Source organism: Mytilus californianus, unplaced genomic scaffold (genome assembly GCF_021869535.1).
Source record: "Mytilus californianus isolate M0D057914Y unplaced genomic scaffold, xbMytCali1.0.p SCAF_7, whole genome shotgun sequence".
Classification (NCBI taxonomy): Eukaryota; Metazoa; Mollusca; class Bivalvia; order Mytilida; family Mytilidae; genus Mytilus; species Mytilus californianus.
The window spans coordinates 27,963,907-28,252,264 of NW_026262723.1; the positions used below are offsets into that span (position 1 = coordinate 27,963,907).

At 32.5% G+C, this 288,358-nt stretch overlaps 3 protein-coding genes and 2 long non-coding RNA genes across 17 annotated transcripts; 2 read left to right on the top strand and 3 right to left on the bottom strand.

The window, feature by feature from the left end:
• Window positions 1-28,947: 28,947 nt before the first annotated feature.
• On the bottom strand, window positions 28,948-35,505 carry LOC127709688 (uncharacterized). The gene is made up of 2 exons (XR_007985712.1): window positions 35,475-35,505; window positions 28,948-30,201 (listed from the first exon to the last, which is right to left on the bottom strand). It is a non-coding gene; the product is annotated as an uncharacterized LOC127709688 (long non-coding RNA).
• A 7,925-nt stretch (window positions 35,506-43,430) lies between these two features.
• Window positions 43,431-78,835, bottom strand: LOC127709672 (uncharacterized WD repeat-containing protein all2124-like). Of its 4 annotated transcripts, none has more exons than XM_052215305.1 (9): window positions 78,773-78,835; window positions 66,322-66,517; window positions 58,793-58,935; window positions 58,180-58,360; window positions 57,470-57,576; window positions 50,440-50,580; window positions 49,259-49,339; window positions 47,804-48,013; window positions 43,431-46,852 (listed from the first exon to the last, which is right to left on the bottom strand). In XM_052215305.1, the coding sequence occupies exons 2-9, from the start codon at window positions 66,374-66,376 to the stop codon at window positions 46,736-46,738; spliced, it is 1,035 nt and encodes a 344-aa protein (XP_052071265.1). In that variant the 5' UTR covers window positions 66,377-66,517; window positions 78,773-78,835; the 3' UTR covers window positions 43,431-46,735. The 4 variants fall into 4 exon arrangements, with proteins under 4 accessions (XP_052071265.1, XP_052071266.1, XP_052071267.1 ...); XM_052215306.1 differs by lacking the exon at window positions 78,773-78,835 and adding an exon at window positions 68,511-68,642; XM_052215307.1 differs by lacking the exon at window positions 78,773-78,835 and adding an exon at window positions 66,724-66,785.
• Window positions 78,836-78,935: 100 nt separating this feature from the next.
• On the top strand, window positions 78,936-134,766 carry LOC127709664 (mitochondrial Rho GTPase 1-A-like). 10 transcript variants are annotated; one of them, XM_052215284.1, is made up of 23 exons: window positions 78,936-79,229; window positions 80,676-80,734; window positions 81,111-81,192; window positions 81,664-81,707; window positions 82,794-82,847; window positions 83,372-83,482; window positions 85,835-85,885; window positions 86,717-86,818; window positions 92,928-92,969; window positions 93,785-93,841; window positions 100,977-101,085; window positions 103,552-103,672; window positions 104,497-104,581; window positions 105,169-105,314; window positions 106,318-106,412; window positions 107,923-108,014; window positions 108,879-109,001; window positions 109,883-110,008; window positions 110,928-111,124; window positions 112,526-112,594; window positions 116,459-116,922; window positions 117,075-117,133; window positions 132,072-134,766. In XM_052215284.1, the coding sequence occupies exons 1-21, from the start codon at window positions 79,187-79,189 to the stop codon at window positions 116,574-116,576; spliced, it is 1,926 nt and encodes a 641-aa protein (XP_052071244.1). In that variant the 5' UTR covers window positions 78,936-79,186; the 3' UTR covers window positions 116,577-116,922; window positions 117,075-117,133; window positions 132,072-134,766. The 10 variants fall into 10 exon arrangements, with proteins under 10 accessions (XP_052071244.1, XP_052071243.1, XP_052071250.1 ...); XM_052215283.1 differs by having other exon boundaries at window positions 116,459-117,133; XM_052215290.1 differs by lacking the exons at window positions 116,459-116,922; window positions 117,075-117,133; window positions 132,072-134,766 and adding exons at window positions 123,339-123,762; window positions 131,825-132,057.
• Window positions 134,767-140,149: 5,383 nt separating this feature from the next.
• LOC127709658 (uncharacterized) lies at window positions 140,150-169,716 on the top strand. The gene is made up of 5 exons (XM_052215272.1): window positions 140,150-140,249; window positions 152,298-153,224; window positions 156,769-156,998; window positions 164,906-165,002; window positions 167,355-169,716. The coding sequence occupies exons 2-5, from the start codon at window positions 152,996-152,998 to the stop codon at window positions 169,634-169,636; spliced, it is 2,838 nt and encodes a 945-aa protein (XP_052071232.1). The 5' UTR covers window positions 140,150-140,249; window positions 152,298-152,995; the 3' UTR covers window positions 169,637-169,716.
• A 38,916-nt stretch (window positions 169,717-208,632) lies between these two features.
• On the bottom strand, window positions 208,633-210,188 carry LOC127709683 (uncharacterized). The gene is made up of 2 exons (XR_007985707.1): window positions 209,852-210,188; window positions 208,633-209,411 (listed from the first exon to the last, which is right to left on the bottom strand). It is a non-coding gene; the product is annotated as an uncharacterized LOC127709683 (long non-coding RNA).
• Window positions 210,189-288,358: the final 78,170 nt, after the last annotated feature.

A 288,358-nucleotide genomic window follows, 5' to 3' on the forward strand; every position in this document is an offset into this window, starting at 1 on the left:
TCAAATTGAAATTCAGCATGTGACATGTACACAGTCAATGACCATCATTTCTAATTTTGTAAATAAAAGTTCGCAATTAGCCTTTTGAAGTTGTTCCGCGACAAAAAAAAAAATATATCAAAAGTACAACTAATAGCTACTTATGTTATAATAAAAGAATCATGTATTTTTTGTGGTTAAACGAAGAAATGTGACAAAATGTTATTCTACAATGTCGAACATGTAAACCAATAGATCAGTAGGTCACGAGGGTAAAACTTGTACCTTTTTGTTACCTGCCGGCGACAGGTATCCATCATCTTAACTAATTACATGGTAAAATTCACGGTTCCTAAACGTGTGAAGATGATGGAATAATACATCTACTAAATATGACGCAGTTTTTATTTTTTCTGAATGAAAAGATTGTTTATAATGATAAAAACCTTTTGCCATTTTTTCAGAAGTATTATAAATTAAGTATGATGTAATAGCGACTTTACTGCGTAAAATCGATGCACATTTTCAGGTACAAAAGTTGAGGACAAGACAGCATAATTATAGTTTTCTCGTTTGAATTGTTTTACAATTGTCATTTCGGGGCCTTTTATAGCTAACTGCAGTTTGGGTTTTACTCATTGTTGAAGGTCGTACGGTAACCTAAAGTTGTTAATTTCTGTGTCATTTGGTCTCTTGTGGAGAGTTGTTTCATTGGCAATAATACCTAATCTTCTTATTTTTATAATTAGCCATTAAGGGAATTTGGTGTATTTGATAGTCTCTGTCAAATTTATTCAAAACTTGTTTTACACTCGATGCGAATAAAAGCTTGGAATATTGTATAAACCGATGTGATTTAAAACTTGACATATTGTATAAACCGATGCAATTAAAAGCTTGACATATTGTATAAACCGATGCGTTTAAAAGCTTGACATGTGATATAAACCGATGCGTTTAAAAGCTCAACATATTGTATAAACCGATGCGATTTAAAGCTTGACATATTGTATAAACCGATGCAATTAAAAGCTTGACATATTGTATAAACCGATGCGTTTAAAAGCTTGACATATGATATAAACCGATGCGTTTAAAAGCTCAACATATTGTATAAACCGATGCGATTTAAAGCTTGACATATTGTATAAACCGATGCGATTTAGCTTGACATATTATATAAACCGATGCGATTTAAGGTAGCACTACAGTCTAACAATGATTTTTTGAAGATATTTTTTTTATCACATAATTTTGAAGTAAGTATTATTCTGTACAGTTTGTAAACATCCCAAAGTCATTATCATATCACAACAGGGAGTAAATTGATAATGAACTTATGTAAATAAAAGCACATGTAATTAATCTAAATATATAGGCATTTGGGAGGGGCTAATATGTCAATCATCTGTTGATACCAGTGTCCAGCTGTTAATCCCTGACCACAAGATAAATATCTCATTGCATTGCAACAAAACTAATTTATAAAACATGGAAGTTCAGAACAGAGAAAAGGAAAAAGATATGAATAGGAAAAAATTTAAAGGGAAAAAATCTACCAAAATGAAAAAAAACTATGGAAAAGAGTGTGAAAGTATCTTTGAAAGCCTCTGACTGCCTGTATAAATTTCTCGTCTGGTCTTCTACATTTAAAAATAATTTTAGGCATTTTAACTAATTTTAAGTTTATGTGAAATTTTTTAATTCCATGAAACTCATAAATCATGTTGGACAGTCTATATTCAAGAAGGGGATGGTCTTGATCTTTTTATGGACATGTATTTTAATTTTAATATTTTAGCTTATTTCAGTCATCATGGTCATATTATATTTCTTTTTAAAATTCAAATGAAAATTATTCTTTATAGTGAGAATAATGGTGTTAAATATTAATTATGATGCAGCTGGCCAATCCTGTTATTCTCTTATCTTAGACTGTCTGGACAGAGGCGGAGCTTTGTCTTTATTTAATTACTACATCACAGATGTTGGTCAAATCTGTGACGTCAAACTCCCGCCAAATGCCAAGTTAGTGTTATACAGTGCACACAAAATGCAAATTTTACAGCATTAGAGCATCAAAGACACAATGTGTGTGGTTCTATTGATAAAGTAATGGTGTCAGAACACTCCTGGGGTGTTCCCAGTGGAATTTTTGTATTTATGTGGCATTTATAGGGGTTCTTAAGAGGAAATTCAGTTTTAAGGTCATTTCTCAGAACAATTTTTCATGAGAATTGTAAGGAAAAAATGGAAATAGAAACTTTATGGGTACCCCCTTTGGCTTGACTTTGATATATGTGATTGAAGGGAGTATTTTCTACAATACCGTGTCCCAGTTTTTGGATAATTTGTTTCTAAATGAATTTATAGGTCTCCAAAGATGAAAGGTGAAATGAGGTTTGGCATCCAGCAGTAAAAATAATATATCTTATTACTGGAGGCATATATCAAAAATCTGAGACACGGTTTTGTGGATTGTGAATGGTTGATTAAAGGGATGAAAACAAATTTTTACTACCATTTGACCTGAATGTGCCATTTTCATCCAAGTTGGAAGACCACTTTTTTGGCAATTAATGAGCTATATTTTGAGATTAATCATACCAAAAATGAATGTATCTATAGATTAAGAAAGAGTTATATTTCAGCTTTAAAATGAGTTAAAGATTTTTAAAATCCATTGAGTAGTTTTGGAGAAATTAATCTTTAAAGACTGTTGGTTGGAGTCAGAAAATTCTGACTGTAGTGCTACCTTAAAGCTCAACATACTGTATAAACCGATGCGATTTAGCTTGACATATTATATAAACCGATGCGATCTAAAGCTTGACATATTGTATAAACCGATGCGATTTAGCTTGATATATTGAATAAACCGATGCAATTAAAAGCTTGACATATTGTATACACCGACGCGATTTAGCTTGACATATTGTATAAACCGATGAAATTTAAAACTTGACATATTGTATAAACCGATGCAATTAAAAGCTTGACATATTGTATAAACCGATGCGTTTAAACGCATGACATGATATAAACCGATGCGTTTAAAAGCTCAACATATTGTATAAACCGATGCGATTTAAAGCTTGACATATTGTATAAACCGATGCGATTTAGCTTGGCATATTATATAAACCGATGCGATATAAAGCTTGACATGTTGTATTAACCGATGCGATTTAGCTTGACATATTGAATAAACCGATGCAATTAAAAGCTTGACATATTGTATAAACCGATGCGATTTAGCTTGACATATTGTATAAACCGATGAAATTTAAAACTTGACATATTGTATAAACCGATGCGATTTAAAGCTTGACATATTGTATAAACCGATGCGATTAAAAGCTTGACATATTGTACAAACCGATGCGATCTAAAGCTTGACATATTGTTTTCACCGATGCGATTAAAAGTTTGACATATTGTATCAACACTTGTATCTTGTTGAGGGCCGTTCACAATTTAACCTTTAGATGTCCTATTTTTTTGTTGGTTTGCTTTTTCATTGACGTATAGCGCAATATTTCCTTTAATTCACACCATACACGAATAGCCATTAAACCAAAAGAAGTCTTAACAGATTAGTCAAAACTTTTCTTAGAAAGTTGCAACAGTTTTTGTTTGTGAGTTCGAACCCACCATGTGTCAGATGCTCTCGACTCCAATCTTTTTTTACCAGGATTGTCTGGACACTCCGGCTTCCTTCACCAATAAAAACTGAAAACCAAGAAATAGCCAATAGTGCTGAAAGAGGCTTAAACTTCAATCAATCAACCAATCATATACTGGGAATTTTGTTCCAACTTAAAATAACTATGTATGTTTCGACTCACAATTTACGTGACTTTATCTATCCGTTGCTATGGCTACCATAACAATATTTTTTCTGCTCCTCTCTGGTCCTGATTTTAATCTGTTCAAAAAAATGGTCAAACATTTTGGGTTTTTTTATGGATTCATCATAGATATATCTTATCAGATTTAATTGTTGTTTGCTTATCGACAAATGGCAACTAATTTATGCATATACGGGATGAGTACTGTTTTTGAGCGTTTTTTTTTTTACATTGGCTTTAAACAGGTCAATTGTAGTGGAAGGGTTATGTCCATTTAACTCCGATACAAGTTATTACATCATTTTCAAGATAAAAAAAAAAACTCTATTTAGTATTGTCATCTTGAATTAAGAGCATATACACTTTTACGTAGGCGAGAACTGATTCTATTTTCAGATAAAAAGTTGTTTTCTATAGAAATCGAATTGATTAACAGTAGATTTATAAATTGCCTTCGAGTCTTAAGATAACAATATTCAATTACAAAAAGATGTAAAAATACATTTTTTTACAATGGACCGTTGAAATCAATGAAAGACCACCATAATCATCATAAGGACGTGTAGTTTATTGAATGATTGACTGTCACTAGATTAACGTCCAGAATCATATTGAATTCAGAGGTCCGAAATAAAATGGTCAAGAATTAAACGATTAGACATAGATGATAAAATGTAGAGGAGTAACACTGATTTACGAAAACTTTATTTATGCATTGAATAAAAAAATACAAGATACCACTGCTAATATGATGCTGTACACTAGGAGAACTCAAAGATTCAGAAGATATAACGAGAATACAAATATTCGGAACAGAATGAAAAAACGGAACACAACGATTCGGAAGATTTAACAAAATGTGATAAAAAACTTGGTTATCATTATTCAGAAAATATAACTATGAGAGAACACAAAAATTAACAACATTGAGATCACAAAGATTCAGAACATACATCTAAAAGAGAACACAGAGATTCAGAACATTTATCCCAAGGAGAACACAAATGATATTTATATCATTAAGTACATATAAAGTTTTATTTATTGTTAAAGCAAAATTGAGAACACAGACCTTCAAAACATTCAACCAAAAGAGATCACAAAGAATTAGAACATATTTTTAAAAAGATAACACAGAGATTCAGAACATAGTACTAACTAGAGGATCCAAGGAGCCTGCAGCTGTGTCGCGCACCTGATATTTTTGTTAACAATTGATGCTTAAATAATGCAACCATTATACTTTTGCTTTAGTTTCAGAGTTATAAGCCAAAAACTGCATTTTACCCCTATGTTCTATTTTTAGCCATGTCGGCCATGTTGGTTGACAGGCGGGATCATCGGAAACATTTTTTAAATTAAATACCCTAATGATGATTGTGGCCAAGTTTGTTTAAATTTGTCTCAGTAGTTTCAGAGGAGAAGATGTTTGTAAAAGATTAAAACAATTTACGAAAAATTGTTAAAAATTGACTTTAAAGGGCAATAACGTTAAATCCTTAAGGGGTCAATTGACAATTTGGTCCTGTTTGACTTATTTGTAGATCTTACTTTGCTGAACATTCTTGCTGTTTACAGTTTATCTTTATTTATAATAATATTCAAGATAATAACCAAAAACTGCAAAATTTCCTTAAAATTACTAATTCAGGGGCAGCAACCCAACAACGGGTTGTCTGATTCCTCTGAAAATTTCAGGGCAGATAGATCTTAACCTGATGAACATTTTTATGTTTGTCAGATTTGCTCTCAATGCTTTCGTTTCAGAGATACAAGCCAAAAACTACATTTTACCCCTATCTTCTATTTTTAGCCATGTCGGCCATGTTGGCTGGAGGCGGGGTCATCGGACACATTTTATAAACTAGATACCCTAATGGTGATTGTGGCCAAGTTTGGTTAAATTTGTCTAAGAAATTTCAGAGAAGAAGATTTTTGTAAAAGATTACAAAAATTTACGAAAAATTGGTTAAAATTTACTATAAAGGGCAATAACTCCTTAAGGGGTCAACTGACAATTTTAGTCTTGCTAACTTATTTGTAGATCTTCTTTTGCTGAACATTATTGCTGTTTTTCAGTTTATTTCTATCTATAATAATATTCAAGATAAAAGCCAAAAACTGCAAAATATCCTTAAAATTACTTAGTCAGGGGCAGCAACCCAACAACGGGTTGTCTGATTCCTCTGAAAATTTCAGGGCAGATAGATCTCAACCTGATGAACATTTTTACTCTGTCAGATTTACTCTAAATGCTTTAGTTTCAGAGATATAAGCCAAAAACTGCATTTTACCCCTATGTTCTATTTTTAGCCATGGCGCCCATCTTGGTTGGCAGGCGGAGTCGTCGGACACATTTTTTTAAACTAAATACCCCAATAATGATTGTGGCCAAGTTTGTTTAAATTTGTCTCAGTAGTTTCAGAGGAGAATATTTTTGTAAAAGTTAACGACGACGGACGACGGACGACGACGGACGATGACGGACGACGGACGCCAAGTGAAGAGAAAAGCTCACTTGGCCTTTTAGTCCAGGTGAGCTAAAAAAAGAACACACAGATTAAAAAAAACATTTACCGGTAACCAAAAGAGAACACGTAAATGAATCAGAACTTGTAACTATGCCGGGAGAACACAAAAAAAACCAGAACATTTATCCAAAAGAGATAACAAAGATTAAGAACATATGTATAAAAGAGAACACAAAAATTCAGAACACTAACTAAAATAAGTTTGTTCTCAATACTCCAGTCTTGTCTTATTCTTTTTCATTTTGTATTTTTTCTGTGTATTCTTTTTTTGGGGTATGTCCATTTTTATCATGCTTTCTACTTACCAAATGTTGTTTCTTTTATTTAGATGTCGTCATCATTAAATGCTTTTGTGTTAATATTTGCATTTATCTAATGTTGTCCTAACTTGCATCCAATTCCTTCGTTATCTTTGCAAATAAAAAAAACGTTTGAACGAATTAAACTTAATTGATGCACCACAACAGAATCAGTAGTTTTCAAAAACTCTAAACAAAATCTTCGAAATATAAATGTATCTAACATTGAAGACAAACTACTTTAAAAGGGTATATAAAACATAATGTTTTTATTTAACGACAATAAGTAGAAATTATTGTTTGCTTGGCGTTGGTTCATGTCTGTCATATTTGTTTTTCGTACTAGTAAATTGTTCTGTAATAAATTAGGCCGTTAGATTTCTAGTATGAATTGTTTCATATTTTACATATCGGGGCCTTTTAAAACCCACTATACGGTATGAGTTTATCTTATTGTTGAAGGCCGTATGGTTGCCTATTATTGCCTACGTCCACTTCATTTGGAACTCTGGTGGAAAGTTGTCTCATTGGCAATATACCACATCTCCTTTTTTTTGTTTTATATTAAACCGATACATACAGTAGGCTATATAGTTGCTTACATCTGTGTCATTTAGTCTCTGGTGGATAGTTGTCCCATTGGCAACATTACTTTATATTAGCCATATAGAAGAATGACAGTCTGTCGGTGTGCTGCCTTCAATATCTCGGGACAGAAAATTCAGAAATCACACGTAAACGTTTTTCCTGTCATTGAAAATATGATATTAGTGATTGCTTAACTACAAGTCTGAAAAACCACATCCATTTAAGAACAATGAAATGTTATTGCAAAATAGAATTAGTTTATTTTTATTTCTTGATAATGACATTCAACTGATCAATGGACAAATGTGTTGTATCTTACCCTAGAAAATTAGGAAAAAACAATTAAATTTCATTGATTGATTAAGGGTAGTTTATCGTTCAGTTGCAATCAATTCAATTTTATTTGGCGGATAATTGATAAGCCAAAAACAAAGAGCGAAAAAAATGTTTGGGTTTCTTACTGGAAACTATTTTAAAGGATTTATTCGATCGATCTATACGGGAAAATTCAGTAGTATAAAATTTCGAATTTGTTTTAAAGTCAAATTATACTTCAAATTAAAAAAACAGTAGAACATGTGGTTCTTAAGTGTTTCTCGTTTCTCGTTTTTTATATAGATTAGACTGTTGGATTTCCCGTTTGAATGGTTTTACACTAGTAATTTTTGGGCCCTTTATAGCTTGCTGTTCGATGTGAGCCAAGGCTCCGTGTTGAAGACCGTACTTTGACCTATAATGATTTACTTGTATAAATTTTGACTTGAATGGAGAGTTGTCTCATTGGCACTCATACCACAACTTCTTATATCTATTTATATACTTAAATGGCTAAGTTTTATTATTAACATGTGTACATGAACTTTCTTTTGAAAGAAAATCTTTTATCTTATCACAATCTTCAGAAATGTGCTGCTATTAGATTATTGTCTCCCCGTACCCTAATTAATTTAACTAAAGCAGTTGACGATACTTTATTCCTTTTGACTTATTTTGTTGTCACGTGTCCTTTAATAAGTTGTCTAGAAGCAAGCTGATTTATATATGAACTATGAACATTCAATAATTGAACATCGTATTGAATGAAGCACATGTAGTCTTGGTTTAACATGCCCTGAAATATCACTATTACAGTGCGTTCTGTACGTGTCCTTCAAAAATTTGAATGTCATGGATTTTTGAAGTTTTTGATTTTTTGCAGATTTTGCTTTGAATGTTTTATTACTGATATAAAACTGGTCTGTCTGATTGATCGCACTAATTTAACAATATTTTACAATTGTTTATAAGCCATAAATAATATTGTTTTGTGGTGCAGAACAACAAAATGTATTAATCATCACCATTACAAAAATAAAAAAACATTGCATAAATTCATAGATAGTTCAAATAAAATAGCAATAAAAACTACAAAAGAAGGTCAGAGGTCAAAAAGGTATCGATATTTGTTTTATACAAATGCCTATTTCCTGTATTAGTATGAAATTAACTGATTTAAAGATAAAATATGTTTTAACCGAAATTACGGCATATGTCTCTTTGATGGCAAATGTGAATCATCATGATGGTTTCTTTTTTTAAATACGTGAATCTGTAAGACTTTATTTTAACATGCTGATTGAGCATGTGTACATGACTGGGTTATTAATGTAAAAAATACAACCATTAATTTTGCTTAAGGTCAGAAATAGTCAATATACTTTTTATCAAAAGCGAAAGTGACTAACACCCTAAATTGAAGTCAGCAAAAGTACGACAAATGAAGGCTAAGAAAATTATGATTCATATGATACGTTAATACAGCACGTTCCAACACACTTATGCAAAATTGACCTAAGGCTATTTGTTATGTCCCTTTTATCATATAGCTCATTACATATTCAAGTCATTTGTTGGGTTTCAAAATTTTGGGTTTGAGCATTCCTATTGAAGGTAAATCCAGAAAGAGTATCGAATGCTTCAAATTATAAAGTGTTATTTTTATTTACTATAAATTGAGTACCCGAGGGTATCAGTAGATCCGTAGTCAGTGCTTTGGTACCGACATGATTTATAAATAAACTCATCAATGATACCAGGCTTATATCCCAGCCCAGGAGGGTTGGGATCCCGCTAACATGATTAATCCCGCCACATTCTGTATGTATGTGCCTGTCCCAAGTCAGGAGCCTGTAATTCAGTGGTTGTCGTTTGTTTATGTGTTACATATTTTTTTTTCTTCATTTTTGTACATAAATTAGGCCGTTAGTATTCTCGTTTGAATTGTTTTACATTGTCATTTCGGGGCCTTTTATAGCTGACTGTATGGTGTGGGCTTTGCTCATTGTTGAAGGCCGTACGGTGACCTATAGTTGTTAATTTCTGTGTCATTTGGTCTCTTGTGGAGAGTTGTCTTATTGGCAATCATACCACATCTTCTTTTTTTTATATTATAATGCTGTATGCCAGACGTGCGTTTCGTCCACAAAGAAACGTCAAGGCCATATAGAGTACGAAGTTGAAGAGCATTGAGGACCCAAAATTCCGAAAGAATTTACCAAATACAGCTAAGGGAATCTATTCCTGGGGTAGAAAATCCTTAGTATTTAACAAATAACAGTGTTTTTGTTTTTAATTTTCCGTCTGATAAATTTAGAAATGATTAAGGTTCCTGCTACCTCACGCAAAGTTGTCAGTAGATCGATTTTTCTATTCTTTTTGTGTCAAATTAGCTTCAGTCACATAATCAAGTACTTATATATCCTTTAGTTTCAAGTTGTTTGGTTTCAGAGTTCCTGATGAAGGTTAAACCAAAAAGCGCGTCGGACACACAAAATTGATAAAGAGTTGTTTACATTTCCGGAAAAGTCTGTAATTTTATTATGTCGATGATCTTTTATTGTATTGTAATATAATTGTGATATGTATGATTTAAAACAATCAATTAACCTGCATTTTACCTGTGATCGGTGTAAAGACCGGTTAATGCCTCGCTAATAATGGCCAAAGTCTTGTAGTTCATAGACACGAATAAAATGACAACCTTCCTGACTTGAGACATGTCAGTAAACAAATGGCGTGGTTATACTAATTTTGAGTTCTGAATCCATCTCTTTTTAAATCCCTTGAATGTTTACTTGTCATATTTCTAAACCTTTCATGTCAATGAACTGTACATATAGGCCTGCGATGTTATAGGTTTTTGTGAGAATGTGTATGCATCTTAGAGGATAAGTGGAGCAGGATCTGTTTAATTTACGATCACCCACGGTTTTTAAAGGGTTCGTGTTGCTCAGTGTTTAGTTTTCTATCTTGTGTTTTGTGTACTGTTGTTAACCTTTCGTCGATTTTTCGTGTTTTGCCATACCATTGTCAGTTTCTTTTCGCCTTATGAATTTGGTTGTCCCTGTGGTATCTTTCACTACTCTTTTAGACATATTGAACTTTTAGTGAAATGCACATTTGAATAGAATGCTCTAAAACCGGGAATTTTTTTTATATATAAGAAATGTACTAGCATAATATAAATAATGTCCGTACGGTATTACTGAAGCACATAATTTTTATATAGATCTTTGGAATTCAATTCAGCCTTATTTCATTAGCTTTTAGATGTCAATCACTGGGAATGACACAAATAAGGGACATAACCCATAAATCGTTTATGAAAAAATTGTGTGCTTATTCGAAAATAAATATAAATATATGGCAGCTTCTGCACAACTATTAATAACCGTATAATTGCTTTAACAAAACATTGACTGAATTGTTACCAATGGTTTACCTGTAAAACAGGGTTAGGAGATATAGTCCGAAAATAACTACCTAGATTACGCAAGGAACTTTTGTTTCGTTAATGTTAAGGCATCCACAGTCACAGAAGAGACCCCGTGTACTGAAATGCTCATCTAGTACATTAAATCGGTATTGCATTTATGTTTAATGGTGACTGCAGCCAAAGGCACAGCGACTATTTTATGATAGTGTGCATTCGTATGCAGCATGAATGTCAAAATACTACATTTATTTCAAGGGAAAAAATGAAACTAGAGGCTCTTAAGAGCCTGTGTCGCTCGCTCACGTAGGTCTATGTGCGTCTTCATCAATGGACTCTCTCAATCATTTTAGATTAGAATATTATTCATGACTATTTTGTTTTTGTTGAACCTGCATTGATGATATTCTTGTTTGCCCGAAACATAAAGCAGTGTTAAAATCGGAATTTAAGGTCCATTAATACTCTTATATTAAGAAGACAAATTGACAAATTTAGGTCTTGTATTGTTGATCATTTTTGCTTTTTATAGTTTCTATCTATCTATTATAGTTCTCAAGATAATAGGCAAAAAAGAAAAACAATGGTAAATTCATTCGTTATCTAAGGAGTCAACTGACGATTTCCGCAATTCGACTTATTTGTAGATCACTTGTCTTACTGATCAGTTTTGCCTTTTAAAGTTTATATCTATCTATTACAGTTTTCAAGATAATAGGCGAAAAGAAAAACAAAAATGGTAAAAAGGTCGTCATTTAAGGGCGACTCCTCCTATAAGAAGTCAATTGACGATTTCTGCAAATGACTTATTTGTAGATCTTGTCCTACTGATTTAAAGTTTTTTTGACAGATGGTCCGTAAATAGTTCGCTTGTTTTTTACAGGACAATCCATAACGGTTTTTTGGTAATTCCGTTCTCTCAAAGAAAAGTGTTTTATATATTAAAGTTCAAGTATGTCATAAAACGTTTTCCAATGACCCAGATTTATTTTAACATGTTCAAAAGTACTTCACTTTACATTTTACATCAAATAGTTTAGATTTTGAATCGTGTTTTGATCACTACAACTCGTTATGATATTTCAATACTAAATAGAATCATATTTTCACACAACAATAGTAGTTATTAATATTTACAATCAGTTTAATTACTTTACAACACCTGGGACACATTGTATATTTTATAGGCTTAGGATAGACGTAAATGTCGTCATGGTTACAGGGCCTAAACTGATAAAAATATGTTTAAGCATAATAGGTATCGGATTTATCTTAGCCTACGTTTCAAACCTGACATGACTGAAAAAAGCACTGCACTAGTTGACTGGTTATAAAGTCTTGTACATTATATCACAACTAAATCATCCCCCCTGAAGATGGATCGTTCGTTGTATACTGATGCGTCCTTAATTGATTACCTACTATCGCTCTAAAGCAGGCAAAATAATGCATTTAGTGAGTTCACCTCATGGTGTTTTTCGGAGGTAATTTGCAGGACGCCCATTTGATATTCTGAGAGGTGGGTATGGGGATTTTTTGCGGATTTACTATTCAATTTCATCTGTTGCTACGCACGCTTATTTCTATTTCGCGATTATTTCTCTTTTGTTCACAACTGATTCCTCCATTTTGTGTTGCAGAATACTAGTATTAATTTTCATCCTGTCATATGCAAGGTTATTTACTTTCTTACCAGGCCAGGTAAAACATACAAACAAGCAAACGAACGAAAGAACGAAAGAACGAACAAATAAACAAACAAACAAAAAACGAACAATTAATGTTGTTAAATTTTATTCCATTATCGTGACTTCTTGATTCACAAGCATTATGCTTTTTTTTCTCACGAACAGAATCGTTACCAAGATTAACCTCTCATAACTAAGGCCGTTGTTATATTGATTCTTAGTTGAAATGTTTGCCATCGTGACACAATGTCGCTATTAAAGATAACCATCATGATAAAATTAACGTGTATGGCAGTGCAAAATTATTTTATTGCTGTTCAAAAGCTATTTTGTTTTTTATTTTCATTCCGAAATCAATTTCCTTAAAATAGTGGTCAATTTCATCTTTATAATTACGCTATTAACGAATCTAATTGAAACTATTTACATCCAATAACAATAAAAGCTACCAGGAATAAAACAGCTGTAACAGCCTTTTGAAGTGAAATTACATGATGAATTTAAACAAAACGTACGCGTTGAGAGCATGAGTTGGAAGGGTTAGTCTTAAAGTGTGTTGGCAGTCTATGTGGTTTATATAGTTTATACCTTTATTACATCCAAATAACAAGACAAAAGAGGGCGGTATTTGTTCCAGTGCACTTATCATTGAGTTCATTATCGGATTTTGATGGGGCACGTGTTGCCAAATGTTTAGTTTTCGTCGATTTTCTTTTTTATGTATGTTTGTCGTTACATCTTTTTCCTTTTGGCTTTCTTGTCTTTTGTTTTCTTTTGACTAATTAATGTTTCCTCTTTCTCCAATCTTCTCTTCACCACATAACACACTGGTTGAGGAATGATGTCATTTGCGATTGAATGCCAATAAAGAATTTCTTGTTTATAACTCGTTGATTTATATACTTGATACGCTACATTTGACTTCAAGATTTTATAAAGGATAACTTCGCTTTGATCAAACATGCATGGTACAAAGTTTCGTAAAGATTGGTCGTAAGTTCTATAGTAAGCTTTATGTTTCCGTTTATAGCATTCTATTCATTTGACCTTAGCCTACTGTTCTTTATGTATGTTAATCAGATAGTTCTCGATCCAAGCAACTACTTACAGCCTCATGTTAATGGCTATGCAGGCTATGCATGCCTACTGAGAATTTTTATAAAAAATTGTAAATGAAAATTTCCTTCTGAATAATTTCGATTGGAATACAAGTGTTTATTCAAGCTTTTATACTGAGTTTTGGAGTAAAATGCATATATGTTTAGTCAGTAAATGTCGTTTGTCATGTTTTCATTCTGTTGGGGTTTTTTATTTGTTTTTTGTATTTTTGGGGGTCTCGTTGTTTTCCCTCTTTCTTTAGGGGATGGAGTGGGGTAGAATTGTATATTAAAGGCATATCTTTGATCGTTGCTGTTAATTTTTTTTTTTACAATTTTCTTGGAATCTAGACGACTTAGAGTTTGGCTTATTGTTTAGACATATTGAAAACTTGGTTGCCTTTAAAATGTCTTTTTCTTATTTTTGTCGTTGGGTTGCTGTTTCATCCAAGAATACCCCCATCTTCCTTTATTCATATTGAATTCTGAGTACATTTTTTATATATGTTGACCCTAAAAGAGTTATCAAGAACATTCCAATAAAATCTCAACAACTTTGTTTCAAAATGATTATACTTAGATTTAAACCTATATATATAAAGCTTTCAGTATTTCTTCTTGACGTAATTGACGCACGGTACGAAATTATTTTATTATTATTGAAAAGTTATTTCGAGATGTTATTCTCGTTTCAATTTCCTTGAAATTAGCATGATTAGTGGCCATTTGTATTTTTACGCTCACGAGATTACCAAGGTCTTTAGAAATCAATAGCAATAATTGCAAGCATGAATGAAATAGAACTGCCGGCAATTTGAGGGAAATTTTACAAACAAACAAAAAACACGTAGGTCCAATTTCCCCTGTATTTGTGTCCCTCACCGGATAGTAATTAAAAGATATTCAAATCCTACTGGAAATTGAATATTTAGAATCTATATCATATGCACTTTAAATAATTTTTCAGTTATTTTTCCTATTACAAAAAAATGCTTTTCAACGCTACATGCTACTGTTGAAGTCATTTTAATACAAAATGCAAAATTAACATGTTTTTGTCTGCATCGAAGGACGTCGCCCATGCACATAAATATATAGCTTTATTTCCGAAAGAATGTTGATTTTAGTTAATAATGTCCTTCTTAGATATTTGAGATGCAATTTGTCAAAATTGCGGTTTTGACTGTCTTCTTGCGTTAAAAAATTAATGGATCTGTTCGGAAAAAAAACTAACATATTGTTAAAACATCAGGCAATGATACTACGAATTTAAAATAAAGATTGAAAGATTTTTTGAAAATGGCCCTAGTGTTAAACAAATCCAGGGGAAATTTAAAAGCACAACCTTATTGCATCTCAAACAGAACCAGATTTAATATAACAAGGAGGTGTAATCACGTGCCAATCCCAAATCAGACACATTCTCAGTTGTTATCTGTCAGTATATCTAAAATCAGACACATTCTCAGTTGTTATCTGTCAGTATATCTAAAATCAGACACATTGTCAGTATATCTAAAATCAGACACATTCTCAGCTGTTATCTGTCAGTATATCTAAAATCAGACACATTGTCAGTTATTATCTGTCAGTATATCTAAAATCAGACACATTGTCAGTTGTTATCTGTCAGTTTATCTAAAATCAGACACATTCTCAGTTGTTATCTGTCAGTATATCTAAAATAAGACACATTGTCAGTTGTTATCTGTCAGTATATCAAAATGGTTTTGTCATTTTGAGAATTTGGTGTTGTTGGTAAGGGAGCTACCATTTGATTTTTAAGGGGGGGGGGGGGGGGGGGGGGGGGGGGGGCTAGGATGAAATTTGAAAAAAATAGGCAGGACAGGAGTTTTGAGTAAAAAAATAGGCAGGATGAGACACTTGCAAAAAAAAAAGTCAGGATGACAATTTAGGTTAAAAAAAAGTCAGGATAAACTTTTTAAAAAAAGGCAGGACCGAATAGAGTGAAAAATAAAAAGGCAGGACAGAGATTACAATAAAAAAAAATGCAGGACAAAACTTTTCATCCTAGCCCCCCCTCCCCCTATAAAAATCAAATGGTAGCTCCCTAATCACTGTTAAGTCTTTTACAACTATTTTTGAACTCCTATGATTTATAATTTGGCGTATTGTTAAGTCCGTTTCTATTGTTAAAGCCGATCCTATGTTGCTTTCTAGATGTCTTTTTTGTTTGTTTGTGTCGTTGGGTTGCTCTCTCATTTACTTGTGTTTCCTTGTATTTATTGATATTATTTCTAAAGTAATAATGTTGAATTCTTCCGATCTTGGGTTTTTAATGTGATTTTGGAAAAAAAATTACCGTATAGAGGAAAATCAAACAGCTGAAAATTTAATATAATTGTTTTAATATCTATTGTGTAAAATATAGCCCACTAAAATCAGCTTCATGTGTTCATACTACCACCACTGGATCGATGCCGCTGCTAGTTATTTGTAATTTACAGAAGGTATTATTCTCGTAGTAACCCGTGTTCCTGGCCTTGCATAATTTATAAATAAGGGACTTAAATTTTCAGATACATCATATTATTAAACCACGTTATATTACATGAATTCAACCCCAGTTTTTTGGTGGTGTTGGTGTTGCTTAGTCGTAAGTTTTTTAATTTAGTGTTTTGCTTTTCTTTTCTTTTCTGCATTTTGTTTTTTGCCTTGGCATTGTCAGTTTCTCTTTGTCATGTTTGTCTTATCTCTATAATGTTAATTAATTAGAGAGAATAGACAAAAAATATGGGAAATTTAAATTGGCTTAGTTCAGTGGATATTAATGACATAGCTAACAAAAAATGCTGAAAAAGAAAAGCTTCTTTTAAAAAGCACTTTATCTGAATTGAGAAAGATCTGGTTGTCAAATGTAGCCTTAAATTTTTGTGTTTTTGATGCTTTAAAAAAATATATTTAAATACTATTGGCTTCAACACCCTCCTCCTTCTGCATGTAAAAGGACGCTTGGGGCAAAGTTTTCCCTCTTTTCCTGGTAGAGTATACAAATCTTTCATCATCACGATCGACTTACTTCACAGATCCTACCTACATGTTTATATGCATGAAATATTTACCACTGGACGTTAAACAATCTACAATTAAACTCAATCAAATGAAATAAATATATATTTAAAATCAGGTTACTTATATATATATTATATATATATATATATATATATAAGTCACGTGTCATGTGCATTTAAATCGTTACCATGCGTTAATAAACTGTAAATTCGGAAATGTTTGCGATGTTTTCTTTATTATCAAAATACCACGGGATAGCTCTCGCAAAAAATATGAGCTCCCATTTTATAAATTTGTATAGTATTTCCTGAAATCGCGATAAATAGTTTTGTATCACAATCGCAATAATAAACGCACGTACACATTTCTGAATTCACAGTAGTTCAATGTAATCATTAACCGATATTCCAAATACGGTTATACTTGTTTGTCCTTGTTTCCATAGTTTTTTTTCAACTTTCGTCATTTTACATTAACACACTATTAAAAGGGTCCTTAGAAATCATTAACGTGTAATATTTATAAAAATAAACATAATGAAACAGCTTTAATTGTCAATTAAATGAAATTATATAATGCAATTTTAAGAAATCGATCATTGGGATCAATAACTTAAGTGCAAAGTGTTTACTCGTGTTCCATTATTTCGAGAACTACTGCACAAAATAACTAGGAAAAGGGTGATTTGATCCCTTATTGAATCAATTATAACTAAGATAAAAATGACTGATATTAAATGATCACAGATGCTTTTTCTTTTTCTTCCGAAAATTTGCACTTTAATTTTATATTTTGTAAGGTAGGTTTCCTTAAAGCGTCCATCAGGTGAAGTTTTTTCAAATCCCCAAAGATAATATTAGTCTGGGCATTTCTAAGCACTATACTTTGATTTCGCCTCCAATAACAAAAACTACATCGATTTAAAGTTCATAAAGTTCAAAGGAGTAGGCCCGGTAAGACCCCTTTTTGGCCCCAAAATATAGCGTTTTTTATAAAGTAGTTAAAAATGTCACTTTTAGCTCTTTATTGGAAAGTAGAATACTTCTGTTACATGAATATGGGCTGTGTTTGATAATACAATGGACATACATCATGAACTAGCATAATTTTTTCATGCGAAAATACTGAAATCTTTTCAATTTTAGCATTTGTGCTAATTTTAAGACGGTTTTTGTCTAAAATGGTAGTGGCCGCACTTGTGTTCAGTCTTAATATTTAAATATATGTTGTATATTATGATAATACATAACATATATAAATGTTGAGACTGAACACGAATGCGGACACTTCCATTTTAGACAAAACCATCTGAAAAGTGACGTTTTATGGCATATTTGATAGATTTTTCATATTTAAGCTTGAATTTTAGCGTCTTTAATAACCAAATCAGTTAAAATCTTTAATATAAAATAATTGAATCGCCCAAAATAGACACTTGAGTGTTTAAAAATTGTCAAAAATCTTTCATCAGATGTACTTCGAATTTTAGGCCAAAATTAGCCCTTATCAGACCTTCTCATTTGAGAAAATATCAAATCATATTAAAAAGAATTAAATTGATTATACAGAATAAGAATGAAATTCCAAACGTAAGTAAACCAAATTTAAACGCAAAAATTGCATAAAAGGAGACATGAATATATTAAACACAAGAATGTGTCCATAGTACACGGATGCCGCACTCGCACTATCATTTTCTATGTTCAGTGGACCGTGATATTGGGGTCAAAACTCTACTTTGCCATTATAATTAGAAAGGTCATATCATAGGGAACATGTGTACTAAATTTCAAGTTGATTGGACTTCAACTTAATCAAAAACTACCTTGACCAAAAACTTTAACCTGAAGCGGGACAGACGGACGAACAGACGGACGAACGGACGCACAGACCGATAAACATAATACTCCTAGGCGGGGCATAAAAAATTGCATGTTTTTGTATAATTGATAAAGAGGGATACGATATCGATTCATAAAAATGCTTTGCATGCACCTGTCAGAATCTTAATAGACATTTTCGAAAACTTATCGACACTGACGCTTACACCCATGCCTAGGACGACAGGTAACATTTTTAGGTGGGGTCATCTCAAGGTGTACAATGAGCACAGGCATTCATAAAAATTATATATATAATTCACACTTTAAATACTGAATAAAAAATATTTTCAATGATTTGTTGATTTATTGGCTATGCTTAGAAGCTGAGAATTGACCGATCTTCATATTATAATTTTTAAAAAAGGGGCTTGGCTTTGTGTAAATTAGTAGAACTTTCCACATAAAGTCAGGATTCTACTTCGTCAAAATCATCTCTCAGTAACGCCTATTAATTTTTTTCAATCGTGAAAATGGAAGCAATTGTAGGGATGACCCGCGCTGTCAACATTGCTCTTGAAAACCGATAAATTTATCCACTTGGCATAATTACGATCCTTACATGACAGTTGTGTATTTAAAAAATAAATGTATCTACTAGCTATAAAGCATCTCATGTACTTTTAGGCCTTTTTTCAACTAAAAACTATTGTCTGGTTGGTTGTCAGGGGGAAATTTTGAAAGTCAATAAAAACATTAAAAAAAATCTATTTAAGTATTATGTGGAAGGGCAGACTAAACATTTGCAGAGGTTGAAGAATAATTATTAACCTAGATTACACACACAAAAATGTTTTTTTTTCCAGTTATTCATTTTTAAGATCCACTTATAAAGTCATGGACTTTTTGTATAAATCCAAGGAACAACATTTGTCCCACTTTTTTTTATACATTTCATAAATAAAATAATTAATATGCCTAAATTTTTCACTAAAAAAATGAGGTGAACGAAAGTAAAACAAAATACAACTAAGAAATACACTTCCAGTTTAAACATTTGAAATAGCACGAAGCTATTCTTATTTTATTCAAACACACCTCCTCTGTTGTTATGACACATTAGAAAGGTATTTCACTTGACCCATATATTTCCTGTTTTGGTACTGTGAATGTGTAATGTTATTATATCCAAATGTAGCCTATACATATAAAAAAAAAAATGGATCTGAAGCGAGACTGATGTATCAATATTTTTGCTTTATACGTATTCAGGACAAAACAGTCAACTCAAACACGCTTGAACGTAAAAAAGTGTACCCGATTTTCTCTTTTGATAAGATGAATACCCATTTTGGTTATTTTACTCCAAAAACTACATGAAATGTAATTTACTGCTTGAAAAAGATCAATCAGTATAATTCGACAATTAGAAGACAGTTGGAATATCACAAATCATCACAAAAAGAATTCCAAAACTGATGAGAGGACTTTGTGTTTCTAGCTCAGATTTTGAATTAAAAAATTATAGAAAACCAACTAACGAATAATGAATTATTATTTTTATTTCTACCTCTGCTGAGTCAAACAAAGTTTTACGAGGGGAGTCTTTTTCTTCTACGGGATATCCATCCTATTTGCAGGGTCGCCATATTAAAAATATATGCGTTTTTTTTTTAAATATAATTTATCTCGTTAATATAGTTATAAATGTTAAATTAAATTCAGTTAGTGTATTTTGACATTTTGATACGGTCCCTCTATTTTTTTAGTCAGTGTAGGTATCGGTGTCCGTGTAGATGACTTTTCGAAAATGTCTAATAAAAGGAACAGCGCTTTTATTCATGTTCCCCATCTAAAAGTCGCATACGTATTAACATGGAGCAATTATACACATTTTGTGTGTTTAAATATAACTTTGACATATTTCCATCCAATGCATTTTCATTAAACTCGTCTGTACATTCCTAGAAATTATTTTCCCAAGGTGGATGAACATATGATGCCATGGAATACTCTACTGTACGGACAACCTTATCAAAAAGTGCTTGGAGGATAATTACAATCATGTATCCATCTGGTATTATGATATTGTTTTTTAAATACTGAGTGTTTTCCTGCTGAACATGCTGAACTAGGAGAAAAGAAACATCAGTCATATAAAGAAAGGTAACTCAAATTCATCCTGTCAAAAATACAGACGCAAGTAAAATCATATACAAATGCCTTAGTAAATGTGGCTAAAGGTACTGTAAGCAAAGCTCACAAAATAATACCCCCACTCCTTGCAAGTCAATGTATTTGGTAAAGGAAACCCCAAAAATATTGAGATAAATAATATAAGAGATGCACTTACGCATTATATTGTGAAGGTTATTGGGAAATTTCATCAAGTTCTAATATTGTGCTAAAATAGGAGGAGAACGGGATGTAAATTTGTACTTATTACGCCTGCTTTGTTGAAGGAAACCACGAAAATCATTCTGATAAATCAAATATGAGATTTAGGACGACTTTTGGGTACATAATTGGTACACCCAAAATAAAGCAATGACAAAATCGATGCTAAGTTGAGGGAAAACACGAAAAAAATAAATAATAGAAGGTGCACAAAAGCATTACCTTGCTTGATGTTGAGAAAGTTTTAATACAATGCGATAAGGGGTTTAGGAAGCGTTGCGGATACAAAATGTGTATCCTCTAAATAAAACAATGGCAGTGTCAATGTTTTGGTACAGGAAACAAAAAAAAAAATATCGGTTAAAAACAAAAAAGGAGATGCGCAATACCATTACATATTAAGTTTGTAAGAAAGTCTGAAAATGGCAATGTCCATTCTTTGGTAACGGAATTTCACACTAAAAATGTTAGAAGGAAAATAATAAAGGTTTCAGCGGAACCCCTTTGTCTGGCCTTCGATTGCTGCTCATTATTAACTGTGCAAGGTATCAATAAAATACAGAAACATTTTAAAAAATCAAAATATTCTTCTGATTCTATTTCTTGGTCTTTAAAATATGCTTCTGCCAAAGTTTGATAACAATCCATAAACATTTATAAAGTTTATAAAAAAAATAATCCAATACGGTATGAAAGTGTTAATTCCAAAAAAACAAAGTCTATCCACCAGTAAAATACAAAATATTAAGAAAAAAACATATATTTTCAAATTTTGACCTCAGCCATTTAAAAATTAAAAAAAAAGCCTCTTGATTTGTCAAAGTTTCATAAAATTATATGAAGGTTTGACAAAGTAATAATGTCTAAATAATTTAAACGTTAGCACCTGACTAAAACAACTGAAAAAAATCATACTATTGAAAAAATACGGAAAAATGAATTGATACTGACTGTGCTTTGATCATAAAGCAACGTTTGTTAAACTAACGAAAATTCCATGAAGGATTGACAAATTCAATGTCTGGAAAATTTTAACTCAGACTGCATCTTAATGAAAACTGCAAAAACCCAAGTTCATTATCAGTAAAAAACCTTAAAAATGGAAATAATGATTTTGCCCTGGATACTGTCAGTTAGTCATTATAATGCTTCCGCCAAAATTTCATAAAATTCTATGAAGGTTTGACTAAGTTATTCATGTCTGAAAAACCCTTAATAGACCGAACCAATTAATTATTGTTTTACGCCACTTTCAACACTCTTGGTTATTTCGCGGCGGTCAGTTTTGATTGGTGGGGAGTGCCAAGAGAGAACCACCGACCTTCGACAGGAAATTTAAAACAGACAATCCTTGAAAATTAAGATTGGAGTCGAGCGCATATATTGTATCAAATGAATAACCACCATTTATGGTAATAAGAAGTTGGTTGATATCTGCGTAATGTAGCATGGACTGCTTACTGTTCTTTTCCCTCAGACTTTCAACAGACGAACTACATCTGTGAGAGCTGGTTCTGATTTTTACATGTTCGGGTGAAACTAGCTTAGAACAATGCCTTTGATGGTGTATGGTATTGCTGCCGATGTAAAGGCAGGCCGGGCGTTGTTGCCGATATAGAGGCAGGCCGGGCGTTGTTGCCGATGTAGAGGCAGGCCGGGAAAAACAACAGGAAAGAAAACCAAACTAGTATATCAAGAAACTCGCTATTAATTTAATAAAGAAATAATTACAATATAATTTCATAGTACAAAGTTTGAATGTCAAAATAAATTGAAAACAATAATAAAATACTACAAACAATTCAAATTAAATATCAAATAATAACAATAATAATTACTATTAAATTCAACCTTTGAATTAAAATATTAGTTACTTATAAACTTTATTTATTCTTTTTCTAAGATAAAATTAAAAGAAAAATAATTTAAAATCTAAATTATTTTTAAAATCAAGAGACTCACCTATAATATCAAGAAACTCGCTATTAATATTATAGCGGCTTGATCAGTTTATATACTAATTTCTGAATGTCCTAGTAACCCTTAACTGATTGCAACAAACAAAAGAATTTATGCTTTATGAGTTATAAATAAAGTTGCTGACGCAGGTTGATCGCTGTCTTACTTCTAAGACCTTATGTTAAACTCTGCCAGACATACAACTGGAGGTCAGTCTGGCATCAGCCGAAGTTTTATAGAACAGATAAGTTCAATAGTTTATTAGAGTACTTATCCGACACATTTGAAACATCCTACACCTCTCAAAGTATAGAACAGTTAAACAATAATTTTATATAAAATATTTTACTTTAAATCTTTATAATTTTAAAATCATGACTTACCTATAAGTTTCAAAATTCAAACTTTGACGTCTCAAAGCAGAATTATTACTTATATAGCAATCATTTATTTGATGGTATGCCAACATCACTTTCTTTGTCAGCATAAAATTAGAAGTTATCAAATATGGTTATTGTCTGAAATAGGATCAACATGTTTTATAAGTAAAATTAATGTCCCGTATATAATAGAGAGAGAGAGGTCACTTTAACAATGGTGATGATAAATAAACTTTACTTAACCGGAGAACAAATGGTATAAAACGTGATAAACATAAAATTTAAGGAATAATTGTAACGTCATCTATATCCAAAATTTATGTCAAATATCTGTCACAATACATATATCACATGCGGGGTTCGAACTCACAGACGCAGTGTTAACAGACTAATGATACAGCATTTAAAATATTTAGAACGCTCTCCAAGGAACATATATATATTGACAGTTAGATATACTGTTCCCAGGCTCTCCCAAACAAAATCTGTTGCAACTCTCTAAAGCAAAAAGAAACGTATTTGTTCAGACTTCTTTTTTAATGGCTATTTATATATTGATGTGAATTAAAGGAAATATTGACCATGCAGAAGAGGTCGACGACAACGAAACGTAGGATCATAGCTAAATGTGTCGCTTCCGCGACATAAACGTCGCACCCTTAATAAAAAGGAAGTACACAGTAACATTGTACGGTTAAGCTGTAAGTGTGTAAATTCCAATAAATTTTAATAAGGAGTCCAGGAGGAATAGTGGATACATAATTGATACAAACAAAATGTGTACTTTAGTGTGAATGTATGAGTAAAATTGAGAATGGAAATGGGGAATATATTAAAGAGACAACAACAGCCGAAGGCCATCAATGGGTCTTCAACGCAGCGAGAAAATCCCGCACCCGGTGGTTGGCCTCAGCTGGCCCCTAAATAAAAATGTGTACTAGTTCAGTGAAAATGGGTGTTATACTAAACTCCAAAACATATAAATGAACTAAAATTAAAATACATACAAGATTAACAAAGGCCAGAGGCTTCCAACTTAGGACAGGCGCAAAAATGTGGTAAGTAAAATATGAGCAAGTCCATTTCATTCTAAAGTAAACTACAAAAAGCATTTATGAAAACGAAGGGCTGAAATAAGAGTGCAAACGTACATCATGCGATTAATTATGATAAATATACTTTATTCCAAAAGCAAGTACAGCTTATAGGATATATACAATGTTTGACAAATTAATTATACCTGCACCATATCACTTAAACAGACATATACTCAAATGTTTAACTACATTAAACCCATCTTATAAAAAATACAAATCGTCTTGAAATTGATTTTGTATTACAATAAGTACATAATCTATCTTTCCTCTAAAAAATCATAATGTCTTCCCGTCTTTATATTCAAGTTATGTGCGCAAATACGGTATCACTTACAAATATAAGGTTTTTAAAAATAATTCACTTGTTTGTGTAACTAAAATTGTAAAGTATGTGTACAGAAAACATATTTATATAATTGACATTTATTTGAGACTTGAAAGAAAGCATTTGCTTCGCATATAAATGTATCAACCATTCATTTCTCTTTTTTTTAATTATCTCTGAAAAATCTACATTATCTACCTTTTGACTTAACCATACTTAGTTGAAGCTATATTTACCCAAAATATCTTTAATCTTACAGCTACTAAATATTTCATTATAACGATTTTTTCATATGCAATTATCAGTACATAATAAGTTTATCCAATATTTTACCATGATTCTATATTTTCTTTCTACACACATAGGTGTTCTACCCAGTTCACAATATACCATGTTATAAACAAATCTCCTCTTGACTTTCAGTATAAGATTGAAAATATACATATGGCAACATAACATAACATTATTAAGTCTCAAAAGAGAGGCGAAAGATACCAAAGGGTCGTACATTCAAACTCGTGAACCAAAATAAACTGACAACGCAAAGGCAAGATTCATATATTGTAACTACTAATGTTTTTATAAACTAAGACATTAGTGCAATTATATAGCAATTCACAGTGACACTACAAATTATATAATAAAATGCTGCACAACAGGGCGTAGAGGTCGTACACTGAACAGTTGGAGCAAGTATCGACAGATCATTTCTGCTCTAAATTTGGATTGTGATTAGATATTTGACACATTACAGGTTTTTGACACAGAATGAATTTAGTCTAAGAACTTTCAAAAAATTTGAATTGGACATTTACCCTTTATTGTCCAAAATCCAAAATCTAAATATATGGTTAGATGTACCATAACAGAGAACCCTTTATTTGTCTTCAAAATATAGCAAAGGCATAAAATAAGTGACAAATGTAATAACAAAACAGTCTACTCCACTTTCTAGTTGCTATAAACAGATGGAGAAAATGAATTATTTGTGTTGTAAAATTGCCAATACCAGCAATACTATCAATGTATAAACATACAACACCTGATGTATTTAGTAGGTTGGAGAAACAAGGGACCAATATAACATAATTATAATAAATAAATGAAAGAGATGAAAAATGGTACAGGAAAAATTAAGTTAATTGTGTCACTGTCCTTGCAACCTTTATTGTATTGGCCTCTGGGTGTTTAAAACTAGCATTGCTATAACAAAATTGTATAAAAGAATAATTTAATTTTGGATATAACACGTCTTCTGATTGGCTGAGAGAATTTTGTTTATTAGCTCATAGACATCGTTTTGTCATGTGCCCGTGACAACTTCAACGTTCTTTTTTCATGATTTACTCCTTAAAAACGGATTTTAGAATTAAATTATAGGGAATATTGTAATATTTTTTTTCTGTCTATTCGAAAAAACATTAAAAATATGGTGATCACTGTTAAATAACCCGCCACGCGCGCTAGATATCATCACTGTGTACCACATTTTTTATGTTATTTAATGAATGGCTATTATTATACCCCACGCAACGGGTTGCGGAGGGTATAATGTTTTTTTACCCGTCCGTCCGTCTGTCCGTCCGTCCGTCCGTCCGTCCGTCCGTCTGTCCATCAGTCCGTCAGTCCTGTTTCTTGTCATCGCAACTCCTCTCAAACCACACAACAGAATTTCACGAAACCTTTTTAGATAATAAGGACATACTATGTAGATGTGCATATCGACAGGAAATTGCAATTCAATTTTTCTAGGAGTTACGCCCCTTTGAACTTATTTACTTTAATGTACTACTGCAACAGTTTGTCATCGCAACTCCTCTGATACCACACAACAGAATTTCATGAAACCTTTTTAGATAATAAGGACATACTATGTAGATGTGCATATCGACAGGAAATTACGGTTCAATTTTTTGTCTAGGAGTTACGCCCCTTTGAACTTATTTGCTTCAATGTACTACTGCAACAGTTTGTCATCGCAACTCCTCTGAAACCACACAACAGAATTTCAGGAAACTTTGTAGATAATAAGGACATACTATGTAGATGTGCATATCGACAGGAAATTATGATTCAATTTTTTTAGGAGTTTCGCCCCTTTGAACTTATTTGCTTCAATGTACTTCTGCAACAGTTTGTCATCGCAACTCCTCTGAAACCACACAACATAATTTCATGAAACTTTGTAGATAATAAGGACAGACTATGTAGATGTGCATATTGACAGGAAATTATGATTCAATTTTTTTTCCACATATTTTATTTCTCCAATGACAATGTGGGGACGTGGGGTATGTGAGCGCGCTCACTAAGGTTCTTTAATTTATTATGAATTTATTGCGAATTCTTCGCGGATTATTCAATGTGAAGAGTCAAAAATTAATTTTATGGTTCAATAAATTCAAAATTAATTATTGCCATTCATTATAAATAAATTTCTATCAAAAATAAGGCTCAAAGAACTGTTTATATTATTTATATTAACAATAACAACGTACACACATGTTGGCGTATGAAAAATAAAAAAGTAGTTCCGGTAAAAGTGGGCGTGTCGCCATAAAAAATTACAACATTTGAAATAAAAGTAAAACTTTTAACCAATCAGACGACAGTAAATGCACCAAATTTGTTTATTTCTTAATAGACAGAAAAAAATATTAAAGTAATTCCTTAATCAAAGATATAAATCTTGACAGCAATATAATCTGACGCAGCACAATTAGATCTGCGTGTATGCTTAACTACACAAGTTTTGTATCAACACTCAAAGCATCAGCATCTAAAGCATCACATTGTAATTTGTTGTATTAACATACCAAAAAGTATTTCAATTCTTTGATTGGTATATAAACCTGTTATCTCACATTGAAAAATAAATCAACGTGTAAGGCCATTCAATATGTATTATGTTATATAGGTACAATGGATAAGCGTGGATTCTTGAAAAAGAAACCATGAGCCCGGAGGGCGAATGGTTTGTTTTTCATGAATCTACGCTTATCCATTGTATCTATAACTTAAACTATTGTGTTAATTTCTTTTCAAAATTAAAGCCTTTTCTTAATTAGAAGGTATTGTAAGTGAGTTTAAATAACCATGTTATCGTGTCCAACGATGCATTGATAAATCTCAGATCACAATTAATTGGTTAACAAATACAAATATAACACTTCTACCTTTAAAGATCTTTATATTACCAGGCATATGGATATCATCTGTTTATACAAAATAAGACATATTCGAAATTATTTCTAATAAAATTGAAAATGGAAATGGGGAACGTGTCCAAGAGACAACAACCCGACCAAAAAGCATATATAAAGTATATATAATAAGTATGTTATCGAAATTTTTCTAGTCCTCTAGGCACATCACGATTTTCTCGCATAGGAATTTGCGAACAAACCTTTGTAAAATTATGTAGTAAAACAGATGAAATCATACTATATTTATAAAACAAAAATTGACAAATAGAATGTAATCATTTTTGTTTCAAACATGTGAAATAGCCAATGATAATAAAAAAAAACCGGTAAAACTCGCTATTATTACAAAAATATCCACTATAACTTGCAAAATTAGAAAAAAAACAGGATAACTTAAGAATTGGAACAACAGAGAGAATACAGGGATTCGAACCTAAACCGACAAATCCCGATCTTTAACTCATTGATTTTAACCCTGCTAACCTCGCGGCTACCAACTCATACTATACGACTGCCTATTATGTCTATATAAAGGTACAAGCCCTGTGTGTCCGATGAACCGATGTATATCAGATGTTCATTTAAATATATATAATCAACATCTATAGTGTAACCCATTGGTAGCCGAGAGGTTTCGTCGGTGTGTTGATGTCAGTCACACATAACAGATTTCAAGGAAGGGTTCGATTCCCAGTGAAGGCATATAAAAATTACAAAAATTAAAGGTAAGTTTTTAAATTAATTCCTTTAGTGAACAGAAATCAGTAAATTAGCCAATTCAAACTTAATGAAATTAGGCACACAAAGGAAACAATTGAATATAATTTGGTGAGTCAATTTCAGCGGCAGATTTAGGAAGCGTTGATTCTAGAAAAAGAATCCACGGTAAATGAATAGGCTGACGTCACCACAATGGTTTAATGTATATTAAGGACCAAACATCAGGTTATGACAATAAATCAAAGTTTTTTGGTCTCTTCAGTCATAGCGATCTGGTATGTATAGTATATATATATATATATTACAATAGGAAGTTTATATTTTTTAATAAAAGCCATAAAGTACTATTCAATGATTTGGAGGAAGAGCCATTTGTACATTTGGTAAATATATCCCAACAGCAAGTATATAACACCTTGCTGGTATAAATGGTTTTCCCGTGCCTTTATAAGGACGACCTAATCCAAGAATTATTACTGCATCCGTGTATTCTTTACCGATATGATCAAACTGTAATGTAGTGATGGGAAAGGCGTACTCACCAGATGGACATCTGATATGACAATAGTTTTTCGCCTTTTTTTCATTGAATCTAATCAATGCTTCGGACCTTATTATACCCGCTGAACTGCATTCTGTTTGTTCGTCGACGAAGCGTCTGTCTCGTATATCATTAAACACTTCGTTTACATCAGACTTGGCCATTTCTAAAAAGGATGGGTATACAGAATATACACAGGTGACTGGTGTTTCCAAAATAGAGAATCCATCTACAATCATGTCTTCATTACGGTGCGGAAATGGCGTTAAGTTCTTCTTTTGGTCCGGATGAGCTATTACGCTAAATATATACAACATACCAAACTCTAATTGTTCATTCGTAGGCCAGTTACATTTCTGGTTGCCGGTGTTAAAGATAGGCCTAAAGATACGACCAGTTCTTTCGTCTAATCCAAGGTAGCAAAATCCTTTATTCATTTTTGTCTTTGCGATAATTTTCAATGTAATTGAACCAGGCACTACGACACTATCAAGGTCATGTTGAATGTTCAATTCAACATCTTCAGGGATTTCAAAGTTCTTATCACATTTGAAGCACTCTTGAAATTGTCGTTGTTTTCTCTAACGACATAGAGACTTTTAATATTATTACATTATCAAAACCACAGATATCAGGCACTCTTCCTTCCAACATTTCATCATCATTCCATACTGGACGTGCAGTAACCTGTGCAACGGTTTCAAAATCTTTACCGCAATGTGGACAACTTATGCCACATGGAACATTGGCCGTGTCAAAGTAGTATTCATCAAGATATTCACATCCTGCTGCTGTATAGCTTATCCCATTAAGATAATCTTCTATAGATAATAATGGCCAATAATAAACATTATCTTTTTCGAAAAGCATATAACAGTGGATGCATTGTATGAATTGGTCAATTGGTAGGTTGAGAATCGAAAACCCTCCTTCTGCCATCTGAAAGAAGTTCAAAAGATATTTGTTTATTTAAGTCTAAAGAGCAGAAAACAGCCGAAGGCCACCAATGAGTCTTCAACACAGCGAACATATACCATGAGTACAGACAGCTTCAATAACGACTTGAGAATATTTGAAGGCATCCAGGAAACAAAATATGAAGATATGATAGATAAAATAAATGCATTCAGATTTTTTTTTTTAATTTTAGTTCCTAAATGAAATTAAATAAAAAAAAAAAAAACATACTAGGCTAACAAAGGCCAGAGGCTCCTGACTTGGGACAGGCGCAAAAATGCGGCGTGGTTTAACATGTTTAGTAAGATCTCAACCCTCTCCCTATACCTTTAGCCAATGTAGAAAAAACAAACACACAGCAATACGCACAGTAAATACATTTTATTTATTACTTGGGAGTGTACATCATTTTTTCATAACCCTTTTGCAAATCCAAGTTTCTACAAACCTGATGTCTAATACAAATTGCACAAACCAATCGCAATATAGATTTAAGCACTCAGTTTTCATTATAACCTGAATGCATTTATTTTATCTGTCATATCTTCATATTTTGTTTCCAGGATGCATTCAATTATTCTCAAGTAGTTATTGAAGCTGTCTGTACTCATGGTATATGTATAGATAAAGTCCAATTTCCATTTGAAGTGAAACCCTATAGCCTGCAACTTATAAGAAGGTTTCGTATATTTTTCTTGAAAGTAACACACCAGCTTCATTGGTACCTTTATATAGAGACTTATTTTGGTTTCATAAAACATCTCAAATTTTAAGGATTTCCTGATTTTACTAAAATCAATCCAAATATTTTACAGGAAAACTTGATTTTGAAGAATATTTTGTTTTCAGAAGTTTTATGAATACCTGAACATACTCTCAAAAGAACCAATTTATATAAAAAAAGATATGTAGATATAGAAAGATACCAGGATTAAATGTTGTACGCCAGACGCGAGTAAAGTCTTTGGGGTAAGATGGTAGAAAAAACTAGATATAGAACTATAGCATATATTTTGAATAACTGTAAGAATGGCGATGAAACGAGCAAAAAGTGGGCCAATTACAGTCGGTAACTCTTTTCACGTAACAACCTCTAAATGGTATGGAACTATATGTTTCGTTCAATCCAATTTTCAGGGATGAATATAAAACTGATTTTTTTTGTAATTGTTTAATTTCGTGGTTTTGTCAAAGTTTGCATACAATACTACAGAAAATTTGAACTTCGGAGAATTTGTGGTTTACCTTTACTAGTACTGCAGATCGATGAAAAAAATGCGTGTTTGATGATAAAAGCACCAAATTTGGCAAGGCAGTAGCCCTGGTATTTCAAACAACATTAGATATGGACCCACCTTGGTATTTCCAAAATGACCACCATAAAATATCAAAATCAACATATATATATATCACTTATATAAAGTCAAATCTAAGGTCAAATTTGTCATGGTAGAACATGTAGAAGTGCTGGATGTATCGAAAAATATACGCTTTGAATCCATCTTGAAAATTCAATATAGCGGCTTTTTCCAAGATGGCCGCCACAAAATATCAAACTCAACAAATATCCCTAATACTAGTTTACATTTGCGATGTTAGTAGTGATGTGTGCTTCGAACAATATAAGCTATCAACCCAACTTGAAATTTTAATATGTGGGCCTGTTCCAAGATTAGATGGCCGCGATAAGATATCAAAATCAACAAAATTCCCTTATAGATGGTTACAAAGTGTTTTGTTTTGGCATAAACTTAAGAGCACTAAAATACCAAGTGTAGGCCACAATACATGTATCAAGATTTGTCAGGGAACATTAGAAAATCGTTACTATTGTACCTTTCTTGTGGAACAGTTGTCTACAACGAGGGATCACGTAAACGCACTTGTGTTATTCCAATATTTAAGCTAGACTTAACTTGAATATATTCTTCTCGATCCGAACAGTTTTTCCTGCGATCAACTCGAATATGAGATAGTAATGATCTAAAAATTGCAGTAATCTCAAGCTTATCAGGCAATGAAAAAGGCAGGTGCTTGCTTCTTCTTTTTAGTGTTTATTTTGGTGTTGCAATTCAACAAGCAACATCAACAATCTATTAGCAAGACTACGATAGAAAAACATGCACATGCAGGTAGTTTAAAAAGACATGATGTTGGCTAAAATATGTTCAACAGTCATTAAAAATATTAGTTGATAATCGTTAGGTCAAATATTCAGATGCAGGCGAGTTCTTCCATTGACGCAAAAACAACGCTATCCATTTCTGTTTTATTTCTCTTTATTCGTCTCTAACATTATATGCAACTGAAGTAAATTCAACTCTTAATGTATATAGGCCTTCATTTGGATGCTCGGACCAGTAAATGAGGTACAAATGACAAAATGTACAGTTTACGTTTGTCATTTTTGATGAAGTTACCATTTTTCTATAAAATTAAGTATTTTACTATAGATTAAGACTAACCAAATATACACATGCTTTTCATATAATGATAACAGTTTTATGGACATGCACTCTGAATATTGTCTAACAAGAAATGCATATATGCACATTGTGACTTGGGTAGAGAGTTCTCTCATTGGCACTCATACCACATCTTCTTATTTCTATGTCAACTTGGTTTTAAATATTCAATTGTGCATCTCTACGTCGTATAAATAAGTTAAGAAAATGATAACACAGACAGATGGCTTGAAGCAGATGATAATGGAAACATTAGATATGTCTGGACAGCATGTAGAGCCTAGACAACTGGTTATGCGCCATTATGTATCAGTCCTCATTGACCAATATGTCACAACGATTCGAAAGTCCATGAAATCAATTCAGCAAGGTATTGATTTTTTCAGAGACATGTTACATTTATCATTTGTGATCAATCGTTGTTTGCTCGTGCAAAATCGGAACAGTCCAATTGAGCAAACATATATCTAGCGGAACAAAGAATAGCTTTTTGGTCTTCGTATAGAAATGGCATCGTCAAAAACCTCATGTGCTTGGTTAGAAAACAGTTGTTGAACGAGTGCTCAACAAATGAAACATAGTACTTAATGAACAGCAGTTTCGGTTTAGATGCTCTCATGAATCATAAACAAGACACTTCAATGGAGTTACAGTAGGTGTACTTCTCATACTGTTATTAATTAAGATCCTTACATAATTTTTACTGAGGAACGAGACCCTAGTCAGTACTACGTAGCATTCAAAGAATGGAGTAATAAGAGGAAAATTGACAGTCAACTTATCCACATGATATTATGCCATTTTACTATACAGTTTACGTGTTGCAAATGTTTTTTGTTGTTGTTGATATTGGTTAATGTTGATTTATACACTTGTTAAAGGAAGGAATAGGTGGGGCAATCAGATTGACAATCAATAACGCACCACTGAAACATTTATTATTATACTTCCTGTAAGAATGTCCTTCTATAGTAAAATTGCTCTATTTTTGTATAGTTTCATTTGTTACAGAAAAATAGTTCTGACCACATCACTGTTTTTTTGTAAGTTATTGAGTACTATGGAAAATGTTAATGAAAATGAAATGGAAGGGGTATGGGATAAACCTTGTTTAGACAAAATCCAAAACAATACCGGGCAATCAAAGATATGACACGATGCCTTGTTTGGTACTTCTTCATCTTGAAGTCAACATGACTTCATGCCTTCAACAATGAGCAAAATAAAGGTACCTCATAACAAGTCTAAGACAACCTTTAGCATCAGCTTAAGCAGAATTCTACTTGTTTAACTAGTCAATAATGATTTATATTCAGAAAGAGTTAAAATCAATCATTTCACCTCAAAACACATACTTTTTAATATATTTATTTGTAACTCTTTCTAACAGTCAAGTAGATAAAATCAACTTTCTTTAAGCCACCATATATATATGCAGAGTTACATAAAAGGCTTCTTTTCATACTATAAAGCATTTTTTTTTTACATAGAAATACATAATTAGCACTATTTGAAATAGTAAACAGTCAGTATAATAATGATATTAATGTTGTGTTTAACATTGACTATGGAAAATAGTAGCCAGGGTCGTGCACTATTGTCTCTCACCCTGGCTACTTTTTTCGCATAGTCAATGTTAAACACAACATTATTATGTAAGTAGTGTTTAATCTAGAAATGACCAAAAAGCAATTAACAAGTTTCAATCCAGCTTTGAAATAATATAATGTGATCAGGTAATCCACACTATGTTCGACACCAGAAATGGTTTAAAAGCAAAAACACAACATTCTCAAAGCATGTGAAAAGATTTTTTTTTTTGGGGGGGAGGGGGGGGAAGGGGGGGGGGGGAGGTTTCGACCTTTTACCCAGAATGCTACTTCGATGACACTTTGATACCCTGTTGGACAGTTATCACAAAGTATAAGCATTTTGTAATGAGCTAATAAATTGTGGTTAACAGATATAAAACAGATTTCACGGTAGATTATAATGTGTCAGGACAATAACGTTATGTACGGTTCTATTGAAAATGTGGTGGGAAGAGAGACAAAGACTAAATGAGCTGTCCGTAAGAAACACTATGAAAACTGCTGTGCAAATATATTGTTGTTTAGATAATAGAAAAGACGGAAAAGATACATATAGGGACTCACAAATCATTAGTAAAACAAAACGGGATAAGAGCATGGATTAAAACCGCAAGAAGACTAAAAGCAGTCAAGAAATCACTACACACAAATCTTAAAATTGAGCAACACCAACCCCACTCAAGTTCGTCTTTTCATCACACTTTTGAAATTTTACAACCTGATATATTTAGTTTGCACAAAACTTTGTACAAATGATATATTTTAATTAACTTTGGCAAAGCATTGACTGTGTCTTATATGCAGATTACAGTATGCATGCACTTATACATTGGCTATTCTAACCCCCAAATTAGAATATAATGTAAATTTTTCATAATTTTTATTATAATCTTTAACATATAATGTTAATGTACATACCCGACTTCGCTTTTAATCCGAATTATTGTGTGCGTGTCCAAAAACAAACCAATTATTTTGTGCGTGTCTCAAAGCAAACCAATTATTTCATGTGTGTCCCAAAGGCAAACATGAAATTTGGTATTGCCTTTTCTTCTACACCTCTTCTTAGAATTTATTGGAACTATCTCAGGATCTGAACCATATAATGCTATAATTTTGAATCTAATATTTGAATATGATGTTTATTCAATATGAAAATTAAGAAATAAACATAACAGAATAAAATTATCGAACTTACCTTAAATACGTGCAATGGTGTCAAGCCTTCCTGTGTCTATGACGTCGATCATTTCTATTCACAAAAAGCAAAGGAAAATTAATGGGTCACATGACTAAGCTTATTTTGATATTTTGTGTCCTATCTGACGATCATTGTAGGCTTACTTTTCAATGTATTTTTACATTGCATGACAGTTTATTATTGAATAATTTTTCCAAAGAATTAAATTCAACATAATTATTTTTACCTGTTTTAAAACTGCATTTGTTTGCACCTGTCCTAAGTCAGGCACCTGATGTTCATTGCTTGTCATTGGTTGATGTGGTTCATAAGTGTTTCTCGTTTGTCGTTTTATTTTATACAGGCGGAAACCCAGTTGAATTTAAACAAAAGAAATGGAACTCTTTGTTAGAGAAAGTTAAAAAGGCAAAGTTAGCAAATTTGAATTATTTACATCGGTTTCTATGGGCTTTAAAAGTTTAATGAGTGTCTAATTTAGCATTTTATGCATCTTATGTATGTGTTTTTACTTAAATTATTGAATTGAGCTTCGAGATATTTGTAAACTTTTAAATTATAGACAAATTTTCAAAAAAACAGTCGATTATGGTAGGTGCAAATTTTCGTGGATCTTTTTTGTACACAAGCATAAATTCCGCCTAAAAAATTTCCAAAGAATGATTATAGATTTATTTTCTTAAAGCATCAATTTGCATCTCTGCCTCCGGTGACAGTTTTTTTGGGGAAAAAATCCCCAAAGTAGGCAATAATTTCTTGAAAAGAGAAAGTAGAGTTCACCTTTTTAGGTTTAGGCGTGTTTGAGTTGACTATACTGTCTTGAAAACGTATAAAAGAAAAATATTTGATACATCATCCCGCTTCAGATTCTATTATTTTTATATATTTAGGCTGTAGGTTGATACAAATACATTAAAAATTTACAATTCTAAAAGATGAAATATTTGGGTCAAGTGAAATACCTTTCTAATGAGTCATAACAACAGAGTAGGCGTGTTCGAATAACAAATTATTTACTAAAAGTACTTGACGACAAACTTTTCTGGTGGATCTTGAAAATGCATAACTTAAAAAAAACTTTATTTTTTTGTGCGTATTATCTAGGGTAATAAGTCTTCAACCTCTGGAAATTTTTAGTTTGCCCTGCCTCGAAATATGTAATTATATTTTTTTTTAAATATTTTTGAACTTTCGAAAATTCCCCCTGACAACCGATCAGACAATAGTTTTAAGTTGATCAAATGCATAAAAGTACATTAAATGATGCTCAATAGCTAGTAGATACATTTGTCTTTAAAAATACAACTGGCATATAAGGATCGTAATGATACTATGTGGATAAATTTATCGGTTTTATAGAGCTAAATTGACAGCATGTCATCACTACAATGGCTTCCATATTTACGATTTTAAAAATTAAGTGGCGTAATGGGGAGATAATTTTGACAAAGAAGAATCCTGACTGAGATGTAATCATGTGTATGCAATATTTTGGAGGACTGTTTTTTTTTCAATTTTGTTTATATTTTATTTCCTAGATTTCTCTTAATTGCAGAATTTTTTTGTAAGACAAAGACGTCACGACTGTTATTCGGGATTTAAAGTAATCTCCATATCAAATATTTATATAGGACCAGTATTTCTTCCACAGTCTAAACATGCTATTGCTAAAGATATTTAAAAAAGGGTTTCTCCTATTTAGTTTCTATAGAATAAAACTAAATATCTCGTATTGATGGTTTTCTTGGATTCCAGGTTTGCATTAAAATCAACATTTTAAAAATCAAATTTTCTATAAATATAATGTAAGTTTTACTGACTTTTACTATGATATACTTTCCGTATATATACGGCAATCAGATCAAAACCTATTGTTATGTCCAAAAGATTTCAGTAATTTGTAATGCACGATCAACACACTGATGTTGAGTAAATTAAAGATAGTAGGAAAAATTATAAAACTTCCCTTACTCCTTTTGAAGCTCAGTTTTTTGTTTGTTACCTTGATTTATCTCTTCTTAATCGGTGTATGAGATTTCAACATCGGTAAATACTGTCGCGTTAATTTAGGGTAATGGTGGACTAGAATTGGTTTGAAGAATGCGTTAAGATGTAATAATACATATAAAGGAATTACATTAATCGCCATAAACACTACACAGCAAAACAAACCACATCAACCACCATCACCCGACTGCTCCTACAATAAACACAGACATACAAATAACACATGGTTAAGAAAGCCTGACTTCTGACTTGTACGTGCGCACGAATATCCCCTTAGCGAATATAGACCGATCACCGTTAAGCTAAAACACATAATAAAGAAATGCACAGTAAATACACCAACATGATGACCACTCACTTTAACAAAAACAAAACTTTCAAACAGCACATAAATTAGAAAGCAGGGTCAAAATATGCTCGCTACTACAGAGAGCTATCTAAGGTACATGTACCTATTTCTGCAGGATGGTAAAACATTATGCTGTCCTTGTAATGTATTGTTAAGGTACAATAGTTTAGTGATACAATTAATATTATTACATGTACAAATATATGATCCATATTTAAACACTTTCATATCTTGATAATATGCACCTCGATCCATTACAATGGAGAGGCAAAAGGTACCAAAGGGACATTCACAGTGGCGGATCAGACGTTTTTATAAGAGGGGCCCACTGACTGCCATTAGAGGGGGGCCCGCTACAGTCATGCTTCAGTGATTCCCTATATAATCAACCATATTTTTCCAATGAAAGGGGGGCACCGGCCCCCCAGCATCCCCCCGGATCCGCCTATGATTCAACTCATGTCGAAAATAAACTGACAAAGCCATTGCAAAAAAAGAAAAAGACTTAAAGACAAACAACAGTACACAAAACACAACATAGAAAACTAAAGACTGAGCCCACCAAAAACTGGGGGTGATCTTAGGCGCTCCGGAAAGGTAAGCAAAATCTGCTCCCGTCGTGTTGCTCAAGTAAGTACAAAACTCGGTGATAAGTCTAATTCGGTAGGTCAAATTCGGTGATAAGAGGATGGGATTGTAGTTACGACAATTGGAACATATCCGTCGTCATCTGTGAAACAGATATTCCATAACGGTCGACCAACTCGTGATTGCGTCCGTAAATTTACGAAAGGATGATTTCAACTTCACCACTTGGAACTCTTGGTTTAATAGCTTCTTTGTTAGCAGCAACCCTCTATCAAGTAAATTATGATCGAAAATACAAGCCCTGGAATATCGAATCAATTAGGAGATATATACTCCATATGCCAGCGCTGCTGGAATGTTGCTACATAGAAATCGAAAGTTAACAATTGGAAATCTGAAATCATCTCGTTTGTCGTAAAGTTTTATATTCAACCGACCTGAATTACACCTCAACATTACTCCTGCATGAATCCTTCAAGTCTATGTAAATCTAAGTGCTACTTTTTGCATCAAGTTTCCTTGAAATCAATAGCACTATTTTAGATTTTAGATTTTAGATTACGTTGAAATAATAAAAAAAGTTATTGTTGCGTTGGACACTTATTGCCGGAATGATTTTTTGGACAAGGAACCGATTAATTACGAACGTAACAATAACATTTGTTTCCACGGTTACGTTGCGTTATTGTTACGTTAGATTTATTAACTTTTCACCTACTATAGTTTTGTTGCTTAATTCTTCTATCAATTAACTTGATAATAATAATAATAATGATGATGATGATGATGATGATCATGATGATGATGATGATGATGATAATAATACTTATCATTATTAATATTATTATTATTATTATTAATATCAAGTTGATAGATATTAATAATAATTATTATTATTATTCCACAAATAAAAAAGTTCGATGAAAACTGGTCTCAGATTCGATGCGCAATGAGTGACAAAGATATGATTGAGAGAGATGTAATCCGGGAAGAAAAACCAAATGTACCATTACTGATATGTATCACGTTTCATGTACTACGGAAAGTTACTACTGAGGAGCGAGGAATATCAAAAGACGAAAGTAAATTGGCTCTTAAATTGCTGCAGAAAATGGCATATGCTAGGTCAGAAGCCAGCTACTGAGAATGTTACCATGAACTGAAAGACGCAAATCTCGAATAAATAAAAAAAAAAACAAGTAAGAGTGAAAAAAAAATTAATTGAATGGCACTATTAATTAATTAATGCTTGATTATATTGATGAACTGTTCAAAAGAGCATGTTCTGTCGCCAATAAGAACGAAATTGCGATCAAAAAAACATCTGGACTCAGAAAATGAAAATAGGTTCATCTTCAGCTAAACACTGTTGACACCTGTCGGCAAATGTCAAAATCAATTGCCTTCACAAATACGTTCTCGGCTTGTATTTTTAAGTCTTATTGTTTTTCCCATTTCAGCCATGCGAAGTTGGATATTGAAATCAGAGATGGACATAACATCAGTAATGGAAGGAAATGAGAAAACGTAAAACAACCTCACATGTTTCCAACATTGAAAAATGTTATCGTCCAACATTGAAAAATGTTGGACGATAATACAAACATTTCAAGAATAAAAAAAGTATTTTTCACCTGAAGCATGGCAAACATTGAAAGTTGCTATAACTTTAAAAAGGGATATTGCAGAGTGGAACTGTTTAGTCTTCAAAACCGACGTGCACATTGCACATACAAGATGTGAAGAAGCTGCCATGGTACATAAAATAAAAAAATGTGTAAGCAATATTGTAGCATTGCAGTGTTTAGGAATAAATGTTTTCAAGTTGTATTTGAATACATATTACTAATCCCAGCATACGTTGAAGTGCATTAACGTAACAATAACGCAATGTAACCGTAGACACAAATTTTATTGTTACGTTCGCGATTAATCGGTTCATAACCCAACCTAGCATTCCGGGAATTAATGTCCAATGTAACAATAACGTTTTTATTATTGTTACATTTCAACGTAATCGTAGCCAGTGCCTTTTAGATTTGCAATTATAAGACAACCAAACAGGTGGACAATCAAAAGTGAATCCAATATGGCCAATATGTCAATTCAAAATAACTTCTACACTTCAACAGGTGTACTACAATGTATTGAAAAATACTGTAGAAAATTCATTAACAGTTGTTTAATTAGATTCTACTCTCTGCAAGTTGGCGTATAAAGAAAGTTCTGTTGTCAACAACTGACTGACATATAATGTCAATGAAATCAAGATCAATAGAGAAAGTTTGTCATTCTATTACTGACACTAGGAACTCCTCTTTTCTTATCATGGAACTATATGGCTATAGGTGAATCACTGATATTAAACTAGTTGATGAACTTACAATGGTATGTTTAAAAATAATTTGGTGTACATGTAATAGCATATTCATTCAATAAAAGAAAACAGTTCCAATGTTCTCCGTGTCGCACATATTTTATCTGTTCAAGGGCAATGATTAAAAAAACTTTTTTTTTTTATTTTTTTAACTTTTTATAAATATATCAGAGAAATGAAAGCTTGAGAGCACTGACATTGCAATTTTCTATATTATTTGTATTTCCAAAGGGCATAACTCTTTTTAAAAAAGTTGATCGGCACTGATTTTTAAACACATCCGAGAAATTGCTGATATAAACCTTTGATAGAAATTTGATAAAAATCTGGCCAGAATTGTACATGTGAAAGGGCTTACAATGCAATTTTCCATATATTTAATATTCCCAAGGGCATAACTCTTGAAAAAAGTTAATCTACATTAATTTCAAATTTTTCCAAGACATTGCTAATAAAAACCTATGATATAAGTTTCATAAAAATCTGACAAGAATTGTACACATAAGAGTGCTTTCAATGCAATTTTGCATATAATTAATATTTCCAAAGGACATTGCTCTTTTAAAAATTGATGATTGGAACCGATTTTCAAACTAGTCTGAGACATTGCTAGTATAACCCTTTGACATAAATTTAATAAAGATCTGGCAAGAATTGTGCCTGTGAGAGTGCTTACAATGAAATTTTCTATATAATTAATATATTTTCAAGTGGCATAATTCTTTTAAAAATATTTGATCAGCACTGCTTTTCGAATTGTCATAGACGATTGCTGATATCAACCTATGATATAAGTTTTATAAAAATCTGGCAAGAATTGTACATGTAAGAGCAGTAACAAGATGAGACAGACAGACAAACAGACGGACAGACGCCCAGTATTAATATGTCCCCCAGCAACCCATCACACAAGGGACAATTACAAAATCCTTTTAACAAATGAACATAGAAAATAACAAAAGCAATATGGCTCCAATGTAATCAAAATCTAAGGTTACTGGCTTGGTTCTGTCAAGGGAATACTACGTCAACATAACAAAATATTCAAAATTATCTGACAATGTTCCTTGTAAATATATGGCAAATTCAGCAATTTTTCCATTTATAAAGAGACACAACTTGATTACAGTGAAAGTGAAATCACCCAATTCAAACTTGATCTGTGTTTTGTGGTAATAAGCATTATGAATACATTTCATAACATTTGGTTTAGGCAAACTTAAGGTACAGATCAGCAATCAATTTTGAGATGTACAGACAGGGTAATGCGCCGGTTGCTTTTTTTTCTTACTTTTTTGACTGTTTGTAATCCTATACTTGCACACTTTTAAACAGATTACACATGCTGCTGAAATGGTTCACCTGCTTAACTGGTCATGATTGATTTGATGCTGAAAGTCTTTAAGATAAAGTTTTTACTGCAAGTATCACATAAACTTAACATGATCAATGATCCATACAGATGTCATGGTAAGATGAACACTGCCAGACAGACATGAATACACCTTAATATACTGCAGCTGTGCTATTTGAGCAGTCAAATTGCATTGACCGTCTAATCATTTGTGATATACAGTTACTGACCGTATATCGCCTTGTTTATGACGTTGACAATGCGTTTCCGTAGAGTCTTATTTATGACGTCATTAAAAGTACAGGTTCGCAGAACTTTTACTTCGTTTGGTCCAAATTAAAAAATGATGGTTTTTATCCTATAAATATTTCAGTTGTAGGAGTTGCAGTATATAAAGAATAACCATAAATTGTCTCGAAATATAAATTTTATTTGTACTTGGGTCAAACCAGGATAGTAATGCTTGACAGAGCCTTGCTTTCTACCTGTTTCTAAGCCTTGTACAAATGAAATTTATATTTCGAGACAATGTATAGTTATTCTATATGAATACAATCATTCCATACACCAAATATAGTTGACATACTGGAAAATTGTAAATAGTATTCAAGAAACAGACCTATCCTCAAAAATGTAACATTGACCAATGAACCATGAAATGAGATATACAGACATGTACACCTTAAAATCTTTTCGTATCCCAAATATAGTTGACCTATTGCTTATAGTATCTGATAAACAGACCGAAACACAAAAACTTAACATTGACCAATGAACCATGAAAATGAGGTGATAGTCAGATGAAACCTGCCAGATGGACGTGTACGCCTCATTCCATACACCAAATATAGTTGACCTACTGCGTATGGTATCTGCGAAACAGACCAAATCATGTATTTTTTTTACCTTGATCACCGATTCATGAAATAAGGTCGTGGTCAGGTGAACTATGTCTGACTGACATGAAGACCTTGCAAGGATCCCATGTAACAAATATTATCATTCTATTACTAATAATAAGTGAAAAATTCACACATGACAAAAAAACTATAGTTTTTTAAGCAATCACTGAACCATGAAAATGAGGTCAAAGACCATGGACATATGACATACGGAAACTTGGTAACATAAGGTATCTGCATTAAAGGTATGAAGCATACAGGTGTTCTACCATCTGAAATATTAAGCTTTATACAAACAATTTATGCTGACGGCAGATTGCAATCCTCGTGTCTCACATTCTGTGACTTTCGTAGCAGGGGAGACAACAAAACACAAGTCTTGGTGTTAAATGTTTTATTTGATGCGTTCATTAGCGAGTCTAAGAACAGTTAAATCATATTCTAACCAGAAGAAGCCTAAATCAATGCCAAATACAGAATGCATACTACTTCAAATACAAAATTTGTAATGCTTTCATTTGTCAAGGCACATTTTTCTTAAAATTAAAAAATTCTGAATATTAGCTTTGAACATTATTGAACTGCAAAGCAAAATAAAAATATTTTTAGTACTAAACAGAAGACTTTTTTTGAAATCTGGTTGAAGTGAAATTGTTCTCTTACTCCACTGACATAAACAAATAATATTTTAACCATTGTCTTACTCTGTTGTAGTTGAATTTGAAATATTATATTAATTTTTTTATTATAGGTGTTTCAGTCTGCATTGAATGGACGAGAGGCCATGAAACTTGTACAAAATTAGACTTTTAAAATATACATGATGCAACAAGATTTTTTATTCATGTTATGATAATTGGACGGATGCAGAATAAATACACATATATAAAAAATATACAACAAATACTGAAAAACTCACAACCATTTTGTTTTAAAAACACTGATGCAAAAGGAATGATAAAATATGATATGTCATCTTAAAACAAGTTTTCACAATATGGATATATTCTATTTGCAGAAAACATATGCACACATTATTAGATATTTAAACAATTATTTTTTAAGTTTTAAATTTTATGCCTTACAATAACATTTAATTTGTTGTAAGAAAGCACTGTAATACTTTAGCACTACTTATATACTAGTATTCAACTTTTGTCAATCTTGTCTCGAATTAGTTTCTTTTAACACATTCATTTCACTTTATATATGATTAGTTTTTTTGTTTAAAATATCTTATATGCTAATTAATTTACTTTCATACCACTTCATTTAACTTTATCATGAAATGAGGTAGATCAAATAAATTGAAGATTTTAGAAAAAAACTATATTAATATTTGTTTTAATGTTTTTATATCAAAATCTAGATTCCTTCATTGTTGTACCTCATCGACACCAAAAGAAGTTATTCACCATAACTTCTACATGTACAAATACACTTATGTAACATGCTGGTTCATAACGTCAGTCTGCATGAAGATAGCACACCTTACCTGGACACTTATTCTGACAGCTTGCGAAGAAATTGAAATAGAACCATGGACTTGCAAGAAGATTGGTTAACACATAACTGGTTTATGGTGTAAAAGTGTTATAAAAGGTACAAAGAAAAGATATGAAAATCAACAGTTATGCCATTTTTACATTTGTAACTCTATATAATAAAGATAGTTGCTAAAACTAAGATTTCAGGTTATTTTTAACAGAATTACAGTGGACAACAGGGAATGTAATTCAATTTAATATCTGGAATAAAATTAAAATGTAATTTTTGCAAAAATTATAATCCAGAGAAAACTTGCAACACAGCACACTTGAATTTTAATTGGGTTCATGGAGTAAATATATAAAGTGACCTAATAATTATTAATATGGCACCTGTATTGATATAGGCAAATATCTCGTTTAAAAAGCGATCAAGTCTTTGGTACTTTCAACTGAATACTAAAAACATATTTAAATTCTATAATATACAAGAAACTCCACACAATAATATAATGATTGTTTCAAATCTGTCAAGCAGTTAAAACAAATTTCATGTCTGAAATTATGACTCAGAGTAAAATTAACATTGAAAATCACCATTTACTTTTGTTAATTACTTAAGTTAATTTTTTTTCTGTGAATTTAATTTTAATTAAACACATCATCAAAACATCCAATAATTATCTCCCCTGTTTGTTATTTTGCTCAATAATTATACAGCCCATGTCATATCAAGTTTTATTGTCTTTAATTTCTTTTTTTCTAAATCTAAATCTTTGCAACAACCGTCTGGCTTTTTCAAAACTCATAAGACTTATATACTGAGCTATGGAATGAAATATGTTATTATAAACACTTGTGACTTTTAAAAAAAAGAAGTCATTTTTCAATTGATGCAATTTGAGCAAGATTTATTTCCCTTTTGTCAACATTTTGGAGGTCTACATGTCACCTTCATTATTCAGCCAAATTTAACTTAATTTACGGACAGTAACACTTCAGAAAAAGTTGTTTTCTGATAACTTTAATTTCTTTTAACTTTCTTACTTCATCACTACGATATAGTTAAGGATGAACTAAGTCAGCTTAATGAATTTTTTTGTCAAATGTTCGGACTCCTTGGTTTTTTCCTACAATACAGGGTAAAATATTTTGCCCCATAACACCCATTTTTCTTTTCATATAAGACTTCAATAGCTCATAAGAGGTCATTTACCAAAATTTAAGCAGATTCTAGATTTCTTTTCTTTCGATTTGAGGCCCAAATAATACCTATGCAAATATAAGGTAAAAGTCCGAGTCAGCCTTTTCCCGCCATTTTTAAAAAAATTAAATATCTCGAAAAGGAGCTCCATAACCTATCAATATTTTAAGCTTATTTTGTTCCTTAACTAATGCTCTTCTGACTTATAGTATCAATTTTAAATTCTAGATTTTTTAAATTTCACCTAAGTACATCCTTAAGATCTCTTATCAGACTTTTTTGAACCACATATTTCAATTTAGTAAGTATAAATTAAGAAAGACAACCATTTACATTTCCAAATTGGCTGCCAAGGGAAATAACTCAAAATCAAATTATGTCATATATCGAAACCTTATTTATACAGCTATACAATATTGAACTTTTATATATATATGACATGAAAAAATAGAACTACTATGAGCATAGCATATCACAGACATCAGGAGAATGGACGGAATTTATCAATGAGCATGAACAGGGTTTAAAAGCTGTTTTTTCATACATCTAACATCAATGGACAAGTACAGTTCAAAATCCAGTAGTCCTTGAAATTGTAAAATCAGTAAGAACCAAATTGGGGGATTCTTCAGTCAATTCTGGGTAGCCAGCTGGAATATTTTAGATGATGTTTTGTAGTCCTCGATTTCTTGCGAAAAAAATATGTAGCAATAGACTATGAACGACTAATCTTGATGAAACCAAGTATAGCTGAGCAGTAACATACACCATTAACAAATATATGGCTTGGGATCATGCACTATTGACAACCCTGACAAAGGTGAGTAAAGCTGAGCACAAAAAACACCTGATTGTGTCTTATTCTATAAACAGATAAGTCCAGGCCTCATGCACTGTTGACAAAATCAATGATCATCACAATGCACCATCTTCATGTTTAAAATGTCACTTCTAAGTTAAAAAATGTGATAAATATCCTAGTTATTATTGATCCTAACACAGTCGACCGAGCACTAAATTGTCTTCCTTTCCACCAACAGCAAATAATCTTCCTCCCATCGTAGTATCTAAAGCATGAACAGCATTCTTCATCTGAATTTCACCAATTTTCTGTAAAATTAGATAAAGTCAAACTGTTATGAAAGTTATGGCAGTATCAGAAATATGGAAAATGTTGGATATTACAACAATATAACAAGTCACATGCATATAATGAAGAAACATAAAGTTAAAGATGGTTTAATTTCTCATGGTTTTCTTTCTAAGATTGATTTCTAAGGGGATTAATTTTCATAGTTTTAAGTTTGAGAAAGTCATGTTCTTATTTAAGATAATATTCATTTTAAATTTTCTCTTCATGGATAATATCTAATCCCCCAATAAACATAAATCAAAACTCCCAACATAATTTGTGGTATGACAGTATTTAAATTTATTTGAAATATAGTACTTTTGTTCTATTTTGAATTTTACATGAAAATTCTGTCTTTAGAAGTCATTTTATGAATTTTGTATCAACATTTGGTACAGATTTGTTACAAAAAGATGTTTGCAAATAACTGATATTTAACCATATGATAAAAAAATCATTGACAATAGTAAATTATAAGCTCTGCTCTGGTTTGACTTTGTATAACTTAAATATCACATAAGGCTGTATGGTTCTTATAATATAACTTCCATTTTTTATTTATTGCTTTTAAGGTGTTGAAAAAACTTTCTGATACCTGTGACTTTAATTATTGCCCAACACTGTATACCTGCCCACAAATCCTACCTCACCTGATTTATTGCCTAACACTATTAATACTCCTGCTCCAAATCCTACCTTGTCTGTGACTTTATTTATTGCCTAACACTGTTAATATCCCTGCTCCCAAATCTTACCTCACCCGTCGCATTATTTATTGCCTAACACTGTTAAAACTCCTGCCACAAATCTTACCTTGCTGTGACTTTATTTATTGCCTAACACTGTTAATATCCCTACTCACAAATCTTACCTCGCCTGTGACTTTATTTATTGCCCAACATTGTTAATACTCATGCCCCAAATCTTACCTCGCCTGTGACTTTATTTATTGCCTGAACACTGTTCGTACCACTGCCTCCTGCCATCACGACATCATTGTCACAATACTGAGCACAATATAAGTAAGCACCAGAATGACCTTTGAAATCGAATGGTATATCTTTGGCCTTTCCTGAGGTCCAGTCCCATTCTTGTAGGGCACTCTGTCCAACCCAGGAACCAGTCAAAACGGACCATTCCTGTAGAAAACATTGGAATCAATATACTGTCTTAAAGTTGCAGTTAGGTGAGATTTTTTTGCTCCATGTTGAAGGCCTCACTGTGACTTTGAGATGAAGAACAATAATAAAAGCGCTGTTCCTTTGCTTTTTGTGTTTTTTTTTTGCTGTGCATGTACTGATTTTGTGTCATGGATGGATACCCAATATCCTTTGTTTTTCTATCATAAAGCATAGGAAACATGAATTACTTTCTCCATCGAAATGAAATTCTCTATAACACTGTATGTTTTCACCAAATTTGTTGTTGTTGATAAACATGAAAGATTGAAAGAGTAGGCATAAATGTAACAAGGGTGACTATAGTGATGTAGGGACTGGTTATTCTTCTTCTTCTAGAACATTTTATTTCTAGTTTTACCCTGTTTACTTATATGGTTTGTGTTGCTTAATCTTTAGTTTTCGGTTTAGTGTTTTTTGAACTGTTGTTATATTGTAATTTTTTTTGGACTATGTTGCTGTCTATCCTTTTTTCTACAGTGGATTAATTTTGATTCGTTGGAAACCAATTTTCATGGATTTCATGTGTAAAGGTAAGCCACAAATTTGAATGTTCAACGAAGTACACATTTTCTATTGGCATATGTGCAGATCTAGACTAAAGGAAAACCAGGAAATCAAATATCTTCGATCACACAACTTTCTCACAATCTACGAAACAATTGGTGTCCATGAAAATAAATGAACCCACAATAAATGGTTCTTTATTGTTCCTTGGTTCATCTACTGTATCTTATTCAGTCATTTCTTAAATATTGAAGGATTCAATTTGAAAGATTGATTGATTGATTGATTGTTGGTTGCTTAACATCCAGTGGCAAATATTTCATGCATGTTCAAGACGATCTTCTTGAAAGAAGAACTAAGGTTAAAGTAGAGGCTAACCTTGCATTTTTTGCATAAAAATGATGCAATGCAATGGGAATATTTCAGATAGTATCCAGCAAAAATACAAAAATAGGCAAAAATCATCATTCAGTGGACTGATGATTTGTCATGTTGACTTATTTGTAGATCTTATTTTGATCTTATCTTGCAGACCTTTTTATATCTACTGTTTCTCTTTATCTACTTTAATTTCTGGGTAAAAAAGAGTAATACTTGCCATACAAGGGCAATAACTTGTATCAAGAGCCAACTGATGATTTCATCCATGATTATTTGTATTTCATATGTGTTCAAAAACATTTTTTTCTAGAAACAAACCTTAAGATCTATACTATCACCACATATATGTGGACCATGCATTGTTCTCTGTACACCATTATTTGTAGTATGATCCCAGATCTAAAAATAAATTCATATTTTATGACATATACTACTAAATCAGCTAAAAAACTTATGTCTAAAGATTCATTATCATCCATGGAATACTATTTTCACTGATTTTAATTTAACCACAATTTTAAGTTTTTAACAAAGGTTTTACTGTTACAAATTCAGTTTACCTAAAGATAAATATCAGACCTAGATAAACCGATATTCATGACAGTAAAACATACTTTAACATAGGCCCAGCTTAAAATTTAATACAGTTATCCCTTACCTAATGCAAAAAAAATCCATTTAAGGTAGATGGGGTGTCTAAATTATAATCCATAGAATTTTTTAATAATTTGCCAAAATGTAGTTTATATCAAGCTTTTTAAAAAATTATGATAAAAAGAATGGGTCACGGGGCTTATTTTCACGCTACAGGTTGTTCAAAATTAACAGATTTTGTATAGATTATGCATGGAAAACCCAATTTTCTGCCATAAAACGAAAACTGCACCATAGAATTTTGAGATAAAATATGAGAAGATAGCTTTAATAGTATGCTTTCAGATAAGAAAAAGAAAAAATGGGGTCACTGGACCCGTTTTCTTGCTACATAAAAAAATAGATAAATTCCTAACACATTCTATTGTAAAAGTACCTTTATCTGAATTATCTGCCCTTACATTTGAGTTGCCTCCCCTTATGTGGCAAAGTTGGAAAAAATTGAATCAAACAAAAGTTTTCTGTTTTTTGTAAAATACAACCATAAATATGATAAAACATGTCATTTTCTATATTGAAATAAAAATTCTTACACATGAATTACCTACTACTCTCAAAATTTGCACATTATATTAAAGATCTAGACCGATTGTTTTCAGGTATTACAAAATCCAAGATGGAGGAAGACACCCTATCTACCTTAAGACATTATTTCTGTATCAAAAATTCGTAAATTTAAACTTTCTTCTCTATAACTAACAAGTTTGACATTATATTGAACATACATGTTGCTATCTTATTTAACTATTGTGTGCATTAAAACAGCAATATTACTATTTCTTTATTATAACCTGGTTTACAACATCCATAATATCACCATGGAAATGATTATGTAGATATTTTACCTTTAAGTGGTTTTCCCATCCACCAGTTACAAATATATTAGGTTTATCTGGGTGATATTTAAGACTGAAAACTCTCATGGCACAGGATGCAATCTCTGTCGGGTTCTGTGTACTGTCATAACCACCATAGGTTTTGTCTAACTATAAAATACAAGAATGTGTCCATAGTACACGAATGCCCCACTTGCACTATCATTTTCTATGTTCAGTGGACTGTGAAATTGGGATCAAAACTCTAATTTGGCATTAAAATTAGAATGATCGTATCATAGGGAACATGTGTACTAAGTTTCAAGTTGATTGGACTTCAACTTCATCAAAAACTACCTTTACCAAAAACTTTAACCTGAATCGGGACAGATGGACGGACAAACAGACGAACGGACGCACAGACTGAAAAACATAATGCCCCTAGATGGGGCATAAAGATAATCAAATCTATATTTTAAATAAACGTTTTAAAATCTAACTTCAAAGAAAAAATTCTGAAAATAAAAAATACACCATATTTAAAAATATCATTGTATTTTGACCTCTAGTTGTATTGTTTTTAAAATTATTTTAATGGGTTGCTGTCTCATTTAGATAAACCTTACACTTCCTTTCAGTCTCACTGAAATACGAATAAATGAGATGTATGGTATATATGTCAGTGAGATAGCAAAATGATAACACAGAAAAACTAAAGGAATTAAACAACCAACTAATAGAGTAGACCCTCATAATCATACACATTATCAAAATAATGCAAAATTGCACTGATAATAAATTTTCAGTTGTACTTTTAAATTCGTTGTAAAATTGGGCCTATAACTTTCATAAATCTTTGTCTAACGGCCTATGGGTTAATTAATTCAAAAACTTTTAATATCCTGTGTAGTTCTAATTATAAATGTACCAATAAATTTACCAGTTACTCTAGGTTCATCTTTTTATAAAAGTGGACCAAAGAAGGTCAAAATTGCAAACTTTGTTGATGCATGAGATATTTTGTGAGACTGTTTACAACTTTGCAGTTTATACATGTAACTGCTACTGAGATGCCTTTTAAAAGCAGGTTTAATTGTGTTAACTAAATCAGATTGACATTTAAATCTATTTCAATACAAATCCTTTATTTAGGTATTTGGTTAATAATCAAGATCATATCTTTATTATACCAAATATAGAACAAATATGTAAATGAGTAAACAACTAATTAACATAAATGTACTTTGACACGAGGGTCAAGTTATTTGTCTACATATATATATCTTAAAAGGGGAGTCTCGGCAGAACTGTCACCATTTAAGGTGTAATACCACCAAATCATAGTACGTCACATCCGGTTGCATACGAAAATAGGTCGAAAAAAAATATTCCCTTGAATTTGACAGTTGTAGGTAATTGATCCTACATTTCATTGCAGTAAAACATTTCTGAGTCATAAACATATATCTTGGGTATTTCAAAGCACCATTATTTCTTTATTTGGGGTTTCTATAGAATATTTTGGAAACTTGAGGTTACATGGTTACTAAAGCTTGTACACAGGTTAAAAAAGGGGGAAAATTTGATTGGTTAACTTCCAGTGATGGTTATTTTCTTATATGCAATGAAATGTTATGTGAAATTTTTTCTATAGTACTGGACATGATAAATCTTTACTCATGCCAAGTATTTCTTTATTTGAAACAAAGATAAATTCTGCACAATTTTTTGAAAAGTGCAAATTTAACAAAGACTAATAGGGGGAAATCAATGGTGGTATTACACCTTAATACAATAACATCTGAGAAAAAAAATAATATAAAAAGATATTGTTTAATATGAAGATTAAAAATAAGATAAAAAAAAAAAATTGATTTTGATTTTAATGCAAGGTTTGGTTGAGGACTGTTCCATGTGTGCATAAAATATATTTATATATGTTTATCATGTTTATAACTATCTTTAAAATCTATACATTCTAAATACACATGTGTTAGGTTTTTTAAATTGGTGTGATGGCTGATCTTTTGAAGTCTCTAATAACTTAATGCACAACTTCTATAGAACCTTGACAATTGGGAGCTCAACATATTGTAAAGTAAAAGACTATGAACTTTTTATAGAACCTTGACATATTGTAAAGTAAAAGACTATGAACTTTTTATAGAACCTTGACATATTGTAAAGTAAAAGACTATGAACTTTTTATAGAACCTTGACATATTGTAAAGTAAAAGACTATGAACTTTTTATAGAACCTTGACATATTGTAAAGTAAAAGACTATGAACTTTTTATAGAACCTTGACATACTGTAAAGTAAAAGACTATGAACTTTTTATAGAACCTTGACATATTGTAAAGTAAAAGACTATGAACTGATCTCTTGCTTATTTGGTGTGTTGAGTTGCTGTCACATTGAGCATACCAGGTACATCTCCTAGCTTTTATTCATAGTGCTAAAGTATGTAGTTGTTAAGATGCCCAAAGTATAAAACTAGAGGCTCTCAAGAGCCTGTGTCGCTCACCTGTATTTACTGATACTTTGGAAATCATGTAAAATAAGGTAAAAATCATAATTAATAGTATTAGATATTAGATATTATAATGATATCTAAGATAATAACAAAAAACTGCAAAATTTCTGTAAAATTACTAACTCAGGGGCAGCAACCCAACAACGGGTTGTCGGATTCGTCTGAAAATTTAAAGGCAGATAAATCTAAATCTGATGAACATTTTTGCCACCTGTCAGATTTGCTCTAAATGCTTTAGTTTCAGAGATATAAACCAAAAACTGCATTTTACCCCTATGTTCTATTTTTAACCAAGTCGGCCATGATGGTTGGATGGTGGGGTCATCGAACAAATTTTTTAAACTAGATACCCTAATAATGATTATGGCCAAGTATGGTTAAATTTGTCTCAGTAGCTTCAGAGAAGAAGATTTTTGTAAAAGATTTCAAAAATTTACGAAAATTTGTTAAAAATTGACTATAAAGGGCAATAACTCCTAAAGGGGTCGACTGACAATTTTGGTCATGACGACTCATTTGTAGATCTTACTTTGCTGAACATTATTGCTGTTTACAGTTTATCTCTATCTATAATAATATTCAAGATAATAACCAATAAAATGCTCCGCTGGGGCGCAGCTTGATACGACCGCAGAGGTCGAACCCTGAACAGTTGGGGCAAGTATGGACACAACATTCAAGCTTGATACAGCACTGAATTTGGATTGTAATTAAATATTTGACACAGCATAGGTTTCTGACACAGAATGAAAGTGGTCTAAGAACTTAAAAAATTTTAATTTACCTATTCAAACCATATCATTATTATTTGCTTTTATATATAAATCAGAAATAACCAATTTAAAATGGAAAATTTTAAAGAAAAAAAAGGAAAAAAAAATCCCCCCCCCAAATTTTTTAAACCCCCTTATGATTCATCACCCCCAAACTCAATCCCAGCCTTCCCTTTGTGGTATGGTACCTTGCAGCACAATTTCAGAGAGATCCATACACTTGAACACAAGTTATTGTCTGGAAACTAGAAAAATGCTTGTTTTTTGGCCCCTTATTCCTAAACGTTTAGGGCAATTACCCCCAAACTCAAACCCAGCTTTCCCTTTGTGATATGGAACCTTGCAGTACAATTTCATAAAAATCCATACACTTACACACAAGTTATTGTCATGAAACTAGAAAAATGCTTGTTTTTTTGCCATTTTATGGCGCATAATTCCTAAAATTTTGAGGCAATTACCCCCAAAATCAATCCCAGCCTTCCCTTTGTAGTATGGAACATTGTAGTACAATTTCATAAAGATCCATACACTTACACACAAGTTATTGTCATGAAACTAGAAATATGCTTGTTTTTTGCCCCTTTTTGGCCCCTAATTCCTAAAATTTGGAGGCAATTACCCCCAAAATCAATCCCAGCATTCCCTTTGTGATATGGAACCTTGTGATACAATGTCAGAGAGGAGATCCATACACTTACACACAAGTTATTGTCATGAAACTAGAAAAATGCTTGTTTTTTTCCCCTTTTTGGCCCCTAATTCCTTAACTGTTGGTACCATAACCCCCAAAATCAATCTCCACCTTCCTTTTGTGGTATTGAACCTTGTGGTAAAATTTCATTGAGATCCATGCACTTAAACTTAAGTTAGAGTGCGAAAACTAATGTGTCTTCGGACAACGACGACGACACCAACGTCATACCAATATACGACCACAAAAATGTTTTGGCGGTCGTATAAAAACTGCAAAATTTCCTTAAAATTACTAATTCAGGGGCAGCAACCCAACAACAGATTGTCAGATTTGTCTGAAAATTTCAGGGCAGATAGATCTTGACCTAATAATTAGTTTTACCCTAGGTCAGATTTACTCTTAATGCTTTGGTTTCAGAGATATAAGCCAAAATCTACATTTTACCCCTATGTTCTATTTTTAGCCATGGCGGCCATCTTGGTTGGTTGGTGGGGTCATCGGACACATTTTTTAAAACTAGATACCCTAATAATGATTATGGCCAAGTATTGTTAAATTTGTAACAGTTGTTTCAGAGAAGAAGATTTTTGTAAAAGATTACAAAAATTTACGAAAAATTGTTAAAAATTGACTATAAAGGGCAATAACTCCTAAAGGGGTCGACTGACAATTTTGGTCATGACAACTTATTTGTAGATCTTACTTTGCTGAACATTATTGCTGTTTACAGTTTATCTCTATCTATAATAATATTCAAGATAACCAAAAACTGCAAAATTTCCTTAAAATTACCAATTCAGGGGCAGCAACCCAACAACAGGTTGTCAGATTTGTATGAAAATTTCTGGGCAGATAGATCTTGACCTGATAATCAGTTTTACCCTATGTCAGATTTACTCTAAATGCTTTGGTTTCAAAGATATAAGCCAAAATCTACATTTTACCCCTATGTTCTATTTTTAGCCATGGCGACCATCTTGGTTGGTTGGCGGGGTCATCGGACACATTTTTAAACTAGATACTCTAATGATGATTGTGGCCAAGTTTGGTTAAATTTGGCCCAGTGGTTTCAGAGGAGAAGATTTTTGTAAAAAGCTAACGACGACGGACGAAGGATGACGACGACGACGGATGCCAAGTGATGAGAAAAGCTCACTTTGACCTTTGGGCCAGGTGAGCTAAAAATCTCAGTGGCATGTCCCCATGGAAAGTAAATACAAAAGTTTTTCAGACGTCTAAAATACTTATTTTCTCATTACATATAAGATATCAACATCTCTAAAATATTCAAAATATGTAGCTTCTTCATAATATATAGCAATGCCTTAAGTAATGTAGTTATAATTGGATTACTAAAAAAAATTTACATTTTTGTCACATTTAATTTTCATCTTTATTATCCCAATATTACAACAAATAGATTAATAATTGGATGTTAAAAAATATCAGTGGATACAATCATAAATATTCTCCTTAAAATAAGTTTTTACTCTGTGATCTTTTGTGTTTGGATTAGATTTATCTACATTTCAAGAAACAAATTATCAACTGTAATTTTAGCCTTCTAAACACAAATTTTTGACAACATTTTCAATACTTAAAATTCTTCCCTTTTTCAATAACAAATATGAGGTTCTAATAAATGATTAAAAAAATATTATTATAAGGTTTTAGCCTGTAATAAATTAAACTTTTACGACTGAAAGATTTTCAATAAAAATACCAAATCTCCAGTTAATAATTATGATAAAATTCAGACTGGGATCCAGTTTATACTGGTTCATAAACTTCATTTGCTATCAAAATATTTATTGTACATTATAACTCAAAATAAAACATAACAAGATGCTCCTTAGAGCCTGATTAGCTAACCTGTCAATATTTCCTGTTTATATAGTCTCCATGGATTTATCTTTTTTTTTTTTTTCAGAAATCTACCTATCTACTATCTTTTTTTTAGATAATAAGCAAAAATCGGAAAAAAGTAATTGAATCTACACTGAAGACAGAAAAACCTACTAAGGAGTGATAACTGTCATTTTTGATGTTCCGAGTTTCTTACTATACTTTATAGTTTTCCAGATGTTAGGCAAAGGGAAAACTCCTATAACAGGTCAATTGCAATTTCAACCATGTTGACATATTTGTAGATCTTATTTTGTTGAACATTTTTGCTCCTTATAATTACATTCTATTTATAGCACTCTGCAAAAGGTATGTAAAAATCATATTTTCAGGTTAATAACCAATACATGTACCTACAATATTTGCAAAAAATTGATATTTCTAAATATTCTGGAGCAGATAGACATTGACCTCAGCCAGATGATCATTTTTACTGTGTCAGTTTTGCTTTACCTACTTTTGTTTTCAGAAATGGGGAAAAAATGCATTTTACAACCCATGTTCTATTTTAAGCAACAGTGGCCATTTTTGTTAATGGATCCAATCCCCAGATAATTTTTTTTAAACTAAGCTACCCCAAAAACTTTCAGAGAAAGTTTGGTAACATTTGGTCCATTAGATTCAGAAGAGAAGATTTTTATGAAAGTTAATGATGACAGATGGATGGACAAACAAACGGATAACAAGTTAAAACAATGGCTCACATGGCCTTTTAAGTTTGGTGAGCTAAAAAGGATGACAGAAATCACCAATATTACTAGACAGTACAACAGACCATATTGCCCACCATCACCATCCTCAGAAAAGACAGATGTACAGATGTACAGAAAAACAACAAACAACACATGGTCTAGATAGCCTGATTTAGAACAGACACAAAATGTTGAGGTATAAGTTTTATGTGGGTTCAAACAAAGGTTCAATAGAGACAGATGTCCAGTATACACAGGTTACTGTGGAATCATTATTATTCATTGGATACCAGACATTGGCAAAATCACAAATCAAATATCCACGAAAATGAACGTTTTCTTCAATCCACAAAAACTGGTATCCATGAAAATAAATGAACCTACAGCAACCAGTTTTGATTGGTTTCAAATATTTGTACTAGGTAACACAGGACTCGTCTTTTTTTTAATAACTTACTTGAAATGTCTTAGTGTCATAAATTCTAACATTGAGATCTTTTCCAGCAGTAGCAAAGTTAAAACCCTCACAATCAAAATCTAAACAGTTGATTTCATTATTCTTCTCTGCAGAGAAAAATAAGTTCATAATAATATAAGCAATTTTTTAAAAGCAAAACTAAAGAATAATTCTTTTGCAATTTTCAATCAGTGAATCACAATAATTCCTTTTTCTTTAAACATTCATGATTTTTTTGCTTGTACAAGCACAAGTGTGAATATTTTAAAACATTTTTTTTTGTCAAAAAGTAAGTCATCAGTAAATTCCTGTATTGGTTATGGTTCATATAGCGTTTGTCAATAAGACGTTTTAATTTCTTGATTGTTTATTTTTTGCTTCAATACGCTTGATTCCAATCGTTATCTGTCCACTAAAATGTTTGGTTTAAGGTAACTTTATTTGACGTCATGATCAAATTAAAATATTTCTTTAGGCAGGGTTAGATTATGTACATAATAATAAAGACAGGTGTTTGAAAAATATCAAGCAGGCACAATGACTTTGTCAATTCAAAGATGCAGGAATCCAGTTAGCTCATAATGCATTTAAATCAATGACGTTAGAAATCAGCGTACAGTAAAAGAGTTTTCCTGGTAATTGAAATGATAACGAATCAAACCTATTTTGATTACAATGTGATTATTCTTTAAATCTTAATCTATATTTACCTGTAATTTTTTCTGTGAGTGTTCCATCTTGTGTATTACATAAGAATATCAGGCCTTCAGATGTACCAGCTAACAGTATGTGGTGCTCCTTAGGATGGAAACGCAAACACATTATCTGAAAACCTCCATATCTTGTCTTCCTTAATTCTTTAAGAAGTTCTCCTGTGGTTGAGTTAAATAACTGAAAATATACAAGTAAAGTGTAAAAAGTTCATTTTCTAAACAGTTCTGATTTAAGTTCTGACCTCACAGTAGTCGGGCATTTGAATATCCATCAAACAGGCAGTACAGTAAAACATTATTCTTTTGGTCTAACAAGACACCCATAATTCAGTTGAGCTTATGCCTTAACCAATAGAACTGTTTTTCAGAAACCCCTACTAGGTGTATAGGGACACTTTCACATTTGTGTAGTTTTCGATACGTTTGCCGTAGGCATTTTTCCGCAAATATTTCACTGGATTGTACAATGCCTTGAAATGCTTACAATAAACACAGTATGAGACTATCAAGGCGGTTGGGTGTCAAAGAGTATAGGATTTTTATGGAAAGATGTAACAGAAGGGACTGAGTGAGTCTCAAACTGTTTAGACTGTTTAAAACAGGCACTTACCCTAATGGCACCATTGCCGTAACCAACAGCTAATGTTTCACCATCAAATGAATACTGTAGACTCCAGATTCCTCCTAACTCACTGTCAAAGGGAATTTCTTTAATAATATCTACCTTGGAGAATTTTTCTGGCCATGGTTTACCTGCAAGTATACAAACAAAGCTAAATTAAAAAAAAGGTCAATATTCATACTGTATAACATGTGTATAATGAGTATAAATTGATATTAGTATTACAACTTGACTTTCAAAAGATACATTCGATTTCACTAATCACAAAATCAGAAGCATTTGTGACTTAAAATACCTGAAACAAGATACAACAAGAGTGCACACGCTGAAATGTCTCGCGTTCTTTACTAAGATTTTTTTGATATTATGTTGATAGTCCTAATTGAAAGTTTTACTACAACTATTACATAAACTTAACATGATCCAAGAAAATGAAGTCAAGGTCATATAAACCAAACGAGAAATACATGTACACCTTACAATCATTCAATACACTAAATATAGTTGACCTATTGCTGATAGTTTCTAAGAAACAGACTTAACCAAGAAAACTAAACATTGACCAATGAATCGTGAAAATGAGGTCAAGGTCAGATGAACCATGCCAGGCAGACATGAACAGCTTACAATCCTTCCATACAACAAATATAGTTGACCTATTGCTTATAGTTTAAGAAAAACAGACCGAACACATCAACTTAACACTGAGCAATGAACCGTGAAAATGAGGTCAAGGTCAAATAAAACCTGCGACACTGACATGTACATCATAAAATATTTCCATACACCAAATATATTTGACTTATTGCATATAGTATTAGAAAAAAGACCAAAACTCAAAAACTTAACTTTGACCACTGAACCATGAAAATGAGGTCAAAGTCAGATGACACCTGCCAGTTGGACATGTACACCTTACAATCATTCCATACACCAAATATAGTAGACCTATTGCATAAAGTATAAGGAAAACGGACCAAAACACAAAAACTTTACTATAACCACTGAACCATGAAAATGAGGTCAAGGTCAGATGACACCTGCCAGTTGGACATGTACACCTTACAATCCTTTTTTACATCAAATATACTAGACCCATTGCTTATAGTATCTGAGATATGGACTTAACCTCCAAAACTTAACCTTGATCACTGATCAATGAAATGAGGTCGAGGTCAAGTAAAAACTGTCTGTCGGACATGTGGACCTTGCATGGTACGCACATACCAAATATAGTTATCCTATTACTCATAATAAGAGAGAAATTAACATTACAAAAAATCTCAACTTTATTTTCAAGTAGTCACTGAACCATGAAAATGAGGTCAAGGACAATGGACATGTTACAAACGGAAACTTCGTAACATAAGGCATCTATATACAAAGTATGAAGCATCCAGGTCTTCCACCTTCTAAAATATAAAGCTTTTAAGAAGATGGCTAACGCCGCAGCCGCTGTAGCCGGATCACTATCCCTATGTCGAGCTTTCTGCGACAAAAGTCGCAAGCTCGACAAAAATTAGGTAAATGTTTAATAAATAGCAGTTGTTGATATTACTTTTTAAGGGAATTATATTTTGTATTTGTGATTTAAAATCAAGATCAATATTTAAATATACAAACTATGTTTTTGCCCCTTCACTCATTGGCAAAAATATTGAAAACAAAATTAAAGAGGACACTGGCTTACTTCTAGACTATTAGAATATATTTTAATCAAGCTAATATATGCATTGAAAATTTTCAGGAACCAATGTCAGATTCGTGAGAATCCGGGCCACTGACATGACTAAAGCCCTCACTAATCTCAATATCTTAGTCATGAGCTATATATGAATTTTCGGTTTGTACTGATACAAAACTAGTGAAATAATAATAAATAATTCTAATGTCAAGTTTTAAACAACTGAGTGCTTATCCAATTCAATGTTGAAATAAAACTGTAATCAACATCTATAAATAAAGATAGTTGGTCCAATTTGTTATAAAATTCTGTCATAAAACGTGTTAACTATCCTTGAAGTTATTCACTACCTGGAGTTAAATGTACTACAAATCATTTTCTACTGATGTAGTTTGTAACCTATTATAATAAATTACTTTCAATAAAGTTTTTCATAACAAATTCACTTTCAAAATGAAAACTTTTGTTATAATTGACTCCTACTGGATAAAAACATCTACGTCATTTGGTCTCATTGGCAATCATACCACATCTTCTTATTTTTATATTTGATAAAAAGCTAAAACAGCTACTATTGGGCAGAAATTTATATCTTTAATAAAAACATCATAAGCTCAACAATCATATCAGATCTTTTTCTTTTTCTTTAAATTCTTACTCAAACAGAAATGTTTTCTAAGACCATCTACTATAATTTTAAAGTCATGAATAAATGTATCCAGTAAATGGAAAAGGTTTTCAGGGATCTTTGCAAATTAAGAGCCAAGATGAGACATAATTGATCAATTTTCAGTAATTATCTCCATAAATATATAAAATATCCAAATTTGGATATGGGATTCTGGAATCACCCAAATCATACAAGTTTTCCTGGAAAACTCACTGTTGTTTCAGCCATAATTGAATCGTATATTGAACATCCTCAGTCTTCACGATAAACGATAAATCTAAACCTGGAACTCAATTTTTGGAAAGTTTTAGTTAGATTCTGTTGCAAATTGAGGACCAAGATGAGACATAATTGATCAATTTTCAGTAATTATCTCCCTAAAGATATGAAACATCCAAATTTGGATATGGGATTCTGGAATCACCCAAACCATACAAGTTTTCCTGGAAAACTCGCTGTTGTTTCAGCCATATAAATTGAATCCTATATTGAACATCATGATACCTATTTTAACTAAAACTGTGTCACTAATCACTAATGGATACCCCCTGCCTTACGAGAGACTACAATGTACACCACATAATACAATATATATTGCAGTAAGTAAATTTGATTATATCTACCCTTTATCATATTCCTTCTCGAGTAGTGTTATACAACTAAATGTTAAGTTTCATTAATATCCATCAAGCCCTTTATGATAAGTTGCATGAGCTTACAAGATTATGACTACATAGTGCAATATTGAAGTTAAATAAATTTGGTTATCTCCCCTTTCACATGCAGAATTGGGATACCAGTATATTCCTTAGTGCATATCCTCAGTTAGTGCTCTACAAAGTCTATGCAACGTGTCATCCAAGGGGGTATATTAAAGGAGATATATGGCATGTAAGACCTAAACTAATCAAATTTTTGATTTGTTACATAAAAAGAAACACACTGTATTCTTTTGTTGGCCTAATAATGAAATAATAACTTAGTATGCAATGCAACTGCCGATAAACATTATAGATGGTAACTTATACATTTGTTAAATATTGAATGAGAAATTCTATGCAAATATCAAGTCAATATTATTTATATGCATTTCAAAGAAACAAAATCAATAGCAAAATTAAAATTCAAGGTTTCATTTCAAAATCAAATTTTAATCTGTCACAAGACACAATGAAATGATATTTTTTCAATTTTATAATCTCCACAGACAAATTGTATGAGCGTTTCAAGTACATGTAATCCTGTCTGATCATTTAAATCTGTTTAAAGTTTTCCAGTACATTAAAATGAAATTTATGATGCGAAATAAACTATAATGTTGCACACCTGCTGCTGATGTAGTCTTGTGTCAGTTATGAATGCATTACTGTAGATTCAGAAATTATCACCATTTTTGAAAAATGAACAAAAATGCGATATTAATAATCGTGATTTCATGAAAATCTGCATACAGATATATGTATGAGGTGTCAGAATGCAAGTTCTTATTATTGCAATACTCACCCAGTCGCATTATATATAAATTGGCAATAATAAAAACCTCAAAATAATTTATGAAATTACAGTTCTTAAATTGGAAAAAAAAAGAATTAAGAGACAGCAATCTCATATTATTCTTGTCACTGGGTTGCTGCCTCATTGACATATAACCCACATTTACTTCTATTCATAAATCAAAGAAAACTTTACTTTTTTCACAATATTATTACAGATTTGATCAAACTTTATTTCTTAAGGTAAAGATAAGGATATGGTGTATCAATACAATATGACAAAATCACTTCAGGCGCATTGAAAACCTTAAGCAATAGAAAAGCACTTTTATTGCTGTTCTTCTTCTCAAAGTCACAGTGAGGCCTTCAACATAGAGCAAAAACTTAGATAACTTTGCAGGTGGACAGCACAAAATATCAATTAACAAACTAGACGAAAACGAGAAAATGAAGTAGCACACATAAGAATGAATATGCCTTTACTGTAAAAAATATAAGAGCATACATCTCAAGCAGTGGGGAACCTTTTACAGCTTCCACACAACATAAGAGACTACTGTGGATTCATTTTTTTTCGTTGGATACCAATTTTCATGGATTTCGTGGGAACAGGGGAACCACGAATTTAAATCTTCAACGAATTACAAATTTTCCATAGGCTTGTATGCAGAATTGAGCAAAACCACGAAATTAAATATCCACAAAAGTGTAAGTTTTCCTCAAACCACAAAAATTGATACCCACGAAAATAAATGAATCCACAGTAATTATAAATAAGAAGATGTGGTATTAGTGCCAATGAGACAACTCTCCAAGTCACAATGTACAGAAAGTTATTTATTATAGGACAAAGTACGGCCTTCAACACAGAGCCTTGGCTCACACTGAACAGCAAGCTATAAAGGGCTCCAAAATGACTAGTGTAAAACAATTCAAACAACAAAACCAACGGTCTAATCTATATAAAAAACGAGAATCGAGAAACACTTATGAACCAAACCAACCAACAACAACCACTGAACAACAGGCTCCTGACTTAGGACAGGTGTTAACTCTGTTAATACTGTCCTTAATATTATTCTTCTATATAAGCTTTTTCTAAACAAATAGTAAAAAAAATCATTTTTGTGCTAAAATTTCTTTATAAGGCAGATAAATTGTATGAGCCTTTAAGAAAGTTTAAAGGGAATTTTATATATATGTATGCATATAGTATTGATCAGTTTCCATTGAAATCGGGAAAAAATGATTGAACCGACACAACAACAGCCCACCTTTTATATTAAAATAAACAATATTGTCTGAGTCAATTCTATCTTAATGATGCAAAAGTAAACATCAGTTAGCTATAAATTTGTCAATGCACTTATTGTGACCCAGACTGTTTAGGCTAACTTTATATTGTTGAAATTTGATTGTTTATATAAATTCAATTGCACAATTTTTGTGCACTCTGCAACCAAAGTATTTATGTATCAATGCAAACAGTGAATTCAAAGAATTGATATCAGTATTAGTTATCTAAATGAAAAGGCATAAATTTTGCGGCTGTTCATTTTATTGAGAAAATGGTGTGTTTATAGTTTCTTCTAGCCTGCAATTAAAATTATTAATTACCAATAAATCTATTTCATTTACAAAACTGTGTTCCGTAAAAACATGCTTTTTGCATATATATCAAATTCATTTCCTTGACTGTTAATGCAATTAATACAGAGAATCAATTTCATGAACAAAACCCGCAGTGACAATCAATTTTAATGTCAATAGTGCCAACAAGCTTTTATTTCTACCCAGTTAAAGTCTGCAATTTCTATAAATGTTCAAAAAAGATCCATTTAAACTCTGACTATTTTAAATGCAGCCTAACAATGACTAAATATTTTAAGCCAACTGTGAAAAATAAAATAAACAAGAGTATTTTATTTTTTACAGTTGGACCCAAAAATTTAGTCATTTGTTAGGCTTCAAATTAAACTGTTAGAGTGCTTTAGACTTGAAAAAACAGTTCAGTCTTGTATATTTCACCATTTCAGAATCTAATGCATTTTGGGTAATATTTTCAAAAGTGTACACCAAATAAACCCAATGATGTCAAGTTATTATCTTTTTGGTGTACGAACGAGATTACCCACAGTCCTTTAGATTCTGAAACGGTCAATTGTTCAATGTTAAAGATTTGGGTCAAATAATTTTGATGAACCAATATCTGTCTCTTTTCTGCCCATTTTAATTATGTTCAGTATGAAAAACATTAACAAAATAACCAACAAAAAGATTTATGTCCCTTGGACACCATGCTCATCACACTATATTTCTATGTTCAGTTTACAGTGAAATAGGGGTCAAAACCTTAATTTGGCATTTTTTTTTTTTATAATGGTTAAAGTTCACATCATAATGAACATAAGTTTTAAGTTTCAAGTTGATATGACCACAAGTTAAAGGTTAACTTCCTTGACCAAAAACTTAAACATGAAAATGTACTGATTTCACGCTAACTCATTTCCAAGTTCAGGGTTAAAACCTGAATTTGGCATATCAATAACGTTCACATCATACTGAACAAGTATACTAAGTTTCAAGTTGATGTGACCATAACTTGAGGGTAAATTACCATAGCCATATGCATACATCCTCTTCGGAAAACACTGAAAATATTTACCAAAATAAATGATGTCCCAATAATCAAGGGGAGATAATTATACTGGACACAAATTGCAAATCAACTGGTCATATATGAGCTGCATCGGATAGAAATCGGCCTTATGCAAGTGCACATTTACATATAAATGTATACAACTTTGATTAGTTTTAGGAAAATTTAACATGTTCAAGTACAAAATAAAAGATGAATTTTGGTCTGTGTTATAGGGTTCTTATAACAACTCAATTATCAAACAGTTCCAGACTTTTGATTGAGATTTAATTTCAAGCCGAAATAGGATAACAGATATATTGATATTCACTTGCATAAGGTCGATTTCTATCCGACGGAGCCCATATATTGTAAAATATATGCAAATCACAAGGAGTAATAGTTTTTTTCAAAATATCTTGAGAGAACTTGATTAAAAAAATCTTTAAATAAATATTTTTTTTTTTTTATTTCATCGACAAAATCTGAGTACTTTCTATATTTCCACCCATAAATAAAATATGCTACAGCTCATTGGATATTGTTCTTTCCATTTGTAGGTGTGTGTGGGCTCAGAGTTGGAAATACTTATATATCAATGTACTATCATATATGTATATTGATTATATACATATAATTTGTCAACCCATACTTGTCTCAGTACAACATGGTACAATAAGGAAGAAATTGTTAGTGAACCAAGTAAAAGTACCTAGTTTTCTCTGACAATGTTAAATACAACATATATCATTTGAATGGTTTTGTACAGTAGATTTTAAATAAGCAATCTGAATATCTTTATTTTTCCAAAAACAGAAACTTTGAAAATTAGGCGGATTTTATTTACACATCCACATTTGAACAACAAAATTTAACTGTGAAAAGAGTAAACTTTCTTGGTAGAGGGGTCTAAACACATACAATATTTTCCAAGACCAAAAAAGTGAAAAGGTATATTTTAACAAAACGCATTTGACTAGCAGTTCGAACAACGGATGTTCTTAAACCCTGATATATAATGAAACAACTTACCTTTTTCTATACATTTTCCTGCCTGTAAATGTTTCTCCAAATTTCTACGAGCCATAATCTAATCAATACTGCTTTTAAAAAATATACACCCTGTAAAATCTACTGTTGAAAGAAACAAGAGATGTCCTTGTAGGTATCCTGTTCACACAATTATTCTATCACTTTTGCATGTCTCAACCAGATTACTGCTAAAAATCTGAAAAAATAAAAATCATGTTATTGAAAATATATTTATTTTTAAAGTACAAATAACTTATCTTCATATTGAAATCTGTGAATTGTATCAACTTGTTTACGTCTGACTTGTATGTAAAAATTTAAAGTTCCGTAACCTGATGCAGTATGTTATTATTCTTATAGTCAAATATTGATTGCAAAATTAAATGTAATTTAATGCCCTACTTCAGTACATGAAAGTGTTTTCTGACACTTCAGACAATCCATTATTCAAAAAGTGTAATGACTGCAAAATTATAACTTGCTGTTGAACGAATAGTAAAAAAATATAATATCTGTGTTTCACAACAATGAATAGATAGTTTTACTTAAATGAACATTCGATTTTATTATTCCGTATTATATTTATATACAGAGAGGTACAGATACAAATAATTAATAAAAGCTATTGAGCATTGCTCGAGCACTTTAACTAAGAAATAGGATCTGTCTTGAAAAGGATGTTTGTCAAATGAATTTTTTATCACCTCATAACAATCAGTTATTATTTTCGGCTGACTAGATAATAAATAAAATTCTATTTCATTTTAAATTACTTTCAATGCATTGATTATTGGATTATGAATAAATTTTGCTTTCAATATGACCGTACAAATTAAAACTTATTGAACATTGGCAAAATGATTCTGAAAACCTCTAGTACGGCTTGCAAATTATCAACAACAACAAAAAATTATAGTTTTATACTTTCAAAATGATGAATTTTTTGACAGTTGATTGAACATATTTTTTTTCTTAATCATTTCCTTTTCGATTTCATCAATTAAACCAAAGAAAATTTAGAATTTGAAAAACAAAAGAGTCTTTTGTTCAAAAGCCAAATAAAAAGGGAACATTTTTTGGCTAAATCTACATATATATATTTCGTATCATTTACATATAAACCTGTCGAGAGTAACTCACAAGGCCAAATATTATCTATTTTGTGTTTTCTGTAATCAGCACGAAGTTAGAAGTATGAAAATTTGGGTTGACAGGATGGAAGAATAGTTTACAGGCAATAATCTTGAACTTAATACTTATATTTGAAATTTGCCAACAGAACTAAGGGTTAGCCCTACAAAATAAAAGTTTACTGGTTGGGTAACAGACCAGAGTTGTTTAAATCTATTATTATTTCTATGTTTCATTTTCTGTAGTTATTTATTGTATAAAACACTCCAGATATTTTGCAGTCCTTGTCAAAATTTGCCATTAAAGACTGACAGGACTGAACAGCTAGGTTCAGCAAAACAGGCAACGACGCAACATACTTACTTGTTTTTTCTTTCTTGGTCTCAGATCATTATAAAGATACCCTTCTTTATTCTTAAAAGTATACTTATGTCTCATACTGATAAACTGATTTGTTTCCATGGGAGCTCAACATTACATTCATGTTTACTTGATTTACTACAGATTTACTACACTCCCCCATTAATGGGCCATTTTCTCTGACCCACCCTGAATAGTGAATATTCACTCCATAATTGAAAAATTATGTAATTTACTTACAAAAAGATAACAGGAACCACCAACACAATATGAAAAGGGAAGGAAATTAAAATTTTCAAGTGGTAGCTCAGACCTGAGCCTGCACCAAAAACTTTTCCAAGTACTACTGCTTGTCCGAAGACCAATGTTTAGACATTTTTCTGTGTCTAAACATGCCAAACAAACTTTTGCAAATACTTTCTAGTCCAAATAGAATTTTACTAGTCTGGGGCATCGAACTAGAGGATAACAGTGCAGACTGGCATAGGCAATATTTTTGCTGACCCACTGTATTATGATCAAGCAAAAATGTGAAAAATTAGTACACCAGATGAAATATTATGGGACATAGTCTACTGGACCCTGTGAATTTCTCCCCAAGTCCCTGATTGGGTAGTACAAAAGACCACATCAACATTGAACACTGTCCAAATAGTCTGACTTGTGATCATTGAAGAAAAGAAAAATGTTATAAATACCTAAATTAGTCTTGTTATGTAATCTACTCCACTGTCTCAATTTTAATCTATTAATATATTGATCAACACTTTTTCACAATCAGATTGTATCTTGATGTTCTTATCAGCAGATGCTTTACACAAATGACAATCTGATTTTGTCTTCTGATTATTTCTCAACATGCACAAACGATAAAAGTTCAAAATAATGTCAAATAATAAAATTCCTGTACCTTATATAACCTATACTTTAAAGTTTTGACAAAATATTGACAAATGTTAATACCCGATTTAACGCAGAATACCAAAATAATCTGTTTGGCAAAGGACTGTGTAAACAGTTTAAATTAGCTCAACAAAAAACATTGACTTATTTAATCCTTACGTAGTCTTAAATATAGATTAGTTAAATGGCCAAAAACATCTAAATAACCTTTTAAAGATCAACGACATACAGATGTTATCATATTCTAACAATGTCGAAACTTGCTATAATTGTGAAATTTTTCCTTTCATTTAAAAATTGTATTCATTAATTCCAAAAATTTAAAGGACTGCACATGAAAATAAGAGTTCAAATTTTCAATAGATCTTTAAAATTCAAAGTGCATGTAAAATTTTATTTGAATTCCTTGTTATGAATTTCAATCAAATTAATTCCGCCTGTTTGAGTTAAAGGTCAATCATATCTTCCCCTTAAATGTCTTGTATACTTTGACATTTTCTTTATTCTTCTGGTCACAAACAAAAGATTTTTAGGCCACCAACTTAGAAATAAGAATTTGGTGATCTAGAAATCACAGATAACCAAAACATTAATTGATTTATAAAATAGACTTGTAAAATTAAAGCAGAATTAAAAGATTGTTATGCATCTTAACTACTATATACAGTTGTTTTTCAAAAAAATCTGATATTCAGCTTTCATGTAACAAGTCAACAAGAGCTTAACCTGCAGTGTTCTACATAAGACATTAGTGTACAACATGTGTCAAGCTCTAAATAGCTTGGAGTCTGGAAAAGATGAGAATTATTTTGAACAGAGACTATCAAAATGTAAATTAAACATTAAATTCCCTAAAAGTTCCAGTGGTTCCCAAGGCTTTGAGAAATCATGCAACTGGACATTTGATCCAGTAAACCATTCTTCTTATCTGGACCAGACTCTTTTTTTTACAGGACTTTTACACATTTGATTTGGACAAAAAAAACCAATTTTAATGGTCATTTAGTCCAGTAATGCATAACTCTTAACTGGACCAAACTTGACTTTGCCCAATGTCCTGCGACCATGGGAATGACTTCTTAAACACAAAAAACCACTCTCGCCATAGCAGAAGAATTTCTGATAATAAACTATGTTTAATTATAACTTAATATCAAAACAAACTCAATCCGCAATTATAAGTCATAGATATTGGTTGAATTGATTAAGCTGTAATTTCAAGAATTTCAAGTTGAGACAAAGAGGCATAACTCTATAATAAGTGGAAAATGAGAACTCCTCCTATGTCTTTAATAGCTGGGACCAAAAGATAATTCATGTATTAATAAAAAAAAATGGTTAATTGTTAACTGCTTAAATAAACTGTTGACACAGAGATATATCTTGGCTATCGGCATAAAATTCAGAAAAAGACAATCTGATGGACAGCAACATTGCTAATTACTTCAGTTGCTGGACCATGAATAAGAAGAAAGGGCCTCGAAATGGTCAACAAACTGAGATGTACAGACAGTAATGTAACTTTATAGAAAATATCATTGTCTATTGTAAGTAGTTCCTATCAAACTAACTTAAGCAGAAAATTTAACATTGAAAATTGCTAATTAATTCAAAGTCACTGGACCATGACCTAGGGGGCATGGCATCAAACTGGTCATCAAACTGATATGTACTGATAGTAATACAACTTTATAAATACAAAATATCATTGATCTTATCAAACTAACTTAAGCAGAAAACTTAACATTGAAAATTGCTAATTAATTCAGTCACTGGACCATGACCTAGGAGACATGGCCTTAAAATAGTCGTCATACTGATATGTACTGAAAGTTATGCAACTTCATACAAAATATCATTGATCTATCACAATTAGTCCTTATAAATTTAAACTTAAGCAGAAAACTTAACATTGAAAATTGATAATTAATTCAGTCAATGGACCATGACCTAGGAGGCATAGCCACAAAACAGTTGTCATACTGATATCACATACTGATAATAATGCAACTTCATACAAAATATCATTGATCTATCACAAGTAGTCCTTATCAAATTAACTTAAGCAGAAAACTTAACAATTGTTGACACCAACTATACAGTAAAAGCAATACCTATGTCGCAGGCGAGACAAAATGTGATATTTCAATTTTGAATATACATTTCAGTTTAACAAACTGCTGGTTTTCTTATTAAAATCAGACTAAACACTTTATGATTCAAAACTTTGAAAATAGGTAAAAAGATAATACGAAAACATGGAAAAGCTAATAAAATACTGTGAACATTACAATATACATGCAAATTATGACATTCAGAGCTTTGTATTATACAAATTGTCTTTGATGTACTTGATTTGTGGATTTTGAAGGTTTAATCAAATTGAAGGTTAAAGATGTTAACTCCGTCACCAAATAATGAGCAGATAATAGAAAACTATAGGCTCTAAAGAAGGAATAATACCTTCATCAATGCAATCGTATACATGCACAGAAAATACATTTGTACTCATAGACACAGTAAATCATACAGTTTGTCAGTTTGTTTTCGATCTGTGAGTTTGATTGTCTCTCTGGTATCTTTCGTCCCTCTTTCATAAGGAATTCTGTGCTTGACAGACTCTGGCTAAATACTTAAGGTCAGCTGGCACTGAACTTGAAGTACTGGGCAAATGGGAACATAAAATTGACAAACTTTTGTCATGTTTGTAGATATATATATCAACTATCACTGACTTGTTTAATTTTATTTTAAAAACATAATCTTCAACTGAACATATTTCTAATATCTATCTATCACAGTCAGGGGTACTACTTGTACAAGTAATTTTTATTTACTTGAAGAAGTAAATATTAATATACTTATATAAGTAAATTTGTAGGATATTTATACAAATGTATTTTATTTACTTATATAGGTATATTATTTTTTGGCTTAGTTATGTCCCTTAGACATTCAGATTTTTTTACTTATACAAGTAAAAAAGTCATCCTATCTTTTCTTGAATTTCTTAGGACATCTTTGCTCTAATAGAATTTTTAATTGTCTGTCCTTTGCAGATGTCTTAACTAAGTTTTTAAGTGTAATTTCATGGACGATAAAAATCTCAATTGTCTGTTATCTTCAGAACATTGCTCATTTACAAGCCCCCAAGGGGCAATTTTTGAAGGCCTTGCACAAATACTTAAGATCTTTGCGCAATTAGTTTCTTTGTTGAATTAATGAGATGAAACATTGAACTCTAATCAAAAATTATGAGCTAACCTGAGTAAAATTGTTAAAGGCATGTTTTTACATCTCAAAACTTGACAATTTTTCGGGATTGTTAAAAAAATTACTTATACAAGTAAATTTTTTGAGAAAATTAAGGGGAGATTATTCAAACATTATAATTTACTTATATAAGTATATTATCAATTATCATTTACTTCTTCAAGTAAATAAAGATTACTTGTACAAGTAGTACCCCTGACTGTATCATGTCTGTGATAAATACCTTCAAGGTTCATGATAGAACCTAAAAGGCTAAAACATTGAATTTATTCTGTGGCTTTTGAAAAAGTCACAATAGAATGTGTACATTCAATCTCATTTGATTGTGATTGCAAGTAAGGTTTCCTGTGACATGCATCAAATATATACCAAGCATTTTTTTTCAAAACCTGCTTCAAATTTAGTATGGACCACACCATGCAAAAAAAATTTCTATGGAAAACACTGACTGTGGCATATAATCCAAAAGGCAGATAACTCTTTCTTAATAAAAAAAACAAAACAATGAAAGTACTGATGGAAAAAACATGTCCGTTTTCATTAATGATTTTCATGAAAACGAAGATATAATATCAAAAGGAAGTAGCGAACTAATAAAAATTACAATACTGCTGCTATATATGTTTGGCGGCACTATTTTTAGTCCTCAGCCTTGAAGCCAATGGTGCACAAGTAGGGTATGACTATCTCCAAAAGATACTGATTGTTTTATTTGATAGTGATACATTTGTAATAAGATTCAAAGTCATTTTACTGGAATTTTGATTTTTTGCAAAAATCAGTATTTAAATAGTTATTATATATATACAGACAGTGACTTTGTGCCCTTTCACAGGTAACACCTGCCTTATATGGCTATATTATCCATTTATGTGATTTTGACAAAATACATTTCGCACATGTCGCAGGTTGGGAAAGAACATTATAAATGGGTACTATGATCTGTCTATCCCATTTTATCTATATATCCAAACCTCGGGTATCAATTTACAGTGATAAAAAATCAAATTATGTATTTCAGCATAATGGCTGTCATAAAAATGTATATATTCATATCAAAATGGCAATATTTTCCCACTGAAGACCATAGCTGATATGAGAACTGAATACAAAGATAATCGTGATAATGGCCTCCAAAAGTCTGACATTTTCAAGGCTAATATTAATTTAACTTTTATCTAGATGACATTTCAGTCATGGTGTCCTTGGGCAAAATGTTGTCATTTGCCTGAATGTTTGTCCAATGATAGTTAATATCTTGAAATCCAAAGTTCATATTTTTTTATCACTGAAAATTGATACCTGTTTTTGGGTAGATGAATATTACCCATTGATTAGGATCTCTCCCTCCCTGTTTATGTTTACAGGCAATTACAAAGGTTTTAAGGGCATTTTGGGGATCCATAGAACCACAGAAGAGTACGTAAGGTGCTGTCATTCACCCTCAGAGTATGTGGCCTTTCAGAAAAAAAAATTCACTTCCCTTTTTAATAGCTGCAGCACAGTTGTTTGAATTTTAGTGATAAAAATAATTGAAGAAAAAAAAATAGTAATATATGCATGATGTACAATATTTAAAAAACTCTAAAAAAAAATTGTAATATACACACAAGTTTTTCAAAAGTTTCAAAATATTTTTATCACTAAAATTCAAACAACTGTGTATACATATATTACAATTTTTAATAAATCTTTAAAATATTTTTATCACTAATTCAAACAACTGTGTATACATATATTACAATTTTTAATAAATCTTTAAAATATTTTTATCACTAAAATTCAAACGACTGTCAGACTGTGGCTGCAGGAAACACTACTACAATATTTTTTGTTAATACTTTCATGTGTATTCCAGGGCTTTCAAAACGGTCGTATTTTCCGGACATGATCGATAAATTATAAATATGACTTGTGCCAAACCTGAAACAGACATTTAATGTAGGTTTGCCATTTTAACATAATTCAGAAAAAAAATGAAGTTTTTGTGATCTTTTTTACCCGACCTTTTGCCTTAAACAGACACATTTCCGGTCATAAAAGTGACATGGTGAATAAGTACTATCAAAAAAAATCCTACTTTAGTACCCTCTCATTACAATCAAGGTTAATTAGTTGTCAGACAGTTGAAATTTACCTGTTCAGGTAACAGGTAAACTAAAATGTACCGGACATTGATCGATCTATTTGAAGTTATTTTTATAAATTTGAGCGGTTTGCATCTAATTAGTTTAATCAAAAAGATTTAAATTATCAAAAATATGTATATAAATATGATTTGATGAAAATTTTTAAAAGGTAGTTATAAAGGTTTTAAGCGAAAAAATCGTCAGGACCACGTTGTTTGAACAAAGTACACTCGTACGCATGTGCGCAGTTGTGAGATTTAATTATGCATCCAAATTCTTCAAAAATACTAAAATTATCATTGATACCTTTATCTAACGTTCATTTCAAGTATTTTCATTGAAGAAATAACGTTGGATGGAGCTACTTAAACTCGATTGTGCTTTTTAAACGTACACAGATTTTTCGTATCCGGCTCTGGTCCATGTTTTACCATTGTAAAGTCAACATCCAGTATGAGAAAATGTACCTTCAAAAACGAAAGTAAAGATTTTGACACGGATGATTTTGACAGCGTTATATTCACAAATAAAGATTCTAAGGCATATATTAATACTCTAATGTTGCACACTTCGAATGATGCGCTGTCAATTTAACAGTTTACGTCAGTCCAGCGAATTTGTATCAAAAGTCAAGTTTAATATAGTTTTTATGTCAATCATTCATTGTTTATATGATGTCCAACTGATTAGCATGATTGCCTTTTGTTAAGTAGTCTTAAGGGATCAAAATCGGGATAAGACAAAAATGTCCGGCTGGCACAAATATTTTTTGGAAGCCCTGGTGTATTCGTCAGATAACAGATGGCTCATAATCACTTTTGGGTCTCTGTCCAGAGCAATTTTTTGAATTGGCATGATTGGCCTTACGTCAATTGGTTGGTGGCCAAATATGAAAATAGCTCTGGACACAGAATCCTAACCTTTTAAGTTTACTCAACATGCATGTGTGCTTCCCTTGAGTAGTAGATACACCTTATAAAAGTGATTATTGTATGACATCAATTGTTCAAGTTTCGCAGATTCTCAAATAGTGATAAGTTTTATATATAGCACGCCTTTTATGAATTAACGTATTTAATTCAAAAAAAGTGTAGCTTTGAGTGGATTAAATATGTTAATCAGTAAGGACAAGGCGTGGCTCTATATAATTTGTACCATTAATGGGCGATGATACATGTCAAAGGTTAAAGGTTTAACTTAACTGTACTTTTCATGAATTAAATATTTCAATCAAATAGTGGCGCTTTCTATGACAAAACGTCTCTTATTTTCAGAAAATGAACTGATGGCTCGGATTTTTAAGTAGGATTTGATTAATGATAGATGTACATGTAAATGAATTGTTGCCGTGAAACTTTATTCAAGGTTTTTAAAAGAATGAGAGCGATTTATTGAAGTAACCTCCCCCCCCCAAACCCCTTTCCGAGCGAAAATTCTTGAAGGGATAGATGCAAAATCTTGTTAGATGTATACCATACTGTCTGCTTTCAAAACCAATAGGATGTGTAGTTTTAAGAAGAGGTAAAAAAAGGAATGTTTTTAAAATAATTGTGAAGGTATTCTGCCTTTCCCAACACCATGAAAATGATCAATTAATAGACATGATAGATGGTCTGTAGATTGCATAAGGATCAGAGTTAAATAATTTAAGCATGCTCAATTCACAGAGATATACCTTTAAAAAGTGGAGGAAATTAAAAACGACTTAAATCTAGCTACAATTTTTTGGATATTTATTTTGACACGATAAACAAGTGTCAACCAATTTATCTATATCACCTCTTCGTTTATAGACTACGTTATTCCTTTTTGTACTTTGTAGCTCTCCTAGGGTATTAATTTTTTTCAAGTATACTATACGGAACCATTTTTAATTTAGGGTCAAGTTTACAAGTTTGGATAGCGTAAGGGTAAGTCCCCAAAACCACCTTTCTTGATTTTTTTTATATATTGTTGTGTATGCATTTTGTTTAAATTTTTAGGACATTTTATGGCCATTGATTTCATTGTTTACTAACATGACCATAATGACTAAGGCCAAGAAGTTGGAGCTAGATAGTGAAATAACAACTTCTGAGATGGAAGTTAGAGCACTGATCTAAGCTCCTCCCATTCAATTCTTTTTTCTATGACAAGCGACACACGGCGGGACTGGAGAGTGCAATAACTCAAAAAATCATTCAGTTAACGCACTCCTCTAAAAACAACCGAAGTTAACTCACTCGAAGATCAAAGGAAAAATGACCATTCATGTTACAAGGTTTATAAACTTGACTATCCCTAAATGGTCGATCTAGGTAAGAACATGTACTTCTTTAGCTCAGTCGGTTAGGTTTCATGTCGATCCAGCCCCACGTCAATTCGGCCCAAGTCGATCCGTCCCACGTCGATCCGGCCCAACGTCGATCCGGCCCAATAAAAAAATATATTTATGAGGAATAAAAATAAAGATATATATTAATTGTAATTCATAAATGTTTATGAATTTTATTATAATGTAAAAGGTGTACAGTAAACAAAAATTGGCCTTTGACAAATAGTTTCTTTAGATGAGTTTAAAACAACTATGTTGATTATGTTTTCATTACAAGTTTTCAAGATTATTGGGTATAATTATAATAAAAACGTATATAACAGAATTTAGTACAATCAACAGACATCAACATTAATCAGCAGTAATTAGCATTTTCTTTCAATTGACTGTGATCTTAACAAGTCTTTCATCCTGTGTAATAACAAATAGTTACATACACAACGGTACAAGCCGATCCCCAAGCTGATACATACAAACTCCACTTCTACAAGATGGTTCCAGCGCTCATCAAGGAAGCCAAAACTGTTTCCAGGCAAGTGCGTCTGGTAGATGAACAAGAGTCTTGCCCGTTGGCAATGCACCAAGTATCAACGGTCACAGGGACGCCTCTCTTCACTATGGGAGCAACTTCAAGACGGTACCATCACCACCTCATTCTTCCTTCGTGCCGTCGGACACAGGTACGACATTCCTGTGCCAGACCCAGAACCAGAAGAAGACACTGACAGCGAGTGATTTAATTGACATTGAGTGAACTGTATGACTTGTATAATGATTGTGCATATGTGGCTACAATCTATATGTTTATATAACATTTATTTATTAAATGCTTCATGAGTATTCTTTATGTTTAGAATAATATATATAGTGCGTTTGTTCTTGGTGAGCCAGCCAAATTGAACAATTATAGTGCTGTTAGTTCTATATATTATATATGTACTGCGTATGATAGTTACTGTATATGTTATTGTAGTGCTGCAAGTGTGACCCCTTTTATATTATGTAAGTGACAGTGTAACTGTTAGTGTAAATGATTTAAGTGTTATTTATGTGAGTGTCAGAGATAGTGTGTTTGTTAGTGTGTATGAATTTATTGTTATATTATAGTAGTGATGATATTATATTTTAGAGAGTGAAAATGTGCATTCAGTGTAATTATTTTGTTATTATCTTGCAATAAAGAATAATGGATACTCATATAACTTGTTTCTTTTTTATCTACACACAACTATTCAAAATATTGTCAACTTTAAAAAAATATATTGACTATATTCGATATTACAAAAAAAAGAATGTGTTATAGAAGCCTCTGATGTTACCTGAAAAAAAAATACAATTAATTATTATAACACATAACACCAAACAAAAGATCAAACTATAAAGACCTTGTTGATTACGTGACTTTAATCAATCAGGATTTGATTGAATTAAGTGATTATGAGTGGCATTACCTTAGTTCACAATCATCAGACAATTGTTGAATAAACAAACCAATTATAGACTAATGATTTGATTAAACAAGTCATTATGATGAGTTAAAATTTATAGGTTCCATTGGACAGTAAATATTTATTTAGCTATTCTGTGTGTGAATTAAATAAAATAAAAATTGCCATGACATTCAAAGTTATCATGGTAAATAACTTCATATTAATATGTTGAAGCTGCTATACAAACAGACACAATCACACTCATTTTCGTATCGATTTCAAATAATTCTTTGACCATGTTTGACTGGTACTCCAATACTTCACTTACCTGTTGTCATCCATCATCGATACTTTTTACAAATTCCATTTATACTGTTAAAATTTGTCACAAAATCCTCCAAAGTCAATATAGTTTATTCATATTTTATTATGGGGCCGGATCGACGTAGGGACAGATCGACGTGGGCCGGATCGACTTGGGACGGATAGACTTTGGGCCGGATCGACCTAGGGCCTGGTCGGTTTGGGGACAGAACGACCGGATAACATCGGTTAGAGAGCTGCCTTGTAACACAGAGGTCCCAGTGCCAGTGGAGACAATGTGATTTTGTAGAGATCTTTTGTGTTTCATAGGAATAAGGCTATCCTGTTACACATGAGATCTTTAGTGTTTCATAGGAATAGGGCTCTCCTATTACACATGAGAATAAGGCTTTCATGTTACACATGAGATCTTTTGCGTTTGAAAAGTTCAAGACTTGTCAAAACTTACAAAAGATTGAGGAATAAAAGTTGCATGTCATTGGAAGAAATGCAATTATTCTGATCACTATTGTTTCTTTTTTCGATAATGCGTGTTGCAATAGATATTCTCATTAGTGCCAAAGCAGTGAAATGTAAATGTGCCTTACTGTTCTTTCACGTTGTAACAAAAAAGAAGGTTGCTGCAGACGCCTTTTGTCGTTACTTCCGTCCTGCGCATACGCATAGAAAAGCTTACTTCCGTATTTCAAAGAAGTCTCTAGACTTCAGGATCATTTCATAAGGAAAGTCCCGAGAAAACAAAGGCCATTAAATATGGACGACATTGATCTCCCTTTCTGAACAGCATCGTGTTCAATGTTATGCAATTTTTCCTGCATTTCAGTTGTTTGATGCAAATTCGTGACTTCCATGACATCTGTTGAAATGTTATTTAATCTGATCAAAACTTGTATTCAGTAATCAGACATTCAGGAATAAGACTTTTCTACTGTTTTTGCATGGAAATGAATGCAATGTGACCTTCCATCAAAATATTTGTAGAATTTCTGTGAGCGTTTGCAATGTCCACAAAAAGTGATGTTCGAATTCTCCTACTTGGTGATCGTAAGTCCTATCTTTACATTATCTCCAAACAAATTGTTTAAACTCCAGTTGGACTGATCACTGTTGTATCCCAAGGCAAATGTTGATGGGGCTGGACATTTTTTTTTTTGCATACTCGAAACCTGGTGCCCTGTTTCGATTGACAAAAGTTGAGATTGAGCTTCTTTTCTATTGTTGCCATGTTGGAGGTCTAAGTTCTCGAATTTTTCAATTTGTATGTAGGAACAAATTTCTAGCCGGACAATGAAGATTTCATGGCAAAAAATTGGGTCTCAAAGTTCCGCCAAAATTCTCTCTCGAAGACGACGAAGTCCAGATGAAAAAAAATGGCTTCAGCGTTATGACGTTGTAGGAAATGTCACAGAAAAAAAATTTAATAGCCTTTCAAGACGTCATAATTATTTGGACTAGCCTTGCGTTATTCATCACAATGATTTAGAAAGGATCTCTTTTGTTTATCACAGATTGGTTAGTCACATAAGAAAATCGACTGTTTGTCCCTCCAAAATGTCAGACAAGGGAAATAACTCCAACTACGTCATTCAAAACCTATTTATACATGTACCTGAATACGACACAAAAATCTTATTTCTGATGTTGAAATGTACATGTACTTACACTTTGATTGAGTAAAAATGACATATATTTCTAAATTATTATCTTTACCTTCAATATTTCCAGTAAAAAACTGAAATAAATAGTGCTTTCTGAAAATATCAATGAGCAGACAGGTTTGTAACAGGTTCCCTTGTGCATTTGGATATTCAGTGTACCGGGTACCCTACTTGAATCTTCACTATCTTGTACTTTAACCATATTGTAACCATTTAACATGTTTAATCAGTGGTCTAAATACATTCAATTGTGTACAAAATGTACACAATACAGTTAAAGAATACCCTACAGGCCTAGGGCTCTATATAAATGTTTGTCCAATTGTCCAGGACAATTTTAAAAGGCATACACATTCAAGCATCTATAACCAACATTTTAGTTGTCGGATGAGACATTGAAAATCTTCATTTTAAGAGTGTTATAAAAATGTATGTATTAAGATAATTATCCATTTAGATACATTCATGACATTGGTTTGCATTCATTTATTAATTAATTGGCTTCCTTTGACATCTTTATTGCTGATAAACATGTACCTAAAGGTTAACAACTGTTGGTTTCTATTGGTTTTATCCCATTAGTGTAAACCTGTCTGTTAAATGCAAACACTTATACTGCAGAGTCCATGAGTCGACTTATTTTGATATCAGCATTTCTCTTGGCACTAAGAAATTAATTACCAAAGTCCAGTTGACTACAGTACATGTAATTCCACTACATGTATGCTGACAGTCTGTGCTATTTGGCTCTTTTTTCCTGAGTAAAAATTAGAATAATTATGATAGTAAATACTGTAAACATGGTAAATATATCTTGTTTTTATTTTTGCAGCTGGAGTTGGAAAGACATCCTTGATATTGACCCTTGTCAGTGAAGAGTTTCCTGATGAGGTAAAGAATGATTTTCTGATGTTTAAAGGCTAAATATGCATTTTTTTAAATTTGAATTGACCTCCACCCATTATCATAAATGATTTTATAGAAATTAGAAAACAGTGATGAAGAAAAATGTTTTTCCTGCTTCTTTCATGCAAATTGCTTAGATTGCGCAACTTATTTTTAGTTCCATGTGATTTTATGTTGTTGGGAAGTATATCACTAAAAATGCATTCAATTCCAGTGTTAGCTTACTATTTTACTAAAAGTGGTACACAGAAATCACACAAAGTGTTATAAATATTTCAGATTAATGTTAAATTTTTAGCAATGGGAGATAATCCAGTATTGTCCCAATTGTGTTCATTGATGATTATTGACTCTTTTTTAGGTTCCAGCCAAAGCTGAAGAAATCACAATTCCTGCTGATGTTACTCCAGAAAGAGTTCCTACACATATAGTAGATTATAGTTGTAAGTACAATGTAAAATAAATGTTTATACATACAGATTATCTATGGTGTTAAAAACGAGAGGGAGTTTCTTGGCTAAAATCTAATCGAAGGATGAGAAAAAAAAATCTGTCGAATCGATTGAGATGGAAAATTATCACAGAAAAAAATCAAAGCTAAATTTAAGAAAATAGGAATAAACCAAATATTTTACAGTGCAATTCATAGATGTAAGATAATGTCAATTCAGAAAAGTTTGCAATGTTTTTTTTTTCTATAAAGTATTTTTAGTTGTGAGGGTAAAAATTGAGACAAAACAAAATTTGACAGCAATACTTGTATGCAACATTTTCTAAAATTGCAATAATTAATCTTGCATTTTTGTCGTCTGGGCAACAATTGCCAAAAAAAAGTGTACACTTAACTTTCTGAATTGACAGTACTCAGTCATATTGTATAATAATTCTAATGAAAATTAAATTCTTTTTTTCAGCACAGGAACAAGATGAAGAAACTTTACAGGCAGAAATTGTAAAGGTAATAATATTGTATGTACCACATGGGTGTCAATCAATGGTCCGGAAATGGTCATATTTGCCAGACTTTACCTTAACTGAATAGCCAATGTCCATAATGGCAGATTGGGATTTAGGTTTAAAATCATTTTTTACAGAAATAATCTCGGAGTCGACGAAACTGTCAATACAATTTCATCTATGCCATGAATCTATGAATAATTTCAACAGTTTGAAAAAGGACGCAAACTTTAAAGTCATCTCAAAATGAACGAAATTGTATGAAAAAATGTCCGGAACCTTGGTGCCTATGGTTTTGAAATATAATTATTTAGACCACAGACTAACAGAATAAACCACACACAGTGGGCACCCTCTACTGTCTTCATGTACAAGTATGCAGTCGTAACCTGTTTAAAACTGTGATGCAAAATTCAATGTCAGATGTTGAGAGAGTGCTATTTGAAATGAATATATAAATAACCCTTGAAGAAATTTCTTAGTAATCTGTTACCTGTAGCAAAATTTTTGAAGTTTCAAGATTGCTCTGATCACCTTTTGAGAGATTTGCTCAGACCATCAGAACTTAGATATAAGAAGATGGGGTATGAGTGCCAATGAGACAACTCTCCATCCATGTCACAATTTGTAAAAGTAAACTATTATAGGTCAAAGTACGCCCTCAAAACGGAGCCTTGGCTCACACCGAACAGCAAGCTATAAAGGTCCCCAAAAAATGATTAGTGTAAAACCATTCAAACAGGAAAACCAAGTTATACTATTGAGCACATACTTTTATAGTAGTGATACCAATTCAAATTGACTGGCCTTATAGAAAAACTTTACAGAATTAATTAAGCTTTGTTCCAGTCCAGAGAATGTAGGAAATAATTGTTACTGGAATTAAACGAACACCTGTAAATTAGTATTATTTGCATATATATTTCTAAGTTCTAACAGAACAATTCCATGTTTAGAATGGTGCTATTTAAAAGTAAAAACTGCCAAAAAATGTATTATCTATAAAGCAAATATCATTGAATTTTGAACTCAATAAAATATTCATTTTGGCTGTTTTTCATAAGATTTTCATTCTTTCTTTACATAGTCCAATGTTATATGTTTGGTGTATTCGGTGGAAGATGAAGATACAATTGAAAGAGTAAGTACAGTCATTCAATTTCATTATAGACAACATAAAATTTAACAGTTGTTTCTGAAGAATTCATCTATAAATAGTTCTGAATGACACCAATTGAGGAAGAATTACTTCCCTTTTAAAGACATGTTGGAGATCTACATGCACATATTCTTTCATCAATAAGCCAAATTCAACTTGTTATACTGACCACTAGACTTTTTATAGAAAAAGTTGTTTTCTGAACAATTTTATTTTTGTTTAGCCTTGCTTAATTCATTACTATAGCTACTATCTAGTAAGGATCTCTAATCAGACTAGTTTGTACCACATGCTTTTATTTGGTTACTATATTTAAATAAGAAGATTAACCATTTACATTTTCAAAATGCTGCAAATTGAAATAACTCAAAATCCAAAAGGTTGCCACTGGGGACTTCCTGAAAGTTTTGCCCACATTGAGTTGACTTCCGGTGTGGACAGATTGATATGTCTAAATCCCTAGGCTGTAGTGTATCACTCGTAACAAGTTTGATTTCCTTTTTCAGATAACCACATTTTGGTTACCTTACATTCGACAATGTCGAGGAGAAGAACACAGTAATCCTATTATATTAGTGGGGAACAAGTCAGATTTACTGGATTTCAGTACAATGGAGGTAGGAACTATCTTAGTATTTAATTTTATTTCGAAATATGTCTTTATGAAAATAATTTTGAAGTTATTCAAAAATTTCTATATAGGAGCATTCCTGACATATTTGTGATATTGACTCAATAAAAATGAGGAGATATGGTATGATTGCCAATGAGATAACTATCCACCAGAGTCAAATGAAGCGGGAGTAAGCAATTATAGGCCACTGTACTGTCTCTAACAATGAGAAAACCCATACTGTATTGTCTATAAAAGGCCTAGACTTGAAAAATGTTAAATAATTCAAATGAGAAAACTCAAGGCCTAATTTATAGCAAAATAATTTACGAAAAACAAATATGACAGGCATATCAAATACATATGATTATTTTTCTGGTCAAAATTTAGTGCACATGAATACAAAATTTTGTGAAGATTAATCATTGCATTTTCAGGAAATACTGAATACAGATATCACAAATTAAAAATTAGAATGAGGTTTTTATCACAATTTTCATAGTTAGGGCTGTTCCAGAATTAAATGCATGGGGGGATGGGAGATACTTTTTAGCTCACCTGGCCCGAAGGGCCAAGTGAGCTTTTCTCATCACTTGGCGTCCGGCGTCGTCCGTCGTCGGCGTTAACTTTTTACATTTTGAACTTCTTCTAGAGAACCACTGAATGGAATGAAACCAAACATGGCATGAATGTTCCTTATGAGGTGCTGACCAAGTGTTGTTACTTTGTAGCCGATCCATCATCTAAGATGGCCGCCAGCGGGGGACTTAGTTTAACATAGGACCCTATGGGAAATGCATACAAATGACTTCTTTTAGAGAACCACTGAATGGAATAAAACCAAACATGGCATGAATGTTCCTTATGAGGTGCTCACCAAGTGTTGTTACTTTGTAGCCGATCCATCATCCAAGATGGCCGCCAGCGGGGGACTTAGTTTAACATAGGACCCTATGGGAAATGCATACAAATGACTTCTTTTAGAGAACCACTGAATGGAATAAAACCAAACATGGCATGAATGTTCCTTATGAGGTGTTGACCATGTGTTGTTACTTTGTAGCCGATCCATCATCCAAGATGGCCGCCATCGGGGAACTTAGTTTAACAAAGGACCCTATGGGAAATACATACAAATGTCGTCTTTTAGAGAACCACTGAATGGAATGAAACCAAACATGGCATGAGTGTTCCTTATGAGGTGCTGACCAAGTGTTGTTACTTTGTAGCCGATCCATCATCCAAGATGGCCGCCAGCGGGGGACTTAGTTTAACATAGGACCCTATGGGAAATACATAAAAATGTCTTCTTTTAGAGAACCACTGAATGGAATGGAACCAAACATGGCATGAATGTTCCGTATGAGATGCTGACCAAGTGTTGTTACTTTGCAGTCGGTCCATCATCCAAGATGGCCGCCAGCGGGGGACTTAGTTTAACATAGGACCCTATGGGAAATACATACAAATGTCTTCTTTTAGAGAACCACTGAATGGAATGAAACCAAACATGGCATGAATGTTCCTTATGAGGTTCTGACCAAGTGTTGTTACTTTGTAGCCGATCCATCATCCAAGATGGCCGCCAGCGGGGGACTTAGTTGAACATAGGACCCTATGGGAAATACATACAAATGTCTTCTTTTAGTGAACCACTGAATGGAATGAAACCAAACATGGCATGAATCTTCCTTATGAGATGCTGACCAAGTGTTGTTACTTTGTAGCCGATCCATCATCCAAGATGGCCCCCAGCGGGGGACTTAGTTTTACATAGGACCCTTTGGGAAATACATAAAAATGTCTTCTTTTAGAGAACCAATAAATGGAATGGAACCAAACATGGCATGAATGTTCCTTATGAGTTGCTGACCAAGTGTTGTTACTTTGCAGTTGATCCATCATCCAAGATGGCCGCTAGTGGGGGGGGGGGGGGGGGGGCTTAGTTCAACATAGGACCCTATGGGAAATACATACAAATGTCTTCTTTTAGAGTACCACTGAATGGAATGAAACCAAACATGGCATGAATGTTCCTTATGAAGTGCTGACCAAGTGTTGCTACTTTGTTGCCGATTTACTGTTCAAGATGGCCACCAGGATATTTTATTAAATAACGGGACCAATATTAATCAAAATTTGGCCTCAATCATTATTTGGGTATCTGTTATGATTTTTATCTATCTTTACATGATTTCTAAAACCAAAGTAGAGTCAGGTGAGCGACACAGGCTCTTGAGAGCCTCTAGTTTTTAAAACGCCGACCACCCATGAAATAAAAATTTTCATTTTATTTATTATTCCTACGAAATTCTATTGAATTTGCAACCACCCATTCGTATTATTTGTTTTCCAGACCATGATGCCTATCCTGAATGACTTTGCTGAAGTGGAAACATGTGTTGAGGTAAGAAATTAAAATGGCTATTTTACATCTGCTATATTTCTTCAAAACATGCTGATGTCTGGGTTATAAAGCTGATGCAGTTTGGTTCAATTTATTTCAAAAATGTCTTTGTCATACACAGATTTAAAAAAAAAAAATCTTTTTGTATGTATGATTGAAACTAGTTCTGTCAGTTGTTGATCAAGGGAAATTACTCTTTTATTACAGTATTGATCCTGTAGTTTCTTACGAGTTCAGACATCTATATGATGTTTTACGAAATGCATATTTAAATATTTTTTTATTTTTCTACTGTAACAGAATTACAAAGATATAAAAAACACTGTAATATCAAAATCAATAAACAATACAAAAAAGATATTAAAAAAACCAAAATCTTTCTATGGTACAACTGTTGCACAGCTAAAGAACTAAATTTTTACCTTTAAACTGATGGCGAAAAAGGAAAAATATATTTTGCCCACTGTAAAACATAATAAATCAGTAACCTCTGGGTTTCCTCGTGACAGCATTCTGGATTGAATTAATCTGTTTTGCTGATACTCATATATAAACCAGCTTAGAAAAACACAAAAACCACTTTTCTACTGGAAAAATACATATTGTACACTGAAAATACTTAAAAGGGTTTATTAAAATTTCCATATATTATTTTATTCCTCAAGTTTTCCATTGTACATTATGCAAAACCATTTAGGAAAACATGATTTTTATGGGTATTACATTTGTGAAAAAAAATTAGTAAATTTGCAAAAATTTATATCCCATGAAAAAAAGAGTACTTTCTCAATTTGTACATACAATATGTTTCTTAAATGTATTTTTTTTTAGTGTTCGGCAAGAACATTGAAGAATATAAGTGAGATGTTTTACTATGCCCAGAAAGCAGTACTGCATCCTACAGCGCCTGTATATAATCCTGAAGAAAAAGAGGTAGGTTCAACAATAATGCAGGAGCATGTTTTAAGTCTGATGGGGGATGGAACAAGATGTTAACAGTAATAAACAGTCAGGGATATAACTCTATAGGGTTATTACTGGAAATATCTTACATGTGTTATTACAGATACTTTCATGAGTTGTCTACTCTTTAATCCTTAAATTTTCTAAATCTGTAATAACATATGTTTGTTATTAGTAAAATAAATCATAAATATTTTAATTTTTAGTGGGCTCTAGGGACTCTAGAAACTTTGCGCAGAAACTAAATGCATAGTCTTGATAACTAATTTTTGAATTAAATTAATACATTTTTCATTAACCATGGTTAATCAATGAGACAAGGCTTTTAAAGGATAATCTTAGCTGTAATAACAAGGCTTAGTTATTAAAGGCATGTAACTTATTATATGAGACACTTGGGAATTACTGAGAAGCTTGCACAGAACCTCATTACATGCTCTGATCATTATTTCTTACAATAAATTAAAATACATTGTAATTAAGCATGATGCAAGTCCGAGCAAATGCTTTTGAGTGATTTAGAGAAGCTGTAATAACACCCTTTAGTTATTACAGGCATATTTTTTCTGTAATAACATAGGTGTACTATGCATGATTAGCAAACTATGAACTGTTATATCTTTCTATAGTTAAGTATACATAAAGACAATAGTAATATGAATAGAACTTGTATACATTTTAACTAAACTAATGATGTATATTGTCCCTTTGAAACATGTAACATACATATGTTATCACAGTTCTTTGATTTTTTAGTCCACAATAACAAATGTATGTTATTTTTCTCTAATAACCCTATAGAGTTATATCCTTGACTGATAAAGGTGGTTATTTTGATCATAATGATGGATTTGTAAACTTGCCCACACACAAATTGAAGGGCTTTATATATGTTAATTTTGTGAGTGAAATGATTACAAGATTTCAATAAAATGCAATAAAAATTATGTCCAGATAAAAAATACTAACAAAACTATTTCTCCTCTGCAAGGATTCATACTGGTAATGTCATGAAAACAGTTTGTACATGTATAAACTGTTAGGTTTTGTCGCTCACCAATGAAGTGAGATTTAACATAATATATTGGAATTATATCAGTACAGTATTTCTGTTGCTGTACTACTCAAGCTCAATGCACACATATATTGTTTGTTTCCAATTTTGTTTAAACCAAACTTTATGCATATATCATTGTATATGAACAAAATTAAATGGAGAGGGAAGGTACAAATCCTTGCTTCCTCCTGTCAGTTACAATTTTAGTTTTAGATGTTTGCGATTTCAAGAAATGACTACCATTCAGATCAACTGAACAAGATTAAATTAATTATTAATGTCACCTTATAAGTCTCTGTGGGAATTTGGAGAAAAGAATGGAGAAGTAATGAATAAAATTTAAATGACTGTTGTCCATTATGGTCAAGGTACAATAAATGGACTATGTGTCAGATTTATGTAAAATTTTGCATACAAATTAAGCTTGTTGAACAATAGCTTAATATTGGAAAAATAAAGCATTTATCTGTTTTATTTTCTCAAATGTTTTAGAATGAATTCTTTCGAAATATCAATTTTTGAAAAAATCTATGGATTTGTATTTGGAGATTTAATGATTTATAGACAATTTAAGAATGTTTTTCACCGACTTTATGTGCTTTCTACACACATATTTTGACATATTTCATTTTGTAATATTTGTGAAAACAAAATTACTGTATCTTGACCTTAAAAGTAATGCATATCATATGTCTTGAAAGTGATTAGATAGATAAATACCAGTTATAAAATTAAGATGAAGAAAACCAGAAGGTTGGTGAGTAAAACTTTCCGAGTTAGCTAGTGTATCTCCAAGCTATATGGAAAAGAGCACAAATATTCAAGAAAGAAAGAGACTTACAAATATTTTAATCTTTTTGATTAGATTAATATGTAAAGGCTATGCATAAAAACTTTAATAAAAATAACTTATAACTACATGCTGTTCCATGACAAAATGTTGAAGAGCTTCTCTTTGTCTTGCCTACCTTGTCACAGAAAGCGAGACATAGGTGTTGCTTTTCCTGCGGTGATGAAGGGGATGGCAGGGGATGTCATCATCAATTGATAAGTTTTCTGCTTAAAATTGGTTTCCGTTCTCTAACTTGAGTTTGCCTTAACCAAATGTTATGAAACTTAAACACAATGCTTATTACCACAAAACACAGATCAAGTTCAAATTTTGGTGGCGTCACTTTAACCATTCTAGAGTTATGCCCCTTTATAAATGGAAAAATTGCAAAATTTTTATTTTCTTCTAAATATCAAGTAATTTCTAAAATTGGAGTTATCTTCCTTTGTCCATGATTATAGTTGAAACAGCTACAATCAATGCTTTATACAATGCAATGTTTAATTTTGACTAACACTGATACAACACAGATCAAGTTGAATTTGGGTAGTGTCACTTTAACCATTATTGTGTTATGCTCTTTATAAATCGAAAGATTGCAAAATTTTTAGTTTCCATTCTGTAACTTAAGTTAGCCCCAACCAAACATTATGAAACCTATACACTATCCACATTTATTTTGTATTTTCTGCCGACAGGCGAGACATATCTCTGTGTTAACAATTTATTTAAATCAATATTCCCACGATAAATTTTTCTTTAGAAAATCTTGAGAATTTCTTTTTGGGGAAACCATCCTCCCATTATTTATTTTTTGAGGATGTTTGCTCCTCTTGTTTTTATACGACCGCAAAAATTTTTGCAGTCGTATATTGGTATGACGTTGGCGTCGTCGTCGTCGTCGTCTAACTCTAACTTTAGTTTAAGTGAATGGATCTCTATGAAATTTTACCAAAAGGTTCAATACCACAAAAGGAAGGTTGGGATTGATTTTGGGGGTTATGGTACCAACAGTTAAGGAATTAGGGGCCAAAAATAAGCATTTTTGTAACTTCCAGACATAACTTGTGTGTTAGTGTATGGATCTCTCTGACATTGTACCACAAGGTTTCATATCACACAGGGAATGCTGGGATTGATTTTGGGGGTAATTGCCTCAAAATATTAGGAATTAGGGGCCAAAAAAAGGGGCAAAAAACAAGCATTTTTTCTAGTTTCATGACAATAACTTGTGTGTAAGTGTATAGATCTTTCTGAAATTGTACTACAAGGTTCCATATCACAAAGGGAAAGCTGGAATTGAGTTTGATGGTAATTGTCCAAAACGTTTAGGAATAAGGGGCCAAAAAGGGGCCAAAAATAAGCATTTTTCTAGTTTCCAGACAATCACTTGTGTTCAAGTGTATGGATCTCTCTGAAATTGTACCACAAGGTTCCATATCACACAGGGAATGCTAGGATAGATTTTGGGGGTAATTGCCTCAAAATATTAGGAATTAGGGGCCAAAAAAGGGGCAAAAAACAAGCATTTTTCTAGTTTCATGATAATAACTTGTGTGTAAGTGTATGGATCTTTCTGAAATTGTACTACAAGGTTCCATATCACAAAGGGAAAGCTGGAATTGAGTTTGGGGGTAATTGCCCAAAACGTTTAGGAATAAGGGGCCAAAAAGGGGCCAAAAATAAGCATTTTTCTAGTTTCCAGACAATAACTTGTGTTCAAGTGTATGGATCTCTCTGAAATTATACTGCAAGGTACCATACCACAAAGGGAAGGCTGGGATTGAGTTTGGGGGTGATGAATCATAAGGGGGTTCAAAAAATTTGGGGGGGGGGGTTTCCTTTTTTCTTTTTTTCCTTTTTTTTTTCTTTTAAAATTTTCCATTTTAAGTTGGTTATTTCAGTTTTATATTTAAAAGCAAATAATAATGATATGGTAGGAGATACACACCAAACAGGATGTGTAAATTATTATATAATAAGTATTGTGCAATAGCAAGAAATTTTCAATTGCACAGTATTGCACAATAGCAAGAAATCTTCAATTGCACAGTATTGCGCAGTAGCAAGAAATCTTCAATTGCACAGTATTGTGCAATAGCAAGAAATATCCAATAGCACAATATTGCGCAATAGCAAGAAATTGTCAATTGTACAGTATTGCGCAATAGCAAGAAATATTCAATTGCACAGTATTGTGCAAAAGAAGATACTTCGTATAAATTGCTTATTTCTTGACCAATTTCAATGGGGTTTTATTCTTGAATTCTTGGGGTTCTTTAATATGCTGATTCTAACCGTGAATTAAGTTTTTGGATTTTGGACCCCATTTTTAAATTGGTCCACATTGAGGTCCAAAGGGTCCAAAATTAAACTTTGTTTGATTTCATCAAAAATTGAATTATTGGGGTTCTTTGATATGCCGAATCTAACCGTGTATTTAGATTCTTAATTTTTGGTTCTGTTTTCAAATTGGTCTACATTAAGGTCCAAAGGGTCCAAAATTAAACTTAGTTTGATTTTAACAAAAATTGAATTCTTAGGGTTCTTTGATATGCTGAATCTAAACATGTATTTAGATTTTTGATTATGGACCCAGTTTTCAAGTTGGTCCAAATCGGGGTCCAAAATTAAACTTTGTTTGATTTCAACAAAAATTGAATATATGGGGTTCTTTGATATGCTGAATCTAACCATGTATTTAGATTTTTGATTTTTGGGCCCCATTATCAACTTTGTCCACATTGAGGTCAAAAGGGTCCAAAATTAAACTTTGTTTGATTTCATCAAAAATTGAATTCTTGGGGTTCTTTGATATGCTGAATCTAACCATGTATTTAGATTTTGGATATTGGACCATAATAGGTGAATGTCCAATTTAAAATTTTTAAGTTCTTAGACCACATTCATTCTGTGTCAGAAACCTATGCTGTGTCAAATATTTAATCACAATCCAAATTCAGAGCTGTATCAAGCTTGAATGTTGTGTCCATACTTGCCCCAACTGTTCAGGGTTCGACCTCTGCGGTCGTATCAAGCTGCGCCCTGCGGAGCATTTTATTGAATTTTAGCCAAATATTGGGAATCCTCTGGTTTTATCCATGTAGTGCCATTCAAAATCTTGCCTGCTTACCCCTACTGTTCTTTCAATAAATTGATTACATACAGTTTAAAATGCCATCTTTGAAAATCTTATAAAGTCTTTGTTATTTTCTCATAGTTTTGAAAGAAAAAAAGTGCCAATGTTAAATTTTTGAAAAATCTTAGAGAGAATAATTTCCCGTCAAATTTTCAATGGCTTATATTATCTTGAAAACAAGCACACGGACCCTTCATTTTTTTCTGCTTTTTTAGTTCCTTTATTTTAATACTGTCAATTTATAGCAGTCTATTAAAAAGCTTGTTATTTTGAAAGAGTAGCAAACATCATTAAGTGTTTTCTGACTGAGCCCATTCAATATATACTTCTTAACAGACCTAGTCATGAATGAGGTTAATTAGCCTGATATTTGATGTAAATGGTAACTTTAAATTTTGCTCACCTCGAGCTCCTTATATTAAGAATGTCCCAAAATGACTGTTTATTTGTGGGGAAACAATGGGAATTTGAGTAATTTATGGCCTCATTTACTAACTCAAAATTGAAATCAGAAAATATTTATATGCATGTAGTCAGAAAAAGAGCATATTAAATACTAAATTATTTTGAATATGAATAAAAGGAGAAGTGGGGTATACATCAATGAATCAAAAATACAAAAAAAAAAACTGTTTTCCAGAGGTCAAGTCTTCAACAATTCAAAAAATGTCCTTTATAAATATTGTATGATAAAAAGGGATTTAATACAAATTAGCATACTGAAATACTATGTAAAATTATTCTCGAGGGAAGACTAAGGGCTGTTCCAAAATTGATTGTGGTTTAGGGGGATTGGAAGCACTCAAATTAATTGATTCTGGTTAATTGCAATTTCCTTTTAATTTTGTAAGAAAATTTATATAAGTAAAATGTAAATTTTATATAAGGTTGGTTGGTGTCCCTAAAAATTGCCTCCCATGGCGCCCCTCCTGCCCACTCCCTGGGTTTAATTCTAGAATTTATTTTAGTAACTTCTTTGTTTTTCTTTGAAGCTCTGCCTTTTCCTTTCTTTTTGACTGCTAGGCATTTTAAGCTTTTTTTCTTTTTTTAGCTGACATCGCTGTGTAAGAAAGCATTAACACGAATATTCAAGGTAATATATTAATACTGGTATTATAAGGGGTTTATAAACATGAAACATGAGTTTGAGTTTGTTCTGTTTGAGGGATTTTTGAAGAACTTGTGGTCCTGGAACATAGAAAATTGCTAAAAATATCAGTTTTGCACACAATTTAAAAGACAATATCTGTAATCATAGCTGTTGCGATGAAGCTGTGTTTGGAACTGACCAAGGTTAACAGATCATCATACTAAACTGATTAGATTGGATACTATATCTGCTGTGTAAAATTTCCCATATAGTCTAAAATATATTTTTTACTTTTAAAACAAAGCCCTGATTTTCCATGATGTTCATCCATGATCATAGGACCTAACTGGCAACATGCAAGAGGTTTTAATTTATAACAGCAAATTATATGTGTTTGAATGTCAAGTAAAATACCATCCAATTTTTTGTAAATATAGATTCAAAAATAGAAAATGAAAAGCAAGGAAAATGATACATCAGAATTGAGTTAAAATTGTTTCTCTTTTTCGATCACATAGAAAGATATTTAAGTAAAAAAAAGGCTACCATTTTATACTTGAACAGGAAAAATAACCATAAATAAACATTGCAATTAAAAAAATCTCACATTTTTATAAGCAAAATACACATAAAAACTATTGTATCAATCTTCCATTTTTGTAACTGTTAAAAAAGAATTACTAGATTGAAAAAATTATATTCTTTCATGTATACATACAATATTGTTATTTACTACTATTGTATAATAAATTACATTACAACACTTATCACTTTTATGCTGACTTGCAGCTATTGAAGTTATCTTAAACTTTTTTCAGATTTGTGACCTAGATAATGACCATTTACTGAACGATGATGAAGTCCATTTGTTTCAGGTAAATGAATAAACGAAAATCCGTAATTCTTGATACTCAAGGATTCCTGTTTTATGGACTTGAAGGCAACATCTCTGTATTTTTAAACTTTCCCATACCACAGTGGCAAACCCTGTGCTATTGAGAGCTTGCCCGTACGAGATAGATAACCTCTTTTTTATTGAGAAGATGCCTTAAGTAAACTTGGTGAATGAGCTTGCAATATGGTGTGAATGTTTTTCCATATTAAGATATGACTTTTAGAATCTATGTTGCCTTTATATGCTGTTTTGAGATCATGAAAATGTATGGCTGTTAAGAACTTTTAGGACTATATTTTAACATATTTTTGGTAGATTTTTTTTCACATAAACATGCCTATGCAGTGATATTATCTTTTCTGTAGTGACAAAAATGGTCCATTCATTGCTCTCTTTCACTCCTATGCTCTGTTATTTTCTTACACATTTGTTGGGTTATTGATGTCTAGCATAGATGGCTGTCTTGAACTCACAGTGAGGTATGAGACTTTGCTTAGTGTTGAAGGGTTCACTATGACTTTCAAATAGGCAGGTAAAAATGCTGACTCTTTACTTTAGGTTTGTAAGTGTGAGTAGGAATTCTGTGTCATTAGTTATAACCAAGTCCCTTTTCTATTTCATACTTAACACTAAAATTGTTTGAATGTTTCTTGTCTACTGTCCTGGATCATGTAGATTCTTGCTGATTTTGTGTTTGGCATATTGTAAAGACATGTATCTTAGATAATTGTCGAAGACTTTGTTGACCTAGATGTCTGCTTTATATGTTGTTTGGCTCCTGAATCATTGAAGTATAATCGAAATCTCCATTAATATACATATTTTACATTGTATGTAAAAATATTGGGTTTTTTATGCCCCCGCCGTAGCGGTGGGGGCATTAAGTTTTACCCTTGTCCGTCTGTACGTATGTATGTCCCAAAATTGGTTTCCGCTCTCTAACTTGAGTTTACCTCAACCAAATGTTATGAAACTTATACACAATGCTTATTACTACATAATACAGATTAAGTACGAAATTTAGTGGCGACACTTTACCATTCTTGAGTTATGTCTCTTTATAAACAAATAAATTGCTGAATTTTTCGTTTCCGTTCTCTAACTTTACTTTGTCTCAACCAAATGTTATAAAACTTATATACAACCGTTCTAGAGTTATGCATGTTTACAAATAGTGAATTTTTAGTTTCTGTTCTCTACTTAAGTTAGCCTCAACCAAATGTTATGAGACTTGCACACAATGCTTATTACCACAAAACTCAGATCAAGTTCAAATTTGGGTAGCGTCACTTTTACTGTTCTTCAGTTATGTCTCTTTATAACTATATGATATGCAAGCGGGGGCATCATCTGTGTCCATATGTGGACACTATCCACATTTATTTTAGGATGAAATATAAATTTTTAATTACTGTCAATATGATAATACAACTGGATATTAATTTTGAAAGATATTTTCAGCTTTTATCATAAATTTGAAACATTTAGATCTATTTTTCAGGAAAAAATATTAAAATATTTATTATTTATAAAAAAGTTTAACAAGGTCTAGAATAGGTTTATTAGGGAAGGAAATTTGCTGTTTTAGAATGTAAAGGATTATGGTAATTTCAGTGTGCCAACACCAATTGAAAATTTCAAAAATAATAAAGACATTGGTTGAATAACCATTGAATAGTTATCATGAAATCAAAAATTTTGGTGAAAATTGTGACAGGGTAGGTTTCTCAAAATTACAAACTTGCATCTCAATTTTGATAGCATCATTTGTATGCAACATTTCCTTAGATCATGATAATTTATCTTGTATTTTTTACCTGTTTTTCAACAATTGCAATTATAAATTCAAGCAACAAATTTTGAACTTACAAAATTAACCAACCACAGCAGTTTGACATGTTTGATGTAGTCTTTTAAAAATATTAACCAGAACTCATAAAATTTTGAAATTGTTAATTTCCAAAAGGTCACTTAAAAATGAACAATAAAAAAAAGATTTGATATTTGCAGTTGTTTTTGTCCGTAAGTAATGATTTGGTTATCTGATGTGGTTTTAGAATCCTGTAAATGTTTGAGTTTTTTTAATTATACCAAGTGCGGCAGTTATTCACGTTAATCTCCCTTATATTAAGCACAGTAATTAGAGCTTCATTTCTGAATTTAAAAAAATCTAAAAAAGAAATATTTTAACTTAAAATAAACACTTTATTTTATTGCTAACTTTAGAATTTATTTTTGTATCAGATGTTCAAAGTTAATGTATTTCTCTTTCAATTGCTAGTATCTAATTATGTCTGATTAGGTGTGACATCCATGGTCTGTCTCTTGGTAGCATACTCACTTCCAGTTGTTGAGGTCATGGCTTTGATTCCCATCTTGGTTTTTTGAAAATTATTATTTGCTGTTTCTCCATGTGCACAAAGTATGAAGCATTTAGGAATCTGATAAAAGTCTGATCAGCTGAGAGTTAGAATAATGTGTTCCAGTAAGGTGGGGTATCTTCCTGGGGACTGGTACTTATTGGGGTAGCATGTTAAAAATTTGACTTAGGTGATTGGTCGATTCAAAAGCAGGGTATAATCAAATTTCTGTAACATTTTACTGTCCTGAATATGCATAAAATAGCAACTGAACTTAAAGTAGCCACCAGTCAGGCAAGAAATACTCTACCCTCCATAGAATTATTATTTAAGCCTCCCCTGAATTTCTTGAATAACCCTAAACAAATCAAGTGTAACATGATGATAACAGATGGTAAAAAGCAGCTAAAACGTATTTGTACATATGATTTCATTAAACTTTGTATGAATTTAATTGTTCCTACTTTTAGATATATACAGAGTTAAAGGTGACTTTATAAGCCTTTAATGGCTAACTTGCTAGCAATTTCTGCTGTCCTGTAGTCTTAACTTGCCAAAATGTCATAGATTAAAGGTGTTATGTTGGGCTTATGGCTGCAGCAGATTGGCAAATTAGGGGTTTAAGGATAGAATCAATCAAGTAATTTAGGGACAAAGTCTTCAAGAAATAGGTTTTAGTGGCTTGGCGAATCTAGGGATAGCTGAGTTGTCAGAAGTAGATTCAGAGAAAACAAGAAATTTTTTTTTTAAAGGTAAAAAGGCTGGGTCAAATCTCATTAGAACTTTTTGCTTTTACAATGGCTGCTTCTCAGCTGCATATATATAGTTGATTGCTACAAGTTATGTTGCAGCTTTATGAGATAAGTGTACCACTTCTGCTTACAACCTACTTTTATTAAGTCTGCCCACTAATGGGAAAACAGCTATACTGGCAGATGTAATGGTCAGACAACGTAAATTGTTTTTTCTGAATATATAGTAAAATATGTCTGTGTATTTCCAAATAACGTTAGTGGTGTATTGATTAATTAATATCCAGTTTTAAAGAATGCAAAATATTGCCACTTGCAGCTTAATTTCTGCATATATTTTGCAAAAAAAGAGCTGTTTTTGACTTAAACTTACTGTAGAGTGGTCAATGTTTTGCTGATTTCAAGGGCCTAACCTGTGCACAAGGTTTTATTAATGAGTTAACTTTAATCCTGATCTCTCTTAATGATCAACTTCATGATTTGGGATATCATGGATATGTTAAGAAATAAATAAAAATTTAAAGTCTCATGTAAAATTCCAACTTAACATTATAAATTGTATCTAATTAATGAAAAGTTATTTTATAAAGTCAGAGGAAGGATAAACAAATTCAGCATTTTTTTTAACTTTCTTCCATCAAGCTTCTTTTACCTTATTTTAGACATGCTTTGGAGGTTGATTACAACTTTTGCCGTTTTTGTTACAGCAAGCTTTGATTAGCCTTAGTTACTTCACTTGAGGCATCATTACATTGTCACCATTTTGCAGGCAAGCTTTGAACTTTTCTTTAGGCAGCTACACCTCAGTTTTTCAGGTTTCAAGGAACTCACTTTTTGGTTTGGTAGAAAATCTCAGGTATTTGAATGTTCCGACCTTCTGCAGCACAGCTTTTATATTCCAGAATTTTTTGTAGAAGTTGTTTGTCACATATAATACAACTGCTTATTGAGAGGTAGTAAAATAGACAATGCTTCAATAATGAGCATGAATTACTGCATATTTTTTGATAATTTTTCAGTTGATTATTACTGCAATATTTTATAATTGAAAGTTTACATTTCTCTACTGTCTTGCTCAAAGAGATTACATCTCCCCCTACCTCAGAGTCTACATCTTGCCTCACCCCCTACCCTAGAGAGTCCACATTGACTAGTCCTTATGAAGTCACATTGATAATATTGCTACTTGTATGTTTATTCATCTATACCTTTCCTAGCTTATTTCTCTGAATGGTCTAGATGATTGTTTTGATTGTTGCTTACTTAATGTACAGTGGCAAATATTTCATGCATATTCAAAACTAAGTTTTTGATGAAGGTATTTTAATCCAAAATAATCCACATTTATTGTAAATAATTCATGGATTTGTTATTAAAACTCGAGATCCAAAAATTAAGATATCATATTCTGAGATAATCCACAATGATAAATAACAAATTACAATGAGTTAAGGATATTACCAAGGTCTAAAACATGGCTGGAAAAGTGCAGAAATATTGATATGTTTGACTTTGATTTTAAACATATAAAAAGAATATGTCCAGCCTCCAAATCTTTAAATGTAGGGTTTATATTATTTGAATTACCGATTGGACAGTTGAGATGCCCTGTCATTGACTTGTCCTTTAATTCATATTTGTTATGATTAATTGATTGTTTGCTAAATGCCCAGTGTCAAGTATTTCATGCATATTCAGGACAAGAACAAAATTGTAATAATTCCAAATGGTATGTTTGCAAAAGTGGGTCGCACATGAAAAATGGGAAAAGGGATTGTAAATTTTTACCCTGAACTCCAACTGTTAAAAAACGGTATATAAAACGAGAAGATGTGGTATGATTGCCAATGAAACAAATTTCCACCAAAGACCAAATGACTTAGAAGGTTAGCAACTATAGGTTTCCGTACTGACTTCAACAATGAGCAAAATTCATACCACATAGCAAGTTATGAAAGGCCCTGGAATGACAAAGGTAAAACTATTCAAATGAAAAAATTAACAGATTGATGTAAAAAATAATAAACAAAAAACAGTTATGGTAAACAGCAACAAGCGACAACCACTGAAACACAGGCTCCTGACTTGGGACAGGTTCATACAGAATGTTGTAGGGTTAATGTAGGTTTCATTCAGAATTTTTATCTTCCAACAAGCCAGCTACGGGGTCTAAACAAATTGTTGTGAGGATTTTTTAATGTCCAGAGACATGAGAGAGTGTCACTCAACCTAGGCCTACATCAGATATCGTAGTGTATTTATATTTGTATATATTCATCCTACACAAACAAAGGCCATAATGTACATGATGTATAAACTGATTTATTATCAAACAGTGACAATTATATGTATCCTGTTCAATTATTTGTAAAGCTAAGTTTTTTTTTGTTTCCCTGATTAACCATGATTTTTTTAATTTTTGCTTCAGCTGTTTATTTTCACAATAATCTTTAAAACTGGAGATATTTTAATACTCGAAGCATGTTTGAAATTCAGACGGTTTGAGGACAGACATTGTTTGCATGTTGGTCATGGTATAATGAATTGGTGTTTTTGGTTGTTGACTAAAAGTTAATAAATAAAACTGATTAAAGTTTCTGTTTTTTTTCTAATATGTAATAGTATGTGTCTGAAAGCTGATAATTAAAACTAGGAAAAGTTTACGGTTTTGTAATATGTAATAGTATGTGTCTGAAATCCTATCTGTTACCAGAATTTGTTTCAGTTCTAGAATATTTTTTATAATCTTAGAATAGGTCTTTACACTAGAGACAATTAATTCATTTGGTTTTTGTGTTGTTTGGTTGTTGTCTCTTTGACATATACCCTAGATCAATGGTCTAAATAAATTTCTCATAAAAAAAGGTTTCCTGATTCCGTTTCCCATCTTTTTGATACCCATTGAGCCCCATTCCCAGAGTGGCATTTATACTGCATTTATCTTGTCTATCTGTTAGTTTGTCTGTTACTTTTGCTACATATTCTCCAACTTCTGTATGAAGAAATAATTTGATATTTGGTCTCAAAATTCCTTGCAATGAGTTATATTTTATCTGCAGTACAGTCACTTCCTGTTAAACCATATTTTTAATAATGAATGAGCATGGACATTTTTCATCACTTATTTCTTAATTTCTGTACTTAGAAATGATTTGATATTTGGTCATTATGTGGAACTTTAATATGATGAGTTGTACTTTGTAAGCAAATTTCATATTTGCCATTTAATAATCTATATAAAACTGGAGTGAAATATCACGGCTAATCCTGCATTTTGATTGGTTACCTAAACCGTATATATGAGCCCATTAACCATGTGAACAAAAAGATCAGAATGATATTTAATGTTGATATCAGGACACTCTTGTATAATATAACTGTTCTTCTGCAATTGTGTTTAATCTGCACCCCTTTTCATCCCCCAAATCCAATGAAAAAAGAATAGGTATACTTACAAATGTGCAACTCCTTCTTTTCTAATATGGTTAATGGTTTTAAAACATTCTATTTACATTCTAATAATGATTACACCCACTACAGCAATGTATCTTCAGGCCATCTTATATCATCACTGTGTTATATGTTGGAAAGCACTGTCCTTTCTTTACTGATATATATATATACCCTTCAAATTTTAAAGGGTTCAAATCTCAAAACTAATCTTGTTAACAGACCTAGCGTATCTATTCTTTCTTAAAATAACAACTTTTGAAACTTGTTCAAATGTTGCTCGAAACAATACATTGTCATGCAAATAGGAGGTTTGTTGGTATTCAACTTGATACCATCTACCTTTTTATTGTTGGAAATCTTCTGTATTAAGACAGAAAAATGAAAGTCATTATTTGTTTGCTCCATTTATCGGTCAATGACTTAAAAAGAAGTGATTAAGGGAGTCGGAAAAAAAACCTTAAAATGTATCATTTGTCATATTTGTTTTTGTAGTTTTTTCTAACAATCATATTTTTTTTATTGAATATCTTCCATGTTTTTTTTATTGCAGAGGAAATGTTTTAATGCACCACTACATCAGCAAGCCTTAGACGATGTGAAGTCCATTGTCAAAAGAAATATAACCGATGGGGTCAAAGAAAATGCATTAACACTTAAAGGTTTGTTATTATATTTAGGTATCACACTAACAATTCAAGCAATCATTGTTTAGAAAGTATTTCAAAATGGTCATTCTCTAGTGAAACATAGTGCTTTTCAGGATGTTTTTGTATCAAAACTTGCAAATGGATTTGAATAAATTTGTTGAATAAGACAGTGTTCCAGCTAGGCCGTTTTCACAGGGCGGTCCGCCCGCCCTTTCCCGAGTGCCGCCCTGTGCCCTTTTTACAGTTTCCAGGGCGCCCTTCCTTTTTGAAGATCGATTTCATATTATTTTGTTCGTTTTGATATGATCCACGAATTTTACCTGGCGACAAGTTTATGACTTTCTTTACGACCCCAAACTAATCAACGTTTACAACAGGTGTCATAATCTGTTGTTACAGCTAATCTGTTTATCGGATGGGTCATTAATGATCATCAGCATTAATTCATTCAAATAGAATCGGTCAGTCGGCATTTGTCTTTGAAGAAATGTCAATTTGCAATGTTTTTATACAGGCACATATGGATAGTCGACCTTCCTATGGATAGAAACAAGTGCCTGTGTGTTTTTATCATAGTTTTATGGAGAAAACTTAATTGACAGGAAAGTCGAAAACCATAACCAACTTGTTAAAAACATCGTTTTACTTGTTTTCTGTAACATAAATAGCAAATTCAGACATAATTTGTCTTTAACTGCCCTCATTTTTGTTACGAAAATAACAAAATCGACCGCCATTGTTGATCGTATTTACCATCTACTACGTACTGTTTATAATCCTCCAAAGAGGGAGCACAACCGAATAATGAAAGATGACTCAATCTTATTTTTTCCTAGCATTGAGTTACCAACTAAAGATATTCTAAAATATGTCTTCATACTTCTTGCTTAAGAATTTATATGTTTTGGTCTTTTGAGTTATGGGAAAAGTTAAAGAAGGTATTAGTAGCAGGGTTGGTAGGGTGCCTTGGTCATCTTTTCTGTATTCTTTATTTTTAATACAAATTTTCACTGTTCACTAATTCCTAACATTGTGCACTTACTGAGCACAGCAGTTGTGTGCTGTATTGCCTTTAAGCACAGCAGAGGTAGAAAGCGTATTTCCTAGGTAAAACTTGTAAAGTGTGACCATAGAAACAGAATGAACCAGGACACCTTTTCAAAAAATACTGCATATAAAGCTTAACTGTGCCAAGCAATGCATGCTTTGAAAACTTGTGTGACAAGGTGTTTGACAAGTTTTTTAGCCTAAAAAGTAGAGAGAAAGAGTTTTATATGGGCTTATGATGTTGCTCTTGTATATATATAACCAGTGATTCAATGAATAAACACAATGTTTGATAAATATCTTTTTTTAAACATGCCCTTTAATTTTCATATAACCATATCATGCGCTAAATGCCCTTTTTCAGGATTGGCACCCTGCCCTTTTGAAATCCTAGCTGGAACACTGTAAGAAATATATTTGAATCATTTTTTAGCCCACATTTACTTGTCTATGAATTTCCATTACAATTTTAGAGTGGATGTGTTATAAAGAATGCTTATTGTTTTCAGAAACCAGAGTGCTAATTTTTAAAAATGTTGTGTGTCACTTCAAAAATTTAAACATAGGTTGAAAATTTGCATATGGAAATGTGAGCATGTACAATTCAGGATACATCTGGTTCTCGTAAAGTTAAACTTAAGGAGTTAAGAAGATGTGGTATGATTGCCAAAGACAATTCTCCACAAAATGACATAGATGTAGGCAACTCTAGGTCACTGCACAGCCTTCAACAATGAGCTCATTCCTTCATTTGTAGGTAAAATATTCAGACAACTGTTAGAATTGATAAATTTGGTTGAATATATCGGGGTTTTAAATTGGTGGCATGACATTTAGTCCTTCAGGAAAAGAACAAAATTTGAATGAATCCAAAGGGTTGGGTTACAAAGTGGTTGGCTCAGAAGAAAGGGTGGGAAATTAAGATCAGGGATTTATGTATTGTTAGCAAGAAATTTGAATGAAAAAGTGTTGTTCAGATTTAAAAGTATAGGCAATTAAGAAGCACCAAAATAATGTATCAAAATGGCGAAAAAGCAAAGATTGAGAGAATACAAGAAGAAAAAAAATTCAAGTAAGCAAGTGGTTGTTCTCTTTTCTTTTAAAGTAATGTCATGAATGTGAAATTAAACAAGATTGATTTTTGACACCCTAAGACCAAAGAAAATACAAAAAAAATATGTTTGTTAAAGTACAAAAATTCAATGAACCTTTTAGTATTATAATAAAACATTTGAGATATTAAAGATTTGCAGTGAATCAAAATTTGGCCTAAATTCTTAGTCTGAATTGGCAGCAACCCAAAAGCAAGAAAAAACGAGATCTTGAGGTCTTTTTATGGTCATCAACATAAGACTTGTTTCTATGCATTATGTCAAGATTGTATTGTTTTAAAGATATAATATTTGATAACAATTTTGATTTTTGTTTCAGGGTTTTTATTTCTGCACACATTATTTATACAACGAGGTCGACATGAGACAACATGGACAGTAATGAGAGCTTTTGGTTACGACGATCGATTACAGCTCACCAGAGATTTTTTATATCCAAAGTAAAATTTAATTTTATATGGTGGTTACCTTTGCAGGAAAGTCTAAAATATCAATAATATGGATTTTGATTTACAATATAAGTACAATTGATACAAAGATATTTGAAAAGAAAATACAGATTGAAATTTTTCATTTGATTGTAATCTTGAATGCGACCACAGGCTTCAATAAAAAAATTCCCAATGTCTGAAAATGTGTATTCAGATTTCTTATTACTAACATTAATTTTGCCAAACTTAAAGTTTTAATACATTAAGATTTCTTCAAAAACTTTTCACCAACTGATTAATTATAAGCTTCCTTATTTGACAGAAATATGTGGAAAAATAATTGTGATCTGGGTTAATCAGGGTCAATTCGTTATCCTTGTTTGTTATTGACATAAATCCAGTGTAACTTTGATTCCATGAAATTAAAAAAATATAATGACCAGTTTACATTGGATGATTATGTTTTTCACAGTTTTAGAGCTATTTTCCTAATGCATGTAGTTTTAAGGTTTGGTTGGCTTGCTTGCTTTGTTTGTATGAATGTTTGCTCAAGCATTGTAATTAAGATTGACATCTGCAATAAGTAGATAGGCGGGGCTTCAGCTTGTATACATTATACTTTGCATTATACTTAACATCCAATAATATTTAAGTATAATGTACACAAGCTGAAGATGTCAATCTTAATTATAATGCTTCAGCAAGCATTTATACAAACAAAGCAAGCAAGCCAACCAAACCTTTAAACTACAAGCATTTATTTAGGAAAATAGCTCTAAAGTAACCAATAAATTCAAACAATTCAACTTTTGAATTTTTTTTTTTTTTTACAGAATAATGGTGGGATCTGGTTCCACAACAGAGTTATCTTTACAAGGGATACAGTTTCTTAAAATGGTCTTCAACAAATATGATGAAGTAAGTATTGAGTAATATTACTTATAAGAAAATAACCAGTACATTTTCATACCATTATTGACACACACAAAAAAAAAACGATGTAAGAAAAATTATTACACAATTCCCTTGATCTTCAGAACAGCTTAATTCCCTTGATCTTCAGAACAGCTTAAGGCTGATCCATTAAAACATACATGGTACCCAGGGAAGGCACTTTAAAAATGGGGTAAACATCTATAAAGGCAATTTAGAATTTCTCTTTAAATTTAAATGGATGACATTGAATTCAATTGGCCAAAAAAAGCACCTTATCATAAAATTGAGAATGGAAATGGGGAATGTGTCAAAGAGACAACAACCTGACCAAAGAGCAGAATACAGCCGAAGGCCACCAATGGGTCTTCAACACAGCGAGAAAATCCTGCAACCGGAGGCGTGCTTCAGCTGGCCCCTAAACAAAAATGTGTACTAGTTCAGTGATAATGGGCGTCATACTAAACTCCAAAACATATAAATGAACTAAAATTAAAAATCATACAAGACTAACATACCTTCTTCAGTTTTAGATTTATATCATCTTTTATTCATATTCTTGTGATTTCCAGGATAGTGATGGCTGCTTGTCACCACCAGAGTTACAGAACTTATTTAGTACTTGCCCTGTCATGCCTTGGGGACAAGATGTTAATAATACAGTCTGTACAAATCCAAATGGCTGGATAACATCGCAAGGTTATCTGGCTCAGTGGGCGTAAGTTAAAAAATAATTTTCATGAAGGATTATTTTCAGTTGAAACCCAATGTATAATCTATGTACATACTCTCTCTTGGTGATATAACATCAAAGGGTTATCATACTCAATAGGGGTAATTGGTAGAAAAAAATGCAAGCATGTATGTTGAAGGGAAAAGTTTGTTATCTACAGATACAAATATGAATTGCTAGAAAAAAGCACCCTTGTTTTTCTTTTTGGAGAATATAAGTTTGGACAAATTGTTCTTATAATGTCTTTTAAGAGACTTTCTATATTAAAAACATGAAAAATTGTTCAAAAGCAAGATCTAAATATACTTTGATTAAAAATTGCAACTTTAGTACCATTAAGTTAAATGACAAAAAAATGTCTTCAAGAAATTAAAGATGGCTGCCATTTAAAAAGTACAGACGAGGAATAAAGACAAATTGTCTTAACATAAGGGGACACTGCAAGACAAAAACACCCAAATCATATGCATGTATAAGCAACAGACGACACTGAATTTCTCGAGATAAATATTCATCAGTGTAATATCATTTTCAGGCTAACAAAACTTCTTTCATTTTTGCTTATGTGCTTTGTTTATATGCCATTTTGTTTTTCTTTGTTGACATATTTGTTTGTTTTTATAGTGATTAAGATTATAACACAATGTTGACTGCCGACCCCTATTTTCGACATTTTACCTATTATGTCTGTTTGTTTTGTTCCCACATTGTTGCATTTGTCAATATAATGGAATTTTATGTGACTGTAATACAAGTGAGAGGTTTACCTAGCTATAAAATCAGGTTTAATCCATCATTTTCTACACAAGGAAATGCCTGTACCAAGTCAGGAATATGACAGTTGTTTTCCATTCATTTGATGTGTTTGAGCTTTTGATTTGCCATTTGATAAGGGACTTTCTGTTTTGAATTTTCCTTGGAGTTTTGTATTTTTGTTATTTTACTTTTTTCTGATGTACCTAAATAATAGAATTTGTATTTTTTTCAGGTTAACCACACTTCTAGATGTACCTAGAACTATAGAGTTTTTAGCCTATTTAGGTTATCAGTATTTACATGACAGTCAGGTTTCGGCTATTCAAGGTTAGTAACACACCATGATAGAATTGATGCCCTGAAATTTGTGATATTATCCAATTAGAATGAAAGTTACAAACAATGTTAGATTAGAATATATATTTTACTGTTCAAAAAATATACTTTATGATCACAGCAGCCTTTGAATTGTCACTGACAGCACACCATCCATTGAAAGAGATATTACAGATGTTTGACCAGGATAATCTCCTTTGACATTTAAGATATGTAGTACAACAATATGAATAAAGTGCCTGACCAGTTGCTCTCACAGTTAATTTATTCATTTCCATAACTTTTATTTTCCTTGTCAATAAGTTTATAACATTAGAACTTATGGACAACTTTTTATTTACTAGAGTAAAGATTCGGAAATTAATTGTTAGAGTTTGTATGCTACAAAGATAATTTTAAATCTTATTTTTATGCCCCACCTACGATAGAAGAGGGGTATTATGTTTTTCGGTCTGTGCGTCCGTTCTTCTGTCCGTCCGTCCGTTCGTCCGTCAGTCCCGCTTCAGGTTAAAGTTTTTGGGCAAGGTAGTTTTTGATGAAGTTGAAGTCCAATCAACTTGAAACTTAGTACACATGTTCCCTATGAAATGATCTTTCTAATTTTAATTCCAAATTAGAGTTTTGGCCCCAATTTCACGGTCCACTGAACATAGAAAATGATAGCGCGAGTGGGTCATCCGTGTACTATGGAGACATTCTTGTTATTTACTAGAGTAAAGATTCAGAAATTAATTGTTAGAGTTTGTAGGCTTCAAAGATATTGTTAAATCTTATTTTTAGTAATTGATTTTACCTTCCAACTGTTTTGAGTAGATGAATCTCATGTAGACATAACAAATTATAAGCTTGGTATCTTTGAAGAATGAGGGGCCTTGGTGGCCGAGTGGTCTAACTAGTCCAACTACTGTACCACTAGCCTGTCAACACTGAGGTTGTGAGTTCGAATCCCACATGCTGCAGGTGCGCTCGACTCCAATCTCAATTGACTAGGATTGTCAGCTTTCCTGCCAAAGGTCGTGGTTCTCTCCAGGCACTTTGGCTTGCTCCACCAATAAAAACTGACTGCCACGAAATAGCACAACAGTGTTGAAAGTGGCTTTAAAAACCAATCAATCAATCAATCTTTGAAGAATCTGATTAGTTTGAAAATGTTTTATTGTTCAAACAGACAAATGGATCATACACAAGTTTTGCAACTTAGTAATGTTTTCTACAATACATACACATAAATGATCATTACATAATCTGACATTAACAAATTATTATTGTTTTTTAGCATTAAGACATGAAATATATTAAAGAAATTTGATGAAACAAATCATTTGATTTTTATCCAGTAATTACATATATCAAATTGAGTATGTATTATTATAGAAAAAATTAAAACAAACACAAGTGTAATATAATAATTCTTATTTTAGTCTGATTGAAAGATAACGTAATGAAATTTGAAAACTGCCAGTAATATTCTCATCACAGAAATGTTTGTTTTGTTTTACAGTTACTAGGGATAAGAAAATAGATTTAGACAAGAAACATACCTCCAGAAATGTGTTCAGATGTCATGTGCTTGGTGCTAAGTCTGTTGGCAAGGTGAGTAATTTACTGTAACATTGTATGATTAAGTAATGTGTTTCTCGTTCCATTTTTAGTTTTACAACTGGAATTGAAGCAAGTAACAGTTAATGAATCTATCTGTAGCAGTGTAGGGACCATTACAAAGCTTGCTTTTGAATGTCTATGATTAAAAACCAGTTAGAAAATAAGATCGCGAAAATATGTGAATGGCTCGAGGCTTTTTCTGTTTATATGGTGGAACTGAAATAGACAAGCTGTAAATTAATTACGATCTTTTTTTGTTTATGAGCTGCCTTGCAATTTTTAGAGTACTGTGGATTTATTATTATTCATGGGGTACCAGTTTTTGTGAATTTTGTAAACCAAGAATTAAAAGGTTTAACAAGCTGTCAATTTTCTATATGCTTGTATGGAGACTTATACAAAATCACAAAATACACAATTTATCTTCAATACATGAAAACTGGTACCCCTAGAAAACAGATGAATCCACTTACAGTACAATTGTTTTCTTCATAATAGCAGGTAATTCTTGGAGTAGTACTTGTTTTCAAAACCTTTAGCGTGCAGGTTAATAAGAACTTTAACATTGTTTACAAAGTTTGGTGATATCATAAATTCATAGTATAATAGATTTGAGGATGGAAACAGGGAATGGGTCAAAGAGACAAAAACCCAACCAAAGAGCTGAAAACAGCCTAAGGCCACCAATGGGTCTTCAACGCAGCGAGAAAACCCCACCTGGAGATGGGCTTCAGCTAGCCAGGGATAAACATGTTTTGTGAGATCTCAACCTCCCCCTATAATGCTATATTTAATATTTTTTGGTTTCATCAATATGAATAAGAATGAATTACTATTGTTGAACATTTGTTTCAGACCTCTTTATTACAAGGCCATTTAGGAAGGAATCTCAGATATTTGGCCACATTAGAGAGGGAACATTTATCTACTTTTACAATCAATCTTGTACAAGTCTATGGTCAAGAAAAATATTTAATGGTAAGTAAAAAGTTTCGATTGATTAAGGTATCCATTTAAGTACAATGTATTTATAGAGTTTATGTAAAATGCTGAAACCTGATATGATATCAAATAATGAACATAAGTAGAAAAACAAAGGATGTGGGGTGTTCATCCATGACAAAAAATAATCAATACATGCACAGCAAAAAACACACAAAAAGCAAAGGAACAGTGCTTTCATTACTGTTCTTCATCTCAAAGTCAGTGAGGCCATCTACACTGAGCAAAAAAACTCTCACCTCACTGCAAGTTTGAGACAGCCCCTAGCACTGGCTTGAGTTGAATTTGCAAACATAATTTGGATAGACTTTGTAAGTAGTACATATTTAAAACAAAATAGTTTAAGACTTATTCAGAACTCTACTTCTGTCCTCAATATATACATTGTTCTATCTCAATATCCTCATAAATGATGTTTGGACCAATCAGAACCCCAGAACATTAATATTCCAAGAATGCAACACCATTTCTAAGCCCTTCCAGTATATCATTACTTGTCACAAAGCATATTTAGCTGCAAATTTTCAAAAATAATTGAAAAAAAAAAAACCAATTTTTTGCCTTTCTTGTTCAGAGTTGTGCTTGTATTGAAATAATTTTTTATAATTTCCAACCTTGTTAATGAGTTATATCTCCATACAGTTTTGTTTATTTATCCACAAATGCATTATCATATCAATTGCAAGTGCAGAGTAAAAACGAATGTTTTTTTTTATCTGTTATGCTCAAAATTTGCCACAATTAGTCTCTTGAATGATATTCAAACTGTTTATTGTAAACTTTTATTTTTCATCAAAGGTTTCCAGAAAGACTATAATTACTGAGAATTTCAATATAATAATTGTGTCTAATTGCAGTTACATGAAGTTGATGTTGTCGTTAGTGAAATGTTAAACCCGACAGAGATGAACTGTGATGTAGCCTGTTTATTATATGATGTGACCAATCCTAGGTCCTTTGAATTCTGTGCTAAAATGTACCTGGTATGATTATTTACGATTCGATTTTTTTTCTCTATTTATTATACAATGTAACCAACCCTAGGTCGTTTGAATTCTATGCTAAAATGTATCTGGTATGATAATATACTACCACAGTATTTACTTTTTATCCAATTGAACAATGTGCCTGATTGTATTGTTTGATTTCAAACAATCATATTTTATGCCTCTTTTAGAGACATTAAGCATATTCCATGAGGATTTATTTTTCTAGAAGTTTTACAGAAACAGTTTGACTTCTAGCCATACACATGTCATTCTGTCAAGTGAGAATTTGCAATTAGAAATCTTAGGTATGATATAAACAATGCAAACACTGTAGGACATATGGCAGCCTCATTGCATTGATCTTAAATTTCACCTTACAATTTCATCACTAATTGTCATATGGACTGCCTCAGTGGTCTGCCTTTAGAGTGCAATAAATAGGTCATGGTTTTGATTCATTGACTGATCCAAACTGTAGATTATTAAAATTAGTATTTACTGCTTTTACACCATGCATTTAATAAATAAGAGCAAAGACTGTTTTTTTTTTGTTTGGCCAGAATTATCTTACTGATAATGTGACCTTGTTAGAAAGCAGAATAGAATTGTGACCTTTTGTGTCTGTTTAGTACAAAAACAGGGTAAATTCATGTTACATCGATATTGTATTGTCTTAAATATGCTTGTATATTTCCTTCCAGACATGAAGCAACATTTATCAATCAATACCATTAACATCAGCTCATTATAACAAAAACTTTTGATAATCATCAAAATGATTTTGTGACAAATTTCAAGGCCTACATATCACAAGTATTTTCAAATGTAACCTGTTCTTAGGATATTTTAATTTTTTTGTCCATGTTTCAAAATTTCTGTATATCTTTGATAGTTTTATTTGTTTATTTTTCAGAAACATTTTATAGACAGTCGTATCCCAGTTTTATTTGTGGCTGGAAAAACAGAATACCCTGCAGTACGGCAGGACTTTGAAATGACTCCTGCACAGTTTTGTCAAAAATTTAAACTTCCACCCCCAGAAGATTTTGCCTGTTTAGATAAAATTAACAAAGATGTTTATATCAAATTAGCTACGATGGCTGCATATCCGTAAGTAACCGTCTTATGACATGTACAACTTCAAATTAAGTTTACTCTATTCAGGAAATGTATTTAGAAGGTCATATTGAAATATATTCTCATCCATTTTTATTTTCTTAAATTTTAATAGGTGTTAATGATTTTGATTTTGATTTTACCGTTTTTGTTATAGAAATAAACTATTTTCAGGTAGAAAGAACTTAATAAAAATTGTATACGACAAAAAAGTATTTAGAATAAAAAAAATCATCATGGCAGTATATATGTGGATGAGAATTTATGGATTTTTTTTTAAAAAGCATGTTATAGTAAGTAATTTTTTGAAAAAAAAATATGTATTGATTAAGGTCTGACTAATATTGTTTCTGTCTATGAAGAAATAAAATAAAAAATGTGGTGCACACTGAATAACCAGCATAGCGGGTTATTTAAAGGTGTGCACCACATTTGTTAGGTTATTTCGAATAGACAGAAAAAATTATTCCTTATAATTTAATTCTAAATTCCATATTTAAGGTGTAAATCATGAAAAAACGTTGATGACATCACTGTCACATGACAAGATGTCTATGAGCTGATAGACAAAAAACTTTCAGCCAATCAGAAGACGTGTTAAATCCAAAATTAAATTATTTGGTAACCATTTAAAAACAAAAATGTTCTGTAATTTCTGACCACTAAAATATTTGATAGTGTTATAATTCAAAAGGAAATTGAAGGAAATTGTTTAACAGGTTAACTAAAAATTCTTCAAATGTACAGGAAAGTTAAAAATGTTACTGACAAGAGTAAAATTACATACTTTACAGACATAGACATGGTAGATGTATTGTGTATTTGGTGTAATAAATTTAAAATTCTTTTTTATATTTTCTTTTTTATAAACAAGAGTAGTTTTTGACAATTTGTTATTCATATTTAATGTTGTGTACAAGTTTCTTTTTATATATGTATCTGTTAAAGGGCTGTTCCATTAAGATGTATTAGGGAGGTTAGGAAGGGAAATTTTTATTTTAGACATGGGTTGTAAGACATGTATGGTTGTAGGTCCTTTTGATTTATGCAGAATTACTCAAAGAAAATATATTTGTTATAGGAGGGTTTTGGAACTTTCTTCCTTCCCTCCCCTATTCATTTTAATGAAACAGCCCTGAATTATAAAAGGCTTAATGCAGCCAAAGAATGAAATATGTGTTGTGGAAAAATCTGGATAGTTTTAAAGGCATTTACAGAGAAATGATAATAATTATATTCTCAACAAAAAAAGCTGTTTATAATAAAATGTAATCATTTAAAAATAAGCTTGAGGATCAGAATTATTCAGTAGCTCTTAATTGCATGACTTGCCTGATGAAAACCAACTGTTTTTCTTTTTTTATTCTTCTCTATTTAAATGTCCTTATCCTTCAGAAATCTGAAACGACTTGTGCACATGTTACTGGTTCGGCAGAATCCACTTTGGCTTGAAGAAAATATCAGGTCTCAACATTTTATCTATATATTGTAGCCTGCTGCATGTAATCTCCTTGGATATGTTTATAAGTGTGTATATATATTGGTTCTTTGTTTTCTGTCTTTCTTGAAAAGAGAGTTGTTTCCCTTGCCTTTTAGGGATCAATTTTTGTATTTGACTCCTGAAAAAGAGTCATATTTTAACCCCCATTGCTTAACTGTTTTGTTCAAAGAAATATTACATTTAGAATAGTTGTTATTTTTATTTGGAGTGAAATTCATAGCAGTCTAATACTCTGCAGAATTTAACCTAAAACTAATGTACTATATATAGATTGCTTCAAAATTATGACCTTATCATTAAATGAATTTGATGTTTAAATAAAAAAAATCATATAATGAAAGGGTTAAAACGGTATTATTATTATCTTTTACAAAATATAATATATATTTATATATGGGAAATATAGTTTTATAGGCAGTTCATCATTTTTTCTAGTAAGTAATAATTAAAGGGAAATAACTCCTTTTTTTAGAAATTAAAAACTGTCAGGCTGTATGTTGTAGCATGAGGTGTTGTACTGGTCCTTTTTCCTTACTGTCATTATATATAGAGCCAAGCTGGATACAAACTAACCAGTAACTAAACTGTATCCTGGAATAAGAAATTAACTAATATCAGGAGGAATATCAGTAATTTATTAATGAAGGCATATGTAATGCAATGACTGCCTTAGTGCCCACAGAGCTGTCTAGCGATTCCTTAAGGGACAGATACTGACTGCCTTTGACACCATCAAGGTTGTCAGGTTATGGCAAGGAAAGCCTGGCTGTGGCTGTGTTTTACCGAATTTCACACTTCATGCATGTACATGACACCTGCTAAATATATAAAAAAGTTTCCTCGGTACAATTTTCAGTACCTTAAACCATTATTTTGATTTAATTTTAAATCTGGATTTCGATGGTATTTTATGAGATCCAGTCAAATTTTGTGGTCGTTTACATGTTAATTAGAATCAATAGTAATTAGCTTGTATGTCCTTGACAAATCCTTCCCCCTCTCTAACTATAAAACCTGTGGGAATTTTGTTATGAAATTTGTCATAATTATTCACCACTGCTAGAAAAGGTGTTACATACAATGAACAAAAGATATAGGCTGGAAATCATGAAAAAATCTTACTTCAATTTAGTCATACCTTTGCATATGTACAAAAATGGTTTGTGCTCTCCAACTTTGTAACCACTTTAGAATATCTATAAATACTTCTAAACTAAAATTGCATTGGAATTTACTTATTTATTTGATTTGTGTCCTTTTTGATGGCTTCTGTCAAGTTCTACAAGATTTTTATGCCCCACTTTAGGGCATTATGTTTTCGGTCTGTGCATCCGTTCGTTCGTCCATCTGTCTGTCCTGATTCAGGTTAGAGTTTTTCAAGTTAAAATTTTTGGTCAAGGTAGTTTTTGTCTCACCTTGACGGAGTCAAAAAGTGAGACATAGGTATGCTGTTTCCGGCGTTGGTGGCGTCAACAATGTATTAGTTTGTGATTAGGTCTAGTTCATGGTGAACCACTAGTGGTAGGTCAATGATATTTGGTATGCAGTTGTATAAGCAATGGCATATCTCATTTCCATGGAGATTATTTGGCTCCGCCCCTTTAGTCATGGTCTATAGACTTTGAAAATTTTGCTAAGTTAACATGTATTAGTTTGTGATTAGGTCAGTTCAAGGGGAACCATTAGTGGTATGCCAATGTTAATTGGTGTTCAGTTGTATAAGCATTAGCACATCTCATTTCCATGGAGAATATTTGGCCCTGCCCCCTCAGTCATGGTCTATTTACTTTGAAACTTTTGCTTAGTTTACATGTATTAGTTTGTGATTAGATCAGTTTAAGATGAACTGCTAATGTTAAGTCAATGATATTTGTTACGCAAATTTTATTGGCATTTGCAAGCATCGTTTCCATCGAGATTATATAGCCCCACCCCTGATCATGGTTCATTGACTTTGAAACTTTTACATAGTTTACAAGTTAATGTTTGTGTTTAAGTTTGTTTAAAGGGAACAACTTATAATAAGTCAATGGTATTTGGTATGCAGTTGTATTAGCATTGGCACATCTCATTCCATGGAGATTGTTTAGCCATGAACCTTCAGTCATTGTTCATTGACTTTGAATATTTGCATGTTAAAGTATTGCTATTTTAATTTCAACATTTGCATTATCAAAATTACAAAAAGGCGAGACATATCTCTGTGATAACAGTTTATTGATGAAGTTGAAGTCCAATCAACTTGAAACTTAGCACACATATTTCCTATGATATGATCCTTATAATATTAATGCCAAATTTGAGTTTTGACCCCAATTTCACAGTCCACTGAACATAGAAAATGATAGTGCGAGTGGACACATTCTTGTTGACAATATTTTGACTGTAGGAATGACATCACCAAGCTACATCATTTGAACTTTTAACTTAAATGGTTTTGTAAAAAAGATACATTACGGTTATAACTTCCTGCATTGCTTTAATTTCAAAAAAAAAATAACTTAGTTCATATTGCTAAAACATATTACTTTTTCAATAAACTAATTATTTGTATCTTTAATTAATGTCTTTATCTTAATTGAATAGAGACTCATTACTGCATTAATACATTTATTCTTTAACTTTGCTATCCACTAATTGGTTTATTTACTTATAATTCTTATATGATTTGCATATTAGGGAATACATTAATATGAGTGGTCGAGAGGGCTTGCGGTAGTTGCTCTTGAAGTTATTTATTTTTCGATAGACGACGTTGACAGAACTACTTTTTGTAACCATTGTAAACAAGATGGCGGCGATGATAACACAAACCAGCTCCATGTTCAAAATATTTACATTCGCGATCATCTTTAAATTACATAATAAACACAAAATATTCATTTGAATGATAATTAGATATTTTTGTAGTTTATTTTTTATCAGAAAGCAAATTTCATGGAATACATTTTTTTTTGCATTAACCAAAAAATATATTCATGCGCCAGGCCAATTCAATGACACAAATATACAATTTAATGATAGAGGTATCGGGTGGGGAAATTAAATTAATTATCTCCAATTTTAAAGAATTATAAGGATTGAATGCCTTTTTAAAGGAATTTATTGGTGTATAAACTGGACCAAGTCGCACACAAACATATAAAAGTCCTTTAACACAGTAAATTACAAAGGAATATTCATAACATGTCTTGATAATAGATTCAGTTTAGACTGGGGACAAATTTACACAGGGTTCAGTTTGTAATTTACTGAGAATTTTATTTTAATATTTGGATGTACGTGTAGCATGTTTTATGTAAAAACATACAATTTTAATTTTTCTGTAAAACTTTTAAAGTTCAAAAACTCACAAGTTAATTTTTCCTCCGTGTTTAGTCTTATGAAAAATGGTTATTACCAATTTAGTAGTCCTTTTTCTATGTAACATAAAAAATAAACAGGATTTTAGAAAACTGTGAGGTTAGAGTTTGAGCTTTAAAAGTTAAATTTCCTGTTTTGTGATTTTATTGTCATGTAATGTTGTAAAAATCACAATTAAGAAATCATGGTAAATGTTGCACATTTTTGTACAAGAATAGGTTTTGGAAGTTAAAAGCAACACATTTATTTTATTTGTTTTCTATGAACATTAACAGGCCCTAATTTCATTAAATTTCAAAATGATTTTTACATCTCATAATCTACAATGAAAATGTTTTACAAAAAAAATCTTAAATGTTTAAATTTATTTGTAGTTATTTTGGATTTATTGTCATATTATTCTTAATCTTTTGATTTCATGTTATTAAATTCTTTGAAATTTAAGTTTTTTCTTTTTATTTCAGACATGTGAGAGATGTTGTTTTACAGAACGATAGACTGTTTATGAAAATTGGCGTCGGACTTGCTATGGCGACAGTTTTTGGTTTTATAGTATACAGAATTACTAAGGCTCTCCGATAACAGCGACTTAGTGCTAGTTCAGCAAACTACAGAAAGCATTCAGGACCCAATCATGAGTTCTTTGTACAAGCAATGCAAATGTTGCTTTAAGGGATAAAAAGAGATTCAGAAATTTTTACGATGATATTTTAATATGACTTTAAGGAAATGTTATGAAAGGGAAGGTAGTATGTATTGGTAGATATGATCTGTAAAACTGAATTTTTATGCATCGTTTGAGCTTTTCTAAAGAGCTTCCTTTGACTGATGGGTTTTAATGACTTCCTACCTAAATGTTTATGGTGTTTATCTATCATTCAAATTATTAAAGGTAAAGTTGTTAATGGAATAGATTTTGATCTTGCATGTGATCAGCTGGAACAGAATAAAAAGAATAAACTAATGGTTTGAGTATATCTTAATTTACATTTTCCAATAATTATTTAAAGATTTCTTGCAACCATCAAAGTGTGATTAAGAATATTAAATCCTCTCTTTCTCCCAGTATTTTTTTGGAAGGAAGCTAAGAATCTTGAAAAAACCATGTGTGGCCCTAAAAATGCAAAGATAAATTATAGGTTTATAGTAATATTGTCTGGATTTTAAATGAAAATGAGTCAAAATTTATTATTTTGAAACAGCAATATTTATCAAATGCATTGAAGCCTTTTCTTTTTTAAACAAGTGCAGACAATTATGGTGCATAATTAAGTCTCCCAAACGAAGTTTGGGAAGACTTATTGTTTTTGCTCAGTTCTTATTATTATTATTCTTCTTCTTCTTCTTCTTCTTCTTCTTCCGCCACTTTTAAATTTGAACTTGTCCGCACCCGTTCTCCAAAACCGCTTGTCAGATTAACTTAGAGTTTCACAATATGTTAGACTAACATGTCTAGTGGTGCAATCAGGGTTTTGTTTGTGCAATGGGGTTTATAAAGGGGTACTTTGAGGGGCAAAAAGAAAAGAGGGTTTTACTATAGAACCCTATGGGATTTTATTTTTTAAAATTTTCAAATGATTATAAATTGAAAACCGTTTGTGATAGACACAATCTTTTTAATTGAAAATGTTCTAAATGATAAAGCCCATTAAATGAAATACAGGGTTAGTCCCCAGGGGTCAGCCCCACCCCCTGCCATTTAAGAAAGTTCTAATACCTTGTTAGTGGTCAAGATCCCCACCTCTAAACCATATATATTTTGGTTTGTCATGCTAAGATGGTTTGAATGATATACAGGGTTAGTCCCCAGGGGTCATCCCGACCCCCTGCCATTTTAGAAAGTTCTAATATCTTGTAAATGGTCGAGATCCCCACCCCTAAACCATATATATTCTGGTTTGTCATAATAAAGCACATCAAATGAAATACAGGGTTAGTCCCCAGGGGTCACCCCACCCCCTGCCATTTAAGAAAGTTCTAATATCTTGTAAGTGGTCAAGATCCCCACCCCTAAACCATATATATTCTGGTTTGTCATGCGAAGATGGTTTGAATGATATACAGGGTTAGTCCCCAGGGGTCATCCCGACCCCCTGCCATTTGAGAAAGTTCTAATATCTTGTAAATGGTTGAGATCCCCACCCCTAAACCATATATATTCCTATTTGTCATGTCTGGAACATTTGAATGACGTATACGGTCAGTCCCCAGGGGTTCCCCCCACCCCCAATGTTCTAGTATCTTGTAAATGGTCGAGATCCCCACCCCTAAACCATATATATTCTGGTTTGTCATGCCAAGATGATTTGAATGATATACAAGGTTAGTCCCCAGGCATCACTAATGCATATAACTTTACTGGACCAAACCAATTTTCACTGGACGTTGCCCAATGTCAGGCGACCCTGGGAATTACGAATTATGGGAGCTTCGTTTGGGAGACTTCGTAACAGCATCCTGTTACAATCATTTCTTGTTACACTTAAAATGTATATATATATATTGTCCAGTTTTTTCCCCACATGAATTTTTCTCACTTAAATAGAAAATACACCATATCTCATTATTTTCATAAGTATGTCATTAATGAAGATCCTCTGTCATAACTTTACCATACAATATTAGATTTTATTAGATAAAAGACTTTTACATACATTCTACATACTTCATAACATCCTGTATTTAACTTGAAAAACACTTACATTGCCTAATGCAATATGTGTATGAATTAAAGGAAATATTAGATACACATCAATGATTTAAAAAAACATAAAACATCTAGAAACATACCATGACCTTTTTTTTTCTTTCTCACGTTTTTTTGGGATCAATTCAATGTGAATGTTGTGTAATGCTTTCTTCAAAAGAATATAGAGAATGTGTAAAAAAAATTTCAGACATTAGCCAAGAGTTGTTTTCATATCATTTGTATGCCTTGGCTGTGATTATCAGGTTGACATAATGTTTCTTATCATAAAAGACTTCTGTTAACGCTTGTTATTAATAATACTATGAAGGTTTTATTTGTTAGGTATATGCTATAACATTTCAGATTTGTCCACATTTCTTACTGGTCATTATAATATAAAGCTTTATTTTAGGCTTAGTGAAAAACTGGTTGTGGCTGAAAACAAAATTGCTCAGACAAAATTCAGGTAATACAAAGGAATAGTTCTCAAATCCTTAGCAATTTTGGTTTCCATAAGGGATAATTTTTGCACCAACAGATGCATGGTTTTAAAAGAACATTTTTTTTTAATAGGAAAACAATCCATATAAATTTTAGTGCTTGAATATTTACTTTTTTAAACATGAGTGCAATGCTTACAGAAGGATTCTATAGTAAAGGCTTTTTATAAATAATGAATTTGTGGACAGTATACCAGTGCTTGTATAATAGAATTTTCCTCGTTTGTGTGATAATAGATTGGAAGAAAAAATCTTTGTTAGTGGTTTGGTGGTTGTTTTTTTTTTAATAAATTGAGATATAAGTGATTAAACATACTGCACCTGATCTAAGGCGTAAAAATAAAACCTATTGAAAAACTATAATTGGACAAAAACCTCAAGGAAATTAATGTAAATTTGTTTGCAAGAAATTTTGTGCATGCAGTCTTTCCTGTGTGCTTTGTGATCTGAAACCAATTAATGTACTCTGTATTTTATGTAATATCCTATTTCGAGATGATCAGTGGTGGTACATTTGTACAATAAATAGTATACTGTGTTTCACTATTTGTTATAAGGGTCACTGCTTTGTAATGCTTTTAATTAATTTAATAGATAATAATGAAAATAAAAACAATAGATTTGAGTTATTTTCTGCTTTTCAAATGGATTTAAAGAGTAGCAGTTAAAGTAGTTCACTTGTCATAAAGTTAAACAATTTCAGTCAAATTACAAACATTTTACTAGTTTATCTCTAGTGGATAATTCAAATTAGTTTAAAGGGTAAAGTAGTAGAATATGTGTCTCTAATAGTTAAATGAAAAACTCCCTACCCTGATATTCTTTTTACATTTGGGACGAAAAATTCATGCCAACTACCTAATCAGCATTTTGTTTACCAAAGTTTATGCAACTGCCCAGAACAGGTTTAATTGAAGAAAATTGGAGAAATTGAAAAAAGTTTTTACATAGGTATCAGAACGAAGCCCCTCTCCATCTTGTCTGCCAAATTAGTCAGTTAAAAGACCTAAATATATAATATTGGTCTTCAAATCTATAGTATTCAATAATTTGTATCGCTGGAAATGTTTGAGTATTTGACATTCTTTGATGTAAATTCAAATAAAAAAAATATTATCAAAATTTACAGGTTATTGATCATGTGAATACACACCCATTTTCGTGCTATATGTATGAAATGCAGACAAAAATCTATCGTACACAATAGACCAAAACAATTGTTTTTAATAGCCTATTGTATCTGATGTTTACATTGTCTGCAATAGAGTGTGAAATAAGTTCTGATATTGTTCAGATTAACCACTGGTTTTGTTATGAATGTATATATTATTAGATGTAGTCTAACTATTTATGTAATTATGTACATTGTAAGTGATATTTGGGTGTGTGAATTACTATAAATGTCTGAAAGATACTGAAGATGAAATAAAAATTTTAAGAAACAATACTTTGTTCAGTCTGATTGTGAATGTGATTGTAGTGAAATTAGGTGTTCTGTTAAAAAATTTGGACTGTCCTTCTTTTTGTGATATGGATAAAAGGAGATTTTGGATTAACCATGATGAGACACCATCACATGATTGTCTGGTTTTCTCTCTTTTTATAAAAGAGAGGCGAAAGTAACTAAAGGGACATTCAAGCTCATAAGTCGAAAATAAACTAATTCAATAGCAAAAAAAAACCACCTTAAGACAAACAACAGTACACAAAAACACAACATAGAAAATTAAAGACTGAGCAACACGAACCCCATTAAAACCGGGGGTGATCTTAGGTGTTCCAAAAGGGTAAGCAGATCCTTACTGTCATTATCTATATAGCCAAGCTGGATACAAACTAACCAGTAACTAAATTGTATCCTGGAATAAGAAATTAATTAATATCAGTAATTTAATAATGAAGGCATATGTAATGCAATGACTGCCTTAGTGCCTACAGAGCAGTCTAGCGATTCCTTAGGGGACAGATACTTGGTGCCTTTGACACCAGCAAGGTTGTCAGGTTATGGCAAGGAAAGCCTGGCTGTGGACCATATTTTTACTGAATTTCACGCTTCATGCATGTACATGACACTTGCTATATATATATACAGCTTTGTAACCACTTTAGAATATCTCAGTTCATATTGCTAAAACATATTACTTTTTCAATAAACTAATTATTTGTAACTTTAATTAATGCCTTTATCTTAATTCAATAGAGACTCATTACTGCATTAATGCTAATATTCTTTTATCTTTGCTATCCTCTAATTGGTTTATTTACTTTTAAGACCTTATCTTTATTAACATACAACAACTACACTTAAACTTGTCTAAACTGATTCCCCGTGGGACACATGTGGGACTAAAACATTTGTTACAGAAAAAGTAAATGTTGGGGTTTAAACAGTTAAAATTACGAAGGAATATTCATAACATGTCTTAATAGTAATAGATTCAGTTTAGACAGGTGAAAAATGTACACTGTGTCCACTTTAAACCGATGTAAATTTATGTAGGGTTCAATTTAGACAGGTGACAAAGTGTTCAGTTTAGACAGGTAACAAATTTTTATAAGGTCAGTTTCAACAGATTTAACTGTATATTAACATTTTATTGAACTATCAGAACATGGAAAATAATTAGTCAAACCTGTATATATATATAAAGGTCACACGGTTGACCAGAGAAATTTAACCTCATAAGAGAGGTGAACATTGAACTGAGGTTCAAAGTGCATTAGTACTACTACAAGTTTTTAGCTTAATAGAGGTGACCTTTAATTTATGGCAGGTTTGACTAGTTGATATATAAATGATAGTTTTAGGGTGTAAGCCTAGGAGACTGCATCATTAAAAGAAATTCCCTAAAAATATTAAGTCATGAACAATAACACAATATTGCAAGGTTCCTGACTTGGGAAAGACTTGTCAGCATGTTTAAGTTAAAAACCTGTATTTTGGTACTTAACACATTTCTTTTTATTATCTTTAAAGAGTAGAATAATAAAATGAACAGAACATAATACAGTGAATTCATTTATTTTCGTGGGTACCAAATTTTTTTGGATAAATGAAAACTTGCATTTTCCTAGATATTTGATTTTGCGGATTTTGTTAAAGTCGTTGAACATTTAAATTCCTTACAAACGACAGTGAACCATCGCCTGGTAAATCTTCAATAGCATAGATTTAGATTCCTTGTTCACCTGTACCCAGATAATCAATGAAAATTGGTATCCCACAAAAAATCATGAATTTACAGTAATTGCTTACATATACATCCTTTGGTCTCTGGTGGATTTTGGTCTCTGGTGGACTTTGGTCTCTGGTGGATATTGGTCTCATTGCCATTAATACAACAATCTCACTATTTTCACAGAAAAATAAACACATGAAAATGGTTTTGAAAAATAGCTGAACTGAAGTGTGCTGTATTTGAATTCTAAAATTTAGATGCTCATAATTTAACTTGTTTAATGTGTACTGAGAATTTTATGTTATTATTTGGATTTATATGTAGCATGTTTTATGTAAAAAGATACATTTTCTGTAAAACTTTTAAAGTTCAAAAACTCACAAATTTAGTTTTCTTCCTCCTTTATTAGCCATACTGAAAAATGAACATTACAAATTAACTTAATTGGTAATGTTCATTTTTCAGTATGAATTTAAGTAGTCTCATTTAATGGCGTATAAAAATTTACGTGATTTTAGAAAACTGTAAGGTTCGAGTGTGAGCTTTGAAAGTTAAATTTCATGTCATTGTCATGTAATGTTGTAAAAGAGCATGATTAAGAAATCATGGTAAATATTGCACTTTTTGTACAAGATTAGGTGTTATTCTGCTCTTTGTGGACGCTTTGATTAGCAAATAAAGTATCTGTATCTGGTAATTAAAAAAAAATATTAAAAAATAAGAACAGTTATTTTATTTTTTATTCTAGGAAATTAACATTTAACAGGCCCTAATTGCTTTAAATGTCAAAATAATTTTATCATATCCATGTTTATGCATTCTGATCTACAATGAGAATAATTTACAAAACAAATCTGATGGTAATGAATTATCAAAATCTCTTAATCTTTAACTGGATTTGGATTAATTCTCATTTAATCTTTTGATCTAATGTTATTAAATTCTTGAAATTTATTTTTTTTTCTCTTTATTTCAGACATGTGAGAGATGTTGTTTTACAGAACGATAGACTGTTTATGAAAATTGGCGTCGGACTTGCTATGGCGACAGTTTTTGGTTTTATAGTATACAGAATTACAAAGGCTCTCCGATAACAGCGACTTATTGCTAGTTCAGCAAACTACAGAAAGCATTCAGGACCCAATCATGAGTTCTTTGCACAAGCGATGCAAATGTTGCTTTAAGGGATAAAAAGAGATTCAGAAATTTTTACGATGATATTTTAATATGACTTTAAGGAAATGTTATGAAAGGGAAGATAGTATGTATTGGTAGATACAATCTGTAAAACTGAATTTTTATGCATTGTTCCAGCTTTGCTAAAGAGCTTCCTTTGACTGATGGGTTTTAATGACTTTCTAAATGTTTGTGGTGTTTATCTATCATTCAAAGTAGTAAAAGTAAGGTTGTTAATGGAATAGATTTTAACCTTGTATGTGATCAGCTGGAACAGAATAAAAAGAATAAACTAATGGTTTGAGTATATCTTAATTTACATTTTCCAATAATTATTTAAAGATTTCTTGCAACCTTCAATGTGTGATTAAGAATATTAAATCCTCTCTTTCTCCCAATATTTTTTTGGAAGGAAGCTAAGAATCTTAAAAAAACATGTGTGGCCCTAAAATGCAAAGATAAATTTTAGGTTTATAGTTATATTGTCTGGATTTTGAATGAGAATGAGTCAAAATTTATTATTTTGAAACAGCAATATTTATCGAATGCATTGAAGCCTTTTCTTTTTTCAACAAGTGCAGACAATTATGGTGCATAATTACACTTAAAATGTATATATATATATTGTCCAGTTTTTTCCCCACATGAATTTTTCTCACTTAAATAGAAAATACACCATATCTCATTATTTTCATAAGTATGTCATTAATGAAGATCCTCTGTCATAACTTTACCATACAATATTAGATTTTATTAGATAAAAGACTTTTACATACATTCTACATACTTCATAACATCCTGTATTTAACTTGAAAAACACTTACATTGCCTAATGCAATATGTGTATGAATTAAAGGAAATATTAGATACACATCAATGATTTAAAAAAACATAAAACATCTAGAAACATACCATGACCTTTTTTTTTCTTTCTCACGTTTTTTTGGGATCAATTCAATGTGAATGTTGTGTAATGCTTTCTTCAAAAGAATATAGAGAATGTGTACAAAAAATTTCAAACATTAGCCAAGAGTTGTTTTCATATCATTTGTATGCCTTGGCTGTGATTATCAGGTTGACATAATGTTTCTTATCATAAAGACCTCTGTTAACTCTTGTTATTGATAATACTATGAAGGTTTTATTTGTTAGGTATATGCTATAACATTTCAGATTTGTCCACATTTCTTACTGGTCATTATAATATAAAGCTTTATTTTAGGCTTAGTGAAAAACTGGTTGTGGCTGAAAACAAAATTGCTCAGACAAAATTCAGGTAATACAAAGGAATAGTTCTCAAATCCTTAGCAATTTTGGTTTCCATAAGGGATAATTTTTGTGCCAACAGATGCATGGTTTTAAAAGAACATTTTTTTTTAATAGGAAAACAATCCATATAAGTTTTAGTGCTTGAATATTTACTTTTTTAAACATGAGTGCAATGCTTACAGAAGGATTCTATAGTAAAGGCTTTTTATAAATAATGAATTTGTGGACAGTATACCAGTGCTTGTATAATAGAATTTTTCTCGTTTGTGTGATAATAGATTGGAAGAAAAAATCTTTGTTAGTGGTTTGGTTGTTTTTTTTTTAATAAATTGAGATATAAGTGATTAAACATACTGCACCTGATCTAAGGCGTAAAAATAAAACCTATTGAAAAACTATAATTGGACAAAAACCTCAAGGAAATTAATGTAAATTTGTTTGCAAGAAATTTTGTGCATGCAGTCTTTCCTGTGTGCTTTGTGATCTGAAACCAATTAATGTACTCTGTATTTTATGTAGTATCCTATTTCGAGATGATCAGTGATGGTATATTTGTACAATAAATAGTATACTGTGTTTCACTATTTGTTATAAGGGTCACTGCTTTGTAATGCTTTTAATTAATTTAATAGATAATAATGAAAATAAAAACAATAGATTTGATTTATTTTCTGCTTTTCAAATGGATTTAAAGAGTAGCAGTTAAAGTAGTTCACTTGTCATAAAGTTAAACAATTTCAGTCAAATTACAAACATTTTACTGGTTTATCTTAAGTGGATAATTCAAATTAGTTTAAAGGGTAAAGTAGTAGAATATGTGTCTCTAATAGTTAAATGAAAGACTCCCTACCCTGATATTCTTTTTACATTTGGGACGAAAAATTCATGCCAACTACCTAATCAGCATTTTGTTTACCAAAGTTTATGCAACTGCCCAGAACAGGTTTAATTGAAGAAAATTGGAGAAATTGAAAAAAGTTTTTACATAGGTATCAGGACGAAGATCTCTCCATCTTGTCTGCCAAATTAGTCAGTTAAAAGACCTAAATATATAATATTGGTCTTCAAATCTATAGTATTCAATAATTTGTATCGCTGGAAATGTTTGAGTATTTGACGTTCTTTGATGTAAATTCAAATAAAATAAATATTATCAAAATTTACAGGTTATTGATCATGTGAATACACACCCATTTTCGTGCTATACGTATGAAATGCAGACAAAAATCTATTGTACACAATAGACCAATACAATTGTTTTTAATAGCCTATTGTATCTGATGTTTACATTGTCTGCAATAGAGTGTGAAATAAGTTCTGATATTGTTCAGATTAACCACTGGTTTTGTTATGAATGTATATATTATTAGATGTAGTCTAACTATTTATGCAATTATGTACATTGTAAGTCATATTTGGGTGTGTGAATTACTATAAATGTCTGAAAGATACTGAAGATGAAATAAAAATTTTAAGAAACAATACTTTGTTCAGTCTGATTGTGAATGTGATTGTAGTGAAATTAGGTGTTCTGTTAAAAAAATTGGACTGTCCTTCTTTTTGTGATATGGATACAAGGAGATTTTGGATTAACCATAATGAGACACCATCACATGATTGTCTGGTTTTCTCTCTTTTTATAAAAGAGAGGCGAAAGTAACTAAAGGGACATTCAAGCTCATAAGTCGAAAATAAACTGATAATTCAATAGCAAAAAAAAAACCACCTTAAGACAAACAACAGTACACAAAAACACAACATAGAAAATTAAAGACTGAACAACACGAACCCCATTAAAACCGGGGGTGATCTTAGGTGTTCCAAAAGGGTAAGCAGATCCTGCTCCACATGCAGATTATAGGATTTATCGGTGTTCCCACTGTCTGTATCACTCTGCTCAGCTTTTTAAAATTGTGTATCACGGCTTTGTGACGTCCAATATGTTGACATGGCCCTAATAACTTTGACACGGACATATCACTGACGTCCTAATGAATGAAACCGGACGTTGATAAGTTTGACCCGAACTTGTCACGTCATCTTCCAGTTTGCTGGTGAAACAAAGAAAACACTTGTTTCTAACATGCTCGACACAATATGAAACCTTTTAGTCCCCCGCGTAATGTACTATATATAGATTGCTTTAAAATAATGACCTTATTAAATGAACTTGATGTTTTAATAAAAAAAAAACATGATGAAAGGGTTAAAACTATAATTATTATCTTTTACAAAATATAATATATATTTATATATGGGAAATAACTCCTTTTTTAATACGACCGCAAAAAAATTTTTGTGGTCGTATATTGGTATGACGTTGGCGTCGTCATCGTCTTTGTCGTCGTCGTCTGGCGTCCTCTGGCGTCGTCCGAAGACACATTGGTTTTCGCACTCTAACTTTAGTTTAAGTGAATGGATCTCTATGAAATTTTACCACAAGGTTCAATACAACAAAAAGAAGGTTGGGATTGGTTTTAAGGGTTATGGTACCAACAGTTAAGGAATTAGGGGCCAAAAAGGGGCCAAAAATAAGCATTTTTGTAACTTCCAGACATAACTTTTGTGTTAGTGTATGGATCTCTCTGACATTGTACCACAAGGTTCCATATCACAAAAGGAATGCTGGGATTGATTTTGGGGGTAATTGCCTCAAAATTTTAGGAATTAGGGACCAAAAAAGGGGCAAAAAACAAGCATTTTTCTAGTTTCATGACAATAACTTGTGTGTAAGTGTATGGATCTTTCTGAAATTGTACTACAAGGTTCCATATCACAAAGGGAAAGCTGGAATTGAGTTTGGGGGTAATTGCCGAAACGTTTAGGAATTGGGGGCCAAAAAGGGGCCAAAAAAACACATTTTTCTAGTTTCCAGACAATAACTTGTGTTCAAGTGTATGGATCTCTCTGAAATTGTACTGCAAGGTACCATACCACAAAGGGAAGGCTGGGATTGAGTTTGGGGGTGATGAATCATAAGGGGGTTCAAAAAATTTGGGAGGGTTTTTTTTTTTTTTTCCTTTTTTTTCTTTTGTTCCTTTTTTTTTTTCTTTTAAAATTTTCCATTTTAAGTTGGTTATTTCTGATTTATATTTAACAAGCAAATTATAATGATATGGTAGGAGATACACACCAAACAGGATGTGTAAATTATTATATAATAAGTATTGTGCAATAGCAAGAAATTTTCAATTGAACAGTATTGCACAATAGCCAGAAATCTTCAATTGAACAGTATTGCGCAATAGCAAGAAATCTTCAATTGCACAGTATTGCGCAATAGCAAGAAATATCCAATAGCACAATATTGCGCAATAGCAAGAAATTGTCAATTGTACAGTATTGCGCAATAGCAAGAAATATTTAATTGCACAGTATTGTGCAAAAGAAGATACTTCGTATAAATTGCTTATTTCTTGACCAATTTCAATGGGGTTTTATTCTTGAATTCTTGGGGTTCTTTAATATGCTGAATCTAACCGTGTATTTAGTTTTTGGATTTTGGGCCCCGTTTTTAAATTGGTCCACATTGAGGTCCAAAGGGTCCAAAATTAAACTTTGTTTGATTTCATCAAAAATTGAATTATTGGGGTTCTTTGATATGCCGAATCTAACCGTGTATTTAGATTCTTAATTTTTGGTTCCGTTTTCAAATTGGTCTACATTAAGGTCCAAAGGGTCCAAAATTAAACTTAGTTTGATTTTAACATAAATTGAATTCTTAGGGTTCTTTGATATGCTGAATCTAAACATGTATTTAGATTTTTGATTATGGGCCCAGTTTTCAAGTTTGTCCAAATCGGGGTCCAAAATTAAACTTTGTTTGATTTCATCAAAAATTGAATATATGGGGTTCTTTGATATGCTGAATCTAACCATGTATTTAGATTTTTGATTTTTGGGCCCCGTTATCAACTTTGTCCACATTGAGGTCAAAAGGGTCCAAAATTAAACTTTGTTTGATTTCATCAAAAATTGAATTCTTGGGGTTCTTTGATATGCTGAATCTAACCATGTATTTAGATTTTGGATATTGGACCATAATAGGTGAATGTCCAATTTAAAATTTTTAAGTTCTTAGACCACATTCATTCTGTGTCAGAAACCTATGCTGTGTCAAATATTTAATCACAATCCAAATGCAAAGCTGTATCAAGCTTGAATGTTGTGTCCATACTTGCCCCAACTGTTCAGGGTTCGACCTCTGCGGTCGTATCAAGCTGCGCCCTGCGGGAGCATTTTATTAGAAGTTAAACTCTCAGGCTGTATGTTATATCATGAGGTGTTGTACTGGTCCTTTTTCCGTACTGTCATTATCTATATAGCCAAGCTGGATACAAACTAACCAGTAACTAAATTGTATCCTGGAATAAGAAATTAATTAATATCAGTACTTTAATAATGAAGGCATATGTAATGCAATGACTGCCTTAGTGCCTACAGAGCAGTCTAGCGATTCCTTAGGGGACAGATACTTGGTGACTTTGACACCAGCAAGGTTGTCAGGTTATGGCAAGGAAAGCCTGGCTGTGGACCATATTTTTACTGAATTTCACGCTTCATGCATGTACATGACACTTGCTATATATATATACAGCTTTGTAACCACTTTAGAATATCTTAAATTGCATTGGAATTTACTTACATGTATTTACTTGACTGTCAAAATGACCTCACCAAGCTACATCAATTTAGTCTTTTAATTTTAATGGTTTTGTAAAAAAGATATATAAAAGGTTATAACATCTTGCATTTTATAAAAACCAGTTCATATTGCTAAAACATATTACTTTTTCAATAAACTAATTATTTGTAACTTTAATTAATGCCTTTATCTTAATTCAATAGAGACTCATTACTGCATTAATGCTAATATTCTTTTATCTTTGCTATCCTCTTATTGGTTTATTTACTTTTAAGACCTTATCTTTATTAACATACAACAACTACACTTAAACTTGTCTAAACTGATTCCCCGTGGGACACATGTGGGACTAAACATTTGTTACAGAAAAAGTAAATGTTGGGGTTTAAACAGTTAAAATTACAAAGGAATATTCATAACATGTCTAAATAGTAATAGATTCAGTTTATACAGGTGAAAAATGTACACTGTGTCCACTTTAAACCGATGTAAATTTATGTAGGGTTCAATTTAGACAGGTGACAAAGTGTTCAGTTAAGACAGGTAACAAATTTTTATAAGGTCAGTTTCAACAGATTTAACTGTATATTAACATTTTATTGAACTATCAGAACATGGAAAATAATTAGTCAAACCTGTATATATATATAAAGGTCACACGGTTGACCAGAGAAATTTAACCTCATAAGAGAGGTGATCATTGAACTGAGGTTCAAAGTGCATTAGTACTACTACAAGTTTTTAGCTTAATAGAGGTGACCTTTAATTTATGGCAGGTTTGACTAGTTGATATATAAATGATAGTTTTAGGGTGTAAGCCTAGGAGACTGCATCATTAAAAGAAATTCCCTAAAAATATTAAGTCATGAACAATAACACCATATTGCAAGGTTCCTGACTTGGGAAAGACTTGTCAGCATGTTTAAGTTAAAAACCTGTATTTTGGTACTTAACACATTTTTTTTTTATTATCTTTAAAGAGTAGAATAATAAAATGAATAGAACATAATACAGTGAATTCATTTATTTTCGTGGGTACCAAATTTTTTTGGATAAATGAAAACTTGCATTTTCCTAGATATTTGATTTTGCGGATTTTGCTAAAGTCGTTGAACATTTAAATTCCTTACAAACGACAGTGAACCAACGCCTGGTAAATCTTCAATACAATAGATTTAGATTCCTTGTTCACTTGTATCCATGAAATCAATGAAAATTGGTATCCCACAAAAAATGTGTACTGAGAATTTTATGTTATTATTTGGATTTATATGTAGCATGTTTTATGTAAAAAGATACATTTTCAATTTTTCTGTAAAACTTTTAAAGTTCAAAAACTCACAAATTTAGTTTTCTTCCTCCTTTATTAGCCATACTGAAAAAATGAACATTACCGATTAAGTTAATTGGTAATGTTCATTTTTCAGTATGAATTTAAGTAGTCTCATTTAATGGCGTATAAAAAATTTACGGACTTTAAGAAAACTGTTAGCTTTGAAAGTTAAATTTCCTGTTATTGTCATGTAATGTTGTAAAAGAGCATGATTTAGAAATCATGGTAAATGTTGCACTTTTTGTACAAAATTAGGTGTTATTCTGCTCTTTGTGGACGCTTTGATTAGCAAATAAAGTATCTGTATCTGGTAATTAAAAAAATTAAAAAAAAAAATAAGAACAGTTATTTTATTTCTTTTCTAGTAAATTAACATTTAACAGGCCCTTATTGCATTAAATGTCAAAATAATTTTGTCATATTCATGTTTATGCATTCTGATCTACAATGAGAATGATTTACAAAACAAATCTGATGGAAATAATTTATCAAAATCTCTTAATCTTTAACTTTATTTGTAGTAATTTTGGATTTATTGTCATATTATCCTTAATCTTTTAATCTCATGTTATTAAATTCTTGAAATATAAGTTGTTTTTTGTTTATTTCAGACATGTGAGAGATGTTGTTTTACAGAATGATAGACTGTTTATGAAAATTGGAGTCGGACTTGCTATGGCGACAGTTTTTGGTTTTATAGTATACAGAATTACCAAGGCTCTCCGATAACAGCGACTTAGTGCTAGTTCAGCAAATTACAGAAAGCATTCAGGACCCAATCATGAGTTCTTTGTACAAGCAATGCAAATGTTGCTTTAAGGGATAAAAAGAGATTCAGAAATTTTTACGATGATATTTTAATGTGACTTTAAGGAAATGTTATGAAAGGGAAGATAGTATGTATTGGTAGATACGATCTGTAAAACTGAATTTTTATGCATTGTTCGAGCTTTGCTAAAGAGCTTCCTTTGACTGATGGGTTTTAATGACTTCCTACCTAAATGTTTATGGTGTTTATCTATCATTCAAATTATTAAAGGTAAAGTTGTTAATGGAATAGATTTTGATCTTGCATGTGATCAGCTGGAACAGAATAAAAAGAATAAACTAATGGTTGGGGTATATCTTAATTTACATTTTCAAATAATTATTTAAAGATTTCTTCCAACCATCAAAGTGTGATTAAGAATTTTAAATCCTCTCTTTCTCCCAATATTTTTTTTGAAAGAAGCTAAGAATCTTGAAAAAACCTTGTGTGGCCCTAAAAATGCAAAGATAAATATTAGGTTTATAGTAATATTGTCTGGATTTTGAATGAAAATGAGTCAAAATTTATTATTTTGAAACAGCAATATTTATCAAATGCATTGAAGCCTTTTCTTTTTTCAACAACTACAGACAATTATGGTGCATAATTACACTTAAAATGTATATATATATTGTCCAGTTTTTTCCCCACATGAATTTTTCTCACTTAAATAGAAAATACACCATATCTCATTATTTTTATAAGTATGTCATTAATGAAGATCCTCTGTCATAACTTAACCATACAATATTAGATTTTATTAGATAAAAGACTTTTACATGCATTCTACATACTTCATAACATCCTGTATTTAACTTGAAAAACACTTACATTGCCTAATGCATTATGTGTATGATTTAAAGGAAATATTGGATACACATCAATGATTTAAAAAAAATAAAACATCTAGAAACATACCATGACCTTTTTTTCTTTCTCACGTTTTTTTGGGATCAATTCAATGTAAATGTTGCGCAATGCTTTCTTCAAAAGAATATAGAGAATGTGTACAAAAAATTTCAAACATTTGCCAAGAGTTGTTTTCATATCATTTGTATGCCTTGGCTGTGATTATCTGGTTGACATAATGTTTCTTATCATAAAAGACTTCTGTTAACACTTGTTATTGTTAATACTATGAAGGTTTTATTTGTTAGGTATATGCTGTAACATTTCAGATTTGTCCATATTTCTTACTGGTCATTAGCGTAGTTAAAAACTGGTAGTGGCTGAAAACAAAATTTCTCAGACAAAATTCAGGTAATACAAAGGTATATATATATAGTTCCCAAATCCTTAGCAATTTTGGTTTTCATAAGGAATAATTTTTGCACCAACGGATGGTTCTAAAAGAACACTTTTTTAATAGGAAAACAATCCATATAAATTTTAGTGCTTAAATATTTACTTTTTTAAACATGAGTGCAATGCATACGCTTACAGAAAGATTCTATTGTGATGGCTCTTTATAAATAATGAATTTGTGAAAATGTTAGGACTCAAGTTTGACAGTGCTTGTATAATAGAATTGTTCCTGCTTGTGTGATAATAGATTGAAGAAAATGTGTTTGTTAATGGTATGGTGTTTTTTTTATAATTTAGATATAAGTGGTTAAACATACTGCACCTGTTTTAAAAACTGACTCCTATTTATTTTTAAAAGGTTAATAATGAAACATATTCAAAAAAAATTTGATTGGACAAAAAATCTCAAAAATTAATGTAAAATTTTTGAAAGAAATTTTGTGCATGTGAATCCTGTGTTCTTTGTGATCTGAAACCAATTAATGTACTCTGTATTTTATGTAATTCCCATTTCGAAATGATCAGTGGTGGTATATTTGTACAATAAAAAGTATACAGACTTCTCATAGAAATCTGCCAAGAATCCTGTCTAGGACAGTTTGAAACTTCTCTAGCTTGTAAGATTTTTCCAGTGTTGAACTTTTGTCATTGTTTGGTTGTTTATCCATCCTTACAATGCTTAAAAGGGTTTAAAGGAAAAAAAAATCTTGGGTTAGAGAGTTAAATAAAAGTTTGGAATATCTTTGTCATCTATAAAATTCTCTATTTCTGGAGATATGCCATGAATATGTCCTTTTTGGAAGAGGTAATTCATCATCCTTCTTTTGGGTTTTTTTTTCATAATGATGGGGAACAAACACACAGAAATCAGATGTCAGAATTATTTAACTACCAGAAATTGCGTGAATGGTAGTCTTGCTTTCTGGTTTTTGTTTTTCTCTATTTGTTATATGGGTCTCCTGCTTTGTAAGGCTTTTAATTAATTTTATAAATAATGATGAAAAGTAAAACAATTGATTTTGTGTTAATTTTCTGCTTTTCAAATGGATTTAAAGAGTAGCAATTAAAGTAGTTCACTTGTCATAAAGTTGAACAACTTAAGTCAAATTACAAACATTTTACTAGTTTATCTTTAGTGGATAATTCAATTTAGTTTAAAGGGTAAAGTAGTAGAATGTGTCTCTAATAGTTAAATGAAAGACTCCCTACCCTGATATTCAAAATACATTTGGGACGAAAAATTCATGCCAACTACTTAATCAGAATTTTGTTTACCAAAGTTTATACAACTGCCCAGAACAGGTTTAATTGAAGAAAATTGGAGAAATTGAAATAAATTTTTACATAGGTATCAGAACGAAGCCCCTCTCCATCTTGTCTGCCAAATTATTCAGTTAAAAGACCTGAATATATAATATTGGTCTTCAGATCTATAGTATTCACTAATTTGTATAGCTGGAAATGTTTGAGTATTTGACATTTCTTCCTTGATGTAAACTCAAATAAAAAAAAATACTTTATCAAAATTTACAGGTTATTGATCAAGTGAATACACACCCATTTTCGGGCTATAAGTATGAAATGCAGACAAAAATCTATTGTACACAATAGACCAATACAATTGTTTTTAATAGCCATTGTTAACACAACTCCTATTGTATCTGATGTTTACATTGTCTGCAATAGAGTGTGAAATAAGTTATCTGATATTGTTCAGATTAACCACTGGTTTTGTTATGAATGTATATATTATTAGATGTAGTCTAACTATTTATGTAATTATGTACATTGTAAGACATATTTGGGTGTGTGAATTACTATAAATGTCTGAAAGATACTGAAGATGAAATAAAAATTTTAAGAAACAATACTTTGTTCAGTCTGATTGTGAATGTGATTGTAGTGAAATTAGGTGTTCTGTTCTTCTTTTTGTGATATGGATAAAAGGAGATTTTAGATTAACCATAATGAGACAGCATATATGATTTGTCTGGTTTTCTCTCTATTTATTAGAGAGAGGCGAAAGAAACCAAAGGACATTCAAGCTCATATGTCGAAAATAAACTGACAATGCCATGTCAAAAAAAAACCTAAGACAAACAACAGTACACAAAACACAACATAGAAAACTAAAGACTGAGCAACATGAACCCCATCAAAACCTGGGGGTGATCTTAGGTGCTCCGAAAGGGTAAGCTGATCCTGCTCCACATGCAGATTATACGGTTTATCGATGTTCCAACTGTCTGTATCACTGCTCAGCTTCATAAAATTGAGTATCACGGTTTTGTGACGTCCAATACGTTGAACTGGCCCTAATAACTTGGACACGGACATATCACCGACGTCATAATGAATGAACCGACGTTGATAAGTTTGACCCGAACTAATCGCGTCATCTTCCAGTTTGCTGGTGAAACAAAGAAAACACTTGTTTCTAACATGCTCGACACAATATGAAACCTTATTGAAATTGTTCGCTGCGCTTACTCGACCAAAAAAATCACATTGTGACTCTCAGCTGATACTTTACAATATCAATATGCAGACAACCTGATAATCGGTACTGATAGTTCTGTTTTTCACCATTATATAAGTTTTTCACAAGACTGGCTCTTCGGTTATTCATGACATTATTTATAATGTTATTCAATAGATTGGTTACTTCACTACTGTTTTGATTAGATATCGTGCTTTTCAGTGGATTGATTATGGTACCCTAGGCTATAAAGTAGCAGGGTTATAACGTTTTTGAACTGTCAGGTCATCAGTCTCAGTTATTTTGGTTTCAGAATGCTAAATCAACTACTTTATTTTGAAATGCAACCTTACATAGATATATGTTCATATATAATGATAGCAATATTCCCTATTGATTCTGAGGTCACAACGTCTAATGTCAAGGTCAATATGACTAAAAATACATTAAAATTTGTTCTGAAAGCGATTTTCAGATTTTTTTTTATCAGATAAGAATATCACTTGGATCTATGAGAGGTAAATCTCTATTGATTAAATGCAAACTATGTATGAGGCCAAGGTCAAAATTAATTGAACGAGATTGAAATATGTAGGAATTTAGTTACTGGATGCTAAATCAAGTAACTTTTGCCATCCTTTGGCATCCTCAGTCCGGGGGCAACAATGTTCAGAATGATGTGATCTAACCACTGTCCCTTTACATCATAACTGTCAGAATATTTTACAATAGATATTGCCATTAAATGACGAATTTTACCATTTTTTCCAAATTTTTGCCTTTTATCTTGAACGGTATAAAAGAAAGACAGAAACTTTAATCAGAATAAAACATCAACAAGACCAGATTTACCAATAATTCCCAATGCCGGAATTGTCAGTCGACTCATTATTGAGGTAATAACCCTATGATGACAACTTTTGCAATTTTGCCTATTATCTTGAAAACTATAATAGGTGAATAGTTTGAATGGCAAAAATGTTCAACAAGATAAGATCTACAAAAGAGATCTTTAGTTGAAATTGTCAGTTGACTCCTTATTAGAGTTATTGCCCTTTAATGATGATTATATTAAAATAGCAAAAATGACCAGCAAGAGAAGATTTACAAATACGATCCACAGTTTAAATTGTCAGTTTACTCCTTATTGGATGTTGCCTTTGAATGATGATTTTTACCAATATTTTCCTCGGAATTCAGTATTTTTGTGATTTTACTTTTTACGTGTTTGTCAATTTGCTTGAAAACTAAAATAGATAGATAGAAAGCAAAATCGATTAGCAAGACCAAATCTACTAATAACTCATGTTGCCGAAATCATCCTTATAAAGTTATAGTCCGTAATGGACGTTTACAGTGTTTTTGAGTGTTTGCCTTTTTATTTTGAAAAGGATAATAGATAGATAGAAACTTTAAAAAGAAAATGTGATCAGCGGTGCAAAATCTGCAAATAAGTCAGTATAGATTACATTGTCAGTTGTCTTCTTAATAGGAGTTTCTGCCCTGAAATGACGATTTTTATCCTTTTTGTGTTTATGACAAAAACAATAGAAGATAGAGAAACACTAAACAAAATAATTATCAACAATACAAGTTCAACAAAAAGATTTTAGACGCGAATAAAATTCTGGTCTACAATGCCGGAGAGTGTTCATTGTTGAAATGCACATAAACCTAAGTGAGCAACACATACATTTGACATAAAACCTCTAGTTAATAGATTGCAACCTTACTTGAAAATATGCTCACATATATTAAGAGGAAAATCCCTATTGTTTTTGAGGTCACTACATCTTTGGTCATGGCCTATTTACTCCAAAAAAAATTGCAAGAGCCAATATATGGTATATTATAAGAACATCATCATTCATTTTCAATCTTTGGCACTGGTATAAGAAAACCAGCACTTTTACTAATAATAGATAAAAAAAGATTGTGCAGGGAAGTGGTTTCCATATGTTAAACCAAATACTACATATTGGATTGCATCCTTTCTTGAATATGTTTTTTTGTTCCCCCGTTAATGAGCATCCTGTTATTCAGGAGTATGCCAGTTGTTTTCCAGTTGTTCCGTTTGTTTTTCTAGTCGAGCCTTTTGTTCTGTCAGTCTTTACGGACTTTCCTATTTGAATTAACCTTGAAGTTCAGTATTTATTTGTTATTTCATTTTTTATATTATGATTCGAAAAATCGGTAGTACAATCACTCGGAAGCAGAGATAGAAAAAAAAATCAGATTAGAGAATTCGCATGATCAACAAGATGAGAAAGCATGAAAGGATCAGATAAAAATATTTAGTCTCAACAAAATACAAACTATGTAATTAAACTTAATGGTATCCGAGATGAACTCATAGATGTGCTAGACAATATTGTGAAATAGATTCCAGTAAACCAACTAATTTCCATGACTTTTTCAAGTAGAAAAATATGACAAATTTCAAACGTCTGAAAAATGCCAATGTTTTATGAAAAAATATATAACAGACAATAAATATCAGCGAAAACAATTTGGTTTACAACAGAAACTAAAGAGGAACACGCTGATCAAAATTAAAATCGACAAATATATCTCTATAACTAAAAAAAATAGTTAAGAAGGTCTTAAATATTAATTTACTGAATTATCCCACAATGTGGAGAATATTATATGTAAAACAACAACAGGATAAAAGTGACTGGTGCAAAATCATTGCAAGGTTCCGACAGATGAAGGACACTGCCATGAAAACTCTAGAACAGTATCAAAATATACATGATGAAAATCAACAGCACACTACATACGGCTCGTACACAATTGTGTCGAGATGTTAACAGATGAAGAACAATACCATGATAACTCTAGTACGGTATCACAATGTATCCATTAATGTTGAGGATCTTTGATGTAAAGCAACAGCACGATACATGTCACTGATGGCGAAAAGGGACATAATAACTCTAGTATGGTATCAAATATGATGATGCTGATTATGTTAGTGTGGATGAATTTTTTCAGTTTGAAATTAAATGCAGAAAAAGAAAAGCAAATTCGGTTGGGCAAAGCAAATAAAATGGTTGAACAATCTATAGATAATATTGTAAACCAACTGAACAAATTTATTATCAGAAATGGACAAATATAACTATTTACACTTCGAGTACCGACAACCTTGTGCAGTTGGAAAAGTGATAAGGCATTGAGTCCACTAGATATATGGAAACCAACTGTTTCTCCTTGCTTGCCGACTTAATCCCCTATTCGTATGTGGTAGACCTCGTACAGAAAGCTTCTAAAAGAACGAAGAGAAGCTGGATATATCCTTTAATTTCACTTGCCGCTATAAAGATGAAGTCCTTTTACCTAATAATGCAAACTTTGATGACTATGTTGACTGCATCTATCTAAATGAACTTGAAATAGAGGATAAAAAAATACAAGTAAGTCTGCCTCATATCTTAGAATACATCTAGACATTTACAGTAAGGGGTAATTGAGAACTAAACTTTACGACAAAAGAGACGATTTCAATTTGCCATAGTGAACTTTCCATTTTCTGTGTACCAATATTAAAGCAGCGCCTGCATACAGAGTATACACCTCTAAGTTTATACGCTATTCCAGGGCTTGCGTTGTCTATCATTATTTTTTTTTCATATAGGGTTACTGCTTACAAGGAAGCTATTGTATTAAGAGTTCCAAGTGGTAAAGTTGAAGTCATATCTTCGAAAGTCTTAAGTTTTCTATGTAATGTTTTTGTTTTATTTTGTTTGTCCTTTCGTCGTTAAATATAGGGGAAATATGATTTTAAGATCTTTGAGTGTCCCTTTGGTGTATTCTTTCTCCTTTTTTTTTATTTGTGAGGGGGCATCTCAAAAGGGGGACGAACGATACAAGAGGGACAGTCAAACTCATAGATCGAAAACAAACTGACAACGCCATGTCCAAAAATAAAAAGACAAACAGACAAATAATAGTACAGATGACACAACATAGAAAACTAAAGACTAAGCAACACGAACCCCACCAAAAACTGGGGGTGATCTCAGGTGCTCCGGAAGGGTAAGCAGATCCTGCTCCACATGTGGCACCCGTCGCGTTGCTTATGTCATTACAAATCCGGTAAATAGTCTAATTCGGTAGGTCACATTCGTGAAAAGGGAAGGGTATTGTAGTTACGACATAAGGAACATATCCGATATCATCTGTGAAACGGTTATTCCAAAACGGTCAACCAACTCGTGATGGCGTCCGTAAAATTTACGAAGGGATGATTTCAACCTCACCATTTGGAATACAAAGATATTACACAACTTAGTTTATTTTTACGCCTTTAGTAAAAAAAAAAAAAAAAAAAAAATTCCCCATCCAAATCCAAAAAGAGTTTTTAATCTTTCTTAAACACAAATTTCGGATAACTTTTTTTTTAGTTATGTTAAAAAAAAGTTTCCAATTGCACAGGTGTGTCTGTATTCAAGAGTCTTTTCAAGGTATACACAGCTGTATTTGTGTCATTGTTATGATGAACTTTAAATTCACAATCAAAATTTAAAAGATGTAAAAGTGGGCTTTTTTACACGCGACTATGAGGTTGAAAAACATATACCTTACACAGTGTAGCATTTAACAAATACATTTTCTAGTTCATGACGTATTCAAGACTTCTTTCATCAAAAATTTAAATCGTTCTATAAAGGTAAATAATTATTAACATATATTATATCAACATGTTATCCGGCACAGTTTAAAAACTTACAATGTAATTTAAATGTATAAATTTAACCTTGATCACTTATAAACGGAAGATCACTTACGAGTAGGCCACCATTTTGGAAAAGTAAATGTAATGATGGTTGCCATATATACCTTTGAGTGGATGCATTAGATAAAGAGGTATATAAATATATATATAAATAATTAATAGGTTTTACTTAACAATTTCAGTTTGACTGTGTAAAACTTAAGCATCAAATATTCTATAAGGTAGGCCTCAGCAGGGATTATGGGGGAAATCTTTTATCACATTTAAAGATTTATTTTGTGCAGATTTATATAGAAACAAAATTTTGCATGTTTTTCATTACACAATGCGCTTTAATTGACTTACAACTATGTAAGTGTGTTAGAAAGAGTTTAATAGAAATCTCTCTTGACAAAACTGTCTTTTCATAGCTGAATTGAGAACTTACTTCTAGTTAAACGAAATGTACTGGAATGACATCCAAAATGGATACTGCCCTAGTTTAGTATCAAATGTTAAAGTTGAATTAACCCCTGTTCAATACGTTAGAGACGATTCATTTTTGCTTTCTATCTTTATAAAGAGAAGAGAGAAGACAGTGAATTTTCATTCTTAATGAGGTGGATAATGTTCTTATTAATGTAATCAATAAGTTGATATTTACTAAAAAGTGCATGTTAATGGCCTGCAATTAGGAACAAATCAATCAAATTTGTTTTATTATATTTAATCCACAGATCTGTAGGAGATGATTTGTTAAACTACTGACCAATTTGACCCCTAGATGCTCCTTGGAGCCTTATAATTACTTTAATTTGGACCAACATAACACCAACTGGTATTATCTTTCGAGGAATAATTTCCAGTATATTTCATCTGTTCATGAATGTAAAAATTTAATGTTCTATTCGGCTACAATGAAAACTTTGACTTTCACCTGTTTTTTTGGGGGGGTTTTGTTTCTAACCGGATTTTCGAAGGAAATATCGGTTATTAAAATGGTTATATACGGCGGGCGGCTGGGCGGCTCTGGCGGCTGCCAAACAGCTTTCCCCCCTTAACATGAAAACGCTTTAACAAATTTTTTTCAAATTTAAATATGTTGTTTCCTGGGACTTAATGAAGGTCTCTATTAATTTTCAAGATTTTAGTATTTTTTCTTTTGTGAGTTATCTTCATTTTTAATATCCAAAAGTAGAATTTTTAAATATTTTACTGTTGTTATCTTTTATGATTTGTCTTATCTCAGAATAAAAATTGGAGGGACAGATTTATTTGAAAATTATCTATTTCCTAGGTGGTAATGATTATAAGCTATATCATTAGACATTTTGAAGATTATTACATTATTAATTATGTTAGAGTACTATGTTAAACAACCATAGTTCTGTTCAATTAGATATTATAAATATTTCAGCATATGATAATGATTTATTTTCATTATTAATTAGATCTTTGAAATATTTTAGCATATGATAATCATTGGAGTGACAGATTTATTTGAAAATTTACTGTTTTCTGATTGAAATATAGGGAAAGTCCATTGGGGTAACCCCTACCCCCCTTTTTTTTGATAACTTGTAAACGGTCAAGATTCCCACCCAGAAACCATATATATTCTTGTATTGGACAATATATTAAATCAAATAAAATATAGGGGAAGTCCACGGGAGTAAACCCTACCCCCTTCTTTTTGAAAACTTGTAAACGGTTGAGATCCCCACCCCTAAACCATATATGTACTTTTATCTTACCTCCTATACATTTCTAGGAATATGATTGGTTAAAAGCAACCGCGTGGAGACCGTGTATATTCCATATTAGGTTAGTAGGTAGGCGGGGCTTATTTCAATACACGGTTAGTAGTGGTGTTACGTCCCTTTATAAAACAAAACGGTACTGAGAAAAAATCTTAAAGGTTTAAACAGACGATGAAAGATTGAAATAAATTCATAAAAAACATTTAAAGCTAACAAGTTGTTATTGTTGGCATTTGTTTTTGAATGATCAATGGAAGTATAGTTGCTTAATGCTAACGGTATTGAAGACTTGATCACTATAATAAGTTACTAGTCTAAGGCCACATGTTAAGATAGTCGGTAAGATAAATTCGTTACATAGTGTACTAGTGACGTAATACGGTATATATGGGGTCAGTAAATTCCATATGGGGATTCGAGCTTCGCTCTCACCCAATATGGAATCTACTGAACCCATATATACCGTATTGGGTCACTAGCACACTATGTAACTAATAATATGGGACAATAAATTAAAGCAAATTAAATTTAGGGGAAGTCCCCTGGGTTAACCCCTACTCTCCTTTTTTTTGAAAACTTGTAAATGGTCAAAATCCCCACGGCGAAACCATATATATTCTTGTATGTTACAATAAAACAAATGAAATGAAATAAAAGGTGAGTTCTTTGGGGTCATTCCCACCTTCTTCCTGTTTAAGAACTTGTAAATGGTTGAGATCCCCGCCCCTAAACCATATATATCCTTGTATGGGACAAAAAAAAACAAATCATATGAAATAAAGGGCAGGTCCCCTGGGAAAATTAATCAGTTTGTGTGTGTTATATTTGAACATAAATTAAATATATATAGGGTTCTTTAAGTGCTGAATCTTAACTTGTTTTTAATTAGATAATAATCTATTTTTATTATGAGATAAAGTTTTTGACATTGATAGATAAGTTGCAGATCTGTATTATTTTTTGACACATGAAAGAAACAATATTAGCAACTATTAATTAAATTTGATTATAATATGGAAATAGATATAACATGATATCTGATTTTAGAGAAGTATTTTGCTGGTTTTTTATTGGTTTATGTAATTAAGTTTGAGTTATTTGTTTTGAAAAGTGATGTGTTTAATTGATAGATATAAAATCATATCTAATTTTAGAGATTTATGAGTGGTTAAGTCATATCTAATTTTAGAGAATTATTTTGGTGTTATGTTACTGGTTCATGGAAATAAATTTGAGTTTTATCTTGTAAACGGTCAAGATCCCCACCCCTAAACCATATATATTCTTGTATGGGACAATAAAACAAATCAAACGAAATATTAAGGGGAGTCCCCAGGACCACACCACCCCCTTCTTTTTGAAAACTTGCAAACGGTCAAGATCCCCACCCTGAAACCATATATATTCTTGTATGGGACAATAAAACAAATCAAATGAAATATAAGGCGAGTCCCCTGGGGTCACCCCCACCCCATCCTGTTTGAGAACTTGTAAACGGTCGAGATCCCCACCCCTAAAAAATATATATTCTTGTATGGGACAATTACACTAATCAAATGAAATATAGGGGAAGTCCAGGGGGTCACCCCACCCCCTTTTTGATAACTTGTAAATGGTCAAGATCCCCACCCTGAAACCATATATATTCTTGTTATGGACAATAAAACTAATCAAATGAAGTAAAAGGCGAGTCCCCTGGGGTCACCCCAACCCCCTCCTGTTTGAGTACTTGTAAACGGTTGAGATCCCCACCCCGAAACCATATATATTCTTGTATGGGACAATAACACAAATCAGATGAAAATATAGGGGAAGTCCACGGGGGTCACCCCCCACCCCCTTCTTTTTGAGAACTTGTAAACAGTCAAGATCCCCACCCCGAAACCATATATATTCTTGTATGGGACAATAAATCAAATCAAATGAAATATAGAAGAAGTCCATGGGGGTAACCCCCACCCCATTCTTTTTGATAACTTGTAAACGGTCAAGATCCTCACCCTAAACCATATATATTCTTGAATGGGACAATAAAACAAATCAAATGAAATTGAGGGGAAGTCCCCTGGGGAAACCCCCACCCCTTTTTTTTTGAAAACTTGTTAACGGTCAAGATCCCCACCCCGAAACCATATATTTTCTTGTATGGGACAATAAAACAAATCAAATGAAATATAAGGCAAGTCCCCTTGGGTCACCCCCACCCACCTTCTTTTTGAAATCTTGTAAATGGTCAAGATCCTCACCTTGAAACCATATATATTCTTGTTATGGACAATAAAACTAATCAAATGAAGTAAAAGGCGAGTCCCCTGGGGTCACCCCAACCCCCTCCTGTTTGAGTACTTGTTAACGGTTGAGATCCCCACCCCTTAACCATATATATTCTCGTATGGGACAATAACACAAATCAGATGAAAATATAGGGGAAGTCCATGGGGGTCACCCCCCACCCCCTTCTTTTTGAGAACTTGTAAACAGTCAAGATCCCCACCCCGGAACCATATATATTCTTGTATGGGACAATAAATCAAATCAAATGAAATATAGAAGAAGTCCATGGGGGTAACCCCCATCCCCCTTCTTTTTGATAACTTGTAAACGGTCAAGATCCCCACCCTAAACCATATATATTCTTGAATGGGACAATAAAACAAATCAAATGAAATTGAGGGGAAGTCCCCTGGGGAAACCTTACCCCCTTTTTTTTGAAAACTTGTTAACGGTCAAGATCCCCACCCCGAAACCATATATTTTCTTGTATGGGACAATAAAACAAATCAAATGAAATATAAGGCAAGTCCCCTTGGGTCACCCCCATCTCCCTCCTGTTTGAGAACTTGTAAAGGGTCGAGATCCTTACCCCTAAACCATATATATTCTTGTATGGGACAATAAAACAAATCAAATGAAATATAGGGGAAGTCCAGGGGGGTCACCCCACCCCCCCTTTTTTTGAAAACTTGTAAACGGTCAAGATCCCTACTCCGAAACCATATATATTCTTGTATGGGACAATAAAACAAATCAAATGAAATACAAGGCGAGTCCCCGGGGGTCACCCCACCCCCTCCTTTTTGAGAACTTGTAAACGGTCGAGATCCCCACCACTAATCCATATATATTCTTGTATGGGACAATAAAACAAATCAAATGAAATATAGGGAAAGTCCATGGGGGTAACCCCCACCCCCCTTTTTTTTGACAACTTGTAAACGGTCGAGATCCGCATCCCTAAACCATATATATTTTTATTTTTGTTTAGTCAGGCCCTATAAGCCATGTCAGCTATTGCCATCACTTGGCGTCTGTGGTAGTCGTCGGTAGTCATCGTAAACGTTTTTCAAAAAGTCTTCTCCTCTGAAACAACTGGACCAATTTAATAAAACTTGGGCAGTATGATCCTTATGGTATCTAATATCAAGTTTGTATTTTCGTTTCTGCCAATCAACCAACATGACATCCATGTCTCCAAATAAAACATAAGGAACAAATGCCTTAATTGTCCATATAACTTGAGAACCACAATAGATAATAAAAAACTGACAGCGACAAAAAAGCTCAAAATTGCATGATTCCCTTATTCATATTTCTACAAAAAAATATCAGTAGAATCCTTAAAGGAGTTATTTCTCATATAAATGACAAAAATGGTTAGAAAAACAAGATCCAAATAAATGCCAATGTGACCGAAACAATTTGAAGACTTTATATAGGAGTTATTGTACTTAAATGGCAAATATCTCAAATACTATAATAGAAAGGTAACAACTGTATTATAACCAAGTAATATCTCACGATCAACGAGGGAAACGTAGAGATGGTGGCTGAAAAGTAGGTCATTTATCTGAAAAAGAGTGGGATCGGTTATCCTGGAGGTCATATGCATATCCGTGCCTACACCTTGCATGAGTGTTTCACTAATTGCATATGGTTTTTTTTCAGCGAGTCAAAAGTTTTTTCCTGCATAATTGTTTGCTTCTGAGCCTGTGCCAATCAAATCAGTTATTATCTAGTCTGGAATGTGAACTTTTCTCTAGAGAGTTGAGTTGACCGAATCAATGGGCATTTGATTGTCTGCTGTCAAGTTCAAAGCGACTAATTTGCGTGCAGTTTGGTTTTTTAGTCTGCTTCGATAGAGATGTAAACAACTCTGGAAAATCTTTCTCTTATTATGTCCTTCTTTGTGGCATTGCAAATATTCAACGTTTTGATTTCTGGCCTGTGACTTGCATGCTTGAACGGCTGTTATTGTATGCTGGAACCATGGCCACTATTAGGTGTCCATAGCATATTCCATTGTTATTGGATTAAAGGTTATTCACTGAGCAATGGCTTCTTTGGTGAGCTTAGGTGTGTTATGTATGTTCCCTATACAGTTAAGGAGTCACTGTGATTTTCCTCAACTAGAACAATGTGTCTGCGATATGTTTATTTTTGGTGTTTGAATGCAATCGTTGATCGCTCCTCCTTTGTCCACTGGGGCGGTACATTTTTCTGAAAACTGTGTAAAACTGCAATAACATTGAAATAGAGAACCTGAATTTTCCTGTGGCTGACAACGGATTCCGTTGGGTGTGTCTGTAGCATTGGTTGTCCCTGGCGATTACTGGTATTTGTGGTGGGTGTGATATAGATTGAACGAGTTTAGAAGTAGGTTGATGAAGTCCTATTTTTTCAAGTGGCATTGATCTTTGTTGCTGATGATTTTCATAAACCGGTGCTGCAATTTGCGGTGGTTGTAGCACAGGTTTCTGTCTGTAAACACATTGTTGATAGTGTTGGTCTGGGTGATTGCCATGGGTGTTGATGCGATATGTTTTTAAAAGGTTGTTGACACCCAATCCGATTGATAAATGGTTGCAGAGAGCCACACATGCCATTAAAACCTGGTCGTGTTGGTTGAATTTGCTCCGATTAATGGATGTTTTTGTTGTTGACCCAATGCCCTTTTGAAAGTTGGTTGAACGGCAGGCTGACTCAGCCTGTTGAAAATCTGTTGAGTTTGAGTTTGGTTTTTTGTTCTTTGATGGGCTTGAGTTGGCCTGTTTAAGGTTTGTTGAGGTTGCGGTTGCTCTGTAGTTAGTTTGTTGAGTTGGCTTGTAGTAAATTTGTTGAGGTAGCCGTTGACGTGTTTCCTTTTGGTAGGTTTGTCGATTTAGTAATTGATTTTACGAGCTGTTGACAGTGTGACGTTCTTGTCTGTTAAAGTTTTGTTTAGTTGGTGGTGACTTTGCCTGTTGAAGCTTTGTTATGGTTTTTGGTACCCCATGTTTGCATGTTGGTTCCTTTAAACTTGTTTCTTAAGCCTAGCTGTAGATGGTTGGTATTGCTGAATGATATTATTGTCAAAGCTTAGTTGACAGTCGTCCTGTTAACCTCAATTTCTCTGGCATCATGCTGAACAGCATGCAACTTGTTGTTGGTTTATCAAATAGTTCGTGTTGACCAGCTTGTTGACATTGGTCGATATCTTGAAATTTCATGCCCAGAGGCTCCACGAGTATAGGGTGTAGACTCAAGCTGATTTTCATGTGGACCAAACCACTCATCGTATTTTGATTTTACATATGAGTCAGACCTCACTTCTTGATTTGTATTTCACACTTCAGTGGCAGTTGTGGTTGACTGTGGCACCTCACATCAGTATTGTCAATGGCTCCATTTTCAGACGGAGAGAAATCAATTAAGTCCACCAAATCGGGGCATTTAATTTCTAAGGATTGGAATGACATTATTTATTTAATATCTCATTGTTCCTCAAAGCCATAATTCTGCGGGCGGTCACAGTACTGATAACTAGGTTCATAATCAGAACATACTCTTGACTCGGGTCAACTTTCACCTTGTGCTCACTCACTTAGAAAAAATAGCCTATATCTAAAGCTACTAACCACTATATAAATGAACAACACAAACACTAATGAAACAACAAATATTTGTTAATAAATTATCCGTATTACCAGCACTCTATTTGAAACACATCACAGAAATCGCTGCCGGTAATGATATCCAGTATAGTTGTTACCTGGTAATGAGGTACAATTAATATATCCTCCTAAACTATAGATTAAAGAATCCAAAGATACAGCTTCCTCCGCATCATTTCAAGATGCAATGAGATGTTTACCTCGAATTTGACAGCACCAGTCATCTTAGTACCAGAATCTTTGAGGAACGAGACGATTTCAATTTTGAAATGATAAATTTTCGTTACCTTAGCAGCAATATGCCAACTAGCTTTTACTTCATCCGCTCATGGAGTATACATTTTTCAACTCATCCGATATTCCAGAGCTTGTAGCTGCTACTCGGCCTTTGTAAAACGTCATCGGTGTCTGAGCAAAAAAATAATGAGCCAGAGTTTTGTTAATGAACGTCTCGTCCTTTTCTGAAAAAGTTCTCTGGAAAATACCAAGACCTAATAGATAAATATTCTGTGTCTACTTCACAAATGAAACAAGATGGTATTGACTTAAAATTTCTAGGTGCTGAGTGTGTATCTTTTTTTTTTTTTACTTTAGTTTCCCCGTTATTTGTCTTCGTGCTATTATGTTTATTTTGGTCGTATAACTTTTTACGTGACAGGATATCTATGCATCCCGCCATCGGGTTTTTGACTTTAAACTTTGGGCATTCCTGGGACAGGTGGGTCCTGATGTGCGATTCGGACACAAAGGGTTTTTACAGTGTTGTTTCTATTTTGTTTAACCTTGTATTTATATTTTCGCTTAATTTTTACCTTATCGAGAAAGTGTGTACTATATACGGTATTCACTATCAACGACAAAAACAATTTTTTGTTTGTGACGTCATTGTCTAATTTACGTCACTGGTGAGTCTTTTGTAGACGAAACGCGCGTCTGGCGTATTAGATTTATTTGTTTGTTTGTTCGAATTTTTTAATCAGTTGTATTGTATGTCTGTGATGTATGTTTACACAGTTTTGACTGCTGGATCACAATTATTGTCACATTCACTTATTATGTCTGTTTATGTTGCTTACCCAATTTTGTCAATAAAACGGAACTATAAACAACTATCATACAAGTGGGAGGTTTAGCTAGCTACACCTATGCGTAGGAACTAATTTGTTTTAAATATGTAGTACATTCAGTTTGTCCTTTTTGGCCGGGCCCGATTTGGCGGTTTTACATATTACAAAGTGTCATTTTGTGGAATATATTTTGATAATTAAGGTATCAACTGAAAGGTGAAGGACTAGTGATCCTTGTAGAACACATTTTGACTGATAATTTTGAATATTACAAAAATGTATAAATGGATTCTAAAATAGTGTCGATTTTAGTTGTTCTTCCTTATAACTCTATTTTGCATTTTTTGTGTGAGGAGTACACCCCTGAAAAACGTCCTCCATTTTTATATTAAATAAAACATCTTCTTTGATTTGTGTATTTAGTAGGGATAAAGTCTTTTTATTTTATTATCATTTACTACTGTATACTGATTGTTAAATATTGAAGCTCGTAACATTGACCCTTTCGTGACAACTGAAATAGTTCCATGACAGTTTCAACAATGTTCTGCACGGTAGTTTATTTATTTTATTGGGACGAATTTATATGTAGCCAATTTAATATAAGATATCTCTGTCCTTGCAACAAATCTAAAACAACCCATAGCGGATGATTTTAAAATAAAATATCGAATGGGACGTAATTATATGAAGCCAATATACTAAGTTTTGAATCATTTTATTTCAATAATATTTTCGAATTATTGCATGATTAAAAGATCTAATCATAATTATATTGATGTAAACAATAATGTAACACCTAACATAAACTGATCCCAAAATGTGCATGTAGAATTGACAAAATGTGTCATGCACTATGTCCTCAAAATTGAAATTCATATTTAATATAAAATATATATGGTCCTTGCAACATATATAAACAAAAAAACAACACACAAAACTTTATGATGATTCTTCATATACTATATAAAAAATACAGAGTTGACAACCAGAAATTCCAATACTTAATTATTGCCCATATAACTGTAAAATGAGATGCTACGTATCGTAAATGTTTTTGTTATGGTTCACCCTCTTTGTACTATGGGATTTGTAAAATTTCACGAGAAATATAATTTACAGCAATCTTACTTATATATTGCTTATTTAAGAAATGAATAATGAAAAATAAAAATAGACAGTTGTTTATGACCCTATTACTTACACAATTGCGAGAACACTATCGGTGTTCTGTTTTATTTTCAGCCTACATAGAAGATTTGGTGTCATGAAACGTTTCCAATCTTGTTAATCATCACTATGATCTGAAAATTTACAAAAGTTCTGGATAGGTCAATGGATATGTGGTTCAGTTGTCATTTGATATTAACTGGTCCAAAAAATATTTCACTGAACATTAACTTTATGAAAGGTACCATTTCTAGGTTAGGCTTGAACTGGATAACATTTGCCCGTTTTTTATGAATCATGTAGATGATATTTGCGTCTGGTGCACCAAATAATGAGCTTGGTATCTTTGACGAGTTTTTATATGTGGTTACCAAATAAGATTGTCTGCAATGTTTTACACACACCACTGCAGTGATCCCTTCTAGCTAGTTAAGGGAAACCATTACCTATCTTTTAGAGGGTAGTAAAATCCAAAAGATTTTTTTTTCATTTTAACAGTTATTCCTACGGGACGCATGGATGTGTCCCATAAGTTAAAAAGTATTTATTCAGGTTAACACTTTGTGTTCTTTTATTGGTAATTATAACATCTGTCAACCCTGGTATTGAGTTGCAAACTATTTATTACTGATAGCGTAGCTGGCAAAATGGTCAAGGCAATGGTAGCGTAACAGGCAAAACAGCTAAGGCACTGGCTTAAATATGGTAACGTAGCTGGCAAAATGGTCAAGGCAATGGTAGCGTAGCAGGCAAAACAGCTAAGGCACTGGCTTAAATATGGTAGCTCAGAAACTCATTAACATTGTTTTACTTATTACATGTACAACAGATAACAAGATTGAATTAAGCTTTACAATTTATTATATACAAAACATTCAATACTCTTACAAGTATAAATCATATCAAAACCCACCAAAGTACATTAGTTATAAAATATACAGAGACCCACTTTTTTGGTACTATAATCGTTTGTCAACATCGTAGTAAGCGTAGTAAAACATCTAGGTCAATCACGGTTTGGTCCATTTATCCAACGGGGATGCATACAATAGCAAAGGTACATGTATTTTACGGGTTGCATCGACTGCGGCGTATTTGGTTTGCTCTGGTTATTTCCTTGGTATCAGGAGTGAACGCCCTTGTAGCGGGCCGCAGTCTCCTTGAAGACTGGTGTGCACTCGTTTTTATACCTCTGTCCCACCAAAGTCTCGTGCCCATATGGTGAATGTGGAAAAATTACGTTATGCTGATTGGATGCTGATATCATGTCATTAGGTCACTGACGTCAATAAACCTACTGATACAAATGGCGGCGATTGCGAATGTCGACATTCTGTCAAGTCGGAAAATGGACAAACGGACTTAACTAAGTTTACTCTTAGCGTGTGTGGGCCCCGGTTACAATATTCAGGTCTTACGCAAATAAAATAACAAGGTAATAAAGCGGGAACGTGTGAGATAAGTGTAAACAGAAGATGGGCACCGTCGTTCAGTCATGGGACCCCCTCTGGCCAAACAGTGAAGACGAACTCTATATCTTTACTCTCAGAGACCTTACAAACAATATTTACATACAATAACAATAAAGGTATATGTAATGTTCATCAAATGTCTTTATATACGCGTTGGCTAACAGTAAACAACGAACGTGAAAGTAGAAGTGAGTGTTTACCGAGTAGCCCGAAAAAGTTGTTTGTATAAATCTACAGCTTACCTCCTAAACCGTAACATTATTATAGCATCATGTTCCTTTTAAAATCGTTCAGTCAGTTTTATCCATAAATTTCATGTTAGCAATACAGGCTACTTGGATTCCCATTGTGCTTATTTTCAATGACCATGAGTAACACATTAAGTTTCTTTAGCCTAAAGATTCATTACAAGCTATACTAGTATATGTTCCACAAACAGGGTCTCGTGACCTAGATTTTATTTCATGGTGTGGATCAGTGCTAACTTTTGCTGATTATGATTATGTTCTCAATAACCCTTAGTAAAATGAAAACTATATTTGGTCAGGTCTATAGAATCATTGTCAAATATCCATGACTGTCTAAACGAAAATTTGCATCTGGATGTTAAGAAGCCATCAATCAATCAATTAAATTATATACGTGTGGTGTTGCATTTGTTTGTCTCATAAATGCTTTGTGGTTTGCCCTGGAGCATAAAATTTACTTTCAATGTAAAAGTAGTTGGTTAATGCGGAATCTTTAAACTGTTATAAAATATTTTTCATTTCTCTAAATAAAGGTTATTATCTTAATTTTTAGTTTATTGTGGAATTATTACAAAGCATCATGTGGGATAATTCTAGATATTAGTACCAATAAGTAAGAAGTCGATTCTGGACGGCATTTAGACTGGAATAATAATAGAGCAATGAAGACAAGTGAAAATTAATTTCCGTTGGAACTATTAGACAACCAGATGTATAACCACGTGAACCTGTAGATACTTGGATTTCTAGACTGTACGAGAGAAAATTCCAAGTATCGTATTATACTTGAATAATCAAAAACTAAGAAAGGCAGTCCTGCTATTAAAGAATGCTTTTATTACCAGGAGGCCATGGGAACGATCCTGAGAGTCTTTAAACATTGGAAATATCCAAACAGTAAGGAAGAAAGTCAAAGGAATTGCTGGAATCAGCAGATGGCAAGAATGGAAGTCTTAGTTTGAGGAAATACTTGAATTAACATGCAACGAAAAAGATAATTCTCTGAACAGTAAAAACTTGAAAAGATGGACAGCAAGTAAAACAATTCTCAGTTTGTGGACAATTAAAAGACCATTCGTAGTAAAAATTGGAATAGCAAGGCATAAAGGCAGGCAAACGTAGGGACAAGTATGTGCTAAATTTAATCGAACCAAAGGATCTTGAATATCCGTAATTGCTTCCTGTACTAGACCAGAAGGAAACAATAATACAATTAAAAAACAGCTTCTAGATTAAGAAAAAATAGACAAGATGTCAATTGCCTATATATCACATGTTTCAGAGGAAGAAGAGAATTATTTGCGAATACATTTGTTGATGACTGGAATAGCTTCAAGGGCTGTACGAGTTTTATTTGATAAAGAATTTGTTCCTTCCTGTTTAGATGCTGCAATGAAAAAGGCATATGACAAACTACTTGACTTGAAAAAGAACCGAGTTATTAACGGAGCTCAATGGAAATTACTGTTTCCTCGTGTTGGTATGTATAAGATATTTTGAATACGGACGACCCAATGATCTAGTCTGCAACTTGTGCATTATCGTTTCTGATATTAATGTATTTCGTCCAAAGCAATCGTTCTTATAGGAGTTAATGTTTCTGAAATGTGTAAATTAATGAACGGACTGATTAAAGCTTCAAACTTTGCAAACTTTGTAAACATGTATTCTTTCTCAATGCACCAAAATTGTGCAGCTATCCTAAAATAGTTATCGGGGAGAAAACACATTTTAATAACGAAGAAATAGCTACCGAGTTTTCTTCATAACCACTGTTTTTCTTGTTGCTTTCCTTAATTCACCCTCAAAATATGGACAAAGTTTTTTTTATCTAAGCTATACAGCGACATCTTATATGATTTATTCCTCTTCACCTTTTCACTAGGCGACATGTTGAGGCACAATCACCAATGGTCTTTTGATTTTAGATTTTTTCACCATAACCGGAATATTGAGGTCAAGGTCATGCTTATAAATTTGACTTTGGTTTGTTCTTTTACCTTCTTTAACATAACAGTTGTTAATATGACTGCTGTTTTCCATTCGCTTGATGTGTTTGATCTTTTGATTTTGCCATTTGATAAAGGACTTTCTGTTTTGAATTTTTCTTGGAGTTCAGTAATTCGGTTATTTTACTTTTTAAAACTTTAAAAGATATACATGAAAGGAGGGTTGCACAATGTTTGGGAAATTGAGATACAGATTTGACACATTTGATTCATATCAATCATATGACTTCTTATAATAGTTATTGCCCCTGAAATGTTAGAATTAAGATTAATTATAACTTGAGCTTTTTATTTTGCCATTTGATAAAGGACTTTCCGTTTTGAATTTTCCTTGGAGTTCGGTATTTTCGTTATTTTACTTTTTGATACTTTAACATGATAAAGCCCAGGTGACTTCTATAAGGAATGGGAGGCATTTGACTTTGAAACAGGTAAACCACATGTGACCTTTGCAAACCGAAACTAATTTTGTTTTCAACGAAAGTCACTATTTTGAAACCGGTGAATCATAATTATCTCCTTTATTTCATAGAAAATTAGATTGACATTTTACATTTGTTATCAGTGTATCATTTGACCCTGGGAGCGACTTTTGTAAACCGGAATTCCCATATTATCTATTTTTAAAATCAGTGAGAAATAAGCTAGCATCTGATACTGAATGGTTAACTAGAAAATCGGAAATAACAATTTTTCTACGAGATTTTATTATACAAAATTGACCGAAGTGATCCGTTGAAATCTTACAGGACTTACATGTATTTCCCCTTGTTATTTCGCAGTATTCTGGTATAACTAATAAACCGTAAATACCAAGGATCTTTTGATTTCCTTTCCTTTGACCATTACTTGGAAATTGTAGTTAAGGTTACAGACAAGTTGATGTTCAAAGTTTTGACCTATGTTTGTTATCGCATCTGCATTTAATGTATCGATGAAAAATAAGGAAAAAAAGAATTGCAGCAAAACGTTGAGATTTATGTAGCATTTGGTCCGAAGTAATCCTAGGACATCTCAAAGACATCGGAGTTATTGCCCCTAAAATGTCTTAATTAAAGATACATTGAAAAGAGTGTAAGTCAAAGATCTATTGATTTTAACTTCAAACTGAAGATTGATAAAGCAATTAGCTAGTATTCTTACATAATGTTGGACTTCATATAAAATTTGCAAACCTAGAAGAAGGGCAAGCTGAAGTGACCTTGAACAAAGCATATAAAGATTTGCACTTATTTTAAGATGCAATTAAATATAATCAGTGAAAAGAAGGTAATATTATAACCTCCTGCAAAACAGTAGTTTCAGATGCTCAATGCTCAATCGATCGGGAAAACAAATCAGAGTAAAAAAAACAAACAGAGGGAGTCGCAAAATAAATGACAGAACGACCGCCATGCGAATTCACACTAAGTCAAAATGTCACATTTGGAAATAGGATAAGATCGGTGAAATTAAAGATCATACGATTATACTGGTATCTAAAGATCTAAGACTGCGAAAACATGTTGCTAGTGAGTAAAGATACAGACAAATCATATGTCAACCAATTCGTGATGGTTACCGTATAACCTATGAAGTATTAATTTCAGTCCAATTCAAATACGAAGTTGAACAATTTGAAAACCAAAAAATTAGAAAAAGTTGTTTTTACATTTTTTTTTAATTAATTTACTCTGCAATTTTTTTTTAATTAGGTCTATCCACCATTTTGATAATGTTCTTTCCCTCAATTTATTTCTTGATTTATTTTTCGTTTCGCTAGATATCGCTTACATATTTTGTAGATGACATCGAACAATTTATATGCTTTTGAAACTGCCACCACTTTACCGAAGACTTTCCTTTGTAATTGTTATTTCCTAAAACACTGTTTATTAATACTTTATAACCGTAAAAGGTATCGATAAAATTATTTTCAGAAATTGTTCGTGTCAACGTCAAGATGTTAAACAAACTTTATTTTCCATATGAGAGTTATTTACTTCTATACTTTTATGTATTTAAAACAAGTTAGATATAATTGTAGATCGTAAACAGCAGGTGATAGAGACATATAGTCATTTGAGTTGATATCCTTGGTTCACCTAAAAGAAAGTAAGGTCATGTTCAAAGGTCAAGGTCATGTTCTAATGTTATCGCTACTTCTCAGGAACCGTAATGGCTTTCAACAACAGATTTTTATTCAACTGTTAGATGTTACATTTTGTAAACTGGAATATGACCAATGTCTACTTTATTCCATAAAGAAGTACATCCGGACCATACAATTGTGAAATAATTGTTCAGTAAGCTATCATTGTTGAATAGTAATGCTGATTTTCCTGACAGTAATAAACATTTTCTATGGAGGATCCAAATTTTGATAAACAGTTTTGTATTCAATCTTTTCAACATACAGCCATCAAATTTTCTGAAAAGTTTAAAAACATATATTTTCTTTATGCATATAGTTGGATAAGGTCAACTTTCCTTGATATAGGTTTTCTGCTTGCAAGGAAACTATAATCTCAAGAGTGCTTAGTGGTGAAGTTGTTGAAAAAGGAAAATGTTGACCGTTATGGAATATCTGTTTCAAAGACCAAGACGAATTTGTTCCAATTGTCGTAACCACAATCCCATCTTCTTGTCCTCCAATGTGATATCACCGAATTCAACTTATCGACAAATTTGTACTTGACAAACACGATGGGCAGGTGCCATGCTTGGAGCATGACTGATTCTTCCGGAGCATTTGAGATTTCCCAGATTTTCGTTGCGGTTCGTGTTACTTTATCTTTAGTTTAATTTGTAGACCTCTGTTTGTATTTTGGTCGCTTTTCTTTTTATAATCTCCCATAGCGTTGTAAGTTTGTCTTCGACGTATGAGTTTGAATATCCCTTTGGTGTCTCCCCCTTTCTTTTATCCTGATATTAAAGGCTTTCATATTAGTGTGCATCTCAAATTGATCGACACAATTTCGAATGTTAATAGATTGAAATACTAATACAAGGATCATACTAAAATTTGTGTTACAGGTGTCCCCGACTCTAAAACGTTTGATGTCACATTAATGGTGGCATTACTCAGGAATCTAACAGAATTACCTCCACCTATATCCGGATATGACCACTTACCATTAAGTACAGATACTACACCTATGGCTGACCTGGTAAGAATCAAACACTACAGAAACCGCCTTGCTCATTTTGAAGACGGAAAGATCAAATCTACAGTCTTTATCACTGCATGGGAAGATATCAGTGGGGTAAGAATATACTGTTAAGTTGTTAGTTGTGTATACCTTCGGGTAAGTATCAGCTTGAAAAACAATTGGTAAGAATATAAATATAACAACATTTATTTAGGTCAACTTACCGAAGGTCCTATGAGCTTTTGCAATCGCCTATCCTCCGTTGTCTGTATTCAATCGTCTGTATATCATCTTTCCTGAATTTATCAAAGATCTTCTCCTCTGACGTCACTAAACGAATTGATATAAACCTTGACATAATTGACTCTAAGGATTTCTCAATTTAGGTTTGTTGATTTTATTTAGATCCATAAACTAACATATACAGCAATAATCAGTTGCTAACAAGGTTCATGTACGGCACACGCAAAAGTTGTAAGCTTGTAGTTCGTAATTATTTTCTCTGTATTAGATGAAAGCCATGTCACCTGAACTTTTCCTATCAGGTATCAACACCAATGCTAAAGAGAAGCGCCTCTTGTTTGTACTGAATGTATACATACTCAGCCACATCAGATCGGTATGGGGACTTTGCATCTGATGCTTCTTGTAGCGAGTTTCAAGCTCTCTACATTCTAAATACTTTTGCAATAAAACTTTGAATGGTTCATAATTATTTTGCCCTTTAAAAGGAAACGTTACCCCTATCTTATATACCCTAGTGTCCGCTAGCAATTCAAATGTCTGACACCTTATCCTAGTCGAAAAATTCAGAAAAACCTACCTTGTATTAATTGTATCTATTTTTTCCCGTCCAGAATATGCATGAGATACTTGCTACTTGACGTGATGAAAGTAACAAGAATAATCAGCTGATTAAAAGATGTTGTACCAACTGATAATACTGAGTTGACAAGCCATAAATCTTGATTATCATCAAAAGTTTGTTTCGCTCATTGAGATTTAAAAAAAACCCCAGTTTTACCAGGTTTTACAGCAAGGTATGTTAAACCTGAATAATTTAAACGCTTTGTCCTCCAGAAACAAAGTATTTAGTTTCCAAAACACGAATGAAAAAAAGAGTAGCCACGTTAATCTTTGTTCAACTATACCTGTACGGAAAAAGTCAGCGTGGTGATCATGCCCCCGCGTGATCATACTTTCTTACTCTTCTTTCTCTCCTATTTCATTATTTTCCCGAGTATCCAGTTATCTTCTCTGTCTTTATGTTCGTGAAATCAAGGGAGTTATTGCCTTTAAATTAAGGATGGCAACAAGTACTTGAATACGCAAGCATCTATCGATAGTATCAAGTATCAAATACCAAAATGATGATCGACTAATAGGTTTCCTGTTATGAAATTGTCTCTTTCTCCATAAAGTTTACTTTCTTGTAAATGGTCCTCGTAGAATTAATAGTTATCGCTAATTAGTTATAGCTTACACAAGCTTCGTTTATTTAACATGTGATCATTTGTTGTTAAAAATATCACGGAATACTTGTGTTTGGAATTACAAGGGAAGTCCCGATAGATATCATGTAAACTAAAAGGATACACACGAGAGCAGCTTAAATGGGCCTACTTAGAGGGGTATACGCAATTTCCGCTTGGTCAGAAACACCAGAGTGAAAATTCTTGTCTGCCATCCTGTTAATTGTAACGTCGCTATCCCGAATCCTTCTGAAATAGTTTGCTAGAGAAAAAGGAACAAATTTGTAGCTCGCTGTGGTGGCCTCAATGGACGTTTAAACGCATCACAAAACGTAACTGTTGCTTGATCAGGTTTAACTTTGTGCTTTGTACGAAATAACTTGCTACCCTCATGAATTATAGTCATTTCGTACCTAACCATTTCGCACCCCAACCCCTAACACCCCCCTCTTTTATATCGTACCTCATGGAAGATTTGTATGATTACCATTTCGTACCTCATGGAAGTTCTGTATGTATGCCATTTCGTACCTCGTAGAAGATTTATATGGGCGGTAGAGGTCACAAGAAATGCTTAAAATTTAAAATTGGAGCACCTATGAGACAATGTATAGGAATAAAGTCAATAAACGAAATTTTTTGAAATCTGTAAAACTTTGTATTTAAGATATTTATTTCAAATATTAGCTACCGCTTTAGTAACAGTTCACATTTCTGCCGATAACACTGATTTTGTTACTTTGGTATAAACTTGTGACTTAAGGCACGCGCCGTACTGGCGTACTGTTTTAAAAAGGAAGCATTCTAATCAATTGGGTTAAAAATGTTTATTGAATACACATGCCATTTGAAATTGCGACGTGTGCCTAAATATTGAGATATATTCAATTGACTATCGTAAGATGTAGTTGAACCTAAATGTATATATCATATGCATGGATTTTTTCAAAATTATAATACATTTACAAAATATGCAATACACACTAAAAAAGATATTTACTAAAAGTTTTTGAAATTTGAAAGGTTAGATATAAAGAAACAAATAAATGAACTTGTAATTTCTCAAATTGAAAAAAAAACATAGCAAGTTCTTGGATTGGTCACATTAGGTGCAAATTCGTATGCAAACATTTTTATTCATGGCTTCCTTCTTGGGTGAATATCAGCTTGTGTCCCTTTTCACTACATTTCCTGACAAAAACAACTGTTAATAACTATAAAAACAGTTGCAGACAATTATTCCTTTGTTGGTTAATTAACCTCATATTTTTAGAGTAGAAACAATTTATTAAGGATAAATCCTGCAAACAAACAAAGTGTAATTAAAACTATTAAAGTTTCCAAGTGCTGTTTAATCTGTTAATCAAAACAATTTATTTATGTTATATACAGAAAATAATAAAATCATCTCAAAATGTTTTATATCTTAACAAAATGATAACTTTTACAAATATATGATACGAAATAATAAACTTGTATTTAGTCCATGAGGTACGAAATGGCAAATGCATTTGGCCCATAGGGTACGAAATGGTAAATTTTGGGTACGCAATTGTAATTTTGGGTACGAAATGGCAGAGGTACAAAATGGTCAAGGTACGAAATGACTTGCTATCCTCATTTATATGTAATAGATTTTTTTGTTGTATAGGTTATTGTTTACTTAATTAATACGTGTAGTAAATGAGCTATCAATTATGGTATTTATTTCATTTGACTAATATCTAGTACAAGATAACAAGGAAAAGGGTTAAACGTTCATTAGACACTCTTAAAACGTTAAATGTCCATAATTGATTTACTATTTTGTACATATTTTTCGAAGCGAGTACTCGATTATTAATTCCTCAGGATGTCATCCTACTAAAATGTTAACTTTTGACCATTTTTCTTTTTTAGTATCGGACAGGAAAGCTATAATATATTGATTTTTATTATGAAAACTGTAATATATCAATTTTTATCATAAACACTAGAATATAACAGGTGTATAAGGAGAGAAACTGTAAACTGCACGAACTAACGGCCATATACGATCTATTGAAATTAAAAAAAAATAAACCCTCAACTGCCTGCTCAAAGACATTTTTCTACAATGCCAAAATGATCGAAAGCATTAATTTAACCCTTCTACATGTTCTAGTGGTTTCTTATTTTTACTGATGTTTGACCAATTCTCGCAGAAATGTGCTTGAATTGTAAAAACTGTTACTTTTCTTCTCCAGCAAAATTGGTGAACAACTCCTCATAACAGTTATTGTCATTAAAAAGTAAAATAACAAAAACACCGAACTTAAAGAAAAATTCAAAACGGAAAGTCCTTTATCAAATGGCAAAATCAAAAGCTGAAACACATCAAGCGAATGGAAAACACCTGTCATATTCCTGACGTCTCTTGAACAATTGTTAAGCAAACATTACATGAATACTCTGATTGAAAGACAAAACGATCATCAATTTGAAATATACAAGAAATGCAATGTGTATGAACCAATAATTTGACTACTTCAATTGCCCTTCAACAGCAATATTTCACTTATCTAAATGATTTTGTCTATTGTTTTAAAAATTATAATTGATTGGCCATAATTGTAAACAGCAAATAAGATTATCTATACATGATCTGCAAAAATGACAATATGATTTCTAATACGATTTTTTGTCCCTCAACATGTTGAATACGTTATTTTTATACCATTTTAGCATATTCTCATATTGTCTTGCAAACTGTAAGATAGACAGAAACTGGTAAGACCAATATAAAATCTACTAAGAAACTAATATGAAAGAACCAAGAATGACTCTCATAAGAGTTAAGTGTGATTAAATAAAACATTTTACCAATTGTAGCATTTTCGCCTATCATCCTTAAAATTATTATTAATATACATCAACAGTTTACATAAAAATGAAAGAAAAGTAAAAAAAAAAAACAACATACAAACATACAAACAACCAAATGCCGTTTTACTGTTTACTATGGAACGCCACAGCTGTCTTATGTGGTACTCTGATATTACGTTATGTTGTTTTATTATTACTTGATGATATTTTGTCTTACATAATATGGTTTTGACATTACGTAATGATGTTTTGATAATACTCAATATGGAATAGTCATTACTTAATATGGTTTTGACATTACTCGATGTGGTTTCATCATTATTTAATGTGGTTGTGTCATTAGGCAATGTGATTTTAACATTATTTGATGTGTATGTGGCTTAACGTAATGTAGTTGTTTCATTACATGATGTGGTTTTGTTATTTCGTAATGATGATTTGCCAATTCCTTATATGGTTTAAAAATTACATAATGATGTTTCAAAATTTGACGATTTTACACTACATGATGTGTTCGTTCCAGTATTTGATGTGGTCTTGTCATTCTTTGATGTGGGTATCACATTGCTTGATGAGATAAAACCACGTGACTATTTGATTAAAACTAGTTCTATTTTTAAAACCGATTTCCATGTTTTATTTGCCTCGGATGAGTATGGCAATCCATCGAGTTAGAGTTCAAATTTAAGTTCGGGTTGCTGTTCGAATTAATCTTCGAGTTAGTCTTCGATTTAAACTTCGAGTAATTTTCGATTTCGAGTAAGAATTCAGGTCATAATTAAACTGAATTAAAGTTCGAGTTGAACTTCGAGTTTGAGTTACCTTTTTAGATAGAGTTCGAGTTAGACTTCGAATTTGAGTCTCATTTAGATTAAGATTTCGTTAAAGAAATTTAGATAAGACGAGTTAACATTTGGAGTTATCTAATATGAGTTCATATTTAAATTGTCTATCGCGGATCAAGGGCTTTAGCTAAGGCTTCCGAAAAAAAGTGTTAAGGGGTATGCGTACAAAAGATAAAACATATTACACTAAACAAAACACCACATAGAGATCGAAATAAAGTTAGATATTGTGTGATTGCTAATGAGACAACTATCCACCAGAGTTTAAATACCGTGGATGTAAGCAATTATAGGCACCCGTAACTTATAACTAAACAACTTACGAAAAAACAAATATGACTCACATGAAACAACGACAACCATTGAATTACAGGCTCCTGACTTGGGACGAAACATCCAAGAATGTGTACGTGGCGAAGTTTAACATGTCTGTGAGCGCTAAACCCTAACCCTACCATGGGTGAATAGTGTAACAGCACAACAAAAAATGACATGTAATGAACAGCTGCGCCATGAGCGCATGATACGCCCGTCATTTTTTCAATGAATAAAGTTCAATAACTTCTCAATGTTATATCAGAAACTTATGAAAAACTAAAGGGAGGTTATCTTAATAGATATAAACAGTCACCAAAATACATTGAAGATAATGTCCGAAAACTGGAAAATCACCCATTTTTTATGAATAATATCCCATAACTCGGAAATGTAAATTCTAAAATTTATAAAAATTGAAATAAAGCTTGCGTCAATAGATATAAACAATTCACCAAAGTTTCGTGAAAACTTCTGAAAGCGTTTTTATGTTATTGTCCGAAAACTGGAAAATCCCCCTTTTTTTAATGAATAAAACCATATAACTCGGAAACGTAAAATCTCAGATTCATAAAAATCAAAAGGGAGCTCACGTCGATAGATATAAACAATTCACCAAAGTTTCTTGCAAAGGACCACATCAAATACAGGAACAAACACATCATGTTGTGTAAAATCGTCAAATTTTGATCAATCATTATGTAATGTTAAAGCCATATGAAGAATTGGCAAATCATCATTAAAAAATAACAAAACCACAACATATAATAAAACAAATACATAACGTTAAGCCACATACACATCAAGTAATGTTTATAAAACCACATTGCCTAATGACACAACCATATTAAATAAATATGAAATCACATCGAGTTATGACAAAACCATATTAAGTAATGAAAAAACCATATCAAGTCAATACGAAACCATATCATGTAAAATCGAAATATCATTAAGTAATGACTATTCCATATTGAGTTATATCAAAACATCATTACGTAATGTCAAAACCATATTATGTAAAGACAAAATATCATCAAGTAATAATAAAACAACATAACGTAATATCAGAATACCACATAAGACAGCTGTGGCGTTTCATAGTTTACTGGAGTTATTCTCCTTAAATGACAAATTGTACATAATATTTGCGTTTTAAGTTCAAAGGTCTTTATCCCTTTAAAAACTGAACAAATTTGAACCAAACTAACTATGAGTTATGCTAGGTATGTGTATATTTAATATTGTAACTTATCAAACGACCTATCAACCAAACCAACATGATTAACAATGGAACGTAGTGATTAAATGCAAATACATAATTTTATATAAAATAAAACATGAACTGAAAGGGAAAATCTGACAGTAGCAAAAGTGCTTAGAACTTGAAGATGATTTGTAAATTCAAAAATGTTTAAAGACGATCCCTTTTTGCTACACTCAAATTATAAGGATAATATGTATGAACTTTTCATATTTTGTGGAGTATCCTCAGAACAGAAGTAGATAGAGAAAAAACTGTAAACGCCAACATTGATGAACAGGCAAATAGGTTTGATAGTTGTCGATAGTTGTCGGAATTATGATGGCTGTATAGGAGAGAACAATTTCAAAGGAAAGAAATGGTGCGGGCGGACAACTTTCAAAGACTTATTCTTACATAATGAGCCATTCATGATCTTTGTAGCCTCTTTTACCGACCGAGTCTACATAATAACATTGTATATAGTTTCTTACTCGTCCGTCCGTCAGTCAGTCCATCCTTGTGTGTTAAGGTTTTCCTTCTACATGTTCTAGAATTAACAAGTTGAATAGGTCGGACTTTTTAAAATCACAAGCGTGAAAACCGGAAAATATCGTGTGTTCACTTAATCCGATTTCGATATAATACATTTCGCAATAGGGCATGTCCAGTATTTGTTATCTGAATTTGTCCAAGTAGAAAACACACTTTATTCTTAGACGGCCATGTTGATCTTTGCATCATATAAAAAGTCTTAACCTAACAAATGTTTAATCTTGTAAAGAGTTTATGTTATTCTCAAGATACTTTATTTTTGAAAATTCAGTATTTTCAAACATTTGGATTGCAGTCAATTCAATAATGTGTTCGACCTTTTCAGATAGGGCCATACGGTTTTATTACATACAGATAATAACAAATAATGAACAGTGACTTAACTTATCTTAATTGACTGTAAGCAAATTGCCTGAACAGTACTAACTTACCGCAGTAGATAATTCTAATAATTGACTGACAAACTGAACATGACATCATGATTTAATGTTCAGTCTTTTGAGACCTGTTCAGATAGCTGTTTCAGTTGAACAATGGTGTATTAGCGATAGTGATCGATCAATTACTATTTCTGAATTATACACAGTAATTGGTTTATGGTACAATCATTTCTGTATTAATTGTTTTGATGTTCAGAATTATATGCTGTTCTTGTTGATCTCATAAGTGGTGCAAATGGCAACTTGTGTATAGACTGTTGAATTCGAATAATATGATTAACACCGGTTAATGTATTAATTTTAATAGGCTGTGAAGAGACTTGGTGGTCAAGATATGGATGACGAATGTAACGAGCTAAGATCAAAACATTTAGACCAATCGACAGTACCTTGGAATATTAGAGGTAATATCTTGGACAAAACACTTTAGCATGAAGTGTAAGTGATATAATACTTATATCATATATTTTTTTTTAAATCTTCAAAGATATATACTTAACCTGAGTACCATAAATTATTTGACCTTATAATATGCAACAAAATTACTAATCATGCACTGCGAGTAATGTTTGATTTTCACTATTTGTTGTAAAATGTGATACAGAGTGCTGTGCAAGTTAAGTTGGAATTGGATTAAGACATATATATCTCAATAACATTACAGTACTACCTACCCTGAAATGATGGTCAACCAGAAATATCAGTGACAGCCAAAATTTTAGATCAATAATCACCGAATAAAATATTTGTTTGCAGTTTATACATTATAGATTCATAACTAATGTAAACAAAAACGTGCACAGAGGACAAAGTTTTTTTCAGAATCAGTTCATATTATCTTCTCTCAACGTTGTAACAGTTTTCCCTTAGCATCCGGTCTAGCTCCTTTTCGAGTTCATAGATATGCTTCGGTTTTTCTTTATTGCGTTAAGTTGTCTTCTTTGTCGATTTAAGAGACTTGAACATAAGTAAACTACTGTTGCCTTCGTTTAGTATGCATGCTAGGATCGGTTCAATAATTCCTTAACATAATAACCACCACAACCTCGTTTCTTATGATTTTAAGACATACCTCTGTGAACAAATTATGCATAAAATGATAGAAAAAAAAACATTTCATAAAACATAGCAAAACACTTCAACATGATGAGATAAGTAATATTGTCATAAAATCCGGTAAACTGAACTATCTCAGACATTTAATAAACTCATCATAAATACAAGGATTAAACAAACTATTCATATCATGTTAGTTAGTTTATGGCTTTATCCTTAAGTCTAGGCCAGCGTCAGGACACAGTTGGTCACTTTGATTTTGGTTTCAGATTTAGTTTCAAGCTCTTATTTTGTACATAAAAGAATCGTTAAAACTAATGTGTGGATACATCCGGAAGTGCAGATCTGCATTCAAACTTTAGAAAGCCATTGCGTCTTAAGTTTTCCGCTTCAATTAATTTTGGGTAAGATGCATTGCGATTCTGAAACTAATCACTTGTCATTAAGAAATGTTGTTAGGTCATTCAATTTTTAAGTATCTGCTTGAAAGTTACTGGCATATATATTTAAACACAATGTGCAAAATGTAAGCATATTTACATGCATAGATAACAATGTTTTAACAATTTCGTTTAAAATTTTGAGATATCGTCGTGTGAATCTTATAGTGTTTTATGTCCACTTTTGATGAAAAAATGGAGATAGCTATATTTGATATCCAAGTGCAATGGTATATTTCCCTGTACAACTATATAATACGAGATGTCTACACTCTACGATTGTTTTGTCGGAACTACACTGTTCTATCTCCACACTCCCATTGGTTTATTCATCTAGTTAGTTCAGAGAAAAATATTTCTATAGTGTTGTATCTCCACAATTTTTCAGATATTTTTGCTGTAAGATAACTGTTATCAAAATTATCTTGATAGTATTATGCTTAAATTGTGTGCCTGGTTTGAACTCAATCTATGAGCAATTCTTAGTAAATCCAGCAGTCCAGAATTGGGGATATTACACAGTTAAGTAATCCATGGTCTATCTCAAATAGAAATATAGGGATAACTTTCTAAAACAACATTGTTTGTACTGTTGTGTTCTATCTCCAGAAAAGGGGATGGTACATTTATCTAAGTTGCTTGTCTATTAAAACAAAACAATCGAACAAAGAGTTACTCTACATGTACGTTAATTCGATTCCTATTTATTTTTGTATGTCTCAGTCAAATGTATATGATATTGAGCTTTTAACCATTTCACCACTATAACCAAATGAGAAATTCATCATTATAAGATTCACACGACGATATTCTTTTCAGGTAAAATATCGGAAGTCTTTTTCTTTAAAACAAAAACCTGACAGCATTAGTGTCAAACAATTCAAACATCTTAACCATGCCGTGTATCTTGTGTTTGAAGGCTGCATTTATGGTTATTTTTGATGAGTTATGCACACATGAATCACTTTGTAGGATTTACATTTTCCTGTGTATTTTGATAAAAGTTCCCAAAGCTTTGAAATGCATCTTTTCAGAAAAACACATAGTTAATTTTTCTCATTGATTTAATGGTATCTCAATTGCATGTTATCCTCTGGATTTTGATTTACAATATCTCCTTTTGTTTCAGTATGATTCAAAACATGGTCTGTTTGAGAGAATGAAGGAAACTATTTGAATATTAACTTAGAAATCATTTTCATGTTTCTGATATTTTCGAAATGACCAAATTTGAATGTAATTGATTTATTCATATTTCAGTTCAATTCATTCAGATATTGGATCAGTGGCAGAAGAATGATATCAACTTTGTAGAGACTAATGCTGCAAAACATGTGCTTGAATGTATCCAGGAAAATAGTTGTGTCACAATTACAGCTAGTTCTGGTGTTGGGAAAACAGCAACCCTCCAACATGTGGTGTTGAAAATGGCAGATGACGGGTATGATGTACTACTTATAACCAATCCACATGACATTGTTAAGTTTTATAATCCAAATCAGAAAACTTTGTTTGTTATTGATAACTTTTGTGGAACATATTCTATCAACCAGTCTGACCTAAACAATTGGGAACCAGTTATGACGCATATTGAAGGACTAATTCATGAATCACTCATAAAAATTATTGTGGCCTGTAGAATACAAGTATACAACGATAACAAATTTAAATCGTTGTCTATTTTCAAAACCAACGTATGCAACTTGTTATCAGAAGATTTACGCTTGTCTCAGGCTGAAAAGAAGTCAATAGCAGAAATGTACCTTGACACAGAAGCTACAGAGATTATCCAATATAGTGATTTATATGAATGTTTCCCTCTTCTCTGTAAACTTTATCGTGAAAACACTAACCTCAATATTACAGATTTCTTCCGGAATCCATTTTCAGTGTATGAAGCAGAAATTGAACAGCTCAAACAGAAAGATTTTTTTGGTAAATACTGTGCTCTGGCGTTGTGTGTCATGTTCAATAACAGATTGAAGGAGGAAGTGTTAACAGAGGAGATCGATAAAGAAACAAAAAAGATCATAAAGAGAACGTGTGAGGCATGCAGATTAGATAGAAGTACATCAAGATTAATCTTATTGGATGAACTTGATTCACTTGCATATACTTTTTTGAAAAAAGAAGATGGCGTTTACAAAACTATACATGATAAACTATTCGACTTTTTATCTTATTATTTTGGGAAACTAATAATACAATGTTTGATTAAGAATGCACACAGTTGTTTTGTCAGCGAACGATTTTTATTAGAAAAAGAAGAAGACATGGACCAGTTTATCACTGTTGTACCACCTAAATACCATCAGATGTACATACAACGAATGATTGATGACTGGTCTAATGGTAAACTTTTAACAGTGTTCTCTAATAAAAATATTGACAAACCAGTTTTCAGACACAGATTACTGTGTTTTGTGAAAAAACTTGATATGTCATACCAGAGACAATTAGCCCAAACTAATGACATCGTACAAAAAAATAATGCATTGTTACATTGTTGTTTTACATGTGACTTTCCTTTAATTCAGTGGTGTTGCTATCATGGTGTAGATGTTAACCAATGTCGATTGGATGGTGTAAGTCCTGTATTTGTTTCATCACAGAAAGGTGATATTGAAGCAGTGAAGATGTTATTGGAAAACAAGGCAGACGTTAATAAATGTAAAGACAGTGACGTATCACCTCTTTTTATGGCTTGTCAGAAGAATCATATAGAAATCGTACAACTGTTACTTGAATACAAGGCAGACGTTAATATATGTATAGATAGTGACGTAACTCCCCTGTTTATGGCTTGTCAGAAGAATCATATAGAAATAGTAAAGATGCTACTTCAATACAGGTCAGACGTTAACAAATGTAAAGAAAGTGACGTATCTCCCCTGTTTATGGCGTGTCAGAAGAGTCATATAGAAATCGTACAACTGTTACTTGAATACAAGGCAGACGTTAATATATGTATAGATAGTGACGTAACTCCCCTGTTTATGGCTTGTCAGAAGAATCATATAGAAATAGTAAAGATGCTACTTCAATACAGGTCAGACGTTAACAAATGTAAAGACAGTGACGTATCTCCCCTGTTAATGGCGTGTCAGAAGAATCATATAGAAATTGTACACCTGTTACTTGCATACAAGGCAGACGTTAATATATGTACATATAGTGACGTATCTCCCCTGTTGATTGCTTGTCATGGGAATCATATAGAAATAGTAAAGTTGTTACTTGAATACAAGGCAGACGTTAATATATGTAAAGATGGTAAATTGTCTCCCCTGTTTATGGCTTGTCAGGAGAATCATATAGAAATAGCAAAGCTATTACTTGAAAACAAGGCAGACGTTAATATATGTACCGATAGTGACGTATCTCCCCTGTTTATTGCTTGTCAGAAGAATCATATAGAAATAGTAAAGTTGTTACTTGAATACAAGGCAGACGTTAATATATGTAAAAATGGTGAATTGTCTCCTCTGTATATAGCTTGTCAAGAGAATCATGTAGAAATCGTAAACCTGTTACTTGAATAAAAGGCCGACGTTAATAAATATGTAAAAATAATAATGTATCTCCCTTGTTTATGGCTTGTCAGGAGAATCATAAAGAAAACGTAAACCTGTTACTTAGATACAAGGCAGACGTCAATATCTGTAAAGATAGTGACGTATCTCCCCTGTTTATGGCTTGTCAGAAGAATCATATAAAAATCGTAAACCTGTAACTTGCATACAAGGCAGACGTTAATATATGTAAAGATAGTGACGTATCTCCCCTGTTTATGGCTTGTCAGAAGAATCATATAGAAATCGTAAACCTGTTACTTGAATACAAGGCAGACGTTAATATGTGTACAGATAGTGACGTACCTCCCCCGTTTATAGCTTGTCAAGAGAATCATATAGAAATCGCAAACCTATTACTTGAATACAAATAAAGGCATTATAGTAGTATACCGATGTTCAATAGTCATAAATTGATTTAACTGAAATAAATCCGGGTAACTTTGTAAAAACAAATAAATCCTGTGTATAGTTGCTTTATACTAAAAAATTATATAAATGAACTAGGTGATTAAGGCAGACGTTAATATATGTACAGATAGTGACGTATCTCCCCTGTTTATGGCTTGTCAGGAGAATCATATAGAAATCGTAAACCTGTTACTTGAACACAAGGCAGACGTTACTATATGTAAAGATAGTGACGTATCTCCCCTGTTTATGGCTTGTCAGGAGAATCATAAAGATATCATACAGATTCGGAAACTTGTTACTGGAAAAATAGGCAGACGTTAATATATGTAAAGATAGTGACGTATTTTTCCTGTTGGTGGCTTGTCAGGAGAATCATATAGAAATCGTAAACCTGTTGCTTGAATACAATGCAGACGTTAATAAATGTAAAGATTGTGAATTGTCTCCCCTGTTTATAACTTGTTATGAGAATCATGTAGAGATAGTAAAGCTGTTACTGGACAACAAAGCTGACATTAGTAAATGTAGAAATTATGAAACATCCCCCCTAGTTATGGTTCGTCTGAGAGGATCTCTGAATATAGTAAAGATGTTATTGAACAGCAAGGCAGACGTTAATAACTGCAGAAAAAATGGAGAATCGTCAATCTTTATTGCGTCTGTCTATGGTTACACAGATATAGTCAAAATGTGATTGGTAAAAGGAGCAGATTACAATAAATGTACCAGTGATAGTACATCCCTCTTATCACCCAAATTAATTGCAGTTGAGAAAGGTTACAATGATATAGTGACATTAAAATTTGAACAGTTCGCACAAAATCAGTTTATAATAGAAAGCAATGCCATAACAATGGTAGTATATTGTCTAAGCTTCCGTAAGAATACTCGTAGACTGGACAAAAAGTTTTGTATGAGTGTTTGATTTATCAAAAAAAAAAACAACAATTAAGTAATTTGTTCGATAAAATTATGCAGCAAAAAAACGTTTCAAATTGAATCTGAGAAATTTGTTTAAGTCTCGTCTATGACGAATGTAGCAGAATGAACAACATAGTGATGCTCATCTGGCTTTGTACATTTGGTTAAATCTTTGAATAAAACAGAAATTAGATAGGCTGACTAATCCATATCATGTATAAACATGCATAACTATCTCATTATGAAAATAAGAACATGTAGTATTATTGTCAATGGGACAGCTTTCAACCAATCCAAATGACTGAAGCAACTATTAATCACCGTATAGCCTTCAACAATGGACAAAACCCATACCTTATAGTTAGCTATAAAATATTTCAGCATGACAAAATGAAAGTAAATTACTTGTTAACAGGATTGATAAAAGGCCGTTTTTGTTTTTCATAAATTGTCTTGTTATAAAATAGGCCGTTAGTTTTCTCAATCAAATTGTTTCATATTTTTTATGAAGAGTTATTTAATAGCCGACTATACGGTATGGGTTTTTCTTATTGTTGAAAGCCGTACGATTGCTCATAATTGCTAACATCCACTTCATTTGAACTTTGGTGGATAGTTGTCACTTAAGTAATCATACCACATCTCCTTATATTTATATAATAGTAGCGTTCGCTAATATTAAACAAGGTACACCTAAGATATATTATATATATATATATACAGCTGCAATCAATTCCATCTTCATGCCTAATATATCATGTACTGTGTTACAACTGTAGATTCTACTGACGAGGAAAGGTAACACTAGGCCACCGAAAGCTGAATTATTCAATTCAGTCTAGGTGGCCGAGTGGTCTAGAGCGATGGACACAGTGCAGGCGGTATTGTCTCGATATCCAAATAGCATGAGTTCGAATCCCGGCAAGGGAAGAAAAAAAATTTGCTTCCGCAAATTTGCAGATTTAACATTGTTGTGCTGATATTTAGAGTAGTTATGAATATAAAATATGTTATCAGCCGTGTATCACCTTCACTGGTGATCCAATGGAAGGATCCGTCGTAGAGTTGTCACTTGTTTAGACGTACTTATCAAAATAATTATTTCTGTGACAGTATCATACGATCCTTTACGATAGATATTTTGCTCATCTGCAATCAATTCCATCTTCATGCCTTATATATCATGTACTGTGTTACAACTTTAGATTCTACTGACGAGGAAATGTTACACTAGGCCACCGAAAGCTGAATTATTTAGTTCAGTCTAGGTGGCCGAGTGGTCTAGAGCGATGGACACAGTGCAGGCGGTGTTGTCTCGATATCACAATAGCATGAGTTCGAATCCCGGCGAGTGAAGAACAAAGATTTGCTTCCGCAAATTTGCAGATTTAACATTGTTGTGTTGATATTTAGAGTAGTTATGTATATATATATATATTTATATAACTCGTCTAAACATCAGTCCAACAATGTTAGATCTGTAAATTTCCTTTCGCAAATTTTTTGTTCTTCCCTCGCCGGGATTCGAACTCATGCTACTGAGATATCGTGACACCGAATCGCCTGCACTGTATCCGACGCGCTAGACCACACGACCACCTAGGCTTCACAAAAATAAAGATTTCGGTGGCCGGGTGTTACCTTTCCTCGTCAGTTTTAATCTAGCGTCGTAATAGAGTACATGATATATAAGGCATGAAGATGGAATATATTTATATAAACAAGTCTAAATTGAAAACAACGTTCAAACCTATGATTGCGTTGGATAAAAACTGCAATTTTCATACGTGTGCATGCAAAACAAATTTATTGGTAGAGGGGTCTAAATACAGCACAAACAACATTTTCCAAAAGACCAAAAAAGTGAAAAAGTATATTTAAACAAAACGCATTTGACTAACAGGTCGAACAACGGATGTTCTTAAACCCTGCTGACTGCCATTGGCGATTGCCAAATAAACGGATCACCAGATGTAACAAAATGGATCTTTACTATTAATCTAATACCAAACAGAAAACAATAAACTTGCGGAAAAGATGGTATACCGCAAACATGAGGTGCAAAAATTTGTACACCATATCCGGATTTCGACAATTAATGTCTCTTCAGTGATGTTAGGAATCGAAACGGTATTTGGAAGGCCATATAATTTACCTCAATTTAGGATAGACTCTTGAATTTTGAAGAGTCGAAATAGGATGAACGGATCATATAAACCCAATTGCAAATATAATACAAGCCCAAACGAAAAAATATAAACAAGTTTAAATTGAAAACAACGTTCAAACCTATGATTGCGTTGGATAAAAACCGCAATTTTTATACGTGTGCATGCAAAACAAATTTCTTGTTAGAGGGGTCTAAATACAGCACAAACAACATTTTCCAAAAGACCAAAAAAGTGAAAAAGTATATTTAAACAAAACGCATTTGACTAACAGGTCGAACAACGGATGTTCTTAAACCCTGCTGACTGCCATTGGCGATTGCCAAATAAACGGATCACCAGATGTAACAAAATGGATCTTTACTATTAATCTAATACCAAACAGAAAACAATAAACTTGCGGAAAAGATGGTATACCGCAAACATGAGGTGCAAAAATTTGTACACCATATCCGGATTTCGACAATTATTGTCTCTTCAGGGATGTTAGGAATCGAAACGGTATTTGGAATGCCATATAATTTACCTCAATTTAGGATAGACTCTTGAATTTTGAAGAGTCGAAAACAGGATGAACAGATCATAATTATAAACCCGAAGGCAAATATAATACAAGCCCGTACGAAAAAATATAAACAAGTCTAAATTGAAAACAACGTTCAAACCTATGATTGCGTTGGATAAAAAGCGCAATTTTTATACGTGTGCATGCAAAACAAATTTCTTGTTAGAGGGGTCTAAATACAGCACAAACAACATTTTCCAAAAGACCAAAAAAGTGAAAACGTATATTTAAACAAAACGCATTTGACTAACAGGTCGAACAACGGATGTTCTTAAACCCTGCTGACTGCCATTGGCGATTGCCAAATAAACGGATCACCAGATGTAACAAAATGGATCTTTACTATTAATTTAATACCAAACAGAAAACAATAAACTTGCGGAAAAGATGGTATACCGCAAACATGAGGTGCAAAAATTTGTACACCATATCCGGATTTCGACAATTATTGTCTCTTCAGGGATATTAGGAATCGAAACGGTATTTGGAAGGCCATATAATTTACCTCAATTTAGGATAGACTCTTGAATTTTGAAGAGTCGAAAACAGGATGAACAGATCATATAAACCCGAAGGCAAATATAATACAAGCCCGTACGAAAAAATATAAACAAGTCTAAATTGAAAACAACGTTCAAACCTATGATTGCGTTGGATAAAAACCGCAATTTTTATACGTGTGCATGCAAAACAAATTTCTTGTTAGAGGGGTCTAAATACAGCACAAACAACATTTTCCAAAAGACCAAAAAAGTGAAAAAGTATATTTAAACAAAACGCATTTGACTAACAGGTCGAACAACGGATGTTCTTAAACCCTGCTGACTGCCATTGGCGATTGCCAAATAAACGGATCACCAGATGTAACAAAATGGATCTTTTCTATTAATTTAATACCAAACAGAAAACAATAAACTTGCGGAAAAGATGGTATACCGCAAACATGAGGTGCAAAAATTTGTACACCATATCCGGATTTCGACAATTATTGTCTCTTCAGGGATGTTAGGAATCGAAACGGTATTTGGAAGGCCATATAATTTACCTCAATTTAGGATAGACTCTTGAATTTTGAAGAGTCGAAACAGGATGAACAGATCATATAAACCCGAAGGCAAATATAATACAAGCCCGTACGAAAAAATATAAACAAGTCTAAATTGAAAACAACGTTCAAACCTATGATTGCGTTGGATAAAAAGCGCAATTTTTATACGTGTGCATGCAAAACAAATTTCTTGTTAGAGGGGTCTAAATACAGCACAAACAACATTTTCCAAAAGACCAAAAAAGTGAAAACGTATATTTAAACAAAACGCATTTGACTAACAGGTCGAACAACGGATGTTCTTAAACCCTGCTGACTGCCATTGGCGATTGCCAAATAAACGGATCACCAGATGTAACAAAATGGATCTTTACTATTAATTTAATACCAAACAGAAAACAATAAACTTGCGGAAAAGATGGTATACCGCAAACATGAGGTGCAAAAATTTGTACACCATATCCGGATTTCGACAATTATTGTCTCTTCAGGGATGTTAGGAATCGAAACGGTATTTGGAAGGCCATATAATTTACCTCAATTTAGGATAGACTCTTGAATTTTGAAGAGTCGAAACAGGATGAACAGATCATATAAACCCGAAGGCAAATATAATACAAGCCCGTACGAAAAAATATAAACAAGTCTAAATTGAAAACAACGTTCAAACCTATGATTGCGTTGGATAAAAACCGCAATTTTTATACGTGTGCATGCAAAACAAATTTCTTGTTAGAAGGGTCTAAATACAGCACAAACAACATTTTCCAAAAGACCAAAAAAGTGAAAAAGTATATTTAAACAAAACACATTTGACTAACAGGTCGAACAACGGATGTTCTTAAACCCTGCTGACTGCCATTGGCGATTGCCAAATAAACGGATCACCAGATGTAACAAAATGGATCTTTACTATTAATTTAATACCAAACAGAAAACAATAAACTTGCGGAAAAGATGGTATAACGCAAACATGAGGTGCAAAAATTTGTACACCATATCCGGATTTCGACAATTATTGTCTCTTCAGGGATGTTAGGAATCGAAACGGTATTTGGAAGGCCATATAATTTACCTCAATTTAGGATAGACTCTTGAATTTTGAAGAGTCGAAAACAGGATGAACAGATCATATAAACCCGAAGGCAAATATAATACAAGCCCGTACGAAAAAATATAAACAAGTCTAAATTGAAAACAACGTTCAAACCTATGATTGCGTTGGATAAAAAGCGCAATTTTTATACGTGTGCATGCAAAACAAATTTCTTGTTAGAGGGGTCTAAATACAGCACAAACAACATTTTCCAAAAGACCAAAAAAGTGAAAAAGTATATTTAAACAAAACGCATTTGACTAACAGGTCGAACAACGGATGTTCTTAAACCCTGCTGACTGCCATTGGCGATTGCCAAATAAACGGATCACCAGATGTAACAAAATGGATCTTTACTATTAATTTAATACCAAACAGAAAACAATAAACTTGCGGAAAAGATGGTATACCGCAAACATGAGGTGCAAAAATTTGTACACCATATCCGGATTTCAACAATTATTGTCTCTTCAGGGATGTTAGGAATCGAAACGGTATTTGGAAGGCCATATAATTTACCTCAATTCAGGATAGACTCTTGAATTTTGAAGAGTCGAAACAGGATGAACAGATCATATAAACCCGAAGGCAAATATAATACAAGCCCGTACGAAAAAATATAAACAAGTCTAAATTGAAAACAACGTTCAAACCTATGATTGCGTTGGATAAAAACCGCAATTTTTACACGTGTGCATGCAAAACAAATTTCTTGTTAGAGGGGTCTAAATACAGCACAAACAACATTTTCCAAAAGACCAAAAAAGTGAAAAAGTATATTTAAACAAAACGCATTTGACTAACAGGTCGAACAACGGATGTTCTTAAACCCTGCTGACTGCCATTGGCGATTGCCAAATAAACGGATCACCAGATGTAACAAAATGGATCTTTACTATTAATCTAATACCAAACAGAAAACAATAAACTTGCGGAAAAGATGGTATACCGCAAACATGAGGTGCAAAAATTTGTACACCATATCCGGAATTCGACAATTATTGTCTCTTCAGGGATGTTAGGAATCGAAACGGTATTTGGAAGGCCATATATTTTACCTCAATTTAGGATAGAATCTTGAATTTTGAAGAGTCGAAACAGGATGAACAGATCATATAAACCCGAAGGCAAATATAATACAAGCCCGTACGAAAAAATATAAACAAGTCTAAATTGAAAACAACGTTCAAACCTATGATTGCGTTGGATAAAAACCGCAATTTTTATACGTGTGCATGCAAAACAAATTTCTTGTTAGAGGGGTCTAAATACAGCACAAACAACATTTTCCAAAAGACCAAAAAAGTGAAAAAGTATATTTAAACAAAACGCATTTGACTAACAGGTCGAACAACGGATGTTCTTAAACCCTGCTGACTACCATTGGCGATTGCCAAATAAACGGATCACCAGATGTAACAAAATGGATCTTTACTATTAATCTAATACCAAACAGAAAACAATAAACTTGTGGAAAAGATGGTATACCGCAAACATGAGGTGCAAAAATTTGTACACCATATCCGGATTTCGACAATTATTGTCTCTTCAGGGATGTTAGGAATCGAAACGGTATTTGGAAGGCCATATAATTTACCTCAATTTAGGATAGACTCTTGAATTTTGAAGAGTCGAAAACAGGATGAACAGATCATATAAACCCGAAGGCAAATATAATACAAGCCCGTACGAAAAAATATAAACAAGTCTAAATTGAAAACAACGTTCAAACCTATGATTGCGTTGGATAAAAACCGCAATTTTTATACGTGTGCATGCAAAACAAATTTCTTGTTAGAAGGGTCTAAATACAGCACAAACAACATTTTCCAAAAGACCAAAAAAGTGAAAAAGTATATTTAAACAAAACACATTTGACTAACAGGTCGAACAACGGATGTTCTTAAACCCTGCTGACTGCCATTGGCGATTGCCAAATAAACGGATCACCAGATGTAACAAAATGGATCTTTACTATTAATTTAATACCAAACAGAAAACAATAAACTTGCGGAAAAGATGGATAACCGCAAACATGAGGTGCAAAAATTTGTACACCATATCCGGATTTAAACAATTATTGTCTCTTCAGGGATGTTAGGAATCGAAACGGTATTTGGAAGGCCATATAATTTACCTCAATTTAGGATAGACTCTTGAATTTTGAAGAGTCGAAACAGGATGAACAGATCACATAAACCCGAAGGCAAATATAATACAAGCCCGTACGAAAAAATATAAACAAGTCTAAATTGAAAACAACGTTCAAACCTATGATTGCGTTGGATAAAAAGCGCAATTTTTATACGTGTGCATGCAAAACAAATTTCTTGTTAGAGGGGTCTAAATACAGCACAAACAACATTTTCCAAAAGACCAAAAAAGTGAAAAAGTATATTTAAACAAAACGCATTTGACTAACAGGTCGAACAACGGATGTTCTTAAACCCTGCTGACTGCCATTGGCGATTGCCAAATAAACGGATCACCAGATGTAACAAAATGGATCTTTACTATTAATCTAATACCAAACAGAAAACAATAAACTTGTGGTAAAGATGGTATACCGCAAACTTGAGGTTCAAAAATTTGTACACCATATCCGGATTTCGACAATTATTGTCTCTTCAGGGATGTTAGGAATCGAAACGGTATTTGGAAGGCCATATAATTTACCTCAATTTAGGATAGACTCTTGAATTTTGAAGAGTCGAAAACAGGATGAACAGATCATATAAACCCGAAGGCAAATATAATACAAGCCCGTACGAAAAAATATAAACAAGTCTAAATTGTAAACAACGTTCAAACCTATGATTGCGTTGGATAAAAACCGCAATTTTTATACGTGTGCATGCAAAACAAATTTCTTGTTAAAAGGGTCTAAATACAGCACAAACAACATTTTCCAAAAGACCAAAAAAGTGAAAAAGTATATTTAAACAAAACACATTTGACTAACAGGTCGAACAACGGATGTTCTTAAACCCTGCTGACTGCCATTGACGATTGCCAAATAAACGGATCACCAGATGTAACAAAATGGATCTTTACTATTAATTTAATACCAAACAGAAAACAATAAACTTGCGGAAAAGATGGTATACCGCAAACATGAGGTGCAAAAATTTGTACACCATATCCGGATTTCGACAATTATTGTCTCTTCAGGGATGTTAGGAATCGAAACGGTATTTGGAAGGCCATATAATTTACCTCAATTTAGGATAGACTCTTGAATTTTGAAGAGTCGAAACAGGATGAACAGATCATATAAACCCGAAGGCAAATATAATACAAGCCCGTACGAAAAAATATAAACAAGTCTAAATTGAAAACAACGTTCAAACCTATGATTGCGTTGGATAAAAACCGCAATTTTTATACGTGTGCATGCAAAACAAATTTCTTGTTAGAGGGGTCTAAATACAGCACAAACAACATTTTCCAAAAGACCAAAAAAGTGAAAAAGTATATTTAAACAAAACGCATTTGACTAACAGGTCGAACAACGGATGTTCTTAAACCCTGCTGACTGCCATTGGCGATTGCCAAATAAACGGATCACCAGATGTAACAAAATGGATCTTTACTACTAATCTAATACCAAACATAAAACAATAAACTTGTGGAAAAGATGGTATACCGCAAACATGAGGTGCAAAAATTTGTACACCATATCCGGATTTCGACAATTATTGTCTCTTCAGGGATGTTAGGAATCGAAACGGTATTTGGAAGGCCATATAATTTACCTCAATTTAGGATAGACTCTTGAATTTTGAAGAGTCGAAACAGGATGAACAGATCATATAAACCCGAAGGCAAATATAATACAAGCCCGTACGAAAAAATATAAACAAGTCTAAATTGAAAACAACGTTCAAACCTATGATTGCGTTGGATAAAAACCGCAATTTTTATACGTGTGCATGCAAAACAAATTTCTTGTAAGAAGGGTCTAAATACAGCACAAACAACATTTTCCAAAAGACCAAAAAAGTGAAAAAGTATATTTAAACAAAACACATTTGACTAACAGGTCGAACAACGGATTTTCTTAAACCCTGCTGACTGCCATTGGCGATTGCCAAATAAACGGATCACCAGATGTAACAAAATGGATCTTTACTATTAATTTAATACCAAACAGAAAACAATAAACTTGCGGAAAAGATGGTATACCGCAAACATGAGGTGCAAAAATTTGTACACCATATCCGGATTTCGACAATTATTGTCTCTTCAGGGATGTTAGGAATCGAAACGGTATTTGGAAGGCCATATAATTTACCTCAATTTAGGATAGACTCTTGAATTTTGAAGAGTCGAAACAGGACGAACAGATCATATAAACCCGAAGGCAAATATAATACAAGCCCGTACGAAAAAATATAAACAAGTCTAAATTGAAAACAACGTTCAAACCTATGATTGCGTTGGATAAAAACCGCAATTTTTATACGTGTGCATGCAAAACAAATTTCTTGTTAGAGGGGTCTAAATACAGCACAAACAACATTTTCCAAAAGACCAAAAAAGTGAAAAAGTATATTTAAACAAAACGCATTTGACTAACAGGTCGAACAACGGATGTTCTTAAACCCTGCTGACTGCCATTGGCGATTGCCAAATAAACGGATCACCAGATGTAACAAAATGGATCTTTACTATTAATCTAATACCAAACAGAAAACAATAAACTTGTGGAAAAGATGGTATACCGCAAACATGAGGTGCAAAAATTTGTACACCATATCCGGATTTCGACAATTATTGTCTCTTCAGGGATGTTAGGAATCGAAACGGTATTTGGAAGGCCATATAATTTACCTCAATTAAGGATAGACTCTTGAATTTTGAAGAGTCGAAACAGGATGAACAGATCATATAAACCCGAAGGCAAATATAATACAAGCCCGTACGAAAAAATATAAACAAGTCTAAATTGAAAACAACGTTCAAACCTATGATTGCGTTGGATAAAAACCGCAATTTTTATACGTGTGCATGCAAAACAAATTTCTTGTTAGAGGGGTCTAAATACAGCACAAACAACATTTTCCAAAAGACCAAAAAAGTGAAAAAGTATATTTAAACAAAAAGCATTTGACTAATTGGTCGAACAACGGATGTTCTTAAACCCTGCTGACTGCCATTGACGATTGCCAAATAAACGGATCACCAGATGTAACAAAATGGATCTTTACTATTAATTTAATACCAAACAGAAAACAATAAACTTGCGGAAAAGATGGTATACCGCAAACATGAGGTGCAAAAATTTGTACACCATATCCGGATTTCGACAATTATTGTCTCTTCAGGGATGTTAGGAATCGAAACGGTATTTGGAAGGCCATATAATTTACCTCACCTTAGGATAGACTCTTGAATTTTGAAGAGTCGAAACAGGATGAACAGATCATATAAACCCGAAGGCAAATATAATACAAGCCCGTATGGAAAAATATAAACAAGTCTAAATTGAAAACAACGTTCAAACCTATGATTGCGTTGGATAAAAACCGCAATTTTTATACGTGTGAATGCAAAACAAATTTCTTGTTAGAGGGGTTTAAATACAGCACAAACAACATTTTCCAAAAGACCAACAAAGTGAAAAAGTATATTTAAACAAAAAGCATTTGACTAATTGGTCGAACAACGGATGTTCTTAAACCCTGCTGACTGCCATTGACGATTGCCAAATAAACGGATCACCAGATGTAACAAAATGGATCTTTACTATTAATTTAATACCAAACAGAAAACAATAAACTTGCGGAAAAGATGGTATACCGCAAACATGAGGTGCAAAAATTTGTACACCATATCCGGATTTCGACAATTATTGTCTCTTCAGGGATGTTAGGAATCGAAACGGTATTTGGAAGGCCATATAATTTACCTCAATTTAGGATAGACTCTTGAATTTTGAAGAGCCGAAACAGGATGAACAGATCATATAAACCCGAAGGCAAATATAATACAAGCCCGTACGAAAAAATATAAACAAGTCTAAATTGAAAACAACGTTCAAACCTATGATTGCGTTGGATAAAAACCGCAATTTTTATACGTGTGCATGCAAAACAAATTTCTTGTTAGAGGGGTCTAAATACAGCACAAACAACATTTTCCAAAAGACCAAAAAAGTGAAAAAGTATATTTTGTTCTTCCCTGGCCGGGATTCGAACTCATGCTACTGAGATATCGTGGCACTAAATCGCCTTGCACTATGCCCGACGCGCTAGACCAATCGACCACCTAGGTTCGACAAAAATCAAGCTTTCGGTGGCCGGGTGTTACCTTTCCTCGTCAGTTTTTATCTAGCGTCGTAACACAGTACATGATATATAAGGCATGAAGATGGAATATTACAGATCAGCTGAATTATCTATATATATATATATATATATAGAAGTCTATAAAAAGGACCAACCAGCAAATTTGATATGTACCGGATCGTCTACAATAGACGATACTGCGCAGATAAGGAAAAAAATTATATAAGTCTAAAGATTTGCACAACGGTAATGATATTAGATGGTAATATACAAAAGAGGAAAACTTACCTGTATTATTGAGCTATTTTTAACATACAACTAGTATTGTTAAATTTATTGACACTGACGAAGGCTATTTGTTAAGCCGAAATATATATAAGTACGTCTGAACCAGTGACAACTCTACGAAAGATTTTATCCATCGGATCACCAGTGATGGTGATTCAAGGCTGAAAACACATGCTGTATACATAATTCGTCTAAATAACAGCTCAACAATGTTAGATCTATAAATTTGTGGAAGCAAATTATTTGTTCTTCCCTGGCCGGGATTCGAACTCATGCTACTGAGATATCGTGGCACCAAATCGCCTTTCACTATGCCCGACGCACTAGACCACTCGACCACCTAGGCTCGACAAAAATCAAGCTTTCGGTGGCCGGATGTTACCTTTCCTCGTCAGTTTTTATCTAGCGTCGTAACAGAGTGCATGATATATAAGGCATGAAGATGGAATATTACAGATCAGCTGAATTATCTATCGTAGAGGATCTTACAAATTAATGTAGGATGCAGTCACAGAAATAATTTTATTATAAGTACGTCTGAACCAGTGACGACTCTACAACATATTTTATCCATCGGATCACCAGTGATGGTGATTCAAGGCTGAAAACACATACTGTATACATAATTCGTCTAAATAACAGACCAACAATGTTAGATCTGTAAATTTGCGGAAGCAAATTTTTTGTTCTTCCCTGGCCGGGATTCGAACTCTTGCTACTGAGATATCGTGGCACCAAATCGCCTTGCACTATGCCCGACGCGCTAGACTACTCGACCACCTAGTCTCGACAAAAATCAAGCTTTCGGTGGCCGGATGTTACCTTTCGTCGTCAGTTTTTATCTAGCGTCGTAACACAGTACATGATATATAAGGCATGAAGATGGAATATTACAGATCAGCTGAATTATCTATATATATATATATATATATAGAAGTCTATAAAAAGGACCAACCAGCAAATTTGATATGTACCAGATTGTCTACAATAGATTATACTACGCAGATAAGGAAAAAATTATATAAGTCTAAAGATTTTCACAACGGTACTAATATAAGATGGTAATATACGAAAGAGGAAAACTTACCTGTATTATTGAGCTATTTTTAACATACAATTAGTATTGTTAAATTTATTGACACTGACGAAGGCTATTTGTTAGGCCGAAATATTTGTCAACACGATTTTATAACATCATCTTCGTATATTACCATCTTATATTAGTACCGTTGTGCAAATCTTTAGACTTATATATATATATATATATATATATATATATATATATATATATATATAAACGCCTAAAAAGTGTACACAACAACACCAATAACAAAAAAAGGAACTATAAATGTAATTATTTATAAATATTTCGGATAACAGATATCCTTCATCAGTAAATATGATTGTGATGTTGAATGAATCATATATCAGTCTACTTAGATTAAACTATACAAATCTTGAAATTTATACAATAAAAATGTCAAACCGAACATCAGGTAAGACGCTTGCACAATTCTAAATATGTGTTAAACACGACATAGGTTATATGACTAATTACAACAGAGAGTTCAAATATATGCTTTAAATAAAAATAATAATGTGCGATATGAACTAGCACAATTCTAAAGCTTTAACGGTGACGACAGTTATGATGTTACAAGAACGATTGCGTCAATAAGAATTCCAAATAAACAGCACTGAACGATCTAAATTTGTAAATATTTCAAATTTGACAACGGTAGAGTAGTTGCAACAGAGTCTGTGTATTTAAAAATCGCAAACAAACGGCCGTTAAAATATAATAATAAATTTTGACTAAGGTTAACTAGTTGAACGTGGCTTGGTACTTTTACATCCCTCAAAAAATTAAGCAATTTAAATTGGTATATTCAACAGATTTATTTTAGAGATGAGTAAGGTAAAGAAATAAAAACAGAGACTGTAATAAAAAGTAATACAACCCAAATGTGAAGCACTGCATGGAGTCGAACTACATCTTTTCATTTATCCCATTTGGTGCCAAAGTTGTTAATTTTCTTATCCAAAATCTTTCCCGAGTTAGTCTATCCTCCCTAGACCAAGCAGAGTTGTGGTCAATGATTGTAATGGTCAGTCGATTGAGATCTGCCTTAGTGTGGCCAGGGGATCTCAAATGTCGACTGAGAGGGAGGTCTGGCTTGCATTGGTAGTCGCTACGATGACCGTTCATTCGTTTGTGAAACGGCTGTTCTGACTCGCCAACATACTGTTTACCACATTTACACTGTAGGAGATACACAACATTTGTAGTCTTGCAATTAACATTGCAAAATATGGTGTATTCTGTACCAGTGGAGTGACTGTTAAAAGTCTGGGTAACCAGTATTTGTTTGCAAGTCAGACATCGTTTGTTTCCGCAACCCTTGCAAGAGCCCACAGACGAAGAGCCTGCTTGAGAGGATAAATCAGCTCTCACCAGCAAGTCTTTAAGGCTTTTGGGCCTACGGAAAGCCAGTACAGGTGGCTCGGGAAAGATCTTGGATAGTTTAGGATGTTTTTCGATTTCTTTCCAATTTTCGCGGATTAGGTGAGATAAGTTGTCAAATTTAGGATGGTAAGTCAACACAAAAGGCACCCTCCTGTTGACCTTTTTGACTTTATATTGTAAAAGTTCATCTCGGCTGATGTTGTTAGCACGAGAAAAACCTTTATCAATGTCTTTTCTTTTGTAGCCCCGGTGTTTTAGGTGACCGCGAAGTTCTTGTAGTCGTTTTTTTGCAATATCGTTGGTGGAGCAAATCCTTTTTATTCGTATGGCCTGGCTGTAGGGAATGCTCTTGGTGCAATGTTTAGGGTGACAACTCAAAGGAGATAGATATTGGTGTTTGTCTGTGGGCTTGCAATACAGATCTGTAAATATGTTTCCATCCCTCACTTGCGTTGTAGTGTCAAGAAATGTGATCTTAGAGTCAGAGATTTCATATGTGAATTTTATTGAGGGATGGGCATCGTTGGCATGTTGAATGAACAAATTTAGTTCTTGTTCAGTATTATCCCACTTCATGTCAATATCATCGATAAATCGGAACCAAGAGAGGGGTTGATAGAGAGAAGAATTGAGAATTCTCTGTTCTAATTTCCCCATAAAAATATTGGCATAAGACGGGGCCATCTTTGTTCCCATTGCTGTTCCATTAACTTGGAGAAAGTGTTCACCATTGAATGTGAAGTTATTGCATTGTAATACCAAAGTAAGAAGCTGGATGAGACATTCAGTCGGTGGATGTAAGGTGTTACGAGAGTTCCAGACTTCCCTACAGGCTTCAATACCATCGTCATGGGGGATGTTAGTATAGAGGGAGGTAACATCAAGCGAGACAAGGATCGTTTCAGGTGGGAGAGGGTTCAAAGATTCCATTTTCTTCAGATAATGTGTTGTGTCTTGTATATAGGATGGTAAATTTTCCACATGTGGTCTCAGATGAAAGTCAATAAATTCTGATATTTTCTCTGTAGGGTGGTCATTGGCGGAAACAATTGGTCTACCTGGATTATTGACTTTATGTATTTTGGGCAGAAGATAGAAACGCCCCGGCTTTGATTTTTCAGGTTTTAAATATTCAAATGTGTTTTCATCAATATGTCCCTCTTCACACATGTTTTTCAGGTTTGTGGTGATCTCTTTGTTGAATTGAGGGGTGGGGTCAGAGTCTAATTTCTTATAAAATCTCTCATCAGAGAGTTGACGTTCTGCCTCTTGAATGTAGTCACATTTGTCCATGACGACAACAGCGCTACCTTTATCTGCTGGTTTTATTATAATGTCGTCTCTGTTTTTAAGTAGCCGCACAGCTTCATTTTCTTCAGACGACAAATTGTTGAATGTTTGGGAAGAGGCAGTGGACAGATGTGTTACGTCGGATTTAATTTTGTCAATAATATGTTCTAAAGTAGCACATTTACTGGGTTTAGGAATCCATGAACTTTGTTTCCTGAATCTGGGAATATCGACATCCTCTTGGTCGTCATCTGAGTCGAGATCACTTGTGTCACTATCAGTGGTACTTTTTGTGGTGTCCTTAGAAAAATATTCCTTGATTCTGAGGGATCTTGCTAAATTGTCTAGGTCATCCTCCAAAAGTATAGAATCTATTTTGCCCGGCGTGGGACAAAAATTAAGACCTTTTGACAGTACCTTAGTCTCGGTCTCCGACAAAGCAACTGAAGACAAATTGACTACAGTGTGTGTAGAGTTCATGCAACTTTGTTTTTTTCTCCTGAATCGGCGATTCCGGGATTTTTTTCCGGTTATGATGGTACGATTGAGAGTTAAAGTGATCTGCTCTCTTACAACAGTGTCTAAAAGTACGCCGTCTCGTTTAAATTTATTAATTTGTTTTTTGTGTAATTTCCGGGATTCAATGCGCAAGATGTCATGGAGGCGCTCGTTGATGGTGAGCAATTCAGGACCGGAAAGTTCTTGGCATGATTTGTTGTAAAGATGGTTATAACTAGTTTGTAAATTTAAATGTTTATGAGACGCTTCAGCGTGTAATAGATCCATCAATTTCACGGAACTACTGTGGAGAATATTATTCCATCTATCCATAAATCTGTTAGATTTTTCACCGGTGGTAAGGGGTGAAGCTTTCAAAATTAGCCCCATCGGAACAATACCCTGAGACAGATAAGTTTTTAAATTTGATACATGATGTTCGGTTTTAACTATTTTAAGACTCAAAGCTCTAAGCTTTTTAAAAAAAGACATAGTTTGCCTGGTGGTAAGGCTGTATATATACAAGTCTAAATTGAAAACAACGTTCAAACCTATGATTGCGTTGGATAAAAACCGCAATTTTTATACGTGTGCATGCAAAACAAATTTCTTGTTAGAGGGGTCTAAATACAGCACAAACAACATTTTCCAAAAGACCAACAAAGTGAAAAAAGTATATTTTAACAAAACGCATTTGACTAACAGGTCGAACATTGGATGTTCTTAAACCCTGCTGACTGCCATTGGCGAATGCCAAATAAACGGATCACCAGATGTAACAAAATGGATCTTAACTCTTAGTTTAATACCAAACAGAAAACAATAAACTTGCGGAAAAGATGGTATACCGCAAACAAAAGGTGCAAAAATTAGTACACCATATCCGGATTTCGACAATTAATGTCTCTTCAGTGATGTTAGGAATCGAAATGGTATTTAGAAGGCCATATAATTTACCTCAATTTAGGATAGACTCTTGAATTTTGAAGAGTCGAAATAGGATGAACGGATATATAGATATAAGAAGATGTGGTATGAGTGCCAATGAGACAACTCTCCATCCAAGTCAAAATTTATAAAAGTAAACCATTATAGGTCACAGTACGGTCTTCAACACGGAGCCTTGGCTCACACCGAACAGTAAGCTATAAAGGGCCCCAAAAAATTACTAGTGTAAAACCATTCAAACGGGAAAACCAACGGTCTAATCTTTATAAAAAACGAGAAACGAGAAACACTTATGAACCACATCAACAAACGACAACTACTGAACATCAGATTCCTGACTTAGGACAGGTGCAAACAAATGCAGCGGGTTTAAACGTTTTAATGGTACCAAACCTTCAACCTTTTTCTGAAACAATAGTGTAACATCACAACAAAGAAAGACACACTATAAAATATCAACTGAAATAGCTTAACTCAATCAAAGGACATATTAACACCATTGAACATACACTGAACAAATAAATTTGACCTATGACACAATGTAAATACAAAATAAATAAACTAAGGGTAGAATAATAAAAGTAACATGTTATATCGGTAAGAAATGTTAAACAATAAGTAAAACAGTATGAAAAACAATATGCTCGAACAAAAATATCAGCCATTTGTAATAACTTTAAACACAGGTAAATGAAAATAATTTTGTTGTTAGGTATACGTGTACAGTACAGATAGAGAAAGGAAATATTTTTACAAAATAAATCATTTGGATGTTCATAGTACGAAGTGAAAATTTATAGTTATACCAAACACTTATCAAAGCTGGTATATAGACCAGATATAACCCTGAATAACATTAAATAACAAAAAAGCAATACAATTAGTATCAACAGGTCAAATAAACAAGAAAGTACGATTTGAGAGTACTCGCAGTTACTGACAGCTAGTTAAAAGCCAAAACAATTAATAATAAAAAATCATGCATCAGAGACTAAAATCAACTAAAACACATCCCAGGGATTTAGTATTTTAACGTCATGGACAGTCAAAGAAGACATGACTAGTGCAATGCCAAAAATAAATGTATATATATATATATATATATATATCACTAACTGTTTAGCTGAGTGCTTATCTTCTGAATTCAAAATATGTTTTTGTATCTAGTGTTACATGAACAATATCTAATATGAGTCTTTATTACTGTGAGGAACGCATGATAGTGTTCTAGTTGATTCTGTGCTTAAGTGTTATAAAGTGTACAAAATGTAGATAGGCAAGTGTACTAGCTGACTCTGTGCTTGAGCGTATGCCTCAGATCCAAAGATTATAATGTATTAATTTCTTCATTAAATGATTTTACAGAAGAAAGTGTGCTAGCTGATTTTGTGTTAGGGAGTTATCAAGTGTACAAAATTTAGAAGGGCAAGTGAACTAGCTGACTCTGTGCTAGAACTTATGTCTAAGATGTAACAAGTGTTTTATTTTATCTATTTTAAATATATATTATATGTTTATTACACACGAAGGTGTGCTTGCTGACCATGTACTAGAGTGTTATACTGATGTTCAGTGGTTGTCGTTTGTTGATGTGGTTCATAAGTGTTTCTCGTTTCTCGTTTTTTATATAGATTAGACCGTTGGTTTTCCTGTTTGAATGGTTTTACACTAGTCATTTTTGGGGCCCTTTATAGCTTGCTGTTCGGTGTGAGCCAAGGCTCCTTGTTGAAGGCCGTACTTTGACCTATAATGGTTTCCTTTACAAATTGTGACTTGGATGGAGAGTTGTCTCATTGGCACTCATACCACATCTTCTTATATCTATTTCCCTTAATATATTCTCTGGTAGTACTTTAACCAATTTATTATGCGCCAGCACAACTGTTCGTTTTATTGTTATAATCATAATAACTTAGTATATAATTATATTACTATAGAATAAGATATATCCTTATCACTAACCAAATATAACCATGCGTTTCATACTTACCTCTAATAATAACCGTTTTATGGACATGCACTCAATTGTCTAACCAGAAAAACATGTATGCCAACCTGGTATAATTAGTCAATTGTGCAACTCTATCCTTACATGGTATACATAAGTTAACAAATCATGAACAAGACATTTTTGTGAGGTTATAATAGGTGTACTTCTCATTCTTATACAAAGATCCCAACATAATTTTTACTGAGGAACGAGACTCTGGTGAGAAGTACGAACATTCAAAGAATGGAGTAATAAGGGGAAATTGAGTCCAATTAACCACAACTGGTCTGTAACATTAAATATTGAACTGGACATTTTGATGTCAGATCATTCAGAGAATGTTTCTTCTGGGTGTATATAAATTTTAGTATACTTCTTATTCAATTTTTTTTGTTTGCATTTTTCTAAATGTGGTTGGGAGTTTTGCAAAGACTACATGGGCTGTCCTTATTTTTTATATATTTAAATAATATTATCAAGCAAACTGTTAAATGTTTCTAATAAAACAATATTGATAGAAATCTAATTTCATTGATCTGGTCATATTTTATCATTCAAAACCAGTCAGTGCTGTCTTCTTATCATAAAAAATAAAGATAAGATATTCTTACAGCTCAGGAAAAATACAACTATATTTTATCAACATTGACCTCATCACCTTGTACCATGTGCACAATTGATTTAAAGATTGAAAAACACATATGTATGCATATAAATATTATTCTTTATAAACTTGATTTTAATATCTATTTCAATATGAAGCGCATATATGATTTTATTTGTATTGTTTCAACAAACATTGAGTGTACTCAAATTAAGAGAAACATGTCAGTGTTTGTTTTGAAGTCACATGGATGACCCAAATAATGACCTATCTGGTAAAGGAAAACAACAAAGAATTCTCATATTTTACCTTTACTTCATGTACTTGTAATTATATGTTTTCTACAGAATCATGTGGTGCTCACATTGTTTTAATTGTGGACACATGTAAGACCCTAATAATGAAATATGCAGGATGGCTATTTAATCAGTTTTACACAGGTAGAAAGTCAACTCCGCTTTATATAAACATTACTTGCAAAGATGATTCCAGTAAAACCTGGATTATTCATAGAATAAAAAACCTTGATATTCATATATAAAAGAATAACATATTATTTGTACACATTTATGAGTAAAACAATAAGTAGCTTTATCGGTACTTGTCCCTATTTTAAAGCCGGGAATAGCCACAAAAATAAAACAGTCACCCAGATGACCCATATTTACATGGAAAAATGTATACCTTATATTTAATAGGTGGGAGAATGTTTCGGCCTTTTATCTAGAGTGCTACTTCCAGGGAATGTTGATGGCATATACCCTATTTGACATTAATCACAAAAATATCTGAATTTTGTAATTAGCTAAAAAAATGTGTTTGAATGCTATAAAACGAAAGACAAAAAGGTGCGAGGGCAATGATGTTATGTACAGTGCTGTTTTAAATGTGGTGGGGAGATTTGCAAAGACTACATGGGCTGTCCTGAATAAACATTTTGAAAACTGCTGTAAAAATATGTTGTTGTTTAGATGATAAAAAAGATGGAGAAGATACTTAGGTACTCTAAAAGCATTAGAAAAACAAAACCTGATAACAGCATGGATAAAAAACACAAAAAGAAGGACAGCAGTCAAGACATCTCTACACAAAAATCTAAAAATGAGCAACACCAACCCCACTTAAAACCGTTGATGATCTCAGATGCTCAAAAAGAATCAGCAGTTCCTGTTGCACAAGTGACATCTGCCTAGTTGCTTTTGTTTAAATAGCTTAATGAGTCATATTCAGTAATAATGCATATATCATATACTAGTGTATTTATAAGATTTATGTCTTATGTCTAACCCTTAGAATCACACAATTTAAAACATGTAAAAACCATTGGTATATGTAAATTATCTAACATTTGACCGAATGTGAACGTTTGAAAAGAAGTAAGGTATTCCAAGTCTGTACAGTGGACAAACAAGACTTTCACTGGTTGACAAAACAGACATTGAAAAATTAACAGCAAATAACACAACATTGACAGCATAAACAACACTCATTGCAAGTAGAAAATCGGTGATGAGTCGTATTTGTTGATCATCTTGATCCACAATCGAGGAAAAAGAAAGGAGTGTGGCAAGGAGAAGTGGAACATATCCATTATCATTTGTGACTAAAATGGTACTTTACGGTCAAACAAATCCTGATGGCGTCCTACAAATGTTCGAATGTTTCTATTTATTGGATCTATGGTTAAACTGTCTTGAAAGCAGCATCGATGTATCATTTAAATACAATTCTTAGAATTTCGTATGAACTGCAAAGTGCAATTCGATCGAAGAAATAAATATCAACAAAGCCTTGTCTTAGCCTAGTTCATTTTCACTTTTTGGCGGCCATTTTGAAATCCCAACATAATTTTTACTGAGGAACGAGTCTCTGGTGAGAAGTACGAACATTCAAAGAATGGAGTAATAAGGGGAAATTGAGACCAATTAACCACAACTGGTCTGTAACATTAAATATTGAACTGGACATTTTGATGTCAGATCATTCAGAGAATGTTTCTTCTGGGTGTATATAAATTTTAGTATACTTCTTATTCAATTTTTTTTGTTTGCATTTTTCTAAATGTGGTTGGGAGTTTTGCAAAGACTACATGGGCTGTCCTTATTTTTTATATATCTAAATAATATTATCAAGCAAACTGTTAAATGTTTCTAATAAAACAATATTGATAGAAATCTAATTTCATTGATCTGGTCATATTTTATCATTCAAAACCAGTCAGTGCTGTCTTCTTATCATAAAAAATAAAGATAAGATATTCTTACAGCTCAGGAAAAATACAACTATATTTTATCAACATTGACCTCATCACCTTGTACCATGTGCACAATTGATTTAAAGATTGAAAAACACATATGTATGCATATAAATATTGTTCTTTATAAACTTGATTTTAATATCTATTTCAATATGAAGCGCATATATGATTTTATTTGTATTGTTTCAACAAACATTGAGTGTACTCAAATTAAGAGAAACATGTCAGTGTTTGTTTTGAAGTCACATGGATGACCCAAATAATGACCTATCTGGTAAAAGAAAACAACAAAGAATTCTCATATTTTACCTTTACTTCATGTACTTGTAATTATATGTTTTCTACAGAATCATGTGGTGCTCACATTGTTTTAATTGTGGACACATGTAAGACCCTAATAATGAAATATGCAGGATGGCTATTTAATCAGTTTTACACAGGTAGAAAGTCAACTCCGCTTTATATAAACATTATTTACAAAGATGATTCCAGTAAAACCTGGATTATTCATAAAATAAACACCTTGATATTCATATATTAAAGAATAACATATTATTTGTACACCTTTATGAGTAAAAAAATAAGTAGCTTTATCGGTACTTGTCCCTATTTTAAAGCCGGGAATAGCCACAAAAATAAAACAGTCACTCAGATGACCCATATTTACATGGAAAAATATATACCTTATATTTAATAGGTGGGAGAATGTTTCGGCCTTTTATCTAGAGTGCTACTTCCAATGAATGTTGATGGCATATACCCAATTGGACATTAATCACAAAAATATCTGAATTTTGTAATTAGCTAAAAAATGTGTTTGAATGTTATATTAAAACAAAAGACAAAAAGGTGCGAGGGCAATAATGTTATGTACAGAGCTGTTTTAAATGTGATGGGGAGTTTTGCAAAGACTACATGGGCTGTCCTTAATAAACATTTTGAAAACTGCTGTGAAAATATGTTGTTGTTAAGATGATAAAAAAGATGGAGAACATACTTAAGTACTCATAAATCACCAGAAAAAACAAAACCAGATAACAGTATGAATAAAAAACACAAAAAAGAATGACAGCAGTCAAGACATCTCTACACAAAAATCTAAAAATGAGCAACACCAACCCCACTTAAAACCGTTGATAATCTCAGATGCTCAAAAAGAATCAGCAGTTCCTGTTTCACAAGTGACATCTGCCTAGGTGCTTTTGTTTAAATAGCTTAATGAGTCATATCCAGTAATTATGCATATATCATATACTAGTGCATTTATAAGATTTATGTCTGTTTTCTAACCATTAGAATCACACAATTTATAACATGTAAAAACCATTGGTATATGTAAATTATCTAACATTTGACCGAATGTGAACGTTTGAAATGAAGTAAGGTATTTAATGTCTGAACAGTGGATAAACAAGACTTTCACTGGTTGACAACACAGATATTGAAAAATTAAGAGCAAATAACACAACATTGACAGCATAAACAACACTCATTGCAAGTAGAAAATCGGTGATGAGTCGTATTTATTGATCATCTTGATCCACAATCGAGGAAAAAGAAAAGATTGTGGCAAGGAGAAGTGGAACATATCCATTATCATTTGTGACTCAGATGGTACTTTACGGTCAAACAAAGCCTGATGGCGTCCTATAAACGTTCGAATGTTTCTATTTATTGGATCTATGATTAAAATGTCTTGCAAGCAGCATCGATGTATCATTTAAATACAATTCTTAGAATTTTGTTTGAACTGCAAAGTGCAATTCGATCGAAGAAATAAAATCAACAAAGCCTTGGCTTAGCCTAGTTCATTTTCACTTTTTGTCGGCCATTTTGAAATCTTCCGCCATTTTGAAAAACAAAATTCTAATATGACCTACTAGAAACGTTGGATTATATTTTATATGCTTTTAAAAGATTAGATTTGAATATTATTTGAGTTAATATATACATGGTTGTAGAATTTGGACTGATTGGCAGCCATTTTGAAAATAGCCGCCATATTGGATTTTTCAGAGTGGGTCCATAGCTTAAATTGACTAACATTTATATGTCTACAATTGTGCAAAGTTTCATGCTTTTATCATCGGACCCACTATTCTTCCAAAAATATGCACGAATCAGCCGGACTATTAGACTCTTTTCATATTCCTTGCGCTACACGACGGTGCATGCCTTTCCCACAGAGACATGTTCGGTGCCCTCAAAGTGCCCCGGCTGTGCACTGTGCGCTGGCGACCGATATATAATCAAATCGCTGGATTCTTTATCAACTTGATGCTACAAAGAATAGAATTATAGAATATAAAATTTTACATTTTCTAACATTTATTATAAACTAAAACAATTATGTAATATTTATTGTGAAGTAATGGCGGGTTGCGAGACAGGCTGTTTGCAACCGATGCCAAGATCAACAAGTTTAAGCAATCCGAATAACCTTCAGGTGGAAAAAGTTAAATCTACAATTCAATTTGACTGAAGGCAAAAGTGTATACAAGTAAGTTTAGCTATCATAGCCTAAAACTGATAGAAAGTCGGTCTAAAGTGAGGTCTTTCCCGCAAAAATTTCAATTGGAAAAATACGAAAACTTTTATCATCAGACCCACTATTCTTCCAAAAATATGCACGAATCAGCCGGACTATTAGACCCTTTTCATATTCCTTGCGCTACACGACGGTGCATGCCGTTCCCACAGAGACATGTTCGGTGCCCTCAAAGTGCCCCGGCTGTGCACTGTGCGCTGGCGACCGATATATAATCAAATCGCTGGATTCTTTATCAACTTGATGCTACAAAGAATAGAATTATAGAATATAAAATTTTACATTTTCTAACATTTATTATAAACTAAAACAATTATGTAATATTTATTGTGAAGTAATGGCGGGTTGCGAGACAGGCTGTTTGCAACCGATGCCAAGATCAACAAGTTTAAGCAATCCGAATAACCTTCAGGTGGAAAAAGTTAAATCTACAATTCAATTTGACTGAAGGCAAAAGTGTATACAAGTAAGTTTAGCTATCATAGCCTAAAACTGATAGAAAGTCGGTCTAAAGTGAGGTCTTTCCCGCAAAAATTTCAATTGGAAAAATACGAACACTTTCTCAAAGTTTAAAGTCCCAATATCTACATTTTTTTCTCATTTAACACTCATTTACTGATACAAGTTTAATAGTAGACACAATCATTTTACCATACACAATGAGTAGTAAAGCATTAAAAGGTAAAAGAGTGATTTTATCAAAAAATCTAGATTTTCAAAATTTCACCAAATATGGAAACCTTCCTGACTTTAAATAATTCATGAAAATATAGTTTCATTGACTAACCAACAATGTAGTCCTATACTCATAAAAACTTAGTACCCGTTTAGAATAAATTACATTATCAACAATGATTACATTGTACATATATTTTATCTATAACAAGAATATAACATATTTACAAATGTACATCACAAAATATAAACAAAAATACCCAAGGGGTTACTTGTAACAATATGTTTTTCAGAGTGTATATAGCTTCTTGTTCTTAGGTCTCTTCTAAAACATAGCCGTAATCATATCTTAAATTCGATGTTTCAGACTCATTGCATGTTAAAGCAGCATTATTTTCTATACTGAGGTGTGGTGCAATCGACGTATGATTAAAATGAAATTTCTATTGGGTCTTTATATGTTCTAGTATACCAAATAATAGGTGGTTCTATGTTACAAAAAAAAAAACAAAAAAAAAACAAGGTGTGCATGGAAGAGTCATCAAACATACCAAATTCTTTTATAGATACAAAGAACTGGTTAGAAAGTAAGACTGTACCTGTAGCTGTGAGTTCTTGTTAAACAGGATATCACACCCTTTTTTTAAAGGTGATGTAGTTAAAAAGCCCTAACAATTAGATACTATCCATGTAAAATAATTTATTCTAAGGCTTTGCTTTAACCTATTCTTTATAGTTATCAATTCAATACAGTAGAAATCTTTAAATAATGTTTTTATCGGTATTAACATTGATTTTGTTTTAAAAGAAAAATTAAACATTACTAAATATATATTGCTAAATATGTACAGTTATGAGTACTCATCATCCTTTATCCTGTCGCTACTGTTTACTAATAGTTTGGCATTGAGTAAGGTTGTGTATTTCTGAGACTGTCTATGACGTTTTTACACTAAAACAGTTGGATGTTTACGGATTGATACTTTAGTCTGGGAGAACATGATTTACATGTATTGATTGGTTGTAATTGGCTTTGAACTAGCTTTCAGTATCTACGAGTTCTATTATTTCGGTGCTTTGTGTCTATTGTTTTTATATTAGTTGTGTTTGTGCTTCGTACCGATCGTTTGAATTAAGCCAATTGCAATTAATTTTTATAGGTTATTCTTATGTTGTTCTGATACACCACTGTCCTAGGCTAGGAAGAAGGTTGGGCGCTCACAAACATGTTCAACCCAAACACATTCTTTATGTGCCTGTCACAAGACAGGTGACTGTAGGTCAGGGGTTGTCGTTGGTTCATTTCTGTCAAATTTGTTTTTCGTAAATTGTTTTGTTATAAATACGGCCGTTAGTTTTCTCGTTTGAATGTTTCATATTTTTCATGCCGCGTCTTTTTATAGCAAACCATAAAGTATGGGGTTTTCTCATTGTTGAAGGCCGTACGGTTGCATAAAATTGCTTGCATTCACTTCATTTGAATTCTGGTGGATAGTTGCCTCATTGGCAATCATACCAATTCCCCTTATGTTATATAGGTAACATGATCTTCACTGATTCGTCACATGCATGATTTATAACAACTATTCCAAAATTTACCGCTGATAAATTAAGAAATTATTAAGAATCTACGGTTCAAACTCCTTCAGACAAAGTAGTCCTTGAGGAATTTGGCTATTCTTTTTAGTATTGTATTGGACATATATCTTCTAACGTTTAAACGTATTTATAAATTCATTCCTTGCTCCGATTATTTAGGTTTGAGCGTCCCTGATGAAGGTAAATTTGTAAGAATCTATATTTGAATTGATAAAGTCGATACCTCTATTAATGTGTTTAAGTTTATGATCTAACGATTTATCGATACACATGAACAGCCTATGGTGATAAAAGCTGTAATGATTGAGTTGAATAAACCCCGATATCATAAACCATGTGTGGCCCTAAAAATGCAAAGATAAGTTATAGGTTTTTAGTCATATTATCGTCTGGATTTTGAACGAAATGAGTCAAAATTTATAATTTTGAAACAGCAATATATATCAAATGCATTGAAGCCTTTTCTTTTTAAATAACTGCAGACAATTATGGTGCACAATTACATATATTGTCATGTTTTTTCACCGCATGAACTTTTAATGAAGATCCTCTCTCATAACTTTGCCATACAACTAATATATTTTGTTTGAATTAAAGACTTTTACATGTATTCAATATACTTCATAACATCCTGTATCTATTTTTAACTGTGCTTTGTGATATGAAATCAATTAATGTACTCTGTATTTAATTTCTATTTCAAAATGATCAGTGGTGGTATTCTTGTACAAGAAATATTATACTGACTTCTCTCAATAGAAATAAGAAATCAGAGACATTTGCCAGTAATATCTTCTGTCTGTGAGTCCTGAGAAGGGAAGGTCTGTAAAACTGAAGAAGCCATTAATAGAGAAACAACTGTAAGCAGGGAAGCACAAGTAGAATCACAAAAACAATCCTACATAGACAAAATGGCAATGCATATTGAGACAAAGACAAAAATTGACGACATTATAAAGATGAGTATTAGTGACATGATTTGTCTGTCTGATGAGAGAATTATAGTAGTCGAAGCTTATGGTAAAGTTAACCTACTCACTTCAGATGGCAAACTTCAGAAACAGTTACCTATACCGGGTGAAGCCTGGAATGTTACACATATCAGCAAGGATACGATTGCTATAACTTATTCTAAAGATCTTGCCATTCAAATCTTCAATATAGAGAATAAAACAGTGACCAAAGTTTTTAAACTACACAAATACCGCTACGGCTTATCACTCTCCAATGAATCTCTTGCTGTAGGTTTGAATAAGGATGAAATCCGTTTTATAGATTTGGAAGGAAATACACTGAAGTCAATACAGATTCAGAATGCATTTTTCCTGAACTTCCTTGTTGACTCTGACAACAGAGTAATCTATACTGACTATTCTGTTAAAGCAGTATATTGTATTGATGTATCAGGTAAACAGATCTGGGAATATAAACAGGATTTATCAAGTCCTGAAGGACTCTGTACAGATGTATTTCCTATCATGATTTCCTTGATAGAGGATTGCTGCTCACAAGGAAGCTATTAAACCAAGAGTTCTAAATGGTGAAGTTGAAATCATCCCTTTGTAAATTTTACGGACGCCATCACGAGTTGGTTGACCGTTATAGAATAACCGTTTCACAGATGATAACGGATATGTTCCTTATGTCGTAACTACAATACCCTTCCCTTTTCACGAATGTGACCTACCGAATTAGACTATTTACCGGATTTGTAATAACATAAGCAACACGACGGGTGCCACATGTGGAGCAGGATCTGCTTACCCTTCCGGAGCACCTGAGATCACCTCCAGTTTTTGGTGGGGTTTGTGTTGCTTAGTCTTTAGTTTTCTATGTTGTGTCATCTGTACTATTGTTTGTCTGTTTGTCTTTTTATTTTTGGCCATGGCGTTGTCAGTTTGTTTTCGATCTATGAGTTTGACTGTCCCTCTGGTATCTTTCGTCCCTCTTTATGGTAACATTATTGTAGCAGACTGTAACTCTAGTAAAATAATAGCAATATCAAAAGATGGACAGGATAATAAGGTACTGGTCAGAAAAGATGATGAATTGATTCGTCCTAAGTGTATTTGTTCTATAAATAATAGATCTTACGGTTTTGTTTGTGACGGATCGGGCAGATACTTGGCAAAATTCAATCTTAGCTATGGATAAATGCACTGAACATTCTAATGATAATACGTGTCAATACAACAAATTTTAACCTGATACAGGACAAACAATGAATTGATGACTACAACTTTATGGTAAAATATATCAACCAAAAACTAACCTAAAACATTACAGACAATGGATGGATGCATTCATGTACAAACCAGAAAACATAATGCCCCCGTTATATTAAATGCAGGGCATAACAGGTATTTAGGTCTTGACATTATTTGTGGATTGAATATATTCATATATGTTTAAAGACTATTAAAGTAGTTATACAATTTCAGTCAAATTACGAAAATTTTACCAGGCTATCTCTAGTGGATAAATCGAATCAAATTAAAGGGTTAACTAGTTGAAAATGTTTTTCTAATGAATTAAAGAAAAACTCCCTACCATGATATTCAAAATAGATATGGCACGAATATTCTTGCCAAATATTTAATTAGCATTTTGTTTACCAAAAGTTTATACAACTGCCCAAAATAGGTCTGAATGGAAGAAAATTGGAGAAATTGAAATAACTTTTTACATAGGTATCAGAACAGAGCCCCTCTACATTTGTCTGCCAAATAAGTCAGTTAAAAGACCTAAATATATAATATTGGTGTTCAAATCCATAGTATTCACTAATTTGTATATAGCTGGAAATGTTTAAGTACTTTACATTTCTTCTTTGATGTGAATTAATATCAAAAATTACTTTGTATAAATCAAAATTTACAGGTTATTGATCATGTGAATACACACCAATTTACCTGCTATCAGTATGAAATGCAGAAAAAAGTCTATTGTACACAAAAGCAGATACAATTGTTTTTTAATAGCCATCGGTAACACGAATCCTATTGTATCTGCTGTTATGTATAGATTGTATGCAAAAGAGCGTGAAATAAGTGCTAATATTGTTCAGATTAACCACTGGTTCATTACAAATGTATATGTAATTAGATGTAGTCAAACTATTTATGTAATTATGTACATAATAAGTCATATATGAGTCTGTGTATTATTATAAATGTCTGAAAGATACTGAAGATAAAATAGATTTTTAAGAAACAATTCTTTGCTTTCTGCTAGTAGAAAGTGATTCTAGCTTTTTTGCAACTCTTGAAATTAGAACTTGGTATTCTGTTTTAAAAAAGGAGGTTTTGGATATACCAGGATGAGACAGCATCACATGATTGACTCTATTGCTCTTTATTTATAAGATTGATTGTTCTGTCATTCACCATTAAATTAGTTTGTCACCTTAGATATCCTTCTGTTCAGTGGATTGAATATGATACCCCAGCTTATAAAGTAGAGGGATATATAGTTTTTGATCTGTCGGGCCATCAGTCTCAGTTATCTTGGTTTCAGGATTCTAAATCAAACACTTTATTTTGAATTGCAACCTAAGGCGAACTTGGATATGTCGTCTCATATAATGATAGCAAGATCCCTATTGATTCTGAAGTCACAGCGTCAAAAGTCAAGATCATTATGACTAAAAATAGGAAAAGCGATTTCCAAATGCTCAATCAGTTTTTCTTTGTCAGATTGCAACCTCACTTGCATATATATGGTCACATATAATAAGAGGTAAATCTCTATTGGTTAAACGGTAACTATATATGTCTGAGTGCAAGGTCACTCAAAGTAAATAGAAATAGATTGAACTATGTAGGAAATTGGTCACTGGTTGCTTAATCATGTAGGTCTTGCCATCACTTTGCATCCGTAGTCCGGTGTCCTCAATTGTTAACTTTTACAAATACTTTTTAGAAACCGCCGAGACAAGTTCTACCAATCATCATGGTGGGTATCTAGTTTTTAAAATTGTGTCAGATGACCCTGCCTTCCAACCAACATGGCCTACAAACCTAAACATAGATAATGGTCGTAAAATGGAAGTTTTAATGCTATCTTAAAAGCCGCTAGAGATAGAGAAAATCTGTCCAGTGCAAAACTGTTTTAGATGATGAGATCTAACTTCTGTCCCTTTACATCACAATTGTCTGATACCTTCTTACAGTAGTTATTGCCCTTCAATGACGACATTTACTAATTTTACAATATATGTTTTGCCTATTATTTTGAAAAGTATAAAATAAAGACAGAAACTGTAACCAGGAAAAAAAAAATCAACAAGACCAGATCTACCAATAATTCAACATGGCCGAAATTGTCAGTCAACTCATTATTGACTTAATTAACTTTAAATGACAACTTCTGCGTTTGTGCCTATCATCTTTAAAACTATAATAGACAGATAGAAACTTAAATAGCCAAAATGACCAGCAAGACAAGATCTATGAATAAGATCTTAAGTTGAAACTGTCGGTTGACTCCTTATTGCGATTATTGCCCTCAAATGAAGATTTTTACCAATTTATTAAGTTTTTCCTATTTGCTTGAAAACTATTAAAGATAATCTTAGAGCCTCTAGGTATCAGATTGCAATCTAACTTGGATGCATGCTTACTTATAATAAGAGGTCAATCCCTATTGATTTTGGGGTAACTTCACCTTAAGTCATGGCCATATTTACTTAACATAACTTGTAAGAACAAATAAATTATACATTATAAGAACTTCATCCTTTATTTAAAATCTTTGACACTTGTATAAACAAACAGTACTTTTACTAATAATAGATATAAAATTGTGCAAGGAAGCGGTTCCTAATTGCTATTGTTATTCTCATTCCCCCGTTAATAAGCAGCTTGTACAATGTAAGTCAGGAATATGACAGTTGTTTTCCAGTCGTTCCGATGGTTGATAAAGTCGAACGTTTGGTTTTGTCAGTTTTTATGGACTTCCCCTTTTTGAATATACATTGTAGTTTGTTATTACATTTTTTAAATTATGATTCGAGAAATCGGTAGTAAAATCACTCGGAAGCATGGAAAGTGAAAAAAACCAGAATTTATGTGATCAACAAGATGAGAAAGCATGATAGGATTGAATAAAAGATATTTTGTCTCAACAAAGTGCAAACAATGTAACTAAGCTGAATGTTATACGCGATAAACTCGTAAATGTGCTAGACAATACTGTGAAATATATTACAGCAAAACAATTAATTTTCATGACCTGTCCAGTAGAAAAATATGACGAAGTTTAAACGTCTGATAGGTGCTACTGTTGTATGAAAAAAATATGTAACAGAAAATAAGTATGAGCAAACAATTTGGTTTATAGTAGTAACAAAGAAGGAACACACAATTCAAAATAGAATCGACAAATATATCTCTAACACTACAGACAACACCTCAAAAACTGATAATTAATCATCCAGTTTTGAAGGTTTTAAACATTAATTTACTGAATTATCCAACAATATGGAGGATTTTAGAAGTAAAACAACAACACGATACAAGTGACTGCTGAAAAATCATTGCAAAGTTCCGACAGACAAAGGACATTGCCATGGTAACTCTAAAACGATATCAATATATTCATGATGTAAATCAACAGCACAATACATACAGAATTGTGTCGAGATTTTAACAGATGAAGAAAAATACCATGATAACTCTAGTACGGTATCACAATATATTCATTAATGTGAAGGATCTTTGATGTAAAACAACTACACAATACATGTCACTAATGAAGAAAAGGGGCATAATAACTCTAGTATGGTATTAAATATGATGATGATGACTATTGTAGTGTGAATGATTTTTGTCGGTTTGAACTTAATGCAGAGCAGGAAAAGCAAAATCGGTTCGGCAAAACGAAAAAAAAAAGGTTGAACAATCTCTAGACAATACTGTAAACCAATAAGGTTCATCAAATGGACTAACATAACTGTTTACACTTCGAGTACAGACAACCTTGTGCAGTTGGAAAAGTGATAAGGCCTTGAGTCCACTAGATATATAAAGGTTTTATGCATTTTGTGTTTCAGAAAGATACTTTTTTTTAGGATTTGTATGGGCCTAGTTTTATCACTTCAGAAAATGATAAAATATACATACACCTAAATCATCTTTGATTCTATCCACCCGTTTACACTGTTTTCATCATCTATTTTGTAGATATCTATTGAACTGCATTTCAATATAATTAACTTATTTCAGACTTTTCAGACCTGTTCGCATAAGAAAAGAGGAAATGGTTCCTCCGAAAACTTTCGTCTGCTAACACAGGTCTTGAATCCACAAATTTAAGTAATATCCTTCCTAAAAAATCAGTGAAATCTAAAATACCCTTCTACATCAATGATCTGTCTGTACCAATCATCTCTTATTCCTCTACCATACCTATTACAAGACAATTTTCAAATGCAAACCGATTGAAAAGCTAAAATTTTTATGGATCCAGTCGAATATTATGTCAGACAATTTGCAAAACGTGAAAAATAGATATAGATACTCTTTCCGAGTGTGTAGAGGCTGCCAGACTGTTTATACAAATCAGAATCAGAAGACTTAACGGGTCTTTGAACACACGTTTTACATATATCTCCAGAAGACCCAATGTTTGCTAATCATTTGTCCTACCTCTATGATAAATATGTTATTGTCCCTGAAGACAAAGCCCAAAACAATACCGTTCTTAGTTTGTAAATCATATTATTTTAACCGTTTGATAAAGGAATATGGTGTTGACAATTCACTTATATACATATATGCTCATGACTATTACAAAAGAGGAATCTTGAATGTTCATAAATCGCTTTTAGTTCCTTTGGAATTTCAAAAAAAAGATGAAAAACGGGATATTCTTTCACTCTACTGAATACAAAATAAAAGAGTCCTTACAAACAACGTTATATTGCTGAGTTTGCTAAATGCTACACGAAACCTCTTTCCAAATTATTAACATTTATCTTATCAGGAATCAATTGGGCTTCAAAGTTACTGTGAAACTACCTATTCTAAGGGTAGTGTGAAATTAGATGCAGGTACTAAAAATACAAAAGATCTGATAGAATACATTCAGTCAAAGTCCATCTCTTCTTTGAAAAGTATAAACAAATTTGACTTCTCTATTCTTTACACTAGAATTCTCTGCTCTAAACTTGAATGCAGATTAAACAAATTGGTCTAACTTTTTTTCATATAACAGAATGACCAACTCTCATACAAATATTTTGTTTAAGTAAGGGGAAATTCATACTTTCATACTTAAAAAACACTCTGATTAAAGCAGAAAAATTCACTGAAGTTGACATCTTCAACATGCTTGATTGTTTTATTGACAACATATTTGTAACATTTCGAGGACATGTTACAGACAATTGGTATTCCAATGGAAACAAAATTGTGACCCTCTGCTTGCCAACTTGTTCCTTTATTCGTATGAGGCATACTTCGTATAGAAGCTTCTAAATCAATGGAGAGAAGATGGCTTTCTCCTTTAATTTCACTTGCCGCTATAAAGATGAAGTCCTTTTACTTAATAAATCAAACTTTAATATTATGTTGACTGCATCTATCTAAATGAACATGAAATAGAGGCTATACAGATACAAGTTAGTCTGCCTCATATCTTAACATCCACCTAGAAATTTACAGTGAGGGTTGGGTGAGGACCAAACTTTACAACAAAAGAGACGATTTCAATTTGCAATAGTGAACTTTCTATTTCTGTTTACCAATATTAAAGCAGCGCCAGCATACGTAGTAAATACCTGTCAGTTTATATGTTATTCCAGGGCTTTCGTTTCCTATCATGATTTTGTTTTCAAAGAGTAATACTGCTAACAAGAAAGCTATTGTATTAGGAGTTCCAAATGGTAAATTCGAAGTCATATCTTAGAAAATTTTAATAGAAAATGAAAGGATTAGAGTCAATGTACATGGGACAAAATCCCACATAATACATAGAAAACATAGAAAATTATCAATGAACAGGGCTTTTATTCCTAATCTTCATCTTGACAGTTGATGTAGGGTCTTCAACAATGAACGAATCATTCATACCCTACAACAAGGTCAAGACGGCCCCTAGCGTCGACTTAAGCTGTACTATTGATAAAAATAAACCACAGTTCACCTTCTTGCTCCCCCACCGTGCTGGAGCTAAGTTTTCTATGTAATGTTTTTGTTTTATTTTGTTTGTCCTTTCGTCGTTAAATATAGGGGAAATATGATTTTAAGATCTTCAAGTGCCCCTTTGGTGTATTCTTTCTCTTGTTTTTTTTATCTGTGAGGAGGCATCTCAAAGATATTACACAACTTAGTTTTTTTTTACACCTTTTGTAGAAAACAAAAAGAATTACCCATCAAAATCCAAAAAGAATTTTTAATCTTTCTTAAACACAAAATACGGTTAACTTTTATTTTAATTTATGTTTAAACTTTTCCAACTGCACAGGTGTGTCTGTATTCAAGAGTCTTTTTCAAGCTTGATTTTTGTTTTAAAGTTTAACAGATGTGGTTTGCAACATACACTTGGCATTCGCATGGGAACCAACTGTTATATACCCTAACACCGACATGTTCCTTGATTTATATGAACCAGGCTTCATAGTTCAACCAGTTATATTATATCCATCCATGCATCTCACAAACTTATAAAGTAACAAAACCGAATCTGTAGAAAAGCAATTTATGGCTGGCCAGGATTCTGTCAGTTATTTTGTTTTGATCAGTCATTGTTTTGCTTTGAATATCGAGCATACAATTTTAATTAATATTTAAAAAAATTGTAAGATGGAAATCATGATTCTAGTCATAAATACAACACAAATTGAATTCTATGTAAATGTAAGAAAAATCATATTTGACAAATACAATCAAATAATAATTTTATAAGACTGTCAAAATGTAATTTTTCATGTTCATGAATATCTATGTCATCTTATTTGTATCTTTCATAATGAAATGATTAGGATATAGAAAAAATGCAACCCAAATTTCCCACGTACGACAGAAAAGCTTTTGTCGGCTTTTGAAGGGTCGGGTGTTATGCCAGACCCTATCAACCAGTATAGATAGTTCAATGCTCACTACGCTTTACAGAAACCTTGAAACAAATCTGGTTTCCTTGTCTAACATGCTCTCCTTTTCCAGTTGCAGTCGAAATTTGTGCTCATATACTAGTTGACATACTGCAGAACCTATACTATTGAATGTGGTTCATTTTTTTGTTGTCTTAAATATGAATGAAAAATGTGTCCCTTGATGTACGGAAACACAAATAAAAAAATCGACTGAAGGCCGCAAACATTTTTTGCGACGTCGGTTTGTCATAACCGTCTATTTCCTATCTGCGTGTCACTGATGAATGATTTTCATTCTATGGTTCACCACAGAATGAAAATCAAGGGTGGGGGAGAAAGTTCATCAAGTCAGAGATTGTGTGTTGCGTTGTCAAATTGTTCCTTGCGCATAAATTGTTAATTATATGCCTTACAAGTTTTTGTCATATATAGCTAATTTGGAAAAGGGGTAGGAGGATGGGGGTCTCACATATATTTTGTAGTTAGTCCTATTAGTGGACACCACACTTGTAGGAACCTATTAAACAGGGAGAAGTAAACACCTAGTGTGGCTTCCCAGATTGCAGGGATATTAAAGTGAGGGATCCACATATAATATTGCTTTTCATGTGATAAAGTATTCATGATATCATTTTATTGTTTTAAAGAGCTTTCTAACAATTTTAGATTTGATTTAAATTGTCTTATGGAAAACCACATGGTAAAAAAGATAAAGAAATTAATAATAATAAAAAAAAACATATTTAGTCACAGAATTTCAAAGTAATTTCAACCAAATTTAGTCTATCTAGCATATTTGTTGTGTATAATGTTATCAAATTAACTCCCCTCTTTTCCAATACAATTATGTAAAAAATGAAAACAACACGTTGTAAATTTAATGCGTCCGAAGCGCTTATCTGGATTTACCTTCATCAGGAACGCTCAAAGCCGAATATTTAGAAGCCAAGGATGTATAAATTATATATATCCAGTTTTACTCTTCTCATACTTTAAATGAGTTTTAAGATAATGATACTCCTATCCCAGCTGTTGATCTAACATGTTGTCTGTTATTTATGTGTTCCCATTATTTTCCCGCCAAATCAGCACACGTGACATCGTTGTCAACAAAAGGAACATGTGGGCAGGGAATTCATTTGTTTTCTGGATTACTGCTTTTATTAATTTAGATAGGATATAAACATTTTAGTTAAGGTACAGTCAAACATTTGCATTTATAGAATAACAGTAGTTTGCAAACAATTCACTTTTCAAATTGAAGAAACTGGGTCATGATCGTTCATTAGTTGTTACCTTGTTCAACCACTCGAGACCATATAAATAATGTAATCAACTGTCAGTGTAAATCCCTTAAGGAAATGTTCACACCAATTAACAATAATTATATTTCATAATTGCCACTGGCATGTTAATTGGATTAGGGATATCTGAAATCTAACTTCAATCTATTGAATTTTCAAGTGTGGCGGACAATAAAATAATCGTGGCTTTTGGAATTTTTAACGTTGCGCACCGTCACGCTTAAATAGGACATGGTGATCCCTGAATTATTGAGGACCATAGAAAGATCATTTATAACTGGGAAACTAATAAATAACTAAAAGCTGTCAATTGTATTGACAAGTCAAAATTAAAATCTCAATAATTTGATATCATCTTGTTGAGACATTTCTGCCATGTTTGATTTAATTATTTTTCATTATCTTTTCCCCGAGGGTACCATCAGCCCAGTAGTCAGCACTTCTGTTTTGACATCAATTATCATTGATATATGGTCAAAAAAATAAATTAACTGTTAATAAAACTTAGAATTTTTCGAAATATTAAGGATTGTCTACCCCAGGAATAGATAACCTTGGCTGTATTTGGAAAAACATTTCGGAATTTTTGGTCCTCCATGCTCTTTAAATTTGTGCTTTATCTGGCCTTTTTAACTTTTTTTATTCGAGCGTCACTGATGATTCGTTCGAAACGCGCGTCTGGCGTACACACTTTTAATCGTGGTATATATGATGAGTTCATCTAATAAAAAAGATAACTAAATTAATAGTTAGTTTTCACTGTTGCCTATAACAAATAGTCACTCACCATAAATTATGTTATATAAACTTAACTTGATACATGTGATAATAGATGATGCTTCTGTCTCTTAAATCTACAGGATGTAACTGTATGCAGACTTTAAGAAGTTGTCTCTTATAGAAAACAAGAGTGCACACGCTGAAATGTCTCGCCTTCTTTACTAATCATTGATATTATGTTGATAGTCCTAAATATAAAGCTTTATTACAACTGTCACATAAACTTAACATAAACCAAGTAACCTTAACATTGACCAATGAACCATGAAAATGAGGTCAAGGTCAGATGAACCATGCTAGGCAGGCATGTACAGCTAACAATTCTTCCATACAACAAATATAGTTGACCTATTGCTTATAGTTTAAGAAAAACAGACCAAAACACAAAAACTTAACACTGAGCAATGAACCTTGAAAATGAGGTCAAGGTTAAATAAAACCTGTGTGACTGCCAAATAGATCATAAAATATTTCCATACACCAAATATAGTTGAACTATTGCATATAGTATTAGAAAAAAGACCAAAACTCAAAAAACTTAACTTTGACCACTGAACCATGAAAATGAGGTCAAGGTCAGATGACACCTGCCCGCTAGACATGTACACCTTACAATCATTCCATACACCAAATATAGTAGAACTATGGCATACAGTATAAGAAATACAGACCAAAACACAAAAACTTAACTATAACCACTGAACCATGAAAATGAGGCCAAGGTCAGATGACACCTGCCAGTTGGACATGTACACCTTACAGTCCTTCCATACACCGAATATACTAGACCTATTGCTTATAGTATCTGAGATATGGACTTGACCACCAAAACTTAACCTTGTTCACTGATCCATGAAATGAGGTCGAGGTCAAGTGAAAACTGTCTGACGGGCATGAGGACCTTGCAAGGTACGCACATACCAAATATAGTTGAACTATTGCACATAGTATTAGAAAAAAAGACCAAAACTCGAAAACTTAACTTTGACCACTGAACCATGAAAATGAGGTCAAGGTCAAATGACACCTGCCCGCTAGACATGTAGACCTTACAATCATTCCATACACCAAATATAGTAGACCTATGGCATACAGTATAAGAAAAACAGACCAAAACACAAAAACTTAACTATAACCACTGAACCATGAAAATGAGGTCAAGGTCAGATGACACCTGCCAGTTGGACATGTACACCTTACAGTCCTTCCATACACCGAATATACTAGACCTATTGCTTATAGTATCTGAGATATGGACTTGACCACCAAAACTTAACCTTGTTCACTGATCCATGAAATGAGGTCGAGGTCAAGTGAAAACTGTCTGACGGGCATGGGGACCTTGCAAGGTACGCACATACCAAATATAGTTATCTTATTACTTATAATAAGAGAGAATCTAACATTACAAAAAATCTTAACTTTTTTTTCAAGTAGTCACTGAACCATGAAAATGAGGTCAAGGACATTGGACATGTGACTGACGGAAACTTCGTAACATGAGGCATCCATATACAAAGTATGAAGCATCCAGACCTTCCACCTTCTAAAATATAAAGCTTTTAAGAAGTTAGCTAACGCCGCCGCCGCCGCCGCCGTAGCCGCCGCCGCCGCCGCCGCCGGATCGCTATCCCTATGTCGAGCTTTCTGCGACAAAAGTCGCAGGCTCGACAAAAATCAATTCGTCATAACCCCCATTTTCAAAAACAGGAAGTGTATAGGGATTGGAAGTATCCGTCCGTCCGTCTTTTCTTTTGTGAAATGCTCCTCAACAGCGTGACATATTTTTGGTGAAAAACAATAACGATACAACTTTTACTGGACCATATGCGTATTTCGACAAATAATATCTCCTCAGTGACGGTCGAGACAAACTATTTGAAAATCTAGAGACTGACTCTAAGGTTGAAGAGCTAATAAGACCGCAAAGAATAAAAAAAAATCAAATCCCTACAAGGAATCCGAGCTATGTACAAATCTGTGAGGGAGGTTCATTGCTTAATTTCAAAAAAACTTCCAACATTAAATTAAAGCAAATTTCAATACAAAATCTCCGAATTTTTAATATTCAAGTATTGAATACTGAGATAATGATACCCTTGCGGACTTACAGTCTATCAGAAGAGTTATACTGGTTTTGACATAACTGTTACCAATAGTACTGCCTATAAGATCAAATAGGACAAAAAGTATAACAAAACTACCAAACTCTAAGGCAACTTCAAAAATGGGAAGTCCATAAAAACTGACAAAATCAAACGATATCAATCACAGAACAATTGAAAAACAACTGCCATATTCCTTACTTGATACAGGCATTTTCGAAGAAAATGGTAGGTTAAAACCAGGAAAGGAAAAGATAGATCATGAGGAAGGTACTTTCATTAATTTAAAATGATTTTCAAATTTTCACAGATTTTACTTACATTAATATAAAAATAAGATGTGATATGATTGCCAATGAGACAACTCTCCACAAGAGTAAGTTCTTTTGAATTTAATTTTTCATATACCTGATTTTTGTGTTTACTTTGGCATAACAAGGACTTTTTGACTTGTCCAATACGCACACTACATTATTAGGTCAGCAAACCATATACACTTGATATGATCCCTTAGAAAGAAGTTTTAATGTATGTATCTTTTAAATGTCATCACAAAGTCTTTATATGATGCTGGGGATGTTTTGTCATCATGTAGTTTTTAATGCTGACCATGACATGCGAGCAAGCTGACCTGCATTTTGTGTGGGAAAGGAGATGTAAGCTAAATATCAACGTGATAGCAAACGAACAACACAAGAAATCAAAAGACATGTAGAGGTTAACAGATGGTCTTCGACAATAAAGAAGCTGTAAATAATCTTTGTCTAGACAAGTAGTGAATAAAGATAACACAGATTCTAATGAAATCTGTATACTTATGTCTTTTTCTATATTGTCTAAACTTTATCATCAAATCCACAATTTATATGCCCCTTTTGGAATTGCTACATTCCACAAATATTCGTTTAATACAATATGATCAATAAAATAAACATAAACAACATCAAAAACGTCGATTCAATGTTATTTTATTAAATTTTGAATCGTGCAAGTAACGAATTAACCTTCAGTATGAGCGTTTTCGTACTCAAATATATGACGTTATATTGTGCTATGATGTCAATGCACAAAAATCATTCATGAAGCTCCGCGGCATTTTATAGTATCTAAATTTTCACATTTTTACAGGCTCTAATGTACTATTTCTTTTTATGATGCATTCGAATAGAAATAACAGTAGTGTAGTTGAAGAGTTGCCGCCGTCAATTGGGATTTGACTGTCGCAAAAAGCCGTTTTAATGTCTCCGCTGCTCGTCGGAAGTAAAAATGCATTTGTGACCGCCAAATCATCGCCAATTGACCGCGGCAACTCACCAACTACAGTATTGTTATTCCTTAATTATCCAGGATCTTCCATCAAAACCAAATTTTCTGAAAACAGTGAAAACAAAAAACACAAAACATTACTTAAAATACACCTGTGACGTAAATCTTTTGTTCAAAGGCTCCATTATTTTTTCAGAAACGGAGAGTTATTTTCCATTGTTCATCTTCATTCATCCAAACGTTTTGTCCTTTGGATATTTTCACCGGCACTTTTTAAAAAGTGTTCGATTTTGAAATAAAGGATAAAACTGATACAATTAAGTCTGCCTCATATATCGACTTACATCTAGAAATTGACAATGATAGTCGGTTGAGAACAAAACTTTACGACCAAAGAGATGATTTCAGCTTCCCAATCTTGAACTTTCCATTTCTATGCAACAACATTCCAGTAGCGCCTGCATATGGAGTATATATCTCCCAATTGATACGAAATTCCAAGGCTTGTGTTTCCTATCATGATTTCCTTGATAGAATGTTGCTTCTAACAAGAAAGCTATTAAACCAAGATTTTCAAGTGGTGAAGATGAAATCATCCCTTCAAACATTTAACGGACTGCATCACGAGTTCGCTGACCGTTATGGAATATCTGTTTCACCAATGACGAAGAATATGTTCCAATCGTCGTAACCACAATCCTGTCCTCCTATCCCCGAATGTGACCTACCGAATGTGACTTATCACCGGGATTGTACTAAAATGAGCAACACGATGGTGCCACATTTGAAGCAGGATTTTCATACCATTCAAGAGCACTTGATATCTACCCCGATGTTTGGTGGGGTTTGTGTTGCTCAGCTTTTAGTTTGCTATGTAGTGTTTTGTGTACTAGTGATGATTTGTTTGTCTTTTTCTCATTTTGCAATGGTGTTATCATTAATTTTCAACTTATGAGTTTGAATGTCCTTTTGGTATCTGTCGCCTCTCTTCTTTTTCATCCATGGACATTAATCTAAAGGGCGTAACGCGATATTGAATGAAGATGAAAACTTACTAAACATGGATTTTTTAGGTGGGATATTCCAGATGGAGTTATGACAACGTAGTAATACAAGTAACATCAAATATCTGATATTAACAAAGAGCTTTTGTCTGCAACTCGTAATTCCATCGTATACAATATAGCATCGCATTCACTAAAATTCAACAACAATATCCGCTGTTTGTTTCCTGCTGAATCATGTCACAGATAGTATCCGAGCGTGTAAAAAAGGAATATTAGCCATTGCGTGTCATTCCTCTTCTGTGCATCTACAATATAATAAACTAGAACACACCCGCGAAATCGCGGGCATTTAGAGCGTGGTTGAAAGTATGTAAACTGTTGTAGGATGAAGTTTTGTAAAAGATTTTAGTGACTGGAGAATTCTCTGTTCAACTGTCTTTCAGTTTTTTTAATAAGGGTTCAGAAGGAGCGAAAAAGTCTGTTTTTAGTATTTTTCTAGCAGCTCTCATTTGTTATTTTAAGATTCTATTTAAACCCTCACTGCTACGACTACTCAACACTATACAACAATAATCAATAAGTGATAAGATGTAAACATTATAAAATAAATTTCCGGCAGTCTTAACTTCCACTGTAATGTGGCATTGCTTTTTGCTTCCTTCCAATAATCATATATTTTGTTTTATATGTATTTATAAACATATTTTTAGCATTGCACCAATCTTCAACGCAATGCAAATCTTCTTATACCTTTGACTGCAGAGTTTGATAACAATTTGTGGAAAGATGTAAAGTTGAATCATTAGCATATAACATGTATAAGTCAGTGCAATAATTTTTCATATAGATAGGGAGGACATGTATATATAATATAAACAGAAGAGGTCCTAATATAGAGCCTTGGGGAAAACCATACTTGATATGAAGTTTTTCAGAATGAGCATTCCCAATTTGTATTTGTTGAGTTCTTTCATTCAAATAGGATTTGAAAATAGAAACAGCAGCATTTATAAAATCAATAAATTTCTAGTTTTTAACTGAGAATGTCATGATCTACTACACCAAAGGCTTTCTTAAAAAAGGACTGTTTAGTTGATGTTACCTTCATTCATGTCCTGTACACATTTATTTATGATATTTATAAGGGAAGTTTGACATGAGTGTTTATGTCTAAACCCAGACTGTGCTGGGTGCAAAAGATAGTCAAACAAATGTTTTGAAACATGCTTTTCTAAAAGATTTAATAAAACAAGAAGTACAGAAATTATTCTACAATTTGTTGCCATGAATGTTTCCACGGCTTTAAAAACAGGGGTTACTCTTGCATTCTTTAGAACAGTGGGCAAAATACTTGTATCTATTATTCTGCGAAGAATATAAGTTAAAGATGAAACTATGAAAAGAGCACTTAATTTTAAAATTTTCGGTCCTTTGTTATCAGAGATCCAGAGGATTTATTAATGTCAAGTTTGATAATTTCATTAAATAGATTATTACTGTTTCTGGCCGAATTCAGAATTTTACTTGTTTCAAATCAGTAAATTTCTGTTGTACAAATTGAGTCAATATTGCATAATCATGATTATTGCTCACAGATCTATCTGTTCTTAGGTTTTCAACACATGATTTAAAAAATTTATCAAAAACATTACAATTTTCACTGACATTTTTAATTCTTACACCATCTTCGTTTAGAAGCTCATATGATTTTTCTTGTCAGTATGGGTTTAGACTGTGAATATATTTCCACAAATCTTTTGATGCTTTTAAATTTTTTACCATCTTTGAAGAGATTCATCAATTATGTGCTTAGTCCTGTTTCGCCAAAATTTGAACTCGGACCACATTCCTAGTTTATGGTATTTCTCTCTCATGTTCTGGCATATATAATTTCATTTGTTAACCATTCAGGTTTTCTGTCTTTTAAATCTTTTAGTAACAAGGTGTATGTTTATCTAGAACTCCGTTAAATATGCCATACTACATCTGAATACATGTATTTGGATGACATTCATGTTCAATTTTATCAAAAGATGGGATAGCTAAATCCCTTAAAAATTTGTCTCATTAGATATTTTAAGTTTCTGTAAGAAATGGCGGTATGGATATCTTTTTTGATGTGAGTGGCATATTTTCTTTCTTTCTTCAACTTACTGGATAATGATCGCTGATTGAGAATTTAGCAACATGTGATTCTAGTATCAAATCTTTATTGGTGACAAAAACATGATCAATTATGGTGCTAGGATCTGGTGTTACTCTTGTTGCTTCTTGAATTATCTGGTTGAGATTACAGGTTTCTAATAAACTTAGCCATTTTTGTGGTTGTTAATTTGATTTAAAAAATCTATATTAAAATCACCAACTTAGATAACATCTGAATTATGATTGATGGATGTTGTCAATTCTTTTTCAAATTCATCAATCCAGTTAATTGATGAACTATGAGATGTGTATACTGAACATAATATAAATGATGTTTTATGAACTGGTTTAATTTCAAACCACATCGTTTCAATGTCACTTATTTCGAATTCAACTTTTCTATCAAATGTCACTTTTCTGAAGAAATAAGCAAACAAAGCCACCTGTACCACGCGATGTTTCTGTTTAAAATAAATCCAGGAATTTGTATAAAATTATCCTGGGTGTTCCTGTCCAAAAATATTCCACAACTAGATTGGTCGACTATATCCCCCTACGGAACTGTCATATTCCTGCCTTGTGGAAAAAATGGCGGGTTTAACATTTCTAAAAGTTAGCTTAACCTCCTATATGTATGACAGTTGTTTATAGTTCCATTATTATTTTCAAATGTTTTTTTTTAGTTATGCATTTTAAGATCCACTTATAAAGTCGTGGACTTTTTGTAAAAATCCAAGGAGGAGTTAGTGAACAACATTTGTCCCACTTTTTTTTATACATTTCATAAATAAAATAATTAATATGCCTAAATTTTTCACTAAAAAAGGGAGAAAGAAAGTAAAACAAAATACAACTAAGAAATACACTTCAAGTTTAAACATTTGAAATAGCAAGAAGCTTTTCTTATTTTATTCAAACACACCTACTCTGTTGTTATAACACATTAGAAAGGTATTTCACTTGCCCCATATATTTCCTGTTTTGGTACTGTGAATGTGTAATGTTATTATATCAAAATGTAGCCTAAATATATAAAACAAATAATGGATCTGACGCCAGACTGATGTATCAAATATTTTTGCTTTATACGTATTCAGGGCAAAACAGTCAACTCAAACACGCTTGAACGTAAAAAGGTGTACCCGATTTTCTCTTTTGATAAGATGAATACTCATTTTGGTTATTTTACCCCAAAAACTACAAGAAATGTAATTTACTGTTTGAAAAAGACCAATCAGTATAATTCGACAATTAGAGGAAAACAGTTGGAATATCACAAATCATCACTAAAAGAATTCCAAAACTGATGAGAGCACTTTGTGTTTCTAGCTCAGCTTCCGAATTAAAAATTATAGAGAACGAACTAACGAATAATGAATTTATATTTTTTTCTAAACAAAGTTTTACGAGGGAAGTCCTATTTGCAGGGTCACCACATCAAAAAATATATGCGTTTATTTTTAAATATAATTTACCTCGTTAATATAGTTACAAATGTTAAATTAAATTCATTTTTTGTGTATTTTGACATTTTGATACGGCCCCTCTATCTTTTTAGTCAGTGTAGGTATCGGTGTCGGTATAAGTGTCCGTGTAGATGACTTTTCGAAAATGTCTATTAGCAGGGCCTCTAGGGCACACCGTGCCAGGTGTGGCTGTCAATTCAAATGGATTATAAGACAGGAGGTCGAGTTTAATACACAAAGTTAAAATACATATTAAAGGTGGTGGCAAATACAAATATACCGCCGTTGAATATAAAATTAAAACGTATTATATTATGTTTAGGGTTAGGTCCGTTGTTTAGCGAATCATTATTGTGAACATGTATATCGTCCCTCGTCAATTATTAATTGGAATGAGTGTCGTAACATCATCTATGACTCACTCCGTACTTACTGCTCTAAATGGATAAAACAAGAAAAAGCTGACAAGAAATCATTAGATTCTTTTTTAATTCGGTAATGAACATAGTTGATATACGTATTCAACATTTTTAAGATCATTTTACTCCTAACAACAACCATAATAGCCCAATTTCTCGTATCAAACATAAGCTAAAAGAACTTGCCAAGGAATATGTTTTTGTCCCGGCTGATACGGCTGCTAACAATATCATTATTGTTTGACGTAAATTTTACATTGAGGTTCTACAAAAGGAATTCACCAATTCACCAACATTCCAACTGACTCCATTTTCGGAAAATGACATCTGTAACAAACATAAACTTTTAACTACCTCTTTACAAGCAGAACCAAATACAATGAAAGTTCCAACTATGCACTGGCTTCCGAAGCTGCAGAAAACTCCTTACAAATATAGATTCATTTCGTCTTCAAGCCATTGTTCCACTACTAAACTTACTGGTACATTTGGTACAATCAAAAATCTGGTAATAAATTGTTCAAATAATTTGAAAATAGTGGTATTAATTACTTTTGGAGTGTCAAAAACTCGTTGGAAGTACTTGATAAATTGCATGCTTATATTGGTGATTTCGAATCTGTTCAAAATTTAGATTTTTTTTACCCTATATACCACTTTGTCTCATAATATTGTTAAGAAAAAAATTTACACACCTAATTAAATAGGCATTTAAAAGTTCGGAATGCGAATATATATGTTCAAACTGTTTTAGGTCATATTTAAGTAACAACAAACAAAAGAACTATGTCAATTGGACCTTCTTTGATACTATAACTGCCCTTGAATTTTTACTAGATAACATTTTTGTTCGCTATGGAGATTCCGTATATCGTCAGGTTATCGGAATTCCAATGGGGACTAACTGTGCACCACTTATTGCGGACCTGTTTCTGTATTGTTATGAGTTACAATTTGTGATTAAAATCAGCAAAGACCCATCGAAACAACATCTGATTCAAAAATTTAATAACACTTTTAGATATTTAGATGATATATTGGCTCTCAATAATGATGACTTCAGTATGTACACTAAAGAGATTTATCCTGCCGAACTGACTTTAAATAAAGCTAATACTAACAATGAACACTGCCCTTTCCTGGATCTTGATATCTATATCTTTAACGGGAAGCTTAAAAACAAAAATTAATGATAAAAGAGATGATTTTTCATTTCATATTGTTAAATATCCATTTTTAGATGGTGACGTTTCCTTGTCAGCATCTTATGGTGTTTATATATCTCAACTTGTTCGATTCGCTCGTGTATGTAACAACATATTTGATTTCAACGAAAGAAATCTCTGTATTACTGAAAAATTATTACACCAGGGTTTTCGATATCACAAACTAGTCAAAACATTTACTAAATTTTATCATCGGTACAAGGACATTATTCGTAAATATAAATCACCATGCAGACATCTTATATGTTCAGGTATTTCACATCCAATATTTTATGGTGATATTCTTTACAAAGCACAAAAATGTCGGCATTCGCCTCAATAGCTAACCAAACCTTTTAACGGACGTATTCGGAAAGGATATAGTTTCGATACTGTTGTCAAGTCATTAAAATTGCACATTTTGGTACTAATATTGATTCACTCATAGGGTCTTTGCATCGGAAATAAACATATTTATTCTAAAACCAGTTGTTGGCATGATACGGGTTATGTTCTTCTTATATATTTTATGATGGTATGATACTAAACCACTAACGGGTGGGATTGTACTTGATTTTCATATGATGAAGACATAATCTTTCAATCAGTTTAATTTAAAAAATTAAAACTGCAGAGTACTTTTCTGATGATCTAGAAAATTAAATGAAAAAAAAATCAGAAATTCAGAATCTAGTCTATGTTGGCAATTATCTTTTTTAATAAATAAGTCATGTTATCGATTATAATTCATGATTTGTAGTATTTTCCCTTTCTAACTAGAAACAATTTTAAAATATTGTCCAATCAGAGTATGATTATGTTGTTGACATTCTATTTGATGAACCAATCAGATTAGATATTTTCGGAAAACTATCCTAGACTCATTATTATAAATTCCAAGTCACCTTTATGTCAGTAATTTTCAAAATACTTAACAAAGTCAAATAAAACATGATTAAGAAATATATATTAATAAATGAATGGCAGTCAGCAGGATTTAAGAACATCCGTTGTTTGACCTGCTAGTCAAATGCGTTTTGTTAAAATATACTTTTTCACTTCTTTGGTCTTTTGAAAAATGTTTTTTGTGCTGTATTTAGACCCCTCTTCCAAGAAATTTGTTTTGCATGCAAACGTATAAAAATTGATGTTTTTATCCAACGCAATCATAGGTTTGAACGTTGTTTTCAATTTAGACTTGTTAATAAATGAATACATATATATATGGTTGTGAATGAGCTTTCTCAACGTTCAGCACAACCTTATTTATGAAAAGGGTTTCTGTGGATAAATGTATCATGTTCCATAGCAATTCAATATTGATCCCAAATTAAACACAGGAGTCTTGCCAAAATTAATTTATTTCCGTGTTTTCATGGGATAGAGATAATATTTTATTCTAAAATAACATTCCGGAGCCACTGTGATTTAAGATGTCACGGCTGCTTACTCTATGTAACTATTTAAAAGAATACCGAAAAGCTGAAACCTAAGTATTTTTATGTCTATAAATATAGCAGTAAAGATATTTCCGAAGCAAGTACAAAAATTTAGAAAAGTGGTTGACTTTTTAGTGCAAGTAATATATCATATATATTAACGTCGAAATTTGCGCATTTTCTAATTTTGAGCTTTTACTACTTATCTGTAAATCAAAGATAGATGTCACTGTGGATTTATTATAGGGCTCTGTGATGGAAATATATATACAGATCAGAAAACATTAGATGGGGCACGACAAATGCGTAAACTCAGTGAAGAAAACACTGTCAAACGTACTATCACTAATAAAACAATTACTATCCCCACTGATCAGTGTCCGCACATATTCTCTATAAAAAATGTTAAGCTGATGATGTGAGTTTAAGATGGTGTTTTTTTAAAAAGCATGTATTTTTTTTCTTGTAGGAAGGATTAAATTATACTTTGTAAAAAATAACCTCTGATTGAAACAAAAATTTCACTAAACCTTGCATTATCAAGATTTATTGATAGACATAATATGTGTTGTTACGTTTGGAGGAGATGTATAGTGTCAAAGGGTTATGTGAGGGTAAATTGATATGCTATCAATTGATATCATATTTATCTGGGACAGCTATAAAATAAATAAATGTCATTTAAACGTTTAACTTTACACTTGGTCAGGTGTACACATGTCCTAATTCACTCTTTAGTAGGCCAACATTTCAGAAATATGTGCAGGAAAACAATTGTTGTCATAACCACAGCATAGGGGATTTGTTCAATTACAAGGTACGTATGCACTACACATTTTTTTTGTTGAATTATTGAATATATATACGTGCGTAATTTTAAAGAACGGCAAATTAATTACACTAAACCAAGACTTTAATTGTAAAGCTCAAAACCTTATTACTGCATCGCATCCAATGGATGCCAGGAGTTTGACAATGTAGAGTTTTCACCAGATCTTTTTAGGAGACCCTCCATTGAAAGACATTTAATGATTGATTGTTGGTTTTTTAACGTCCAGTGGCAAATATTGACAAATGTGTGAGGCATCGTTTTACCTGACTTTATAATATCGATTTTTGTGGGCCGAGTCAGTCAACGAAATGGTTCTTTCTAGTGGCTACCTTGTTTTGCTTTTCAATGTTGATATTCTTTTCTTTTCAATAAATGAGGATGATGTGCCCATCTACATGTACAGTTAAGGATCGCATTAATACGGATCCAAATTAGGTATTTACTAACTATCTGTGATATTTTTAAGCTTGTTTTGACAAAGATGGAAAGAACTGACTCTAATAGTAAAATACTGTTATAATATTCCGCGTTTAATAATTTTAAACAAATAAGACTCATATTTTAATTATTTGGGTCTAAATCGTAGCTTATGCCCCTTTATCGCGGTTCACGTCAATATATATACACATGTTATTATTATCATTCTTTATTCTTAATGTATCTAATTCCTGAACCCTTATCCTAAATTTCTATTAGACTTTATATTCTCCGTCACAAACAAAAATATATATCAAAATGAAAGAAACAAAAATAGTACTGATCACGTAGTATTTTTTCACTTATACAACATGTACAACATATACAAATCTATACAGGTACTCAGCGTATGCACCCTTCTTGCTTCTGTTATTTTGTTTGAATGGATTTTAATATTATTCCACCATGAGGCAGAAAACCAACGCCACAAACTAAATAATAAAGATATTTAATTAATAAGTATCTAAACCATAAGTCCAATTATATATAGCCACCAGCGTAGAGAAGCTCTTAAAAAAATTAACAGTTGCCATCATATATCTGCCATCAAAACCAAACTCTGAAATCAGTAAACAAAACTTTCATTACTAACGTAAGTAAACCACTGAAGAGATTTTATCTATGTTTAGGTCATGGCCTCCAGTAAACCTATACCATGCCGACCTTGTCAACAAGGAAAAGTCAACACTAAATCTAGCATCTGGTGTTACAACTGTGCTGAAGGATTGTGCTCAAACTGTTCCAGTCATCATAGAAAATCCAAATCAACTTGTGATCACAAAACCATTGATATTCAAACCTACAAACCTCAAATTGACCATATCAAAACAGAATGTGACACACACGGTCAGCAGTTCAACTTGTACTGCCCAAGCCATTTAATGCCTTGCTGTGATGAATGTATTTCAACTCATCATTTAAAATGTATTGGAATAAAAAGTTTAGCGAGTGTAGTGGAGAAAACGGATATTGAAAAAGCAAGAGAGCATGTTGACAGTGATATAAACTCCACCTTACTTTTCTTGAATAAAATGGATAACAAAACATCAAGAAATATACGAAAAGGGGAACAACAATGCAAAAGCATTAAGGAATTAATCAGTAAATATCGACAGGAAATAAATCAGCATGTCGACCACCTAGAGAGAACTTTATTAAATGAAGCAGATACTGTATGGGGCCAAGAGAAATTAAAATTATCAGGTTCAATTTATCATATTGAAGAAAAGCAAAAAAACCTAAAGGAAATACTGGATGATATGCACAAAGTTACAAAACATACTTCAAAATTTCAATCATCTTTAGGGTTACATCAGATTGAACACAAAATACACCAATTTCAAAAATATGTAGAAGATATGGAAAACAATAAGGTTGGCATAATGTTAAATCAAAATGATGAACAAGAAAAGATAGTTAGCCATTTACAATTATGCAAATCCTTTGGAGACGTAAAGGTTGTTAAAACTGAGATATCTATGAACAGAGAATTAAGTTTGATCAGGGATGCACAAGTAGAATTACGAAACAAACTTAACATAAATAACATTGCAATTAATATTGAGACAAAGATAAGGATAAATATAAGGAACTATACCGGTGACATGGTTTGCATGATGGATGGACGAGTTATAGTAGTTGAATGGAATTATAAAGTTAACCTACTTACTTCTGATGGCAAAGTTCAGAAACAGTTACCTATATCTTGTGGAGGCTCGAGTGTTACACAGATCAATCTATAGTGACTATCATGGTGAAGCTGTATACTGTATTGGTGTGTCGGGTACACCGATATGGGAATATAAACATTTATCAATACATCGACCATTTGGACTTTGTACAGATATTTACGGTAACGTTTTTGTAACAGACTGTTACTCTCATAGAATAAAAGTCATATCAAAAGATGGACGTGATAGTAAAATTCTACTAGGTGAAGAGGATGGACTGTATCATCCAAAGTGTATTTGCTTAAAAGATAATGAATCTTACGGGTTTATTTGTGACGACATTGGCAGACACTTCACAAAATTCAATTTAGTTTATGAATAAATAAAATATTCTATTGATATTACCTATTATGTTGGTTTGTAATTAAAAAAGAGTACAATTGCCCAAATGTCTCTCTTGTTATGCTGCTTATTTAAGTCTCCAATATTAGATCATGTTAAACTACAGTTAAAACAGAAAAAAAGTAAAATAACAAAAAAATTCGTAAGGGTTTCGCGGAACCCAGTGTCTCGCCTACTTTTGCTGTTAATCGCAGGCTCAACAAAAATGAGGAAAAAAATTAATAAAAATATTCCTCTCTATACTATCTTTTGATTGTAAGTAGCTTCTGTCCAAGTTTGGTAAAAATCGAGGATAATTTATGAATCTAATAAATGTTTTAAAAACTTAAACTGCAGACTGTATGTAATGTTAACTGGAAGAAAAACTAAGTCCATTTATAAGTAAAATACGGAAAAAAAGGAACAAAATTTTATCAAAATTTCCTTCTAGATACTAGCTTTTGATCATAAACAAGCTTCTGTCCAAGTGTGGTACAAATCCAGGATAGTTTAAGAAAGTAGTTAAAATTTTAACAACTTTAACCACAGAGTGAATGTAATGTTAACTGGCAGAAAAACTAAGTCCAATTCTAAGTAAAATACGGAAAAAATGGATTTTTTTTTTTACAAAATTTACTTCTGGATACTATCTTATGATCATAAAGAAGCTTCTTTCCAAGTTTGGTAGAAATCCAGGATAGTTTAAGAAAGTTATTAAAATTTCAAAAACTTTAACCACAGAGTGAATGTAATGTTTCCTGGCAGAAAAACTAAGTCCATTTATAAGTAAAATACGGAAAAAATGGAATTTTTTTTTTACAAAATTTACTTTCGAATATAATCTTATGATCATAAACAAGCTTCTGTCCAAGTTTGGTAGAAATCCAGGAAAGTTTAAGAAAGTTATTAAAATTTCAAAAACTTTAACCACAGAGTGAATATTTGTGGACGCCGCCGACGACGACGACGACGACGCCGACGACGACGACGACGACGCCGACGACGCCGACGGAATGTAGAATTGCTATGTCTCGCTTTTTCGACAAAAGTCGAAGGCTCGACAAAAACCAAACTTCAAGAAAAATTAAAAAAAGGCCTGTATCAAATGGCAAAATCAAAAGCTAAAAAAAAAAAGGAATGGAAAACAACTGGCAATGGAATTTGTATTGACTTTAGTGGAAATTTAACATTATATCAATTATTTATGAAAATATGGTCAAAGACGTAGTATTCCTGTAAGATGTACATGTACACCTTACAATCAAATTCTATACACTTTTATAGTTGACATTTTATTATAGAATCAGAAAAATGGAAAAGTTCTTTTAATAGTAACATTGATTACTAAACGATAAGGCCAAGGAGAAGTGAACCCTATCTGACAGACAATTATACCTGATGTCATAATACACAAATTATATTCCTGGTATCTTTGAAAAGGTTTTTTTTTTTCAATTTGTCTTTTTTATTACAGTTTTTAAATGGTCTTCTGAACCATGGAATTTAGGTAAGGACACTGTATTTCTACAACGGCATTTCGACATCAGAAAAGTCTTCATACATGACCATTGTTCCTTTGAACATTACATACATTCTCAATCGGAAAAAATATGATATATTGACTTTAGTTTATACCTTGTAACGTCATATTCGTGATCATCGCCTCATGAGCAGATTGAAACAGAAGTGTGTCATAAAAATCACGTTGAAAAGATGTACTTTGCATACATTTTGGGGTAAGCCTGTGTTTACTGACGAGATTCATCTGATCTCGTTTCATTGATAGAAGGCTAACAAGTCTTGCTTAAACCATATATTCAAACTTAAATAGAAAGATGTGTTGACGATTCTACCTTCAGAACTAGATAGCTAGATGTGTTAATTCAAACACTGCTGGTCACAACAAACAGTCACAGTTAGTGTTACCTTGAAACCCGAATGAATATGTTCAATCAGAGAAAACTGTGTTTACCCGTGAAAACGGTCATATTTGTTTTTGGGACACAAACCATCTTTTAAAACTTTAAAAACTGTTGACACAGATAAAACCATAACTTTTAGCTCAGGGCCAAATAATTACCGTGGAAATAAGATATTCCAATGCTTATAGAACTGCATACTAAATAGATTTGACTTATCATAAATGATTCCCGTTTAACTTATCTCCATAGAATTGAGATGTGATAATGATTATACAACTGCATACAAAATATCATTGATACATTATGCAATATATTTAAAGTCAATGATGACAATAACCAATTTTATTTGCTAATTGGAAAGCTGAATAAAATCATGTAAGACAGCAGGGGAGATAAATTAAATCTGTATTGTTAATTACTCAGACCTTAATAAAGAGGGAGCTATTTATACTGTAAATTTTTTATGTCTCTGTAATGGTCAATGGGTCAGATTTGTCATACTTTATTAAACGATAAATTGTTGAAATTAGATAACATGTTTTCACGTGTAGAGAAATTTCCCTAATGACCAGTGCATGATTGGAATACATCTTTCTTATTTGTCAATAATTTTACGGGTTCAGCACGAGTTCACGTATATGCTTACGTGTATGTGTTTTGTGGGCACTTCCTTTTATTATCAGCTTTTGATTTGTTAACTTGTAATCTTATCAAAGAATTTGTGAAAAATTCCTACCCGCATACCATCCTTAATTTTATCTTTAGAAGTAGATATGTATATATATGTTTATTAGTGGGGCAGATTTTTCTCCCCACCTTTGCTATTCTTTGGAATTTATTCTTTTGATATGATTTTAGATGATGTAATTTCGTATTTTTTATGTATAATAATTTCATATTAATGTTTTATTTGCAAAATGTATTTGTTGCATTTTATGATTTTGAATAAATGCATTTTTTTCGTCAGTTTAGTTTTTATATCATATAGCAAAACAAGCTCAGACTCTGGTCTGTGTATACATTAGTATGTTTAGGGTATCTGTCTGTCTGTCTTCAAGATATTTTAATGCTAATAGAATTGCATACTAAATATAATTGACTTATCATGAATGGGTTCCCTTTAACTTATCTCCATAAAATCGAAATTTGATAATGTTTATACAACTGCATACTAAATATCATTGAATTATCATAAGTGGTTCCTTTTAGACTGACCCAATCACAAACTTTGACATGTTAAAACTATATGCAAAAACTAAAATAACAAAAATACCTAAATCCAAGGAAACTTCAAAGCGGAAAGTCTCTTATCAGATGGCAAATTCAAAGCTCAAGCACATCAAACAAATGGAAAAAAACAAGTCATATTCCAGACTTAAAGCAGGAATTTTTTCATGTAGAAAATGGTGTATTAAAAATGGTGGATTAAACCTGGTTTTGTAGCTATCTTTACCTCTCACTTGTTTGTTTCAAAGTCAATAAACCACCACTGAGGTGGCAGGGTCGAATATTCTCAATAGAAATGAGATGTTCAAATGCTTTATAAACGAAATACCAAATATCATAGACTTACTATTATTGTTCCCTTTACATTTATCTAATCACAAACATTAAATTTAAATAAATAAGCAGAACTGGTGCTGTAAAATTAAAGATATTTTGGGTAATTATGGCTTCAACTATGTATGGTTTTGTCAAAAAGTTGATAATGTAGATTTTTTTCTGAGACAAACAAGAGAGAATGGTTGATACATTCATATGCGAAGCAAATGATTTCTTTGAAGTTTCAAATAAATTTCAATTATATAAATATATTTTTTGTACACATACTTTACAATTTTACTTAGACAAACAAGTGAATTATATTTATAAACCTTATATTTGTAAATACCGTATTCGTGCACATAATTTTAATATAGAGACAGGACGTTATTATAATATTGACAGGAAAGATAGATTATGTACTTTATATTGTAATAAAAGTTCCATTGAAGACGAATTTGATTTTTTATTAAAATGTAATAAATATGTTAACAATATATCAAACACTATTATTGGAGACACCCCTCTACTTATAAATTGATACAATTGTTATCTGTACAAATTATTAAAGAACTAAACAATATTGGTAAATACTTAGAATTAGCTGAGAAACTACTCTGCTAATTTTGAACAGTTCTATGTATGTCATGCTATGCTTTATTCTTAATATTGTATTATGTATTAGAGTGATTTAATGTTTTTAAATGTAGTTAACATTTGATTATATGTCTGTTTATGTGATATGGTGCATGTATAATTAATCTGTCAAACATTGTATATATTCTACAGTCGAGGCAAATAGGAATTACCATAATATTATGAAATTTCATAATTTTATTGATATATTGGATCAAAGTGGAGTTGTCTTTCTTAGACGCCTAGTGTCAAAATGGACATGGGAGATAACAACTTTTGTCTTAAACGAAGTCGAAAGGAAGACAACTCATTATTATAAAAAGTTAACATTTAAAATATAAATTTGTATAACAATTTAGGAATTCATTAAATTGGGTTCGAACTATGGGTTTTATTATACACAAGGAGTAACTCTAGATAAATCAAACTTGACTAAAGATTATTTAAAATCAGGTGTAATGCACTAAAAAGAATCATTATATTTATTACTATTTTATCAGTCTCCGACATAGCAAATCATGCATGTGGAGGTCAATTGCGAATTTATTTACAGTTTATTTATTATGTAAACAAATTAAAGACCGTAAAATCATGCAAAATCACAGAAAAATATTTCTAAAAAAAACACTGTAAAATATGTTTGAAAATCTAACAACGGGAGATAAACAAACAATCGAATTCCTCACAAAAACTGATAACTATGACAATAATTATTACGTTCTGTCAATAGCCTGTGTACAAATAAGCATAGACATTTATGCGATTGATGCGGATCTGACATTACAACATTAACAATCTACAAAGCTGAAAAGTAATTCTTTGCATCATAGCAAATTATTAATGTCCAAATGATGGACATTGGCTATCTGATAAAGAAAATAAATTCACTAAAAGCTTAAAAACAAACAGCAAAATGTCCATAATATTTTATGTATACGTAGAATTCTGAGTTGAGGTGAATTAATTGTAACAAAGAATATTTATACCTTTAATCTTTTTTAATTGCACATGCTCATGGAGATGAAACACATTTGGCAAATAACCTATTGTTATTTGGAAAGAAACTACTCAGCATAAATTGATCGATGACAATTTGTTCACCATGGTTCCAGTTGAATGTCAAACTATTTGTACATTTAAATGCGTATTATGTGCATATTTCTACGTACATTTGTCAGATATTTCTATATGAAAGAAGTGATTGTATACAAATGCTTAAGTTAAAGCAAGATAAAACTGAAAAGTATTGATTCAAAACAGTTACATTAGTTACAAACAGAGCATAAGTAAGGTCATGAAGTCTCCTCACGGCAATCCCACCTCAGGATATCACGTATTGATGACTTCTGACCAGGCAAAATAAATTATCTTAGTCAAAGTGATATTTCAAGCTAATTAAAATAAAAAAAAACCAGAACAAGATCTGAGATAATCAGTACTGTTATTGTAGTGGGGTGGGTGGCTAGGGTGTCGTTTTCTGTCGATTACGAGTAGAGCATGGCATCATTTGGATCAGATACTTTGGTAACGGGTATATTAAATTAAAATGATGTTAGAATTTAAGTTAGAGAATTTAATAATTCGCAGTCATTTAAGATAAAAATAAAAAAAACACAATATTAAAAAAGTGTTCCAACAAGAAGGGGAAAAAAAAGACGAATGCGTATGAACAAGGGACCCATATCTTATTCGTCCTTCATATGCATATTTGTGGTTCTGCAACACAATGGAGTAAACATTTGAAGGCGTTAAATACATTAACCTTTGCAGAAATAGTCACATGATATGAATCATATTACAATTTATAATGTGAAATGCAAATAATTTGGAATACAATTTTCTTCGGTTCACATCTGTGTTTGTTGGTAATCTTATCTAAGGACAGCTGCTGGGAGAGATGTACTTCCTGATAATTTAACAAAATATATATAAATAACCAGTGACACAGTTCCAGGCTTACTGCTAGTGCAGTTTTATAGAATAGTATAATAATCTACATTGGAAAAGATTGAAAGAAATTAGATTTGAAGGTATACATGAATTGCATAACATGACTCGTAGGGTTTTATTTGAACTGTAAATACCGTGCATTTTTCAAAGTAATAATTTGTCCACACACAATGTTTATAAGTTTTTATACAGTTTGCAGATTCAGATTAAATAAAAAAAAAGTATCGCCACTAGAATAACATAAAATATTCAAATACACGTATAAAGCATAGCTAAAGTGAATAAATTAATAATAATAATTGATCAATGAAATCATCGAATGATTTGAAGATAAAATTTTAATTCGACTGCAGACCAACAAATCAAACAACACAATACAAAATACCGTAAAATAGAGTTTTAACACCATCCAATAAGAAGTTTCAATAGATTTAGAAAGATTAGATAAATGCTCATCTAAATATTTCCAGCTGAAGATTAAAAACATAATATAGTTACTACTCAGTATCCCGATCTGAAGTTGAATGCAAAAAAAAAACCATACGTGTCAAGTAAGACGTATCAAAACACTGTTCCTTAATACTAACTACATGTCTGCACTTAATCTCATTTATTATCTTATTTATTAGTAACTAATGAATTTGTCAATGAAGGAAAACGTGTTCCTAATCATTTAACTATTTAACAAACTTTACCATCTCTCTCATGCCTATGTTCTTCTGGAATTTTTGTTAAACCTATTGACAATAAACAAACAAAGGCGCCATTTCCTTTAAACGTTTCTTAAGCTACCTAAATTTAACTATTTTCCATCCATGTACTACATATGTGTTCATACACTTTGACCGTTAAGGTATAAAACTTATACAGTCATTCATGATTTGGTTAATACAGTTTATTTTGACTGATTTCGATTTACGATATGAAAATAAGAAGATATGGTTTGAAACAGATACCAAATGACGTAGAAGTTACAACTATAGGTTACCGTAAGGCCTTCAACAATGAGCAAAACCAATAGTGCATAGTAAGTTACACATTGCCCCGAAACGACAAATATAAAACAGTTCAAACGAGAAAACTAACGGCCTTAAGTTGGGGTCACACATTCACGATTTTTACTGCCGTCCTTGACAGAACCATTCCCGATTAAGATTTGTCAAACGTCTGATCAAGATTCTGTGAATCGGGGCTGGAAATTGAAACTTTAATTAAAATTTGTAAAAACATATATTGAATCATAACAATCAGATATTGTTCAGAAAGCGTCCAAGTTCGGCCGTTTCCAGCCGAATTTGTCCCGATTATACGGTTTTAAATCAGTATTAATCCGATTTGTATCTCTCACATGGTAAAGAACGACATAATATGTCCCGACAGCATCCCGATTATACCGAATGTGATCCGACAGAGTTCAGAGAGTGACCAGACAGTGAACCGACGCTGACGGAAGATATATATCCGTGGGTATTATTACCAAATTTCGTATTAATAACGGGACTGATCCAGAACGGTTTTGGCAAAGACTGTTCGCATTAGGCAAGATCTTATTGCAATCCGAACTCAATCGGCAAAAAACAGCAATGACACATTTCTCCAGATCATGTCCGTTTAACAGGACACCGTCCAGAAAACACAGAACATAATAACGATTGTTACGATTTCGATCCGATACAGCAGAAACTGTCAAGACATAGTTACGATTGTAATCCGATTATAGATAATATCAGTTGAGTCTTCCCGAATGTTACGGAACTCACCTAACTGTCGGGTGTTTAGCTAACCTCTGCGGACCTACATATTAATTCGTGACCTTCGCATGCTATTCATGTAATATTTGCAATAATTCACTAATCCATCATTTCAATAAGCGGATCTGTGTTTAGTATATATAATTTAAAAGTATGTGATATGTCTTGTCTAGTCTTGTCTTGTCTTTCAGTTTAAGCTGGGGTCACACATTTACGATTTTAAATGCCGTCCTTAACAGGACCATTCCCGATTAAAATTTGTCAAAAGTCTGATCAAAATCCTTTGAATCGTGGATGGAAATTCTAAACTTAAATTAAAATTTGTCAAAAAAAAATATATTTAAACACGACAACAATCAGATATTATTCAGGAAGCGTCGATATTCAACCGTTTCCAAGCGAATTTGTCCCGACAATCCCGTTCTCAATCCGATTCTAATCCGATTTTTATCATTCGCATGGTAGAAAAGGACCGAATCTGTCCCGACAGCGTCCCGATTCTACCAAATGTAATCCGACAGAGATAAGACAGAATTTCGTATTAAGGGCATACGATACAATTACAGGGGAGGTAATGATATTGCTAACGTAAACTTTTATTTTCGCGACGTCAAATTGTGACATATCGGGAAAAGATGCAGTTTTCTGATTTGACTTGAAAACGAGTTCATTGACCCCTCTTTTAAAAATGGTATTTGGTTTAATTACGTATGAAGATTATTTGTATCAATTTCATAAAAAAAATCAACAATGCAATTTTTTTTTAAATTGGATAAAAATACAGCAAAAAAAGACGTTTTTTTCTAATTTCATGAACAACTATATCTGTCATAATTCAGCATCGGCCATAGTTCAATAGAAACCCTTCAAAACAATACACGAATACAAATTTTTGTACAATAGATACCCTATGAAAATAGAAAGATGCGAGAAAATATATATGTGATAAAAACAATGTTGATGTGCCAATAAAATCGTTACGTTCCAATCTTCATTTATTTTTCTACTTGATGTGTACTCTACAGCGATACTAGATTGATAGTTGGTGGTTTTACCTCCAGTGGCAAATATGTCACGCATGTACAAGATACGAAATGCTGAATATGTTGTTTTTACAAAGTAGAAGCTGATCTGTATGAATGTTATGAATTGGAGATTGCTACTGAAGCACTAGGGTATGGATAGGGCAAAAGCACTAGGGTATGGATAGGGCAAAAAGTCACCAGCATGTAAACCAACCCATCAAGGGCCCTTACTCGTGCACCATCCGATTTAACATACACGTTCCGATCGTACGTGGCTGCGTATCTATCCATCCCACACGGTTTTAATACCAGAACGTAAGACGTCCAGAAGACTTAGTTCAGAAAATAATGTAAACAAAATCGATTGCTTTTCAGGAATAATTAACATTTAATTGGAAATTTAAGACACGAACTTAATTCCGATTAATTGAAAAATAAAATGCATCTCGAAAATTTAATCAAAGAAAAAGTAATTCACGACCACTGCTAATTTGGGACAGGCATGATACGAAATATAGCATTGTTAATCATATTCGAACGCTTCATCCTCCTTCAACCAGTGACAGTCGTGTTGTTACAGTAATGTTACAGTAATGTAACAACACAATACTCTTTTCATGTTTTTAGTTTTAAAATAAATTATATTCTATAAGCTACTATACAGTATGGGTTTTCCTCAATTTTGAAGGCCGTGTTGTTGACTATAATTGCATACACTCACTTCAGATGTCTCATTGGCAATCATACCACAAATCCTTATTTTTAAATAACGAATGGCCTTGTTTCAAGCTAGTCGGAGGTTTCTTGAATACATGTAATGTTTAATAAAATGAGGGTAACTAATCAAGTCACTGACATTTTCATTTCGATAACATTTTCGTTTGGTCAAAAGGCTATAAATTGCAAAATCGTCCTACTTTTTGTTCACTTACGGACAAAAAACACAGTTTTTAAGAACCTTGACAGTTATTTTGCATCCAACTTATATCGGACATAGATAAATTAAATTTATTAAAAGTACAAAACTTTATTTCGACGTTACAATTTGAAAATTGTGTGTATTTGTCAAGAGATGCATGAGATTCAATATTTTTAAATGTCACCTTGCCTTTTTCAGATGATTTCATCTTCTGATAGTTACAGTTGTGTAGCTAGATGTCATCACAGGCAAATGTCTCTGCAATTGTTTACTTATATACCTTACTAAAATACATACGTATATAGGTTAAAATGGTTTAAATAAGTGCTTTAGATGTCCCGTGTTTCCTTTAGATTTCTTATATTCATTCAGTCAACTGGATTTTAGAAATATTTGTGTCTATTTTTGTTTTAATTTCACGAAATAGTTAGGTTGCAGGAGAAATATAATGGCCAGCTTTGCATGAATACCCCCCCCTCCCAAACCTCAACCCCAAAAAAGGAACGTTTAGTTCGTTTAGTTAACAAAAGAGACACACATTTATGTTCCTTAATGTATGATTGATTGTTGGTTGCTTAACGTCCAGTGGCAAATATTGCATGCATATTTAGAACGACTTAATTAGTTACATTTGTTAACAATTATATACAAATAATTATAAGGCTACAGCACCTGATGAGGATGAACGGCCTTGGTCGACAGTTTTGACCTAAATTGAGATCCGAAACACTTGAGTGGGAAAGACACTGACACATAGTCAATCAAAATATTATAGCAAAATATGCGACAACCTAACCATTTGAGAAGTTTCAATTTTTTGCACTAAATGACCTCACCCTTCCCACTGGGATGAAAAAGGGGTTTGAAATTTTCATTTTTGAGTAGAGCTCATTTAGACATTCAATTTGATATACATAATGACCGCATTTCGCAAAGAGCCAAAAATGATGCAATATCAATTATATAAATAGAACTTATGAAACTAACAAAGTCAATGAAAAAGATGAAAATTTCAAATTGATTTTTTTCTTTAGTTTTTCATTGAAAGTTTTTGGTAATTAGTCAAACATATACCCATGTTATCCTCTTCAATTTCTGAAAATTTCACGTGGAAACTTGTTGTTGATTCAGAAATACATGCCTCCGCTCGCAAAATTTCAAATTGCATTATCTCTAAACCGACAATAGATATCTCAAATCTGTTAAATGATAAATGATCTGCAGTTAAGGAACAACATTGTAGAAAAAAAATTAGGACAATTCCAATGTTCATCAAGGTCACAATGAATCATCAAATATATGATGCAATACCAAACTTGAGAACCGGAAGTCGTAGAGACATGGGACTACCACCATTCAACTCAGGACCACTTGACCGTTTAAATATCACGAGGTCAAGGTCATAGTACACTTTGAAGGTCAAGGTAAAATTTCATCATGACCTGACATTGACCTCAAATTGAAGGTCTTGACTTACTGATCATATTTGCAGTTTATAGTAGGTTGTTATATGTTACCACTTAAAAGATATTCACACAATACTATACTTTTAAGAATTATCTTGATGTAACTTTTGAACAGACGGTCGGACATGTTTGAACTTAATGTATAAAATGTAGAGCTGGTCAAGAGGAACATTTTATACACAGTATGTATGCAGCAAACTCTTATCGTTTTCTTAATATGTAAGCTTGAAATTGCAGCGTAATTTTTTTTTGCACTCACTGACCTTTAAACTTGGGTGCAAGTTAAAGGTCGCATGCATTAAAGATTATTGGTGAAGGTCCCAAGTCTCTACGACTTCCGGTTCTCGAAATACAATTTTTTTAAAATTGAGTAATTTTTTTCAAGAGAAATAACTCTTTATAAGGATTGATAACATACTAATTGTTTATGTTTATTGACATTGCCCTTTGTTCCTGTAGATGCTGCCATTTTCAATTTGATTCCGTCTCTTATACTTTTTAAGAAAAATGCAAATAAAAGAAATTGCTTCAAGGGGATGCAACTCTCAAAGGAATCGATTAAATCCTACGCAGCCTAATATGGTAATACATCATGATGAGATCTACCTATAGTACAAATATGGTCATGATATCTTCAAAAACAACGAGGGGGGACCATGTTGAATAAAACCCAATAAAAGGGAGATAACTTCCAAAGGGGATGATGAAATCCTTAACAGAGTCATCTGGTAATACTTCACAATGAGGTCTATCGATGGTTCAAATTTGGTCTTGATAACTTTAATAGAAACGAGGGGAGGGCATGTCAAAAAAAATGTTGGAAGAAAAAAAAGAAAAAAAAAAAAAAGAAAAAGAAAAAGAAAAAGAAAAAAAAACATTAGAAAAACAATAAGGTCTTTCCTAACGGAGTGGAAAGACCTTAAATAGAAAATTATATTTAATATCTATGACATATAATTAAAAACTTGGCGCGCTCTATGTAAAATGTTGCTTGGATTGGTAATGGACACGTCTTTTATTATAAAAATTAATATGAGATCAAAATCTATAAACGTGTTAAACAAAACAAAATCGATAATACTATTGATATTGTAATCAAGTGGAAATGCAAACAAATCATTGTAGTTTCTTATCTATTAACTGTATAGTTCATCTGATTTTTTTGCTCCTTTGTCATTCTTTTTTTTCATTGGGTTATTGTCTTAATTTTGTTAATGCATGCGCCATTGTCTTTGTATTTATAGGCTTAGTCTGTCGTTTATGACATTTTTTTTTAAAGATTTGCTGGAAACTAATGTAAAAAAAAAAATTAATAAAAAAAAGCATTCGTAGTACAAAAGTATGATTTAACAATTACAAGGAAACACAAAATTAATTTTAAAGATAATATGTGCACAGCAGCTATGATATTGTTAAATTACACGAATGAATTTGTACCAAAACATTACAAAATATCTACTTTAAATTGATTAGTAAATAAAAAAATAAATCATTAGTTGTACTTCAAGTTGTTCTACTGAATAGATGCCGCCAGAATTTCTACATCAAGGATAGGCTTGGCATTTGATATCTTTGTGGTTAGAAAAACCCCATGCATACGTTTACAATATGTTTGACTTGATTAATTTGATGTAATCAAGATAAACTGCTGACTTCGATATTCTCACACTATATGTACTTGTGTTACTTTGAAGAACAAAAATTATATGTATTTTGCAGTCGCATTTGATTTATTAATTTTAAGAAATCACAATGAAAAATACAACGAATCCTCTGCAAAAGTGATGGATTGATTATTGATACAATAAAAAAAAAAAAATTATACAAGAAGAATGATGCACACATATTTTGAATGATATAACCCCCCCCCCCCTTTTTTTCTTTCTTTCTCTCTCTCTCTTGCGCTTAAAAAGATAAATTACATTTAAAAAGTTGAGTTTATGGCAGAAAACAGTTTTGAAAAGTATACTTATGTTTATATATATATATAATTAACTTTAAAATAAAATATTTGAAACTATGATCGTTTGCAAACTGTTCATTTATTTCGTTACTTTTAAAATCACTCTAAGACATAAGCCCGGATTTACTAATATATTTCTACAATTTTATCTCAGCATGTTATCAGTAATCTGTTATAGATAAATTATGTGGTCACACTTTCTCAATGGTTCACTAATTATAACCAGATGTTGACTTAGTAATCTAAATGTTCAAATGTCTTTATCATAAAAAGTTTTGTATAAATTAATATGTCTCTGTCATTCCTACTTGCTTCATTGTATTTTCAGATCTTTCTGAAAACAAATATGAAAACTTTTATAAATTTTATTTTTATCATAAGAAAAAAATATAAAATTAATAATAAAAATATGAATATTTTAATTAGTTTATTACGATATTATGGACATCTTCCCCTGCATTTATATGAAAGAATTTTGTTCCTCAACTTTAGTTTTTTATACGACCGCAAAAAAATTTTGTGGTCGCATATTGGTATGACGTTGGCGTCGTCGTCGTCCGGCGTCGTCGTCGTCGTCCGAAGACACATTGGTTTTCGCACTCTAACTTTAGTTTAAGTGAATGGATCTCTATGAAATTTTACCATAAGGTTTAATACCACAAAAGGAAGGTGAGGATAGATTTTGGGGGTTATGGTACCAACAGTTAAGGAATTAGGGGCAAAAAAGGGGCCAAAAATAAGCATTTTTGTAACTTCCGGACATAACTTGTGTGTTAGTGTATGGATCTCTCTGACATTGTACCACAAGGTTCCATATCACAAAGGGAATGCTTGGATTGATTTTGGGGGTAATTGCCTCAAAAATTTAGGAATTAGGGGCTAAGAAAGGGGCAAAAAACAAGCATTTTTCTAGTTTCATGACAATAATTTGTGTGTAAGTCTATGGATCTTTCTGAAATTGTACTACAAGGTTTCATATCACAAAGCCCCCAAAGGGTGACTGGGGAATTGAAGTATGGTCACCATTGGTCTTCCTCCGACCGGCAGTAAAACCCTTGCTAAAGTGGGGCGTCCGTTTGGCTGTGCGGGATGTACAAATTTGCAGCCACGTCCGGTCAGAATGGGGACGTTAAATCCGATGCCTCGTGTAATTAAAGAGAGTGCCACGCTCTTTGCACGTTAAGAACCCTTGCAACAACTCTTTGAGGGGTCCGTAGGTGACCTGTTGCAAGGCTAAATTTCTGTCCTTATCCAATATACCCTCATTTCCTGTGGCAGTCTAAATTTCTCCGACCTTAATCCCTTAATCTATTACAGAACCTACCTATTGTATTTATTGTGAACTTGTTCTCGTCCTGAATATGCATGAAATATTTGCCACTGGACGTTAAGCAACCAACAATCAATCAATCATATCACAAAGGGAAAGCTGGAGTTGAGTTTGGGGGTAATTGCCCAAAACGTTTAGGAATAAGGGGCCAAAAAGGGGTCAAAAATAAGCATTTTTCTAGTTTCCAGACAATAACTTTTGTTCAAGTGTATGGATTTCTCTGAAATTGTACTGCAAGGTTCCATATCACAAAGGGAATGTTTGGATTGATTTTGGGGGTAATTGCCTCAAAATTTTAGGAATTTGGGGCCAAAAAGGGGCAAAAAACAAGCATTTTTCTAGTTTCATGACAATAACTTGTGTGTGAGTCTATGGATCTTTCTGAAATTGTACTACAAGGTTCCATATCACAAAGGAAAAGCTGGAATTGAGTTTGGGGGTAATTGCCCAAAACGTTTAAGAATAAGGGGCCAAAAAGGGGCCAAAAATAAGCATTTTTCTAGTTTCCAGACAATAACTTGTGTTCAAGTGTATGGATCTCTCTGAAATTATACTGCAAGGTACCATACCACAAAGGGAAGGCTGGGATTGATTTAGGGGTAATTGCCTCAAAATTTTAGGAATTAGGGGCCAAAAAACAAGCATTTTTCTAGTTTCAGGACAATAACTTGTGTGTAAGTGAATGGATCTTTATGAAATTGTACTACAAGGTTCCATACTACAAAGGGAAAGCTGGGTTTGAGTTTGGGGGTAATTGTCTTAAATGTTTAGGAATATGGGGCCAAAAAGGGGCCAAAAACAAGCATCATTTTTTTTCTAGTTTCCAGACAATAACTTGTGTTCAAGTGTAATTACTATGGATCTCTATGAAATTGTACTGCAAGGTACCATACCACAAAGGGAAGGCTGGGATTGAGTTTGGGGGTGATGAATCATAAGGGGGTTCAAAAATTTTGGGGGGGATTTTTTTTTTCCTTTTTTTTTCTTTAAAATTTTCCATTTTAAATTGGTTATTTCTGATTTATATATAAAAGCAAATAATAATGATATGGTTTGAATAGGTAAATTAAAATTTTTTAAGTTCTTAGACCACATTTATTCTGTGTCAGAAACCTATGCTGTGTCAAATATTTAATCACAATCCAAATTCAGTGCTGCATCAAGCTTGAATGTTGTGTCCATACTTGCCCCAACTGTTCAGGGTTCGACCTCTGCGGTCGTATCAAGCTGCGCCCAGCGTAGCATTTTATTATTCCTTGTATTTCTTAAACTAAATAAAACATACGATATAAAATGTATGAAATTAGTTGGCGTGTAGGGAAACATTTTTTTCTTTTTTTTCTTTATTTATCTTATGTTTTTTGTTTGTTTTTATTTTGAGGGAGGGGGTTTATGAAGGGACATAAGATCACCTTTAGCCGTATGCCATTTATATAGATAAGATATTATAACGTAATTACTTGAGTTAGAAAAATGAGGAAATCTCGAATAATTTCAGATGACTTAACTATCTTTTACACCCGATCATTAGTTTTTAGTCAATTTGTGTGTACCTTGGGGAAGGGGGGGGGGGGGGGGGGGTAACGTTGCACTTTTATACTTTATTGATAGTTGGTGCCGCTGGGGTTCTGTTGCTCTACCTTTTTCTTAATACTTGAGATTTTAGAAACGTAACCTTTTCCCATATTGATCAATATTGGTTGGGTTTCGTGTGTGGTGCGTTGGAAAAGTGGAATACAAAAGTGTCAAAAGAAAGGAAATTTGTGAATATAAAAACAGCCTTAACACCAAGAAAATTACAGGGCATTTCATATCACACTTAAGGAAACTTTACCATATATTTTATAGTTTTCCCCACCCATTCATACCTCCGAAATGTGTATCCAACTAATTTTATTTGGGGTGGGGTGAAAAGAATATCCTGCCGGCCTGGTAAGAACTGTAAATAAATAATCTTACACAAGGCGGGATGAGAATATTATACAAAACACAATGCAAGAAACTATAGTCAACAGGACTGATATTTAAGTGCAAGCCTTCCAACATGTTTAACCCCGCAACACCTTATATGTGCCTGTCCCAAATCAGAAGCCTGTAAATCGTCGAATGTCATTTTTTGCTGTTTCTAATATGTGTTTTTCGTTTATTATTTTGCATAATTAGTTTGTTCCTGCTTTGTTCCGTCACACCACTATACCAGGTAAAGAGAGTGTTGGCGCCTTCAAACATGTTTAACCCCGCCATATTCTTTATGTGCCTGTATTTCAGTGGTTGTTGTTGGTTCTTTTCTGTCATATTTGTTTTCCGGAAATTGTTTTGAACTTTGAAGTCCCATTGGCAATCATACTACATCTCCTTATTTTTATATAGTGTATATAAAATTGAAAATAAATTTTCGGAAAAAAATAAGCATAAGTACTGACAGATGAAAATAAACAGTAAATCTCGCTCCCTTTTTTCATAAATTTTATATATATGTAGGACTCGGAGGTGCGACGGGGACGCTGAAGTCCGATGGTCACGCTGAAGTGCGATGGTCTCCGCCGAGTGGTCTATATAAGCCATTACTTGGAATATCCGTTTCACAGATGATAACGGATATGTTCCTAATGTCGTAACTACAATCCTGTCCCCTTTTCCCGAATTTGACCTACCGAATTAGACTTATTACCGGGTTTGTACTAACATGAGCAACACGACGGGTGCCACATGTGGAGTAGGATCTGCTTACCCTTCTGGAACACCTGAGGTCACCCCCAGTTTTTGGTGGGGTTCGTGTTGCTCAGTCTTTAGTTTTCTATGTTGTGTTTTGTGTATCATTGTTTGTCTGTTGGTCTTTTTCTTTTTTAGCCATGGCGTTGTCAGTTTATTTTCGACTCATGAGTATGAATGTCCCTCTGGTACCTTTCGCCTCTCTTTTACAGTTCCATACTAAATGATAGATTGTTTTCTTTAAATTTGCTGCATTAGGACATTATTCTGCGTTAACAGCTTATCTTTACTTTGTTCCTTTCATCTGAGATTACTGCAAGTAACATCGTACATAAAAAAACAAAACTTCTATAGATTTCGAAAAAGAATCATATTTACATTTTCCCTGTCTACTAATTATATCCCTTTTTCGGTAGTATTAAAAAAATACAAGTTGTATTCATGTTGAATATGCAAAAACATTCCATATTTTCTTCAGTTGCAGAAAAAAACACCGACGGTAATAAACTAATATAGACCCTTATTAAATTGCATCTTAAACAGCTATCACAATATCAGTCATTGAAATTAACACTGGTTTTAATGGAAAATAATCTTGTATGTAGCGTCTTGAATGACTGTATGAACGTTGGCTTATTTTTGCCAAAAGCGAACTACAACTTTACAATTATGACTGGAAATATTTATAATGGCACCCTTAACGGAGTCGGGGTGACATATTTTTATTCTACTTTTCTTTTTTTCTTATTTTTCTTATTATTTTTCTTCCACTTTTTTTGTCCAGCTTATATCTCGGAATCGTATGAACCAATTGTCATGGAACTATACCATAATGTTAACCAGCATGTGCAGATTGCAATCGGGGTTTGTCATAATCAAGATGACTGCCGTTACCATGGAAACAGCAAAATTGTCTTAACTTTCAAAATGCTCCATCCTTAATGAAACTTTACAACAATGTTATTGGCGTGTATAGATGCGCTCTTTGACTTTCGAATTTTTAAAATAGCTGCCGTTACCGTGGCAATGGGGAGAAGGGTGCCATCCGTTCTTGCTCGCAATTACAAATCTAGTTATGACTGTTTTTAATTAAACAGGTTACTGTTCTCGATAATTTACTTAATAAACACGAAACGCTGCTTCTAGCAAACAAATTTACCTTTTCGTCGACATGGGACACATTAACAATAAAGGTTAGGTAATCCATCGCACCTCAGCGTAACCACCATCGCACTTCGGCGTAGCTATCAACAAGATAGCGTCACAATGCCACCATCGCACTTCAGCGTGATCAAAAACGTACTTCAGCGTCAAACCATCGCACTTCAGCGTGACCATCGCAGTTCGGAGTACCATCGCGGTTCAGAGTCCTACATATATATAGGGTCATTTCCGTATACCAGGAATATAATGTAAATATTAACCTTTTCCCAAATTTCATCTGAATTCTGATGTGCACTCTTATCATGTACATGAATTATCAAAATCTTCTTCAAACAGACCTTAAACAATTTGGCAACGAAACTAATCTTTCCTCTGAGAATCTTTCCGGGGTTTCGTTCCTTTTTGATTATTTTTAGAGCATACGATTTCCCCGAATATTTACATATCTGAATACCGAAGTATAACATGCATAATGATAAATAAAGCAAACATGTACGTATTACATTCAGAAGCTCGTGTAACACTTGTTTCACATAGACACATAATTACCTTTGGAAGATCGTGTAGCTTCTTGAATCACATAAATAGTGCATTGTTTGCTTTGTTGTCCCCTTATTTTTATGTTTATTTACTTATATGCCATTAAAATGAACAGCTTCTACAACACATTGGTCTAGTGATTAAGTTTCGGTCTATTCCTGATAAAATTGAGAATGGAAATGGGGAATATGATAATTATCTGCATGTAAACTATTACATTTGTTAACAAATGTTTTTAGCCGGTTTGTCTCCGAGTCGACAATCGTCTGAAGTATTATATAACAATAAATAGTTAAGTGTATGTAATGTACTTTATAACTTCATATAGTAATTTCTTTTGATTTGTTTATATGACAATATAGATTATTATCTAATTAGCGTAGCTTAATTAATTCAACCCCAAATAAAGTTCCGTAGCTGGTTCCTTACCGTCTACGTATTGTAAGCAGGCGGAAATGTTTCTGTATTCAATTTGTTTTAAATTTATGACAACTCGGCCAACGGCCAACTCGCTATACTCAAACACTCTTACTAATTATTACAAGTTGCATCACATACTCGCACCACTCAAACTCGGAAGAAATGTGTTTTTATTCATTAAATTGTTTTCTTCTTCTGTGCTTAAATTCCTCCTTTCTCGGAGGACCCATGTCAGAGAGACAAAGCTCGCACCACTCGAAAAAAAAAAATACAACACACTCGCATCATTGAAGACATGTTTTAAATCATGGTCTTCTCTCAGTTATTTCCTCCGTCCTTTGAGCACCCGTATCACACAGAGACAGAACTTGACTCGCACCTTTCGAAGATAAAAAATACTACGAACTAGCACCACTGAGAAATGTTTTAATCATCAGTGTTTTGGTTGTCGTCTTCTTCTCTGAGTTATTTCCTCCGTTCTATAGGAGCACCTGTGTAGCACAGAGATAGAAGCTACTAACTGGACATTTCAATTAGTTCTCAAGACGCGGTTTTTTTCTAGTATTTAGTATAATAAAGCTTTTTACTCCTTAAACGGCGTGTTCCAACGAAGTATACAGCTATTTGAGAAATATACATTGAACTTAGTACGGTGGGAACGTATTTCATAAGCATCATTTCAAACAAAATTGAATTCTACACGAAATTATCAAATCTGCTGACATTTTCTGTTTTTATATAAAAGAGAAATGATAAAATCATATCTACGTCATTTTTTTTTATTTAGTCTGTTTTATTCTATGCTTTGTCTATTTTTCCGGCTGACCGGAAGAATAGTAACTATTTATGTTGTATAGCGGAGTTGACCGAGTTTCGGTATTGCAGAGTTAATAACATGTGTTTACTCCCTTAATACAATTTGTCTAGAGAAAATCAGGCGTTTCGGGGAACAAAAAAACTGCTATTTAAAAAGAGTATACATAAGAGTTTTACAGGAATGGACCTGCTGCTCTGCAATAGCCACCTACATGAGTTGTTGAAAATGGTCTATACGCTTAGAACCGTGGCAACCTTTAGTACTAAGTAAAACAGAATTAGCGATCAGTCATCGGTCAGTCATCAATCAGTCAACGTTATGATAGTATAAGTAACATATTAGATACAATCGTTGTAGATTTGTGCTTTTTTCATATTCGGTTATATAATTTGCCATACTATTAGAATTATGCATATAGGTTTAAACAATTGAAGATTAATACAATGTAAACTTAAAGTTGTTTTAGAACATTCAAAATGCATGCATTTCCACGATTCACAGTTCACAGTTGGTAATTAGGCTTGGTTCTAGTAAACACTTGAAAGTTGTAAGCATCCGTTCGGATTTGAGTATATATCATTCATTTATTGATTTATCGGTAACTGTTGTCCGGTGAACTTTTAGGATTCAACAGGTTCATGAGGTAAAATCTGTTGCTTCCGTGGTTCGTCCCCAACCAGTGAGGGGTTCGCCACCGGCCGGCCCATCTCCGATCAGTCAAAGAGTAATAACTACGATCGAGTACATGCAAGTGCATTCTGTACAAGACATCTGATTTAACTTATTCTGACTGTTTTCCTTGCTGCGCATTGTCAGTTTGTTTTCGATCTATGAGTTTGACTGTCCCTCTGGTATCTTTTGTCCCTCTTTTATATATCCCGAACAATCAACGGAAGCCCCTCAATAGAAAGGTTTTTTTTTTCGAATGAGATTATGTCGGCGTTACAGAGTAAATAACATGTGTTTATTCCATTAATACAATATTGGAGACAACAACCCGGCCACCAAGATATAGTCAATAGTGCTGAATGTGGCCTTATCCAATACAAATCTATCAATCAATCACAAAGTGGCAAACATTGATCTTTGAGGTCTTAAATCTGAAGAATTCAGGTTATGAATACAAGAAGATTTGCAAAACATGAATTATATGAAAAGAGAAGTCAATCCAACGACAAAAAGCAAACAAAAAATCTATCAAGTATCTTTAGGAAATGGTCTTCAATAAGAGTCCTATAAAAGAATAAGGAGATATGGTATGATTGTCAATGAGACAACTATCCATCAAAGTTAAAATGAAGTGAATGTAGTCTAGTCTATATCATATATAAAATCTGGAAAAAACTATAACAAGTCATTTCCTTCGTCAAAACGAGGCGTTTATATGAAACTGTAATTGCAATTGTAGCCTACTTGCATTTCTAATTTTGATATTCATGGAAACTCTTTCAAAATTAATATAATATTAATTTTGTTTTTGATACTAGATTTATTTTCGTTACCAAATGTCGCTACTGTACTATTTGACGTTGTTTAATAATTATTACGACGAAAAAAAAACCAACATTTTCTTCTGCAATCATTACATTGTTTTCAAGTCTCAAGTCCAACTAAAAATGAAATAATGCTTACGTGAATACATATCAAAGAGTCTGGATAGGGTTTACAGAATATCAGGGCAAACAATAGAGAATAAAGTAAAAGGCGAAAATTTTAAACAGTATAGAGGAAAACAGTTCAAAAGAAAAGAGAATGCTGATGTGGTAATGTATTCAGAATAGAGAATTTCGGCAAAGAAGTTAAAAATAGAGAAACAAGACCCAAACACCACCACCAACACACTATAAATTAGACTTATTTAGTGACTAACGATTAAGTTTAATATGTATGTATTTCCCGTTTCCTCTAGAATCATTTTTCTTTTCTTTTTTTTTCATAATCATGTTAATATTGACGATTTCTCTGTTTGTTATTCAACTTCATCTTTTTATATACTAGTATTCATTCTAGTCATGTTTCAACAAAACCTATATATCTCGTTACTGTCTGACAATATTTTTAACTCGAACTCTACTTCGTCTTGTAACTCGATTTCTCACTCGAACTATTACTCGGACCTTTTCTCGAACTCAAAGTATAACTTAAACTTTAAACTCGAACCCAAACTCGAATACAAACTTGAACTCAACTTAAATTCGAACTGGAACTGGAACTCATTTTCCAACTCAAAGGTTGATCACACTCTGTTCAAAATTTGAAACAACAATATAAGCATTTATCCCAGGCTTAAATTAAAAAGAAGATGTGGTATGATTGCCAATGAGACAACTCTCCACAAGAGACCAAATGGCACAGAAATTAACACCTATAGGTCACCGTACGGCCTTCAACAATGAGCAAAGCCAATACCGCATAGTCAGCTATAAAAGACCCCGAAATGACAAATGTAAACCAATTCAAACGAGAAAACTAACGGCCTAATTTATGTACAAAATATGAACGAAAAACAAATATGTAACACATCAACAAACGACAACCATTGAATTACAGGCTCCTGACTTGGGACAGGCACATACATACAGAATGTGGCGGGGTTAAACATGTTAGCGGGATCCCAACCCTCCCCCTAACCTTGGACAGTGGTGTAACAGTACAACATAAGAACGAACTATAAAAATTCAGTTGAAAAAAAGCTTAACTCATCAGAAGGATACACATAGAAATACATCTAACAAATTCAAAGAGGGGACGTGGCCGGGTACTAGTATATTTCTAGAATTTTTATTGGTTAACGCACGTCGTCACAAAACCCATAGCCCCGGGTTGTTCCAAACCCATATACCCGGACGTTGCTACCTATTACACCGGGGAACTTCACGCGCGTTTTCCTTAGTTCCATGGTTGTTCCTTGTTGTCTTTGATGTTTGACTTTCACAACATTTGGCGCCAAATTTGACCCATTCCAGTTCCTCTGTCTCTGGATTAAAAACGTCTTATATTTGACCATCTGAAGGGTTGTACCAAAAGTAGAACCCTACGTTGCTTTCAGGTTACACTTTGTGATCGAATTTATCTAAAAAACGCCAGATTTGGACTAAGACCGGGGATGAATTCGTTATATATGTTCATATGTGGTTCATACCTGTAGATATTTTAACACCCTTCTGTACGGCTTCGCCTCAGGGTGAACTTGGATACTTCAGGGTGTTAAAATATCCATATCCACGGATATGAACGCAGCTATCCTATAGGGAAAACGGTACTATTTATTCTGCCATGGGCGACAATACTAACGCTTTCTAAATTTACCCCTTTTTATAATAAAAACCTGGACAAAACAGTTATGTGTGGTGTTAGTACTTTATTACTCTGTTTTAAAAATTGAAGCCAAATAGTATCATGACCAACTTCCAACGGAGCTTGTTTATGTTATCCATGCCCACCGTCATTTTACATTAAATTTATGAAATTTTGGAAGTCTTTTCGAATAATTCTCTAGAAAATATTTCAATGGGTTTCAAAATTTATATTGTAAATATACACACTGCAGTTATTCATAGATAAATAAAAAAATATATTGTACCCTTACATCCAATCACAGCGCTCCTAAGTTGACTTCCTTCACCTGCCTTGGGTACACAAAAGGCCAACCTAATGCTAGGAAAATGTAATTGTACCGTTTTCCCTATATTGTATCTCTTATACAACATGTATATTGTAGATTGTATCGGTTTTTATTGTCTTTCTATGGCTGCATGTTTTGTTAATCTACTAAAATATGAATATTCATTACCCAGCTATGACGTTTCGACCGATGTTTGCTATTGATTCTGCTAGAAATTCTGCTTCCAAGATTGACTTGGCATATGCTTTCTTTGTAGTTAGAAAGTTTTTACAAGTCACAGGTGTTTTATTACAAACTTTAATATTTCGGTTTATTTTCATTAAGAATTTACAACCGCCTTAGTTTTGTGAATCGTAAAAAAGTACTAATATATAACATACACACTTATTTTGTTCATAAACAACTTGTCATGATCAAGAGACACCAACTACGTTACTTTTATTTTATTATCTCTTCTACTTCTTGAAAAATGAATTTTTAGCTGATTGATTTTCGAGAGAGAAAAATTAAATATGTGTAAAATTAACTGAATAATATATTAAAAAAAACGTGTCTTCTAGTAATTTTGTGTTGTTTATTTAATTCGTTTGTACTTTGGGGATTGTAAGATTTTACTAGGAATGACACTGTGTTTTTAAAGTTTTAAAGAGGATTAGGGTGGGGAGGGGGGGGAGCACTTACTATGTAATGAGTGTTAGGGATGAGCCGCTGGAATAGGTCACTATTTCATGCTCCATGATATATGAAAAGGGTGAGAAAATCAGATTAAATATATCAATAGGTTGCTTGATTATATCATAAGTATTTGAAACTAATCAGTTGTCAGTATTTAATTTCGGTGCGGTAAAACCAGAGTCGTAAATGCATCAGTTATTTGTCAATCCACTAATCTCTATTTATTCCAATGTGGTATTTCCACTGATGGTAGTTATAATATAGCTAGATGCTATAAATCCGACCATTTTGACATGTGCACCTAATTAACATTCAAAGGTTTGTATGAATGAAACATGATAACAATTATTAAAAGAAATTCCATAGTGTCAAGAGCAATGTAACTTTTTATCAGTTTTTCATTATATAATATAAAACCCCGTGAAAGTGTAACTCTCTGGGAGTGTTACCACATTTATCTTACCAAACAAATTTTATTGTCTATTGAAATTGAATTTTTTTCAAAATGAAAGATATACAAGGGTCAAATAGAGGAAACTGAAAAGCAAGGTGTGTACAATTGCGTTGCTTCTTAACATAAACTTGATGATGAGCGGGACCAAAAAAAAATCTCTATACTAATGTACTAGAAGATGAAAAATATCCAAATATATCTATAGTTTTTTTTTTTTTAATTGATATATGACAAGGTATATATTTTTGACAAACAAATATATGAAAAGGGTGGGGTACTTGATGTCTCAGCTGCTCACCCCTACCAAAAAAATATTGAAGTGCCCCCCCTCCCCTCGAGGCTATCGCAGCAGTATCATATTTTTTTCTAATATTTAGAATGTATTCGCATGTGGTTTATTTTACAAAAGGCAGATAAGACTGGTAGATCCAGGATCTTAGGTGAGGGGGAGGGGGGCACAAACTTAAACTTTCGCCGAGCGGAGCGATGCGAACATTTTCTTAAGTTATAATTATCGAAATGTTTTTTATTAAGCTGAAGACAACCCATGCTTTGCAAATTTTAGGTGGGGAGATGCACGCCCGCTACGTCCCCGCATGAATCCGCTTCTGATATAATGCCATATCAATATATAATACTAAAATATAATTTGAGTTGGTAATGCAATTTTACAAATATCTGATCAATTAACGATTTCTGACATGTATCTTTATACATGTGAAAACTTGATTTCTAGTTTTTAATACTTTTGTGTTATAAACCTTCAAAGGCGGATTATGGGAGAGGGGAGGGGCAGGGTGCCCCAGCTCATCCTTTTTAGCTACATTTATAATTATACAGACTGTTTACTGTTTTTCTGAGTTTATCTCCGAACGTCGTCTCGTCGGGGTTCCTCCCCCTTTTTACAGATCCGCATCTGACCTTGTGGTATATTGCCCCTGAACTGTGCACCCATATCATGTATTATATATATATAGCATCGGAAAGAGTCTGATTCCAGCGGATCACCCCTAGCACTCAATTCATTTCACTCGTCCTTCCCCAGGGGTTACTACAAATTAAATTTTTTTAACAATTTAGGAAAGAAATCTGTTGTGTTTCACTCCTACTTTACAAACCCGAATTCTTTTATTTTAACGAATGTGTTGGTTCATATCAGCTGTGTAAATGTTTTTCTGATTTCCTTTTTATTTTACTTTTCTTTCGATTTGATACATTTGTTTGCATGGCTTTTGCAAGAAATAATTTCTCTAAAACAAGTTTTTAAATAAAAATATTAGTTGGTAACAAGAACAAAAAATGGACCAATTTAAGTACACATTCTCGGATGCGCTCGACTAAAGTAACTCAGCACGACGTTTGTTTGTATTTTTTCAGGCTGTTTAAGACCTTTTGTAAACAATAAAATCTAGGACATTCGAGTTATCTATATGTTTCCAATGCTATCACTAAAATTTTCTGTCGATACCTATTTTTTTGCATGGCACACGGTTTTTCTCTGATTTAATGACGGCTTTTACTAAATCCATTGCATGTTGGATTTGTACTGATATTATAATCTTAGGATGTTTACATGCTTTATTATAAGTTGTCATTGGCTTTCAACTAGCTGTCAGTAACTGCGAGTACTCTCAGATCTATACTTAGTGTCTTTTTTGTTAGGCAGTGGCTTTTCTTCCGGTTAGCCGGAAAATAGCAAAAATGTCTATTCTTCTGGCCATACGGATGGATAGCTTTACTCTGCTTATATGCTGTTATTCCGGCCATACTCTACTGGTTAATCCATGAAACACACCGATTCCGTCAAAATAAACTGTTTTCCAAATGAGATCAAAAGAAGCATACAAACATCTAGATATTGATATGCAGCAAATACATTTTTGAATTAAAGTCACTATTAGTATTGGAGGAAAACAACTGTGCAAATTGTTTCCATTCTATCATTAAAGCAAATCAAAATGCAAATTAATTTACTGCAAAGTATACAGCTTATCCAGATTTGTTTTATTCTAAAAGAATTAAGGGGGGGGGGCAAAAACCACTCTCCTTTTTGTTGGTCTACGAGTCCGTTTCCTGCAAGGTTACGAATCAGGCCACTAACTTATGGCTTCAATGGAAATATCTGATTCCCAAAGAGGTTCCTGAATTTATCTTTTCCTTGAAGTTTGGTTCAAATCAGGTCGTGAAATGATTTTGAACGATTTTTCATTTAAAATTTCTGTGATTTTTAACACATACATGTAGGAAATAAGAGAAAATGGTAGGCACAAGTAACCCTGTCTCAAAAGTAAGATTGTGTTTACGATAATATCTAACAGAGAAAAAACATTCATTATTTTTAATTCAAATAAAAACAGAATAAAAAAGGAAGAGGGGTTACACCAACCCTGTTATCCTATTCCCAGTCCAGGCATATCAGTGCATTTTCATAGATTTTTAGCCGGAACAATAGAAACTCTGTTTTTGATATTAGAGATAAAGGAGGGATATAAACCCTGCCTACGGTTACCTATAATCGCTTTCATCCACGTGATTTAAACTTTGGTGGATAGTTGTCACATTGTCAATCATGTTTTTGTCCATTTGGATTTTTGAGTTATTAATAATAAACATGAGTATAATGTAGACACTCATGCATTACTCTCGTCATACATTTTTTCGTTATTCGGTGTCGTGTGATTGCATTTTCACTGTCGTATACTTGTCTGGCACTTTTTTTGTACAAATCTTTTTAATGTTAAAACTACTGAAGAATTCATATAAAAAACATGAAACTTTAAAAATTCAATGAAATTAGATTTTGATATTTAAACATCCATTTCTATTGACAAACTCTTTCTTGAAAGTTGTATTACCATATTAATAAATATTGCGATACACCGACATTTATTATTCTTGTAACGAGGTCAGTTTGTGACACTCTAACAGAAACCATTTGAATAATAGTGCCAATAGAAATTTAGAGGTCTTTGGGTCTGGCATAGGCGTATTAAAAGACAGCTGTGTTGTTTGAATATTGGTGATTTTGTTACCGGTAAAATAAAACCAATCTATAAATATAATTGTTATATCATTATGCACATTCACTGTATCTCAGCATTTCACGAATTCATGATTTTTTTCTGACTGTTAATGACACCTTTACACTAAATAGATTAGATGTTGGATGTGTACTGATTGATATTTTAGTCTTAGAAACATGTTTTTTTATTAGTTGTTATTGGTTTTGAATAAACTGCTAGTAACTGCGAGTCCTCTCATATCTGTTCTTAGTGACTTTCTTGTTGTTGTAGGTATATATAAATATCCTGCCACGTCCGGTCTGTGTTTTGTTAAGATGTTTTTTTTTTCTGTTTTGTAATGATCTAACGATCAAAGCCCTTATCAACTAAATTTCATATCTAATGATGTAAGCCCTTTTTCAGGTACATTTATAGTTTGTTATTATGCTGTATTGTTTCATCACTGTTTCAGGTTAGGAGGAAGGTTTGGCTTCAGAAAACTAGTTTAACCCCGTCTCATGCAGTATACTCAGAGCATGTATTTCAGTGGTAGTCGTTTGTAGTTGTAATAATATGTATTTTTTGGTCCTTGTTTTGTACATGAATCGGGCCGTTTTCTTTCTCGTTAGAATTGTTTTACGTTTGTCATCTGGGGGCCTTTTGTAGCTTACTAAACGGTGTGGGCTCATTATTGAAGGCCAACGGTGACGTATAGTTGTTAACTTCTTGGTCATTGGGTCTCTTGTAGGGAGTTCATAATTACCCTAAACATTATTCTGACTATACAAGTGATTGAAATTAAACAAACGTCCAGTGGCAAATATTTGTTATCACTTATATATATATATATATAGTAAAATATGATAAACCCCCGTCACACTAGACCAGATCGTACTTCGATCTCTGAAAAATAAATTCAAATGCCGACGGTCGTGGTAAGGTTTTCATAATCGTGATGAGCGTGGGACAACTTTGAATATGTTCAACCCAATCGTGGTGCGGTCGTGGAGAAATTAGGTCGTTGTAGAAGCGTAGTGAGAGCGCAGTAAGGTCGTGGTAAGATCGTACAGGTTGCTGTACCATCGTAGCAAAAGCGCGATTCTAGTTGGAGAGACTGCACTACGATCTCACAGCGACGTTACTACGACCTTACTACGACAATCACATTCTCCCTACGACCAAACAACGCTTCTACTACGACTTTACCACGTTTATATCACCCTGTTCAAGACCATAGTACGATTCTAGCACGCCCATGTCGTCCTCATCACGCTCTTCTTACGACATGACTATACGTTCATACCACGACCATTTCGAGTTCTAGTCATGCTCATTGTCATTGTCAGATAAAATATAAAAAAAGCTTTCCAGGTTTTGTTTGAAACATCAACTTCATTTGAACCATGAAAATAAAAGACCATGTAAATGTAGTTATTCTTCTACAATCATTAACACAGAAACACAATCTTAACGACCTGGCCATGATATTGTTATTGAGAAAGCGAATAAGAAGAATAAAAAGAAACTTTAGACTTTTAGGCCTGTTGGGGTTGATCTTAGTTATCCTCCGAAAGGAGGCTCCAGTGTGGTCATTATGGTCAGTTGATGAACGAGTAACGATTTGAGGATGATCCTTCCTTTTTTAATTTTCTGAGAATGCCACCAGAGATGTTCAATGCATTATATTTGAAAGAGTTAAACCAAGAATCAAGAAGACAGATACTCTATATAGAAGAGCCTTGTCGCCTGGTTTCAAATTTACCATCACATTAAGTCAATAAGCTACTGGTGAAAAGTATTCTACCTAGCAGTATGACTTAAGAGTTGCTCGGAATACTGTAAGCAAATTTTTACCCGAGGTTTGCCGAGCAATAGTCGAAGAATATAAAGATGAGGTGATTTCATAACCAACTGACCCAAATGATTTGAGGGATATCGCAGACGAATTTCAAAAGAGATGGAACGTTCTGTTATTGTGTTTTGTGCTATGGTAAATTTTAGTATTCTTGTCTTTCATTTTTGCTTATGTGCTTTGTCTATATGCCTTTTTGTATTTCTTTATCATATATTGGTTTGTTTTTATAGTGATTAAGATTATTACACAATGTTGACTGCTGTTCCCCAATTTTTGACATTTTTACCTATTGTGTCTGTTTGTTTTGTTCACACATCGTTGTCAATATAATGGAATTGTATGCGACTGCCATACATATGGGAGAGGGGAGGGGCAGGGTGCCCCAGCTCATCCTTTTTAGCTACATTTATAATTATACAGACTGTTTACTGTTTTTCTGAGTTTATCTCCGAACGTCGTCTCGTCGGGGTTCCTCCCCCTTTTTACAGATCCGCATCTGACCTTGTGGTATATTGCCCCTGAACTGTGCACCCATATCATGTATTATATATATATAGCATCGGAAAGAGTCTGATTCCAGCGGATCACCCCTAGCACTCAATTCATTTCACTCGTCCTTCCCCAGGGGTTACTACAAATTAAATTTTTTTAACAATTTAGGAAAGAAATCTGTTGTGTTTCACTCCTACTTTACAAACCCGAATTCTTTTATTTTAACGAATGTGTTGGTTCGTATCAGCTGTGTAAATGTTTTTCTGATTTCCTTTTTATTTTACTTTTCTTTCGATTTGATACATTTGTTTGCATGGCTTTTGCAAGAAATAATTTCTCTAAAACAAGTTTTTAAATAAAAATATTAGTTGGTAACAAGAACAAAAAATGGACCAATTTAAGTACACATTCTCGGATGCGCTCGACTAAAGTAACTCAGCACGACGTTTGTTTGTATTTTTTCAGGCTGTTTAAGACCTTTTGTAAACAATAAAATCTAGGACATTCGAGTTATCTATATGTTTCCAATGCTATCACTAAAATTTTCTGTCGATACCTATTTTTTTGCATGGCACACGGTTTTTCTCTGATTTAATGACGGCTTTTACTAAATCCATTGCATGTTGGATATGTACTGATATTATAATCTTAGGATGTTTACATGCTTTATTATAAGTTGTCATTGGCTTTCAACTAGCTGTCAGTAACTGCGAGTACTCTCAGATTTATACTTAGTGTCTTTTTTGTTAGGCAGTGGCTTTTCTTCCGGTTAGCCGGAAAATAGCAAAAATGTCTATTCTTCTGGCCATACGGATGGATAGCTTTACTCTGCTTATATGCTGTTATTCCGGCCATACTCTACTGGTTAATCCATGAAACACACCGATTCCGTCAAAATAAACTGTTTTCCAAATGAGATCAAAAGAAGCATGCAAACATCTAGATATTGATATGCAGCAAATACATTTTTGAATTAAAGTCACTATTAGTATTGGAGGAAAACAACTGTGCAAATTGTTTCCAATCTATCATTAAAGCAAATCAAAATGCAAATTAATTTACTGCAAAGTATACAGCTTATCCAGATTTGTTTTATTCTAAAAGAATTAAGGGGGGGGGGGGGGGCAAAAACCACTCTCCTTTTTGTTGGTCTACGAGTCCGTTTCCTGCAAGGTTACGAATCAGGCCACTAACTTATGGCTTCAATGGAAATATCTGATTCCCAAAGAGGTTCCTGAATTTATCTTTTCCTTGAAGTTTGGTTCAAATCAGGTCGTGAAATGATTTTGAACGATTTTTCATTTAAAATTTCTGTGATTTTTAACACATACATGTAGGAAATAAGAGAAAATGGTAGGCACAAGTAACCCTGTCTCAAAAGTAAGATTGTGTTTACGATAATATCTAACAGAGAAAAAACATTCATTATTTTTAATTCAAATAAAAACAGAATAAAAAAGGAAGAGGGGTTACACCAACCCTGTTATCCTATTCCCAGTCCAGGCATATCAGTGCATTTTCATAGATTTTTAGCCGGAACAATAGAAACTCTGTTTTTGATATTAGAGATAAAGGAGGGATATAAACCCTGCCTACGGTTACCTATAATCGCTTTCATCCACGTGATTTAAACTTTGGTGGATAGTTGTCACATTGTCAATCATGTTTTTGTCCATTTGGATTTTTGAGTTATTAATAATAAACATGAGTATAATGTAGACACTCATGCATTACTCTCGTCATACATTTTTTCGTTATTCGGTGTCGTGTGATTGCATTTTCACTGTCGTATACTTGTCTGGCACTTTTTTTGTACAAATCTTTTTAATGTTAAAACTACTGAAGAATTCATATAAAAAACATGAAACTTTAAAAATTCAATGAAATTAGATTTTGATATTTAAACATCCATTTCTATTGACAAACTCTTTCTTGAAAGTTGTATTACCATATTAATAAATATTGCGATACACCGACATTTATTATTCTTGTAACGAGGTCAGTTTGTGACAATCTAACAGAAACCATTTGAATAATAGTGCCAATAGAAATTTAAAGGTCTTTGGGTCTGGCATAGGCGTATTAAAAGACAGCTGTGTTGTTTGAATATTGGTGATTTTGTTACCGGTAAAATAAAACCAATCTATAAATATAATTGTTATATCATTATGCACATTCACTGTATCTCAGCATTTCACGAATTCATGATTTTTTTCTGACTGTTAATGACACCTTTACACTAAATAGATTAGATGTTGGATGTGTACTGATTGATATTTTAGTCTTAGAAACATGTTTTTTTATTAGTTGTTATTGGTTTTGAATAAACTGCTAGTAACTGCGAGTCCTCTCATATCTGTTCTTAGTGACTTTCTTGTTGTTGTAGGTATATATAAATATCCTGCCACGTCCGGTCTGTGTTTTGTTAAGATGTTTTTTTTTTTTCTGTTTTGTAATGATCTAACGATCAAAGCCCTTATCAACTAAATTTCATATCTAATGATGTAAGCCCTTTTTCAGGTACATTTATAGTTTGTTATTATGCTGTATTGTTTCATCACTGTTTCAGGTTAGGAGGAAGGTTTGGCTTCAGAAAACTAGTTTAACCCCGTCTCATGCAGTATACTCAGAGCATGTATTTCAGTGGTAGTCGTTTGTAGTTGTAATAATATGTATTTTTTGGTCCTTGTTTTGTACATGAATCGGGCCGTTTTCTTTCTCGTTAGAATTGTTTTACGTTTGTCATCTGGGGGCCTTTTGTAGCTTACTAAACGGTGTGGGCTCATTATTGAAGGCCAACGGTGACGTATAGTTGTTAACTTCTTGGTCATTGGGTCTCTTGTAGGGAGTTCATAATTACCCTAAACATTATTCTGACTATACAAGTGATTGAAATTAAACAAACGTCCAGTGGCAAATATTTGTTATCACTTATATATATATATATATAGTAAAATATGATAAACCCCCGTCACACTAGACCAGATCGTACTTCGATCTCTGAAAAATAAATTCAAATGTCGACGGTCGTGGTAAGGTTTTCATAATCGTGATGAGCGTGGGACAACTTTGAATATGTTCAACCCAATCGTGGTGCGGTCGTGGAGAAATTAGGTCGTTGTAGAAGCGTAGTGAGAGCGCAGTAAGGTCGTGGTAAGATCGTACAGGTTGCTGTACCATCGTAGCAAAAGCGCGATTCTAGTTGGAGAGACTGCACTACGATCTCACAGCGACGTTACTACGACCTTACTACGACAATCACATTCTCCCTACGACCAAACAACGCTTCTACTACGACTTTACCACGTTTATATCACCCTGTTCAAGACCATAGTACGATTCTAGCACGCCCATGCCGTCCTCATCACGCTCTTCTTACGACATGACTATACGTTCATACCACGACCATTTCGAGTTCTAGTCATGCTCATTGTCATTGTCAGATAAAATATAAAAAAAGCTTTCCAGGTTTTGTTTGAAACATCAACTTCATTTGAACCATGAAAATAAAAGACCATGTAAATGTAGTTATTCTTCTACAATCATTAACACAGAAACACAATCTTAACGACCTGGCCATGATATTGTTATTGAGAAAGCGAATAAGAAGAATAAAAAGAAACTTTAGACTTTTAGGCCTGTTGGGGTTGATCTTAGTTATCCTCCGAAAGGAGGCTCCAGTGTGGTCATTATGGTCAGTTGATGAACGAGTAACGATTTGAGGATGATCCTTCCTTTTTTAATTTTCTGAGAATGCCACCAGAGATGTTCAATGCATTATATTTGAAAGAGTTAAACCAAGAATCAAGAAGACAGATACTCTATATAGAAGAGCCTTGTCGCCTGGTTTCAAATTTACCATCACATTAAGTCAATAAGCTACTGGTGAAAAGTATTCTACCTAGCAGTATGACTTAAGAGTTGCTCGGAATACTGTAAGCAAATTTTTACCCGAGGTTTGCCGAGCAATAGTCGAAGAATATAAAGATGAGGTGATTTCATAACCAACTGACCCAAATGATTTGAGGGATATCGCAGACGAATTTCAAAAGAGATGGAACGTTCTGTTATTGTGTTTTGTGCTATGGTAAATTTTAGTATTCTTGTCTTTCATTTCTGCTTATGTGCTTTGTCTATATGCCTTTTTGTATTTCTTTATCATATATTGGTTTGTTTTTATAGTGATTAAGATTATTACACAATGTTGACTGCTGTTCCCCAATTTTTGACATTTTTACCTATTGTGTCTGTTTGTTTTGTTCACACATCGTTGTCAATATAATGGAATTGTATGCGACTGCCATACATATGGGAGAGGGGAGGGGCAGGGTGCCCCAGCTCATCCTTTTTAGCTACATTTATAATTATACAGACTGTTTACTGTTTTTCTGAGTTTATCTCCGAACGTCGTCTCGTCGGGGTTCCTCCCCCTTTTTACAGATCCGCATCTGACCTTGTGGTATATTGCCCCTGAACTGTGCACCCATATCATGTATTATATATATATAGCATCGGAAAGAGTCTGATTCCAGCGGATCACCCCTAGCACTCAATTCATTTCACTCGTCCTTCCCCAGGGGTTACTACAAATTAAATTTTTTTTAACAATTTAGGAAAGAAATCTGTTGTGTTTCACTCCTACTTTACAAACCCGAATTCTTTTATTTTAACGAATGTGTTGGTTCGTATCAGCTGTGTAAATGTTTTTCTGATTTCCTTTTTATTTTACTTTTCTTTCGATTTGATACATTTGTTTGCATGGCTTTTGCAAGAAATAATTTCTCTAAAACAAGTTTTTAAATAAAAATATTAGTTGGTAACAAGAACAAAAAATGGACCAATTTAAGTACACATTCTCGGATGCGCTCGACTAAAGTAACTCAGCACGACGTTTGTTTGTATTTTTTCAGGCTGTTTAAGACCTTTTGTAAACAATAAAATCTAGGACATTCGAGTTATCTATATGTTTCCAATGCTATCACTAAAATTTTCTGTCGATACCTATTTTTTTGCATGGCACACGGTTTTTCTCTGACTTTAATGACGGCTTTTACTAAATCCATTGCATGTTGGATATGTACTGATATTATAATCTTAGGATGTTTACATGCTTTATTATAAGTTGTCATTGGCTTTCAACTAGCTGTCAGTAACTGCGAGTACTCTCAGATCTATACTTAGTGTCTTTTTTGTTAGGCAGTGGCTTTTCTTCCGGTTAGCCGGAAAATACCAAAAATGTCTATTCTTCTGGCCATACGGATGGATAGCTTTACTCTGCTTATATGCTGTTATTCCGGCCATACTCTACTGGTTAATCCATGAAACACACCGATTCCGTCAAAATAAACTGTTTTCCAAATGAGATCAAAAGAAGCATACAAACATCTAGATATTGATATGCAGCAAATACATTTTTGAATTAAAGTCACTATTAGTATTGGAGGAAAACAACTGTGCAAATTGTTTCCATTCTATCATTAAAGCAAATCAAAATGCAAATTAATTTACTGCAAAGTATACAGCTTATCCAGATTTGTTTTATTCTAAAAGAATTAAGGGGGGGGGGGGGGCAAAAACCACTCTCCTTTTTGTTGGTCTACGAGTCCGTTTCCTGCAAGGTTACGAATCAGGCCACTAACTTATGGCTTCAATGGAAATATCTGATTCCCAAAGAGGTTCCTGAATTTATCTTTTCCTTGAAGTTTGGTTCAAATCAGGTCGTGAAATGATTTTGAACGATTTTTCATTTAAAATTTCTGTGATTTTTAACACATACATGTAGGAAATAAGAGAAAATGGTAGGCACAAGTAACCCTGTCTCAAAAGTAAGATTGTGTTTACGATAATATCTAACAGAGAAAAAACATTCATTATTTTTAATTCAAATAAAAACAGAATAAAAAAGGAAGAGGGGTTACACCAACCCTGTTATCCTATTCCCAGTCCAGGCATATCAGTGCATTTTCATAGATTTTTAGCCGGAACAATAGAAACTCTGTTTTTGATATTAGAGATAAAGGAGGGATATAAACCCTGCCTACGGTTACCTATAATCGCTTTCATCCACGTGATTTAAACTTTGGTGGATAGTTGTCACATTGTCAATCATGTTTTTGTCCATTTGGATTTTTGAGTTATTAATAATAAACATGAGTATAATGTAGACACTCATGCATTACTCTCGTCATACATTTTTTCGTTATTCGGTGTCGTGTGATTGCATTTTCACTGTCGTATACTTGTCTGGCACTTTTTTTGTACAAATCTTTTTAATGTTAAAACTACTGAAGAATTCATATAAAAAACATGAAACTTTAAAAATTCAATGAAATTAGATTTTGATATTTAAACATCCATTTCTATTGACAAACTCTTTCTTGAAAGTTGTATTACCATATTAATAAATATTGCGATACACCGACATTTATTATTCTTGTAACGAGGTCAGTTTGTGACAATCTAACATAAACCATTTGAATAATAGTGCCAATAGAAATTTAGAGGTCTTTGGGTCTGGCATAGGCGTATTAAAAGACAGCTGTGTTGTTTGAATATTGGTGATTTTGTTACCGGTAAAATAAAACCAATCTATAAATATAATTGTTATATCATTATGCACATTCACTGTATCTCAGCATTTCACGAATTCATGATTTTTTTCTGACTGTTAATGACACCTTTACACTAAATAGATTAGATGTTGGATGTGTACTGATTGATATTTTAGTCTTAGAAACATGTTTTTTTATTAGTTGTTATTGGTTTTGAATAAACTGCTAGTAACTGCGAGTCCTCTCATATCTGTTCTTAGTGACTTTCTTGTTGTTGTAGGTATATATAAATATCCTGCCACGTCCGGTCTGTGTTTTGTTAAGATGTTTTTTTTTTCTGTTTTGTAATGATCTAACGATCAAAGCCCTTATCAACTAAATTTCATATCTAATGATGTAAGCCCTTTTTCAGGTACATTTATAGTTTGTTATTATGCTGTATTGTTTCATCACTGTTTCAGGTTAGGAGGAAGGTTTGGCTTCAGAAAACTAGTTTAACCCCGTCTCATGCAGTATACTCAGAGCATGTATTTCAGTGGTAGTCGTTTGTAGTTGTAATAATATGTATTTTTTGGTCCTTGTTTTGTACATGAATCGGGCCGTTTTCTTTCTCGTTAAAATTGTTTTACGTTTGTCATCTGGGGGCCTTTTGTAGCTTACTAAACGGTGTGGGCTCATTATTGAAGGCCAACGGTGACGTATAGTTGTTAACTTCTTGGTCATTGGGTCTCTTGTAGGGAACCATGATTATACAGACCATGAAAATAAAAGACCATGTAAATGTAGTTATTCTTCTACAATCATTAACACAGAAACACAATCTTAACGACCTGGCCATGATATTGTTATTGAGAAAGCGAATAAGAAGAATAAAAAGAAACTTTAGACTTTTAGGCCTGTTGGGGTTGATCTTAGTTATCCTCCGAAAGGAGGCTCCAGTGTGGTCATTATGGTCAGTTGATGAACGAGTAACGATTTGAGGATGATCCTTCCTTTTTTAATTTTCTGAGAATGCCACCAGAGATGTTCAATGCATTATATTTGAAAGAGTTAAACCAAGAATCAAGAAGACAGATACTCTATATAGAAGAGCCTTGTCGCCTGGTTTCCAATTTACCATCACATTAAGTCAATAAGCTACTGGTGAAAAGTATTCTACCTAGCAGTATGACTTACGAGTTGCTCGGAATACTGTAATCAAATTTTTAGCAATAGTCGAAGAATATAAAGATGAGGTGATTTCATAACCAACTGACCCAAATGATTTGAGGGATATCGCAGACGAATTTCAAAAGAGATGGAACGTTCTGTTATTGTGTTTTGTGCTATGGTAAATTTTTGTATTCTTGTCTTTCCTTTTTCATGTTTTTGCTAATGTTATTTGTCTATATGTCTTTTTGTGTTTCTTTGTTACATATGACGTGGCTCTGTACTTATACATCCCGTCATTGTGTTATGGTCAATTTTAGTATTCTTGTCTTTCATTTTTGCTTATGTGCTTTGTCTATATGCCTTTTTGTATTTCTTTATCATATATTGGTTTGTTTTTATAGTGATTAAGATTATTACACAATGTTGACTGCTGTTCCCCAATTTTTGACATTTTTACCTATTGTGTCTGTTTGTTTTGTTCACACATCGTTGTCAATATAATGGAATTGTATGCGACTGCCATACAAGGGGGGGGGGGGGGTGGGGGTGGGGGGGGGGGGGGTTAAGCTAGCTGTAAAACCAGGTTTAACGAAGATGTTTTCAATAACTTCTTTATTTAAATGTGATGAAAGAACGATGCATCACAACGATAACTTGTTCTATAATAAAAATATCCGACAGGTACATTAATTTTGTCCTTCAAAGGTTTTATCACTTATCATGCTTATTGAACGCACACTCTTTTGTAACATTGTTGGAACACATACAGGATCAATGATGTTTCATCATGCCTGTTTGTTGGATATAAGTAATAAATAATTGATATGAATAAATCGTACAAATCAAGAAAACCTCTAGTGTTTTGATTATTGTTAAAATCAGTTTTAAATGATTAATCATGATAATGCTTTCGTAAAAAAATAATCTTGGAGACCAGATCAGAATTAGTTTCAATTTATAACATTCATAAGGACATTAAAACTTTTTAAAAGTTTGATGCAAGTGAATAGACCGGTGTGCGTAAACACACTGTGGTTAACAATCTTAAGACTTTGTGAAAATAAGATTATCAGTAACAATTTTAAAATAAATTTCATTAAGAGATTAACTTTTTTCTGAATACATTTTACATTATATATGAAATAATTTAATATATCGATTTTATACGGTGTTAATTTGTTTAATCGTTGCACAGTATCCCTTCTTGTCATTTGTTAAGTTAAATATTTATATTTTGTATAATGAACACTTTCATAACGATAAAAATATTAACTAATTCCCCTTTAAATCAAGATCACAGGCATAGTGAGACATCTCTTTGTAATAACTCAAACAACTGTGATGTTATAACTGTAGGCTGGTCGGATAAACTTATCACTCGGAATGATATTATACAGAAGTGTGTCTACTTAATCTGATTAGATTTTTATTTAGATAGTGTACGTTCAGAAAATAATTATTCGTTTACGAATACCCTGCATTTTGTATGTGTCTTAATTCTTAACGTTCCATTATGACCATTTATTTGACAACTGCATACTATTTAGGAAATCATTTGATATCGGATAGGGCTCAGTTTGAAAAAAAAAGACATAATGCTAAATCTGGAGTTTATCGATAAATCAAAGCTATATTTTAGGATTCTTCCATGTACAAGAAAAATGTCTACAACTTTATTTGTTGATTGAAAACTGGTTTGAATCTCCTCAAAATGTGTGAATCCTAGTTTAATCAATGATTCATTTAACAAAAGGTTATGTATTACCCCAACAAAATAGGGAAAAGGCAATGTCATTTATAATTTAACTTGAAACCATTTTTATCGTTATTTTGTTGTTATCAGAGTGTCTTATACACGCAATAAATAAAGTAAATATCTGCATATACAAAATTGATAACAAAATATACTTTTAACTGTTAAATTCATTTGTTAATTGTCGTTATTTTATTTGAAAAAATTACACCATTATCACCAAATGTATTTATTATTTTATCAATGTTTTATTGTTCAAAATGACAACATTCTGAACAACTACGTTTAATTTTTAACGTCTTTAAGGCCACAGCAATTTAATTTCTTGTTCTACGGATTATTCCACTCCAGAAATTAGTGCGAGCGAGCGATTTGAAAATTAAAAAAAAAAAATTACAAATTTTTGAAGAGAAGCTTCAAAAGTAAAGGCGACCAATTATATATTTTTTTTTTTAAATAAAATCATAGGTTCATACAATATTGATCAAGATGGTATGAAATTTGATTTACAACTTGAACTTTGGCATTTCTTTAATATATCAACTGCTGATGTGTTTTTTTCTGTTCACCAACATGTAATGCCCACTTTTAATTGCATCATATTTATGGCTTCTTGTATTACTGTTACTTTCTAAGAACATCAGATATCGAACTGAATAATTCAATAATTATTTTAACTGTCTTAAATGATTTTCATTGAACTTTCATAGATGTCTTTCCTCATTCACAAGACCTGACTTATAATTAGAAACAAGGCGGGTGTCTTGCAAGAAGCAGGAGTTGTTTATCCTTCCCGAACACCTGAGTTCACCCAAGGTTTTAGGGATTTATTGTGTTCGTTAATGTGTATACTTTTTAGTTTTTTGTGTTATACATGTATGTGGGTTGTGTGTTTCTTCGTCGTGACTTTGATAAAAAATATGTGTTTATGCTCGAGACAGTTTAAAGGATCGCGATTTGACGTCGATTAAAACGCTCTGACGATCGCTAATTAATTTAGTAATAATTTAATTTTGGATGTAACACGTCTTCTGATTGGCTGAAAGTGTTTTGTCTATCAGCTCATAGACATAATTTTGTCATGCGACCGAGACGTTATCAACGTTTTTATCATGATTTACTTCTTTTTAGAATTAAATTTTAAGAAATGACTTTAATATGTTTTCTGTCCATTCGAAATAACATAAAAAATGTGGTGCACACTTTTAAATAACCCGCTACGCGGGTTATTCAGTGTGCACCACATTTTTTATGTTATTTCGAATAGACAGAAAACATATTAAAGTCATTTCTTAAATGTTTACAAAAAAACAGGCGCGGGAAATACACCCAGTTACATTTCCAGATGCTGGAAGCGGGAATATTAAAAAAAAAAAAAAAATTTGTTTAGACAAAAATATTATGGGGACTGGTCTGTCGAACAAGGAATTTAATTGGTGTAGCCTAACTATATGATTTAAGATGAATAAAAGTAATTAAAGTAAACAGATGTAAACAGATGTAAATCACTGCAAAGTAATAAAGACATTTTAAAAATTCACATCATCAACATAAGATAAAAATATAATTATCAAAGAGCAATAACCGCAATTTGCCCATTTAGTCGATATGGATTACCTCCCATTGTCAAATATTCGAAATAATTTATATAGCGGGGATTCGGGAGAATTTTAGGCGTTTCGTAGAAAATCTGACTGTTGTTCCTAACGCCCTGATATAAACGCCACTCAGAAATAACTTTTTTCTTCGAAGAATTTCCCAAAAATAGTCAAGGGGTCCAAAAAACGAACGAAAAAATTAATTGAAAATCAAAATTTCTTCTTATATTATGGATTTCCATAATTTTATGAATTACGAAATCTCATAATATAGCAACAAAATTATTCGAATAACTAATATTATTGAATTTCCTAATAATGTGTTTGATTAGGATATTTCATAATATTATGCAATTTCCTATTTGCCTCGACTGTTCTATAAGTTGTACTTACTTTTATGATAAAGTATTATTATTGGTATAAACTACGAAATTGTCAATAGACCATGACTGATGGGGTGGTGCCAAATAATCTCCGTGGAAATAGGATGTGCCAAAGCTTATTAATTAAACTGCATACCAAATATCATTGATTCGCCTTAAAGGCTTAAAGGAACCTAATCAAAAACTTTAACATGTAAATTATGTCAAAGTTTCAAAATCAAGTACCATGACTGAGGACGCAGGGCAAAATACCATCCGTGGGAATGTAATGTGCCGATGCTGATATAACTGCATACCGAATATCATTGATTTATCATAAGTGGTTCCCCTGAAACTGCCCTAATCACAAACTGAAACATGTAAACTATGCAAAAGTTTCAAAGTCAATAGACCATAACTGACGGGTAGGGCCAAATAATTACCATAGAAATAAGATGTGCCAATGCTGTTACAACTGCATACAAAATATCATTGATTTACCATAATGGTTCCCCTGAAACTGACATAATCACAAACTTTAACCAAGTGTTGACGCCGCCAGAAACAGCATATTTTTTGGACTCCGTCAAAGCTAGACATAAAATAGTTTTTTTTCCCATAACATTTAGAATTAATTTGGAAAGTCAATGATACATTTATTATTTTCTCCACATTTCCTTCTGAAACAAATGATTAATTTCAATAAAATTGAGAATGGAAATGGGGAATGTGTCAAAAAGACAACAACCCGACCAACGAGCAGAAAACAGCCCAAGGTCACCAATGGGTCTTCAACACAGCGAGAAAATACCAGCAACCGGAGGTGAGCTTCAACTGGCCCCGAAACATAAAATGTGTACTAGTTCAGTAAAAACGGATGTCACACTAAACTACGATACATGTAAATGAACAAAAATTAAAAAACATTCAAGACTAACAAAGGTCAGAGGCTCCTGACAGGCGCAAAAATGCGGCGGAGTTAAACATGTTTTGTGAGATCTCAACCCTCCCCTATACCTTTAGCCAATGTAGAATAAACAAACACACAGCAGTAAATTTCTGTTTAAAAGAAGTCCGAGTCCGATGTCAGAATAGATAACAGAAGAAACTAAGCAAAATGACAATGATACATAAATTAACAAAGGACTACTAGCAGTTACTGACATGCCAGCTCCAGACCTCATTTAAACTGATTGAAATATTATGTCTTCATCATATGAAAATCAAGCACAATCCCTCCCACTGGGGGTTTAGTATAATACCATCATAAAATATATGAGAAGAACATAACCCGTATCATGCCAACAACTTGTTTTAGTATAAATGTGTTTATTTCCGATGAAAAGACCCTATGAGTGAATCAATATTATTCAAGAATGTTTGAATCAAACAATTTATTTTACACACCTCCACTCTCAACACACACAAGATGAAGGTATGTACTTTAATGGAAATAGTAATGTACATGTAAAAGGTAAATTTCGTTTTCTTTATTTAAGGTCAAATTGCTATTGTAATTTTTTAGACCTATTTATTGATGCGCTAGTAACGCATTCTGAATCAAATACTGTAAATTCAGAAATTATTGCGTAAAATTGAGAATGGAAATGGGGAATATGTCAAAGAGACAACAACCCGACCAAAGAGCAGACAACAGCCGAAGGCCACCAATGGGTCTTCAACGATGCGAGAATATCCCACACCCAGAGGTGGTCCTCAGCTGGACCCTAAATAAAATTGTGTACTAGTTCAGTGAAAATGGACGTCACACTAAACTCCAAAACATGTAAATGAACTAAAATTAAAAAACATACAAGACTAACAAAGGCCAGACTTGGGACAGGCGCAAAAATGCGGCGGGGTTAAACATGTTTTGTGAGATCTCAACCCTCCCCCTATACCTCTAGCCAATGTAGAATAAAGAAACACATAGCAATACGCACAGTAAAACTCAGTTTAAAATAAGTTCGAGTCCGATGTCAGAATAGATAACAAAAGAAACTAAGTAAAATGACAATGATACATAAATGAACAAAGGACTACTAGCAGTTACTGACATGCCAACTCCAGACCTCAATTTAACTGATCGAAAGGTTATGTCTTCATCATATGAAAATCAAGTACAATCCATGTTCATTGTGCATTTATCATTTTGTGTATTAGGTTCAAATAAAACTTAAAAAAACCATGATAATATATGTTTTGATAGGTTTAAGATGGCTGAGGGTCTTGATATGGGTCCCTCAGTTATGGTCTATTGACTTTGAAACATTTACATCAACATCAAAGAAAACGAAGAAAATTTACCATCATTATACTGGATACCAAAACTATACAAAACTCCATATAAAGAACGATACATAGCTGGGTCATCAAAATGTTCGACTAAACATCTTTCTAAAGTACTGACTACTATTCTTTCTACAGTTAAAGATGGGCTTCAAAAATATTGTGATGAGATATATTCTACCAGTGGTGTTAACCAGATGTGGATTCTCAAAAATTCGAAAGATCTACTGCTTAATCTTCGATCACAATCTTTGCAATTTTGCAGCAACATAAAGACTTTTGATTTTTCTACGCTTTACACTACTATTCCCCATGCTCAGTTGAAAGATCGATTTCACCATCTCATTAAACAGAGCTTTTTCTATAAAAATGGGAATCGTAGATACAAATTTCTTGTTTTGGGTTACAATAATTCATATTTTGTGAAAAACCACACTGAATCTACCAGAAAATATACTGAAGATGATATTATCAAAATGCTGGACTTTTTGATCGACAATACATTTGTTGAGTTTGGAGGATTTATATTTCAACAGACAGTCAGTATTCCAATGGGAACTAATTGTGCACCCCTACTGGCCGATTTGTTTTTGTACTCGTATGAAGCAGAATTCATTCAGAACCTTCTAAAAGACAAAAAGAAAAAGCACCTTGCGAAATTCTTTAATTTTACTTTCCGATATATTGATGATGTTCTATCATTGAATAACCCATATTTCAGCCAATACTTACATCTCATATATCCCAGTGAACTTTGAAATTAAGGATACTACTGATACTAGAAGGACTGCTTCATACCTTGATCTTTTCCTCAATATTGACACAGATGGACGACTTCACACGAAAATCTATGATAAACGGGACGATTTCAACTTCCCAATTATCAATGTCCCATTTCTCAGCAGTAACATACCCTCTGTCCCTTCGTATGGTGTTTACATATCTCAATTGATACGTTATTCTCGTGCTTGTTCACACTATACGGACTTGTGCTCCTTACGCAGAAACTGCTCCAACAAAGTTATGAGGAGGACAGATTAAAAATGACACTCCGTAAATTTTACGGACACCATCACGAATTGATTGATCCATACGATGTGTCTTTGTCCAAACTAACTAAGGACATTTTTACCACGTGTTAGATTGTGGTTTGTCATTACGTCGTCTGATCTTTTAATTACCGAACGTGACTTATTCCCGATTGTGACTGTTTTGCTGAGTGTGAAACCGCATTGCTATAAGACGTGTCACGGTACTTTTCCATCCCAAATTCATGTATTTAATTTTGATGTTATATTTGTTATTCTCGTCGGATTTTGTCAAATGTCTTAACGTCTTTTCTTTATATTCGTGTGTTATGGTAAAGATAATTAATCACCCCCTTCATTTATTAGATTTTAGTTTGGTTCAACGAAATTTATACGATATATTTGGTTTACAGTTTGATTCAGAAGAAACACCGACATAGCTAGATAATACAATTAATTATCTAATTACTACCACAATTTGATATTAATAAGTATTGTAAATTTCATTGTTATTGATAAATACAATGTCAGTATTACAAATCTAATCTTGAATCAATCCTAATCCTATCTTATTTTTGGGAAATATTTTTACAAATTCAAATGTGACGTCACTTCGTGTGTTTTTTTTAGAATTTCAAATGTGACGTCACTTTGTGCGTTGAGGCTTTGGCTAACTCGGCTGTGTATTTTTATGTGTTGGATTAAGTTGTTTTATGTAATGTATCCGTTTTTATTCTGTAGTTAGTCCCCACTTCGGTTTTAGCATGTATATCTATTATATAGTCATTTTATAAAATTTACTGTTTGCTAAATTATAAATTATTCTAAATAATAAGGATGTTCTTGTCCAAGGCAGAAAACCCTGGCCGTGTTAGGCGCAACTTTTTGGAAGTTTTGGTCCTCGGTGCTCTTCAGCTTTGTACTTGTTTTGGCTTTCAAACTTTTTTCATCTAAGCGTCACTGGTTGGTCTTGTGTGGACGAGACGCACGTCTGGTATTGAATTTTAAGCCTAGTACCTTTTGTTAGCTATTATTCGTGTGTTTCTTTGCCCTATATGTTCTACCATTTATTTGTATTGTGGTCCTGTCATGTGATGTTGTTGTTTTGGTGTTGTGTTTGACGTTGCCATAAAAGCGGGAGGTTTGGCATGCCACAAAACCCAGTTCAACCCACCATTTTTTTCTTAAAATGTCCTGTACCAAGTCAGGAAAATGGCCATGATTGTTATATTATAGTTCGTTTCAGTGTGTGTTACATTTTAATGTTGTGTTTTTGTTGTGTCGTTGTTCTCCTCTTATATTTGATGCGTTTCCCTCAGTTTTAGTTTGTAACCCGGATTTGTTTTTATCTCTATCGATTTATGAGTTTCGAACAGCGGTGTACTACTGTTGCCTTTATTTACATGTTAAAGTGTATGATTAGGTTTTTTTTCAATTTCAACATTTGCATTTTTCTATCAAATTACATACAAGCGAGACATATCTCTGTGTAAACAGTTTATTTACTATACACGGTGACAAACAAAAACTGATGGAATCGCAGGAACTTGAAAAGGACAGAGAACGGGTGTATCGACAGGGTGAGCGTTTCTTGCTATATCAAACGCGAATCCTCACTCAAAATGCCACAGACGGTTATAGGACACTATATAAATAGCACATAGCTGAGAGGTTGATAGAGCAAATTGTTACCCCGAGAAAACTTTGTCAACTGAGGGGATGCCGAGGTTGACAATGCTTTTTCAAGGGGTACCAATATGCTCTATCACCCTCTCAGCTATGTGCTATTTGATTTATTATACTGAATGTTTGTTCAATCATTATTGTCTTTTACTGTTAAATTTTAAATTGAAAGTGCTTAACTATATGACGTAACGTACACAACAACGTAACAGTTATTAGAAAAACAACAGAAGTGAAGCAAGACATTTTTTTTTATTTTGGCAGTCTATGAAAACGTTCTTCTGAGGCCAAAACGTAGACCTTGAGCATTGTCTTTAATTTATTCCTGTAAATTCTATTCATTGTCCTTTCAATTATTGATTTTTGATTTGTCTGCACGAGAGGGTGACATTCAAAAAATTGTCTCCCGCTTAGGCATGGGATAGAGTAAATTATCACCCTCTTATTATCCAATCAAAATCTGGCATTTTGAAGTGAAGTATAATAAAATCGATTAATTTACAGATCAGACGACTATTCAGGTATCTAAACATCTAAGGCCGCAAAAACATATCGCTTCTGAAAAAACTACATTGTATATAAATCGATCGAATGCAGAAAAAGTGTTGGCTTAGTAGATGCTGAATTAATACAAAAATAAGGAATGAAAAAAAGATCTATTTAATAGGATAATAATTTCCCTGAATCAACTTTTCTCATTTTATTTAGGACATTGCTCTGTAGCAGAAACCTTTTTCAAACGAGATTAGGTTTGTCATTGTGAGTTAAGGCAAAAAACATGTGCATGTCTTCTGTCCTATGTCAGAATAAATATAAAAAGGTATAAAAATTATTAGTATATTTTTTTTTAACTTTATAAAAAATGTAAAAAGGGAAATATCCTTGAATTTAACAGTGCTTAACTACTAACTAAATATCATTTATTGTAGCTTAGAGAGAAAAAAAAGGAATTTCATTCAAAAATAAAATTTGTTAATGAGTGATGTGTAGCTGGATTTGTAATTAAGAATGGCGTGGGTTGTCGGTTTCTCTTCGTCTTATTGGTTTTTGAATGCCCCTTTGGTATCTTTTGCTTCGTTTTGTTTACCAGTGTCGGAAAATGATAATAATTCTGAAAACTAAACATTGACTACTTAACCATGAAATGAGGTCAAGGTCTGGCAGACGTGTATCTGTTGCAATGAATTGTAAACTGAAGAGAGGTGGTATGATTACCAGTGAGACAACTGTCAAGCAAATCCCAAAAGTACAATTATTAAAGAACTACAGTAAAACACAGGTATTAAAGACCTTGGATGACAAAATGAGAAATAATTCAAAAGAGAAAAATAACAACCTGATGTATGTGTATAAACAATGAACAACAAACAATAACAAAAAAACCTAAAGAATTAACAGCATTGACTTATAATGCTGTGCAGAGGCATGTTTGGTCAACACCAGACTCTTCAGTGTCGCTCGAATCCAAAATAGTTGTAAGGCAAAATCAATAAAAAGTAGTTGAAGAGCATTGATAAAATAATGTGGGAAATCTGGCTCAGGCCATCTATGCCTGAATTATCTTAATAGTTTTTTTAACAGTTTATATAAAGAATGGCGAATCAATGATATTGCATGTAAGCATAGGAGTGCTGACTACTGGGCTGGTTATGCCCTCGGGAACGAAACGCCCACCAGCAGTGGCGTGGACACAGTGATTGTTATAGCTCAACAAATACATCAGGCTTATAAGTTTGTACGCCACATTTGAAAAGGATTTGACTCACCAGATGTGTACTAAGCACTTTATAGTGGCCATACATGTATACCAAAACCTCAGACGATACGGCATCTTTTTACAAGATGTAGATTATCAAGCTCTTTTGCCTACTGAAATATCAAGCAAAAAAAAAAGAGTTAATGCTGATACTATCACCCCTGTTGCTGGCGATTAAACATTACTATTTCTTGCATGTCGGAGACGAGACAAAATAGGGGAAACACACGTATCTTAACATTATTCAAGAATTATCCGATGTGCAATTTCAATTTGTTTTTAAGTCACTTGATATTGGAGAACTGAACCTGGACGAAAAACCTCAATAAAACTAAAGACGATTTAAAAATTAATGTAGCATAAAATATGGGTCGTATGGTCTTCATCTTACGGAACACGACCAGTATCCGTCAAACATGTCTTTCCACACCAAATTATATTAAACAGATCGTTTTATATTCTCTTGAAACCATGCAGAACAAAGATTACAGAAAAGTTAAAATAAAAACAAACATACATAAAAATATACATGCATGAACATTAGATGGGATAGGTTCTTGTACTGTTGATACATCGTATAAAATTTCAAAGTTCTCTGAGTGTCTTTGTTTTTTTGTTTTTTTGTTAATTGTATAGTGTGTTAAATATATATAAAACATTATGTCTGAGTACTAGTTCATTTGGTAAAAACCTTCTACTTTCATCTTCTAACGTCGGGGAAACAAAAATAAAAGGCACTGGCTACGGTTACATTGAAATGTAACAATAACAAAAAAGTTATTGTTACATTGGAGACTAATTGCCGGAATGCAGGGTTGGGTAAGGAATCGATTAATTACGAATGTACAGGCGCGTAGCTGCGTTTACGTCAAAACGCCCGGGCGTACACATTAATTTTGGGTGCATTTCTTTCTAACCAAAATTTTGTAAACGTTGTGTGCCGTTTGTTATCGTTTGCTAAACGCTACAAAAGTAGAAACAAATACAGCGTTTAATCAGTGTTTACTGACCCTGTTTGAACTTTCAATAATGGAAATGTTGTTGGTGAACATACTTATAACAAAAGTTGAAACAAACACATCGTTTATTCAGGCTGAAGTTAGAAACAAATGTAACGTTTGTACTAACAAACGATGAACGACAAACTGTAGACGCAGTTTTAGCGAGTGCATAGTTTGTCAAAGTTTAGGTAAACTTTGCAAACGTATGTTAGGAACAAATGATCAAAACATGTGCGCGCTTATCCGTTTGTATCGTTTATGTTAGAAAGAAATGCACTCTTAGAAGATAAAAATGATTTAATCTAAATAAATTTAAAGAACTGGTGAAAAGCACATGCATCTTGTTCTTCTTTCTTTAATGGCTTGTATTTGGAGATAAAAGTGACAAAATCTACTTGTAATCAAATGGTATGTTATGTATTTGTTTATTGTCAGTTAAAGTCTGAATCTACTGTGAATTCTACTTCGTATACTATTGTTAAAAGCAATTTATTATATGCTGAGGTACAATATGCGGTTTCCATTTTTGTCGAGCATGCGTCATTCATGTTGCGAAACGAGTCTTAGCGATTCTAGATTCCGTCCGCATCATCAACATTTAGGTTCAGTCTGTGGTTAAAGTTTGTTTTAAAACATTAAAAACATTGTCAAAACTTCCGGGAATTTTACGAAATTTGGACAGTAGCTTTTTATGATCAATTTAAAGACAGTAGCCAAATTTTTAAGATATATTTTTATTTAACTGATAAATGGACGGATTTTTTTTTACAGTTGATATTTGGACACACTCAGTCTTAAAGTATGTTAATGTTTTTCAGACATCAATAACTTTTCAAACCTTAATGGAATTTTACGGAAATAGGACACAAGCTTTTTTATACTAAAAGTCAGTATCCAAAGCATAATGGAAATATATTTCTACTTTTTACCGTATTTTGTTGCTTTATAGTTAAAAAGTATAGTAACAGTCTAATGCTAAATTTTGTTTCCCATCAACTACTTTGTCAAAACCTTCGTCGAATTGAATGAAACTTTTTCAGAAGCATTTTTATGATAAGGAGATAATGTCAGAAGCAAAATTTGGAAAGTACATGTATTTGTTGTTTTTTTATTTTATTTTGGAAGTAATTATTGACTTTTTGCAATTAACAAACGGTCTGGGATTATTTTATTTTTTTTTACATAATAAAATGTGTACACCTTCATAGATTGTTAGTATGAAACTTGTAAATAATCTAATTGGCATGATCAAGATCAAGAAAAAGTATCTAAATTAAAAATGTTTGATTTTTTTCTAAAATCCTGTATTTGACTGCATGATAAAAGTATTCTTTTTACAGTCAACATTACACTTTAAAACGGACAGCAGCAGTCCCAAGCCAGATACAGGGTTCCACGAATCCCTTTTAAATTTTCATAGTACACCTGACAATCTATGATAATTAACTATTTCTTATGTATTCATTAACGGAATTTGCGCATACAAATAGGAAAAAAATAGATGAAGTCAAAATAATTAATTTAACGACAACATTGATATATTTTACAGTAACTGGTTTTGGACATTTTCCCGAAGATCAATGATCATTATATTCCACATAAACACAATAAATGAATTGAACATAAAACTAAAATATAGACTCTAAAGCATGATTGTATCTTTTTCTCAAAAACGTCCCTCGAACCCACTAACAAGGGGTCCTCTGCCCTAGAACCGCTGGTTCGCGGAGGTTCGGGCGTACACTTAACAATGGTCAAGCTACGCCACTGATGTAACAATAATATTTGTGTATACGGTTACGTTGTGTAATTGTCACGATAAATGCACTTCAATGTATGCTGGGACTAGTAATATGTATTCAAATAAAAATTGAAAACTTTTATTTGAATTTTACAATATTGAATACAAGTTTTTTTAATTTTTATTTACAATGGCAGTTTCTACACATTCAGTATGTTGTTTTGGGAGCATGTTTCTGTCCGACGCTTTTTTTGGTGAAACCACTCTAGGCAGCCATCACAAACGAGTGATGCAGCAATGTGCACGTCAGTTTTGCTGTCTTTACAATTCCACTCTGCAATATCCCTTTTTGAAGTTATAGACACTTTCAATGTCTGCCGTGCTTCAGGTGAAAAATATTTTTCTTAACATTGAACCATTGAACTATATTTTTCGCCTTTGTCACTACTAAACTGCAGTACGTAGTATCTTGAAGAACATTAAAATAATTAATACTTAAAACTATTTAAACACTATTTGAATAATAATAATAATAATAATAATAATAATAATAATAATAATAATAATAATAATAACAAGGACGTATATGTAAGTTATATAAATACGTCCTTGATAATAATAATAATATTATTTCTATTATTACTATTATTATCAAGTACATATATATCGAATTAAGAATTAAGCAACACTTTATAGAAGATTAAAGTTTAATAAATCTAACACAACATTAACATAACGTAACCGTAAACATTATATTATTGTTACATTCGCAATTAATCAGTTCCTTACCCAACCGTGCATTCCGGCAATTAGTCTCCAATGTAACAATAACTTTTTTATTATTGTTACATTTCAATGTAACCGTAGCCAGTGCCAAAATAAAATGACATTCCGAATCGTCTCCGATATCTCCATTATTACATATAGAACACTGTCTTTCACTTCTGTCAATATTATACTACCTAGCTCCCCTTTTATATTTGTTCGAATTTGGAATTTGAAAAAGTGTACATATCAGCTCGGTCATTGATAATATTGAATTAATTTTCAAAACTCCAAATCCTATTCGTAATTTAAGAAATAGCTGTAGACGCAAACGACGGACGTCTCTAATACTATCCCCCCACCCCCCCCACCCCAATCCCAACCCCAACCCCAACCCCAACCTCAACCCCACCCCCCATTTTCGTTAAGACGAACACAACATTGATGTGATGATCCGTTATATTACTGATTTTTCGTATTTGATAAAACTTAACGTTAAACTTGAACAGTTAAGAGGTAAGACTTGCATTTTTCTCTTCTTGTAATGGCATTCCAAACTAAATTGTCTCATATATATGTTATTCTTCAAAAGCACACGAAAGAATTTTAATAGTATATCATAATAGTCTGATATTACGATTAAAATCCTTGAAATCAGAAAATATAAAAGAATTAAAAGAATCAAATGTCACTCACGGAATGTTGCAGAGAGATAGAACTTAATATTATGATAGTATTTGAGACTGAGATCCATGGATACTAACAATGGCAAAAAAATGAAAATTTTATTTTTCTATTGTTGGAACACTAAGCATTCGTTGCTCTGTGAAATCTTCTGTGAAGGTTAAACACCGGAAGTCGGAGGGCAGTATTTCATACCAATAGATTAAGTACGTTGGGTTGCCTTCAGTAACAGCGAGCATTCTTTAATATTGTATAGTTGGGTTTGCATTTAGTAACTGCGAGCATTCTTTAATATTGTATAGTTTGGTTTGCCTTCAGTAAGTGCGAGCATTCTTTAATATTGTATAGTTTGGTTTGCCTTCAGTAACTGCGAGCATTCTTTAATATTGTATAGTTGGATTTGCCTTCAGTAACTGCGAGCATTCTTTAATATTGTATAGTTGGATTTGCCTTCAGTAACTGCGAGCATTCTTTAATATTGTATAGTTGGATTTGCCTTCAGTAAGTGCGAGCATTCTTTAATATTGTATAGTTTGGTTTGCCTTCAGTAACTGCGAGCATTCTTTAATATTGTATAGTTGGATTTGCCTTCAGTAACTGCGAGCATTCTTTAATATTGTATAGTTGGATTTGCCTTCAGTAACTGCGAGCATTCTTTAATATTGTATAGTTGGGTTTGCCTTCAGTAACTGCGAGCATTCTTTAATATTGTATAGTTGGGTTTGCCTTCAGTAACTGCGAGCATTCTTTAATATTGTATAGTTGGGTTTGCCTTCAGTAACTGCGAGCATTCTTTAATATTGTATAGTTGGGTTTGCCTTCAGTAACTGCAAGCATTCTTTAATATTGTATAGTTGGGTTTGTCTTCAGTAACTGCGAGCATTCTTTAATATTGTATAGTTGGGTTTGCCTTCAGTAACTGCGAGCATTCTTTAATATTGTATAGTTGAGGATATAAAAATAAGGAGATGTGGTAAAACTAGAATTATCAATGAGACAACTATTCACCAAAACAAAAGGACAAGTATGTAACCAACTACGATACAGAGCACCATAAGACCTTACACCTGATACATATAGCCATATTTAAGTAAGCTATAATGGTCTTGATGGGTTCCTTCATGACAGTTATCTTTATACTGTTGGTCCATTTTTCCCTGTTCTGTAAACCCCACACAGTCCCTCAGATATAGAAGGTATCGAGATAACTTATAACAAAGTGTGAAACAATGCAAATGAAAACAAAACAACTACCTGTTTTAAGCTAATAACATAAATCCAAAGCGAATTATAGACGAAAATTAACCGCAATCACTGGACTACATCCTGCGGTCTTGAAACAGATCCATGAAAAATATTTGTGTGATCTATATCTTTTTTTGTTGTTATCTACTATCGTTATTATATAGTTTAATAAATGTTTTTCGTGTACTGATATTTATTCATGGGTTTCATGTGCGTGCCCTTTGCTAGTTTTTTCATATTAGATTAAAGGGTGAGCTAAGTTTCATAACATTTGTTTAATCTATGAACCTTAGAAATAAGGTGATGTGGTATGTTTACAACTAGCCACCAGCGACAAAATGACGAGGATGTAAACAACCGTAGGTCACCAAACCAACTTCAAGAATGAGCAAAACCTAAACCATATAGTAATCTATTACAAAACCTGGAATGAAAAGAGAAAACTGACGGCCTGAGTTATATACAAAAACAATAAACGGGAAAATTATAACCTTGGTTGATGGGTGGTTGGTTGCTTAACGTCCGGTGGTAAAAACCATACATGTCAATGTAGCTTGGCTTAGTGGAGTACTCAAAATATTCTACACACAGTTGATATGCATGGATGACAATGGACCTGCATACAATATAAAAACATGAATGTTTGTCTTGTGCACCACTATAAAAATTTTCAATATATTTCATCAATAATTATTCTGAATTAGACCTTACAAGACAACAGAATTTTTGTTGTTGAAGACACAGGAAACATAACACCATGCAGTCTATGTTTAGATTAGATAAGGTAAGACACTTTAATTGCAATTAAAGGGCCCATGAAGAGCAAAGTAATTCATTACAATGATTCTTTTTATAATTGACACAAATATTTTTTTATATAAATATGAATATAACCAGCTAAATTTTAAGATCTTAAGCCACAGACAGACCAGAGCCATAAGCATATGTGTAAAAAGGCAGTAATAAATCAGATTATATATAATATCAACAGGCAAATATCATTAATGGGTTACATATAAACATATCTGTACTATATAATATACTTCCGATTGATCCTTTCGTTTGCTGGATAGTTTGGTGAGCGCTAGCGGAAACCAAGTACTTGATCAATACTGTCAATGCCTATGTGTTCACTTTGCTACAATCATCGCAGACGAGAAATACAGTCGATCCTTAAGAAAGTCACTGAAGTGTCTGTAAGAGCATGGTATATATTATATACTAATTGAGATTAAGAAGCATTAGAAATCAAGGTAATGTAAATATAACAGCATAAAATTCGATAACAACTTCTTCACTAACACGCATAGAAAGTTAGTAATACATACATCAATATTTCATTTTAGAGATTATCTTCCATGAGGCCCTAAATCAATAACAAACTAATCTGAAGAACCTAAATACCATAAAATATTTATGAAGGTCTAAATATGGGGTTGGGGGTCTTCATTTCTATATTCTACTTGTTTAATATAGAAATGAGGAGATGTGGTATGATGGCCAATGAGAAAACTATCCTCCGGAGTTCAAATAAAGTGAATTGTTTAGGCTATTTGTTCTATTATTAACTCCATTATTTCCTTTTTATTTATTCAACATGTTCAAGCACCCTTTTATTTTCTATTCTTTATTTTTTGTCGATTGATTTCTATTTGCTATCATTTTTGCCCATTATTCGCTACCTTGAAAAACAATTTTCGAGACACAAATAGTTCAATTCATATAATTTTTTCAATACGCATATTAAACATTTTAGTCTCGCATACGACGTAAGTTGCAGAGATGAGACATGGAGCTTTCAAGAGTTTATTTTAGGACTGTTATATGTGAAGCAAATCACAAGCGAACTTTCGTATTCATATGGAGATCCTACAATTCTAGTGACATCGACATTGGAGTCGTCAATATTTAGGTTCGGTCTGCGGTTGAAGGTGTTTTTTTTTAGACATCAATAACTTTGTCGCAATCTGATAAAAATTCTGATCCATATTATCTCGCGTGCTCATATTAGTATAGAGAAATCAGAGAACTATATTTTAATTAGATTGACTTTGTCGAATCTTCGTGTAATTTTCCAAACACGATAGACGCTTCTTCAATATCAATATATCCAGTATCCAGTGCAAAATATTTTTTTTCTCCCGTATTTTATTGATAAATGGACTAATTTTGTTGTTGTTGCGGTTAACATTTAAATATATATATAGTCTTTTATTATGATATATCTTTATTGTTATATAAACATAATTAGTTTGTGACAAAAACAAAAACAAAAATAAACATAATATAGAAATAACAATTCTAAAAGAAATGAACACATGGAAAACAAATTATAAGACTTCTTCCCTCAGTTCTAATGACTGTTTTATAAAGGAGCCAATATTTTAACATATTCCTTGATAGAGGGGTTTAGCATTTCTTTTACTTTTTGTTCTTGGGTAAGAAACATAAAATTATGAGAAGGTATTTTTCAAATAGATTATCCCTTAGTTTTTTGTTAATTTTACATTCAAGGAGGAAGTGTTTTTCATTCCCTAGCAAGTGGCACAGTTTACATATTCTTTTTATTAACGTGTTTTAGCCAGCAATAACTTTGTCAAACTATTAACGTGTTTATATCTACTCAAAAACATCCATGGATTTCAATTTGTACGGACTCAACAGAGGGTCATGTCAAATCTTTTCTCTCATTTTTCCGTATTTTACTGATAGATGAATCTAAATTTTTGACAGTCAACCGAGTGATTGCACTGATATACTGACAGCCTGAGTAGCAATCGCAGGCGAGACACAGGGTTCTGTGGGACGCCTGACAAATATTTTGTATATTTAACTTAAATTATCATATATTGAATTAAATTGAAAGATTTATCTGATCAAATATCAACAAAATACATTTACCATTACAAAAGTAGTATAAAACAATATTGACCCCGCCACATTCTGTATGTGCCTGTCCCAAGTCAGGAGCCTGTAATTCAATGGTTGTCGTTTGTTGCTGTGTAACATATTTGTTTTCCGTTCATTATTTTGTGCATGAATTAGGCCGTTAGTTTTCTTGTTTGAATTGTTTTACATTTGTCATTTCGGGGCCTTTTATATCTAACTATGCGGTATGGGCTTTGCTCATTGTTGAAGGCCGTACGATGTCCTATAGTTGTTAATTTCTGTGTCATTTGGTCTCTTGTGGAGAATTGTCTCATTGGTAGTCATACCACATATCTTCTTATTTTATGTAAACATAATAAAATCGTAAAATCTTTTGATGATACCAAATTAGGATTGCCCATGAAAGCCTATTTCCAATGAGGTCCATTTATGCTACATTCTTAAAAATATTAAATATAGTTATAAGAAATCATGACTTTGGCAGGTTTTATACTAATTATGTTAAAAATTATAATTTACGATGACATTGACAAGAATACATAAGCAATTCAATAAAATATAAAAATTTGCTATTAAAACCGTTGCTTTCCTTCTTTTGACAGAAATCTTTAACATCAGATTTATAAGATTCAAAAATTGTGTTGCTCTTTAAATAATTTGGCAACAACTTCCAATCGTTTAAAGCATTATAATAAAATGTTAACGTCTATTGCCCTTTTATAGGTGTTATAAAAAAAAATGTATTATCTACATCTTGTTGAAATTAACAGTCTTTGATCTTAGTAAAATTGCCTTGCATGAGGTTATGGCCTTTGTTATGAAATATTTCATGTACATGGTTGAGTCTTAGTTGTTAGACTCTATTTTTTACATTAAAAAACAATGCTATTTAGTACATTAAAATTTACAGAAGTTCTATTTCCCATATTATATCTTTCATAAATCTAACAGATTTATTTTGAAATACTTGTAACTTGTTTTTAAACTTTTTACACAAACAGGAATACCACGCTAAACATGCTTAATCAAAATGACATTGCACTAAAGCAGTATATAATGGTTTTTAAGAGTTTTCTGATAGACATCAACCATGCACGGTCTATAAAGGAACTTCAGTCTTGCATTCACTTTTTGTAAAATATTACTGACAATAATTTCCCCAGACAAATATCTGGCTATGTTTAGTCCCAAATATTTTACATAAATTTGAGCTAGAATAATATGGTTATTGAAAACTGTCAACTTTTGCAAGTTTGCGTTTTGAACCAAACAATATACATTTAGTTTTGCCCAAATGAATGGATCATTTGTTATCAATTAACCATTAACTGCAAGACTGAACTGAGTTCCTTTCCAAGTTTTTCAGATTGATTACCTCCGTGTTCCTATGCGAAAATAAAATTGTGGTATCATCAGCATATAATAATAATTTACAATCGGAACTTATACTAAGAGACATATCATTTACATAATACAAGAATAAAAAAGGACCCAAAAGACTACCTTGAGGTACTCTATATGTAACTGTTTGAAAATTAGATTCAAATCCATTTACATCTGGGACTAAGTTATACTAATATAATAGTCCCAGTTTACATTTACTTTTTGCTTTTCCTCTGTCAAATAAGATTTAAATCATTCTATGGATTCAACACCCATTGTTTGTAGTTTGTTACATAAAATAGAATGGTCAACTGTATCAAAACTTCAAAATGTTGCAAGACTTGAAAAAAATATCTAAGGAATAATATCATATGCATTGCAAGGGAGACAAACCAATACTTTTTTGTAGTTTAATCATATTCCAGATGTCATTTGCCGAAATAATTATCAATTATGGACTTTTGACGAGGTCAATACGTTATATATGGACCTGTTCAGATTATTTTGACCGAGGACGAAGTCCGAATGTCAATATAATCTAACAGGTTCATATATATAACGTATTGACTGAGTGAAAGTCCTTAATTTCTATATTACATATGTAAAAAATAATGTATTAGGAAAATGACGTTCAGTGTTCTTTCTGTGTATTTTTTAATTGTATTTTGCAAGAATTTTAACATGTTACTGATAACAAGGATTTGTATAGTACTATACAAATCCTTGCTGAAAATATCATTTTTTTAATTTTTAAACTTCATAGCTTGTTGCATTAGCATTGATTCTTGTATTCTTATCGTCTGCATTTAACATAAAATTCTTGAAATCTGATAAACTTGCAACTTTTCTTTTCTGATGTGGGGCTTCCTCCGTGGGTGTTATGTGTGACGTCATGAAGTTATAAATCTAAATTTAGTAACATTTTCATATTGACCACCAATATACGTATAAGGCAGCAACCATTTGATTTTCGGGGGGGGGGGGGGGGGGGGGATGGGGCGACAAGTCGAAAACAATTTTAGCATATTACATATAGTGGCAGCTGAGGGTGAAACAAACAATTTTTTTTTTCTCAGGGTCATAAACAAATTATTTTTTCTCCAATAACTGGAAACAAACTTTTTTTTCCAAAAAAAATCCATAGCTTAAGTTCAACTGCAAATTAATATGCATATTAAGAATGAGAACATGTGGATCTTATATGAATATTAACCCTGCTTTGTACTAAACAGACAGGCTGAAAACTGATGAAAATTGAATTCTATGTTGAAAGACCAAAAATGCAGGTTTTAATCTAGGTATAACAGAACATTTACATTATCATTGACCCATGAGTATAAGGTCAATTTCAGATAAACCCCGTCAGATGCAAATATAAACCATACTACACCTTACAATCATTTTATACACTCACTATTTATAGTTCTGACCTAATCATAATAAAATGCACTGCAGGGCACAGTTTGTTACAACCACAGAGGTTGAACCATGAACAATTGGGACAAGTATGAACACAATATTCAAGCTTGATACAGCTCTTAATTTGGATTGTGATAAAATATTTGACACAGCATAGATTTCGGACTCCAAATGAATGTGGTTTAAGAATTCAAAAATACATTTACCTATACCCTAATATCCAAAATATAAAATAAGTTAGAATCAGCATTTCAAAGAACTCAAAAAATTCAATTTTTTATTTTTTTTATTTGGACCCTTTGGACCTCAATTTGAACTCGTTTGTTAACAGGGCTGAAAATCCAAAATCTAAATACAGATCACAGTTACCAGTAGATTCAGCACACCAAAGAACCACAAGAATTAAATTTTTGGTTTAAATCAAACAAAGTTTAATTTTGGACCATTTGGACCTCAATGTGAACCAATTTGATAATGGGCCCAATATCTAAATACACAGTTTGATTATATAAAAAAATACCCAAAGAATTCAATTTTGGGTTTAAATCAAACTTAGATTAATTTTGGACCCTTTGGACCTGAATGTGAACCAATTCGAAAACAGAAATACACAAACATGGTAACAGATTCAGCATATTAAAGAACCCAAAGAATACACGATTCTGATCGAAATTGGTCAAGAAACAAATAATGTATACAAAGTATTGGTGTTTGTTTTGTTCCTAATTCATAAACAGTTTGGGCCATAATCACCAAAATCAATTCCAACTTTCCCTTTTTGGTTTGAAATCTTGTATAATAGTTTCATAGAAATCCATGGATTTATTCTCAAGTTATGGTCTGGAAACCCCGGAAAATCTTTTTTTTTAAACCTTTATTCCTAAACTGTTAGAGCAATAACCCCAAATTCAATTCATACCTTCCTTTTGGAGTATGCGACCTTGTGGTTTTATTTCTTTGAGATCTATACACTTATACTAGGTTATTGTCTGGAAAACATATGTCTACAGACCACAATGACGACATATCCACACCATTATGAAATGGCAAAAGTTTTACAGTCTATAAAAACTTAATGTTGACCACACTTCAAAAAAGGCCAAGGTCAGATGTATCTCATCAGACAATCATATTCACATTACAATCATAGGGGCGGGTCCATGTGAGGGCGTAATGGGCGTAAGCCCCTCCTTTAAAAAAAAAAAACTATCGTAATCTGCTTATATTGTTACATTTAGTGCATTTCACAATTATTTTATGTTTTTTAGCAAAATAAAGATCCAGAAAATTTTTCGCATCGCTCCGCTCGGCGAAACATTTGATTCTACGCCCCCTCTTTCAAATATCCTAGAAACGCCCCTGAATCATTCTGTACACCATACATTGTTGACCTAGAAAATCTGACCGAGAACAGACCAAATCATGGAACCTATAAATGATGACCAAATGGTGCAGGATAAGCCACTCAAGTTAACAAATTTTTCGTAAACCTTTTTCTTATCCCAATCCATGCAATGTGATACAAAATATATCTATGTGAGAAATAGATCACAGGCAATAACCATAAGAGAATTAATTGTCCTTATTACACATAAAAACTGTCAAATTGTTTTGAAAACAAATAATGTACACATACCCTTAAAAATGGAATCAAGATAATGTTCATATGCCAGATTAAACCAGACCATAAGGCAACTGCATACAAGATATGGATTAACTCATTCTTCTTCAGTCTGGATTATGAAGTTTTATATCAGGAGCATCCACTGCTAGATCTGTATCCCTGTGTTTTGTATCTGATGAGCCTTTATATAAACTAGATCATTTGAGAATTCTAGATCTATCTAAAGACTTAATTGGCAGCCAATCAGGTAATCAGCAAGTCCAATGAACATTTCTGTCATGTAATTCCTAAGTATCATTTGTGTCGTCTTGTTTAAACTAGCAAAGAAGTTTCTGTGACATTTAAAACTCAAAACATGATGTTGAAAGATATCAAGAGATGGAAATATAAACTGTTGACACAGAGATGTGTCTTGCGTTTTTTGGAAATATAATGCAAATGTTGAAATTAACTTGCAATATTTAAACTTGTTATCTATGCAATGAACCATGACTGACGGTTCAGGGCAAAATAAAAACACCATGGAAATGATATTGCTTATATAACTGCATACCCAACACCATTGACTTATCAATTGGTTCCTTGTTAAACTGTGAAAGTTCCAAAGTCCATGAACCATGATAAGGAAGTGGGACCAAATAATCTATGAAAATGAGACTTGCAAATGCCAATACAACTGCATACCAAATATCAGATATTAGTCACTCATCTTGAACTGATCTAATCACAAATCACATGTAAATAATGCAAAACATTGTCAATAAACCATGACTGAGGCTGGAGCTGAACAATCTCTATGGAACTGAAATTTGTCAATGCTTATACATCTGTATACCAAATATCATTGACATACCACTTATAGTTCCCTTTCAATTGACCTATCACAAACTTATACATGTAAACTAATTAAAAGTTTTAAGTCGACTATGACTGAGGGAGAGAAGCAAAATAATCTCTTTAGAAATAAGATGTTTCAATGCTTATATAACTGCATACCAAATATCATTGACCTACCACTATTTATTTTCTTTAACTTGAACTTATCATAATCAAATACATTGTTGAAGCTGCTGCTTACGGAAAAAGCTTGCCCAAGTCTCGCTTTTTCAACTTCGTCCATACCATACAATAAATCAGCTGTGTGTTACCCTTGACCACAGAAACCTCTTCCCCCTTAATTTGTCATTCAGACTCAAATAAAATATAAGATAGATTTTCTCAATTAAATTTTTATTTACCTATTTATTTATATCATTATCATGCATCATAATATAAAATACCCAAATGAAACCAGACCCATTCTGCTCCATCAAGTGTGTACAAATACCAAAGAAATTGTAATAATAAGTTTTTAGTCCCTTTATAAGTAAAAGGAGGAAAAGGATCTGCATCATGGGTAAGGTATCATTGGTTAAATATTACAATTATACAAAATAACTGACAGAGCTGAGGATTCTTTTTAGTTTCTTGATACTAGCTGTTTAAAAAGAATTTAGAAAATCAATTCTGTTCTGAGATACATGTCTTAAATTTTAATATCCTTAGGTCTTAAAGGAATATTTTTTTGCTCAATATTAAACTTGGTGCTTTCCAATACTTTTAAATACCAAACTTAAAATAAATTTATATAATTCCATAAAATATATGAATCCTCAGTTTGTCACATACGAAGAGGCATTTACAAATATAACAAGGAATACAATGGTAAATACTAAGATAAAAAATGCATAAAAATACATGAATCAAATTCATTTATGAGGTGTACTCAATTTATTTACTGGGTTATTTAAATAAACTAATATCGTGATCTGTGCAAAAATTATTAGATCACCAAGGAAATAGTTAACTGCATTTCATTAAACATTTATAGCACCAAGCTCTTATATTGTATATAAATTTTCTTTATAATTCCTCCCAATTTCTAACCAAAGTCAATTCTTTATATCAAAGTAGGATAGTTATTTAACAATACATGTATGATATAAGTATTTTTTTTTTATTATTTTCTTGGAACCAGAACTTTTTGCCAGGAAGTAATAAGTAATTATTTCATATAAAATAAAAAGAGGAGATATGATTGCCAACGAGACAACTCTCCACCAGAGACCAAATGACATAGAATTTAACAACTATCAGTCACCTACAGCCTTCAACCATGAGCAAAACCTATACTCATAGTCCATATCCTTTAGGAAATGTGCCAAAGTAAGCAAGTATATCATCTGTTTGCTCATCCGTCTACAACTTCCAATCACAATTAAAGGATTGAATTGTTTTTGCCTAAACTTTCAAATAATCTTCAGTATCTGTTGGCATTGTGTATATTTTTTTCACATCCAAATGTTCCCCAATAGAAGAATGGACTTTTCCATTTATAAAATTTTATTACTCATATTGAAGGATAGGTTGGTTCAGCTGATAAGAACATAGATTTAGTTAGAGCAAGATTCTGCATTTATAAATCTTGTAATTTGGTCAATCTTCAACGACCACTTCAATATTTATGTTCATTCATTTTTCTATTTTATCCACTAAGAAGAGTTAAAAGCATAATAAATGTCTGATCTCATTATGTAAATTTATATTTTGAATTGCATGTATAAACAAAATATATAAACTCAATCATACTAAGGCTTGGTATAACAAGATTTGACAGTAAAGACAAATAAAATCACATAAAAACCACTAAAATCAGATAAAACAATATAAAACACAAATCTTGTTATAGCAAAGCCTTATAAAATTTACATTAAAGCTACAGTGGTAATATATATCAGTGTGAACCCCAAATTTATTTTGAATTTAAGTCATTAAAATTTTGTCATAATGAGATCCAACTACTAAAAACATGATTAAAAACAAATATATTTGAACCAACCTATCCTTCACATGATAAAATGGTGGTATGAGAAGCTTCTTTCCCTTTTTTTTTCAAATACTTAGGAGGTCCATACATTACAATTGAGAACCCCAAAATTTCATTATAATAAAATAAAATAAACACAGCCATTAGATACAGAAGATAATCTGAAAGTTTAAATGAAAACCTTCCAATAGTTTATAAGCTGTGGATGAGAGATGATGATGGACAAACAGACAGACAATCTTCTTTAATAACCTTTTTATGCTCAACATGAGTGCAGATTGGCATGGGATTTGGTCCTGCCCTGGGTCATATCAAAGAATTGAAAATTGGTATTTGATGCTCCCCTGCTAAGCATTCAGCAATTAGGAGTAGGAGCAAAGACTGGTCTGCTGGAAGTCAGAATAATGTGTTAAGGTAGGGTTAGATGTCTTGTGCAGACTTTTACATTATGAACTAGCACATTAAAAAAATCTTGCATTTTTAATTATCCATCCATCCTTCAAAATCAAAACTTCTCTTACAGGATCCTGGTTATACATGTGGAGGGGGAGGTAATTGTTTAGAAGCTGAGTACAAGCCTCAAAAATCAAACATTAAAATATAAATAATCATAAATGAGAAAAAATATAGAAATCAATCACACAAAAATGAGAAAATATGACAAACTACAAAAACTATGTAATTATTTTCACTTGAGTGGTCTCAGATGCTGAATAATGCATTTATAATATATAAACAAAACCAATAAATTAAACTGACAGCCATTAATTTGTATGAATGTAAAGAATGCAGAGTCAAAACAAACCATCTAACTAAACATTTTTATTTCTAGTTCATATTGCACCAAAAACTCAGTACTTAAATTGTTTAATAGGGGATTTGTTTTATTCCCTTTTAGTGTTTGGCCATCAAAGTCCTACTTAATAGGTTTCTAACCAGAAAAAATCATTTCACAAAGGACTTATAATTCTTAACCAGTGTACATAACTTAAAAAATATATATGTAAACTGAAGCAAGTCTTATGGGTATCTTGTGAAACCATACATCATACCTTTGGGACCTCTCAAATAACAATAATTTCACAGTTTTTTTTTTATATTTCTTCAATCACAAAACAATAATTGAATGCAAGAAAAAATAATGAAATAAATATTTATAATTTGAATAATAAAGCATTAAAAATTAATTGCATTTATAATTCATTCTGCTTATAAGACAAATATCTGCTGATTTTTTTACAAAAGATAGCAACAGTTCATCCAATGGTTTGCAGGATTGTAGTCTGAGGATTTTACCATACAAGGAAGGCAGCAACAGCAACTCTTTGGACTGAAAAAGAAACAAAGTTAAATTTCAATTGTTGATCCTTAATTTTAAAATAATCTA

Coding starts and splice junctions, on each gene's coding strand:
- LOC127709672 (XM_052215305.1), bottom strand. CDS start 66,376: ATGGCTCGTAGAAATTTGGAGAAACATTTACAGGCAGGAAAATGTATA. Junction 58,361..58,792: donor ACGGCAATGGTGCCATTAGG/GTAAGTGCCTGT, acceptor GTATATTTTCAG/TTATTTAACTCAACCACAGG. Junction 49,340..50,439: donor GATGGGAAAACCACTTAAAG/GTAAAATATCTA, acceptor ATTTATTTTTAG/ATCTGGGATCATACTACAAA.
- LOC127709664 (XM_052215283.1), top strand. CDS start 79,187: ATGTCCACAAAAAGTGATGTTCGAATTCTCCTACTTGGTGATC. Junction 82,848..83,371: donor ATGAAGATACAATTGAAAGA/GTAAGTACAGTC, acceptor TTCCTTTTTCAG/ATAACCACATTTTGGTTACC. Junction 111,125..112,525: donor GCTACGATGGCTGCATATCC/GTAAGTAACCGT, acceptor CTTATCCTTCAG/AAATCTGAAACGACTTGTGC.
- LOC127709658 (XM_052215272.1), top strand. CDS start 152,996: ATGTCAATTGCCTATATATCACATGTTTCAGAGGAAGAAGAGAATTAT. Junction 153,225..156,768: donor ATTACTGTTTCCTCGTGTTG/GTATGTATAAGA, acceptor TTTGTGTTACAG/GTGTCCCCGACTCTAAAACG. Junction 165,003..167,354: donor AGTACCTTGGAATATTAGAG/GTAATATCTTGG, acceptor TTCATATTTCAG/TTCAATTCATTCAGATATTG.